The sequence below is a fragment of the Geotrypetes seraphini genome, chromosome 12 (assembly GCF_902459505.1).
Source record: "Geotrypetes seraphini chromosome 12, aGeoSer1.1, whole genome shotgun sequence".
In the NCBI taxonomy this organism is placed as follows: domain Eukaryota; kingdom Metazoa; phylum Chordata; class Amphibia; order Gymnophiona; family Dermophiidae; genus Geotrypetes; species Geotrypetes seraphini.
In genome coordinates, this window is record NC_047095.1 from 109,026,729 (window position 1) to 109,295,372 (window position 268,644).

Consider the following 268,644-nt stretch of genomic DNA (forward strand, 5'->3'; position numbering starts at 1 on the left):
AATAACATTGCAATACTAGGGTGCGCTAGGTATATGAGTCCTTTGGGAATTCTCGAGGAAGAGAATGCCGTTCCGTGTAGAGAAATAATAATAATAATAACTTTATTTTGTATACCGCCATACCCAGAGAGTTCTAGGCGGTTCACAGTAGTTAATAAGATTACACATGAAAATAACGTTGGAATTTACAGTTTTTTGGAATGTACACGTTGTTGAAGTTAACAGGAATTTAACGAGATGAAGTCGATATAAAATACCATCAGTAGGAATATACAAGTAATATACAAGGAGAGTACAGGAGTATGGTACAAGGAGAATACAAGGAATATGCAAGGAATATACTGGGAATATAGTACATGGAATATACATGAGTGACCGGGAAGTTAATAGGTTTGGAGGGGACCTAGGGGGGGAAGGTGGGGGTTCAAGTGTATTGAAGGAAGTAGAAGTCGCGAGAGGGAGTGTTAGGGATTCTGTCTGTGGAATAAGTGAGTTTTGAGTTTTTTTCTGAAGTCAAGGTAAGTGGGGGCGTCAAGTATAATTTGGGCAAGCCATGAGTTTATTTTGGCCGCCTGGAAGGAGAAGGTTTTGTCAACGAATCGTTTGAGAGGGCATAGTTTTAGGGAGGGGAAGGCGAATAGATGAATTCTGCGAGAGTTCTTCTTGTTGTGATTTAATTTAAAGTGGGGGATGAGGTCGTTTGGTACCGCTCAGAGGGGCCGCGGGCCAAAAATCCAGTGCCAAGTGTCGTTTTTAAACCAGAAAAGCATCTATCATGTTGTTTCAAAAGATCATCATATTTTAGACATAATTGCGCTCAGTGTGTCTTTCTTTAAGGGCTATTTTCATACAGAAAACATCCAAGGGAAAAATGCACTAAAACAAGCCATTGGGGGATCTTGGGGTCTTAATACCTTCCAAAGTATTTAGATCAATGCTGTCTTTTTAAAATGTTTATTTTATTTTTATTTTTCCTCTAACTCTACTTTTCACTTCACTATTACCCTCCAGGTACTAGTGAGCCTTCGGGACAGTAAGGGAATTTTCCAAGTACCTTTCTTATTTCTAATCTTAATGTATATTTTCTGTAAACCGCTTAGAACCTAACGGATGTAGCGGTATATAAGAAATAAATTACATTACATTAATAGATGGGCCGCACAGACAGTGACGCAGGAAGGGGGAGGGGGTACACCCAGGGTTACCAGATGTGCAGACTTCCCCAGACATGTCTTCCTTTTGAGGACATGTCTGGGGGTCTGGACGGCTTTTCAAAAAAAAGCTGTGTCGGGCAGGGAGGATGTCTGCACATGCATGGCCGTCATGCGATGACATCAAGCACAGACAGTGGGGGGGGGGGGGGGGGGGCGGGTCTAGGGCGGGCTTGGATGCAGGATATAGGTGGAAGTAGGCAGGGCTAGGGGTCCGGGTTTTCCGAAAGGAAAATCTGGTAATCCTAGGCATCATCTTCGGAGGGAGGAGGGGCACTGGTGCCTTTCCTCCTCTCCGCCCATCACCATATACCTCTTTAAGGCCTCCTTTCATCAAACCACGATAGGTTGTTGGTATTTTTTAATCACTGGCCACTGGTGAAAACTCCAATGCTCATAGAATTCCTATGAATTACATGTAGTGTGCACTTGTAGAGCTGACTTATCTGGATCCAGCTGCTTTTTCTTCTCTGTTGGGGCCCTTCTTTTTTCCAGATGTGATGTCTTCACTTTCCAGGTGTGAAGTCTTCACCTGTCCCTAGCTGCTGCTGTTGTTATATGATAAAATCCAAACCTCATCCAAACCACCTCAACCAGACATAGGAAAACTCACACCCCATTCACACACCCGCCAATCAAAGAAGTTAAACGGAAAAAAAACTATATGATGGCCTCCTAACCACTCAAGAAGCAAAAATAGACAACCAAATCGCCAACCTTCTGATAACGACCCCAGATTACAAAACTTTCAGTAAAGAAATAAAGACTATACTTTTCAAAAAATCCCTAAAAAGTCCTAACCTCTCAAGCTTCTTTCTTTCATCCCTCTAATCCCCCGAACCCCCAAATCTTTTTGTAAAACACCCTCTTTAACTCTTTTGTAATCCGCAGAATAGAAATCCCTAATGTAATGTAATATAATAAAATGACCTATGATAAGGTAAATTTCATTCATATATATTGAGATACTTATGTATATGTTAAACCAGTGGTTCCCAACCCTGTCCTGGAGGAACACCAGGCCAATTGGGTTTTCAGGCTAGCCCTAATGAATATGCATGAAGCAAATTTGCATGCCTATCACTTCCATCATATGCAAATCTCTCTCATGCATATTCATTAGGGCTAGCCTGAAAACCCGATTGGCCTGGTGTTCCTCCAGGACAGGGTTGGGAATCACTGTGTTAAACTATAGAGTATTAGGATAACAAGTAGATGGAACCACACTAGTAAATTGAAATTTATTGCAGAGGTGAAATAACTCAGTGAAAACCTGAAGCAGTCGTGGCTCCTGAAGATGCTGATCCAGCGAAACACAGCCCTGTGTTGGGCCGACTGAGCAACATGATTGTAGAGTCCAACGGTGATATCTGAAAGCACAGGGGTGGGCAACTCCGGTCCTCGAGGGCCGGAATCCAGTCAGGTTTTCAGGATTGCTCCAATGAATATGCATGAGATCTATTTGCATGCACTTTCAATGCATATTCATTAGGGAAATCCTGAAAACTCAACTGGATTCCGGCCCTCGAGGACTGGAGTTGCCCACCCCTGGCATAACTATAATCATTGTGGATGAGCAACATGAGACTATGATAACAATTTGCAATACAGCAAGAGAACGTGTGATAATTTTAAAAATGGGACAATGTGGTTTTGAAAGGAACCAAAACAGAAAAGGCTTTGTTCCAGTCCAGGTTTTCTGGCTCAATGGGGCATTCCCATTGAGTTATTTTATAAAGAAAATAGTTGTGTACATAAGAAAATAAGAACTGCCATCTCTGGATCAGACCTTCGGTCCATCAAGTCCGGCGATCCACACACGCTGAGGCCCAGCTAGGTGTACACCTGGTGTAATTTTAGTCATCCATATCCCTCTATGCCTCTCGTAAGGAGATGTGAATCTAGTTTGCTTTTAAATCCTAGAACGGTGGATTCCGCAATAACCTCCTCTGGGAGAGCATTCCAGGTGTCCACCCACTCATTGCATGAAGTAGAACTTCCTGATATTTGTGCTGGACTTGTCCCCCCTTAGCTTCAGTCCATGTCCTCTTCTCCGTGTCACATTGGACATTGTAAATAATTTTTTTCCTGCTCTATTTTGTCGATTCCTTTCAGTATTTTGAAAGTCTCAATCATATCCCCTCACAATCTCCTATTCTCAAGGGAGAACAATCCCAGTCTCTTAAGTCGTTCCTCGTATTCCAAGTTCTCCATACCTTTTATTAGCTTTGTTGCTCATCTCTGCACCCTCTCCAGCAGTTTTATATCCTTCTTTAGGTTGGGAGACCAAAGTTGGACACAGTATTCCAAGTGTGGTCTGACCATTGCTCTATAAAGCGGCATTATAACTTTCTCTGATCTACTCGCGATTCCTTTCTTTATCATGCCTAACATTCTATTTGCTTTCTTTGCCACTGCAGCGCATTGTGCCGACGGTTTCAGGGTCCTATCTATCAGGTCCTTTTCTTGTTCGCCCTTACCCAGAGTTGCACCTGACATTCTATACTCGTGTTCCTTGTTCTTTCTGCCTAAGTGGATTATTTTGCACTTTTCCACATTAAACTTCATCTGCCATTTCTCTGCCCATTTCTCTAACTGACACAAGTCACTCTGGAGTTCCTCACTATCCTTCTGCGATCTGATTGCCCGGCATAGCTTTGTGTCATCTGCAAACTTGATGATCTCACTGGATGTTGTGACCAGCCAGGTAGTCTCCCTGTCAAGGTCCCAGCTAAGGTAAAAGATAAAGTAACAATAAAACCCAGGAAGAAAGATTCCAGGATCTCTCAGGAATTTATTGTGAGAAACAGGGTCAGTGACCACCAGGTGGAGCCTGACTTATCTGGGGATGAGAGAGGTGAATTATGTACAACTCACCACCAGGGGAGCTCTAGAGGACCCTGGGCTACTGCTGACTCACCTAGAGCAGGGCACGCCCCTAAGGTAGAAAAGCCAGCAGTGGCATTCAAACCTGCAAGCCGCTTAGGGAGGAAGTTTAGGCCTTGCCTCCCTAGGGACCCTGCCGAGCCAAACAGGGACAACAGGCCCCAACCTATGGAACCGATGGAGGTTGAACAGCCAGAGGATTTGTCTTACCTGTTTGAAGAACCTATGGACTTCCAAGAGTCTTGTGCTGACTGTGAGTGTAATTTGCCTGAACCTATGCAGCTGAACCTGACTTTGAGTCACAAACAGTGAGTGTGTTTTGGACCTGTTTGTGTGCTGTGTATTTTGTTTTTGAATGCTGGTTTTGGGAGAAAGCTTAGAGAGAGTGGGGAGAGGTTTTGCTTCCATTCTGGGAGGGAATTTGAAAGCCTTTTCTGAAGGCCTTTGTTTTTGGCAAAACCTATGACTCTCTCCTTTTCCTGGCAACCATATTCTGATTGCCAGAGGCTTTCCTTCATTTGCTGCAAGGACTATAAATTAAGGAAAACTTGAATGCTGAACTGTATTTTTTTGATGAAGTGAAATACCTGCTTTTCAGCAGACAGAGTAAGCTCGGTATTGAGCTGAGGTCTCAGGGATAAGTGGGACTTAAGAAACACAGAAAGAAAGTTGCACTGTATTGTGAGCGGCTTTATTTTCCTGCCTTTTTCTCTTTTGGCAGTTTTTTTTTTTTTTGGTTTTTGGTTATTAAGGCTGTGTGGAAACCTGACTGAGGTTATAAAGTCTGAAAAAGTACTTACCTGCCTTAAGGAATTAAGTAAAAAGAACTTTATCCTGACAAGCCATATCTGTTGGAACTTTATTTGTGTTTGATTGAATTTTTCATTGCTACTTTAAACTCCAGTCCTGCAGGGTGACTCCAGGCCGGGTCACACGCAACTGCATTATTGTTTGTAGCCATCAAGTTTCTACAGAGACCTGCTCTGGGTAATACTGATGGCCACAATGTTCCTTCTTCTAGGTCATTGATGAAATATTACATAAGATGGGCCTAAGTACCGAGCCCTGGGACACACCGCTAGTCACTCTCTCCCAGTCTGAGAACTTCATATTTATGCCCACTCTCTGCTTTCTGTTCTCCAGCCATATGCCTAGCCATCTTAGTATATTTCCCTCTATTCCATGGCTTTGTAGTTTCTTGAGAAGTCTTTCATGTGGAACCTTGTCGAACGCTTTCTAGAAGTCCAAATATATTATGTCCACCGCTTCTCCACTATCAATTTGTTTGTTCAAATTCTCAAAAAATTGAAGTAAATTCATCAAACATGATTTCCCTTTCCTGAAGCCATGTTGACTGGCTCTCATCAGGTCGTGTGTATCCAAGTGCCAGACTATGCTATCTTTAATCAGTGCTTCAACCATCTTTCCAGGGACAGTCGTAAGACTCACAGGTCTGTAGTTGCCTGGTTCTCCTCTTGATCCTTTTTTGAAAATTGGCGTGTCATTTGTCCAGAGAGTATGGTTTGGTAATATGTTATGTATATCAGTGTGATATAAGTATATTTATTATGTGGTAATAAAAAATGATAAGTGCAATAGAAAGCTTCTTAAAGTTAAGAACATAAGAACATAAGAAGCGCCATCTCCGGATCAGACCTTCGGTCCATCAAGTCCGGCGATCCGCACACGCGGAGGCCCTGTCAGGTATACACCTGGTTTATTTTATAGCCAACCATACTTTATTAGCCTCTCTCAAGGAGATATGCATCTAGTTTGCTTTTGAAGCCTAGGACTGTCGATTCTGCAATAATCTCCCCTGGGAGAGTATTCCAGATGCCAACCACTCTCTGTGTGAAGCAGAACTTTCTGACATTAGTCCTGAACTTGTCCCCCCTTAGCTTCATTTCATGTCCTCTTGTCCGTGTCAAATTGGACAATGTAAATAATCTTCTCTGCTCTATTTTGTCGATTCCTTTCAGTATTTTGAAGGTCTCGATCATATCCCCACGCAGTCTCCTTTTCTCAAGGGAGAACAATCCCAGTGTTTTAAGTCGATCCTCATATACCAGTTTCTCCATACCCTTCACTAGTTTGGTTGCTCGTCTCTGCACCCTCTCCAGCAGTTTTATATCCTTCTTTAGGTAGGGAGGCCAATGTTGGACGCAGTATTCCAAGTGGGGTCTGACCATTGCCCTATAAAGCGGCATTATAACTTTCTCCGATCTACTCGAGATTCCTTTCTTTATCATGCCCAACATTCTATTTGCCTTCTTTGCCGCTGCCGCGCATTGTGCTGACGGCTTCAGGGTCCTATCTATCAGTACACCCAGATCCCTTTCTTGTACACTTTTTCCCAGACTTGCACCTGACATTCTGTACTCGTATTCCTTATTCTTACTGCCTAAATGCATTACCTTGCATTTCTCCACGTTGAACTTCATCTGCCATTTCTCCGCCCATTTTTCTAACCGACACAAATCGCTCTGGAGTTCCTCACTATCCTCCTGCGATCTGATTGCCTGGCAGAGTTTTGTGTCATCTGCAAACTTGATGATCTCACTGGATGTTCCGTTTTCCAAGTCATTGATATAAATATTAAAAAGGATCGGTCCAAGTACTGAGCCCTGGGGTACACCACTAGTCACTATCTCCCAGTCGGAGAACTTCCCATTAATGCCCACTCTCTGCTTCCTGTTATCCAGCCATTTGCCTATCCATCTTTGTATATCTCCCTCTATGCCATGGCTTTGTAGTTTCCTGAGAAGTCTTTCGTGTGGAACTTTGTCGAACGCTTTCTGGAAGTCCAAGTATATTATGTCCACCGGCTTTCCACTATCAATTTGCTCGTTCACGGTCTCAAAGAATTGGAGTAAATTCGTCAAACCCTAGAGTCTAGTTGCTCTCTTTCTGAAAACGGGACATTTCGGCGTCCCAAAACTGTGCTTGGGGACAATGTGCAAGAGTGCCCAAAAGGAGCCCAGGATTTCTCCCTGTGGGTGCGAGCAGCTGGCTGTGAGGGCCAAGGGAGAATGTGCGGGGACCTCAGCTCACATGCTCTCCTCAGTGCCCCCCCCCCTGACATGACTTCCCCTCCCTCCCTATGGCCTTAGTCTAGTGTTCGTTCTGGGGGCTTAGGCTGCGGTGTGAGGAGGAACCGACTTAGGCCATGGTGTGAGGGGCCCCCATCTGCACGTTGGATGTGGGCAGCCCAGCCCCACCCCCAGCCCCAACATCTGCACACTGAATATGAGCAGCCTGAGCTTCATCGGTGATGGCCCTCGTCATGCTCAAGTGTATCCCCCTCTGGCGCTGCAACCGGCATGTGGAGTCGGTGGACAAGCGGCACTGCTCCCTGCAGGCTGTGCCTGATGAGATCTACCACTACAGTCGCAGCCTGGAGGAGCTGCTGCTGGATGCCAACCAGCTGCGGGAGGTGCCCAAGCCTGCTGCAAATAGGAAAGATGGCCCTGAATGCCAGCGGTAGCCCTGCTCTGGACTTAACATTCTTCAAAAATGCAACAGGGGAGAGATTTGTGGTTAGAAAGAAAGAAAGGGGAGGCAGGGAGAGAGAAAGAAAGACAGAAAGAAAGGGGGCCGACAAAAATAAAGAAAGAAAGTAAGGGGGCAGGGAGAGAGAAAGAAAGACAGAAAGAAAAAAAGGGGACAGGGAGAGAGAAAGAAAGACAGAAAGAAAAAAAGGGGACAGGGAGAGAGAAAGAGACAGAAAGGTGGCAGGGAGAAAGAATGAAAGGGAGACAGAAAGAACAGATGCACAGTCAGAAGGATGTGCAACCAGAGACTCACCAGACAACAAAAAGGTAGGAAAAATGATTTTATTTTCATTTTAGTGATCAAAATGTGTCAGCTTTGAGAATTTATATCTGCTGTCTATATTTTGCACTATATTTTTCTATTTTTCTATAGTTGTTACTGAGGTGACATTGCATATTTTAAAATCATCTGTCTTGACCTCTTTGAAAAACACCCGAATATAAATGATAATTAACATTTTCTCTGCATACAGTGTGCTTTGTTATTTATTTTAATTTTATGGCTACCATTATAAATTAATAAGATATTATATGTACTGTACATTAAAAATGAATGGAAGAAATAAGGGGTGGGGTTAGGATGGGATTGGGGCGGGGCTGAGGTGGGATTGGGGGGTGGGACTGAAAATTAGTAGATGTCCCATTCTGAGGAAAAAATAAATGGTCACATTATAGTTACACCCCCTTGCTGACTAAATTGTAGAGCTTATAAGTTCAAAATTCAAACGCTTCTCAAAATAGTCATTTGAAAAACATTTCAATCTTGTTAGACCAAAAAGGGTCAAAATTTTGGACACTTTTATCAAGGAACTTCAGAGGGTCTCTTCTTCAGGAAACCCAAACCAAGTTGTTGAAATGCCTGTCCAAATTGATTTGATGGGGTTTAATTCAGATGTCTCAGACTCTCCAAACCCTCCTGTTGTGAACCGCTTTGAACTTTTGGTATAGCGGTATACAAAAAATAAATTATTATTATTATTATTGGCTCTACAATTTAATCAGCAATGGGGTGTAACTATCGTATTCTCATATTGTGACCAGGCAGACACGATGCCTGCCAGGGTCCCTGTTAGTTCAGGAAAAAAAGTAAAAATGAAAACCCGAGGTGGAATCAGGAAGGTGCATGTAAATCCTGAGACTGATAGTTTATCCGGTGACCACCAGAGGGAGCCTGATTTATCTGACGAAAAATTTGGTGATTCATCCCCGAGCCACCACCGGGGGAGCCCAAGAGGTCCCAGCTACTCTGCTGACTCAACTAGAGTAGGGCGTTGCCCCAAAGTATTTAAACCTGCAGTTGAGAACAGACAGGGAGGTCAGCTAGGGAGAAGGTTTAAACCTTTTCTCCCTAGGGAGTCCCCGGGGCCAAGCAGGAGCAACCAGCCTATTCCCATGGAGCTGTTAGAGGCTGGACAAGCTGAGGAGCTGCTATTTCCAGAAGAACAGCCCATGGAGTGTGAGGAAAGTCTGTCAGAGTACGCTCCAGATTTTGCTGAAGCCATGCAGGTAGACTGGGTCTCTACCAGCAAATAGTGAGTGGTGATTTTTGCTCTGGATTGTTTGGGACTATTTTTGTTTTGATAAGCTAGGAGTGTGTATTGTTTGGGAGAGGTTTTGCTATCATCCTGGGCGGGAATTTTGAAAGCCTGTATTGAGGCCTTTCGTTTGCAAAACCTGACACTCTCCTTTCCTGGCAGTGCTCTGAACTGGCCAGAGGCTTTATTAGAACTTTAGGCACTAGAGCTATGGAACAAGTGCCATGAACTGTATTTGTGCTTTTTGAAACTGCCTGCTTGGGAGCAGTCAGTACTAGCTCTGTGGAGAACTGAATCCTCAGGCACAGCTGAGACTAAGTTAATGCTGAGAGCAAGCCTTGAACTTTATTTTGTGCTGCTTTAGTTGCTTGCTTCTTTTGGTATTTTTGGTTTTGAGGCTGTTTGAAGTTCTGACAATTTTTCTGCTACATTAATGATCTACTTACCTTTGTGAAGGAAGGAATAAAATGGAATGATTCTCCTATGAACTACAATCGTTGTAGCTGTGATTTATGGTTCCTGTTTAATGTCCAGTCCTGCTGGGTGACTCCATTTTGGGTCACACGTCAGTGTGCTATTTTGGAAGTAACCACTGAGAGCGCTGTAGAGCCCTGGACTGAGCTACAGTGGTGGCTACAATATGCAATGATTGGGAGGCAAGCTCCCTATTGGGGACAAGTTTCCCAGGAGCTTCATATCTCTGAGCATATGGAATAGTAAAATACTTAGCTTCTATTCATTCTTAAAGTACATAACACAGGTGTTTATATATATATAAGAAAAGGGGATTTTTTGATACAATATTGATTTTGGACTTTATTCCCTTAGTTTTTTTTACATTGACCAAATCAGCTTGTGGCAGCCGGCATTTAATAAACTGCTAATCACCACCTGATGAATATTATTCCCGTTAATTTTTATATTTCTAATTTCTTGACTATGTACATTGATCTGATGCTTGCACTTGGAGGGTGATATGAAAATCTGTAAACAAACTAAATAGTATGGTATTATGTAGCCTGTTTTGTAATAAGAGCTACCAGATATCCAAGAAAAGCTGGACATATCCTCATTTTAGAGAACTATCCGGATGCCTGGACATTTTTTAAAAGAAGGGAGTGTGTCCAGGTTTGGCCGGCTCTCCCGACTTCCCCACCTACTGCCTTCCCAGGCCTGGACATTGTAATGTATCTCTCCCTCCTCCCTCTTACAAAACCATGGAATTGATTTTTAGCACAGGCCGGCATGCAGAATGCTCTGCGCTGCTCCCGACGCTCATAGGAACTCTATGAGTGTCGGGAGCAGTGCAGAACATTCAGAACACCAGCCGACTCTCAAAACTGCTTTTTCAGTTTTGTAAAAGGGGGGGGGTTAATCTTTGGGCAGAAAGCATCTATGATCAATTATCGTGCCACTTAAAGCCGATTAAAGCAATTAACTTAGCCGCTGGCAGGTGCCTAACTTTAGGCAGCCCTTACAGAATTTCCTTCTAAAAGTCTTTTAAAGGTAACTAGTTTGGAGGCAATGGTGAGACTAAAATTGAGTGCACAAATCTGTGCGCATTTGTGCAAATTAATTGTTTAACAAGCCAATCAGTGCTTTTTTTTGTTTTTTTTAATTCAGTCTTTATTAGATTTTAACATCTTACAGAAAAATGCAATACATAAATATATTATAAACATATGTATACATACAATAAAAATTTTAAACAGAAATGTGTCATTATCTATCCATCTCTCCCGCCATGACCCAAACCCCCCACCCACCTTACCTCTCTCCCATTTGTCCGGCAGGTCTTCCCTTTGATCACACATACTGCTTAACAAAACCCTCTAAAGGGCTCCATATTCAAGTTTCAAGTTTATTAGGATTTTATATACCACCTATCAAGCTTATCTAAGCGGTTTTACAATCAGGTACTCAAGCATTTTCCCTATCTGTCCCGGTGGGCTCACAATTTATCTAACGTACCTGGGGCTATGGAGGATTAAGCGACTTGCCCAGGGTCACAAGGAGCAGCGTGGGATTTGAACTCACAACCCCAGGGTGCAGAGGCTGTAGCTTCAACCACCACGCCACACACTCCTCCACTGCCAGACCTTTCAGCTATGTTAGCTTCATATTTATAAAAGAGACATACTGTTTTTAAAGATGCCTTTGGTATTTAATCTAATAATCCTTAGGCCAATGATTTTATTGTAATATATTATGCTTTTATTTGTTTCCCTCGTGTACTTTTCCTTTTTTGTTCTGCTTTTCTATCTTGAATTGTATTTCGTATCCCCTTTTTGCCTTATGTTATGAATATGATGAACTATTTTTTAACCCTATGTTATTGTTTAAAGTTTGTACTGTATTGTTTCCCATTGATTGTATTTTAAATTGTTCATCGCTTAGAATTATGATTAAGCGATTAATCAAAAGAACCATTAAACTTGAAGCTTGAAACTTAACTATTGACTGTATTGCCACTCCAGTCAGTATCAAGAACAATTTGTTTTTATTAACTGTCAATAAGGTCTCTGAAGTAGTGCATTGTTCCACCTACCGCTATGCCATGTGAAAAAGGTATATGAACTTCCAATATATTCTGTATTTTATTCCACACCACTTTCCAGAATGTTTGAACCGGTGGGCAGTAGTCAAGTGTACCCACCTCCTTTTTTACAGCTCCAATGTGCATTAGATTTATTAGCATCCGATTTTTGTAACTTAACCGGAGTCTACAATGTTCTATGGCAGTGGTTCCCAACCCTGTCCTGGAGGACCACCAGGCCAGTCGGGTTTTCAGGAAAGCCCTGATGAATATGCATGGTGCAAATTTGCATGCCTGGCACCTCCATTATATGCAGATCTCTCTCATGCATATTCATTAGGGCTATCCTGAAAACCCGACTGGCCTGGTGGTCCTCCAGGAAAGGGTTGGGAACCACTGTTCTATGGAGTACAAAGTAAAGAGTTTGTCTTAATGAAGCAGAAGCCGTGCATCGTATCCTTTGAGTCCATATCCTCTTCCAGTTCTCAGGTGGGACAGAACATTGCAGTTCTCTGGACCAAATGGACTGAAGTCCAGAAAGAGGTTTCTTAAATAGATATGAGCATTGGAGTTTATTGGTAATTAAAAATAATTATCACTAATTTTCATTAATTAGAATTTATGCTTACAGTTTTCTAACCCCCCTCTTTTACTAAGGTGCGCTAACCAATTGGCACATACTAACCGGTTTAGTACATGCTAAACTCTAACGCATCCATTATATTCTACGGATGCGTTAGCGTTTAGTGCGCGCCAATCGCTTAGTGCATCTTAGTAAAAGAAAGGGGGTAAGTGTATTCTATAAAGGCCCTCTTTTACAAAGGCGCGCTAAGTTTTTGAGCATGGATTTAGCGCGTGCTGAATCAACGCGTGCACGAACCGCTAACGCGTCCATAGGATAACATGCATGCGTTGGCGTATGTTTAGTGCGCGGTAATATTTCCCGCGCTAAAAAGCACGGCGCACCTTTGTAAAAGAGGGTGTGTGCAATTCAAACGTGCAGATCTGAAAAGGGGCTTCGACCAGGGGAGGAGCAAGGATGGATCATGGGTATTAGGTGCACTGCTATAAATTAGGTGCACTGTTTATAAAATATGGACAATCCTTGCTCAACTTAAGTGTAGGGATTTAGGCCTGGTTTTTATTGCTATAAAATGTTGCACTTAAATGGTACTTATACTTAGATTAATATTAGAAGTTGATTTTTGGGAGCGCCTCTACCAACACGCACATGTGCGCAGAATTGAATCGGTTCAGCGGACGGCCACCAGGATGATCTCGGGACTCAAGGGTCTCTCGTACGAAGAGAGACTGAACAAATTGCAGCTCTACACTCTCGAGGAAAGTAGGGAGAGGGGAGACATGATCGAAACATTTAAGTGCCTCACGGGACGTGTCGAAGTGGAAGATGATATTTTCTTTCTCAAGGGACCCTCGGCCACAAGAGGGCACCCGCTCAAACTCAGGGGCGGAAAATTTCATGGCGACACCAGAAAGTATTTCTTCACAGAGAGAGTGGTTGATCATTGGAACAAGCTTCCAGTGCAGGTGATCGAGGCAGACAGCGTGCCAGACTTTAAGAATAAATGGGATACCCATGTGGGATCCCTACGAGGGTCAAGATAAGGAAATTGGGTCATTAGGGCATAGACAGGGGGTGGGTAAGCAGAGTGGGCAGACTTGGTGGGCTGTAGCTCTTTTCTGCCGTCATCTTCTATGTTTCTATGATGGGTCATTTGGCCTTTATCTGCCATCATGTTTCTATGTTTCTATAATCAGAAAGTTCTATGACATCACAATTGAGGTGTAAAGAGCCTTAGCCTATAGGAAGAGGAGATGCAAATGTTAAGAGCCTTAGCCAATAGGGAGAGAGTGGCTGCTGCAGACACCAGAAAGTATTTCTTCACAGAGAGAGTGGTTGATCATTGGAACAAGCTTCCAGAGCAGGTGATCGAGGCAGACAGCGTGCCAGACTTTAAGAATAAATGGGATACCATGTGGGATCCCTACGAGGGTCAAGATAAGGAAATTGGGTCATTAGGGCATAGACAGGGGGTGGGTAAGCAGAGTGGGCAGACTTGGTGGGCTGTAGCCCTTTTCTGCCGTCATCTTCTATGTTTCTATGTTTCTATGTTTGAAGAATGCTTTTCATCAGGGTTGAGGCTCCCGTATTAAATCTAAAAACAAATACAAAGATATACAACCTTAGCCACTGAGAATATCTATAGTTTACTCTTAATTTATATTCTATATTCCCTAACTAGGGATCTCATTTATTATATGTAACTTAAATTATAGTAACTTACTATCGTGCTTCAAAGATACCGCTCCTCTCCATAAGATATCATGTTATGGTAGCGTCTGTCGTCAGTTCCGGTTTAAATCACAGCTTCAAACTGGAGCTAATCACGTAGTAGGGGCAGATGTCTCCTGAAAGACAGACGAGAGCTGACCAAAAGTAAACCGGAAGTGACAACAGACGCTACCATAACATGATATCTTATGGAGAGGAGCGGTATTTTTGAAGCACGATAGTAAGTTACTATAATTTAAGTTACATATAATAAATGAGATGCCCTGGTTAGGGAATATAGAATATAAATTAAGAGTAAACTATAGATATTCTCAGTGGCTAAGGTTGTATATTTTTGTATTTGTTTTTAGATTTAATACGGGAGCCTCAACCCTGGTGAAAAGTACCTAAATGTTAGGCACACAGACTGCTGCTACTTGTGATTCTTTGAACTGCGCCTAATTTCAGAGGCAGCTTTGACAATTGTGCTAAGCGCCAACCTGTTAAATTCAGATTTTTTTTGGGGGGGGGTGCATCACATATAGAGCATGTCCCAATGTATAATAATGTAAAACCTTCTATGCCAAATGTAATACCAGCATTATATAAGCATGAGCTTTCAGATTAAATTATAGCAATTTAGGGCTCCTTTTACTAAGGTGTGCTATGCTTTTTAGCGTGCGCTAAATATTAGCGCATGCTAACCACGTGCTAAATGCCGATGCGTGCGTGTTAGTCTATGGGCGCGTTAGCTGTTAGCAAGCACGCTAAAATGCTTAGCGCACCATAGTAAAACAGGGGGGTTAGTATATGCAGGAATAACAGCAGTGCAATTAAAACGCTTTCAAACAGTACAAAATTCTGCGAGTCGGTTGTTAGGCCATGCACAGATCCATGATCATGTAACTCCTTTGTAGTTGAAATTCCACCGGTTACCAATGGAATTTAGGATCAAATTTAAGATTCTGACGTTAGCACGTAGGGGTCCTTTTATCAAGGCGCGGTAGGGGTTAAACGGGCGGAATACCGCACGTTCAACCGCCTGCCGCGCTAGTCGCTAACGCCTCCATTGACGAGGCATTCATTTTTTTGGGCTTGCCGCGGGGGTTAGCGCGTGATGAAATGTCCGACGCGCTAACCCCCGTAGCGCGCCTTGATAAAAGGAGCCCATAGAGCGTCGTTCGAGTTACAACCATTATATCTTTCTAACCTGGTGTTGTTTTATGCGCCTAGGCATTTATTAAGATCTTTGAATGACAATAGAGTAAGTTGTTCCCTATATTTCAAAGGCTCATCTTGCCAAATTGTGCATTTTGAAAAAAAAATGTAGTCCCGATATTATGGAACAGCTTGCCAGTGGAATTGAGAAAGGAAGAATCATTTTAAAATTTCAAAACACATCTAAAGTCATATTTTTTTTCAAATGGTCTTTTTAAATTGATGACATAAATTTGGGACTCCAGTCTGTATTTATATATTTTTATAATTTTGTTTAATTTGTATTAATTAATTAATTTTTAGTTTCATTTGTTAATTCAGATGTAATAGCATGTTATGTATTAGAAATGTTATTCTTTTTCCTTTTCTTTCCTATTTAAATGGAGTTCTTTTCATTAATTTGATTCACTCTGATCCTTTTGGGCTGTGTATGCGATATATAAAGACTTTAATAAGCATAAATATTAATTCTTCAGAGGAACCAAGAGGAACCAAGAATAATGCTAAATCCATGGAAAGCATCTTGCATCTATTGTACATATTCCTCTAATATATAATGTACATCTAAGATTATACCCATAGCTAAATAAAGCATAATTCACAAGCAGGTTTTGGATAGTAGCCAGCTATGATGGTACTTACATAGCATTTCCTTCTATATGGGGACTTCTGAAAGATAAAGGCTCAGTTAAATGAAAAGCTCTTATAGGTAGAATTCCGCCAATTGTGATATCCCCGTTCCTGTAGTATCCTTGGGTATCAATCCATCCATTTAAGGGCATACACTGGTGCTCACTGGTCTTGCCCAGGACATCACAAAAAATCAATAAAGTTAAAACTGAATAAGCTCCCATCTTTCAAGGTGTGGAACTGCAAATCCTATGGTAAACGCTTCTCTGTCCTGCTCTTCAGTCAATTCTGTGAGATGTTCTATGAAGTAATGTTGAATTACAGGTAGGAAAGGTAGACTTCTGCATGGACACCAAGAAGAGTACAATTCCAGGAATGAGGTGAACCGGCTCTAACTGAGGTCCAACAGCTGTGAGGACATGTGATCTTTATGTGATTTTGTTTAAGAAAGCTTCAGCCCCCAGAGATATTTGCTCCTGATATGTTCATTTCAAATTATGAATACTATATATATTTTTTTAAATATAACCTTACAGAATCATTGGATTAATTAACTGAGAGATAGGTATTAATTTGATTGGAATGTCTGATAGGGCTTTAGTAATAATAACAATCATCGTTATCATCATCATTGTGCAGTTGGTCTATGGTCAATAGAAAAGATATATGAGGAGAAAACATGCCTTGTGTGATTAGAAGAATCTACTGAATGACATAGTCTCTGTCTTCACCACTTCCCTCCGGGAGACTGTTCCACGCATCTACCACCCTTTATGTAAAAAAGTATTTCCTTAGATTACTGTTGATCCTATCACCTCTCAACTTCATCCTATGCCCTCTCATTCCAGAGCTTCCTTTCAAATGCAAGAGACTCAACTCATGCGCATTTATGCCACGTAGGTATTAGCGATCCCTAAGGATTCTAAGTTGCATATATTCTTTTCATTGGCAATAAAACTCCACATCAGAAAATGTAATTATCAACTGGGCACTAAACCCACCACTGTGCACAGGGAATGAAAAGGTCTTTACTTAGCTTGAAACCATGGCCTGGGGCGACACCACAATCGCCGATGCAACAATTCTTCTGCGGCCCGATGATACAACTATCCGGCATCTACCAGATTCCCAGTTCGAAAGCCATGATCCAAGTGCCTTGTTTCGCCAGTTGTAGCTGCTTCAAGGATTTAAAGTTGCCAAGAATCTGGTAGACGCCTGATAGTTGTATCATCGGGCGTCTTTTTGACAATGAAAAGAATATATGCTTCTCAGAATCCTTAGGGATCGCTGTTACTATAAAGCAATTTGAGATGCTTTTTCTCCACTTATTTAAATTAAATGGTTATCGTGGTAACAAAGCCCACCTCTGCGAGTAACATTTTTGTACTGACTTGTAATTTAAACGTCTCTATCATATCTCCCCTCTCCCGCCTTTCCTCTAAAATATGCATATTGAGATCTTTAAGTCTGTCTGTCAATATGTAACAAATCAAAAATGGAAATAAATCAAAAATATACAATGTATCAAACAACTAGAAGTCTATTTGTTGAAGATGCATGCCACTATAAAAATCCAAACCGTGGACGAAATTAAAGTCCATTGGTTATTAGAGTTTTAAATTTCCTTTCATTGATCCAGAAAAACCTTCATAAAACTTTTTCAGATAAGTCAACTTTATTTTCTAATTTTTTTTATTTCTTTTGGTTCTTTTATTTAGTTTCTTTTATCTTTATCTTCTTTTGACTATGAAAATGGCACTTAAAATCATGGGAGGTAACTGCTGATAATTTAAAGGTGCAACTTGAACATGCACCAAAGTCACTTATCTTTCATATGCTGTATGTACAGATGTACTCTCCATTGCTCGCGGTTAACCAACCAGAGTGCCGATGGGTCCAATTTCACCCAAATAGGCTTCTTCAGGGCACGTGTCAATATCTACAAAAATAGTAACAAAAATAGAATGGTTCAAAGTCCTAGATAATCAAAATTAATAAATACTAGGCACTATCTATTAGATCTTGCACTTTGTTATCAAGTGCTACTTTACAAGTGTCAAATAGCATTTAAAAATTTTAGAATGTGGGTTGTCTTATGCGCCATCAGTTTCTTTTGATAGTTTTCAGCTCAACATAGATTTTGAAAGATTTATCAGGAAACTACAATTAAGAATATTTTTTCATGACAAAGAAGAAAATAATGATAAATCTGTTATGAAACCTCGTTCAAAGTGGTACCCACCAGGTCCAATGGACAATACAGTGGCACCTTTTAAACAGAAGGTCTTCAAATAAGTGAAAAATGTGGCAAGATCCAATGTTAATGGTTTCAACAATCTTTCCAGAGACCTTAGGAATGCCATGAAAAATTTGCAATCTGATGACATCAGAGAAGCAGAGAAGGGGGGGGGGGGTGCAATTGTCTTGATAGACAGAGATGAGTATCTCAAAGAAGCATATCGTCCGTTAGATGATAAAGAAACTTTCAAACTGATAAAAATGGACCCTACTTCTTGCCTTCAAAATATGATCAAAAGGTTGACCAAAGAGGCATCAGATGAAGGTTTTTTGTCACCCAAAGATTGTAGGTTTTTGAACATCAAAAATCCTTTAATTTCAGTATTATATTTCTTACCTAAGATCCACAAAAGTTTGGAGAGTCCACCAGATCAAACAATTATATCCTCAAGGAAATCAGTATTGGAACCCTTAAGTAAATTTGTGGATTATTTTTTGCAAGGTTTTGTTCAGAAAAGTCCCTCATATGTGAGAGATTCTTCTCATTTCCTAGAAATACTCCAAAATATAGACACAAATGACTTTCCTTTTTTGATGGTAACATTAGATGTATCTTTGCTCTATACCTCCATTCTTCAGGATAAAGCAATAGATATAGTCTGGTCTGCTTTGGAATCAAGTGACAGACCACATTTCATTCGATCTGAGTTTTTGATCAAATTGACTAGAATTGCTTTACTTGAAAATTTATTTTTGGTTTCAAATAAACTATATCTACAGATTTCAGGCATAGCGATGGGTGCTACTTTTGCACCATCCATTGTGAATTTATTCATGATTAAGTTTGAGGAGGAATGGATACAACAATCACCATTCAGTCAACAAATTTATACTTGGCATCATTACATCAATGATATATTCATGTTAAGGAAGGGCACAAATACAGACTTGCAAGCTTTTAGAAGATGGATTAATACTTGCGATGCAGGAGACACGTTCGGCGTTCCACTTTAAAGTCTGATCAGTTGTGTTACACCCTGAGGCAGCAGATTTGTGAAATGTTGGTCACCGTCGGTGTACTGATCAGCGGAAGATAAGTGAAAATATATTTCTTCTATATTTTTTGTTTTCGTTAGCAAAGCACAGCATAAAGCTTTTATTTTCATTGAAGGTTTTTTTGCCAATGAGGCGACCACTCAACCACTTTTATCAAACCACTTTGGTGGAGGTGGGAGGGTCCTGAGACTTTTTGCTTCCTGAATTAGTTATCAGCCTATGCTGTTCTTATATCATACCATTGGACATTCAAGCATCAATTTAAATTGAAAGTGTTACTATATATTAATACTTGCGATGAACATCTGCAGTTTCCTATAGCAAGTTCTGATACTTGCATCAATTTTTTAGACGTCTTAGTTACACAAAACGAGAATATTTTTCAAACAAGAGTGCATATCAAACCAACTGACAGAAATACTTTTTGAAATTTGAAAGTTGCCATCCTAGAAAACTGAAGGAAGGGTTGGCTTTTCTCAGATGCTTAGGATTAGGCATAATTGTTCTTCACTGGAAGACTAAAAAACAAGCAAAGAAGTTGAAGTTAAAACTGACACAGAGGGTATCCAGAAAAAATTTTGAGAAATACATACAGATGAGTGAGGTTCCTCAATAGGGATCTTTTATTACACAGTAAAACTAGCAAAAAAGGTGTAGGTGTACAATCTGAAGATACAATAGAGACTTGTGTGATGTGTTATTCCTCTAATAATCAATTTATTACGAGGTTTTGAGAAACTACTGGGACAGGCTTAAACTCCATCCAGCATTTGAACAAAAGGATTTAAGGATAGTGTTTTCAAGGCATAAAAATTTAAAATAAATTTTGTTCCCTTCCATTTGACATAGAGACAAGATTTTGACTGCTCATAGAGCAGATTTGTGTTATCATGGTACAATGTAAAAATTTTGTTTATCCAACAGATGGTAAAAAAATATGATCTAGCTCAGGGATGCCCACAATTTTTTGGCTTGTGAGCTACTTTTAAAATGACCAAATCAAATGATCTACCAACAATAAAATTTTAAAAACACAAAGCACACTGTACGCAGAGAAAATGTTAATTATCATTTATATTCAGGTTTTTTTTTTCAGAGGTCAAAGTAGATGACTTTAAAATATGCAATGTCACCTCAGTAACAACTATACAATAATAGACAAATATACCCCTCCCCTTTTAATAAACCACAATAGCAGTTTTTAGCACAGGGAGCTGTGATGAATGCCCCTATCGCGATTTAGTAAAAGGGGGCCATATTGCAAAATATAGACAGCAGGTATAAATTTTCAAAATGGATACATTTTGATCACTAAAATAAAAATAAAATCATTTCTCCTACCTTTTTGTCTGGTGATTTCATGAGTCTCTGGTTGCATTTCCTTCTTCTGTAAATCCAATATTTATTTATTTCTGCCCCCTCCCCTTTTCTTTCTGTTTTTCTTTCTTTCTTTCTCTCTCCCCTTCCCCCTCTTTATTTCTGTCTTCTTTCTCTCTCCCCGCTTGCCTGTCTTTCTTTCTTTCTCTCTCCCTCTGCCCCTCTGAGCCATCGTGCCGATTTCTCAGGGGGGGGGGGTCGTGGGTGCCAGCAGGAGAGATTGGGCATCTCTCCTGCTGGTAAAGATTGTGGGGGGGGGTGTTTATGGGTTCAGGCGATCATTGTGGCAGGGAGGACAGTTCCACAATTCTCTAACTGTCTCAAATGACAAACGCCGGTTAGAGAATCACGGTTTTAGGTGAAGGACTGGTCCCTCCCACTCCTAAAAGGTCTTGTATTGGGTGCTTGGGACTTGGGTGATTTTTTTTTTTAGAGAATAAGGCTTAAAGCGGTGTATCTGGCGGTCTGGGCCTGAATGTACAGATAGGCCATTCTAAAAAAAACAAATATTTTGGACGTTTTTATCAAGAATGGACATTTCCCTGCTGCCTACTTTGGGTGCCTAAGGACTTAGACGTGTTGTTATTTTTATTATGCCCCTCCATGTTTATAAGAGGAGGAGACAGGAAAAACAGGTTAGAAAGAAAGGAGGCAAAGTGGATATATAAATTTAACACCATGGAACATTTTAGACTCAATAATGAGTTGGACTGGTCAGTATTTTTGTAAAGTTTTTACATCACTAAAAGATAAAGACTTCAAATAAGTTTGTATCATTGCATATTGCTGTCACTCTCTGAATGATTTGATCAATACTGTAGGCCAGCGTTATAATTAACATCAGTGTATCATCTTTTAATGTCTAGCAAAAATTGGGTTTGGATCTCAACATACATCAAAATTTGACAACCAGTAGAAGTCTCATGAGTTTCTTAGAGGATTTATGCCAGCGAGAGGTAACATGCACATATTGACGTTCTCAATAGAAGGAGGCAACATTTTTTTTTTTTTTTAACTTTTATCCTTTTGTAAATTTTTATTATTTTCCAATATGAACAGTGCAATACAAATGTATACATTTGAAAGATATCAACCATAAAAACACACCTTTGAACAACAAATTTTAAAAGATCATCATTGTCCCCCCAATCCTTTACAAACCCGAAATATAGACATATTCCAATACATTGCTATGAAATACCTCCCCTCCCTCCCCGGATGTGTATGGAACCGAACCTAATTTAACTTGAAAAGAGATATAACCTAAATAGATGCAACAAAAGCTGCTAACGGGCCCCACACTAATTTAAATACCTTATTCTGTGCGCGTTAAGGATAGACTCCCGCTCTCTCTGGCTCAGCAGACCGGGCCTTTTCCTGCCCCAGCACAGTGAAGGGGAAGGGAGATCGAGTCGTCCCCCTTCACTGCACCGGAGGAGCATCGTGATCGGCGGTTTGCCCTTCCCCCAGCAGCCGTTTCGGCACCTGGCCTGTCTTCCAGCCCTCTTAAGGGCTCAGCAGACTGGGCCTTTTCTTGCCCCAGCACAGTGAAGGGGAAGGGAGATCGAGTCGTCCCCCTTCACTGCACCAGAGGAGCATCGTGATCGGCGGTTTGCCCTGCCCCCAGCAGCCGTTTCGGCACCTGGCCTGCCTCCAGCCCTCTTAAGGGCTCAGCAGACCGGGCCTTTTCCTGCCCCAGCACAGTGAAGGGGAAGGGAGATCGAGTCGTCCCCCTTCACTGCTCAAGACTTACATCTCGTATAACATAGACCTTTATTCCATCTTATAGATCTGTTCATAATCTCTCTAATATACCTGCACATTGTCTCACTTAGTACAGATCCACTCATAGTCCTTTTCATCTTACCTGCTACTAATCTCATCTTGAACATCGGTTCATAGACCTATTTTCAGATCCTTTCCTCTCATCTGCTCTTGAGTCTTTCGTATTTGTCCACCTCCCCTTAATTGACTATCTCCCCTCCTCCCTAGCCTCTCCAGCCTACCCCCCCCAGCCCGGCCTCCCTTTTTTGCCACCCTAACTGCCACCCCAACATGTCTATCCACACTCACAAGCTCATTGCCCTCCTCCTCCTCTACTTGCTTAGCACAAGAGGCTGGATTACAAAAGCTTTAGCCTTCGAACCTATACCAACCTACATTGCATGGACTAGAATCCCAGAACCTGATAAATTCCTCCGCCCCCACCGGCTCATTCATGACATCACAGAAACAGGTCCTTTCCCCATCCCTGTGATCAACACTACCCGCCACCCACCAAGACCAGCACACAAAAGAAAACGATCCCTAAAAAATTTACAACGTACGGAACCTTCGCCCCTCCCAGAACAATCCACTCTTCCCGGCGCCTACCTGAACATTCGCTCAGTTAGAAATAAGGCCCAAATCTTCAAAGATTGGCTGGAAGAAACCCATCTAGAAATTGTACTTCTAACCGAAACATGGCTCATTTGTGACCAGGATGTAATCATAGCGGATATTCTCCCACCACATTACAAAATCATCCCCCTCTCAAGAAACTCTAAAAGGGGAGGTAGTCTGGCCATCATTCTCTGTGACCACTTTCACTTCCAAATCCTAGATTCCAAATCAACTAATAACCTGGAAATCCTCACCTGCAAAATCTGCAAAACTGACTACATTGATAACCTTATCATCACACTATTCTACATACCCCCTAATAAATGGAATCTAGCAAAAGAAGACTACTATGAATTCCTTCTCACGAACTCGGAAGCCGGCACCCACAACCACTTAGCAGGAGATATCAATCTACACCTTGAGCAAGAAGAGAACCCCAATGTTGAAGACCTAGCTATATCACCACTGGTATATAGGTCTCACCGGACCCTCCCGCCACAGGGCTTCTCCGTTGCACCAGTTCCCCCTGTCAGGACTGGTCAACACGCACAAGACCAGATCTCTTTTTCCACCAGTGTAAAAGTCCCCACAGACCCTTCCACCACTGGACTCCCATTCTCTGCTTTACCATTCCCCCCCTTCTGCCCTGTATGGAGGCTGTGCCGGGAAATCACATTGGCAATCAGCTATGTAGAAGGCAGGGTATATAAACTCACTACTCAAATGCTGCCGCCATTTTAGACTAACTGAAGTGGTTTCTGAAAATGGTTGGGAATAAAATAATGGTGAGCTAGACTCTTCTTTATAATATGGATGAAAGGTAAAGGTCTTAACTAATGAGTGTTTTTGAAGAGTATAAAATACTGACACACGTCTTGTTTTGTTACAGGGAATACGCCTTTGAAAAAACTCCAACGAAACATGTCGGCAGACTATTCCCAAACTAACTGAATCAGAAATTTAAAGCTAAGTACTGCTTTAATACTTTCGAGTTAAAAACATATATAAAATAGAGAGCTAAATATGGCTGAGTTTAAAAGTATTTAAACATTTTTTTAAATTAATTATTTGTCACTTGCACTTTATAATATTGAGTCAGTGAGGAACCTATACATCAAGCTTAAGGCTATGATAGACTGAGCCTGGAGTAGTGTTCTGAGGCTCATATTCAAGTATTTAAAAAGCTTTGGTGATAACTGTATGTACATATGCAAATAATGTGTACATTCACCCACTATTGGAAAAGTACACTTAACACACACTCTTTGAGGGAAATTCTATAAATGATGCCTTAACTTATGCTCCAGTGGGCACCCTAACATGCTGTCAGCAAAGCTACGAGGTCTGTTCAAAAGGTTCCAGGACTGATTTTATAGAAATTTATTAAACACTCTTACAACTTATTCCATTGGGTCCCCTTCAAAGTACTCCCCTTACCTACATACACACATTTCCCAATGTCATTTCCACTTCTGGAAACAGTCATAAGAACATAAGAAGCGCCATCTCCGGAACTGAACCTAGGTCCATCAAGTCCGGCGATCCGCACACGCGGAGGCCCCGCCAGGTGTACCCTGGCATAGTTTTGGTCCCCATATCGCTCTAAGCTTCTTGTAAAGAGAAGTGCATCTAGCTTACCCTTACCCATGTCACTTCATGCCATTTATAAGGAGATGTACATCTAACTTACCCTTAAATCCTAGAACGGTGGATTCCGCAATTACCTCTTCTGGGAGAGTATTCCAGGTGTCCACCACTCGTTGCGTGAAGCAGAACTTCCTGATATTTGTCTTGAACTTGTCACCTCTTAGCTTCAGCCCATGTCCTCTTGTCCGTGCCACATTGGACATTGTAAATAACATTTTTTCCTGCTCTATTTTGTCGATTCCTTTCAGTATTTTGAATGTCTCGATCATATCCCCTCGTAGTCTCCTTTTCTCAAGGGAGGACAACTCCAATCTCTTAAGTCTTTCCTCGTAATCCAGGTTCTCCATACCTTTCACCAGCTTTGTTGCTCGTCTCTGCACACTCTCTAGCAGTTTGATATATTTCTTTAGGTATGGAGACCAATGCTGGACGCAGTATTCCAAGTGTGGTCTGACCATCACTCTATAAAGCGGCATTATGACTTTCTCCGATCTACTCGTTATTCCCTTATTCCCAGTCCTTAAATGCTTCTTCAGGATTCACCAAAAGTTGCTGCATTGAATTTTGCTTTATATCTTCAATGGTGTCAAATCACTTTCCTTTCAGTGCGGATTTAAGTTTAGGAAACAAGAAGTCAACAGGGCCCAAGACAGGAGAGTAAAATGGCTGGGGAAGAACTGTCATCACCCTTTCTGTGCAAAATTTATAAATTTTGATGGTGGCATGAGTGGGCATGTTGTCGTGATGCAGGAAACATATCTGCTCCCTCCAAAGTTCGGACCACTACCTCCTGATTCTTTCACAGAGTCATTTCAACACTTTCAGATAGAAATATTGGTTGACAGTTTATCATTGTGGTAGAAATTCATAGTGAACAATGCTGTGACTGTAAAAAAACCTGTTTTCATCACTTCATTTCATAAATTTCTGTGGCGGTCTTACCCAATTTAAAACAGAACTTCACGTTGTAGAGCTGCTCATTGAGATTGCACATGATGAAAACTAGATGATCATGAAAACACACTTTCACAAAAACTGTTGTAGCTCAGAGACGAAAAAAAGATATAAAACAACAGAAAAAAAGGAGGTTACTCGTGAGGTTTCAAGCTACTCAACACTACCTAGTGCATATCATAAGAACATAAGAATAGCCTTACTGGGTCATACCAGTGATCCATTTAGACCAGTATCCTGTGTTTGTGGAGGCCAATCCAAGTCATAAGTACCTGGCAAAAACCCAAATAGGAGCAGCATTCCATGCTACCATCCTATGTCTCCCTCAACAGCAGACGATGTAAGTTTCCTCAAAGAACTTGTCCAAACCTTTCTTAAAGCCAGCTACATTAACTGCTCTTACCACATCCTCTGCCAACACATTCCAGAGTTTAACCATTCTCTGAGTGAAAAAATATTTTCTCCTATTGGTTTTTAAAATATTACTCTAAATTCATCAAGGGTCCCCATTCTACACCACTTAGGGTTTTCTAGATTTCAATCATATAATAATAATAATAATAACAACAGTTTATATACCGCAGTACCGTGAAGTTCTATGTGGTTTACAAAAGAACAATAAAAGTACAAATTGAGAGAACTTAAGGGAAGTGAAAGCAAGAGGGAGATTGGGTGAGAGAACCGTTATAGAGGGGGAAGAGAAGAACGGGTCAGCTGTCTAGATACTTCCGGAACAAGTGTGTTTTTAGGCGCTTCCTGAATTCCTCATAAGTAGTGGGTGAGAGCAGTTGTTCTAGATCTTTACCCCATAAAGCTGCCTGATGTAAGAAAAGGAGTTCATGGTGTTTTTTTCAGTTTGCATCCTCTAACTGGGGGGGAAACAAAGTTGAATGGGAGCTTCTCTTGTGTCTGTTGGCTGAGAAGGAGAAGAGGTCAGTTATTTATTTAGGGGCTAGACCGTATAGAACTTTAAAGCAGAGGCAGGCGAACTTAAATTTTACGTGAGCTTCCAACGGCAGCCAGTGTAGCTGCCTGTAGTATGGCGTCACGTGATCAAATTTCTTTAGACCGAAGATAAGTCTGACCGCAGCATTTTGCATTAATTGTAAGTGACGCATATTCTTTTGGGAGATTGCTAAATAGGCGATGTTACAGTAGTCAAGTTGACTTAGTATGAGGGATTGTACCAGGATTCTGAATGCTGAGTTATCAAAATATGATTTAATGGATTTAAGCTTCCAGAGGGTGAGAAAACCCTTTTTGATTAAGGAGTTCACCTGGTCTTTCATGGTTAAGCATTGGTCAAGAGTTACACCCAGTATCTTCATGGTGGGCTGAATAGGGCAATTAAGTTTATTGATGCCTAGTGGTGTTTTGATGTCAAGCGGGTGTGGCGAAGCAACGAAAAATTTTGCTTCTCTGTATTGAGCTTGAGCTTGAAGTCTGTCATCCAGTTCTCCATCAAGTTTATGGCTTCTGATGCTTTGGGAATAATTTCCAAGATGGAGTTGGCAAATGGGATGATGATCGTGAAGTCATTTGCGTAACTGAATAATTTTATCCCCAGCTGGGTTAATTGTACGCCCAGTGAGGTCATGTAGATATTGAAGAGCAATGGGGAAAGCAGTGACCCTTGCGGTACACCGGATGGGTTGTTCCAGGTATTGGAAAGATCATTATTGAAGCGTACCTGATAGGTGTGGGATATAAGGAAGCCATGAAACCAGTTTAGCACTTTACTCCTGATTCCAAGCTGAAAAGCCCAAATCTTTTTAGTCTTTTCTCATATGAGAGTTCCATCTCCATTATCATCTTGATATCAAAAGAACTTCCCATTGGGATGCAATTCAAACTGTCCTGGAACTTTTTGAACAGACCTCATAGAAACAGCAATAGCAGGAACATGTGGAGGGGGAATAATTAAAAAAATATCTAAGTCCCTTTTATGCTAGGCACCCAAATTGGCAGCAGGGAAATGTCCATTCTCGAAAAAATGTCCAAAATGTGGGTTTTTTTTTGAGAATGGCCTACCTGTACGTTCAGGCGTTTAATCACCTAGCCTGCCACTACACCTATCTTTAACTCGTATTCCCAACCAAAAACTCACCCAAGTCCCAAACGCCCAAAACAAGACCTTGTAGGCATGGGAGGGACAAGTCCTTCACTTAAAACCATGATTCTCTACTGGTGCCTGTCATAAGGACCGGTTAGAGAATCGGTGAACTGTCCCCCGTATGCATCGCCGGCAGGAGGGATGCCCAATTCCTCCCTCCGGACCACCACAAAGCCTACCCTAACCTCCCCAAACACACACACACAAAGCCAGCCAGCCAGATGCTTATTCCGTCTGTCTATCTGACCCGCCTTCACCAGCATGGCAGGCCTGCTCCTTCCTGGTGCATCGTGGGATGTACTGGGGCTGATTTGCCCAGGAACCTAAGGACCCTCCCATAGGCCTGTCTCCCAGTGCATTCTGGGATTTTCTGGGAGTGGCCTAAGATTCCAAATGGCCAGATCCCTTAGGTCCTTCCATGTGTGGAGGTCAGGGTGGGCTGGGGGGGTCCTGTGGCCTAACTTTTAGGGGGTGGGGGTGTCCAGCAGGAGGGACTAGGCATACCTCCTGTCGGTGAACTTTCGGGGGATGGAGGGTTCTGGCAGGAGGACTTGGGCATCCCTCCTGCCAGCAGTACTTTTCGGAGTTCATGGGGGGTGGGGGTTCCAGCAGGAGGGATTGGGCATCTCTCCTGCTGGTAGTCTTCACAGGAGTGGGGAATGGGTGGCCTGGGCCACTAAACTGATCGCGGCCTGGAGATTATTTGTCACGATCAGCTCAGCGGCAAGCCAGTCCAGAACTTATGCTTGTTTTAACGTCATCTAAGTCAAAATATATAAGTTCCATCCAGGCAACCTTGTCAAACTTTCGATTATCGCTGCAGGACAACTAAGTCCAGGTTGGCCCATATCCTGCCTACCTCCTGCCCTAACCACTCCTCCAAAACTGGCCCTTTGAGCTCTGGGCATACAGCAGGATTCAGAGGCCTAAAAATTCTCTAGATATGTCCAAAAACCGGCTTCAATTATCAGCACTTGGACAACCTGTCTTTTAGGTTGTCCAAGTACTGCCTTAGACCAGTTTTGTGATGTATTTTTGTTTTGATTATATACCCCTTAGTATTTCAGATTCAACCTGTACTTAAAAGAAAACTAGATAATGGCATTGGAAGTTGTTCCCAGGGAGGTGCAAAATGTCAGCTAATTGGAGGTCTATCATCTAGAAATGCTAATACATATCAAATTATATCTAGCTGATGGCTTTGAAGTTGACCTTGACTCTGTTTATCCTATTTGGAAAAATGACAAGATCAGAAGACAAAAATTATAGGAAGCATTTGATTGCAATTATTGCTGCTAAAAAGTGGTTATTAAGTTTAATGAGAAAGTAACTTTGTTCATGAAGTGAAACAGGTGTTTGGATATTTTTATTCCTTAAAGAAATGCATTCAGGTGTTTACTCGGGTTCCCTTTGTCTAATATTAAATTTTTTGTAAAGGTCAAATACCATTCCTTGCAATGTGATACACAGTTATATTTTCTCTTTTTCAATAGAAATAATTTTACTTCTCAAATTTTTTAAAAATATAATTTGACATAATTTTCAAAAATTGCTTGCCTTTGCACGCTCACCACGTGCCAACCCAGCCCAAACCAACTGCTGCTCAGAACAGATTATGATTTGCACAGCTGCTTCCCTGGCTTAGCAAGAACACTACTCTGAAGAAGTCTATTACAGCCTCTCACAGAACTCTCAATAGATACAACTATACCTTCCCTCAACAAAAATCCTCAAATATCGGTGTATATTCCACTCCATGCTCACCTTCCTAGGAGTCAAAACCTGGAATAACCTCTCAGAGACAATCGGAACGGAACCCAACCACAACTCATTTTGGAAGAAATTGAAGAACTGAATTCTCTTCAACAAATTAACTCTACATGAGCACTCGGTATTCTCTTGATATTGACCAGGCTTCTCTCTATATATTTCCTATCTTTTCTCCCCTTCTTCCCCAATTCCCTTCTATGTCATATGTATCCTTTTTCTCATTACACTGTAAGTCGCCTTGAGCCTGCACAGGTATGCGTGACGTACAAATATTAGAATAGATTAGAACTATAATTACATAATTTTGTAGTGCGAGAGCACAATCTCACCCCTTAGAGGAATAGGCAATGAATACTCTATGAATGACACTGGGACAGAATTTTCCATGTCTCCGCAGGAACTCAATTTCCATATCCCATCCCCACGAGTTTTGTTGCTCTCCCTGTTCCTGTCCCATTCCTGTAAGCTCTGCCTTAACTGCACAGGCCTCAGACACTTATGATTTTAAAGTGTCTGAGGCTTGTGTAGATGTGGATGGAGCTTGCAGGAATGGGGCAGGGACAGGAAAATGAGTTCCCGTGGGGACAGGGAAAAATTTGTCCCCTTGTCATTCTCTACTCTATACAAAACAATAAGCAGCCTGCTTCCATGAATATGGGGACAAGACAGTTACTGTGATGATATAATGGAAAATAAAACAATCAACACCTTGAATCTGTTTCTTACCAACGTAAAGGACAAACTTTAGGCTCAATGATAGTGAAGGCTTGCTGGACAATCAGTGCACGTTCCTCTCCCAGGCCTCCCTTGTGACTACCAAATGATAATATTTCCCTGCATCATTCGCCGTCACTGCCAACTACCATCTACAATCTGAACCACTTAGGTCCCCTGTAATTGTGCTAGACCCACCAGTCCATGTAGGTCAGAAGCCCATAGAGAAAAAGGCAATTGCAGGTAAGAAGCAGTGCTATCCTGATTTCTGTGGGACAAGATATATCCAGTGGCATAGGTAGAGGGGGAAGACTGCCCCGGGTGCCGTCTTGGTGGGGGAGCTGGCACCACTCCACCCCATATGCCATGCTCATGCCCTCCCTTTCCCATCCTCATACCTCTTTAAAATCTTCACAAGCATGAGCAACTTACTCTAGCCCTGTTGCTTGTTCAGGTCTGGCTCCCTTTTGAAATCATTTCTGGGTCACGGGGTCAGGAAGTGATGTCAGAGGAAGAGCCAGTTTGAGCAGCAGCAGAAGATTTAGAAGTACGGGGTGGGAAGAGACGGCACGAGTGTGGCATGGGGCTGCAGAAGAGCAGGGTGGGGTGGGGTGGAGAGGAGGACACAGGAGGGGCACCACCCACCTTCGCTATGCCACTGGATACGTCCAAAGTGTAAGGCCTTGGGCAGTAATTAATTTATTTGAATTTATCCGACATCTTTTTCAGTAGCAAGTCAAGGTGAATTACATTCAGGTTCACTGTCCCCAGATGGCTTAGAATCTGATGAGAAGAATTGTATTGTGCAGAATATAGGGGAGACATAACTAATATGGCCCCCATAACTAATATGTATTAGATACACTTTTAGTTAGGGCTCTGAAAGACACTAATATTATAACTGAATAATAGAAATCCTTCACACACAGCAAAGTATAAACAACAGAATTCGCAGAGTACATATTTTTCCTTCATAGAACAAAATATTATGGTTTAATGTCTGAAACAAGATGCTGGAGCCATAACATAGCAGGCCACTACAAATAAGCTTGAGGAGTTAGGGGAAATCATGTGACTATAACCATGTGGTTGCAGAAATATACTGTTTAGCAAATGAGACAGTTTCTGATAAACATATTTTTCTTCCAGTGGTTGTTTAGACGGTTTAGAGAGAAAAACACATCTGTTTATAAGAACATAGTTTTCTTCCACTTACATAGTTAGGTCAAATATTGATGAGTTAGCATGTGATGAGTTAAGTCACTGTTGCTAAGGAAATTACTAGCAAAGTAAAATTCAAAAACCACGTGATTTCAATTTGTAAATGGATTGTGATTAGAAGATGTACCAACTACATATATTTAATAATGAATTAATTAATGATGTCAGTAAAATGGCCAGTCACCTGTATTGGGGAAGCCTTTCTGACATCCCATTATGTTGGTGGATGCAGAAACGCTTCTCAAAGTTTTGACTATTTTTAACCACATTTATGTGAGAGATTTCTTTCCTGAACTCCCCAGAAATAGAATTAAGAACTGAGGAATATAAGGATGTATTAGGAGGCAGGTAATGAGTTAGTGGGAATGGGGATGGAACTCGATATGCTGTCTTTCTGTGCTTACAATCAAAGCAGTTTGCCTGATTTCTGAAGAGTGTTGAGAAATTTCTGAAACTTACAGGTGCAATGGATAAGGTGTCACAGAAAATTGAGGTTAAGAATGAATTAAAATAAGGTGTCTAGTAAAGATTTGGGACTCAGATGAATCTATAGTGACACAGTCTGAGGCAATTGTAATTAAGGATTGAAAAGTTTAAATTGCTGATGCTACATTTTAGCTAATGCTAAGGAAGTTCAAAAGTTGACTTGTGACTTCTAAGACATAAGTAAATCCATATACCATTGTTTAAATAATCTTGGAAGCGAAAGATAAAGATTTTGGAGGAAACAGGAATACTGTCTTTATATATAGACTTACACATAATTATGTGAATGCCTTGTGAAAGCCACTGTTTCTTATAGATAACGAACACAAAAAATTAATTAAGAGTTTATACAGATGTTAAGGAAGTGTTTTTATAACCCAGGAAATAGAATTTTTCTACGGATATAATATATGGCTAACAGGTAACAAATGTCAGTTGTTATATGGAGAAAAGGAGTAACACTGACATCTATTGGATGTCATGAGCAATTACTGGTCTATCTTTTACATTGGAAATTTATCTTTAGTTCAGACTATCAAGGGTTAATTTGGATAATTATTTGGGGAAAAATACATTTTTGTAAATGAACTAGGCTCCTCAGGATATACGTGTTTAGAAAGCTTACATGTCAGACTATTATATGTTAATGTCAAAGAAAGGATAAAATGTAAAGCTTTGACTAGAGTCTGTTGAAGAGATTTGACTAGAAGTAATGCGGGTTTCATATCTCTTCCAATTGAACACATAACTACTTTATAATTTGATACTTAATTTGCCTTTATTATAATAAATCTCGAAGATTTTGTTTAAAGTCTGTAGTGTTTTGTGTCCAATTTTTACACATCAGGACGAGAAACTCTTCTCTTACAGCTTAAGAGAGGAATTTTCATCCTGTAGAACTTCTCCTGAACCTGTATCCAGGGAAAGTAGCAGCCTCCTGGATAAGAGGCTTCATCATTGTTGTAGCGTCACATTTTTTTTTTTAACCAAGTTCTGAAAACCTTTCCAGTTTTTCTGACTCCTAAAACAGCCACCTCTGACTTAATACTTGCAGCTTGATCAAGTGCAACTATTTTGGCCAAGAGGTCATTGTGAGAATAGCTCTTTTCACTTGTTTGTTTTCAAAGCATCTTAGGTTCCAACTACTTCAGGAGACTTCAGTAGTCGGAACCTAAGAACAGTACTGAGCAGAGCTTTGGCTTCTTGCCCAGAAATAGCTAAGAAGGAAAAACAAAACAAAACAAAACAAATTTTTAGATTGAATCATGGGCAGATTGGATGGACCATTTTGGATCTTTATCTGCCATCATCTACTATGTTATTATGTTACTTTATTTTGCACCCGGGGTAATGGAGGGGTTAAATGACTTGCCCAAATCCACAAGAAACTACAGTAGGGATAAAACCCCAGTTCCCCTGGTTCTCAGGCTTCTGTACTAACCATTAGATTACTCCTTCACTCATAAAAAAGTAATAGAGGGTTAAGTGGATTGCCCACCATCAAAGGGAGCAGCAGTGAATCTGAAGGCATTCATGCCTGATGACCTCCCCCCCAGCGGCCTACTTGTCATGTTTCTCTAAGTAGATTGTAAGTTCTTCTGGGCAGGGACCATGTCTTGAGCTTTCTAATGTACAGCAATACATACATCTAGCAACGCCATAGAAACACTAAGTAGTAGTTTGGTGGTTCTCAGCCTAGTGCTCTGACCATGCATCCTCTGTTAAGAGGACATACCCTCTTTTTGAGCTTTCCTCAGATACGTCATCTGAGTTTTTTTTTTTTTTTAAGGAAAATATCCATTTTTTTCTGTGTATATACCCCCAAATTCTGTATATTATATGTACACCACCTTAACTACATCAGTACATGTAGCTGATGTGTTTACGCAACTTAATTGTCCATTTGGTCACCTATAATTGGCAATTAGAACCTTGTAATTGGCACTAATTGGGACTAATTAAAAGTTATGCACACAACTCAGGGAAAGTGCAAGTCTATAAAAAGTATGCAGCGGTTGCAGTACATGAATTTGAAAAGGGGGTGTGTCCAGGAGTGGACTTGGGGGCATTCCAAGAAGTCATGCGAATTGTTACAGAATGCATCCAATCTGCACACAACTTAAGCATAGGCATTTAAGCCTGGTTTAGCTAGCCTACATGAGCGCGCCTATAAGTTATGCGATGCACAAGGCGCTAAGCATGATTTTTATAAATGTTAGTATTTATATACCACATGTAGCCTAAATAGTTTTCCCTGTCTGTCCTGGTGGGCTCGCACACTATCTAATGTACCCGGGGGATTAAGTGACTTGTAATGGGGGATTAAGTGACTTGTAAATGGGGGATTAAGGGCTAGATTCACGAACCTACCCAATCGGGACCAATCCGTGTCCGATCCGGACAGATCCCATGAATTCTTCAACCTCAAATATGAATATGGGGCGATCGGAGGAATGCCCCCATCTGCCGGCACAGATCACTGGTGTACAATCCCGAACGCATGCGCAGACCATCTGTAGATGCTCTGCACATGCCCATCCAAGCTGCAACTTTTTTTTTTTAAACTTTTAAACTTTTTAGCTCAGCGAGCCCGTGTTTTTAACCCGCTTTAAACCCGCGTGTTAAAACCACCTTTAAACCCGCGGGTTAAAACCACGAGCTTGCAGTGCAGGGAAGGGCAGGAGAGATTCAGGGCAGCAGGCAGGAGAGATCCGGGGATGAGCAGGGCAGGGATTCGGGGCAGAGCAGGCAGGAGAGATCGGGGAAGACCATCAGGGCGGCAGGCAGGAGAGATTCAGGACAGTAGAGAGCAGGGCTTCAATGGAGCTGGAAAGTCAGAAAGACGTTTCCGACTGGTCCCCAGCAGTCACTTTTTGGGTTGTTCGGCCTGCCCAGTCGGATCGGGAAATTTGTTTGGTGAATCACGTCCCTGCCTACTTTGCATGCTGTTCCCTTCATTTTCATGTGCAGATTGGATTCGGATCGGCAGAGAGGTAAGTGAATCGGACCAGAGGGAAATCTGGTCACAAACCGATTGGTACACAATCAATTTGCTTTGTGACTCTAGCCTTAAGTGACTTGCCCAGGATCACAAGGAGCAGCGTGGGATTTGAACCCACAACCTCAGGGTGCTGAGGCGTACTAGTTGGTATCAATTTTTTTAGGCACCATATATAGAATATGGCCCATAATGAGTGAAGTAGAAATGTCCTATACAGAAATAAGAAGGCTTCAGATTATACAGAACATTGCAGTAAAGATTATATTTAATACAAAGAAGTAAGACCATGTCACCCCCCACCTTCAAAAAGCTCATTGGCTGCCAGTAGAACACAGAATCACTTACAAAATTATTTTGCTAAATTTTAAAACTAGACAAATTAGCCCAATCCAAATTTATTAATAATCTTCTTATCCCTTATAGTCCTTCTAAGACTCTAAGATCGTCTGCTAAAAATCTTCTATCTATTCCGTCTTTGAAGTATATCAACACATTTTCTCTGTCAGCGCTCCATCTCTTTGGAATAATATTCCAGCCCACTTACTGGAAGAATCAATTCTTCACCATTTTAAGACGAAGCTAAAAACATTTCTTTTCCTTGATGCTTTCAAGACCTAAATGTCCTTTTCAGGGCTACATAGTTTTATTTTATTTTTTTGCCACCCTTCCTTGTTTTTTCCTCTATATGTTTTCCTTTCTACTTGATATTATAGTTCTTGCCCTTTTCCTTTTGTTCCTGTTTGTTTTTAAATGTTTTTATAACTATTATTGTTTTTAATAATGTGCTGTGATTTTAAATATTTTTCTTAGTCAATACATGTATTTATGACATTGTACACCACCTAGAAAGCTGATTGGGCAGTATATGAAATCTTAAATAACCTTGAAACTTGAAACTTGGTGGACTCGGATATATTTCAAAAAGATCCTTTTATTCATCCAAAAAAGTAACTCAATGACTCGAGAGTCGATTTTGTGCACGTTCTTTTTTTTGTAGAATGTGCACGAAATCGACTGTGCTCCAGCATTTACTTCAGAGCTTTCAATCATCCATAGTTTTGTACCCACGATTTGAATGGATGTCTCTTTGTGGACCAATCTATTTTTAAGACTCTTGAGGCAGGCCATCTGGACCGAAACATGTACATGATGAATCAAAGGATCTTTTTGAAATACATCTGAGTCCACCAGTCTGTACAGGACATGTCCACTTCTTTGCTTGCGATCTTGTGTTTGTGGATTTGACTCTCCTATTTTATACTCCATAATGAGAGAAACCATCCCTGGCCTATTAGTCAGTCTGGATACGTGAGGTTGCTAAAGACAGAGAATGCTATTGCTGATCTCCTCATCGTTTCACTGCTGGCCTGAATCTGACGAAGGAATTTTGTTCATGCAGCATGACTTTAAGCATACGTCATGCAAAGACATTCACAGATATCTGAGATATTTGCTCTTCTTAGAATTACCAGGCTCAGACATGTTCAAACTCAAGTCTGAAGCTTTGGAGGAGAATGTGAGAGCTACAGCCTCAGCATCCTGAGGTCATGGGTTCAAATCCCACACTGCTCTTTGTGATCCTGGGCAAGTCACTTCATCTTCCACTACCCCAGGTACTTTAGATCAGTGGCTCCTAACCTTGTCCTGGAGGACCACTAGGCCAATCGGGTTTTCAGGCTAGCCCTATAAATATGCACAAGAGAGATTTGCATATAATGGACGTGACAGGCATGCAAATATGCTCCATGCATATTCATTAGGGTTATCCTGAAAACCCGATTGGCCTGGTGGTCCTCCAGGACAGGGTTGGGAATCACTGTTTTAGATAGACTGTGAACCCACCAGGACAAATAGGGAAAATGCTTGAGTACTGACTGTAAACCACTTAATACACCTTGTCCAAGGGGTATATCAAATCCCAATCCCTTTCCCTTATGCCTATATTAAAAGTCATGCAATAACACAATCTATATTATTCCACAAGGGTCCTCAATCAATATTATAACTCAAATGGCAGCACAACTTCACCACCATTGAAATGCCCTTATGCATTCAATACTTTTAGTCAAGTTTCCAGGATCCTCAGCGGCACCACTTGGAGTTCAATAACATTTCATTGCTCCAAGCTTTATGTGTCTACTCGTCATCGGGTCCTATTTAGAATATTAATTATCACGTTCTATTCTTCACTCTTGCATTGTATCAAAATTATATATTATTTTAATCAGTATTTAAAAAGCTGTTACTTAGCTTTTTCGTGCGGTCTCTGGCAAGGGGAATGTCAAACCGACATGTTTCGCTATAGATAGCTTTATCAAGGAATACCCCCTAGGAAAACAGCAAAAGTTACATTAATGTAAATACATCCCACTATTGCTCTCTAAGTAATCCACATCCCTTAGAAATCACCCAAACAGCAAACATCTTACCCCAATATTAAACCGCCAGCACATACGACCACTCAGTCCTTAGTGATGGCGGCGGCGTCTTCTGTTCACATTATATACAGCCGAACCCGGGAACACTGTACTAGGGGGTATTCCTTGATAAAGCTATCTATAGCGAAACATGTCGGTTTGACATTCCCCTTGCCAGAGACCGCACGAAAAAGCTAAGTAACAGCTTTTTAAATACTGATTAAAATAATATATAATTTTGATACAATGCAAGAGTGAAGAATAGAACGTGATAATTAATATTCTAAATAGGACCCGATGACGAGTAGACACATAAAGCTTGGAGCAATGAAATGTTATTGAGCTCCAAGTGGTGCCGCTGAGGATCCTGGAAACTTGACTAAAAGTATTGAATGCATAAGGGCATTTCAATGGTGGTGAAGTTGTGCTGCCATTTGAGTTATATTAAAAGTCAGTCATTGATCCATGCTCATTAATTAAAAGCCATTTATACATTTGCTATGATTAAAGATTTCTTTTTTTTAAAAAAAAGGGTTTCAACCATTTTTATTTTTTGTGTCTTCTATTTTTGTCTCCGTTAATATGGTAACCCTATTCTGATCACTCCATTCTGCTTACCAACACCCCCCCTAAATCTCCTCCTGAGGATGGTCCCATAGATATACCAGAGGGAAAACGTGCCTATTCCATCGCAGTTATCCTGAAAATCTGACTGTCCGGGTTGTCCCGGAGAGCTACTTAACCAAATCTGCTAAGATATGTTGCCTGACTCAACTCTACTTTGTCAAAGTAGCATAGTAAGACCTGTCTTGGTGGGTTGGCCCACAGTTTCGAAAATGGTGATCGATGTTCAAACAACGTCACATGCAGATAAGTTTCATGGAGGTCCATCATAATCTTGTCCGATCAGTCATAGGAGAAAGCGACTGACACATGTCCAGAATAGCTACGTCACAGGCACGCATGAGCATCAATCATAGGTATGGCTTTTTGTAATGCATTATTGGTATTTATAAGGTATATGCTCTTTTCTACACTGCTTCAGCTCGAGCTGCAACACTCGACCTCCAGCTCTACAACCTATTGACCTCGACCACAGACTTCTAATACCATGACAATTCAGATGTAATTGATTGAAGTGCTTATTATAATAATGATGAGCTCGTTATAATCCATTTACATACGGTGATTGAAGGCTGCTACAAACCACGGGAAAGACCATGATTAGTCATTTTGGGCAATGATAGCTGAAATACTTTGACACTAAACCAGTTAAAATTGGTTTAGTGTCAATCACTCAGCTGCCCCTCACTATCTCTCTTCACTTATCTCCCCCTATGATCTCCCCGTGAGCTCCACTCAGCTTGTAAGTACCTCCTTTCTGTGCCCTTCTCTTCGTCTGCCAACTCCAGACTCCATCCCTTCTGCCTTGCTGTGCCATATGCTTGGAACAAGCTACCTGAATCCCTACGGTGGGCTCCGTCTCTGGCAGTGTTCAAGGCCCAGTTAAAAGCTCACCTCTTAGAGAGTGCTTTTCACTCCTAACTCCTCTCACCTTGGGTTCTGCATCCCCAATCCTATATGTCATGTCTGTCTGTCCAAGTTAGATTGTAAGCTTTTCTGAGAAGGGACCATCTATAAATGTCAAAATGTACAGCGCTGTCTACGTTTTTCAGCGCTATATAAGTGATAAGTAGTAGTAGTAGTAGTAGTAGTAGTCGTAGTCATCAATAAAGGCACAGTGAGTTTTCAGCATATGCTCCTGAATCTGGTTCTGATGCTCATAACTACCACCAGCATTAACATGCAGTTAACGCTTGGTTTGCACACACATTATTGTATAACGAATGATCAGAGGACTTGAGCGCCAGTGCTAACATGCGTGGTAAAGATGGTCACAAATTGTATTGAAATGTTTTGAAAATGGATGGCAATGAAGCCAGTAAGTGTTCCTTCCCAATGCACAGGTGAAAGGAGTGTGTGGGGCAGTGGTTAGAGCGGCAGCCTCCGCACCGTGAGCTTGTGGGTTCAAATCCTGCAACTGCTCCTTGTGACTCTAGGCAAGTCATTGCCCCCCAGTACATTAGATAAGAGTGGGAGCCCTCCAGGACAGTTAGGGAAAAATGCTTGAGAACCTGAATAATGTGTAATCCTCATAGAATTGTAGGATATGTTTGTTTAAGATTTGATATACCACTCCTGCATTTTACTGACCTAAGCGGTTTACAATGTGTCAAACTAAAATGAAATTAGGTACTTGAGGAAAAACTACCCTATCTGTCCCGAAGGCTCACAATCAAGCTAAAGTACCTGATTAAAATAAAAATATGTAATTCATTTCCAAGATCAAAAATCAAAGAAATAGAAAATAGAAATAATGAAAGAAGATAAAATATTTAAAATAAAATAACATTAAGAGATAGAAAAGTCTCTGAGGCGGCTTGACAGTAAGTTCAGTCTGCAGAACCAGGTCAACCGGCTGCCACTAAAGAAGCAGGACCAGGAACCAACGAAGACCACCATGACACCAGTTACCGGACAGGCGCCACCGACAGCAGACCCCTGAAGTGAAGTTCAGTTTCCCTTTGATGTGTCCAACAACGCAGCTGCAGGAGTGCAAGTCCACCGAGGAGCGGGGGGGGAGAGAGGGCAGGCCCCAGGAGATCCTCCGCCGCCAGCATCAATCCACCGCTGGTGACCGCGTCAGGGCCGTGCTGCATCGCGCCGATGGCTTCCCCCTTCTGCTGCTGGACAAGAGCCCGGAAAGGGAAAGCTGTGTCGAACCAATATAAATTATTCAAAAAAAGAGAGGATGGCTCATCATGCTGAAAACTGATCACCGGGATGGGGACAGCCTCAATGGTTTTGAGGCAGAGGCAGATTGACCATTGTGACAATAGGGCACTGTCTGAGGGCCCACTTTCCTCTACCTTCCATGCAGTGGTATAGTAAGGGGGGGTCGGTCTGCTCCAGGTGCCTTCTTGATGAGGACATCGGCACCCCGCTTCCCTCATGATCCTTTCTATTCCTCCCCCCGCCCAGCACGCGCCTTCACTTTCCCCCGCTGTGCCTCTCTCTTTTCGCCAGCACAAGCTGCAACTCCAGCCTGTTGCTCGCGCCAGCATCAGCCCTCCCTCCCGGGTCCTGAAAGAGAGCCAAAGCCGGCACGGCAGCAAGTTGGTGACGCCGCTCATGTTGGGGAAAATTAAGAGGTAAGGGGTAAAGAAGGGGGTACACGTGTGGCGGGGGGAGCGGGGATGAAGCCAAGGGGGGCGGAGGGCAGGGGTGGGACGCCACTGCCCCAGGAGCCTCTCGTCCTCGCTACAACACTACTTCCATGTAGTTTAATGACTTTTAATAGGTGGCTAGGGGCCCATGACCCTTATTGCCCGGTTCAGAGATGAAAGTGCGTGGGACAATCACGCGCCGACCAACCCGCTAAGACAAATGCGCGCAGGACATCAGTGCTCCAGATTAAAAGGTAAGTTTAAAGCACTCGGGGGGTTTGGGGGACACTCCCCCTCCCAGTTTATTTAGAACAGTTGTCGCTGCCGATGGGGGGGTTTGGGGGCCCCCCATTACAGAGGAAAGTAATTTTTCCCAGTGTTTTAGTGAAAAATTACAGTTTCCTCTGTAAGAGGATGTTCTCCTCCATCCCACCCTCACCCCTACCCCCAACGTCAGCGGCAACTGTTCTAAGTAAAGTGGGGTTTTCCCCCATACACACACCCTCGGAGCATTTTAAACTTACCTTTTAAACCGGCGCACTGACGTCCTGCACGCATTTGTCTTAGCGGGTTTGTCGGCGCGCGATTGTCTGGCGCGATGTAGTCCCGTCACCTTATTGCCCATGCCCCTGTTCTGAGGCGAGCATTTCTTGTCAATTTTTCACACTGAGAGTTCTGTCTTCTTTTGCGAAAAGAAAAAGGCTCCTGCAAGCATTGGTGTAGTAAAGAGGGGGGTGGGGAGGGAGGGAGACCCCCCCCGGGCTAGGGTTACCAGATTTTCCGTTTGGAAAATTTGGACCCCCTAGGCCCGCCCCCCCAGGCCCACCCTGTTCCACCCATCCCTGTTCTGCCCCAATCCTGCCCCCAATCCTGCCTTAGCCCCACCAAAGCCCCGCCCCCCTCACTGCCTGCTCTTGTCGGGCAGGAGGGCATCCGTGCGTGCGTGGATGAGACGCAATGACATTCTGGCCGACTGTGATTTCTTAGAAGCTTTTCAAAGCCCGGACAAAGTGAATCTTCCACTTGCTGCTCATGCCAGCATCGGCTCTCTTCTGACATCATTTCCTGTTCTCGGGACCAGATTTCCTTTTGAGGACATGTCCGGGAGTCCGGACGGCTTTTCAAAACCCGGCACTTTCTCCGGGTTTTGAAAAGCTTCTATCAAATCTATCGGATGGCCCCCTGCCCGATGAGAGCAGGCAGTGGAGGCGGTTCTAGGGCAGGATTAGGGCCGGGACTGGGGTGTGACTGGGCAGATATGGGTGTGACAGGGCGGGCCTGAGGGTGGGTCTAGGGGAGTCTGGATTTTCCAAACAGAAAATCTGGTAACCCTAACCAGGACGTGACATCAGAAGGGAGCCAAGGCCGGCATGAGTAGTAGGTGGAAAATGCTGCTCGCGCCAGCAAACATTTCAAGAGGTGCATGGGGGCAGTTGTAGGCACTCAACTCGCAAGGGGTGGAGGGATACACAGAACAGCGGGGAAGAGCAGGGGCGCACGGCACAGCAATGCTGGACATCACCACTCCAGGCGCCAACCTCTCTAGCTACACGACTGCCTGCAAGTTTGAAAGCCAGACGGGAAGAAACAAACATGCACACGTCGGAGCAAAGCCAAAAAGTAAAATCACACATCTGCGCCTGTTCTCCTGTGCCCAAATACAAACCTTGCAAAATTTCCATATGCTAGTAATACTTCTATTTAGGCACCGATGAAAAAAAGCGCCGATATGCGATGGCACTTCCATTTTTGGTCCAGGCATGTGCACAAGAGTCGCACTCACTGCAAAACCTCTGTGTGGGTGCGTCGGACATGTTCCTCTCTCCACTTCCTGTTTTAATGGTGCAATTTAACCGTGCATAGGAGACAAACCACACCGCATTCAGGAAAAACCTTTGACAATTAACTGTTTCAGCTTCTGCATAGCACCCCCTCCTTCTAGGCCCCTCCCCTTGCTTCTCCGTGCCCCCACCCTTACTCCTTTTCCCTCTTCCTCTTTGATCTGTCGCCTTGAGCTTGTATAGGTTTGTGCGACTCACAAATGGAAGATTAGATTAGATAAAATTTTAAAAATCATTGCATTGAGCACGCTGTTCTAGTATTTGTTTGTTACTGTTGTGGATTCATTTGCATAAGGCTTCAGCGCACAGCTCGAGCATCCTGCTCGCAGCTTGCTAGGCCCGACCTGATGCAAGTTCCCTCTCCCCACCTTCCTCTCTTTCTCCGAGAACACCTCCCTTCAATTTGTTTAAAAGTTTGTGTGTCCGTGCACTTTTTGACTTATTCAGTAAGGTCAGTTTTCAACCAAGCCTTTGTATCTTGGCTCGTGATGTTGAAAACGTGTTTTTTTGTCTTTACCTTACTGCAACGTGAACCTTCCTAGGTAATAATTATCGCACAGGCTCTGTCTGTGTGTCATGCAGCAGGTGAAAACTTAGTAGACAGAGCAACAACGAGAGCAAGTGACCCCCCCCCCCAGGGCGAGATGCCTGTCCTAATTTAGGGTCTCGAGCCGCAGAGAACAAGTCGCGGCAGGAAAAGAAAGCGGAAAGCAAAAGAAAAGAAAACACCAGGTGTGCTCAGGCAGCAAAAAAAATAAATAGTTATTAATTAGTTCTCACTCCCTGGACCGTGCTCTGCTTTAATTGCACAGCGCACTAATTATACCCTCTGACAATTATATTGATGTGCAGTAACAATAATCCTTTTGATAATATGAAGGATGGAGTTTCAGGCTGACTATTAAGCAACTTTATTTTGGGCCTTTCAGGGTCACCCTGAACTCCGCTGTGCTTTCCTATTTCTGACTCAAACAAACAGACCTCTAATTGTCTCCCCTCTGCATGTTTCTCCTGAGCTAACCTATACTTTTGACTAACCTATACATTTGTCCCTTGCCTTTCTTCTCTCCCTCTGCAGCAGTTCCTTCATGTTACCACTACTACTACTACAATTTATTATTTCTATGGTGCTACCAGATGCATTATGCCACGGGGCTAAATAAAGCTTTAGACCCGTGCAAAATTTGCCCTTGGAATATTAGGCAAAACAACGCCTTCCTTGCCCTTGTAACTTCTGCAAGTTTTCTTTTACTGTGGCTACAAATTACACATTTTAGTTCCCTGCTTAGGATGAGAAACAGGAAGTTAATATTTAGAGCCAGAAATGAGCACATTGTTTAAAACACTAGGTGAAGCATTAAAAAAAAATAAAAATACATATACAGTACTCTCCGGAACGGAACCCCCGCAAATTTGAAAAAAAACGCAAATGCAGTTTTTCACCTGTCAAAAGGCAGGGGAGGGCAGCTGGGGCAACTGGAGCACCGGCGGGTGAAGAAAATCACTCGCGGTCTGCTCCGACCGCCTCTTCCTGTAGTAAAGTCGGGCCCGACTTTACTACAGGAAGAGACGGTCGGAGCAGACTGCGAATGAGTGAGCCAGCAAACTGCGAATTCGCGGGGGGAACACTGTATTTAATGCTGCTGTACAAATATGCATAGGCACTGAATATACGGTGACCCATCAAAAGCGCGCCGGACTTTAGTGTGCCGACAATCCCACGCAGGACGTATGCACGCCACCGCTCCCGCCGCTTTCAAGCGGTACTGTTAGCACTGTGAGGGGGGTGTATGAGGAGAACCCCCCACTACATGTACATGTCCTCGTGCTCCCATTGGGGGTGGGGGAAAACCCTCACTACACTGAAAAACTCCTGACCCCTGAAAACCGAAAAGAAAATGGGAGTTTACAGTGCAATTGTCGGCACGCCTTTGTAAGAGCGCTTTTGTCCTGCGCTCAATTGTTATGGAGCTGAATATAGAAACATAGAAACATAGAAATAGACGGCAGATAAGGGCCACGGCCCATCTAGTCTGCTCACCCCAATGACCCTCCCCTACCTTTCTCTGTGAATAGATCCCACGTGTCTATCCCATTTGGCCTTAAAATCAGGCACGCTGCTGGCCTCAATAACTTGAAGTGGAAGACTATTCCAGCGATCAACCACCCTTTCAGTGAAAAAGAATTTCCTGGTGTCCCCGTGCAGTTTCCCGCCCCTGATTTTCCACGGATGCCCCCTTGTTGCCGCGGGACCCTTGAAAAAGAAGATATCTTCTTCCACCTCGCTGCGGCCCGTGAGATACTTGAATGTCTCGATCATATCACCCCTCTCTCTGCGTTCCTCGAGTGAGTACAGCTGCAAATTATCCAGCCGTTCCTCGTATGGGAGATCCTTGAGTCCCGAGACCATCCGGGTGGCCATTCTCTGGACCGACTCCAGTCTCAGCACATCCTTATGGTAATGCGGCCTCCAGAATTGCACACAGTATTCCAGGTGGGGCCTCACCGTGGATCTATACAATGGCATAATGGCTTCAGGCTTACGGCTGACGAAACTCCTGCATATGCAACCTATGATTTGCCTTGCCTTGGATGAAGCTTGCTCCACTTGATTGGCAGTTTTCATGTTCTCACTGACGATCACCCCTAAGTCTCGTTCTGCTTCAGTTCTTGTTAGGATCTCGCCATTAAGGGTGTAAGTCTTGCATGGATTTTGGCTGCCCAGGTGCATGACTTTGCATTTTTTGGCATTGAAGCTGAGTTGCCAGGACCTAGACCAGCGCTTCAGTAGGAGTAGGTCGTGCATCATGTTGTCGGACATTGAATTTATGTCTGTTGTGCTTTTGCCCACTACATTGCTTAGTTTGGCGTCATCGGCGAATAATGTTATTTTACCTTGCAGCCCTTCTGCCAAGTCTCTTATAAAGATGTTGAATAGGATCGGGCCCAGGAACGAGCCCTGCGGCACTCCACTGATTACCTCCGTCATTTCGGAGGGGATGCCGTTCACCACTACCCTCTGAAGCCTACCTCCAAGTCAGTTCCCAACCCATTTTGTCAATGTGTCACCCAATCCTATAGAACTCATCTTGCTCAGCAACCTGTAGTGTGGTACGCTATCGAATGCTTTACTGAAGTCCAGGTATACAATGTCCAGGGACTCCCCAACATCCAGCTTCCTCGTCACCCAGTCAAAGAAGCTGATCAGGTTGGATTGGCAGGATCTCCCCTTAGTAAATCCATGTTGACGGCGATACCGTAGATTCTCCTCGTTCAGGATCGTATCCAATTGACGTTTGATTAGAGTTTCCATTAGTTTGCACACTATTGATGTGAGACTCACCAGTCTGTAGTTTTCTGTCTCCATCTTGGAGGCCTTCTTATGGAGTGGAATGACGTTAGCCGTCTTCCAGTCCAATGGGACGTTACCCGTACTAAAGGAGAGATTGAAGAGCGCGGATAGCGGTTCCACCAAGACATCACACAACTCCCTGAGCACCCTGGGGTGTAGGTTGTCAGGCCCCATTGCCTTGTTAAACTTAAGCTTTGACAGCTCGCAGTAGACACCGCTGGGTGTAAACTCAAAATTACTAAACAGATCACCTGCGTCAACCCTTGTCTGTAGCTGAGGGCCGAGTCCTGGCGCCTTGCGGGTGAAGACTGAGCAGAAGTATTCATTTAACAGTTGGGCTTTTTCCGAGTCCGCTTCTACATAGTCTCCGTCTGGTTTCATAAGACGTACTATCCCGCCTGAGTTCTTATTTCTGTCACTGATATACCTGAAGAAGGATTTATCTCTTTTCTGGATATTCTTCGCTAGAGATTCCTCCATGTGGAATTTGGCCTCCCTAACTGCTGTTTTGATGGCTTTTGACTTGGCAGATAGACTTCCCTAGAGTCCTGTTTCCCTGATTGTTTGTAAGAGATGAATGCTTTTTTCTTCTCCTTGATGAGATCCGAAATCTCCGCAGAGAACCAGTGTGGCTTATTGTTCCTTCGCCGTTTACTTACTGATTTAACATAGCGGTTTGTTGCTTCTTGTATGGTGGCTTTCAAAGTCGACCACATTTCTTCCACGTTATCAGTTTCTGCTTGGCTTTGTAGCACCTGGTGAACGAAGTCTCCCATTTCTTTGAAGTTTGTGTCCTTGAATTTGAGGACCTTGGTCAGTGTGGTAGATTTAGTGAAACCTTTCCTGAGATTGAACCATACCATGTTGTGGTCACTGGAGGCCAATGTGTCGCCCACCGAGACCTTTGTGACACTTTCTCCATTGGTAAGTATCAGGTCCAGTATTGCCTGATTCCTTGTTGGTTCCAACACCAGTTGCCTGAGTCTTGCTCCCTTCATAGAGTTTAATAGCCTCCTGCTGCTGCCGGAAGCAGAGGAAAGCGTGTCCCAATCCACATCAGGCATGTTGAAGTCACCTAACAATATTGTGTCCCCATGCAAGGTGATATTCTCTATATCTCCGATTAATTCCATATCTAGGTCATCCTGTTGTCTTGGGGGTCTGTATATTACGCCAAGATACAGGCATTTGTCCTTCCCTCTGGCCAAATTTACCCAAAGGGATTTCCCAGTGTAGTGGACATCTGTGATTCTGGTGACCTTAATGTCATCTTTAGTATATAATGCTACATCTCCTCCCATTTTGCCCTCCCTGTCTCGGCGAAGCAAGTTGTAACCCGGTATGACCATGTCCCACCCGTGGGAGTCCGTGAGCCAGGTCTCAGATATCGCCACCACATCCAGGTCGGCATTCCTCATTTCTGTTTCTAATTCCAAGATCTTGTTTCCCAGACTGTGGGCGTTTACGTACATAGCCCTCCATGTTGTATGTTTGTTACGTCTCAGTGGGGATGTTCCCGCTTGAGCTACTTGGACACCTTTAGCATTATTCGCATGTTTTGTACTTTCCCTAGACCCAGAGTTACAACGTGAACCTATCCCGGACTCCCCAGACCCAGAACTACAGTACATGGAATGAGGTCACCACTGATGGCTATATGTACAACAGTGATAGTCAATGAGGATTTATTGCATGCAAAAAACCCTCTTATACAATGAATCCACATGTAAAAGACAAAGAGTGGCAGTGGCGTAACTAGGGAGTTTTGCTCCTGAGGCAGTGGCACCAGGTGTCACCACAATGTGTGCGCTCCCCTGCCCGTCACCGCTTGATTGATGCCCCCACCCCCTGCATGCCTCTTGGGATGTTCGTCGGTGCAAGCAGCATCTTCTGCCTATTGCTCGTTCTAGCCTCGTTCTAGCTCCCTTCTGACATTACATCCTGCTCCCAAGTTGGGCGCACATCCCCGGCATTCCATAACACAGGGCCTGAGGAGTCTCAGCAAATCTAGACCTTCCAGATATCCACTAAAAGGGTTTCCATAATCATGCTGTAAACCTAACACTAGATAGGAAGTGAATCCTTTAAGTATAGGGGAGATCCCCCCTCAAAAAAGAAGGTTACTTCATTACCCTCAAAAAGATAAAATAGTATCCTGTCGGGGCGGACCTACCATTTAGTGCGTGCATTTGTCGTGCGTGCAAATGTCGGGGTGTAATTGTCGGAGTGCGTTTATCCTGCGTGCATTTGATGGGTCACCGCCTTTTTGCAGTTACTCACTATTGAACTTAAATGCAAACCAGCCGATATTCAACCTGATACCCCCCACCAAGCCCCCCAACACTTTTTTTTTTTTAAATGCTAACTACTGTGGACAGATTTAGTCCAGGATATTCAGTGTTGAGCACAAAACTTACAAGCAGACCAAATGAGAATGAATATGTTTATTGAAAATGCTCCCAGGAGCGTTGCCCAATGTGTTTCGTCTGTGTGGCTACTTAAGGGGCATATAAGGAAGATGTCCAGCAAGAAGCTTATGGAGTCCTGGGTTGGTTTGTGAGTGTCAAAACTTCCTGTTGTTTTGTGTTCCACGCTGGATTCCCTAGTGGACCGTCTCCCTTGCTGTTTATTTGATGTTGAGCCATGTCCGGGCATCCGCTTTGAATATCCAAGGCTAAAAAAAAATTTGAGGAAGTCACTGGAACTTATGTGGGTTGCAGCTGAATTATCATCCAGAAACTGCATAAGGTGCTCTTTGCTCCTCCGAATCCCTATGACCCTACTCTTCCTCCCTTCCACCCCCCACATACTTTAAGGCAGCCTAAGGCCTCCAACCTACCCCCTCACACCTGTAGGCCCCCCTGGGCCAACTGTATATATCTGGTGGTCCAGTGGGGTCATATGGACATAAGTGATGCCCACTAACGTCGTCCCATCATGGCAGCAAGAATAAAATGACTGCTATGATCTTTTAGAGGACAGCTAACTGTCAGAACTTAGAAGCTATCTCGGCACCAGCCAATATTCAGACCAGTGCCTGGTTAGCTTTGCAGTTAAAGTTAAGACAGCCTTTTGGCTATCCTAACTTTGGTCGCTTACCTAACTGCAGTACTGAATATGCATACTTGTGAAAACTCCACAGCTAGTGTTACAAAGAAATTCTGCTGACTGGTGGCTTTAAAATTTGACCCAATTCTAACCAAGTTTTCTTATAACAGGATTCACCAGTGTCAAACCTGACAGTTTAATCCGATTTTAAGGAAGAAGGATTTAGGGCTAAGCCACAGATATCTGAGGAAGAGCAATACTGCCCCCTGCAGTCACATGTAAAGAACTGCATGAAACAAGTGATGTAACTCTGATTGAATGTACTAATAGTTGAATCTAACCCCCTCTTTTACTAAGGTGCGCTAACCGATTAGCGCGTGCTAAACGCTAATGTGTCCATAGACTAACATGCACATGTTAGCGTTTAGCACACGCTAAAATCAGTTAGCGTGCCTTAAAAAAAGAGGGCCTAAATATTTCTTACCAGACACATCACAAACAAAACATCAGGGTTCCTGAACTATGTGTGGAAAATTTGATTACTTTCTTTATTTTTCCTTTCATATTTAGGCCTTTGTCTTTCTTCTCCCTTTCTCTCTTTGATTTTTGCAATTTAAGTATGCAACTGTAATTTTCAAAATCCTATATGGTATTTTTTCTCCTTTGGTCCCTGTTTCATTTAATTCACAAGAAATCTCTAATTCTAGGAGCTCTCAGAAATATAAACTTGGCTTTCCCACTGTTAAAGGAATAAAAACTATGGTCAATTTTTGTCGATCATTTTCTTTTGTATTCGTAAAAGTTTGGCATGACCTTCCTTCTATAATTATAGTTACCAGGGGAGATGGAATTACTGTATTTTTCACTCCATAAGATGCACTTTTTCCCCCCAAAAAAGTGGGCGGAAAAATGAAGCGAATGTACATAAGAACATAATGTACATAATGAAGAGAATGTACATAATGTTCTTATGAAGCGAATACACATAAGAAACAAAAACCTGGCAGTACCTTTAAATGTTGGAGGTCGGTGGATGGTTGCCTGCTGCTTGTCGGGGCCCGCTACACACAAGTGCGCTAATGCCTGGGTCCGGACACTTCCCTAATTGGGACGGTCACTGGTGCTTTGCAGGGCTGCTGCCTGCTGATTACCTGCACGTCGGGGCCAGTGACACACAAGCGCTCTGCTGTGTGTGCAGGTGCCACTTCTGAATGGCTGCTCAGTTCTACTGAGGCAGCTATTCAGAACTGGCACTGGGGGGTTGGGATTGAATTTAAAGGTGCTGGGGGGTATGCAAAAATGATTGATTGGGGGATTGCTGGGTCAGAATTTAAAGGTGCTGGGGGGCTGGGATTGAATTTAAATGTGCTGAGGGGGTATATAAAAATGATGATTGATTGGGGGGTGCTGGGTCGGAATTTAAAGGTGCTGGGGGGGCTGGGATAAAATTTAAAGGTGCCGGGTATATATTAGTATACAATTTGGTTCAGAATGGGTTTTTTTCTTGTTTTCCTTCTCTAAATCTGGGGTGAGTCTTATGGTGAGGTGCGTGTTATGGAGCGAAAAATACGGTAAACTATGATGGCTGACTACTGTTGGATGTTGAAGAGGGACAGTCAAGATCTTCAGGGATTTGCAAGGAAGTCAAAGAGGAGAAAGTTTGAAAATTAATGGAACACTGTTTGCTTTTTGTTTTGTTACAGGGTATTCACCAAATAAATTAGGGCAGTTCCTTACAGTATTTTTTAAATGGGTTTGTAATAAAAATTGACCTCATGTGAAATGGTGTTTGAATACATTTGTGCTTACAGTAGTTAAAATCGTGAAAACATAACTTCGTCATTTCTAGAATCAGCATACAAAATTGATTCAAGAACTACTTTTAAGAAATCATCTGAGTAAAAGTTTTAAAATGCAGACTGGTGTAATTAGAGTTCTCTCATCGACTCACTTTTCTTAAAGCATTGAAGACATATTTATTTCAGAAGTTTACTAATGATTTTTCTTTTTCAAATGATCAACCATAAAAGAGGTTGTGATCTCTGCCACCGTGATGTGTGCCTCTGTGCTGAATTCGATTGGAGGTGCGTGGGGCGGATTGTGACAGCGGTGGCGGTTTCACTCCTGCGCTGCTGCTGCGGGGACACCTCTTCTCACCCCCGGCCCAGCAAATGCAGTAGCTGCGGTGTAGGGTCATGAAATGGTTAACTGTTGTTTAAAATATTGCTCTGGCCTACATAGCTGAAAACAGTGTATAATCTATTGACTTCATCTGCCTAAAATGTATGTCCCTACCTTACCACATTGTAAGCTGAATAGATAAGAGTTTGAGCCATGATGTACCCTGCCCTTCTGTACATTTAACTGTAAGAGTTAGATAAGTGTCCTGCTAGTGACCTGCTAGTGTGAGCTTAGAACCAATGAGTGTTAAGAAAAGTAACACGTGAAAAGCTTTTTCTAGAATTCAGTTGTATAGCCAGAAAAATGAATAAATATCTCTGCAACTTCCTGGTTTCGGCACTTCTGAGCCAGCTTGGAGCTCAGGGGTCCAGCATGCATGCTGTGAATAAATCTCTTGTACTTTCTTCACGCCTCTGACTTTGTGTGTCCAAGTGACCTTTCAGCGGGGCATTTGCTAAGCTGGCCCACTTCAATAATCTGAGGTGGGCCGGCCTAGCAAAAGCCCCAAGGCTGCCCGGGCTAGCAGATGCTGGACAGGGGGAGCAAGGAAAGGAGAAGGCCTATTGCTGGACAGGGGGATCAGGTAAGAGGTGCTGCTGGACAGGGGGAAGGTAAAAGAAAGGGAGAAGGCCTACTGCTGGACAAGGGGGAGCAGGGAAGAGGTGCTGCTGGAAAGGGGGAGGTAAAACAAAGGGAGAAGGGCTGCTGCTGAACAGGGAAAGCAGTGAAGGGTTGCTGCTAGACATGGGGGAGGTAAAAGGAAGGGAGAAGGGCTACTGCTGGACAGGGGGAACAAGGAAGGGGTGCTGCTAGACAGGTATTGATGGACAGGGGGAGCAGGGAAAAGGTGCTACTGGACAAGGGGGATGTAAAATGAAGGGAGAAGGGCTGCTGCTGGACAGTGGGAGCAGGGAAGGGGTGATGCTGGACACGGGGGAGGTAAAAGGAAGGGAAAAGGGCTTCTGCTGGACAGGGGGAGCAGGCAAGGGGTGGTGGTGGACTGCCGAGGAAAGAGAGAGACAGAAAGAAAGAAAGATAGACAGACAGAAAGCGGCCAAGGAGAGAGAGAGAGAAAGAAAGACAGACACACACATCTATTCTAGCACCAGTTAATGTAACGGGCTTAAAGACTAGTTTATTAATATTTTGTTAACCGAGTCAAGCCCTCCTGTTGGGGATGAATCGGTATATAAAATCAAAGATTAGATTAGATTCTACAACTCTTCCAGTTCTAATACCACTCTCTACTCTTCTGCCTGATAAATGCTCATCTTTTTATGTTCCTTTTTTTCCTGCCTCCCTTCTTTCTTCCTTACATTTCTGACCTCTCAGTGATTATCAGTACTTTTCAACTAATATAGGGATTCACTGTAAAAAGTGCTCTAAAAAGCTGAAAATAACAAATATCAATATACATGCTGTGTTCAACATCTTAGAGAGAGGGGTTAGGAAAAGCCTTAGAACACTATGGATGGTTATCTTCTTTCTATCATTGACATAAAAACTTCTCCCTTTATACTCAATGCATAAGGAAAGGAGAACATAAAAGGAAAAAACAGTAGGTTAAAGCACTTGTAATTTGATGACCTTGTAGAATTGCCATTCAAATGCATCTTTAAAAAGAAAGCATTTAAGATTAGGGCTCTTCAGCTTGGAAAAGAGACAGCTGAGGGGAGATATGATTGAAGTCTACAAAATCCTGAGCGGAATAGAACGTGTACTCCGTCAAAAATTACTAGGGGACACTCGATGAAGCTACAGAGAAATACTTTTAAAACCAATGGGAGGAAATTTTTTTTCCCTCAGAGAATAGTTAAGTTCTGGAACGTGTTGCCAGAGGATGTAGTAAGAATGGATAATGTAGCTGGTTTTAAGAAAGGTTTGAACAAGTTCCTGGAGGAAAAGTCCATAGTCTGTTATTGAGAAAGACAAGGGGGAAGCCACTGCTTGCTCTGTATCGGTAGCATGGTATATTTGCTACACCATAGGTTTTGGCCGTTAGCGCACCTTAGAATAAGACTGAAATAAAAACCAATGTAGATAGTATTTTTATTAATTAAAATAACAATGTAAATTTTAAGTCAAGGAAATTTTATTAGCATTTTATATACATACAGAAAAAAACAAACACATTAAGAAACAAACAATAACCCCCTCCCCCTTTTCCTCACATAGCAAATAAAATAAATAAAATAACCTTTGAGAAAAGTTGTGACATAAATTTTGTTATATATGAAGGCATTTTGGAAGAGAAGACCATTATGAAACATACCATAAAGATATCTTTATTTCTTTGCTAAATACAACTCTGATCTATATGTGGAGCATAAAATATTCTATCACTTTAAGTAAGTAATTAACTATAATTCTTTCCAAGAGCATAAAGTAGCCCTAACTCCTATAGTTATTAAAGTATCAAACAAAATCATTTTTTGAAAGTGAATCTTGCAAACACAAAGACTTTAAGATTAAACATTTAAAACTTATAAGAGTATGTAAATGAAAGATAGTACAAATTGTGGTCCATATCTGTTACATTACATTACATTACATTAGTGATTTCTATTCCGCTTGTGCCTTGCGGTTCTAAGCGGATTACAAGTTAGAAGACTGGACATTTCCAGTAGCATTGCAGTACATATAATCAAGAATGCGTTAAGTTACAATTGTTGTTCTGGACTTTTCCAGGATAAATTGGTAGTAGATAGTAAATAGTGATAGGTTGTTTAGACGAATAGAGATAATATTGTCCGGATTCTGCTGTTTAGACGAATAGAGATAATACTGTCCGGATTCGGGTGTTGCTGGTGGTGGTGTTAGGGTAGTCATGAGAGCATTTTCTAATACTTTTGTGAGGTTATGATGATGGGAAGTGTTTTTTGAAGAGATGAGTTTTGATTTCTTTTCGGAATGCTTTAATGTCTATTGATTTGGTCAGTAGATTGGTGATGGTAGTATCGATCTTTGCTGCCTGTGTCGCTAAAAGGCTGTCATATAGTTTCTTTCGTCATGTTCCTTTGAGAGGGGGGTGAGTGAATAGGCTCTGAGTTCTCCTTAATCTGTGTGAGAGGTTACGGTGTAGTCTATTGTTTAGGTAGCTGGGTGCTGTTCCATGTATTACTTTGTATAGTAGACAGTAGAATTTGAACTGGGATCTTGCTTTTATTGGTAGCCAGTGTGAGTCTAGGTATGCTTTGGTGATGTGGTCATATTTGCCTAGTGAGTAGATGATTCTGAGGGCTGTGTTCTGAACTGTCTGTAATTGTTTTATCATGTAATTTGGGCATGATAGGTATAGGCTGTTACAGTAATCTACAATACTCAGTACTAGGGATTGTACTAATATCTTGTATTGATCTTTGTTGAAGAATTTTCTTATTTTTCTTAGGTTACGTATTGTGAAGAATGCTCTTTGGATGATTTTGTGGATTTGAGACTGCATTGTGCAGTTTCTGTCTAGTAGAATTAGTGATACGAGGGCTGTTCAAAAAGTATCAGACCCTAATTTTTCTTGCGTAAACAAATAAAGCTTTGGAGGTGTGGTTTGGTGCACGTATGAAGGCGACCCTAATGTGCATGTTTGAATTTTTTTCCCACGTATAGAAGCTGTCAGTTACTGGCACACCGTTGATGAGTGAGGAAGTGTATGTAAGCGCCGCTGGGTTTTCGTTTTTGACAAAATGACCAAAAAATTTGAACGCTACTGCATTAAATTTTGTGTAAAGATTGGCGATTCCCAAGTGGAAACGATCCGCCAGATTCAACAGGCCTTCGGGGATGAAGCAATGGGCATCACACAGATAAAGGAGTGGTACAACCGCTTCAGAGATGGCCCTTGAAAGGGACCAGATTTCAGTCCAGAGAAGACGGACTGGTTGTGAGCAATCTCAAAAGAGGCATCCAAGCGCTGCTTCCGACAGTGGCAGAATCGTTGGAAGAAGTGTGTGGCAGCCCAAGGGGACTACTTTAAAGGAGATTAGTATAAAATTGTTGTATCTGAATATGAGTATTTTTTATGAATAAAGGTCTGATACTTTTTGAACATCCCTCGTATATTTGTATTCAAATAAAATATGTTTAAGAGTACCAATTTGTTCATTACAAGACCAACAATTTTTAGAGAAGGATGGATTTATATGAGATTTTAATGGTGTTCACAAAGAACAATATAAATTTATAGTAATTGACATTATTTAGTGTGACTTCTGCTGTGGCTTCTGTGTTAGTAAATCAGATATATGTGGCTGCAGTTTTGTTTCTGAGAGATGAAATGCTGCATTAACATCCATTTCATGTCTCTGTTTGGTTTTTATTATTGACATGGTTGAAAAAGCCTTCTTGCACAAATAGGAAGTCGAAAAAACAATCAACAATTTTATTGCTTTATCAGTCAATGTTGGATATTCTTTTTCTAGTGAGATCCAAAATTGAGACAATGGCATCATTTTATGTTTCGATACCAGAGTGACATCAGTAGATAATTCGATGATCTTTTCTTTATCATGAGAATCAAGTGTGCATGACTTTATATCTTCTAGATCTAAGAAGGGATTATTAATCCAAAGGTTACTCTTACGAGGATCCTCATTTTCAGGGAAATAGTTATTAAAGTTTTCAATTAACGCCCTTAAATGTTCACTTTTTATTTTGAATATGACTTTCTGGTTGACATCAGCTGCAATCAAAAATTCTGTCAAAAGTGGAAACATTTCTATATCTTTCTCATGTACTCTACTGTCCCAAAGAGCCAACTTCTTTTTGAATGCATCCATTTTATTTCTCAATGTAAAAATATTTGTACATGAACCCTGAAGAGAAATGTTAAGTTCATTAAGAAAGTTAAAGATGTCCGTCATATATGCAAGCTTAGCCATCCGTTCCTCATTAAACAAAGGTTCTGCTAAATTAGATTTTCGCTCTCATAGAAACTGCTTTACCTCCTCTTTTAATTTGAAAAGGCGTGCAAGAACCCTTCCTCATGATAACCACCTCATTTCTGAATGGAGAAGGAGATGGTGTGAGTCCATACTCTCACACAATATTGTGAACAGCCAGGAATTCATAGATCGACTATGAATTTCATTAACAATCTTTACTACATCATTCATCACAGTGTTCAGTTCAGCAGAAAGCTTCTTTGCAGCTAGATGTTCCCCAGTAGATTACGCAATGAGTTGACAAGATTTCTGGGTGTACAATTTCCTTTATTTTCGCAACTACTCCTAAGCAAAGTCCAATCATACTCGCAGCACCATCTGTACATACTCCGACACATTTCCTCCAGTCTAAGCCTTGTGCTTGAACATACTTATCAAGAGCATTAAATATCTCTGAACTAGTGGTCCATCAAGGTAAGTCAAAGCAACAAAGAAGTTCTTCCTGAAAGTCTTCCTCTCCCCTTTACCTCACGAAGCACAGTAGGATAACATGGCTACTCACGTCAGTAGACTCATCAAATTGAATTGAGAAATATCTCAATTTCTTTATCCCCTCTACAATTTGCATTTCAATATCCGTGGTCATATCAACAATTCTCCTCAGAATTGTGGTGTCCGACATAGGTATAGCCTGTAGCTTTTTAGTGGCTTGAGGTCCCAAAATCTCTTGTACGACATCTAAGAGGCAGGACTTTACTAACTCCTCACCAATTGTAAATGAGTTTTTCGTTTTAGCTATTCGGAGAGCAACTAAATAAGAAGCTTGAAGCAGTGATTTGTCAATAGTTGTCATCATTTTCATTACACTTTTCTGCTTTGTCATTTGGTCACGTAATTTTTCAAAAAAGTCCAGTGGCTTATCAATAAAATCTCTATGCTTCAAATGCAAATGACGAGCAAGTTTGGAAGGTTTCAAGTTTCAAGTTTCTTAAAATATTTATTTGACCGCTTAATCTAATTTCTAAGCGGTTAACATAATAAAATTACATAAAAACAAGTTAAACAGTTACATTGAGACGTATATTAAAACAGGGAAAACAAGTGACTTGCACAGACATACGGCAACAAAGGGACGGATGGGGAAGAACTACAATTGATATAGGATAGGCAAAACATAAATGGCTAAACAATGGGTTAGGTAAAAAATTATTAATAAAAATTAAGATTTAATTATAAACTTAGCCCTTAAAAGGTCATTTTAACCAAAAGCGTCTCGGAATAAAAATGTCTTTAATCCTGTTTTAAATTGTTTTATATCTGATTCGTTATGAAGATATATAGGCAATACATTCCAGAGAGAAGGAGCAGTAACAGCAAAATTGTTGGTGCGTAGAGTATTAATTGATTTTAAAGAAGGTATAATTAAGAGATTTTGAGAAGTTGAGCGGAGGGATTTTGACGTAACATACAGGATTAAAAGGCTATTAATAAAATCGGGTTGGTTATTCAGTCTGGTTGTAAATGTTAAAAGTGAAATTTTATAGTTAATCCTATGTTCGATTGGCAACCAATGGGCGTTGATTAGGAGATGGGAGACGTGATCATATTTCTTTGCCCCGCTAATGATCTTAATAGCAGTGTTTTGGACAATCTGTAGTCGTCTGATCTCTTTTTTTGTAATGCCCTTACAAAGGGCATTACAGTAATCTAAACATGAAATTACCAATGAGTGAATTAAAGTTTTTAGTGCGGCAGGTTCCAGTAACTTAGAAAGAGAACGAATCATTCTCAATCGATGGAAACATTTCTGGACGACTGCGCTGATATGAGAATGCATCATTTGACAGAATTTTGGAACACACTACACACAAAGGCCATGGCGATAGTTCACTGCCAGGTGCTAATATGAAACCAAGCTTTAAATACGCCTTATTGTAATATCTCACAAAGTTTCCTTTTGATTTTTTGGTTGGTATTGCACATTCCGAAGTATCAACAGATTTATTTTTCTTCATTTGTTCTGAATTTGAAGTACTAGTACTTGGGACAATTTCAGAAGTATCACTACTTTTCTCTTGACTATTGTCTTTGCCTCTATTAAAAAAGGCTAAAAGGTTTTGCTGTTTGGTTTTCTTTATTTCCATTTTGCAGCATCCACCCAAACGTAGACCTAAATAAATAATATACGCGTTATAAAAAGTACACTACCCACATCCTGTGTCAATTACTGCAGAAAAGCATTGTTTTAACTCCTGCGGACCTCATGGTTCCCGTTCACCCCAAGTATCCTCATCTTACTCCCATCTCAGCAGCATCTCTCCTTCTCCCTCCCTCCCGGTCCAGTAGCATCTCTCCCTTTATTTTCCTTTGTCCAGCAGCTTCCCACCCTTCAACAAAGGCTTCCTCCCCTCCCTGCAGCTCTCAGTACTTGCCTGCAGCAGCGCCAGTAGTCACTGCAGTGATTCGGTTAGGAAGCCTTGGGTCCTTTGATGACTCACGCCTGCCTCTGAGGAAAGATCTCTATTTTATATATGAACATTTATGAAAAGTGCACAATAAGCAAAAATATTTGATAGAAGCTTTAACAATTTCAAATAGCACTAATTTCACATTTCAATTTCAAATAGCACTATCTAAGAAATATCTAAGAAAAAGGTCAATTTTAATTAAATGATTGATTTTTATGGAGCATGTAGGGTTGGGCAGACTGATTGGACCATTCAGGTCTTTTATCTGCCGTCATTTACTATGTTACTATGTAAACTTCAATCGCACTAATTTAAGTTCCTTGTACCTCTAAAAGGAAAGGGGCTGCCCCTATGAAGTGCAGAAAAGTAAAAGGGGCCACCCAGTTTAAACTGGGTGGCTAATAACATTGGGCGAAGGCAAATCCCACAAGAAAAATTGGGAGAGGGGGCAGAAAAAGAGCAAGGTTAGGATAGAGACAGGAGAGGAGGAATTTGATTGGTGGGATTGAGGAGATCGGGGATTGGCTAAGAGTGAGGTGAGGAAGGAAGAAAGAAAGGGATTGGGAGTTGAATTTGGGCGGGTAAAAGTTAGTTTGTAGAGAAGAGGGTGGTGCGAGGGAGTCGGCGTTCCCCTCCCTCCCACCCAAGTTGGTAGGAGATGGGACGGGCATACATGGTGGAGATGGGTATGTGGGGTTTTTTGGGGGGTGGGGTTCACAGCTGGAAGAAGGGCCTAGAGGAGAGCATTTGATTACAAATGGTTTGAAAGTTAATATAAATGAGATGAGTTGAATTATGTCCTCGTGGGCGGCACCGCCACGAGTTGAGGTGGTTTGACGACACCGTGGGTCACCGGAGAATGTAAAGGAGAAGAGGGGGAGACTGGGGCTAGTTCGATACCGATTAGCACCAGGAATTGATTCAAAAAATTTTGGAAAATTGGTTGAGAATTGGTTCTATGTTAAATATTATAATCAATTGAGTATTGAAGATGATGTTAAATAAATCTGTGGCCAACTTTTTCCAATTAAAGAGTGTATTGGAATTCTTTGAAAAGAGTGGGGGAATATATTTTGGATATATATGAGAAGTGTGGCTGAAGTACGAGTCCCAATGTTATCTTGACCCACCAGAATACAATGAAAACAGCTTCAGGATCAAACAAAAAAAGGTAGCACTATAAGTCTTATTTTCTATCGCACGGTCCAATTTTAGTTATTTAAGGGGGAAAAGAGATTAATCTTAACACCCTAATCTGAATGGAAACACATTTTTGTTATTAGCAACTGAAGATAATATATTACTAAAAAAAAAAAACCCCAACCAACACTTATTCTTCTAGCATTATTCAGGACTAGCTGAGTAGCTTTCAGGAGCTAAACAGTCCCCCAAACTCACTCAAACATGCAACATAAATAATACACCAACCCCACATTTCAAGTTTAAAGTTTAATTAATTTTAATATACTGACCATCGACGTGCACCTGGCCAGTTTACAATACTAAAAATGAAAGGTTAAAATAAATTTTTGCAGGGTGGAGGGAAATGTGAACATTAAATAGACAAATTACATTACAACATAAATAATACACCAACCCACATTTCAACCTTTTGATAGGATCAGAATTAAGATGTTGGCACCTATAAACAGGGCTAGGCAACGAAGACCATATAAAAATCACTGTCCTGACCTCCATTCACCCCATTCCTGCATTTTCAAATGCTGTTGCCTGCAGTTTTTTAAAGTACAAATCAATAAGGAGCAGAAAACAGCAACTGTACTACACTAAAGTGTTGACTTAAAAAAAAAGTTGTACAACTACCACTGAGAGAGAAAAATAATAGCCAAGTACTTACTCCACTTAAAGCCAATGGCCCACAAGGACTCCCCCGCGGAAACTAGACTCCTTCTCCTCCCAGCGCATGGAAAACATCATAACTCCCACTCCTGTCTTTTCATTGGCTCCTTCTCCTCCCAGCGCATCCAATACCATCACATCTCCCACTCCTGTCTTCTCATTGGTTAATCCGCTTTCCCACAACCAATCTGTAACTAAAAAACGCTGATCCACCGTCCCACAACCAATCTCTACCTGGCCCCAAACCCTACAGGGGAAAAGGAACATTTTGGATTTTGCCAGCCCTACACAGACCAGCAGGAAACTTGTATGGCACTCTGTTTCCCTTGCTCTTGCCAGCCCTGCATGGACCGGCAGGAAATTTTTGCGAACCGGCACCGGTCTGTGGACCGGCGGTTGAAGAACTGTGATCTAGATGGAATATGAGGAGTAAGAGTTCTTTCCAAAAATAAGGGTGCTTTTGTCATTTGAACTTTGAAAATTATTAGAGCTATTTTGTATGATATTCCATCCGGGCTTCTGGTTTTATTTTATGTGAGATTGCCTTACTGAAAGAGGCTGGAGAGAGGGAGAGGGAACACATTCACTGGGATCGCCTGGAATAATGAGGAAGAGAGGGAATAACGGCATAGTAAGGGGTGGGCGGGGGATGGTCCACCCCAGGCACCAGCAACTCTCCACCTCTCCGACCCGCTGCCTTGTACACACTTTCCGTCCCTCATACCTAATTAGGGCCAGATATACAAAGCTCCCACACCACAGTGCACAATACTGTGGTGGGAGTGATTTTTCTCTTACCAGTGATGCTCAGCACAATAGCATGCAAATTATATACATGCTATTTGTGCTGAGAAACGTAGGTAAAAGGGAGGCAGAGGAACTGTGCCTGGCACTTGCTCCTCCTTCTGCCTGCCTTGTCAAAAATAAAAAGCAGCCCATGCAATCCCTGCCTGCTGGTACATCATCTGAGCCAGCAGGACTCCCCAAAGCCAAGGTGGCTTCAGGGAAGTCCTGCTAGCTCAGCTGATCAGGGATTCCCCTTTCCTGATCAGCTCAACCGGCAGGCAGGGGCTGCTTTCTTTTTTTAATAGGCACAACTGTTGTGCTCACATTTCTGTGTACCACCCCAAGTTGATACTGAAAAATTAAGCCTATATGGAGGAAAAGATTACATTACATTAGAGATTTCTATTCTGCCATTACCTTGCGGTTCAAGGCGGATTACAAAAGAGTTATAAATGGTGGGCTACAATGGAAGATCATTGGTGATTTCTAGAGAAGGTAGGGAGTAGAAGAGGTCGTATCTGTGAGGCAGGAAGAAAGTAGGAGGAAGGGAGGTAATTGTGATGTTAAGATTGTTTCAGGGATTTCTTGAAGTGTATAGTTTTTATTTCTTTTCTGAACATCTTGTAGTCTGGGGTGGTTTATCAGTAGGTTGGAGATTTGGTTATCCAGTTTTGCTGCCTGAGTGGCCAGGAGGCCATCGTATAGTTTCTTCCATTTAACCTCTTTGGAGGGTGTGTGAATGGGGTGTTTGTCTTTCTATGTCTGGTTGAGGTTGTTTGGATAGGTCAGTTGTTCAGGTAGATTGGGCCGTCTCCATTTAAAGATTTAAATAGCATGCAGTAGAATTTAAATAGTATTCTTTCTTGAATTGGTAGCCAGTGTGAGTTGATAAGAACATAAGAATTGCTGCTGCTGGGTCAGACCAGTGGTCGATCCTGTTCAGCAATCCGCTCATGCAGCGGCCCCCAGGTCAAAGACCAGTGCTCTAAATGAGTCCAGCCTCACCTGCGAATGTCCCAGTTTAGCAGGAACTTGTCCAGCTTAGCCTTGAAACCCTGGAGGGTGTTTTCCCCTATAACAGACTCCGGATGTATGCTTCTGTAATATGGTCGTGTTTCCTCAATGAGTAGATGAGTCTCAGAGCTGTATTTTGGATTGTCCGTAGTTGTTTAGTCATTGTTGCAGGGCAAGGGAGGTAGAGGATGTTGCAGTAATCAAGTAGACCTAGGATTAGGGATTGAACTATGAGCTGGAATTGTGTTCTTTTGAAGAATTTTCGGACTTGTCTTAGGTTTCTCATAACTTCAAAATATTTCTATATTGTTTTGTTCATTTGTGGTTGCATGGTGCATCACCTGTCTATAGTCATTTATAGTAGTTTTAGGGTGGTTTGAATGGGGTAATTGATTGAGTTAAAACCGAACTAACTAAATCAGAAATGTCCCAAGCATCACCTGCAACTACTCCATATGTACTTCTAATACCATAATTCAAATATAATCCTTAGCAACTCAAAGAAATGTACAAACTACTCCCTAAATACTTCTAATGTCCTGACAATCCATTTGCAATCCGCCTTGAACCGCAAGGTAATGGCAGAATAGAAACCCCTAATGTAATGTAATATTGGTTATGGTTGGGACTTTGTTATTTTCGAGGAGAATGAATTTTGTTTTGTCTGGGTTGAGTTTCAGTTTGTGATCTTTTATCCAGGTTGCTACTGCTTCCAGTGTTCGGTGTAGTGTAACTGTTGTGGTGGTCTTTGGTTGATCAAAAGGTATGAGAATGGTAATGTCGTCTGTGTAAATATAGGAGGTTATGCCTAGGTTATCAAGGTATGTCCGAAGAGAGGCAGTATATAGGTTGAAGAGAGTAGGGGATAGTGGGGATCCTTGTGGTTCTCTGCAGGGGTTGGACCAAGGTTCAGATTTTACTTTATCCAATTTTACTCTGTATGTTCTGGATTTTAGGAAGCCTTTAAACCAGGAGTATACTTTGTTTTAGATACCTATTGTGTCCAGAATTTGCAGTAGGATGTTATGGTCTACCAGGTCAAATGCTGCGGTCAGGTCCAGTTGTATGAGCAGCATTTATTTTTCCTCTGCTGAGATGTTGTCTGGCTGTGTCCATAAGAGAGCCTAGTAATGTTTCTGTGCTGAAGTTGGTTCTGAAGCCAGATTGTGTGCGATGCGTTATGCTATGGTCTTCTAGATAGTTGGTGAGGAGTTTGGCGACTAGTCCTTCTGTTAGTTTGACATATAGAGGTATTGAAGCAATGGGTCTGTAGTTGGATGGTTGGTCTACTGGTCCTTTTGGGTCTTTTTGGATCGGAGTGATGATGATTTTGCTGAGGTCAGTTGGAAAGTGGCCGTCTGTGAGCATGGTTTATATCCATTGTAGAAGTAGAGTACGGAATTTTGCGCTGGAGTTGTTAGGAGATATAGTGGGCAGTGGCTGAGGTCATAGGATGCATGACTATACTTTTTGAATAGTTTATTGAGTTCTGACCATTGTATGTTGGGGAATTGGGACCATGTTTTATCTGCTGCAGTTGATTCTTTCTCTGTGGAATGAATAGTGAATTCAATTATGTGGGATGGGGTACAATTGAGGGTAGCTCTGACATTTGTTATTTTGTTCGTGAAATGTTCTGCTAAGAGGATGGCTGAGGGGGATGTATTGTTTGTGGTCATGTAGGGTTTGGTGTCTGTTAGATCTTTTAATATTTGGAATAGTTTTTTGGTATCTTGGGTTTCTGTGCCTATTAGGTTGGTGTAGTATATTTTTTTCTTGTTCTTTAGTTGTGATTTGTATTGTTTGTTAGTTTTTTTCCAGGTGGTTTTTGTGTGATATAGGTTAGCTTTTCTCCGTTTTCTTTCTAGTCGTCTGCATTGTCTTTTGAGTAAGAGTAGTTCGTTGTCATACCATTGGTCTAATCGCCTGCTGGTTCTAGCTTTGGTTTGTAGTGGGGCTAGTTCATCAAGGATGTTAGTGCTCAGATTGCTCCAATGTGAAATGAAGTCCTTGGGGTTGCAGTCCTGGATTGTTTCATTTATTTTTGTCCAGAATTTTGTGGGCTCGATGTGTTTGCGTGAGGTGTAAATTACTTTTTTGGATTTTGGTGTGGTTTTGTTTTTGGTCCAGTTGATGTTGAAGGTGTACGTGAAGTGGTCTGACCAAAGTAAAGGGGACCAGGTTCCATTTGATGTTTGAATTTCTGGGGTGGATAGTTGATGGGTCATGAAGGCTGCGATGTCAAGTTGGTGTCCTTTCTCATGAGTAGTTTGTGGATTTAAAATTTGGAAGGATAAGGCATTGAGGAATGATAGGCAGTTGTCTGCTGGTTTGGATGCTTGGTCTTCAAGATGTAGGTTTAGGTCTCCAAGGATAAGGTTGTATTCTGCTGTTAATGAGTTTTGGTATATGAAGTTTTCGAATTCAGGTCTTACTGTGATCCAGTTTCCCGGTGTTATGTAGCAGAGCATGCAATTTAGCGAGTTTTTTTAGTGTGGTGCTTGAGAGATGACAGGCAAGGAGGTCCATGTGTGGGGTGGATGTTTTTTCAAGTATTTTTAGGGTTAGGGAGTCCTTGATTAGGATTGCTAGATCTCCTCCTCTTTTTTTCTCTCTGCAGGTCACTGTTATTTGTATCCCTAAGGGCACACTTTACTTGTTCTGGGATCTGTGTCTGATGTTAGCCAGGTTTCTGTAAGGAAAAGGCAGTCTAGATTTTCGTTTTTTATGTGTTCTGTTTTTGGGTCCAGGGCTCTGATATTTAGGTAAGCACATGTTAGTGTAGTGATTTCTGTCTGATAATTGTGAGTCATTTCAGGGTAGATGAGTGATTTGGGGGGAGGTTGAGGTTTGGTCTTGGGGTGTGTTGATCTTCTTCTCCATGCTAGGGTGATGGGATGTTGGATGCTGGTTTGGTGGTTTGAGCTTCTAGTTGTTGGAATTCTTCTGTTATGGTGGTGGGTTTTGTTTGCAATTGAGCTAGTGGGTGTGATAGGTATGTGGTTTGCTATTGCCTTCCAGCTAGTAATAAGAAGGATTAACAGTAGGATGCTTTGTGTGTGGGATTAGTTTCATTTTGATGGCAGGGGGGGGAGGGAATTGGGTGAGGAGTGGTTCTCTGTGGTTAGGTTGTTGATCTAGTGTTGTATTTGGATGGGTGGGAGTATGGGTTTTTAGAGGAGGTGTTGTAGAAAAACTTGGCGTTGTGGTAAGATTTGAAGGGAGTAGATACTGTAGTCAAGAGTAGGTTTTGAGGAGGTTGGTGGGTCGCTTCTTGGTCGCTTCGTAAAGGTGCTCTCGCTAAGACCTTTTATTGGCTCAGCGGTGCAGTGATGAGGGGGAGGGGCAGAGCTCGCACCCACGCCCTTGGTTTGTTTTACCCTGCTCCCGCTCTGTTCTCGCTACTCCTGGTGTGGTCCGAGGGAGGTAGAATTCACCATTTAGGGAACATGTATCATTCTCCCTAAAAATATTGTGGTGATACATTTCTTTCATTGATCAAAAACCTGCATCCTATCCTAAATTTCTAATCATTAATATTATATTTTTACTTTTTCTTAAATTAATGTTAGAATTCTTCATCAATGATTGAATGAATATAATCTCGAGACTACAATGGGAACTCACGGCAGCCATTATGGATGAATGATCCACATGGGGCAGGAACGTAGGAAGATTGCTTCTGCCCCAGAAAGACCACTAGATCACCAGGTAAGGTCTGGAGAGGTTTGGGAGATGGGAGGGAGGTGGAGGTGATTCCAGTTTTAGGAAATGACAAATAATCGAACTCACAAGTCCTAAAACCGCGAATAGGGAGGGGGAAGTGTAACTCTGCACCAGTTAGGACATTTACAAAGAAAATGGTTAAAATATTTACTAAGCTAGATTTAGTTAAATTTGAAATTCCTAATTCAGATACGACTTTATGAGTATAACAAATTATTTTATTTTACCAAGAATATTTATTATACAAAAGATAGAAATATGATATAGAGATTTCAAAGACTTTGAACGTAAAATTTCAAAACAATGCTAAATAGTTCTAAACACTTTTACACAGTTATGCTACTCCTTAAAAATCAAGAAAAGTAGTTTATAGCATTACCACTATTTCTGTTTCAGGTTATTTTGAAACCTTTATGCCCTTACTGAAGAAATATACCTCTTCATTTATGAAGCCCGATAGCATGGGCTGACATAGCAAATGCTTCAACGCCCATAGGGATTGAATGGGTGTTAGAGCATTTCCCCCGTGGCTTTGCAAAAGAAACCATAGGCCCAAATTCTGAACACAACACACTGAAATTACCCTACCGCCACCTAACTGACCAATCAGGGGGCACGTTTAAAAAAACAATTGAAGGTTCCGCTGTAATGCACCGGCCTTGCACCTATGGAGGCACATAGGGATGTCTACAGACACCTAAGGCTGGTGGGGGCATGGTTTGCGCCGGAAGTGGCCTTAGGCATTCCTATGTGCAAAACCAGAACCTTAAAAGTAGACCTTTTAAATGCTGGCCTACATTGAAGGTGCCTGTTTTATAAAGCAGCTGCAATTCTACAAATGGCGACGTTGCATGATTGATCTGCGATCGGCAGCCACTTCTTAGACAGCCGTCAATACAGGCGCCGTTTATAGAATCGGGCCCATAGTGAATACCTATAGAACTTTGGATCAGTTCAGTCACATGTGTATTACCTTTCTGTATACATTCTGACACTTACCCCCTCTTTTACTAAGGTGCGCTAATCGAATTAGCGCACGCTAAACGCTAACGCTTCCATAGACTAACATGCACACGTTAGCGTTTAGTGTGCGCTAAATCGATTAGCACGCGCTAATCGGTTAGCGTACCTTAGTAAAAGAGGGCGTGCAAACTAATTTAGCGCATGCTAACGATTAGTGCGCACTAAATGCTAACACACCCATTATATTCTATGGACACGCTAGCATTTAGCGCATGCTAAATCAGTTTGCGCAGGCTAAGTCGGCTAGCGCACCTTAGTTAAAAAGGGGGTTAGCTTTATGACGTTGAATAAAGTTCTTTGGTTCAAATTTTTATTTCCCAGAACTTCTGCATGAAATACCTTTCTCATTTCAGACAGGTATCTGGGGTTGGGGGGAGGTGGGGTTCTGTTCTTTTCTTCCCTTTGTAAATTGACAATGTCTGTTTTTGCTCTTGTTTCTGACAGCATTTGCCTATGTTTGTCTCTTTCTTTTCACTCTTCCATATGTTTTTATTAAGAGCATAAGAATTGCCGCCGCGCCCAGCAGTCCACTCACGCGGCGGCCCCCAGGTCAAAGACCTGTGCCCTAACCAAGACTCACCCTACCTGCATTCGTTCTGGTTCAGCAGGAACTTGTCCAACCTTGTCTTTAATCCCTGGAGGGTGTTTTCCCCTATAACAGACTCCGAAAGAGCATTCCAGTTCTCTACCACTCTCTGGGTGAAGAAGAACTTCCTTACATTTGTATGGAATCTATCCCCTTTTAACTTTAGAGAGTGTGGGGGTTTATTTGGAGGGGCAGAGAGCAGGTGTATCCAGTGCTAATCAATTTGCACAGCTGCATCGCTGTGTGAAAACCAGGTAGCACGTGGTTAGTGAGTGAGCCCTAACGTCTACAAAATAGTTCTAGTTAATTTCTTATACGCTAAAGGTCACGTGCTAATGGGAAGATTAGCGAGTAGCCAATATTGCGCAAGTGGAAAATGCGGCATTTTATTCCCATGCTTGAACTGGCCTCAGCATGCAGGAAACCCACATGCTAATCATAGCACAGGCCACTTTATAGCATGGCTTTGTAAAAGGGGTCCTTAGACCAGGGTTTTCTTGGCCTAAATAAGTGCGCCTAAGTCATTCCATCCCTCAAACTCTGCCCCAAATTTGTCCCAACTTACCCCCTCTTCTACAAAACTGCGCTAGCAGTTTCTAGTGCAGGGAGCCGCTCTGAATGGCTCGCGCTTCTCCCAAAGCTCATAGGAATTTTGTGAGCGTCGGGAGCAGCGCAGGCCATTCAGCGTGGCTTCCCACGCTATAAATTGCTAGCGCAGTTTCGTAGAAGAAGGGTATGTCTACTTGCTGTGTAGGCACTAGTGCTGCCCGATTTACGATTCGAATCAGGTGAATCGATTCGAATCGATTCAATTTTAAGAACAATCGGCCTCCTAATTTGATGGCCGACCATTCCCCCATGCCTTCCTACAGCAGGAGCGGCAGCGCTGCCTCTTGCTGGCCGTCCGCTGCCACTCCTGCTTGAGGGGGGAGGGTCAGTCGGAAAGGCCTGAATGTTTCCCTAACTTCCTTGCTCTTACCGGCTTAAGCTAATACGGCAGCCTGCAGGATCGCTGGTGCTATAGCGATCCCTGCAGCTGCCCTTTGTCCTCAGCGGCACATTCTGTCTGCTACGATCCTGCCCCTCATCTGACATTAGGGTCAGGATCGCGACAGAGGAAACGTGCCACTGAGGATGACAGCAGCTGCAGGGATTGCTATAGCACAGCGATCCTGCAGGCTGCCGTATTAACTTAAGATAAATGTGGGGAAGATGGGGGGAGCAGGTCTTCGCAGTGGGGGGATAGGCCTTGGCGGAAGGAGGGCAGGTGTTCACAGGGGGAGCAGGCCTTCACAATGGGGAGGCAGGCCTGTGCAGAGGGAGGAGGAGGAAGGAATAAGAGAGGAGAGGGGAAATACCAGACCTGGGGTGAAGGGAAGAGAGAGACCAAACCAAAAAGAGGGGGAGGAAAGCAGAGGAGAGGTGCTGGACTAATGGAGAGAGAGAGAGAAATGCAAGACCACAAGGGGAAGAGTACAAGAGGGACAGATACTGCTTTAAAGTAGGTGGGCAGGGTGCAGGATGGCAGGAGAGATAGTAGGTGAAAGCCTGTACCTGGGGAAGGGGATACAAGAGGTAAGGAAGAGAGAAAGAAGAAGCTGTATATGGGGGCCTCCCCTTTTTCCACTATCTTGGAACTCCTCTAATCCCAACACCACCAGATCCACTCAAAAATTCAAACTATCCTTCCCCTCTTTAAAAGGCATATCCCATACAGGAAAATTAGGGACTTCCCTCTCCTTCAGGATCACCGAACTCTGGACAGTTTACCACCCCGCTTCGGTGCCTGTCCTCCCTCCAACTCTTCCGAAAACATCTGAAAACTTGGCTCTTCTCCAAAATGCAATGACCTCTCCCTCGATTTACTAATTCCCTCTAAACCTCTCTTTCTAAGCCCTTCTACTTTTCATTGTAGTTTCTTTCTATAACAATTACTGTAAACCGTGCTGAGCTCTACTTCTGTGGAGATGATGCGGTATACAATCTTAAGGTTTAGTTTAGTTTGGCAAGATAAGATGCTGGGCATGGAGGGAGCAAAGGAACAGGGACACAAGGGGGACAGTACTGGAGAAAAGAATAGGGACAGGGACACAGAAGAGAGATGCTGGATGAAAGGGTAGTTGAGAAAAGGAGAGATGGTGGATCTGTGGATGGTGGGGTCCATTGCTGCAGCTGTGGGGGGATGGAGATGAACAAAAGGAAAGATGCCAGACCTCTGGAGGAGGAAAGGGAAACAGAAGGGGAGGACAGAGATGGAAGATAGTTAGCATGGAGAAAGAAGAAAGGAGAGCCTGATCAGAAGACAACCAGACCAACATGGGACCAACATGATTTGAAAAATGACCAGACAACAAAAGGTAGGAAAAATAATTTTATTTTCTGTTTTGTGATTACAATATGTCAGATTTGAAATGTGTATCCTTCCAGAGCTGATGTTAGACCGCGAACGTGAGCTAGGATTTAACAGAGAGAGGAAAAGTATTTTTTGTTTGTTTATTTTGTTTACACCACAGGACCAGTGTAGGTAGGAGAAGGCATAGGGGATGAAGAGGCTATAAAATAAACCCACCAGATATTTGGAAAAAACCACCCAATTGGGCAGGAAAATCAAATTGAATCAAAAAATTGATTCAATAGGCTGAATCAAATTGAATCGAATTGAATTGAAATTTTCTTTTCCTGAATCAGGCAGCACTAGTAGGCACCTACCGGCAAATTCATTTTTTCATATTGTTTTTCAATTTCTGCTGAAATTTTTCATCTTCGGGCAGGCTGACAGCATCAATGAGGAGCCTGTTGCCATTGGGCTGCCCCGGAAGCCTTCATTCTGCAGTGACTTCCTGTTCCCATGTAGGCAGGACAGCTGCAGAATGGTGGCTTCCGGAGCAGGCTGATGGCAGCAGGTTCACCTCGCTGATGCTGCTGGCTTACCCAAAGATTGAAAATTTTAGCAGAAGAAGTAGGTAGGGGAGAGTTGAGCCATACCTGTACAAACTCCTCCAAAGTTACCAAGCTGTACAGACACCCAGGAAGTCCTCTAAAAAAAGAGAATATATTTGGGTAAATCCCGACGGCTGGTAATCCTAAGCTTGCAGCCTGCTTTCTACTCACTTCACACCCTTCCAATGTAACTTCCTACTTCAGCAAGAGTGAGACGCAGCAGAGAGCAGACTGCAAGCTCAATGACATAAGAACATAAGAGCTGTAATACTGAAGGTCCATCAAAGGTAAATCAAGCTTTCAACCCCCCCCCCCCCCCTTTTTAACTGCATATCTTTTTATTATCTGTATCTGTTTTTGGGTTTTAAAACATTCTACATGGCTTTGCTAATATGCTTAATTTTATACTCGGCAGGAGTACAGAGTTTTACATATGGTTTTAATTCCTGAAATTTTAAATTTAATGGTATTTTAATTTCTTTGTATTGATTAGCTTCCCACGTATTCACCTTTATAGGACCCCCCAGGGTATGTATTCTTCATTCATGTTTTGTCCCATACAGTTCCCTTTGTGTCTTTCCAGCTTATTTAAATACAAGTATTCACAGATCATGTGTATCTTTCTGGCTTGTCTAAACACAAGTTTTCACAGATCATTTGTTTAGCATGATCTTCGCACGTCCACCATTTTTATAATATATTTAAGTTCTTCACTTCACTCTGCATTTTGCATAGACTCCAATATTTTCTATACTTACCACAATTTTTCACCAACTCGTTTTCATTAGTGCCACTCACATCACTGTGTCTTTTATCACACATCTTTTATACTCTTTGCATGTTAGATATTATTCACAGTCTTATATCTCATCACCACTATCATTCATAACTTACATGCATTCTTAATGTACCCCTCATTATTTATAGGACCCCTGAAGAAGACTTTTTGTCGAAACGTGGACCGTGTTGGGTCCTGTTTCCCTAGCGGACTAGATCCTTTAAGGCTTTTATGTGGATGATTTATTTTTATGTGGATGAAATTATTTTATGTGGATGATTTATTTTTATGTGGATGAAATTATTTTATGTGGATGATTTTGGTGTACCTTTGGAACTTTGACTCTTTCAAACAAAGTCCATTTAGGAACATCGTCACTCCACAGAGTTTTTTTGGTTTTCTCTGAAGGTCCATCAAGCCGTTCCATCCAGTTTCCAACAGCGGCCAACCCAGGTCCCAAGTACCTGACTAGATCCCAAGTAGTAAAACAGATTTTATGCTGCTTGTTCTAGGATAAAGCAGTGGATTTCCCCAGACCATCTCAATAATGGCCTACGGACTTCGCTTTTAGGAATTACCCAAGCCTTTGTTTAAACCCCGCCAAGCTAACTGATTTACACCACATTCTCTGGCAACAAATTCCTAAGTTTAATTACAGACTAAGTCACATGGCAGGTGGAGAGGCAGACAGCATCACAGCCCACTGATTTCCTACTACAGAAACAGGTATTGGGGAGATACCCAGGAACTTTATTGTCCTGGGTTGCCTAGAAGCCTTGTTGCCCAGGGGCCAAGATTCCTGTGAGTCTGCCCCTGCTTCTGCCAAATTTTCTTGTCTGACTGCATTTCTCTTTCCACATAAAGAACAAAATTAACCACTTGGCACAGACACTTATATAATCAATGCCATTCTCATGTTTTTCTTTTTCATCACTATGTCTGGTTTGCCTGCATTGAGTTTATGATCAGTGATTACCACTCCGTTCTTTATAATTCCTTTAGGTTTGTGATCCCAAGTGCTTTTCCAGTACAGCTGTAATGTTAACAAACAAAAAAAAAAGCGCAATGGATGAGATGCCCAACCTTACTGGGTCTTCCTTAACAGACATTTTTTTCTCCCATTAGAACTTTGTAGCCAGCTATGAGATGAACAACTGTTTCCAGCTTGCTGCAAACATTCTTGCCTGGTTGCAACTATAAATATGCAAATATAAATAGACTTCAGTTCACCTTAGACATTTATATATCCAGTTTTGATCATGTATGGTTCTTTCAGTTACAGTAAGGTACTCTTTTACTAAGGTGCTCTAAGCGTTTTAGTACACATGCGGTAGCATTTAACGCATGCTAAAACGGCTAGCGCACCTTAGTAAAAGGACCCCTATATTTCCCACTGTATTTGCATAACTGCCACTTGGTTTTCCTTGTTTGCATATCTGATCCTTGGAAGTGTTTTCCCCTTGTTTGAACATAAGAGCTGCTATACTGGGGCAGATTGAAGGCCCACCAACCCAGTATCCTGTCACCAACAGCGGTCACAAGAACCTGACAAGGCCCCAAACAGTAAAACAGATTTTATGCTACTTATCCTAGATAAAACCAGTGGATTTCCCCAAGCACATTTTAATAATGGCTTATGAAATTTTCTTTTAGGAAATGATCCAAACCTTTTTTTTTTATACCCTGCTAAGCTAACCACTTTCACCACATTCTCTGGTGATGAATTCCAGAGTTTAATTACATATTGAGTGAAGAAATATTTTCACCAGTTTGTTTTTAGTATTTTTGGAAAGAGTAAACAAACGATTCACATCTACCCATTCTACTCCACTCATTATTTTATGGGCCTCTATCAAATTGCCCCTGAGCCATTTCTTCAGAATGAAGAGCCCTAGCTGCTTTAACCTTTCCTCATAGGGAAGTCATCCTAACCCTTTTATCATTTTCATCACCTTTCTCTGGCTAATTCTGTTGCTTCTATCCATATGTATATTGGTGGATTTTCCACCTCATTTTTATCAAGATGCTTGTACAAGTTTAAAGATGGAGGTAGAATCAGAACATTTACTTTCATGCTTATACAACGTTTGCATATTTGAGTTCTGATGCTATTTGGTAGACCTGGAGTCCAATGATAGTAGTTCTATATGTATAATCCATATCTGTAAGACCGATTTCTCCTTTACTTCTAGGAAGTTACAGCCTCAGCATTCACTGTTTATTGCAAATTATCTCATGCACATAGATGTATTATTTTGTTTGAACAAGACATTTAAGAGGTCAGTCAGTGTACACTTCCAAAATCTGTACAAGTACAGGAATTTCAAGCTGTCTGATCATTTGTATCTTATTTAGTGATGTTAAACCTCTTTACAATCTCAGTTTTAATCTCCAATAATATTCTTTACTGATTTTTTTTCTCTCGTTAATTTGTGGTGAATTGTTTTTCCTTCTTCTACACCTAAATATTTACATACACCTTCTTATCCAAATTCCTTAATGTCATGGTCATCAGTCATAGAGAAATTTTCATTTTTGCTCAAATTTTCTTTAAGGTTAATTGCCTCAGCACATCTGGCCAGGCCAAAAATCACCCTGGCATCATCTGAAAACTTTTTTTTTTTTTAAATTACAGACAGTTGTTTCACTAATTGTTGATTGCTGGAATTATAAATCTTCAAATCATATACTGAACAGTACGTATGATTTTACCTCTGGATTTGGATCTTTAGGCTTAAAATAACTCCACAGCGCAAAGAGTTAGTAAGAGTACTAAATGCCACACAAAAGAAGAATGGTGACAGGGGTCTCTCTGAAATACTTCTTACCAGGTCTTGATATTAGGAATGCAAACTGTCCATTTTTATACTTCACATTTTCATGGTGAACTAGACAAATGAATTTTCATGTGCGTTTTTAAATGTGACTGCTGATTAAATCTTTTACCACATTCTGGACATACATATGGTTTCTCTCCTGTATGAATTCTCTTGTGTATTTTTAAATTTGCTTGCTGATTAAATATTTTGCCACATTCCGGACATGTATATGGTTTTTCCCCTGTATGAATACGCTTATGTCGTCTTAGATCTGATTGGCGATTAAAGCTTTTACCACATTCTAGACACGAATATGGTCTCTCTCCCGTATGAATCCTCTTGTGTATTTTTAAACTTGATTGGCAATTAAAGCTTTTGCCACATTCTGGACATATATTTAGTTTCTCTCCTATATGAATCCTCTTGTGCATTTTTAAATTTGATAGCTGATTAAATCTTTTACCACATTCCGGGCATGGATATGGTTTCTCTCCTGTATGAATCCTCCTGTGCATTTTTAAACTTGATTGCTGATTAAATATTTTGCCACATTCCTTACAGGTATATGGTTTTTCTCCTGTATGAATCCTCTTATGCCTTCTTAGATCCGACTGATCGTTGAAGCTTTTGTTGCATTCTGAACATGTGTACGGTTTCTCTCCTGTATGGATCCTTTTGTGTTTTTTCAAATTTGATTGGTGATTAAATCTTTTACCACACTGTGGACATGCGTATGGCTTCTCCCCTGTATGTATTCTTTTATGCCTTCTTAGATCCGATTGATCGTTAAAGCTTTTGTCACATTCTGTACATGTATATGGTTTCTCTCCACTATGAATCTTTGTGTGCTTTCTTATATTTGATTGATGATTGGATCTTTTACCACATTCTGGACATTCATATAGTTTCGCTTGAGGGGCACTGTCTCCAAATGGGTTAGTTTTGCACATACCGTGACAGTAATGAACCTCACTCTCAAGCCAGGTTATACGGTGCTCCACAATATGTGAGTCTGTGGTGTTTTCTCGGGTATCATCACTTTCCAAAAGCCTCTCACCTCCTTTGCATCTCTGAGCTTGTAGAAGTCTCGGGCAGCAGCTGGAATTTGTCTCTTGTGTGTCTGTTCTCTCTCCTTCTTGGGCTATTGCTTTCACCGTGGTTGGTCTTACGCTACTCAAATCTCCCTCACATTCAGATGAAGGCTCTGGACTTTCTCCAGAGGGGTCTCTCTCTTTCCATTCCTCTCTCTGCTGCCCATCACATATTCTCATTCTTTCATTATTTTTCCTAAGCCCATCATCTGTTGGATAAAAATGAGAATATCATCAGCAATTTTACACCTAAGAAGGACACTTACGAGGAGCTATCCTCATATGAATATTTCACAAGAGATTTGCTTGGCTACGATTCCATATGGCACTATTCAAACACTGTGGCATACACATAAACATCTCAAATAAACTCCTTCACTACGACATGCCAAATATTGAATAAAGCAATTTAAATTCACAGTCTCATATATATATAGTGAACCACTAATATACTGTATGTGTGTGCATTTTGAAATGCACTTGTTATCAAAAAACTGGTGAGGAGGAAAAAGCCTCAGATCCCTCCCTTCCCCCTACAGAGAGATTGGACAAAAGGTTTAATGGTGACGGGACTAAATCGCGCGAGACAACGGCGCGCCGACAACTGAGCGCAAGGTTGATGGCGCGCCAAAGAAAAGCACTATTTTAAAGGGCTCCGACGGGGGGGTGTGGGGGGGACCCCCCACTTTACTTAACAGACATTGCGCTGGCGTTGGGGGGGTTTGGGGGGTTGTAACCCCCCACATTATACTTAAAACTGAACTTTTTCCCTAAAAAACAGGCAAAAAGTTCGGTTTCAAGTATAATGAGGGGGGTTACAACCCCCAAAACCCCCCACAACGCCAGCGCAATGTCTGTTAAGTAAAATAGGGGGGTTCCCCACCAACACCCCCCGTCGGAACCCTTTAAAATAGTGCTTTTCTTCGGCGCGCCGTCAACCTTGCGCTCAGTTGTCTGCGCGCCGTTGTCTCGCGCGATTTTGTCTATGAACCAGGTTTAATAGGGTAGTGAACCTCATTGGCATAAAAAAACCTTCTCTACTGGCAAAAGATATCTTTGTACAGTGCATACAACAAAGTCAAAACAAACCCCCCCCCTCTTTTACTAAGGTGCGCTAAGCGTTTTAGCGTGCGTTTAGCGTGCTCTAAATCTACACACGCACTAACCGCTAACACGTCCATAGACTAACATTAGCATTTGGCGTGTGGTTAGCGCGCGCGAAATATTTAGCGCCCGCTAAAAAGCGTGGCGCACCTTAGTAAAAGGAGCCCAAAATGTACTTAGCTTATACGAGGGATCAGCACACCAACATAAGAACTGAACATAAGAATTGCCATACTGGGTAAGACTGAAGGTTCGTCAAGCCCAGTATCCTGCTTCCAACAGTGGCCAACCCAGGTCTCAGGCACCTAGCTAGATCCCAAGTCGCAAAACAGCTTCTATGCCAGGGGTCTCAAAGTCCCTCCTCGAGGGCCGCAATCCAGTCGGGTTTTCAGGATTTCCCCAATGAATATGCATGAGATCTACGTGCATGCACTGCTTTCAATGCATATTCATTGGGGGAATCCTGAAAACCCGACTGGATTGCGGCCCTCGAGGAGGGACTTTGAGTTCCCTGTCTCTATGCTGTTTATCCTAGGAATAAGCAGTGGATGTCCCGGAGCCATCTCCATAATGGCCTGTGGATTTCTCTTTTAGGAAATTAACCAAACAGACTAACACAGTGCATCCCACAAGAAGTTCTTATAGGTTAAGGCAGGGGTAGGGAACTCCGGTCCTCGAGAGCCGTATTCCAGTCGGGTTTTCAGGATTTCCCCAATGAATCTGCATGAGATCTATTTGCATGCACTGCTTTCAATGCATATTCATTGGGGAAATCCTGAAAACCCGACTGGAATACGGCTCTCGAGGACCGGAGTTCCCTACCTCTGGGTTAAGGGGAAAAATATTTAACATGGGAGTCAGTGTTGTAATTTTAACCAGTTTTATCCAATGATGGGAATTATATTAGCAGACTTTAACGGTTAGCTGAGGGAGAGTTAGATTGGCCAAGTTACATACGCCTTTCAGCGCTATATACTGTAATTGATAAGTATTAGCAGTAAATAGTAGAGTGGCACAGTGAGAATGTCCTAATTCTCCCTCTCTCCAGCCTCTTTCAGTAAGGCAATCTCTCTGAATGGCTCACAGAAAATAACTCAAAACCAAAATATTCACAGAGTCCAGTGAAGAATTCACCCATGTAAGATGAGTTCTTAATGAGGTCCAAAAGGGGTATCAGACAGCCCTACAAACAATGATGTATGAAGGAAATAAACTCTTCATTTGCCCCACGGTACCTCCTCCTCCGTATTAATTCTACTTCTTTTTTCCTTTTTTTTCTTTTTTTCAATAGTTACTATCACTTTTAGTCATGTCTGGTGCTTAAGTCTTATTATTTCATATAGTTACTCATGAATATCAATTTTGATAAGCTGTGCGGCGATACGTAATGTATGTTCACAACAGTAGCCTTCTCCATGTCGCCTTGACAAAGAATCCGAAACGCATTGGCATTCAGGGGAATGATTTCAAGGCTGAAAGCTAAGTATTCAGAATTGATATTCATGAGTAACTATATGAAATAATAAGACTTAAGCACCAGACATGACTAAAAGTGATAGTAACTATTGAAAAAAAAGAAAAAAAAGGAAAAAAGAAGTAGAATTAATACGGAGGAGGAGGTACCGTGGGGCAAATGAAGAGTTTATTCCCTTCAAACGTCATTGTTTGTAGGGCTGTCTGATACCCCTTTCGGACCTCATTAAGAACTCATCTTACATGGGTGAATTCTTCACTGGACTCTGTGAATATTTTGGTTTTGAGATATCTTTAAACTATTATTGAGAATATATGGTAGTAAGATGGCTCACAGAAAATAAAACACCACAAGAAGCGGCATAAATCTCCCACGTCGGGACGAAGCAGAAAAAACCAAGTAGGTATGAGGAGATGTGTTCCAAGCCAAATTTTTATTGTGGGTAAGGGCTAAGAACCGAGTAAAGATTAGGACTCAACACTGCAAGTGATTGGTACAATAACAGTACCTTTTTCAGGAGTCTGTAATAAAAGAAATAATAAACACTGCTTCCAAAGATTCTCACATACAAAAGCAAAACAAATATCAACATAAATGTATAACATCTGAAAAAAACCCATATATGAACACCAAATGTAAAATATTATGTATAAATGACTAGCTGTTGACCCGGCGTTGCACGGGTATTTAATTATAGCAATAACACAGTAAATGGATTCAAATAAAGATACTTAATAGTGGTGAATGAAATTATATTTTTACAGCTTTATAAAAAGTACAATATTCAAATTATAATGTGAAATATTTGACAAAATGAATACAATATAACAAACACAAAACTTGATTATAAACAACATTTTTAGTTTCACCTCCAGGAGCAAGAACATATAAATTATTGGGTGAAAAGACCCCCAGAACATATCAACCCAGGTAGTGAGGGATCTGCATACCAAGTTTCGATCAAATCGGTCAAGCCGTTTATTATTAACTGTGAGAATGGCAGCTGTGTACATTTTTTTCATTGACATGAATGGGTGAAATCTGATTTTCTGTTTGTAGCTCCGCCCACGTGTGCAGGTGGGCCGTGAGACCCCCAGAACAAATCACCCCAGGTAGTGAGGGATCTGCATACAAGTTTCGTTCAAATCGGTCAAGCCGTTTTTGAATTAGTGTGAGAATGGCAGCTTTTTACATTTTTTCCATTGACATGAATGGGTGAAATCTGATTTTCTGTTTGTAGCTCCGCCCACGTGTGCAGGTGGGCCACGAGACCCCCAGAACATATCACCCCAGGTAGTGAGGGATCTGCATACCAAGTTTCGGTCAAATCGGTGAAGCCGTTTTTGAAGTACTGTGAGAATGGCAGCTTTTTACTTTTTTTCCATTGACATGAATGGGTGAAATATGATGTTCTGTTTGTAGCTCCGCCCATGTGTGCAGGTGGGCCGAGAGACTCCCAGAACATATCACCCCAGGTAGTTGGAATTACTGTGAGAATGGCAGCTTTTTACATTTTTTCCATTGACATGAATGGGTGAAATCAGATTTTCTGTTTGTAGCTCCGCCCACATGTGCAGGTGGGCCGTGAGACCCCCAGAACATATCACCCCAGGTAGTGAGGGATCTGCATACCAAGTTTCGTTCAAATCGGTCAAGCCGTTTTTGAATTACTGTGAGAATGGCAGCTTTTTACATTTTTTCCATTGACATGAATGGGTGAAATATGATTTTATGTTTGTAGCTCCGCCCACGTGTGCAGGTGGGCCGCGAGACCCCCAGAACATATCATCCCAGGTAGTGAGGGATCTGCATACCAAGTTTCGTTCAAATCGGTCAAGCTGTTTTTGCGTGATCGCGGCACATGCACACACACATACATACATACACACATACATACCTCCGATTTTATATATATAGATAAACATGAGTGTGGCAGAGTGAGAGATTTTCCTTCTTTGGGACTGCTGTTATGCCATTGGGCAGCAGAGGGCGCCATATTTTTGAGAAGGACTACAGATCCCAGAGTGCCCTGCACTGCTTGGCTCAGTGCTGAGTCAGAGGGGCGGGTCTCAGGGAAGAGTATTTCTCCCCAGGCTTGACTCAGTTAGAGAGAGGTCCAAGGAGCAAGGAGAGGTCTGAGCTAGAACAGCATTTAGCTGAGGTAAGCCAAACTTCTTGTATGAATTAAGCGTGAGGCACACTGTACAGAAATAAAGAGTGTTGTATACTTATGCCACTGTAGTGTGGTTTCTGTGTCTTGACCCTCCTAAAAATACAGGCCAGCCTGCACCTACCTCCCCCCCCCCCCAAGGTAGTCTGTTACAATGAGGATTAAAGACGTATTAAATGACATTACATGAGCAAAAAATATTACAAACATTAAAAAATGAATCATAAAAACAGCACAAAATCAATCACCATTCAAAAATTATTTTTATATGCTCAATATGAAACTGTCCTTTTATGATCCTAAAGTGTCTTATTCTATGTAAAGCAAACAGTTGAAAATACCTGTTAATATGTTGAAAATAAGAACGCCAGTAAATGCATTTTGAAAAAAACATTTTACTAACTAAACTAAACTAAACCTTAAGTTTATATACCGCATCATCTCCACGGAAGTAGAGCTCGGCACGGTTTACAAGAACTCAAAATATGAGAAAGGATAGGAAAAGGTTTACATAAGTTTATAAATAGAGTGGAAAAGTAAGGTAAAAAAGAAATTACATGTTAGAGAAGAGCCAGGTTTTTAGTTGCTTGTGGAATAACTAGAGAGAGCTCAGGTTCCGCAGCGGGATAGTAAGGTCGTTCCAGAGACCTGTGATTTTGAATAGAAGTGATTTTCCCAGTTTACCTGCATGGAGAATACCATGTAGGGAGGGGAAGGATAGTTTAAATCTTTGGGGGGGCCTGGTGGAGTCAGGGCACGAGGAGTTAAAGGAAAGTGGGATTAGGGAAGGAAGGAGGCCATGAATAATCTTAAAAGCCAGGCAAGAGCATTTGAATTGGATTCTGGAAATCACTGGGATCCAATGAAGATTGGCCAAGAGTGGGGAGACGTGGTCAGATTTGCATTTTGCAAAGATCAGCTTAGCTGCAGTATTCTGAATAAGCTGGAGTCTTTGGAGACTTTTTTTTGTTAAGCATAGGTAAATGGCATTGCAGTAGTCAAGTTTGGAGAGGATGATGGATTGGACGAGGACGGAGAAATGTTTTTGGCGGAAGCAGGGTCTTGCTTTCCTTAGCATGTGGAGGCTGATAAAGCATGATTTTGTCAAGGAGTTGAAGTGGTCGTTGAGGGAGAGAGAGGAGTCAATAATGATGCCAAGGACCTTGCTTGAGAACTCAAGGTGTAAAGCAGTGCCTGAGGGTAGTGCGAAGAGGGTAGGCAGGTGTTCTAACTTTGGACCGAGCCAGAATAATTTTGTTTTTGATTCATTTAGTTTCATCTATACCGAGAGGGACCAGGAGTGGAGTCTCATTATGCAGGATGTTATGTTATCATGGAGGTTGGTGAGGTTCTGGTCTGTTTCAAGAAGGACAAGGATATCATCGGCGTATGTGTAGATTGTTTCAAGGGGGGAAAGCTGGAGGAGCTTCAGTGAGGACATATAGATATTAAAAAGGATAGGGGATAGGGGTGATCCCTGAGGGACACCGCAAGAAGGAGACCAAGGAGCGGACATGGTGCCATTAGAGTTGACAATGTAGGAGCGAGAGCGAAGAAAGTTTGAGAACCAATTAAGAACGGTGGAATCAATTCCGATCTCGGAAAGTTGATAAAGTAGTATGTCGTGGTGGACGACATCGAAAGCAGCAGAGAGGTCAAATTGTAAAAGAACAGCGAATTTGTTTCGAGAATGTAGTTGTTGCACCTTTTATATTAGGGAAACAAGGAGGGACTCGGTGCTGAAGCTGGGTCTAAAGCCATGTTGATAGGGGGAGTGAATGGAGAATCTCTCTAGGTAAGAAGATAGCTGGGTAGTGACTATGGTCTCAAGCAGTTTGGTTAGGAGGGGGATATTTGCTATGGGGCGGTAGTTCGATGGTGAGGAAGGGTCGAGATCAGCTTTTTTCAGAAGAGGGGATAAGGCAATGTGTCCCATTTCTGTGGAGAACAGGCCAGATAGTAGGGAAGTATTTACAAGATTGGTAAGGGAGAAGATGGCCTGCGCAGGAATGTTATCGTAAAGGTAGGATGGGAAATGATCTAGGATACATTTGCAGGATTTCAATTTGAAACAAAGTTTAGAGATCTGGGGTTCGGAGGCTAGTTCGAAGGCAGTCCAGGATCTATCAGCAGGGATAGGGTTGGAATCGTTGGGAGGTAGAGAATTGTAAGAGATAGTTGGGGGGAAGGAACTTCTTATGGTAATGATCTTTTCGTTGAAAAATTTGGCTAGGTCGTTTGTGGATGGGGGAGAGAGGGGGAAGGTGGAGTCATTTTTTGAGGTTAAATTACGCCAGATGTTGAACAGTGTATTAGTTTGGTTTTTTGATCTGGTGATTTTGTCACCATAGAAATTTTTCCTTGCTTTTTTCAATACAGTGTTGTAGAACATGATGTTGTCTCTCCAGGATTGTCTGTCAGAAGGGGATTTCGATTTTTTCCATTTACGCTCCAGTGCTCGACATTTCTGCTTCAGTTTCCTATGATATGGAAGATACCAGGGAGCCTTGCGGGAGTGGGAGATAGGTTTAGTAGATAGAGGGGCGAGAGCACGGTAAGTGGATTCGGAAAGGGTTACCCAGTTGTGCCAGTTGGAATCAGGGTCGGTATGGTTAGGAAAAGGAGGAAGTTGGTTGAGAAATTGAGATCAGAACAGTTCACTCGTGATTTTTTTTGTGGTAGGTGATATAGTTTGTGGCTCGGGGAGGAGTGCCCAGGTGGGACATGAGAATGGGAAGGCAGAAGGAGCCAAGAAGGTGATCAGACCAGGGGACATGTTCCCAACAAGCTTCTTCAGCAGAAGTTTTGTGTTCAGTCAGGTCGAGGAAGCTGATGATGTCTAGAGTATGCCCCTTATCATGGGTAGGGGTGGGCGGAGGGACAGTGAAACTGAGGGAGGTGAGAAAGTCTTTGAAATCGGTTGCATCCTTGTTGGTGTTATCATCTAGGTGGAGGTTAATATCGCCAATGATCAATAGTCTCTGGAATTTTAGAAAGGCCCTTGTTATGGTCTCTAGAATGAGTTCGGAGGATTTGTTCCAGGGGGTGAGTGGGCGGTAAAGTAGCAGGATGCCTAATGGGTAAGGATGGAGTTCGTCGTTGATTGAGGCTAGCAAGAATTCTAGTGATGTATGGCTGCCCTTTTCAAGGAGCTGAACATCGAAAAATGATTTGTAAAGCAGGGCCAGGCCTCCTCCCCTCCAGTTGGTTCTGGGTGAGAAGAGACCATAGTAGCCAGGGGGGCAGAGTTTGTTTTGTGTGAAAGAGTCATCTCTTTCGACCCATGTTTCTGTGATGCACAGGAAACCTGGGTCGAAATCTCCGAGTAAGTCTTTTAGTATTTGGGTCTTGTTTCGGGCTGATCTGGCATTACACTAGAGAATTGGGACTGGGGTGAGAGAGTCAGAGGTATGGTTGGGTAGGTTAGCAGGAGAAACAGGCATTAAGGAGGAGTGATTGACTCCACGATGTTTTGTGAAAGGATGGGTTCTGGTTTGTACTAGTATGGGAATTTTAAGGGCAGGGCAGGTGTTGTTGGAGTATGTGGAGTCGGGGAGGTGGGGGGGAGGGGTTTTTGGCAGTGAGAAGTGCTGGTGAACGAGCATAGTAGGAGAAGGAGGAGCAAGAAAGGTGGTTTCATGATGGGAAACAAGGAGAAACCAATGAGTGGGGTTGGATTTGCCAGGCAGGTGGGGGAGAGTTTGGTCGGGTGAGGACTGAGGGAAACAGGAGAGGGAGGAAAACTGAGGGAGAATTTGCACGCATTTAGAAGCTAGTGAGGTACTGACGGTGTGGGACTAACAATAGCTAATAGTGAGATACAGACTAAGGTGGGGCTTAGCATATGTTACTAGTAAGATAGACACAGAGATGATGCTTAGCTGGGAGACAGTGATAACTAGTCTGTGCAAGCAATAGCAGACTATACTATACAAGTAGTACTGACTATACATGCAGTAACAAATTTTACATGCTATAAATGCGATAACGGGCTATAGATGCAGATTGTGCAGGATATAACAGGCTATGGTGCTGTTCATAACAATCTATAACGAGCAGTACATGCAGTTTATAGTGCATGCAATGGGTAGAACAGGCAGATGATAGTATTCGCAGCCTTAGCCGGTGCGCCGAACGTCTGCGAGCCGATTCACTTGATGTGATTTGTGTGGTTTTGCTAACCCGGGGGGAGCGGAGCTGGCTCACACGCCTGGCTGCAGGGGGGGGCAGTTTCGGTGGAAGCTCTGTGCAGGAGCTGGCCCCGACTTCGAAAACACTGCCGATTGCAGCAAGAGGGAGATCCGATGAGCTCTGTGAGGGAGCTAGAAAGAAAAGCTCCGTGGAGGAGTTGGAACTGGGACTCTGAATGCTGCCGACTGCAGCTTCAGCCAGGAGCCCTTCCCTTGGTAAAATCTGCGTGGTTTCGCTGACCTGGGGGGGGGGCGGAGCTGGCTCACACGCTCGGCTGCAGGGGGGGCATTTTCGGTGGAAGCTCCGTGCAGGAGCTGGCCCCGACTTCGAAAATGCTGCCGATTGCAGCAAGAGGGAGATCCGACGAGCTCTGTGAGGGAGCTAGAAAGAAAAGCTCCGTGGAGGAGTTGGAGCTGGGGACTCTGAAAGAAAATAATATAAATGACATCTCAAAGGTGTGCCAAATAAAATAGCGTGTCGGTGTGCTAAAACATATCACTTGTGAAGAAAAGAAGAAACGACTTAAAAACAAAGCTTAAAGGGGTAAATTAGATGATGGCTGCAAATTAAGACAAACGACAAACATCATGAGAGGCAGAATCAAAAGAAACGTCCAAGTCCGTTTTGGGCCTAAGTTGCTAGTTGCCCAAAATGGGATATGTAAAAAGTCCATTTTCGAAAAATGTCCAAAATATTTTTTCCCCGAAAATCATCTAACTGTACGGCCAGCCGTTTCATCGTCCAGACCGCTAAGTCATCTATCTTTATACCCCATTTTCGACCAAGAATTTATCCAAGTCAAAAACGCCTAGAAAAAAAACTTTTGGGTGTGGGAGGGGCCAGAAAAGTGATGGACTAGACACCCAGACCTGGAACCAGAGTAATGGGGTACCTTACAGGGCACTGCTGTGAACTTCACAAAAAGGGTGCCACATAAACATCTCATCACAACTCCCTTATAGATCATGGTGAGCCCCCCCAAACATCCCAAGAACCTACTAGATCCACCTATCTACCACCCCAATAGCCCTTATGGCTGCAGGTGCCACTTATATGGCAGTACAAAAGGGTTTTTGGGGAGTGCACATGTTTCACCATGAATGCAGTGATTAGAGTGGCTTAAGGGCCTGGGTCTTCCTCTCCATGGTTCACTAACCCACCCCCAAAACCACTTAAGTCACTTCTGTGCAACTCTACTAGGCTTTCTTATGTCAAGCTGCCAGGTGCTGATGTTCTGGAGGCAGACATGTAAAGTTATTATGATTTTTAAAGGGGTGGGGGGTGAAGTGATCACTGGGGCAGTGTGTGGGGGTCTGTACTTTGTGTCTGCAGTGCTTATCTGGTCACTTTGGATACCTTTGGTGGACTTAGACTTGGTTTTAGATGGCCTAAGTAACAAGTTCCGTCTAGGCCAGTGGTCTCAAACTTGCGGCCCGGGGGCTACATGCGGCCCGCCAGGTACTATTTTGAGGCCCTCAGTTTGTTTATCATAATCATAAAAGTAAAATAAAACAGTTTCTTGATCATACGTCTCTTTAGCTATAAATTACAATATTATTATTAAGACTTAGCCAAAAGGAAAGATTTATAAACTATAAAGCATTTTACCTCATGCAAAATTGTCATTTCTTTAATAAAACATTAACTATTTTTTTTTCTCCGGCCCTCCAAGTACCTACAAATACAAAATGTGGCCCTGCAAGGGGTTTGAGTTTGAGACCACTGGTCTAGGCAGTGTTGTAAAACTTTTGGTTATACATACAGTACGAGTAAGTCTAGGACAGCCCACATCCCGCCCTCGACGCTCCTCCTGAAACGCCCCTTTTAGCTCTGGGCATACAGCAGCACTGTGAAGACCTAAGTCGTTTTTCGATATGTCTAAAACCCGGTTCAATTATCTTGTATTACTGATCGTCCAAGTGCCAATTTAGGCCGGTGTTTAGATATATTTCTGTTTCGATTATGAGCCCCCATATAAATAAAAATGTGATGGCTAGAGAGAGGGAAGCCATAGTGAAGATGGCCTATTAAACCTTTTGTCCAATTTCTCTGTAGGGAAAGGGAGGGATCTGAGGCTTTTTCCTCCTCACCAGTTTTTTTTGATAATAAGTGCATTTCAAAATGCACACACATACAGTATATTAGTGTTGAGCAATCTCTTGAACGCTTGAATTGGGCTATTTTTGAAGCTAAGTACAATTTACTGTTTGACTTTGGCTTTTGAATAGATGATATTGAATTATCAAATTATTATTAATTGAACATCATAATCAACAAAAGAAAATTCTTGAATTAGATACATTCATTGGATGTTGGATATTGAACAGAGACTGAGAAACACATTTTGATTTAACACATATTCACTATTATTTTCACACTCACTGAGTACCGTTAGGTCCAGGGATGTTTCACAGCAAATAACCCGTTTGGGTAATAAGCATTATCAACTCTTTTAAACAGTATAGAGTTGTGTGAACTGAAGACCCTCGGTACTCTCACTCAGTTTATATCTTATTCTTATTTGTTCATTTGGATATTGAGTGTATTACATTATATGAGACAGCAATCTCGGTTCTCTGGTTTTGATGTCGGAAAGATTTATTGAGATACGGCTGGAAGTAGGAGGCATCCCTCCAGCTGGCCTTCGTAAAAAAGGTGAAGGGGGTGTTTCAGAGGGGTTACTTGGTGACAAGAGGGAGTGGGAATTTTTCCTGCTGCCAGGGGGTGTCAAAGGGGTTGCTTGGTGGCAGCGAGAGGGAGTGGGCATCTCTCCCACTGCTGGGGGAGGGTGTTGAAGTGGTTTGCTTGACATCAACGGCAGGAGGGAGTAGACATCCACCCCGCTGCCTGGGGGGTGTCGGGGAGGATTGCTTTACGGTAGTGGCGGGAGTGGGCATCCCTCGCGCTGCCAGTGTGGGGGTTGTTTGACATCATCGGCAAGAGGGAGCGGGCATCCCTCCTGCCAATCTTCGATTTGGGGTCTTTTATATTTAGTTATTTATGTGTTTATTCTGTGCATGTGCTGATCGCTATCACCAACGATCGGCACAAGCAAATTTAGCGACCCTCCGCGACTCTCCACCAACCTCATTTGCACGCACGATTTTTTTAAAGAATGATTCACTTTTTTGAAATTGTTACAGTAGCGACTGCTGTCGCAGTTTGTTTGATTTTACCGCCAATATTTGAGAATCTTCCCCGTAGAGGTCAGAAATGCAAAGGAATGGAAGGCAGAAAGGCAGAAAGACAGGAAGGCAGGAGATAAAAAAGGAACAGAAAAAGATGAGCATTCATAAGACAGAAGAGTAGAGAGTGGGGAGAGAAGAGGATTTCCTTAGTGTCAGAACTGGAAGAATTGTAGAATCGTGAGGGAGGAAGAGAGAGAAACTATGAAGAGACGAATGAAAGGCAAAACTCAAAGAGAGAATGGGAGAAGAAAGACAAAGGCCTAAAAATGAAAGGAAAAAAAAAAAGGAGAAATAAAGGAAAGAGAACAATCACATTTTCCACACAAAGATCAGGAATCCTGATGTTTTGTTTGTGATGCGTCTGGTGAGAAATATTTAGATTTAACTATGGGCTCCTTTTACGAAGGTGCGCTAGGGTTTTTAGCACACGCACAAAATTACCACGCAAAAATCTACCACCTCCTAAAAAGGAGGCGGTAGTGGCTAGCGCGCTCGGGAATTTAACACGCGCTATTGCACGCATTAAGGCCCTAGTGCAGTGTTCTTCAACCTTTTGACACCTATGGACCGGCGGAAATAAAATAATTATTTTGTGGACCGGCACCGGTCCACGGACCGGCAGTTGAAAAACACTGGGCTAAGTCGTGCCCATCTCCACCCAATCTCTGCCCCAGACCCCGCCCCATAATACTACTAATTGTAGCACCATTGCACAAAGCTGTGGCCAGCGGCTCTTCACGCGCATCCCGCACCTCATCTGGAAGACTTCCCTCCGACGTTGCGACGTCAGAGAAAAGGCTTCCAGTTTAGGCGCAGGACGCGCGTGAAAAGCCTTTTCCCATGACTTTGTGCACTGCAGCACTCAGGGAGCCGGCCCGAAGACGCCGCATGGATCGCACCATGGACTGGCGGCTGAAGAACACTGTCTTCGGCCCTGTGGACCGGTAGAAAATTTCTGCGGACCGGCACTGGTCCATGGAATGGCAGTTGAAGAACATTGCCCTAGCGCACCTTTGTAAAAAGGAGCCCTATGAGTAGATTCAGTCAAAGCTACATCACCTGTTTCATGCAGTTCTTCACATGTGCCTACAGGGTGCAGCATTGCTCTTTCCTTAGACGTCTGTGGCTCTGTCCTAAATCCCTCTTCCTTAAATCGGATTAAAATGTCAGGTTTGACACGAGGGAAGTCTGTTATAGGAAAACATGGTTAGAATTGGGTTAAATTTTAAAGCTACCGGTCAGCAGATTTTTTTTAAATTCTAGCTGTGGAGTTTTAACAAATACCGCTGTACAAAAAAGGCTTAATTCAGCAAAAGGCACTAATACTTAAGCATAAAATATTTAGGTGTCAAGCACCAACTCTGTAGTGGAAATACTGAGCATATTTGCCATTAGGGAAAGGAATTGGGACTTGTATACCACCTTTTTTGTAGCTTTACCACCACACTCAAAACAGTTTACATACAAGTACTTGAAGCATTTTCCCTATCTAATGTACATGTAGCAGTGGAGGATTAAGTGACTTAACCAAGGTCACAGAGAGAAGGGCAGGATTTGAACCCAGAACCTCAGGGTGCTGGGGCTATAGCTCTAACCACTACGCCACACTCCATTACAGAGTTTTAGCATACAAGAAGGTGCTGAAAAGTTCTTAGCCCAACCAAGACAGGAATGATATGGCATCATGAAACTTACAAGTTATTCTACATATGTATCCCTAAGTTCAACAAATTTGGCACATCGTGTCTGAAGTTTCTGTAACCCTTCAAAAAAATACTCTGGCCACTGAAATACTGCTCCGCTGCTGCAATCATCTCCGAATCAGTCAAAAATTGTTGCCCTTTGTAAAAGAGGGCCCAAGTGTCAAAAGGTGCCCAAACTGAAAGGATTATGGCACCCTTACTCTCCCAGTGGTCAATGAACCCTCTCTCATCCAAAGATGTGGATGAAACAGTACATACTAGCCAGCATAACAGCTTCAGATGTTATGGGTTGTCCTATTAGAGCAGCAAGCAGGCCCTGGAGTAGCTCAGTGGTTGTTGCAGTAGTCTATAGAGATGGGGACCTAGGCCCATATCCCACTTTAAGTAGTACACTTGCGGTGAAATATGTGAGTCCTCCAAAACCCACCCAAAATCTACAGTATCTCTGAGGGCTGACTGAGAATAATGAAACTGCCTCTGTTTTTCATTCCAGGAAGTAGACGTGGCAACACTGTGCTGGTTCTTGTGAAGCTCATACATCGATGTTTCTGAGCCCGCAGCTGGACTACCTTAGTCATCGTTGTTGTGTCACAGCGAGAGGAAGAACTTTGTGCCTTCCTTCATGGCAGATGAGGAAGAGACTTGATAAATCTTAACCAATTGTTAGTGTAGTCCTTAGTCACTTCTTTCTGAATCACTAACTATTCTCTGTACTCTTTTAAATCTCTAATCTAAAAAAAAGCTATATGGTGCCTATTTACATATTGCGGCACCATATACAATGTAAAGAGATTATTGGTCTAATACTAACATACACTTCATTATATGTGTTTATGTATATATATATATATATATATATATATATATTCATTCTTCATTTTTTCATTTGTGTGGACCTTCGGATATCAACTGGATAATGAGTAATGCCCAGCAATCTCTTGTCTTCATCAGTCCACTTTATTGTTTATTTACTCAAAACTCTAAAATTCATTTAGTTTCATACTTATTCTTAATTTCATAACTCCATAACTATTTCTTTATTGTATTTCATTTTAGTTCACTTCACTTCCTTATTTAATATCTTTTTCTTCTAATTTAATCTTATTAATTAGCTACTTAGCTTCGAGGTTAGCTCTCAAACATTTATCAATGCCACCTCTCCCGACATGCATGTTTCAAACAAGGTTTTTCTTCAGGGTCGATCGAGTATATGCAGTTTTTCTTCAAGACGGTTAGTATTAGATTGTTCCCCTCAACCCTGAAGAAAAACCTTGTTTGAAACATGCATGTCGGGATGAACGTTTGAGAGCTAACCTCGAAGCTAAGTAGCTAATTAATAAGATTACCGTAAATTAGAAGAAAAAGATATTAAATAAGGAAGTGAAGTGAACTAAAATGAAATACAATGAAGAAATAGTTATGGAGTTATGAAATTAAGAATAAGTATGAAACTAAATGAATTTTAGAGTTTTGAGTAAATAAACAATAAAGTGGACTGATGAAGACAAGAGATTGCTGGGCATTACTCATGATCCAGTTAATATCCGAAGGTCCATACAAATGAAAAAATGAAGAAGTTATATATATATACATAAACACATATAATGAAGTGTATGTTAGTATTAGACCAATAATATAGCTTTATTAGATTAGAGATTTAAAAGAGTACAGAGAATAGTTAGTGATTTAGAGAGATGAGGAAGAGAGGCATGTGATTGAATTTTGTGTTATACTTGGAAAGAACGGTAATGAAGCTCTTGAAATGTTCTTAACGCTGAAAAAACCAACTGCGCGGAAAGAATTTCTCTTCAGATGACGAAGTAAAAAATGCCACAGCCGCAGTACTAACAGTGATGTCACACAAAAAAAAAGTCTACTGTGCATCTCTGAATTATTTTTGAAATGCTGTAAAAAAATGTTTTGAATGTGAAGGACACTACCGTAGTTCCCCGCATACAGGCCGCCCCTCTGCATAGGCTGCACCCATAGAGTGGAGAGGGACAGAGTCTTCAAACTTTCGAAAAATAAAAGAACAAGAGAGCATTCGGAAAAGTTGAAAGGGGACAGATTCAAAACGAATGCTAGGAAGTTTTTCTTCACACAACGTGTGGTGGATACCTGGAATGTGCTTCCAGAGGGCGTAATAGGGGTACAGGGGTTCAAGAAAGGATTGGACAATTTCCTGTTGGAAAAGGGGATAGAGGGGTATAGATAGAAGATTAATGCACAGGTCCTGGACCTGTTGGGACGCCGCGTGAGTGGACTGCTGGGCACGAAGGACCTCAGGTCTGACCCAGCAGAGGCATTGTTTATGTTCTTATGCAGAAAAGGGTGGCCTATGTTTAAAAAAACGGAAGATAAGCTGCCTCATGGTATTAGCCGTGGCTTATCTTTCAGTACCTCCCCTGCCTTTAAAATCATCCCCGACGGCGAATCTCCAGCGGTGCAGGGCAGCCGTAATTTCTTCGGCATCCGGCCCGCCCCTGTACTGCCCACTGACGTCAGCTCTCACAGGACTCGCGAGAACTGACGTCGGCCACTCACTCAAGCAGTGCAGGGTGAATCGATTCGAAACGATTTAAAACAAACAAACAAAAAATCGGCCTCCCAATTCGGTAACTGACCCTCCCCCCTTACCCCCTAAAGCAGGAGCGGCAGCGCTGCCTCTTGCTGTCCGGCTTCCCCCTTGGCCTCCTGCTGGTGTTTGGCTTCCTCTCTGGCTTCCCGTGTACCATTTACCTAATATCAGCAGCCTGCATTGAAGATCACGGTGCTAGCTATCTTTGGAGACGTTAGAGGCAGGATCGCGGCAGAGGAAACAGCTCCGAAGACCTATGGCAGCTCGCAAAGATCGCTAGCACCATGATCTTCAATGCAGGCTGCTCATATTAAGTAAATGGTGCGCTGGAGGCCAGGGGGTGTGCAGCCCTTTGGGGGGGGTACAGGCATTCAGGGGGGACAGGTAGGCCTTTAGGGGTGGGATGCAGGCCTTCAGGGGAAACAGGCCTTTGGGGGAGAAGGCTTTCAAAGTGGGGCAGGCCTTCAAGGGGGGGGACAGACCTTCAGCGGAGGGGGGCCCTGGTGTAGACGTACACGGAGAGAGGGAGGGAAGAGGGATTAAAAGAGACATGCATATGCTGGACTTCGGGGGGGAAGAAATAATGGGTCTAAAAACAGTGGACAATGGGATTTAGGAAGGGAAGGAACAGAAAGGGAGAGAAGTTGGACACAAGGGATGGTGTGGAGGGGGGATAGAGATTCTGGATAGGAGGGTAGTTGGTAAAAGAAAGGGAGATATGTGAAAGGGAGATATGGTGGACCCTGGGGTGGTGGGGAAGGAGGGAGAGATGCTGGATGAAAGGGTAGTTGAGAAAAGGTGGATCTGTGCATAGAGATGAAAGAAAGGAAAGATGCCAAACCTCCGGGGAGGGAAGGGAAATGGAAGGGGAGGACAGAGATAGAAGATGGATGGTTAGCACGGAGAAAGAAAAATGAAGGAGACCCTGGCAAACAAGTTATCAGAAGACAACCAGAGCCAGGGACCAACAAGATTTGAATAATGACCAGACAACAAAAGGTAGAAAAAATAATTTTATTATCTGTTTTGTGATTACAATATGTCAGATTTGAAATGTGTATCCTGCAAGAGCTGGTGTTAGACTGTAAACGTGAGCTAGGATTTAACAGATAGGAAAAGTCTTTTTTGTTTGTTTATTTTGTTTACACCAGAGCGCCAGTGTTGTTAGGAGAAGGCAAAGGGGACGAAGAGGCTATAAAAGGGGTGAAGAGTCTATAAAATAAACCCACCAGGATGTTTGAAAAAAAAAACATCCAATTGGGCAAGAAAATCGAAATGAATCGAATCAAAAAATCAATTCAATAGGCTACATCGAATCAAATTTTTTTTTTTCCTGAATCGGGCAGCACTAATGCGGGCGCAGGCCAGATGCCGAAGAGATCGCGGCTGACCTACACCGCTGGAGATTCGCCATCCAGGGGGCTCTGAAAAAAGTACTGGGGGTGGGGGGGATGATTTACAATCGCTGCATAGGCCGCCCCATATAAGTAGGCTGCGCCCCATACACGGGTTTATAAACCAATGTATAGGCCACGGCTTATATATGGGGAAATACGGTACTTTGAAAAAGAAAAATGTTCCTGTGGAGTCATCTGATTTTGAATTTAAGAAAAACAACAGTCTCATTACTTTTCAATTAGCCCTCATAGATATAGCTGACCCTGCAGGCATAAGGGTTATTGGCGTGGTGAACAGTAGGTATTATATTTATGCTCTGTGTTCCATCATTGCTCTGGAGTCCAGAAGGTAGTCTTATAAATATGAATAATAAATAAATAAAAAGTCAACCCTATACTTACCAGTTACAGAAGGGTGAATCTGTTCAGATGCTTCAGATTCAGGGTGATCCATGAAAGAGAGATCTTCCTCTTGTTTAACGCTCAATGAGAACACAGACGTTACAATCGGAAAGCCTGTATGAGAAGACGAACATTTCATGTACTAAATTTATCCCATCCATCATTTTACTGCTGGACAGTTTTCAAATAATACAAGTTAAAGAAGCGAAAAACAATCTAACCCTCTCTTTTACCAAGGTGCGCTAATCGAATTAGCGCGCGCTAAATGCTAACGTGTCCATACACTAACCTGCATGCGTTAGCGTTAAGCGCACACTAATCGGTTAGAACACCTTACCCACCTCTTTTACAAAGGTGCGCTAAGCTTTTTAGGGCGCGCTAAATATTATCGCGCGCTAAACACGTGCACGTTATCCTATGGACGTCTTAGCGGTTAGTGCACGCGTTGATTTAGCGCGCCTTTGTAAAAGAGGGCCTAAAATTCTGTCATGAGGCACTTTTACCAAGCTGTAGTATCGTGTTCTTACCAGAGCAAAAAAAAAAAAAAAGGCTTACCACAGGGTATGCTGAGGCATCCTGTGGTGAAAATTAGTGGTTAGGGACAGATTTTTCCGAGCGGTGCCGCAAATTCGGTGGTGGCAGGCGCTCTATCACCGCCTAACTTAATTGTCTTAGTCAGTGCACTAATTGACTGCGCCAATTAAAAACCAATTAAAATCTCATTTTAAAAACATGTAAGCGCACAAAATGCATCTACAGAGGTGCCTAACAGTGCCTAGGCGTGGTTTGGGACGTAAATGAATTAGGCGCCGTTAAGCGTGGTTCTCCGTGAAAGATAGGCACCGGTAATGTGGGCCTTTTAAAAACCTGGGCTACATGACCGGTGCCTGCCTTTAACAGGAGCCATGATTCTGCGAACAGCCGCGGTAGCATGAATGACACGCGGACAGCGCCGTTTTTGTAGGCAGCCGATGATTACGGCACCATTTGCAGAATCTGCCCCTTAGTGCCTAAATCAGTGGTTCCCAAACCTGGTCCTGGAGGCACCCCAGCCAGTCAGGTTTTCAGGGTTTCCACAATGAGTCTTCTGGTATGAAAGATCAAGAAGACCAATGTACATAATTTAAAAATAGCCCTTGCTTCGAAAGGAAGCTAATGTAATCTGAGATATAACGGTGTCACCTTATCATATCTTGTCGATGAGAATATAAACCTCGCAGCAACATTCTGGATTGTCTGTAATTTTTTACATATACTGTACAACCTACATAAAGAACATTACAGTAATCTAGTTGAAACAATACTATTACTGCTATTAATTATTTCTATAGTGCTACCAGACGTACGCAGCACTGTACATAGTCACAAAGAAGAAGAGTCCCTGCTTGAAAGAGCTTACAATCTAAACAGTCAAGACAAACAGGATGACATGGCAATGACTACATATGAATAGTCTCTGGACTAGGTCCTTGCGCTCAAGAGCCATGCTGTAAGACAAAAGTGCTAGGGATTCCCCATGGGAACTGGTCCCTGACTGAGAAGACTGCGATGAAGGAGCCCGAGGCTCCTGTCCTGCTTAAGATGGACAAGGTCTGCATACCATTGATGGTGAGGCCAGTCCGGGGCCAGTAATATCATGAGATCTGGATGAGTTGTGATCCTGAAGAACTCAGCCTACCGTGGGCCAAGGTGGGGAAAAAAAGGATATCCTGGCTTTTTGCCAGGACTGAACATAAGTGTCCTGCTCTAAGCTTCCTGGCTCTACTCTTCAACTGAAGAAGCATGTGACTTTCAAGTTCTTGGCAAAAGCCATCAAGTCCATCACTAGTCTGCCACAAAGATGCACAAGTGATTGAACCAATAGCCGAAAGTGTTTGCTATCAAAGCAGTGACAAACACTCTCATAGTTAAAGCTCATGTCTATGCTTCCCATGGCAGATGCCTATCAAATATAATCCCCAGAATTCTCAATTCCGATTCCAGTTTCAATGGGGTATTATGCAATACTAATTGAGAATCATCACTAGTGACACTAGGTGGAGTTAACAATAAAAATTTGGTTTTATCCTTGTTTAGTTTCAGTTTCATACTATCTGCCCAATCATCAACTAGACCAGTGGTCTCAAACTTGTGGCCCGCCAGGTACTATTTTGAGGCCCTAGGTATGTTTATCATAGTCACAAAAGTAAAATAAAACAGTGTCTTGATCATATGTCTCTTTAGCTATAAATTACAATATTATTATTTAGACTTAGCCAAAAGGAAAGATTTATAAACTATAAAGGAAAGATTTATAAACTATAAAGAGTTTTACCTCATGCAAAATTGTCATTTCTTTAATAAGACATTAACTATTTTTTTCTGAGGCCCTCCAAGTACCTACAAATCCAAAATGTGGCTCTGCAAAAGGTTTGAGTTTGAGACCACTGAACTAGACTTATAACTTCACATACCAAACTGGTAATCTTATTTTCATTCTTAAAAATGGAAGACAAATTGTAATATCATCTGTGTAGGAAAAATATATAAGCCCTTTCTCATCCAAGAAATATCCCAGCGTTGACATCACTACTTTAAAAAGTATTGGAGAAAGTGGTGAGTCCTGAAGGATACCACTTAATGCTAAACTAAACTAAACTAAACCTTAGGTTTGTATACCGCACCATCTCCATAGTCATGGAGCTCGGCACGGTTTACAGGAATTGTAATGAGAAAGGAACTCCAAGGAAAGAGCTAGATGAAGATCGGAGGAAAGAAGGATGTTAGAGGGCTAGGATGTCAGATGAGGAGGGAGTGTTAGATTTTTGAGAAAAGCCAGGTTTTCAGATGTTTACGGAAGGGTTGGAGAGCACTCAGGTTCCGAAGAGGGGAGGTAAGGTTGTTCCAGAGCTCGGTGAATCTGAAGGGGAGGGAAGTCCCCAGTTTTCCTGGGAGGGAAATGCCTTTTAATGAGGGGAAGGATAATTTCGATTTTTGGGTAGGTCTGGTGGTATTAAGATTTGAGGAGTTCCAAGAAAGTGGAATTAATGGAGGAAGGATGCCATCCTCCATTCTTCAGATATTCTTCGGATATGCTGTCCATTCTTCGGATATTTCTCCTTTCATTTTTACACTGTGTAAGATCTACTCATAAAAAATCCTTCCAACCAAGAATACATTGTACCACCAATCCCAAGAAACTTCAGAATCAACAGTAAAAGCTGGTGGTCCCCCACTTTAAACGCACTAGCTAGGTCGAATGTAAATGCCTTTTAAATCTGCAACATTTACTCACTTGTAGTGGCGTCATTCACATTTTCTTTTCCCTCCCACTCACACCGTTGAGTAAAATATTTCTCTTCTTCCTCTTTAATCTTGAATATAACATCTGGATTAGCAATTGAATAACCTGTCAATAAAAGACAGGAAAATTATTCTTCTGACACCACAACGAGGCTCATAGTCAAAAAATAAAGACGTCCAAAAACCATCATTGGACAGCACTTGGACGTCCTAATTGCCAGGATGCCTAAGTGCCGATTTTCAAAACCAACTTTCTGGATGGCTAATGATGCCTTTTGCCCTCTGTGCATCTAGAGCAGTCCCTCCTCGAGGGCCACAATCCAGTTGGGTTTTCAGGATTCCCCCAATGAATATGCATGAGATCTATTTTCATGCACTGCTTCCATTGTATGCTAATAGATCTCATGCATATTTATTGGGGAAATCCTAAAAATCTGACTGGATTGCGGCCCTCGAGGAGGGACTTTGACACCCCTGATCTAGAGGTTTAGGGGGCATTTTGGGAGACGTTTTATGGATATGTTATAGGTAGGTTTAGGGCAGGTCAGACTTGGATATCTTGTGGTGATAATCCAATCTTTCCCAGGACATCCAAGATGAAACATATGTTTTGGGCTAGACCAGTGGTCCCCAACCCTGTCCTGGAGGACCACCAGGCCAATCGGGTTTTCAGGCTAGCCCTAATGAATATGCATGAGAGAGATTTGCATATAATGGAAGTGGCAGGCATGCAAATCTGCTCCATGCATATTCATTAGGGCTATTCTGAAAACCCGATTGGCCTGGTGGTCCTCCAGGACAGGGTTGGGGACCACTGGGCTAGACCTCTTTTACTATATGCCACAAAGGTACCCAAACTTACCAAATGGCCACTAAAAGGATTAAGTAATGACCCCCCCCACACACACACACTCCCCCAGTGGTCACTAACCCCCTCCCACCCTACAAAGATCTGAATGAGACAGTACATACCTGTCTCTAGAACAGCAGCACTTGTTTTGGGAAAACCTAGTAAAGCAGCACACAGGTGTCTTACATACCCTGGTGAATGGGCTAGTGAACCATAGAGAGGAGGACCAGGCCCATAAGACAAAAAAAAAAAAAAAGAAATACCATTTTCACCCAACAAACAGACAATACCCAACATAAGTATCCTCCAGGAAGCAATAGCAAAGGCCCTTAAGGATCCACTTATTGACTCAAACAAACAGAGCCAAGACAGAAGTTACATTTTCCAGGAAGCATATTATCATGTAGGCTTACCAATCAGGAGCTGCTTGTCAAAGCAGCTCCTGATTGGTAAGGCCCAACTTTAGTGCAGGAAAAGGCGGTCGGAGCATACAGCGAGTGAAGGAAATCACTCGCTGGTGCTCCGGCTGCTCTCTCCTGCCTCTCCAGCTGCCCTCTCCTGTCTCGCCTGCCTAAAAACTGTATTCAAGGTTTTTCAAAATTCACGGGGGTTCCTGGAACGGAACCCCCTCGAATTCCGGGGGAGTACTGTACAGGCCAGCACTCTCAAAATCCAATGTAGGTGCAAATTAGTATTGTGTGCCTTATTTTTTGGTTATTGAAACCCAGTGTGGCACTAAGCTGTTGAGGTTTGGATAGCTGCTTTTTAACACATTTATCTATGATCTAGAGATGGGAATAACTAATTAGATTTGCTGATGACACAAAGTTGTTAAATTGCAAGAGGATTGTGAAAAATTACAAGAGGAACTTGCGATCAAAATGGCAGATGATGTTTAATATGAGCAAGTGCAAAGTGATGAATTTGGGAAAGAGGAACTCGAACCACAGTTGCGTGATACAGAGTAGAGAATGACACGGTGGGAGTTTACCCACGGCTACCGCGTTTAGCCGCAGGTAAACCGCCAAAACGGGGAATGAAAAATAGCAGCCTCTGCGGGGACGGGGACAAGGCCATTCACCGCCCCACGGAGCGCATCACCGCATTGAGGCATCAAGGATCGCGCGGTCCCCGCAGCCCCCACCCGCCGGCTCGATTGTTTAACCAGCTTCCTCTCTCCACCTCACCTTAATTTGCCGGCTTTCTTTTTCGGCGACCGGCACGCTTTCAAAGAGCCGCGCATGCGCGGCTGCTCAGTATTCAATTCTGCTCTGACCCAACCGGAAACAGGAAGTTGCAGCAGAGCAGAAGATTGAACTTTGAGCAGCCGCGCATGCGCGGCTCTTTGAAAGTGTGCCGGTCGCCGAAAAAGAAAGCCGGCAAACTAAGGTGAGGTGGAGAGAGGAAGCTGGTTAAACGATCGAGCTGGCGTATGGGTGGGGGCTGCGGGGACCGCGTGTTCCCTGCTCACACAAGGAAGGAGGGAGTGAAAGGGAAAAAGTTTCTCTTCCTTGGAAATAGATTCTGAAGTGACCTCATCAAAGAAGACCAGCACCAAATGTACAAGAAATCCCTTAAACAATGTCAAAAGAGCCCAAAAGAGAAAACTGCTACTGCCGTGAGACTCCATTATTGAAGGAATCAACTTGAAATCACAGTTCAAGAGACAGGAAAAGGTTAAATGCCTCATGGAATCCTCAGCCACAACACAAACCAAATTGTGAATGAAATCAGAGCAGACAGTAAGAATTATGAAATTGATATCTAATGCTGAGGCATTAGAAATAATGCCTCAGCAATACAATTTTCAGAAGTTCTATTTGCTCATGGTAAGGGAGAAGAGAGACTGCTAGTGATGGTGGGGGGACTGATAGAAGATATGAAAGAAGGGTGGTAGAAAGGAACAGATGGTAAAGGAGGGAGGGAAGGGTGGTGGTGGAAAGGAATAGAACAGACATTGAAAGAGGGTAGAGAGGAACAGACTCTGAAGGGAAATGTGGAAGGCAGAGTGGGAGAAGACGCTGGAAGGGAAGAAAACAGATGCCAGACTATGGGGGAGCGGAGGGAAGAAGATGGGTGCTAGACCAATTGGGGGGGTGGGTGAAGGAAGAGGCACAGTAACAGCAAATGGAAGACGCAGAGAGAAGACACACAGTGGATGGAAGGAATTGAATGAGAAGATGTGGAAAGCAGAAACCAGACAACAAAGGTAGAAAATTTTTTTTATTTATTTATTTATTTTTTGCTTTAGGATAAAGTAGTATATTAGTTGTGTTGATAAAAATTTATAAACAAAGCCCTGCCAGCTGAACATCTTTTTCTCTAGTTCAGCAGCCAGAACTTTGATTTATAAGAAAGGAATAAGCTAAATATTGCAGTACTAAGGCTTATATGGATGCTGCGGGAACGGTGACGGGGATGGCGGTGACGGGGCGGTGAAGGGAACGGCGGTGACGGGGTGGTGCAGAGGATGGTGGGCCGGGGACGGTGCAGTGACGGGGACAGATTTTTTTCCCCGTGTCATTCTCTAATACAGAGTTCCACATTAACCCCCTCTTTGGCTAACCCCCTTTTTTACTAAGGTGTGCTAACTGATTAGCACATGCTAATCAAATTAGCACACGCTAAATGCTAATGCGTCCATAGACTAACATGCAAATGTTAGTTAGCGTGCACTAAATCGATAAGCAGTTTGCGCACCTTAGTAAAAGAAGGTCTAAGGTGCGCTAACCGATTAGCACGTGCTAATCAAATTAGCACGCACTAAATGCTTACGGGTCCATAGACTAACATGCACGCTTTAGTGTTTAGCGTGCGCTAAATCAATTAGTGCGTGCTAATCGGTTAGCGCACCTTAGTAAAAGAGGGCCTAAGAGTCACCTCCCAGGAAAAGGATCTAGGTGTCGTCATGAGGATACATTGAAACCCTCACAGTATGTGGCGGCAGCTAAGAAAGCAAACAGAATGTTAGCAATTATCAAGAAAGGTTTGGAAAACAAAGGTGAACTTGTTATAATGCCCTTGTATTGCTCTATGGTACGGCCGCACCTCAAATAATATGTGCAATTCTGGTCGCAAAAAAAGATATGACGGAAATTGGAAAATGTACAGAGAAGGGCGACAAAAATGATAAAAGGGATGGGACAACTTCCCTATGAGGAAAGGCTAAAGCATCTAGGGCTCTTCAGATTGGAGAAAAAACAGCTCAGGGGAGATATGATTGAGGTCTATATAATACTGGATGGAGTGGAAAGGGTAGATGTGAATCACTTGTTTACTCTTTTCAAAAATACTAGTACTAGGGGGCATGAGATTTAAAACAAACCAGAGAAAATATTTCTTCACACAACATGTAATTAAACTTTGGAATTTGTTGCTGGAGAATGTGGTGCAATGAGTTAGCTTAGCAGGGTTTAAAAAAAGGCTTGGATAATTTCCTAAAAGAGAAGGCCATAGGCCATTATTAAGATGGCTTGGGGAAGCATAAAATCTATTTTACTACTTGGGATCTAGCTTAGTACTTGGGATTTGGGTTGGCCACTGTTGGAAACTGGATACTGGGCTTGATGGACCTTTGTTCTGTCCCAGAAAAGCAATTCTTAGGTTCTTATGGCTGTGCATTTTTATCCCAATGTTCTTTCTACAGAGACAGAAAATGGTTAGTGTTAATTGTGCAGCAGATGCACGACAAACACATCCCTTGAAACTTTTTTTCTCACCAGTTGGTCACAACTCCACCCCTCCACCAAGTTCTTGCGTCACCAATCTGCAATACCCAGCAACTGAAATACTTAAGGTTGTGCACCATTACTGGAACGGAGGGAAAACACTGCGATCTTTGTACACTTAGGAAAGCTACTGCTTATTTCCTGGGAGTAACCAGCAAAGTAACAAGCAACCTGTGCTAAGCAGATGATGCAACGCTCATCGCCAGCAGCAAAGAAGACATGCTGTATCTACTGAGAAAGTCATAACATGGGATTAGAACTGAACATAAACAAGATGAAGATCAGGAACACGGAAAATGATGAGGATTTTGAGCTCAAAGCAACGAAGCAACTAGCAGGGTAGAAATACTCATAATTTTTTATTTATACACTTCTCCCTCCGTATTCGCTGTGATAGGGGATTAACAGAACCGCAAATACAGAAAATCCGCAAATAACTTTTTCATATGTTATTCGCTGTTTTCTATTAAAAAACCATCGTGACTATAGTGAAACCGTGAATAACACGGCCTGTTCCTGAAGGAGAGGCAAAACACGGTGAGGAAAGTGCTGGGAATCGGCGATTTTCTCTGTAAACGCTTGGAATCGGCGATTTCTCTATGCAAGCTGATGTCATTTTTTTTTTGGGGGGGGGGGGAGGAGCCAGCAAGCTAAAAACCGTGAATAATCGAAACCGTGAATGCTGAAACCGCGAATACAGAGGGAAAAGTGTATATCACAAAAGGCGTTTTGGTTCTATGCGGTTTACAAAAGAGATGGGCTGACCGTTGTCGGTGAGCTACAACGAGTTAACAACAGTTTCACATCAGTCTGCTGCTTTGAAGGGATGACAAGAATTTTGAGAACAGATGAGTTTTTAATAGCTTTCTAAAGTATTCAAAGACTAAGGTGCGCTAAACGCCAACACATGCATGTTAGTCTATGGACGCGTTAGTGTTTAGTGTGTGCTAATTTGATTATCCCGCACTACTCGGTTAGCGCACCTTAGTAAAAGAGGGGGAAAGCATTCAAAGGCAAGGAGGTAACTCTCCAAACAAAGAGCAGACTTGTCCACGTACTCATTTTCTCAGTGGTCAGTTAAGAATGTGAAAGCTGGACACTACAGAAACAAGACCGAAAGAAGATTGACTCATTTGAGCTTTGGGGCTGGAGAAGGATTTTAGACGTGCCGTGGACCGCCAGAAGAACTAACAAATCGATTCTGGAAGAGATCAAACTGGCTAAGTCACTCGAAGCCCAAATGATGAAGTTACAACTGTTTTATTTTGGTCCCACCATCAGAAGAGAGAGATCACTGGAGAAGGACGTCATGTTTGGGAAGATCGAAGGAGCCAGACAAAGAGGGAGACCTGCAATCAGATGGCTGGACATGTTGAAAATAACCACGGGGATGACGCTAGAGGACCTTAAAGGACTAGCACAAAATTGATTTCTTTTTAGATCTGCATTCATCAAGTCGGTAGGACTTGAATACGAGTCAATGGCACCCAACAAACAAAAACTAACAAAGAATGGATCTACTCTCTGGGATCTTGCCATGCAATGTACTCGTAACCTGGATTGGCCACTGATGGAAACACAATACCGAGTCTGATGAATCTTTGGTCTGAATCATAACCAACCTTTCAGGATAAACTGAGTTTGCATAAAATGGGGTTCCGGTGTCTTTCATTGACCAAAAACCTCTCTGTTGTACCACATTTCTAATCAATTCACTTATACGTATGGCTTTTTAAATTTTTGAATTATTTTTATGTTTTATGTCAGGGATCTCAAAGTCCCTCCTTGAGGGCCACAATCCAGTCGGGTTTTCAGGATTTCCTCACTGAATATGCATTGAAAGCAGTACATGCACATAGATCTCATTCATATTCATTGGGGAAATCCTGAAAACCCGAATGGATTCTGGCCCTCAAGGAGGGACTTTGAGATCCCTGTTTTATGTGTATGTGTTATGTTTTTTCAAGAGTGCATAAAGAGCAAATCAAAGTGAGACTTATCTTAATCAACGCATATGAACATCTCCTGCTGCTCAGTGGACTTAATTGAATTAGTGTGCTCTCTGGCATTGTGTGGGTGTGATTCCCCAAGCAACATCCCCTGCAATTATTGTAGACCCTTGAAAAAGCCTTGGTTAATGGCGAAACGGGTCCCGTCCTGGGATTCAGTGAGCAGCAATTAAGTCCAATGAAAGACACCGGAACCCCATTTTATGCAGACTCGGTTCATCTTGAATGGATTGTTTGTGGGGTTGCTGAGATCTTTTCCTCGCCGATTAAAAGATTCCGGCCTCTTTTACAAAGCCGCGCTAGCGGCCGCCGTGTGGCGACAGCCCCGAAGCCCTTTAAATCTCTACGGGCTTCGGGGCCATTAGCGCAGGGCAGCCGCTAGCGCAGCTTTGTAGAAGAGGCAGTTAGTCTTGGACTGTTCCATGAGATCATATATGGTTGGTTATGATTCATAATTAGAACTCTGCATCCATTTTTGGGTGAGTCATAGAATGTATGGCTCATCTTATGCTCTTATATGCTCAAAAAATAAAGTCATTAATAAACCTGTAATGTAGATGCTGGATAAGCATATTTACCTTGTGATATCAGGAAGCTGTGAATCTCCTTGATGACCCTCTTGTATAGTTCCTTCTGCCATTCTCCCAGAATGCCCCACTCCACTTCCAAGAAATAAGCGGCGACATCCCTGAATGTGACTGATCCCTGCGTTAAGGTCACAGATTAGGGTCATTAACACAGCAGTAAGCCCAGTTGTATAATAAAAGTGTCTTCAAGGCCCTTTTTATTCTGGAGTAAAACGTTTATACCATAGTGCAGAAAAGTTTATTATATTTTTCCTAAGCGTCCTAGTTTGAATAGTGCATAGGCCTCACGTTATAAGTATACTTTTTAGACTACTTACTGCTGCCTTGAGCTTTAAAAATTAATTATATTTATGTTAATTAAAATTAATTTTATTAAAATTAATTATATTAATGTTTATTGCTTATCAGTCTCTTCAGGGGTTTGAATTCAGATCACAGGGGAACAGTTTACATACTGAGTGCTATATAAATTCCATTACACATTTGTGTTATGGTTATTTTTATTTTATTCTTCTACAGATATCAAAGCAGTTTATAACACATTGAATAGTAAGCAGGGACATTAACCCCCTCTTTTACTAAGGTGCGCTAACTGATTAGCGCTCGCTAAACGCTAATGCGTTCATAGACTACCAGGCACGCCTTAACGTTTTGTGCACCTTAGTAAAAAAGGGCCTATGTAGTTTCCCTATCTTGTCCTGGTGGGCTAACAATCTACAATGGAGCGTTAAGTGACTTGCCTAGGGTCACAAGGAGCAGTGCAGGGATTGAACCGAGAACCTCGGGGTTCTGAGGCAACAGTTCTAACCGCTAGGCCTAGGGTTGCCAGATTTTCCGTTCGGAAAATCCGGACCCCCTTAGACCCGCCCCCCAGGCCCGCCCAGTTCCACCCATCCCCGCCCCCATAAAACTCCAGCAACGCCCCCCCCCCCAATCCCATCCTAGCCTCGCCCCAGCCCCGCCTCCTGTGTGCTCGTGATATCATTGCGTGGCATCCGCGCATGCGCGGTTGCCCTCCTGTTCGACGGCGATTTTGAGGGAGGCTTATCAAAACAAAAGGCTGGGCTTTGAAAAGCCGTCCGGACCCCCGGACGTATCCTCAAAAGGAGGACATGTCTATGGAAATCCAGACTTCTGGTAACCCTAACTAGGCCACTCCTCATTGCTATTACTGTGGGTGTCTCCTAAACACTCGTAAACACCCTATATGCCCCACAGAGCACAGATTTGAAATACAGTGGTGCCTCACACAACGAACTTAATTGGTTCCAGGAGCAAGTTTGTTATGCGAAAAGTTCGTTATGTGAAACGCGTTTTCCCATAACAATACATGTTAAAAAAAATAATTCATTCTGCAGCATAAAATATGCTAAGATGACATAAAAAAAGATAAATTTGTCAAAATGGTGAAAATGGTGGTCTTGCTGAGGCCAAACTCTTTGTCACACTGTTTTACCCCACATTCACTCCTTCTAATTATTTCCCGTTTCATTTCAACAGAAATCACCTTCCTGCTTCATGATATATAAAAAATATTGAGTTTATCTTAAAAGGACGACTGTATACAGTGAGAGAGGGCAGTTAAGTGCAGTGCCTGCGCGGAAGGATGCAATACATCGGCAGCTCGGGCGACTTCGTTGTGTGAAACGAAGTTCGTTGTGTGAAACGAAGTTCGTTGTGTGAAACGAAGTTCGTTGTATGAATCAAGACATGAAGTTCGTTGTGTGAAACGAAGTTCGTTGTATGAATCAAGACATGAAGTTCGTTGTGTGCAGCGTTCGCTGTGCGAGGCGTTCGTTGTGTGAGGCACCACTGTACCACCTCTCTGTGGGTGGAATCAAAGTGGTTTACATATACTATATGTGCCTAGGGCAACTGAGGGTTAAATGACTTGCCCAGGGTCACATGAAGCTCAGTAAGAACCGAACCCAGTTCCCCGGTTTAATTTCTACCCTTTACTGATTGCAAACTGAAGATCTGAGTGCAAATTGTTTCACAGCATTAACATAAACCCAAGAACTTAAAAATGAGTAGAAGATCATACAAATTGCAATGCCTATGAAAGCAAATGACCTCCCTTTTGGTGTGTCAGCTCTCTTAATGTAGCTGCCTTAGTAGCACCTCCTTTTCCATATGGCTTTTGTGTCTCTAATAGTATACCACAGTTTTAGGACAAAGCAGTGGCACAACTACAGGTGGGCCTGGGTGGGCACTGGCCCACCCATTTTTGGGTTCAGACATGACCAGCAGTGGCACCACACTTCCCTCTCTCCTCTGCGGCATCCCAGCATCTGACCTCCCCTGTATACCGTTCCCTGAATGGCTGCTGCGAGTTGGCGCCAGTGCCTCTCCTTCTCTCCGGCCCTCTTCCCTGCCGTCACCCTCTACTGGCACCCCAGGGCCCATGCGCAGACGTCGACGTGATGATGTCAAGCATTTGAGTGATGTCATCACGGCGACGTCCGCACATTTCTAGGTGCCTCAAGCCGTGGCCACTCCCTTTAGTGTGCCCCGGCTCGAGAAAGTTTGAGAGGCACTGCACTGGGAAGAAACATTTTTTCACTTAGAGGATAGTTAAGCTCTGGAACGCATTGCCAGAGGTTGTGGTAAGAGCGGATAAAATGGCTGATTTTAAGAAAGGTTTGGACAAGTTCCTGGAGGAAAAGTCCGTAGCCTGTTATTGAGAAAGACATGGGGGAAGCCACTGCTTGCCCTGGATCGGTAGCAGGGAATGTTGCTGCTCTCTGGGGTTCTAGAATCTTGCTACTCTTTGGGGATTCTGTATGGAATGTTGCTACTATTTAAGGTTCCAGAATCTTGCTACTCCTTGGGTTTTGGCCAGGTACTAGGGACCTGGATTGGCCACCGTGAGGACGGGCTAGATAGACCTTTGTGTTCTTCTTTGTGTGTATTTTGAAAATGTGAGAGTGTCTGCAAGACAGTGAACTCACTTTAGTCTGCATATGAATTGGAGAAGAAACCTGTATTCATATACGAGAGTCTAAGATTGTACAGTACTCCCCCGATATTTGCGGGGGTTCCATTCCAGGAACCCCTGCGAGTCTTGAAAAACCGCAAATACGTTTTTTAGCGGGCGAGACAGGAGAGAGCAGCTGTAGCGCCGGCAAGTTAAGGAAATCATTCACGGTATGCTCCGACCGCCTTTTCCTGCACCAAAGTCGGGCCTCACCCATCAGGAGCTCCCTTCACTAAAAACCATTGGCACTAGACACGATACGTTCTCAGTAATGGCTCCCCAATTGTGGAATGCTCTTCCTCATTACATCAGAGAAGAAAAAGACCTCAGTCAATTTAAGAAACTTCTAAAAAGTTGTCTTTTTAAAGACGCGTTTAATCTTTAACCTTCTTCTTTAGATACAAATATTAGGGCTCGGATTTTTTACCCCTTCCCATGGTTTCATCCCTTATTTTCTCTCCTTTCTTAAGCCTTGAAGATGTAACTTTACCCCTTATCCTTACGTTTCGTCAGCCGTAAGCCGGATGTCATTATGCCATTGTATAGATCCATGGTGAGGCCCCATCTGGAATACTGTGTGCAATTCTGGAGGCCGCATTATCGCAAGGATGTGCTGAGACTGGAGTCGGTTCAGAGAATGGCCACCCGGATGGCCTCAGGACTCAAGGATCTCCCGTACGAGGAACGGCTAGACAAACTGCAGCTATACTCACTCGAGGAGCGCAGAGAGAGGGGGGACTTGATCGAGACGTTCAAGTATCTCATGGGCCGCATAGAGGCGGAGGAAGATATCTTCCTTTTCAAGGGTCCCACGACAACAAGAGGGCATCCGTTGAAAATCAGGGGCGGGAAACTACGAGCTGACACCAGGAAATTCTTTTTCACAGAAAGGGTGGTTGATCGCTGGAATAGTCTTCCACTGCATGTGATCGAGGCCAGCAGCGTGCCTGATTTTAAGGCCAAATGGGATCGTCACATGGGATCTATTCACAGGGCGAAGGAAGGGGAGGGACAATAGGGTGGGCAGACTAGATGGGCCGTGGCCCTTATCTGCCGTCTATTTCTATGTTTCTATGTTTTGTGCGCGTCTTAAAATTGTTGGTTCTAAGACTTGTGTTTGTAGTTTACTTATTCTAACCTGCTTTTATGAAGTTGTAAATCGCTTAGTAATTTGAATAAGCGATCCATCAACTATAAATAAAAACTTTGACACGCAGCTCCTGATTGGTGAGGCCCGACTTTAATGCAGGAAGAGGCGGTCGGAGCACACCGCAAATGATTTTCTTCACTTGCCGGCGCTCCCTGGCTTCCCTCTCCTGCCCGGTCATTCGCGGTTGGAAATTACCGCGAATGACCGGGACCGCGAATCGCCGACCACGAATGACCGGGGGAGCACTGTATACATAAGTGTGGAAGACATATAGAGGTGTATGTGTGAGAGAGACGGAAAGTGATAGACAAAAAGAGAATTGCTTACTTGACTAGAAATCAAGGCAGACATTTCTCTCCTGTTTTCCCTCTGAATTCTGCAGCTGCCTGGATGGGTTCAGCCTAGAGATTTTGCCATTCCTGGAAAGATGAATAAGACGGGGAAAAGACTAGGCTGATTCCTCAGGGTCTCCGTTAAGGTCGCTCCTCTCTCCCTCTGCAGTTCTAAGCCTGGGACATATAGGAATTTGCAGTCGCGGGATAAAGAAAGTTTCAGCTTTTTTTTCTTCTGAGTCTTTTCTGCTTCTCGGTGCCTTTGCAGAAGAGGAAGACAAAGCACATTGATCATGCGCACAGCTCCCCAGCTAAGGTCATATGGTGAGGATTCCGCCTTTTTAAGGTAATTCTGTGGAGATAGCAAACAGCCTCACGTTGTTCCAGACAGAGAAAACCAAAAACAAGTTAGATCACTGATTGAGTTCTGTGACATCACAAACTGATATTTTTTTGCTGGATGTATAGAAATCATTAGGGCAGGCTTGTCCAAAGCCAGTCTTTCAGGGCTGCGAGTAGATCAGGTTTTCAGGATATCCCTAATAAATATGCATGAGAGAAATCGGCATAACATTAATAATGGGCGTGCAAATCTTTTTCATGTTTCAAGTTTATTTAGGCCTAGATTCAATAACCTCACGGATCCGATCCGATCCCATCTGGGCACCCGATTCACAGCGCATTCTCATGCAAATTATGCTGATTGGAGACACCCCCCCAAACCGACCACACGGATCGCTGGAGAGCGATCCTGATGCGTGCGCAGACCATCCTCTTTGCCTGTAGATGGTCTATGCATGCGCTTGCTGTCCGTGGCTTTTCCTTTTTGCTTTTGGACTTTTTGCTTTTTTGCGAGCCCGTGGTTTTAACCCGCGGGTTTAAACATAAGAACATAAGCAATGCCTCTGCTGGGTCAGACCTGAGGTCCATCGTGCCCAGCAGCCCGCTCACGCGGCGGCCCCAACAGGTCCAGGACCTGTGCAGTGATCCTCTATTTATACCCTTCTATCCCCCTTTCCAGCAGGAAATTGTCCAATCCTTTCTTAAACCCCAATACCGTACTCTGCCCTATTACGTCCTCTGGAAGCGCATTCCAGGTGTCCACCACGCGCTGGGTAAAGAAGAACTTCCTAGCATTTGTTTTGAATCTGTCCCCTTTCAGTTTTTCCGAATGCCCTCTTGTTCTTATATTTTTTGAAAGTTTGAAGAATCTGTCCCTCTCTACTCTCTCTATGACCCTCATGATCTTATAAGTCTCTATCATATCCCCTCTAAGTCTCCTCTTCTCCAGGGAAAAGAGACCCAGTTTCTCCAATCTCTCAGCGTATGAAAGGTTTTCCATCCCTTTTATCAGATGTGTCGCTCTCCTTTGAACCCTCTCGAGTAACGCCATATCCTTCTTAAGGTACGGCGACCAATATTGGACGCAGTATTCCAGATGCGGGCGCACCATCGCCCGATACAGCGGCAGGATAACTTCTTTTGTCCTGGTTGTAATACCCGTCTTAATTATACCTAGCATTCTATTCGCTCTCTTAGCGGCCGCTGCGCACTGTGCCGTCAGCTTCATTGTCATGTCCACCATTACCCCCAAGTCCCTTTCTTGGGTACTCTCGTTCACCAAAGCAGGGCTGCACTGCGGCATGTTCTGGAACAGAACAGAACATGCCATAGTGCAGCTCCGCATTAAACCCACGGGTTAAACCCACGGGCTCGCACTGCAGGGAAGGGTGGCAGAGAGCGGGAGAGTCGGGGGCGGCAGAGAGCAGCGCTATAAAGTCCTGCACGCTATTGTCTTGAGCTATAATTAATTGCGCGCTATTGTCTTGCACTATAAAGTCCTGCGCGTTATTGTTTTGCGCTATAATGACTTGTGCGTATCTGACCACGCTCGTTTGTCTGTGCCCATTTGGCTTGCGCGCTAATGACTGAACTGGAGTGAATGGATGCCAGAACGAAACTGCAGCGCAAAGCAAAGCGGATTTAGGAAAAAAAAACTTTGAACAGCAACATCAGGAAGCAAATGAGCCGTGAATGTGCAGGACAGTCGGAAAGTGCGTGAGTGGCTGTTCCGCAGCAGTCGCTTCTTGTTTGATCAGCAAGTTTAGTGAATCGAGGCCCTTCCTACTTTGCGTGCCGTTTCCCCTCATTTGCGTGCACGGATCAGAATTGGGTGCGGATTGGACAAGGAAGAAGGTTAGTGAATCGAGTTGGGGGTCGCAAAGTGATCACAAACTGATCGGGACACAATCAGTAAGCTTAGTGAATCTAGCCCAGGGGTGGGCAACTCCGGTCCTTGAGGACCGGAATCCAGTCGGGTTTTCAGGATTTCCCCCAATGAATTTGCATGCACTGCTTTCAATGCATATTCATTGGGGAAATCCAGAAAACCCGACTGGATTCTGTCCCTCGAGGACTGCAGTTGCCCACCCCTGATCTAGCCCTTAGTACTGTATTTGATTTACTACCTTTAGGGGACCTTTCAGATTAGTTATTCAGAGTAGTGAAGACGCAGGGAGATTGCGAAGACTTGCAACGTGACATAATCAGGCTTGAGGAATGGGCATCGACATGGCAGATGAGGTTCAACGTGGATAAGTGTAAAGTGATGCATGTAGGTAACAAAAATCTCATGCACGGATACAGGATGTCTGGGGCGGTACTTGGAGAGACCTCCCAGGAAAGAGACTTGGGAGTTATGATCGACAAGTTGATGAAGCCGTCTGTGCAATATGCGGTGGCGGCGAAAAGGATGAACAGAATGCTAGGAATTATAAAGAAGGGGATCACGAACAGATCAGAGAAGGTTATCATGCCGCTGTACCAGGCCATGGTGCACCCTCACATGGAGTACTGCGTCCAGCACTGGTCGTCGTAGATGAAGAAGGACACGGTACTACTCGAAAGGGTCCAGAGAAGATTGAGAAGGGACATGATCGAAACATTCAAGGTACTGAAGGGAATAGACTCAGTTGATAAGGACAGGTTGTTCACCCTCTCTAAAGTAGGGAGAAAGATAGGGCACTCTCTAAAGTTAAAAGGGGATAGATTCTGTACGAACATAAGGAAGTTCTTCTTCACCCAGAGTGGTAGAGAACTGGAACGCTCTTCTGGAGTCTGTCATAGGGGAAATCACCCTCCAGGGATTCAAGACAAAGTCAGACAAGTTCCTGTTGAACCAGAATGTACTTAGGTAGGGCTGGTCTCAGTTAGGGCACTGGTCTTTGACCAGAGGGCCGCCGCGTGAGCATACTGCTGTGCACGATGGACCACTGGTCTGACCCAGCAGCGGCAATTCTTATGTTCTTAGTTTGCAATAAGAAAGAAGGACAGGAAATATCAATGATAGAAAAGTAAATAGCTGATAAGGACTAGCTGGGGGAAGGGTCATGATTGATGTGACGGGGTGATGAAACCTTCTCAGCCTAACCAAGAAGAGGATGGCATGGCTATGGTTCAATCAATGATATAAAACAATGTCGAAACAGAACTTTGTTTGTTGCTGCCGCTCGTGACAGCCTTGTCTCTCTTCTGACATCATTGCCTGGTCACGGGATCGGGACATGACATCAGAAGGGAGCTGAGGCCAGGCGCGAACAGCAGGTGGAAGTTGCCGCATTGGGCATGCAGGGGGGGGCAGGGGAGGTGCTCAAGCAGTGATGGGCTGGGGCATATGGTGCAGTGATGTCAGGCGCCAACCTCCCTAGCTATGCCACTGCCCAGCCAGTCAGGTTTTCAGGATTCCCACAATGAACGTGAATGAGATTTATTTGCAAACGGTGAAGGCAGTGGTGCATGCAAACGTATCTCATGCATAGTCACTGCGGGTATATTGAAAACCTGGGGGGAGGGAGGTCCCGAGGAGTGAGCTGGGAACCTTGCTCCTGTTGTGCAAACACCAATGCTCTCATATACATTTAGGACAGGGTTGCCAGATTGTCCTTTCGGAAAATCCAGACCACTAGCCCCGCTCCCAGACCTGCCTAGTTACGCCCACCCCCACCCTAATCCCACCTCCAAGCCTGCCCTAGCCACGCCCTCCATTGCCTGCTCTTGCCGGGCAGGGAGGAAGTCCGCGCATGTGCGGCCGTCACGCAATGACATCATCGCGTGATGGACTTCCTCCCTGCCCGACACAGCTTTTCAGAACCCAAAGTGCCGGGTTTTGAAAAGCCCTCCAGACCCACGGACATGTCCTGAAAAAGAGGACATGCCCGGGGAAATCCGAACGTCTAGTAACCCTAATTTAGGAGCAAGTTCAATAAATAACGCCAGAATGATACACGCTGAGCACAAATTCCATATCAGCGGTTCCGTGTGGAACTCTTTCATAAAATGCTAAGTCCATGTCTAGGATATCGTAACTGGTCAAGTCTAATTGTAGGCGGTTAGGAGCATAAATGTTAGCATTCTATAACCTATGTGTTTAATTGCCTGACATGTCCCCAACGTTCCCATATCCCTCTCACATCCATTCTCCTCCCCCTCCCCCCCTTCCAAGTTGCGTGCTCTGATTTCTGTCAATTTAAATAAACAAATTCCACCAAATAGCTCAGGCCCATTGGGAAACAAGGAGCTGAATTATATTGCATAACTAGGCTATGGCACCTAGGCTACCGCTGCTGCTATTTGGGTTGCTGCGAGATACTTGTGACCTGGATTGGCCACTATTGGAAGCAGGATACTGGGCTAGATGAACCATTGACCTGACCTAGTATGACTATTCATGTTCTCACAGAGCTGCAATCTGCAGAATAGCCATGAGATGGCAATGGTGTTCCACTATAATCTATATATATAAAATCGGATGTATGTGTGTATGTATGTGTGTATGTGCCGCGATCACGCAAAAACGGCTTGACCGATTTGAACGAAACTTGGTATGCAGATCCCTCACTACCTGGGGTGATATGTTCTGGGGGTCTCGCGACCCACCTGCACATGTGGGCGGAGCTACAAACAGAAAATCAGATTTCACCCATTCATGTCAATGGAAAAAATGAAAAAGCTGCCATTCTCACAGTAATTCAAAAACGGCTTGACCGATTTGACCAAAACTTGGTATGCTGATCCCTCACTACTTGGGGTGATATGTTCTGGGGGTCTCGCGGCCCACCTGCACACGTGGGCGGAGCTACAAACATAAAATCAGATTTCACCCATTCATGTCAATGGAAAAAATGTAAAAAGCTGCCATTCTCACAGTAATTCAAAAACGGCTTGACCGATTTGAACGAAACTTGGTATGCAGATCCCTCACTACCTGGGGTGATATGTTCTGGGGGTCTCGCGGCCCACAACTCTATGTTGCTTGCTCAAGGGTGGGTTCACCCAAGAATTTATATGTTCTTGCTCCTGGAGGTGAAACTAAAAATGTTGTTTATAATCAAGTTTTGCATTAGTTGTATTGTATTCATTTTGTCAAATATTTCACATTATAATTTGAATATATGTGTGTGTGTGTGTGTATGTATGTATGTATGTTCCAGCATAACTCTTCAATGCATGGACAGATTTCAACCAAACTTGACATACACATTACTTACTATCTGAGGACAAACACAGTGGGGGTGGGAAGGGGGGATATGTAAAAATGATTGAAAATGACAGATTTTAGTATCTACCCCATAGTGTTTTCGGGCTCACAGATGACTACTCAGCATAACTCTGAAACGCATGGAGACATTTCAACCAAACTTGGTACACATATGACTTACTATCTGGGGAAAAATATTGTGCAGGTGGGACGGGGTAAAATACTGTGGGGGTGGGAAGGGGGGTGATATGTTAAAATTATCAAAAGCGACAGATATTAATGTCCAACCCATAGTGTTCGGGCTCGCAGAGATGAATACCGACACTCCCGATGCCATTTAAGTCTAAGTTCAGCCCCATAAAGAGGGACATTCCTTTGGGACATGTGGAGGGTAGGGGGTTGGGACATGGGGGTGGGGCATATGGGACATGTGGGGGGGTAACGTGGGGGGTGGTACATGTGGGACATAGGGGGGTGGGACATGTAGGGGGTTGGACATTTTGGGATAAATAAATATCCGGGCAACGCCGGGTAATCAGCTAGTCTCCTCTAAAAGCGTAGGTTTGTGAAGCAGCAGGACCCCTCCTATAGACACTGCAGCTACCTCCTATCTCTATGGTTCCACCTTAAGGAGGCGGGATCTCCTCTCATGACCTAGGCTGGGCATGCTCTGCAGCTCTTTCAGACCTTGTGTCTGCAGGATACAAAGATAAGGAAAGACACAGCAAAAAGGCAGAAACTTTCTTGCTCCCCGAGAAAAATCTGAAAATCCCTGCAAGCTCCAGCCCTGGCCAGATCTGCAGAAGGGACTTTACGTAGCCCCTGTAGGAATCAGCCTGTCTTTTATTCATCTTTCCAGGAATAAGGAATCTCCAGGCTGAAGCAGTCCCGGCAGCTGCAGAATTCCCAGGGCAAGCAGGAGGGAAATGTCTGCCCTGATTTCCGATCAGGTCAGGAATTCTCTATCCTGGTGTATCACACTGTTTGTCTCAAACATACATACAATAGGTTACTTTCGTACTCGCTCCTGCGGTCGTTCATGTGCACGCACAGTCTCACACCCAAACTATCATTCCCCTCTACAAAAGGTATATCCCGCGTAGGAAAACTAGGAACATCCCTCCCCTTTAGAATCACAGAACTCTGGAATAACCTCACATCCCCGCTCAGAGTTTCAAGTTCCCTCCAATCCTTCTGCAAACACCTGAAAACTTGGCTCTTTTCAAAAATCTAACACCTCCCGCTCTTTGGTACCCTGTCCCTCTTTATCTTCCTAGCTCCTTTCCTATAACCCTTCATTGTAGCTCCTTTTCAACCTAACCCTGTAAACCGTGCCGAGCTCTACGCTTGTGGAGATGGCGCGGTATACAAACCTAAGGTTTATTAGGGGACTTCCCGTGGAATACAAGTATGAAAACAATCTCTCATAAGATTAGGGTTACCAGATTTTTATGTTCATAAAAAGAGGACGCGTGGCCCCCTCCCCCCCCATACAAACCTCATCTCTTCAGGGCCACGCTTGGAGGGTCTCTGCGCAGGCGCAAATGTGATATGATGACCTCACACATATGACATCGTCACATCCGTGCGTGCGGTAGGGGCCCTCCAGACATAGCTCAACGCTTTTCAAAACCCAGATGAACTGCCGGGTTTTGAAAATCTGTCCGGACGCTGGGACAGTCCTTTAAAACAGTGGTTCCCTGGAGGTTCACCAGCCAGTCGGGTTTTCAGGATTACCCTAGTGAATATGCATGAGGGAGAGATTTGCATATCTTGGAGGTGACAGGATTGCAAATCCGCCTCATGCATATTCATTAGGGCTAGCCTGAAAACCCGACTGGCTGGTGGTCCTCCAGGTCAGGGTTGGGAACCACTGCTCTAAAAAAGAGGTAAAGCCAGACATCTGGTAACCCCACATAAGGTGCGTATGGAAAAATATATATGCGTACACTTTCAGTTCACACACAGACTCTCTTCACCTTCTTCCAAACCTGACCTCTACTGTACACTCACTTTCTGACTTAAGACACCAATTCATCATCACGTCAATGTCTGTGCGTGTGCAAAGGCCCTCCAGATGGGCTCGGAGACGCCAGTAGGGGGCGCCAGCAGGGAAGAGTGCCAGAGAGAAGGAGAGGCACTGGCGCCAGCCAATTGCCTACAGCAGTGTTTCTCAACTACATCAAGCTAAGTACACCCCTAAGTCTAACAAATATCAACTGAGTACCCCAACCACAGACCTCCCTAGGCCCACCCAAGCTCTGCCCCAGATCCCATCACCTTTACTAACTGTAATGCAATTTCTTCCATTCATTTTTCAGATACACACAATATAAATTCTCAAAACGGACACATTTCAATCACTATATTGAAAATAAAATCATTTTACCTCTGCAGGCTGCTGTAATTAGCTTTAAAGGTGACACCAGGGGAGGCCAGGGGGGGAAGCCGGAGGACGCTAGAGAGAAGGGGGAGATATGCAGGCCTTCGGCGAATCAGGCAGCGCTGGCGCTGTACTGCGTAGGGAAGTCAGCCGGCAGTCGCCTCTCTTCCTACTTGGAATCTCAGGAGGCGCACAGTTTGAGATACACTGTTCTACAATATTATTCTAGAAATATGTAGAGCACAGCAAAAAAAAAAAAAAAAAACTTATTTGTGCTCAAAATGTGGCAGAACTTCCCATTCACAAATATGTGAGGCCGGACTCTGAGGCTTTTCCCTTCCACAATTTAGGTTAAGAATTCACTGAAACAGAAGGCAAAAATCACATGGTTCAATGGGCTGTTAATGAAAGAGTTTCTACTGGATGTTGTTTATTTCGCTTCATAGTCAAATGCGCGCAAGACAACGGCGCGCGGACAAAACGTAACGAAAATGCATTCATGTGACTAATATTCAAAACGCAAAAGAGGCAAGGGAACCATACTGAGAACGTGGTGACGTGATCACGTGTTAATGTGCTGAAAATGCGTGTGCCCTTCGTTCGCCACGCACTGAGTTATCGTTGCGCTCAAATGTCTTCCGCTGAGTTATCCTTGCGCTCAATTGTCTCTCGTGCTATTATCTTGGCGCTGATTTGTCTTCGTGTTTTTGTCCGCGCGCTGTTGTCTTGCGTGCATTTATTTCTCTTCACTCCTCTGTGTCTGTTTCAGAACTGTCTTGTTTAACAAAAAGATCCCAAGAATAATAACGATGGCAAGTTTCAAGTTTATTGAGATTTTGATTTAAATGCAATATCAAATATTTTCAATGCGTATAACAAAAATAAATTTGGGGAAATAAATAAAACCATTTAAACATTGAACATACAAACACATCCATAGATGATTTAGACTTCTATCTCCCAGATCGGACTCACTTTCTGTTTGCTCCTGTGGTCTGGGGTTAATGTATCCAGCTTCGCTGATCCAGTGATAAGCGGGAACCGATTTCTCAGGCCTACTCGGGTTTGTCTCAGCAAAAAGCAGAGTCAGAAGCTTGGCATACAAAGTTAGTGGTTGGTCGTTTCTCCTGTTGACTTTTAGCGCGCGCTAGCCGATTTTAGCGCGCACTAAGGGCTCCTTTTATAAAGATGCGCTAGCGGTTTTAGCATGCGCCAAAGTGCTGTGCGCGCTAGCCGCTGCCGCCTTCCTCTTGAGCAGGCGGTAGCTTTTCAGGTGGCGTGCGCTAATCTGGTGCGTGCGCTAAAAACGCTAGCGCACCTTTGTAAAAGGAGCCCTAATTGATTTAGCACGTTATTTTCCATGAACACGTTAGCATTTCACGCACACTAAATCGATTAGCGAGCCTTAGTAAAAGGACCCCTTTGTTTGAAAGCTGTGGTAGACAGACCTCTGCAGTACGTAGCTTCCCTGTTATCCTTCAGATTCTTGGCTTCTGTACGACTACTGTGAAATAATTTGCACTCAGATCTTTGGTCTTCGGCCAGTAAAGGGTTAGAGAATGGTACAGGGTGCCCACAAAAACACTCCTTGATTTTAAATGGTTACAAAATCCAAAACTTATTGGAATATGGTTATGAATAAGATGACAGCAAATACTTGTCCCAAAAAGCACGGTTAGCAAGATCTTATACAATCGCTTGCACTTTCACCCTTTTTTACGCACCTCCACTACCCGCAACTATGGATGATCTGCAGGAATGCATCACCGAAGCTATAAACGCGATCACGCCGGATATGCTTCGGAGAGTCTGGTCCGAGCTCGCTTATCGCATCGATGTTTGCCGAGTGTTATGTAATCAACAGATATCATATGAAACTTTATGAGTTGATGAAACTGTAGGCTCAAAGGTGAAAGAATATTCCAGTCACCATTTAAAATCAAGGAGTGTTTTTGTGGGCACCCTGTATAAAAATGAACTTGATCTAAGCAAGTATCCCAACTGTATTATTCCTACACAGGTATCGGTCACGTTCGGAGATTTTTTGGAAACGGAGTGGGACGTTCTGGGAGAATGGCAGAAGGAACTGTACAAGAGGGTCATCAAGGAAATTCACAGCTTCCTGATATCGCAAGGTAAATGTGCCTATCAGTCACCTGCTTCTCCACAAATGCACTGCAAGCATTTATTTGCTAACTAAGGATCTGATATTTAAAACAGCTAGGAGAAGTTCCTGGCAGTTTAAATCGTCCGTCTGGGGCTCATCGGGCACATCCAGCAGCACTTAAGCAAATAGTGTTACTGAAAATGTTTGGTCAATGCTCAAGCTGAAACCGGCTACGTTGAGGAGTGGGGGGTTGCATTCTGGCCAAAGTAACCACACAAAGAGGACCTCATAAACATCGGTCCTATCTTTATGATGTTTATATTGTAAATATCGCACTTACCCCCACCCACCCTTTTTCTAAGCTGCAGTAGAGGTTTCTTTTTTTTGGGGGTTTTTTTTTTAGTTAAATGAAAGATTTATTTATTGCTAAATGCTCCAATGCTGCTCCGACATTCATAGAATTCCCAGATCATCATGACCTAAACGGCCTTCCACCACGCTTCTTCTGTCCCATGATCTCACCTAGAATAAACAATACAGCTTCACGTTACAATGTTTTTCAGCATACCAGCTTGATTCTCTTCAAAAAATACAGTTCAGGCCTAGCCTGGACAGCTATGTCGCAAAGCCTAAGTTCAACCTAACTTTCTATAGCTTACAGGCCCCAAAACCATCCCAAGACCAACCTTAACAAGGCCTCCAGCATTGCTCCCCAGACAAAAGTCTACTTCACTGTGACGTCATGAACAGTAACTTGGTCTTTTTTTTTTTGTTTCCAAATAATAGTAGTTTTACAGTGCAAATATTTATAAGTACTCAAAAATCGCTGGGTGGTTACAGTTTAACATTCACAGTGTTGCAATATAACATTGCATAGGGTTACAACCTCTGTAACCCCCATTCCGGTGCTGTGGTGTAAACAAAACAAAAAAAAGACATTTCCTCTCTCTGTTAGGTCCTAGCTCATGCTCGCTGTCTTTAACACCAGCTCTGGGAGGATACACATTTCAAATCTGACATATTGTAATCACAAAATAGAAAATAAAATTATTTTTTCTACCTTTTGTTGTCTGGTCACTTTAGTATTCAAATCATGTTGGTTCCAGGCTCTGGTTTCTGTTTGTCTTCTGTTAACTCACTCGCCAGGATCTCCTGCCCATTTGATGTTTTCTTCTTTTTCCATGCTCGCCATCCATCTTCCGTCTCTGCATTTTCCCTTCCATTGTCATATCCAACATTTCTGTTTCTTTCCCACTGTCTACCATCTGTCTCTCTCTCTCTTTCTTCCTGCCTTGTGCCCTGGGTGAAACCTCTCTATTTCTCTCCATGCAGCATCTCTCCCTTCCTCTCCTCCATTATCTGCAACATTTCTTTCTCTCTTCCCATGCACCATCTTTCCCTGCCCTCCACTCTATGTCCAACGTTTCTCCTTCTCTCTTCTCCATGCACATCTCCCTCCCTTCCACCATATGCAGGATTTCTCCCTCTCACCCCTTTCTACCTCTTTCTTGCATCTTCCTTCCTCTTCTCCAGCCATGTCCAATAATTCTTCCTCTCTCCCTCCATGTGCAGCAGCTTTCCATTCCTCCAATCCCCCTGTATAGCAGTTTCCCATCCCCCCTCCCATCACCTTGTGCAGCACCTCTGGACCCGACCGACCCCCTCACCATGAGATTTGACATTCATTTGGGCCTCCAATGGCAGCAGCAGCGCCAAATGGGCTGTTTGAGGCCTGCTAAACCAGGGCTTCTCTCTGCCGCGTCATCAGTGATGGGCCACAAGAAGCCTTTTCACCACCACCGCTGCTGCTTTAAAAGGCAGGTCCAGAGATATGTGAATTCTCTTTTTTGTCGGCAGCCTTAACTTGCTGTTCTTCAGGCATCGGGCTTCCCGCCTACTTCTTGCTTCCGCGAAAGCAGGACCCAGAAGAGAGGAAGGCCTGACTCCGACAGAACAGCGAAGCGCTCGGACCATGATGCCGACCCTGGGAGCACCCCCTTATGGTCTGCACCCAGGTCAGTCCCCCCCCCTTGGAACAGCACTGATAACCAGATGACACTTATCCAGTTAAATGCAATATTGAGCACTTAACCAGTTAAAGATACATAGAAACATAGAAGATGCCTTGCCTTAGATGAAGCCTTCTCCACTTGATTGGCAGTTTTCATGCCTGCACTGATGATTACTCCTAAATCTCGTTCTGCTGAAGTCCTAGTTAAAGTTTCTCCATTCAAGAAGTACGTCCTGCATGGATTTCCGCTTCCGAGGTGCATGACCTTACATTTATTAGCATTGAAGATATGACTGTTTTTAATGTAATCCTATTTATCCAGCTAATTTCTGAATATCAGCTCTTAACTGAAGAAGTGCTGACTCTGCCCTCAGACCTCCCACAGAAAAAGTTAGTTTCGGCGTAGATGCTAAGGCCCAGATTCTATAAACATAGCCGATCTAATTGCCTAACTTAATTATTCAATTAGGCTTAAGCAGCAGCAATTAAAAAATGATTTAAAAGATTAATTAGCTGTCAGGCGCCTAACTCGGTAGGCATTAAAAAAGGACACGGTGACAAAATTAATTACTGTTCCCGTCCCCGCGGATAACTGGTAAATAATCCCGTGTCATTCTTTAGTGTCTATCTCAACCTCAGTCCTTCTACACCAGCATTCTTCAATGCAAGGCTTGAGGGTCAGTGGCTGTGCCCAGTCATACTCTGATTCTTATGTGAGCCAAGTATAGGATAATGAATCCATTGTGACATCACTGATGTGATTGGCTCTTAGGCATTGGTGGAATGAGGCATTATCACAATATCTGCTCTGGATACCAGAGACTGTCATTCTTTAGTGTCTATCTCCACCTCAGTCCTTCTACACCAACATTCTTCAATGCAAGGCTTGAGGGACAGTGGTTGAGCCTTGTCATACATGGCAAATGAGGTTTAACGTGGATAAGTGTAAGGTGATACATGTCAGTAACAAAAATCATATGCACGAATACAGGATATTCTTTGCAGTACTTGGAGAGACCCCCCAGGAAAGAAACTTGGGAGTACTGGTCGACAAGTCAATGAAGCCTTCCGCGCAATGTGTGGCGGCGGCGGAAAGGGCAAACAGAATGCTAGGAATGATTAAGAAGGGGATCACAAACAGATCGGAGAAGGTTATCATGCCGCTGTACTGGGCCATGGTACACCCTCACCTGGAATACTGCATCCAACACTGGTCGCCATACATACGTGCTACTCGAAATGGTCCAGAGAAGAGCAACTAAAATGGTTAAGGGGCTGGAGGAGTTGCCGTACAGTGAGAGATTAGATAAACTGGGCCTCTTCTCCCTCGAAACATTCAAGATAATGAAGGGAATAGACTTAGTAGATAGAGACAGGTTGTTCACCCTCTCCAAAGTAGAGAGAACGAGAGAGTACTCTAAAGTTAAAAGGGGATAGATTCCGTACAAACATAAGGAAGTTCTTCTTCCCCCAGAGAGTGGTAGAAAACTGGAACGCTCTTCTGGAGGCTGTTATAGGAGAAAACACCCTCCAGAGATTCAAGACAAAGTTAGACAAGTTCCTCCTGAACCAGAACGTCCGCAGGTAAGGACACTGTTAGGACACTGGTCTTTGACCTAAGGGCCGCCACGTGAGCGGACTTCTGGGCACAATGGACTACTGGTCTGATCCAGCAGCGGCAATTCATATGTTCTTATGGTTTTCCGCGGGGACGGGAATGATGAAGGATTTTGTCACTGTGGCCCAGATTCACCAACCTGCCCGATTGGGCCTGATCTGGGCCTGATCCAGGCAGTCAGATGAATTCTTCAAACTAAAATATGGAGCCAACAGGCACTTCTTTCCCCCCCGGCTGGACAGTGGGAAAAGAAGGTTTGCGACTGGTCCCCAGCAGTCACTTCTTCAGTTGATCGGCCAGCCCAGTCAGTTTTAAATTTTTGGTTGATGAATCACCTCGCTGTCCAATTTGCATGCGTTTCTCCTCATTTGCATGCACGGTTTCGAAGCGGATCGCTGGAGAGGTTAGTGAATGGGGCCAGAGGGAAATTTGATCGTAAAGGGGTGGCAAAGCGATTGGTACACGATCGGTTTGCTTTGTGAATCTAGCCCTATGTCATTCTCTGGTAGACTTCTCCTCCAAAGTGCCTACTAGAAATTCACTAGGCATGGTTAGGGGGCGGATTGGGTGTGGTTGTCTTAGGCACCTAACTTAGAGACACTCATTTAGGTCAAGAAAACCATGCCATAAACAGGAGTGTGCCACTAGGTGTGATTCTGTAAACGCTCAGTGCTGCCTACGAGTTAGGTACCATTAATAGAATCAGGGCCTAACGGGGTATATTATGGTTAGTCCCGGACAAGCATTTTAAAAGGCCAGGAGCCTCCCCTGGCTGCTTAAATCACTTTGAACCTTGACCCCCTTACAATTTAAAATGCGATTTTCCTGTTTGTTATTGGCAGGTTATTCAATTATTAATCCAGATATTATTTTCAAGATCAAAAATGAAGATGAGAAATATTTAACTCGGCGCTATCAGTGGGAGGGAAAAGAGAGCAAGAATGACCTCACTGCAACTAAGTACCTGATTTGGATTTTAAAAGGTTTTGTATTTTCAGATCACTCCTAACGCCGGAGATTTTAAAATCCATTTCCTAAGGCAATTAAAAATGGTGTGTGAGGAACGTCCCATTCTCTTGTGTTTGCCTTGTGGCTATGCACTTCTTTAGTCATTATTCATAACCGTTATCACAGTTTGACAATGCTGATTTCTTTCGACCCGCTTGTATATTTACAGAGTGACTCTACTCCAATGTGTTGGTATTCTGTATGCGTTTTCTTCACCACTGCCAATAAACAGATACAGTGGTGCCTCGCATAACGAACGCCTCGCACAGCGAACGCTGCGCACAACGAACTTCATGTCTTGCTTCCTACAACGAACTTCGTTTCACACAACGAAGTCGCCCGAGCTGCATCCTTCCGCGCAGGCACTGCGCTTAACTGCCCTCTCTCCGCCTGGCTCCCTGTGCAGTGGCGGACCGTCGGCTCGCAGGGGCCCGGCGCCTACTGCTGATGCGTTGGGGGGGGGGCGGAGCTACTCTCGCCGCTTCCCCGATGCTAGAAAAAAAAAAAAAAAATGAACAGTCCCAGTTTTTGCCGCTGAGACTCTGCCCTCTCTCACTGTAAAATTAGACTCTACTTAGTCTGTCTTTAAATTTAAAACATGTGTGTTGTTTTAAAAAACAATTATGTTTTTAGATGTATCTAAATAAAAATAATAACAAAAAATGTATCTTTTTTTATGTCATCTTAGCATATTTTATGCTACAGAACGAATTATTTTTTTTAACATGTATTGTTATGGGAAAACGCGTTTCACATAACGAACTTTTCGCATAACAAACTTGCTCCTGGAACCAATTAAGTTCGTTGTGTGAGGCACCACTGTATTTAAAAAAATTGGCATTATGATCTGGGAATCCCTGTCAGCTCAGTTTTCTCGTCATTGTAGTAAGCTTTTCTTGTCCGTTTGGGCGTCTTATTTGAATTCTCTACCCCCTCTGATTAAAAGCCAAGTTCTCAACCGGTGGTACCCGTGTTGCCAGTGGGTTAAGGGGGGAAGGGGTGGGGGGGGAGGGGGGAGGAGGCTTTTCCTATTGGGTGAGGTTTGGCCGACTCTGGGTATAAGAACCCAACCCAGACTCTACCGGTCTCCACCCGTTCGGGTGGTTTGTTGTTTGTTTGTTTTTTCTGTATACTGTATACTGAAAATGCTGTATCCACCTGCTCTGTTGGTTTGGACTTTATCGTTTAATAAACTGTTTTGGGGGAAAAAAAAAAAAATTTGGCCTTTGGTGAATTCTTCTAAACATGTCTCCTTTTTCATCACAGGTCTTCCGGTTGTAACATCTGTGTCCTCGCTGAACATTAAACAAGAGGAAGATTCTCCCTGTATGTACAATCTTAAAAATCTTACCATGTCAGGTGTCACCATCGTCGGCAGCTAGGTTGCATATTTATCGACCTACTAGGTGTCTGAGATCTGCAAATTAGGGGAGAATTCATCAAGCAAAATTAGGGCTTTAAGTCGTGGTGAATGGCCCTTACCGTGACTTAAACAGCTCTAATGCTGCAGTTCCAAAAAAATAGTGCGGCGATATTTAAGGCCCTCTTTTACTAAATCAATGCATGCGCTAACTGCTAACACGCCCATAGGATAACATGAATGTGTTAGCGCTTAGCGTGTGTTTGGCGCCCGATAATATTTATCACGCGCTAAAAAGCGTGGCGCACCTTAGTAAAAGAAGAGGTAAGTCTTTGTGAGTTACAAAGTAATGAGATGCAAAATATGCAAATGTATCTATTACAATGCAAGTACCCTAATGCGACTTTTGGTGATACAGTACTCCCCCGCGAATTTGCGGCGGTCAGAAAATACCGCAAATGACTTAGGTGGACCAGAATGATTTTTAGTACTATCATCAGTCCTTTGGATATGACTGACGAAAGAGAAGCATACAGAACAAACGAAAAGGAGAAACCATTTTCTGCATTCGAGAGGGAATTCTATATGAGGCATCAGGAGCTCGCAGCTGACTAGATGGGAGGGTAAACAGCGCTTCAAGATCTACCACAGAAGAGCCTGGGAAAGACAGTGACCAATCAGGGAGTCGTTTACTTGTGAGTGGCGTGCGGGGAGAGAAGTAGGGAGAATCAAAAGTGCGGTCAGAAAATACCGCAAATGTCTTACATAGGCAACCACTGCCGCACCTGCAGCCCTATCCTGCCGCCGATCCACTCCTAAACCGTGTCCAATATTCGCAGTTTTTTAAAAAATTTGCGGGTGCTCCTGGAATGGAACCCCTGTGAATTTCAGGGGAGTACTGTACACCACAAATCGCGTTAGGGCCCAAAAGCCTTCTAATATAATAAAGCCCTAAGCACGCATGCGCACTCCCACCTGCGTGCTCCCATTTTCCGTGAGCTGTAGGGACCCGCAGGTAGGAGTGCGCATGTGCGCTTAGCTGTGGCACCAAACACGCCGCGACTCCCCACACAATGGCTTGATTGACCTTTACTATATTTTTATTTCTAGAGCGGCACAGTGGTTAAAGCTACAGCCTCAGCACCCCAGCGGCTGTAGGTTCAAACCCACACTGCTCATTGTGATCCTGGGCAAGTCGCTTAATCCCCCCATTGCCCTAGGTACATTAGATAGATTGTGAGCCCACCAGGACAGACATGGAAAACTGCTTGAGTGCCTGAATAATTTCATGTAATCTGTTCTGAGCTCCCCTGGAAGAACGGTATAGAAAACTGAATAAATCAAATTTTTAATCAAAATGATGGGTCTTTCTACTACATTTTGTGAACCTCAGACTTCATTTCATGTGTTGAGGAATTTCTTAAATTTACAGGTGTAATAAGGTGTCACAGACAAATGAGTTTGTGAATGAATTAAAACAAGGTGCCCATTAAAATTTGAAAAACTCAGCCTTGAGACCTTGTAATTACAGATTAAGTCCACAGATTGGCATTTCTTGATTAAATTGCTGTTTCTGCCTTCTAGCTATGCTACGGAAGTTCAGAAGGTTGATTTTGTGACTCTTAAGACATAGTCAAATGTATGTACCATTCTTCATATACATCCATGGAGTTTATAGATAAGGTTCTCAGAGGAACAGGAAACTTGGAGTTTTTACAGGGAGAATCTGTTCCTTGTAGATTAGAACATACAATGTTAATTGGGAGGTCATACAGATGCCAAGATGTAGACGTCAAAGACATAGGCTTTTTACTGGCATGATTGATGTCTGAAAAGGTCAGAGATCAAAAGTGATTTAGAAAGAAAAAGTGAAACACTGCCATCTTCTGGGTTTAAAAACTTAACAGAATGGACTTAACATTAAAATTAAGGATTTAAATGTAACACTGATGTAAGGCATTTTTGGAAGGGAAGTCATGCGATCAACTGTGCCATTGTATTCTAAAGTATGATAATTATTACAAATGATGTCAAATAAGGTATAAATCTGTTTGTCCTTGCTTTCTCTCTTTGAAGAGCACTGAAATTGTGATGGCTTGCTCTTCCCAGACAATAGGAGCACTGTTAGTAAATCCTAATTGATTATTACATGGCTTTTCCTCATGTCTGTTATTTGAATTCACAGCACGGAGTCTCTAGCCCAGTCATGTGGGAGAGAGAATCCATTCTGGTAATTCTTTTGGCCTCGATGTTCAAGTCTTCCAGCCCGACTTGAACACGTGGGACTTGAGGATTTATTTATTTATTTTTATTTTATTGATTTATTAAACGCCTTTATGAAGAGATTCACCCAATACACTGTACCGCAGGTATAATTCAACATAAAACTTACAATTTTGTTAACAGCATAACAGTAGTAAAAAGACAAAACATAATATTGTATTATATTATATATATTAAATATATATTTTATAAATATAATATTGTATTATTCCAAATATTGTACATAAATCTGTACACTAACATTAGCACCCATACATCCATCTCACTTTCAAACCAAAACATCTCAAACCATAAATAAATAGACTTACCCTTTATTAGTGGCAAAACATTTGGCCGCAGCTTTATTAATCACGTTAACACAATCCATCCTTAACATAGAACTCCTTAAATTTTATTCACATGATCTACTTCCAGCTTAAAGCTAGTCGGTAACAACCTAGCTTCATTATACTACTGAAACTCAGATCAAGTCAAACCAGAATGGTACAAAATGGCCTGCACTGCCACCAGGCCTCTCATTTCATTTTCCTAACCCCAATTTCAAGGGTCTCCAACCATCATGGCCCGTAGTGCCACCGAGCCACAGTAACACTTATGGTGGTATTACCCACAAGCGTCTTCCCACCCCAGCTACCATTACTGAAACATAAACAGTAATTACAGTCCGCCAACTCGTCAATACCCAGTACAGCTGCGACCTCCCCCAACCTAACTCCCACCCCTGAAACCTACCCTGAACCTCCCCAACCCCCGCCTCCCCCCACACACCCCTTCCTCACCCATCCCAAACTTTCTTCCCGCTCAAAACCTATCAATCTTCACCAACATCCAGCTCCTCCCACCACCCACAACCCTCCAATCACATTCCCAGTCACATTCCTACCCAGCAACAAGTTCATTCCTTCTCAAGGATCTCAGGAGAATCTCGGAGAGGGTGGGAGCCAGAAGGCCTTGAGCATGCGCAGATGCTCAAGGCCCCGCAGCAGCCCAGCATAGGCTCTTTCAGCACCGGCACACGTATGTCCTGTGGGTTTGTGCGTGCCGGTGTCCGCTCGAGGTAAGGGTTTGGGGGAGTGAAGCCGGTTCTTGGGGGTAGGGGCTCGCATACTGAGTCAACGCTCGGTTTGCGAGTCAAAGTTTGCAGGAGTGTTTTGCTCGTCTTGCAAAACACTCGCAAACCGCGTGACTCGCACACTGAGGTTTGACTGTAAGAATAAGAACATAAGAAGTTGCCTCCACTGGGTCAGACCGAGGTCCATCTCGCCCAGCGGTCCGCTCCCACGACAGCCCCTCAGGTCTGCGACCTGTGAAGTGGTTTCTGACCACTTTTATAACCTACCTCAAGTTCTATCTATACCCTCTATCCCTTTATCCTCCAGGAACCTATCCAAACCCTTCTTGAACCCCTGTACAGAGTTCTGGCCTATCACTTCCTCCGGAAGCGCGTTCCATGTGTCTACCACCCTCTGCGTAAAAAAGAATTTTCTAGCATTTGTTCTAAACCTGTCCCCTTTCAATTTCTCCGAGTGACCCCTAGTGCTTGTGGCTCCCCACAGTTTGAAGAATCTGTCCTTATTTACTCTCTCTATGCCCTTAAGGATTTTGAAGGTTTCTATCATGTCCCCTCTAAGTCTCCTCTTCTCCAGGGATGTACTTACGAAGCATCTAATAACCACAAATCAGAACATTCGGATAACTTTTTAACCTCCTTTCCATGTGATTCACTGAGTTTCGCTTGGGACCAATATCTCTATAATCAATGCTGTACTGGTAGATATGGTTTTCTGGCATCCTGCTTTTTAGTAATTGAGATGGGATATCCCAGGTGATCATAACCTCTTTGTTTTCCACAATTTTCTTAGGCCCTCTTTTACTAAGGTGCACTAACCGATTAGCGCACACTAATCGCTAACACGTGCATGTTAGTCTATGGACCCGTTAGCCTTTAGCGCGCGCTAATTTGATTAGCTCGCACGTATCGGTTAGTGCACCTTAATAAAAGAGGGGGTTAGGATCATGATCCCAAAGCTTTTCTGGTACACTGATGTAATAATGTTTACAGAGTTTCCAATAAATGAGCCACGTTTCACTGCATGTAAGTTTCTGTGTTGTAGAAGATGTAACTCTTTCTTCCATAAAAATGCATTAGGCCATATTTTGGGGGGGTTTTTGGGGGAGGGGGAACGGAGCATTTTCAAACTCAGTTTCAATTTGTCTTTTCACCAGTTTGCCCGACAAACCAAGTGTAATCCCAGTTTTTGGAAAGTTATTTTGCCACAGACAGACATTCTCAGCCGTTTTGTATAATTCTTTCCAACATCTGTTGGATTGGAAAGAATAATAGAAGGTCCTTCAGGCAGAAATATTCTTTGTATTTAGTGCAGTAACAGTATCCGTACCAAACCTTTTTGCACAACTGGAGGAACTGGTGTTGCCCACTTTGGTGTTAAAATGCTCAATATCCTGCTAGAATGGATTTCTGATGATGATCAGCACAGTCGCACCCCTCTGTTCTTAGGTTAGTGCACCATAGTAAAAAACAAACAAACTATATTCCATGCATCAAGAAGAACCAAGAAATCAAACAACACGCTCTTCTAATCATTTAAAGCATGCAGCATAGGAGTGAATATAGACCCCCCCCCCCCCTTTTAATTAAACTGCGAGAACGGTTTTTAGCACAGGGAGCCACACTGAATGCCCCACGCTGCTCCTGATGCTCATAGAGTTTCTATGAGTGTCGGGAGCAGCGTGGGGCATTCAGCGCGGCTCCCTGCGCTACAAAAACACTATCACAGTTTAATAAAAGGTGGGGGGGGGGGGTAAGAGATGTGTCTATATTCACTCCTATGGTGCATGTTTTAAATAATTAGAAGAGTGTGTTTGAAAAAAAAAAAAAAAAAAAGCCACGTGGTTTAATGATGAGGTGGCAGAGATGCCTTAGAAAGGGGATTTAGAGTGGGGAAAATTGGAACTTACTGCCATTGTACAGAGCCATGGTGAGACCTCATCTAGAATACTGTTTGCAATTCTGGAGGCCACATTACCGTAAAGATGTGCTCAGAATTGAGTCGGTTCAGCGGATGGCCACCAGGATGGTCTCGGGGCTAAAAGGTCTCTCGTACGAAGAAAGACTGAACATATTGCAGCTCTATACTCTCGAGGAGTGTAGGGAGAGGGGAGACATGATTGAGACATTTAAGTATATCACGGGACGGGTCGAGGTGGAAGATGATATCTTTCTTCTCAAAGGACCCTCGAACACAAGAGGACATCCGCTCAAACTCAGGGGAGGGAAGTTTCGTGGAGACGTCAGGAAGTACTTCTTCACGGAACGAGTGATAGAGCATTGGAACAAGCTTCCAGTACAGGTGATCGAGGCCCGCAGTATCCCAGACTTCAAGAATAAATGGGATACCTATGTGGGATCACTGCGAGGGTCATACCAATGAATAGGGTCACTAGGATATTGACTTAATAGAGCAGGTCAGTAGAGTTAAGGGGGCCAGTAGACTTATAAGGGTGGGCCAATGGTGTGGGCAGACTTGATGGGCTGTAGCCCTTATCTGCCGTCATCTTTCTATGTTTCTATGTTACTGGTGGTATCTGTGGAAACTGCAAATTCCTGAGATTATTTGTAGCTTTTCTAAACATATTGTAACCATCTTTTCCCATAACAGGCTCCTCCGGTGTCAAACCAGATATTTTTAATCCGGTTTAAAGAGGAAAGATTCAAAACTGAACCCCAGGGGGGTCCGAGGAAAAATCAAATACACCCAGTGCAGGCACATGTGAGGAGCTGCATGAAACAGGTGATGTAGTTTGTACTGAATTTACTAATGCCTGATCCAAACATTTTTTTTTACAAGGAAGATGCATCCGACTTGTTTGCCTTCTGCAGTCTTTTTAACTCTTCTCCCTCTGTGGACACGTTAGCATGTATCCGCCCTCTTATACTAAGGTGCGCTGACCGATTAGCGTGTGCTAATTGAATTAGCGCGCGCTAACATGTCCATGGACTAACACGCACGCGTTAGCGTTTAGCGTGGGCTAAATCGGTTAGCGCGCTAACTTTTCTTTCCTTTTTGGTTCTTCTTTTCCTGTTATCTTTTTATCACCTGCTGTCTGTAATCTCCTAGTGCTTTTGATAATCTTCCTTCCATCCTTCCTTCACTTTTTCTGACCGCCTACAGGCCTGAAGGAAACCTGACCCCCCCCCCCACTTGTTTGGGATCAGCCAGAAAGATGAGACGAGACGGTCATATTGATAGCGGAGGGAAGGAGGTGGGAAGGACTGTACTGAGATCAATAGGAGGTGGGATTGGGATGAGGTCGAAGGAAACAGCAAGAGAGGAGGAAGCAGGGTGACCCTCTCTCACACCTCAAAAAATAGTGCTCAGGAAACCTTACACATTCCAATGGGAATTCAGATTCCACTGTACTCAGAACAAGTCAGTGGTGTTGGAATTCTTCACCATTCCCTTTACATGGAGAGTGATAAATATCTTTTATGGAGATACATTTTTTGTTCTTTTTTTCATTTCTTTTTTTCTTTTTACATCCTTGTATATTCTACATCCAAATAACTTATTATAGCTTATATTAGCTTAAAAAGCGTATATATCGAAAAGGAATTAAAAGTGTATCACTTAGCTTAAGATCCTTATCGGTTCCCCTTCCCGACGTGTTTCGGATCTTTTTCAAGGTCGGGGGAACTGAAAAATAACACACATGACATAAGTGGATGCACCTCAATAACATTAAAGAAAACAAAAATCATTCTAAATCTGCCACTCACCAAAAGATAAGGTTAGTCCTTAACCATACATTTTCTGCCACTGGCTTATCCAACAAGATGGCCGCGGCGTTCACTGAGGGAAATATATAGTCCCTCCCCCCTCCGTATCCTAGCAACCCAGACGAATCAGGGAAAATTCACCACAAAAGTCCCTACTTATTAACCTCAGCAGTCCACTTGGGCCATCCAATCCGAAGCTTCATTTAGCCCGGATGGAGCCATAGTTTGAAGTTGGAACATCCAGCGCAACTCCCGCAGATTTAAAGTGCGCTCTCACACCGGCAGCAGCTGAAGAGACAGGAAGCAGGAAAGCAGGTTGGAGGAAGGTGCATCCTACAGAATTGTGGGAATCGATGTGTGTTCTGGTTGTAAGAATAAGAACATAAGATTTGCTGCTGCTGGGTCAGACCAGTGGTCCATCGTGCCCAGCAGTCTGCTCACGCGGCGGCCCTTAGGTCAAAGACCAGTGCCCTGAGTCTAGCCTATAAGAACTTGAGAAAGCCTATCAGAATATCCACCAGGATACTTACATTTTCAGAGCTTATGGGACTCCCATCATCTCACTTTTAGCTAAGGGCTCCTTTTACTAAGGTGCGCTAGCGTTTTTAGCACGCTAATCCCGTGCGACGCGCCAAAAACTAACGCCAGCTCAATGGAGGCGTTAGTGTCTAGCGACCACTAGCACAGCTTAGTAAAAGGGGTCCCAAGTGTTTTTTTTTTCTCTTGTTCATATCCAAGTCTATTTCAAAGTTTAAAAAAATTTTCTGTCAGGCAGCTGAGGTTATGAATTGGACCCCTTGATACAGGCCCTGAAAGTGGAAGATCTTCGTGTTTGCATGATGCTGGCGGAAGGAGGGGAAGATACTGATACCAAACACCGTGAGCAAACATTTTGAATTCATTTTATAATAAATCCTTGATGTGCTGTATATTGTGGACTATATTTAACATTATGTAAAGGGGTTTTTGTTACCAAATCATTAGAATAAGTTGCAAGGAGTACTGGTTGGGGGGGGCTGCTAAACGATTGTGATAATAACGCTTTCAGATTTATCACCAGGAAGAAGCTTAAAAAAAAAAATACTCCTGTGGTCCTTAATTTTAAAAATAGAAACTATGATAAAATAAGGAAATTAGTTAAAAAAACAAAAAACTAGAAGGAATGGTTTATGGACATTTTTTTTTAAAAAAAGGCCATTTTAGAAGTCTAGATAAATTATCTCTCTCTTTTACTAAGGTGCGCTAGCCGATTTAGCGCGTGCTAACTGATTTAGCGTGCGCTAAATGCTAACTCGTCTATTATAGTCTATGGACACGTTATCATTTAGCACGCATTAAGGCCCTGGTGCTAACTAATTAGCACGTGCTAATCAATTTAGCGCGCACTAAATGCTAACACATGCATGTTAGTCTGTGGACGTGTTAGCGTTTAGCACGCGCTAATCGATTAGCGCACCTTAGTAAAAAAAACCCTATATTCCATGTATCAAGAAGAACCAAGAAATTAAACAACACGCTCTTCTAATCTAATCTAATCCTTAGGTTTGTATACCGCATCATCTCCACGTTCGTAGAGCTCGACGCGGTTTACAGTAGGAGAAATAGGAAGGAACTACAACAGAGGGTTAGAGGTAGAAGTGTGAAGAAAATTTAGAGGACTTGGGATGCCAAGATATAAGAGTTTCCTTGATTCCTAAGTTGGAGGGAGACTTACATTTTTTGAGAAAAGCCAGGTTTTCAGATGTTTGCGGAAAACTTGGAGAGAGCTCAAGTTCCGAAGAGGGGAGGTAAGGTTGTTCCGGAGCTCAGTGATTTTGAAGTGGAGGGAGGTCCCTAGCTTTCCTGTGTGGGAAATGCCTTTTAGCGAGGGGAAGGATAGTTTTAATTTGTGGGAGGATCTGGTGGTATTAGGGTTGAGGAATTCCAAGAAAGAGGGATAAAGGGAGGGAGGATACCATATAGGATTTTGAAAGTTAAACAGGCGCATTTATAGTGGACCCTGATCATTTAAAGCATGCAGCATAGGAGTGAATATAGACGCATCTCTTACCCCCCCCCTTTTAATTAATCTGCGATAATGTTTTTTAGCACAGGGAGCAGCGCGGCTCCCTGCGCTAAAAAACACTATCACCGTTTAATAAAAGGGAGGGGGGTAAGAGATGTGTCTATATTCACTCCTATGGTGCATGTTTTAAATAATTAGAACAATGGTCAACATGGTTTAATGATGAGGTGGCAGAGATGCCTTAGAAAGGGGATTTAGAGTGGGGAAAATAGGAACTTGGCGCTGGACTCTTAATTTAGGCTCGTGCTCATGAGCATCTTAAATAATAAAATGCTAGCCCGCGCATGCGCACTGGCGACAAGCGTGTTCCCTGATCCCTTTTCTGTCGGGATGTGGCCGCACGAGTGCGCATGCGCGCTTACTATGTCACTGTCAGAAGACGAACCGTCACAGAGGGAGTGAACGCGGAGTCCTGCCGTCCCTCAAACGTAAGTCTCCTCCTTTGCCCGACTCCAGCCTCTGCTCCTCACCAGTCCTGCCTTCGGTCCTGTCCCTGTTAAACCAGCTGCCAATAACCCCATGGGTTCTTCCCTTTTGCCAAATTGCTAAAGGCTCTGCCGGTCTCGATCCTGTCCATCTCTGAAGTTACTTCCTGATTTTGAGGGGCGGGATCGAGACTGGAAAAGCTTATAGCGATTTAGCAAGAGGGAAAGCCCCCGTGATGTCTGGCTTCGTTATTGCCAGCCGGTTTAGTGGGACCGAGACAGGACCGAAGGCAGGGCTGCTCACAAAGGCGCGCGCCAACAACTGAGCGCAAGACGGAGGTGCGCGCCGAAGAAAATTACAGTTTTTAGGGGCTCCTACGGGGGGGGGGTTTGTTGGGGAACCTGGTGCGCGCCTCCGTGCTGCGCTCAATTGTCTGGGCGCGCCTTTGTCCCGGCGTGCTTTTGACCTGACACCCTCCCCCCTCCTTCCAGCGGCCGGCAAACAACATGGAGGACTGCTTCCGGGAGGAATCGGCTTCCAGCTTTATATGTCAGGCCTGACTCGCGACTCCATTGGAAGAAGCAAGGAGTAAAAGGTGATGGGCAGAGAGAGAGATGAGGTGTTGGAGGAAAGAGGGGAGAGGATATGCTGGATGGAGGGAGCAAGACAGATACTGGTTAGAAGACTGAAAATAAAGGGGGAAGAGAGAGAAAGAGAAGATGCTGGAAGGGAGGAGTTAGCAAAAAAAAAAAAACCAACAACCCAAAAAACTCCCCAAAAAACAAACAACTGGAGAAATAGAAGCAGATAGAGATGCAGAAAAATAAATGGAGGAAAACTGAAAGATAAGGTTAAAGTCAGAGATAGATGTAGGAGAGGAAGTGAAGACAGGAATGAGAGAAGAGCCAGATAGACTGCAAACCCTGGTAAGAAAATTGAGAGAAGAGAGCAGAAACTGGGATAAACATGAATAAAATGGCCAGACAATAAAAGTAGACTGCTTTCTTTTTATATTCCAAAGTGTATAGTGTTTTTTTCTCTTTCTCTGCTGTTGAACTGCATATTGCTGGACAGGGGGAGCAGGAAGAGGTGCTGATGGATGAGGGAGCAGGAAGAGGGGGGAGGTAAAATAAAGGGAAAAGGGCTGCTGTTGGATAAGGTGAGCAGTGATGGGGTGGGGGAGGACACAGGGGAGGTAAAAGGAAGGGAGAATGAACAGGGGGAGCAGACAAGGGATGATGGTGGACAGCCAAGGAAAAAAAAAGAAAGAAAGAAAGATAGAAATACAGAAAGCGGCTAAGGAGAGAGAAAAAGAAATAAAGACAGACACACACACATATATTCTAGCACCCGTTAATTTAACGGACTATAAGACTAGTAAGGTATATTTCCCTATATGTGTTTTCTCATCTATACAATTAATGAGTGTACTTTTCACTTTATTTATCCAGCAGACGATGGATTCAGAAATAATGCTAAGAGAATGGGAATGTGTGATGGAAACCAAAGGGAAGAATTGAAACAGAATGAATCCTTCAGAGACAGTCCAGACTGCAGAGTAACATCAACCAGAGTGAATGAAAAAGCCCAAAATGGAGAGAGAGGAATCGCACAGGAGACAAATTACAACTACTACCCAAATCTTGTACAAACACAGGGCCTCAGTGAAAGTGCGAGATCTTTTAGAAATATTGAGGCCTGGGGAAACTTCACCTCAAACTCACATTTTATTGAGCATCAGGAAAAGATTGAATGTGGGAGTAAATTTAATGAGAAGTCAAGTCACACATATAGCCAAGAATATCATGGAAGGGAGAAAAAATTTTTAAGAGCTGAAGGTGAGAAGGGAACACCAAAGAAAACAAACCTTAGAGCACATAGGAAACCTAATATACAGAAGAAACCGTTAAAATCTATTCAGTGTGAAAAAGGCTCTCTCTGCAGATTGGCTTGGAAAAGGCATATTCGTATTCACTCAGGAAATAGACCCTTTCAATGTATTGAATGTGAGAGAAGGTTTAGCACAAGGTCAAAATTGATAGAACATAAAAAAGATTCACAGACAAACTAAGTCCTTTAAGTGTACTGGCTGTGGAAAGTGTTTTACATACAAATCACAGAAATTTCACAAAGGAACAAAAAAGAATAAGATGCTCAGAATGTGACAGAAACTTCACTCGAAATTCTGAACCAACAAAACTTGAAACAGTGCGCACTGGAGATGAACTGTGTAAATACTCTAAATGTGATAAGTGCTTAATTCAGAAAGGCAACCTGCGGCTGCATAAAATGACACAAACTGTGGAGAAACGATTTAAATGTTTTGAGTGCAATAAATATTTCAACGGGGCACGGAATTTGCGACTTCATGAAATGACCCATACGGGTGGGAAAACTGTATCAGTGTACTGAGTGTGAGAAATGTTTCAGTAAGAAAGATAAACTTCAACTGCATAAAATGACCCACACGGGAGAAAAACCATTCAAATGTTCTGAATGTAACAAATGTTTTCGGGGGAAACAAAATCTGTGACTGCATGAAATGACACACACAGGAGAAAAGCCATTTAAATGTTCTGAATGTGATAAAGGTTTCAGTCAAAAACGAAACCTGCGACTGCATGAAATGATTCACATCGGAGAGAAGCCATTTAAATGTTCTAAGTGTAATAAAGAACATAAGAACATAAGCATTGCCTCTGCCGGGTCAGACCAGGGCTCCATCGTGCCCGGCAGTCCGCTCCCGCGGCGGCCCTCCAGGTCCATGACCTGAAAGTTTTCCCTACCTAACCTAAAATGTCCATACCCTATTCGCTCAATGTCCTGTAAGGTAAACCTCTATCTGTACCCTGTTATCCCCTTCGCTTCCAGGAAGTCATCCAGTCCCTTTTTGAACCCCAGAATTGTACTCTGTCTTATCACCTCTCCGGGAAGCGCGTTCCAAGTGTCTACCACCCGTTGAGTGATGAAGAACTTCCTTGCATTCGTTATGAATCTGTCTCCTCTCAGTTTTTCTGAATGACCTCTTGTTTTAGTTGTCCCTGCTAGTCTAAAGAATCTGCCCCTCTCCACCTTCTCTATGCCTTTCATGATTTTATAAGTCTCTATCATGTCCCCTCTCAGTCTCCGCTTTTCCAGGGTAAAGAGCCCCAGCCTGTCTAACCGTTCGGCATATGAAAGGTTCTCCATACCCTTTATCATCCTCGTTGCTCTCCTCTGGACCCTCTCGAGTATTGCCATGTCCTTCTTGAGGTATGGCGACCAGTATTGGATGCAGTATTCCAGATGTGGGCGCACCATTGCTCGATACAGTGGCAGGATAACTTCCTTCGTTCTGGTAGTGATACCTTTTTTGATAATGCCCAACATTCTGCTCACTTTTTTTGAGGCCGCTGCACATTGCGCCTCCAGCTTCATTGTGTTATCCACCAATACCCCCAGATCTTTTTCTTGGCTTCAGTAAGAAATCCAATCTTACACGGCGTGAAAGAATTCATGAGAGAGAGAAGCCATATAAATGTTCTGAATGTAAAAAAAATTTCAGTCAGCTATATAGCCTGGCATTGCATAAGCAGACCCACACAGAAGAAAAACTTCAAGAATTAGCAGTAAATCTGAGAGATTAAAGCCCTCTTTTACTGTGGTGCGCTAACCGATTAGTGGGCGCTAATCGATTTAGCGCAAGCTAAAACGCTAACGCGTGCATGGACTAACATGCATGTGTTAGTGTTTAGCATGCGCTAATCGGTTAGCGCACCTTAGTAAGACTGGGGGTAAGAGCTTATTCTTTATATCCCGATTTAGGAATGAGGTTAATTTTCTTCACTGTATATTCAAAAGAAATCCATATTGTGACCAGCCAGGAATTCTCCCTGCTCAGGTCCCAGGTAGGACAAAGGAAAAAGCTATGTGGCCCACTGTAGCCCAGGACCGGGCTCCAATAGTGATCTCAGTGACAGGTTTAAATACCTTGGGGCAACGCCCAGCTGAGTCAGTCCTGGCAGTGTTCCAAGGACCTCTTGGGCTCCCCTGGTGGACAGAATTATTATCATTCTCAGGAAGTCCCTGTCCCTTCCAGATTCCTTCCCGGGATTTCTTTCTTTCAGCTTTTTCCTTTGTCCTACCTGGGACCTGAGCAGGGAGAATTCCTGGCTGGTCACATATTATCATTCTGAGGAAGTCCCTGTCCCTTCCAGATTCCTTCCCGGGATTTCTTTCTTTCAGCTTTTTCCTTTGTCCTACCTGGGACCTGAGCAGGGAGAATTCCTGGCTGGTCACAATATGGAGACACTATCCCAAGAAAAGAAATGCTTAAATATTCTGAATGTGAGAAATGCTTGTCAGAAAAGCACCTTACGACTTGCCTGAAAGGACCCCATATGCCACAGAAACTATTTTAAAATTTTGAATATGAAAAATGCTTCATTCAGAAAATGTAGCCGGTGATCAGCAGAAAACAGCTGTCTTTTGATATTAACAGCACATTTGAGAAACTGAGACCTATTCCAAATTCCCTTAAAAATGAGTTCATTTTTGTCACAATAGGTACCAAATTAACATGGAAACACTGTTCTCAAGATAAATTTTCTACATTTTGAGGCATGATAGAAGATCCTGGACAATCGGATCTAAATAAAAACAAAGTAGAAAAAAAGACAAATATTCTCTATGGGGTTGGGTACCCAAGACCTGATTTAAAGCAATATTTTTGATAAATTGCTCACACAAATTACATTCTATGAATTCCAGAAAGAAACTCTCTTTGCCATTATATGCACCATAGTAAATGTGAGCAGTATATCTGAGAGATTGAGATAATACTCAAAATAATCTGGTTTTAAGAGTAAGGTGCATTTTGTATCATACTATGCACCTTCAAAAAGATATAAAAAAGATGGAGTCGGTCCAGAGGAAGGCTACTAAAATGATATGTGGTCTTTCTCATAAGGCGTATGGGGACAGACTTAAAGATCTCAATCTGTATAATTTGGAGGAAAGGCAGGAGAGGGGAGATATGATAGAGATGTTTAAATACCTACATAATTTAAATGCGCATGAGTCGAGTCTCTTTCATTTGAAAGGAAACTCTGCAATGAGAAGGCATAGGATGAAGTTAAGAGGTGATAAGCTCCGGAATAACCTAAGGAAGCACTTTTTTACAGAAAGAGTGGTAGATGTGTGGAACAGTCTCCCGGAAGAGGTGGTGGAGACACAGACTGTGTCTGAATTCAAGAGGGCCTGGGATAGGCATGTGGGATCTCTCAGAGAGAGAAAGAGATAATGGTTACTGCGGATGGGCAGACGAGATGGGCCATTTGGCGTTTATCTGCCATCATGTTTCTATGTTTCTAGAACTAACCCAGAAGGCAATCCAGTGAAGTGTACTATTTATTTATTTATTTTAAAATTGTATTTCCTGCCTAACATCTAGTTGGGTTGCAACTACACATACACTATGTAAGTATTTTAACATATCTATTATATCTCCCCTCTCCTGCCTTTCCTCCAAAGTATACAGATTGAGATCTGTAAGTCTGTCCCCATATGCCTTATGGGGACAGACTTAAAGACTATTCACCATTTTAATAGCCTTCCTCTGGACCGACTCCGTCCTTTTTATATCCTTTTGAAGGTGCGGCTTCCAGAATTGTACACAATATTCTAAATGAGGTCTCACCAGAGTCTTACACAGAGGCATCAATACCTCCTTTTTCCTACTGCCATACCTCTCCCTATGGAACCTTTTAGCTTTCGCCATACCTTTTCAACTTTTTTGGCCACCTTAAGATCATCACATACAATCATGCCCAAGTCCTGCTCTTCCATGTTGCACATAAGTTCTTCACCCCCTAAACTGTACCCTTCCCTCGGTTTTGTGCAGCCCAAATGCATGACCTGTTTGATGAGGCATTTAAGTTGCTTTGAAAATGTTTTTATTCTATGTATAATGCACATATGCATTGAACTGCAAGGTGAAGCATAATAAAAATGCCTATGTAAAATAAATTAAATACGAATTCCAGGAATCATGGATTGCTCAAACTCACTGGATAGTGGACTGTAGACGAGATTGTTAACAAAGTCTCCCTCCAACTTAGGAATCAAGGAAACTCTTATATCTTGGCATCCCAAGTCCTCTAAATTTTCTTCACACTTCTACCTCTAACCCTCTGTTGTAGTTCCTTCCTATTTCTCTTACTGTAAACCGCGTCGAGCTCTACGAACATGGAGATGATGCGGTATACAAACCTAAGGATTAGATTACAAAAGGTATATCCCGCGTAGGAAAACTAGGAACATCCCTCCCCTTTAGAACCACAGAACTCTGGAATAACCTCACATCCCCGCTCAGAGTTTCAAGTTCCCTCCAATCCTTCCGCAAACACCTGAAAACTTGGCTCTTTTCAAAAATCTAACACCTCCCGCTCTTTGGTTCTTTATCTTCCTAGCTCCTTTCCTATAACCCTTCATTGTAGCTCCTTTTCAACCTAACCCTGTAAACCGTGCCGAGCTCTACACTTGTGGAGATGGCGCGGTATACAAACCTAAGGTTTAGTTTAGTTTAGATTAGTCGTGGAAGAAAAACTGACAAGGAATGGCGATGTTGGAGCAGACACAGTGATAAAAAACAGCAAGCGACTTTATTCACCTCTCATCCTTCAGATTTTGAGCAATCCATGATTCCTGGAATTTGTGTTTAATTTGTTTAATTTATTAAAAAAGTGTGTCCAACACGGCCATGTTTTGCCCAGCAAGTGTTGCTCCAGGGCCAAAATATATGGGAGTCCTTTCACAAAGGCGCGCTAAGCGTTTTAGCGCGCACTAACTGATTTGGCGCACGTAAACAATTAGCCCACGCTCAATGCTAACGCGTCCATAGACTATATGCGTTAGCCTTTAGCGCGTGCTAAATTAGTTAGGGGGGGATCCAGGGGCCTCATCGAGCAGGAGTGATGCTCAGTCACTCCTGCCCTGTCCATCCCCAACTCTAAAATGGGGTTCATAGACAAAACCGCCAAAGACAAAGGCGCGCGCCGACAACTGAGTGCAAGATGGAAGCGCGCGCCGAAGAAAAAGAGTGATTTTAGGGTCTCCGATGGGGTTTTTTGTTGGGGAACCCCCCACTTTACTTAATACAGATCACGGTGGCGTTGTGGGGGGTTTGGAGGGTTGTAATTACTCATTATACTGGAAACTTAACTGTTTCCCTGTTTTTTAGGGAAAAAGTGGTTTCCAGTAAAATGTGGGGGTTACAAACCTCCCCCAACACAGTGCGATCTGTATAAAGTAAAGTGGGGGGGGGGTTCCCCCCCAAACACCCCGTCGGAGCCCTTTAAAAGTCATTTTCTTCGGCGCGCGGCTCCACGTTACGCTCAGTTGTCTGCGCGCGCCTTTGTCCCGGCGCGCTTTTGACCTGACACCCTAAAATGGTGCCCCTGGCGGTAGGATCAGATCTTCCATATTTCCTTATGAAAGGTCTGACCCCTAGCGGTAGTTATTCCACTGTGCAACTGGTGAAGAACAGGATAGGAGCAATTGAACATTTCTTTTGCCCGATAAGCCCTCCTTGACCACCAGAAGACCCCCCCATCCTGAACCACCAATGAAAACAGTGAGATGGGGTAGGGGCTTCAAACTCAAGGGGGGGGGGTTGAATTAGAGAGTTGCGCGGGGACAGAAATCCCACCCATCCCCGCCAGGATCCTCTCCGTCCCCACCCATCCCTGTAAGGAATTACCTCCATCCCCGCCCGTCCCCATAAAAAGCATCAATTACTTCTGACAGGATCATCAATTCCACAGTTTCTTTTTTGTTTGCGCTGCTGTTTTCCTTGTGGAATCTCTTTGGTGGAACCCTTTTTTGTTTTCTGTTCAGGTAATTAACTTATAAACCCCCTCTTTTACTAAGGCTGACGTGTCCATTATATTATATGGACGAACCCTGCTTCTAAAGCCTTCCATCCCTGTGGGAGTCCCGTTGGCAGAGGGGGGGGGGGGGGTCGCCGTGGGAGTCCCGTGGGTTAGGGGTGATTCCCGCGGGACCCGCAGGATTCCCGTGATCCTCGTTCCCATGCAGACCTCTAGTTTGAATGGGAGGCAATGTCTATAGAGGTCCCTGAGCTAGTGGCCCAGGAGCATTGGGCTGTGGCTTGTGCTATTCAGCAACCTGCGGTATTGGGATACCACAGGTTCCTTAATCCCAAGGGGCATCAAGGTATGGTAAAAGGTGAAATTTACCACACCTTGATGACGTCCTTGCTTAATAAAGATAAAATGGAAAAAAAAAAAAGATTTGCAATTGCATTAGCCAGATAATACCGCTGAAAATGGTCGTACAGCAGCACTGAAAAGGCCTAAGTTGTTTTTAGATACATCTAAAACCCGGTTTGATTAATTATCAGCACTTGTTCGACTTGTCTTACTGATCGTCCAAGTGCCGATTTAGGACGGTTTTTAGATGTATTTCCGTTTCAATTATGAGCCCCCAAGTGTTTAATTCCCGATTGGACTTTGAATCATTTTATAAACCATTTTTAAAGAATACAGGTTAATTGATCTGACTATATCCACGTATTAATACCTCCTTTGAACACACTGTTAACTTGTAACATAGCAAAATGTTAGTTGAAAGCAGAAAAAGACCCGATTGGTTCATCTAGTCTGCCCCATAGTCATACTCCTTTTCAATTCATGATTAAAACAGCACTGAATGTGGCATAAAATACTTGATCCTGGTCTTTCTTTGTTACATCTAGCACATAGTCCACAAAAGTCCACCCAATGCTGTCTTTACGTTCCAACCACTGGCTCTGCCAAAGCCCTCTCCAGCCTATCTTAATCTGTTTTGCCATATATGGGACTCAAGACCATATTTAAATATTTTATTTGTTCCTAATTTTCTATACCATTTCAAGTGTCTGGCAGAGTGAAGCAGTTTACATAACATAAAAACAATTAAGCCACAATTGAAAGGAACTCCATATGGTGACAGGACAGAAAAACACATTCAGAGCACACAAAGTTCTCCAGGTGACCGGGACAAAATGGATCCTAGCCAAGTTTTCAACACAGCCTTAAAAGATTTCACCGAGAGCTCACTTCAGGATCTAGGACAGTTCACCATGGCCGTTTCAGCACTGATTCGGCCACGATGAATCTTCCTACACCCGGCTGTCAGCTCAGGGGCATCATAGCAGCACCTGACTAGGGATGCCCCTTTACTCTTCCCCACCACCACTGAAGAGCTCTTGAAGTTTTGCCGTTGTGAGCATCTTCTACCTCCTGCCTGCACCGGCCTCGGCTCCCCTCTGACGTGACGTCGTGGTTCCTTGACTAGGAAGTGATGTCGGAAGGGAGCCAAGGCCGGTGTGAGCAAAGGGTGAAAGATGCTACTCGCACTGGTGAAATTTTTAAAAGGTATGCACAGAGAAGAGGCACAGACACCCCTGGCAAGATGGCACCCAAGGGGCAGTCCACCCCCGTTCCCCTTAACTATGCCACTGGGGCAGACAGGAGAGTCACTGACAGTGATGTGGAGAGGATGATTCAGAGTGACTGCGATGAAATGTCCCAAGCTGAAACGGCCATGATGAATTGTCCCATTCTGCTTGCATCACAAGGTTAGAGGCATGGAATTCCATAGTGCAGGGGCCACAAAAAAAGTGCTATGCTGAATACTCTCCAGATGTGCCACCTCAGCAGGACCACAGCACCTCCCTCATGTTTTGACAATGCTGTCTTCCTCAGTGGGTCCCTGTAGATCATGTGACAATACCTCATGGATTATGAGTAAATCCAGATCCAGGAAAGGCAATGCGCTGATGATCCACGAGGTATTGTCACATGACCTACAGGGGCCCCTGAGGAAGACAGCATTATCGAAACATGGACCGTGTTAAGTCTAAAGTTCCTAGTGGATTGGGTCCTAAATACTTTTATGTGGATTACAAAGTTGAATTTTTTAAATAAAACCTACATCTGGAACATCAACTCTCCACAGAGTCTTTTGTGGAGTTTTTTGTGGATTTCTTTTCTGTGGAGCACCAGGGTCAATTTTTGGTTTGTGCTCTTGGTTTTGAACCCTGCAAGAAACTGGATCACTGGCATGCTATCCACTCCAACATTATTAATTCATCTTTTTGGTATAGCTCGGTGAAGTCGTTTCGGTACCTTGGGGGTTATCTTTGATTCTAGGTTATCGTTTGAAGCACAGGTGACACAAGAAAGGGTTTCTCTGTCTTCAAGGTATTCATTCTGTAAGTTGTCCTGGATTTTTCTCCTATTCATACACTTTTGCATGCCTTTATCATTTCCTGTATTGATTACTGCAACTGTCTATTGTGGAATCTCTACTTCCCTGCTAACTGTAACCCCTACCCCTGGCATCCTGTCTGTCTTTACTGATTAGATTGTAAGCTCATTCAAGCAGGGACTGTCTCCTTTGTGACTCTGACTGGTACAGCACTGTGCACATCTGGTAGTGCTCTAGAAATAGTTAATAGTAGTAGTGCTTTGTCGTCTCTAAACACTGCAAAATTCAGCTGCTAGGTTCCTGTGTAAGGCCAAGTTTAAAATTATCTGCCTTACATTTAGGGCCTTTCATTTAGGTGTTCCATCGTATTTGGCCTCTCCTGCCATCCCTTACACTCCATCACAATCCTTACCCTTCATTGGACTCCCATATATTGGTTCTTCCTTCTCCCAAGGTGACACACTATGAAACTACTTGCTTTGCAACCAATCTTTTTCTGTCCCCTTCGCTCTGGGATAGCTTCCCTCTCTAGCTCCATTCAGAACTGGCTTTTCCAAAATTTAAACCACTATTAATGGTATACATTTTTTTTTCCAAATGGCATTTAATTGAGTCACTACCCCACCATGTGAATCCAGATGTTCCAGGGGCCCAGCGTGCAGAGTGAAGCACATTACTACTCTTGGTTATGAATGACTGGTTCTTTTCTGTCCTATTTTAATTGACAGTTCTTTATATCTTATATATAATTTTGTTTTATTGTAAGCCACTAGGCTTTTTTGGCGTTTGCAGGATATCAAATATTTTAATAAACGTAAACATAAAACTAGAAACATAGAAAAATGACGGCAGAAAAGGGCCACAGCCCATCAAGTCTGCCCACCTAACAGACCCACCCACCTAGGCTTACCTTCCCAGAGATCCCACTCCCAACGGCCCTACTCCTCAACTCTACCCTCTTAGGGATCCCACATGGGCATCCCCATTTACTCTTAAAATCTGGCACGCTGTTGGCCTCGAATACCTGTACCGGAAGCTCGTTCCAATGATCAACCACTCTTTCGGTGAAGAAATACTTCCTGGTGTCGCCATGAAATTTACCGCCCCTGATTTTGGGTCCTAAGAGATGGTAGGGTCCTAAGAGATGGTAAAGGTGCTCAGTAGATTAATGCCAGACAACATAGGAGTGGTGGCAGGGAATCTCCCAGAAATATTCCTCATAGATCTTGATATACACTGTTCATCCTCATGATTAAAGAGCAGTGTGGTTTGCCACATTTTTATTGTTAACTGGATATATTTGATCAATCCAGGATTTATTTTGCACATTTCAAAGCTGTTTATTATCCAACAGTGGGTATGATATCAAAATCCTCTTCGTATTAAAACATAGATTAGGTTATCTTTTATATCTGGTCATGATAGTTATAAATTCAGTATTAACTGGTCTTTGGATCTATATTCTCCCTTCTTATTGCCATGATATTATTACAGTTAGTATGATCATATCAGCATCTATTGCAGTGAACAGCATGTAGATTGTAGGTGGGCAAAATCACTGATCAGTAGATTTTGTGAACATTAGTTGGGTGAAGGAGATGTGTTCTTCTCATTATTAGCCACTGTAGTTTTAGTTCTATTTATATGACCAATTGATTTTTTATAGTTTGCCAGGTCTCTCCGGCATGCGTCCTTTCATGCAGTTGCACCTGGTCCTTCCGACTGAAACATTTATGACATTCGGAACATTTATATGGTTTCTCTCCCGTGTGGGTCCTTTCGTGGGACCTTAGGTGGCATTTCTGACGGAACCATTTATCACATTCAGTGCACTGAAACGGTTTCTCTCCAGTGTGATTCATCTCGTGCCTTCTTAGGCTACTTTTCTGACTGAAATATTTACCACATTGAAAGCATTTATAAGTTTTCTTCTCTTTGTGAAATTTCTGATGAGTTGTGCATTGTGATCTGTCTGTAAAACACTTTTCGCATTTAGTGTACTTAAGGAGTTTGTCTTGTCTGTGAATTTTTATATGGGCTCTAAGATTTGTTTCTCTAGCGAACCTCTGCTCACATTCTGGACACTGAAATGCTCTTCCTCCTGTGTGAATTTTTGCATGCCTTTCCAACTCAGCTCTGTAAGTAAATAATTTTTCACACTGTGCACACTTTAACAGTTTTTTTTGCATGCAAATTTTTCTATGTGTTGTAAGTTTTGTTTTTTCAGGGATTCTTTTTCGACTTTCAGTATCCATAATTGTTTTCTCCCTTTTATGATAGTTCTGGATGTATGAGTAGCTTGACCTTTCAGTGAACTTATTCCCACATTCATTCTTTTCTTGGTCCTCAATAAAATGTGAGTTTGTGGTGATGTTTTCCCACCCATCAGCATCTATTAGAAGATTTGGGAAGTGGTTGGAATTATTCTCTTGCTCAGTATAAGTGTTTTGTCGGTGTGTCTTTTTGCCTTTGTCTTTCAGCCTGGGTGGTGTTACTCTACTGAAATCTCCTTCACAGTCAGCTGACAGGCCTGGACTGTCTCTCCACTTCCATTCCTCCCTCTGCTGCCTGTCACGTCTTCTTATTCTCTTACTGTTACGTCTGAATCCGTCATCTGTTGGAGAAAAATGACAGTATGTTCATTCATTTTATAACTATGGAAGAGAGTATTTATATTTGATTGGCCAAGATGCCATAGGACAGATAACAGGAAGTGGTGTTGCTTGTGGACAAATGGGTATATGAAAGGATGAAAACAGATCACATCTGATTTCATCTTGCTGGATCTGTGTGTATATCATCCTCACCTCCACATAAAAGGAGTAGCTATGAGGGGCCCAAGCTGCAGAGGGAAAGCTTCCAGGTCGGCAAGAGGTGAGGCTGCCTTGAAAGAGCTGATACTGGAGACCTGCGGCAGCATCGTGTGGGGTTGGGGGAAAGTGAACGAGAAGCCAGACCGCAGGGAGGAGAGAAAGGAGAGAGACACCAGACCATAGGGGGTGGGTGAGGGGGAAAAAAAGCATTAGAAAGTGGGGGGGGGGAGGGGAGGTGGAGGAGAGAGGAGAAATGTGTTGCCCCCTCCAGTCTTACCCTGGGCCCCCTCAAACCGGAGGGCTGGTTATACCCCTGCTCCACACTCTGCACATTCCACATAGAAATGCCTGTTGGAGGGCAGGACACAACAGCACTTTAGAGTAGGCCTATGTTTAACAGCCCAGGTCTCAGAAAGGGTAAGGCAGCGGTGGCAGGGGGAGGGAAGAGGAGGGAGATGCTGGGCATGGATTGGGGAGAGGTAGAGAGTAGGAAAGGAGATGCTGGACTACAGGGGGTAGGATATTGAGCCACCCCTGGGGAAGGGAGCGAGGCAAAGGTATGAATGTTCTTCCAGTGTTAGAAACCCTTGGGCTGGTCCTGCCTAAAAGTATTCCTATTTCTCGGAAGTTTAGCATTCTGGAACCTTGGCAAATCTGTGGGCCTGTTGTTGACTTGGACACAAGGAATATGTCTAATTTGCCCTACATGTTAGTCCTGCCCTCCAAATGTTTAGATAAAGGGGAGTTTTCTGCTTACTGTTCTTGGCATGCGTATTCTCCTCTTCTTCTTCCAGCTCAACAGTAACTTGAACCTCTTCCATTTTTAGGGTCTGTACTGGGGGCTCAGGACTGTAACTTTCGCTGACTGTTAGAAAATTAGGATAATCTCATCAGCTTTCAAATGGCCTTTGTTATCAACTTAAGATAAGCAACACTTGGCTAAAGGTGAGATGATGGGAATCCTGTGCACTCTGAAGACTGAAGTATCCTGATGGTACAAGTTAGGGATCTACTATGACTTAGAACAGAGGTTTCCACAATACCACAGCATATGTCTTGTATCATGGAATCCCTGTTCCTTCTCTAGACTCTCTGCCGCTAGAAGATATTCTGATTCCTTTCTCCATCTGATTCCATTAGGGAGCATCCAGCTACCGCCCTTCAAATCTCAAAGAAGACAAAACATATGCTGCTGAGAGAGAGGAAAGGAGAGCAGAGTGGAGCAGCAGTAACGGACCGATATTGCCTTAATGTCCTTTTGAGGACATGTCCAGGGGTCCGGACGGCATTTCAAAACCCTGCACTTTGAATGGGGTTTTGAAAAGCCTCCCTCAACATTGCCGTCGTCCAGGAGGGCAGCGCGATGACGTGACATGCACGCACGTGCGTGTAACATCATCGTGCTGTATGTGCGGATGCCCTCCTGCCCGATCAGACAGGCAGTAGGGGGCGGGGCTAGGGTGGGATTGAGGGCGGGACTGGGGGCATGATGGGGAAGGGATAGATGGAACTGGGCGGGCCTGGGGGGGGCGGGTCTATGGAGTCCGGATTTTCCGAATGGAAAATCTGGTAACCCTACTTTAATGGGGAATCTCAAGTTTGTCAAAATTCCAAACATCCAGCAAGTGGGAATTCCCAAATGGCTCACACAGCCAAATAAACTTGAGATTCCCCATTAAGGTAACATCACAAGCGGAAATGTAGTTACATCAGGCAGGTAACGTTTGTATCAACAAATGAGTTTAACGTTATTAAAGACGTTGTCCCATACTGCTTTGTTTTCTTCATTATTTCCATCTCTTATTCTGTGACCATAAAAATAACAGAAGCCGATGGTACCATATTAGACTAAATTTATCGGGGCGTGAGCTTTCGAAGACAACCTCGTCACTTTGCCAGAAGCATATTTCGAGGGCTCTTGTTCTCGAAAGCTCTTGCTTCCTAAAGCAGCTTGTCTAACCTGCTTGTCCAATTCAAGAAATTGCTTCAACCTAGCCATGGGTCCAGTCCAGAGCAGCAGTATGTCATCTGTAAATCGTTTCCATGCACCTATGCACCCAATGTAGGGGCTGATCTATGATTTATAGATGACACACTGTTGCTCTGGACTGGGTCCATGGCTAGGTTGCAGCAATTTCTTGATTATTTTTGAAACATGTGACCCCAATATATCATTTCAGTCCACCATTTCCCAAACAATCCATTTTTTGGATTTAAAATTGACATTAAGGGCAGGGCAGTTTATCACCTCAATTTATCGTAAAGAGACGGACTGGAACACTGTCCTTCGTTATAACAGCTATCACCCTCAAAGGTTGAGAGACAGTGTTTCAGATGGGCAGTTTTTGCGGTTAAAAAGGCTCTGTACTGAAAGGACAGAGTTCTGCAGACGGGCGGATGAAAAGATTTACTCAGTGGGATACCCTATAGAGTGATTCAGAGAGCCCGTAAGCAAGCTACGTATGCTGACAGGCGATGGTTATTGACGCGAAAGGATCAGACGCGATGTGGGCAGCCGGTCACGTGTGTGCTACCACACTCTTGGTACAGGAGCTAAGGGAAAGTATACGGAAATTATGGCCGCTTCTCCACTTTCATCCCCAACTAGTGGAAATGCCCAGGTTTGCCTACACTAGGGGTAGGAATTTGAAGGGATTGTTTTCTAGTCCTGCAGTGACAGTGAGTGGGGCCGCAATACAACTGGGGCATTTTAAATGTGCAGGGTGTGTATATTGCCAGTTTGCCTTGGTAACTGACAGGGTTGTGGTCCCTGGGAGTGCTCGTGAATTTTTCTTAAGAGCACACACACACTAAGCAGGTTGTGTATGGTATAGTTTGCCCGTGTGATAAATGGTGTGATAAATTTGATGAAAGATCAAATTTAGGATGGTTCAACATCTTAGTAATCTCAGATTGGGTGAGGAGGATACCCCGCTTGTTTCACATTGGCAAACAAATGCTCATAAGGTAGAGGATATGCGGTTTGTGTTTTTGATTCAAGTGTCTTTACCAAGTGGTGGTAATATATCTGAGGTACTGCTTAGAAGTGAACAGAGATTAATTTGTGAGTGGAATACAGTTGAGCCTTATGGGCTCAACAAAGAAGTGGAATGGAATCTGTTGTGACAGGAATGGAGGCTGAATATGGTTGTTTTCAACAAAGAAGTGGACTGGAAGTTGTTATAACTGGAATGGGAGTTGTTTGAACAGGGATATAAAGTTTATGGAGAGGAAGTGAGGTCATGCAGTTTGATTTCCTGGTAGACAGTGTGTTTCCTGCTTACCAGCTGATCCCGGCTTGTGCCGAACCCTGGATCCCTGCTCGATTCATGCTTAGTTTACTGGTAGGTGGAAGGTGTTTTAAAGATTTTGGTGAGGTTTTAGTATGAATGAAAGGGAATGCATGTGAATGCTAAGCCCGAGAGCTAGTCTCGATGGGCGACCCTAATGCATTGCTGGGAGGTCCGCGGGGTCGCCTGTCGGTTAGGTGAGAGGGAGGGGGAGTATTTAGGATGGGAAGCAAGACCAGACATGGGGGAGGTCCTTCCCATTCGGGGATTGACCGCTGATTGGGCGGGTCGCAGCTGGAGGGAAGGTTGGGCAATTTTATAAAGGGAGGGCTCTCGGAGGACCATTAACAGCTTTCGGTCTTACTGGCTGCTGGGCTCATCAAGGGATGAGTGGTGGGCCAGCTGGGAGCCGTGCCTGGTGGGTCAGATGACCCGGGACAATGGGGCATGTGGGGACATGCCACACCTCGGACCCTTGCTTAGACGGCGGGGTTGAAGGCCTGTTACATTGGTGATGGTAGCTCGGGATCTGGGGCAAAATGGTGATACCATTGTGTTGGTTTAATTCAATAATGTTATTTAATGCTGTTTGCAAGATGTTTATTTAAGATATGTTAATATGTTATTTAAATATGTTTATTTTCAATAAACAGGGCTGCGGCCAAGTTTTTACCACACAAGGTTTCATTGTCTCCTTTGGTTTGGTGGGTGGTATGAGTAGGGGGGAAGTCTTGCTTTGAGGAAGCGGGCCACTCCAGCTTCCGCTGTTATTATTTTGTATTGTAGGTGAAGTTGTGATATTGGTGAACCTTGCAAACACAGCTCCTGAAGACGCCAGGTGGCGAAACCAGGGCAGGATTAATTATTCGAGGGCCCCTAGGCATACAAGTACACTGGGTCCCCCTGGCCCTTCACCGCCCCCACCCTCCCATGTCCCACCCCTACCCCACCCATGTCCCACCCCCATTTATCTGTTTATGTCTTTATTTCCAGTTGTATTTCATTTTTTTTAAATTCAAAACAAACAAGTGGGAGAAGACTAAGGGGCATGGAGACACAGGGGGACTGGGTGGCACGAGGGCGAAAGCTGAGGGCAATATAGAGGTACCACAAGGCGAGGGGGATCAAACAGAGGCTCAAGGGATGATAGCCCAGGAGGGGGCCGGTAGGGCTAGAAAACCCAGAGGAAAAGCGGGGAAGTGGGGTGGCGGGAATGTGGGGAAGCTGAAAGCTAAGAGGGTAAAGGCTGAGGGCAAAGCAGAAGCACAGGGAACGGGAGAACTGCCCGAAATCCAAGGGCAGGCGGCCCAGGTAAATGCAGAGGTGGAGGAAAAACGACGGGACCTACGGGACCTGCGGTGCTTATACGCAAATGCAAGAAGCCTCATGGCCAAGATGGGTGAACTAGAAGTCGTGGCCAAGGGGGAGGACCTAGATATAATTGGAATTGCAGAAACCTGGTGGACAGAGGAAAATCAATGGGATGTGGCGCTGCCGGGGTACAAGCTCTACAGGAGGGACAGGACCCACAAGAAGGGGGGAGGCATAGCACTATATATAAAGGACTCTATCCACTCGGTCGGGATGGATATGGCAACGAAGGCAGAGGGGCTGGAATCGCTATGGGTCAAATTGCCGGGAAACAAGGGTGCAGGCATAAAACTGGGGCTGTACTATCGCCCACCTGGTACGCCAGAAGGAGTCGGACACGACTTGGAAGCGGAATTGAGACAGGAATGCAGGACTGGAAGTGTAACAGTGATGGGGGACTTCAATTACCTGGGAATAGACTGAAGTACGGGTCACTCCAACTGCACTAGGGAAACAGGATTTGTAGAAGCTGTGAGGGACTGCTTCATGGAGCAACTAGTCAAAGAACCGACGCGAGGGGGTGCTACTCTTGACCTCATCCTAAACGGATTAGGGGGGCCTGCAAGAGGGGTAGAAGTGGGAGGACCACTAGGCAACAGTGATCACAATGCGATCAGATTCACATTAGAAAGGGGGACACCCATAGTAAGGAGGACCGCAACAACTGCGCACAACTTCAAGAAAGGGAACTATGTTGCTATGAGGGAAATGGTGGGGAGGAAGCTCAGAAACATCTTTAGGATGGAGACTGTGGGAAGCGCCTGGACCCTATTCAGGGACACCCTGCAGGAAGCACAAAGAATGTACGTCCCCAGTTTCAGGAAAGGCTGCAAGAACAAGCGATCAAAGGACCCGGTTTGGATGTCAACTGAAGTAAAGAGGGCAATAAATGACAAAAAAGTATCCTTCCGGAGATGGAAAAAGGACCCAACGGAGGAAAATCACCAGGCACACAGGAAATGCCAAAAGGAATGCCACCAAGAGGTTAGAAAAGCGAAAGGGGAATACGAAGAGGGGCTGGCCAGGGAGGCGAAAAACTTCAAGGCATTCTTCAGTTACGTAAAGGGGGAAGCGACCAGCGAGAGAGGAGGTGGGGCCGTTGGACGATGGGGATAGGAAGGGAGTGATTAAGGAGGATAAAGAGGTAGCTGAGAGGTTGAACACGTTCTTCTTGTCGGTTTTCACGAGCGAAGACACATCTAATATACCGGACTCAGAGGAGCTCATGAGTGGGGAACAGGCCGAAAAATTGGAGCACATAGAGGTAAGTAAGGAGGATGTCCTCAAACAGATAGACAGGTTAAAATGCGGTAAATCACCGGGCCCGGACGGGATCCACCCAAGGGTTCTGAAGGAACTAAGACAAGAAATAGCGGGCACAATCCAGCATGTTTGCAACCTATCCTTGAAAACTGGTGAGGTACCAGAGGACTGGAAATTGGCGAATGTCACACCTATCTTCAAGAAGGGATCGAGGGGTGACCCCGGGAACTACAGGCCGGTGAGCCTGACTTCAATTATAGGGAAGATGGTGGAAGCTATGATCAAGGACGGCATTTGCGAGCACATCGAGAGGAATGGCCTACTGAGAACAAGCCAGCACGGATTCTGTAAGGGAAGGTCATGCCTAACGAACCTTCTGTACTTCTTTGAGGGAATAAGCAGTCGGGTGGACAATGGGGAACCCATAGACATCATTTACCTCGATTTTCAAAAGGCTTTCGACAAGGTGCCACATGAAAGGCTGCTTAGGAAGCTGTGGAACCACGGAGTGGGAGGGGATGTGCACAGATGGATCAAGCACTGGTTGTCGGGTAGACTGCAGAGGGTCGGAGTGAAGGGCCAATATTCTGACTGGCGGGGAGTCACGAGCGGTGTGCCACAGGGATCGGTGCTGGGGCCGTTACTCTTCAACATATTTATCAATGACCTGGAAAAGGAGGCAAAGTGCGAGGTTATAAAATTTGCAGACGATACCAAACTGTGCGGTAGAGTTAGGTCCAGGGAGGAGTGTGAGGACCTGCAAAGGGATCTGGACAAGCTGGAAGACTGGGCAAACAAATGGCAAATGCGCTTTAACGTGGAAAAATGCAAGGTCATGCATATAGGGAAAAAGAACCCGTTGTTCAACTACAAATTGGGGGGGGGCATTGTTGGGAGACAGCAGACTTGAGAGAGACTTGGGTGTGCTGGTGGATGCATCACTGAAGCCATCTGCACAGTGTGCAGCAGCCTCGAAAAAAGCCAACAGGATGCTGGGCATCATAAAGAGGGGTATAACAACCAGGACGCGGGAAGTCATCATGCCATTGTATCGAGCGATGGTGCATCCACATCTGGAATACTGCGTTCAGTATTGGTCGCCACACCTCAAGAAGGACATGGCGGTACTTGAGAGAGTCCAAAGGAGAGCAGCGAAACTGGTAAGAGGGCTGGAACACTGCCCATACGCCGAGAGGTTGGATAGGCTGGGGCTCTTCTCTCTGGAAAAAAGGAGGCTCAGGGGAGATATGATAGAGACCTTCAAGATCATGAGGGGCATAGAGAGGGTGGATAGGGACAGATTCTTCAGACTGAAGGGGACAACAAGTACAAGGGGGCATTCGGAGAAACTGAAGGGAGATAGGTTCAAAACAAATGCAAGGAAGTTTTTTTTCACCCAAAGGGTCGTGGACACTTGGAATGCGCTACCGGAGGAAGTGATCAGGCAGAGTACGGTACAGGGATTCAAACAGGGATTGGACGGATTCCTGAGGGATAAAGGGATCGTGGGATACTGAGAGAGGTGCTGGGATGTAACACAGGTATAGAAAGCTAACCAGGTAATAAGTATAGAAACCCAACAGGTCGTGCATGTGCAAGACCGGAGGGTTAGGACTACGATGGGAAGATAGGACTTCAATGAGAAACCAAGGTGGCAAGGGAGCCCCTTCTGGTGATTCAGACAGGTCGTGACCTGTTTGGGCCGCCGCGGGAGCGGACTGCCGGGCAGGATGGACCTATGGTCTGACCCGGCGGAGGCACTGCTTATGTTCTTATGTTCTTAAGTGCACAGTGCACAGTTTCCACTTGTATTTCTTTTTTTTAAAAAAAATTCAAAACAAACAAGTGCACCAGTGCACAGTTTTTCTTCTATGCAACCCCCAAACATCTCTGAACAAATCCCACTTCCTTCCCTTCCCACCTACTTACCCAGGAATTTAACTCTGAACATTTTCCATGCATGTATGAAAGTGTTCAAATATTTGTAAAGCAGTAATACTATACGAAATATAAGTCTATATTAATAACCAAGTTTACATTGCCTCTCAACTGCCTCACTCTACATCAACCAACTGTAACCCATTTGTATATAGAATCAAATCTGCAACTCCTCTAGTATGTTCCATATGTTAATTTGCAACGAAACAACAAGGCAAGCAGTCCACCAAAGAATCCAACAAGAAACAAAAGAAGATTAGCAGAAAATAAGGAGATTCAAATCAGGTTAATTCAAAGTGCTCCCAAGAACCATGCCTGATGCATTTCGCCAAACAAGGTTAGTCAACGCTAACAAAAAACCATGTCTTTCATACAAACAGAAGACAGAAAACACCTTCACCTAGTATGGAATAAATAATCACTAACTAACCTCTCCCCCCTTTTACAAAACTGTAGTATGGTTTTTAGCCACAGCCAGCGCTAAAAAAATGCTCTACAGCAGGGGTGTCTAACCTTTTGGCTTCCCGGGGCCGCACTGGCTGAAAAATTTTTTTCTAGGGCCGCACAAACACTAACACCAGCCAATGAACAAAAAAATGGTTGAGCAGGTCCCAAATCTGCAATCACTAATATAGAAGATGTATATATCTAATAATAAACTTTCATTAAAGGGACACTGTGGAGAGGAACCCAAAAAAGCAGTAATACCCTGACTGAGTGATCCTCCACGTACACCGCTGACATTGAGAGCAGTCACAGGCTTCTGCATCCCCATTCTGATGAGAAAGGATGTGTGCTCCTGGTTCTCCCATTCACTTCGATTACAGCTACGGTGAGCGTCTTCAGAGGTGAGCCTCATCAGAGCTGGGATGCTGAATCAGCTGTCAGCAGCGCACGTGGAGGATCGTTTAATCAGGGTAAATATTACTGCTTTTTTGGGCCTCCCACTTTGAGCTTAGACTCCCTCAAAATGTTTATCTCCCCTGCTGTAGCTAGTAGGGATCCCCAAGCCTCACCAACTGATGGCCACCTCCTCCCCCTCCAACTTCCCAAGTTCTGCAGCTGGCAGCAATATTGCAGAGCTGCTGCCTTCCCTCCTCCCTTCCCCCCCCTTGGCTTTCATGAATGCATGAAAGCAGTGGCAGCTTGAGGATATTGCCATTGGCTGCAAAGCTTGGAGAGTTTGAGTTGCCAGACTGGAGGAAGATGTCTTCAGTTAACAGGGCTTGGGAAACCCCACTAACTCAAGTATTTATAAATTGCACTCAGGCGGGGAGAAACTTTGGTGCCAATCCACTAATTTTGGGCTACAGTCACTCCCCCAAATCAGCTGTATATGACTACACCACTGAATACAAAAATAACTGTGATGCATATATCCCAAAGCTAACATATTCCAGTTAACAAATTCAAAATAAAACAATTTTTTCTACCTTGTTGGCTGGATGTTTTGTTTTTTCATCATCTTGGTCCCAGTTTCTCTTTCTGCTTTTTCTCTTTCCAGTGTCTGCTGTCCATTTTTTTTCTCCTCTTCTGTCGTTCCATTTCCTTCTTATGCCTATCTCTAACGTATTGATTTTTCCCTTTCAGCTTTCTTAACTTTTTCTTTTCTGCCTCTGTCCACTCAAATCTTGCCTTCTTTCTCACCCTTCTTCTTTTTAAATGTTCAGCTACCTCTCAATTCTCCATCTTCTCTGTACCTAGCTCTCCCATTTCCCATCTCACTCCTTTCCCAGCCTCCTATTCCCTTCTACTTACTCCCCATTACCACATTTCTACCACTGTACTCGCTGCTCTCTCACTCGTCATCTCCCTTTTGACCTCACCCACATGGCTCACTACTTTCAGAATCCCCCTCCCTCTCTCCACTGGTCAGGCTATAACTCCCTGTCCCTTTCTTTCCATCCCTAGCATCATCTTATCCCAGCTCTCTTCCCTCCTGTCCTTCCATGGTTCCATCTCTCCTCCTCTATCTCCATGGTCCAACATTTTGCTTCCTCTCTTTTCTGTTTTTCTTCTTCTCTCCCCCCTTGATGCTGAACGATGAAATGGAGAAAAAAAGAGAGATGCTGCTTCTCTCTGCCTTCCATCCTCTGCCTTCCATCCACAGGCCTAACATTTCTCCCTCCCTCCCATCCCTAGATCCAACTTCTCTCCCTTTCTCTTCCCAACTGCCTCCCCCCATCCCTTCTCTCCCCCATCTGCCTGCCTCCCTTTCCCAGGTCCACCATTTCTTCCTTTCTCTTGCCAACAGTTCTCCCTTCAAGTATCTCTTTCCCTCTTCCTCCACACTACCCCAAGTCCAACTTCTCTCCCTTCAGACCATTGCCCACCATCTCTCTCTCTCTCTCTGTCCTCTGTTTCTGGCCCCATAAGCTCTCCCCCAGGCCCAATATGGCACTTCTTTTAATACCCTCCCCCCAAAAAAAACCCCAACAACATCCAGTAGGCTTCCTCGTCCCAGCATGTTCTCCCCATTCTCTTTGCGCCCATGCATCTCTACCTCACTCCACCATGTCCAATAATTCTCTCTCTGTCCCCGTCCCTCCTCTCTCTGCCCAACAGTTCTCCTCTTTCTTTATCTTCCCAATTGCACCATCTCTTTCCCTCTCTCAGACACCCAATTCTCCCTTTCTATTATCTCCCTCACCTCTGCATCTCTTTCCCTCACTCCCTCCATTCTTCCATCTTATGGCTCATGCTTCCCTCTATCTTTCCCTTCATTCTGTGTCCTAAGTTCATGCCCCTCCCTCCTTCCTTCCATCATTTTTCCTAAGTTTGTGCTCCCTCCCTCTCAAGTCTTCTCAAGTCTCACGCCCTCACCCCCTTCTCCCTTCTGGGCCTTTACCTTTTACCTGCTCCCTCCTCCGTCTTGCAGCGTTCACACAAAGCCGCGGGCAGCGGCTCCCATGCGCCTCCCGCAGCTGATCTGGATTGTTCCCTCAACACGCCCATCTCCCTTTCTCCTTTCTAGGCCGCGGGTGTTTACTTTTTTCCTGCTCCCTCCTCCGTCTTGCAGCATTCACTCAAAGCCGCGGGCAGTGGCTCCTACGTGCCTCCTACGGCTGATCTGGAAACGTTCCCTCTGACGTCATGACATCAGAGGGAACGCTTCCAGGTCAGCCGTAGGAGGCACGTAGGAGCTGCTGCCCGCGGCTTTGAGTGAACACTGCAAGACAGAAGAGGGAGCTGGCAAGATGTTAAACAGTTGGGGGCGGCAGAAGAAAAACACCGCATTGTCCTCAAGCGCAAGTGAGGCCGCACAAAATTCATCACGGGGCCGCATGTGGCCCGCGGTCTACGGGTTGGACACTCCTGCTCTACAGTTTTGTAAAAGGGGGGATAAAATAGAAATATGTAGACAAATGTTAAATAAAACCACCAAGACGCTGGACTATGCATAGAATGCAACACCACAGAAACAGCAATGCATATCCCCTAAAGCAAAAAAATAAATAAATTTAAATTTTTTTTCTACCTTTGTCTTGTCTGGTTTCAGCTCTCCTCATCTTCTTGTCACTCTCTTCCTTTCATCTTCTGTCCTTCCGTGCCACTTCCAGAAACTGTATGCCTCCATCTTCCATCTTTCCCTTCACTCCCATTGGTCTAGAATCCATCTTCTTCCATTCCCTCCTCCAATGGTCTGGCATCTCTCTCCTCTCCTCTTCTTCCCATCTCTCTCCCTCTCCCACCCCACACCATGGTCTGGAATTTCACTCTCTCCTCTCCCTTCCCCCCACTTCCATCAGCATCAGCCCCCTTTCTTTCCCTCTAACCCAATTCCATCCAGTATCCTTCCCCCTTTCCCTGCACACCAATTCCATCAGCATCTGCCACTTTCTCTCCCTCCACCACCCTTCTAGGTCAGAGGGGGCCCGCTGAAGAAAGAGAGGACTCGGTGTTTTTTTTTTTTCCTTGGCAACGCAGGCCTCCCGGGAAAGATCGGCAGCGTTGGGCCCTCCCCCTGGAAAAATCGACAGCGCTGAGTGGGCCCCCGGGAGATCAACAACACCGCCCTACCCCGGCATCGCCATCAACCAACGTGAATAAGTGACGTCGGAGGGGGGTGGGCCGGCAGATGCAAAGAGTTGCTGCAAGGTCCCACGATGACTGCGTCTGCCGGTCCAACCCCTCCGACGTCACGTACCTCTTCCCTGAGCAGAACTGGCTCACTAAACCGGTTCCAGACAGATTAGCGTGCATGCATTTTAGCGGCGGATTACCGTGATCTTTTCCGAGTTTTCTAGCAGTCGTTGATATTGCCATGCAAATATAGTACAACGAGGTCATTAATATTAAAATAAGCACTCCAAGCAATTCTCGATAATCGCCGAGTGATTCCCTAACTTCGCTGTGCCACATTTGCAGCCAAAATTTGCCAACAGGTCTGAGCTGTCATTGCCTTACTAAATTGGGCAAAATCAGTTCATGGCTCAGAATCAATAAATTATCATTAAACATAGCAAAATCAAGAGGCATACCATATGTATTGAGTCTAGTCCCATACAAACTGAATCTAAAATTAAACTCCTAGGAGTCATCCTAGACAAAGGCCTCAATTACCATGACCAAATTAGCACAATAACCCAAAAATGTTTCTACAAACTCAGATTAATTTGCTTGATAACATCCCTCCTGGAGCCCCCCTCCATTCACATTCTGATTTATACCCTTATCATTTCACACATTGATGACTGCAATTCTTTAAATCATGGCATAACACAAAAAGAAGTCTGTAGACTACATCTAAGTCAAAATACTGCCATCAAGCTCATACAACAAGGTAGAAATATGACCACGTTACCCCACTACTCCGCGAAGCTCACTGGTTACCGAAATTGCATCGAACAACATAATAACATAAGCAATGCCTCCGCTGGGTCAGACCTGAGGTCCATCGTGCACAGCAGTCCACTCACGCGGCAGCCCAACAGGTTCAGGACCTGGGCAGTAATCCTCTAACTATACCCCTCTATCACCTTTTCCAACAGGAAATTGTCCAATCCTTTCTTGAAACCCAGTACCGTACTCTGCCCTATTATGCCCTCTGGAAGCGCATTCCAGGTGTCCACCACACGTTGAGTGAACATACAAGATACTCCTGCTTGCTTTCAAAATTAAACTCACCAACTCCCCAGCCTTCCTAGATAAATATCTTATCCTGTATGCCACTTCACAGGCTTTAAGATCTACTAATCACAATTTACTAGCTATTCCCCCAATTAAGGAGCTCTTCTATACTCGCAATACTATATTTTCCGCTACAGCCCCTGTACTCTGGAATGCTCTCCAGTCCGACATTCGACTTGAAGAATCCCTCGATAAATTTAAGAGCAAACTTAAAACATTTTTATTCAGGAATGCATATCAAATAGATAAGATCATATCCCCTGCCTACTACACTTAAGTTCAGTGATGAATGAGAATCGCTTTTAAAAAGCGACACCTCCTCCATTGTTTTTCCCCCTCCCTCTCTTACCTTCGATGTATTTTTCATTGCCCCAAACCAGTACCACTCGTACCAAATTTGTCTATGTCTCGTCAGTTACTTATGTTATATTTATGAAATGTCCCCCTTTCTTTTAAAATTATACCTTAATTTTATTATTGTAAACCAACCAGATACTCGCTGGTCGGTTTATCAAATATAGAATAAACTTGGAAACATATATCAAAAAGATAGGTTTTCAGTCTGCTTTTAAACAAGGTAAAGGAAAGGACGTGGATAAGTTCCTGAAGTATAATGAGAATACACATGGAAGCTTTGTGGTGCGGAGTCTGTTCCAGATTCTGGGTGGGATTGTTCTGCAGCAGGAGAACACAAGGAAAGGTTCACATGGCCGTACAGTCAAGGTTAAGTGAGATTTAAGAAAAGATGGGAGAGAAGAACTGAATTTTCCTGTATGGGCACTAGAGAGGATTCAAATCTTTTACGATAAACTGTTGTTTTTTTTTGCTGTTTAATGGTTTATTACATTCTGTTCATTGTTGAATCAAGTACTTTACTATAATGCCATTAATCTAATATTAGAAAAAGTAACAGAGTAGATGATGATGGCTACGCAGAAAGATGTTTCACCACTTAATAAAGGAAGGACCGAAGGTACAGGATATTTTATCAGTGGAGATAAGGGAGCTAGAACAGCAAATTCCTTTAAAGCTATGATTAGAGAGCCTAGCATTAGGGAAATGCAGCAGAGGCATGAGTGGTTATTCTCAAAAATGAGTGGTTATTCTCAAAAATGTAACTCTTCCTCCCTCTCTGATTATTCTAGTCCTCTAAAGTTCTTCTTCATCCTTCCCTCCTCTGGAGTTCCTTTCTACCCTAACTCCTGTTAACCATGTCGAGCTTTGCAAATGTAGAGATGATGCGGTATACAAACCTAAGGTTTAGTTTAGTCAAACTCAGGTAGTTTATTCCAGGCTTAGGGGGCAGCTAGATGAAAGGAATGAAGTCTGGAATTGGCAGTGGAGGAGAAGGGTACAGCTAAAAGCAGCTGATCTGAGGAACGGAGTTCTCTTGGAGGTGTATAAGGAAAGTGAAGAGAGGAGAGATATTGAGGGGCAGCAGAATGAACACACTTGTAGGTCATCAATAGGATCTTGAACTGTATGCGAAGGCGGATAGGGAGCCAGTGAAGTGATTCAAGGAGAGTAGCGAGGTTGGTAGAAGATGAGTCGTGCAGCAGAATTTTGCACAGATTGCAGGGGGGGGAAGATGGCACTGCGGGAGACCAGTTAGAAGTAGATTGCAGTAATCTAGGTGTGAAGTTACAAGAGTGTGGACAAGGGTCCAGGTAGTGTGCTCAGAGAGGAAAGGGCGAAGTTTAGAGATGTTGCAGAGATAGAAGCAACAGGCCTTAGCAGTTTATTGGATGCGAGTAGAAAACGAGAGGTCGGAATCAAAGACAACTCCGAGGTTGCAAGCAGAGGAAACTTAAATGACGACAGTATTATTTACAGAGACAGTGAATGATGGGAGATGAGTAGGAGGAAAGAGGAGTAGCTCAGTCTTGGACATGTTTAGTGTCAGATGACAGCAGGGTATCCAGGCAGCAATGTCAGCCAAATAGTCAGACTTTTTCTTGGACTTTGGGTGACATTTCGGGAGTAGAGAGGTAGATCTGGGGGTCATCAGCATATGTAGATGATGCGGGAAGCCATGGGAGAAGATCAGGGCACCGAGGGAAGAGGTGTAGATAGATGAAAGTAGAGGTCCTAAGACAGAACCCTGTGGTACGCCAGCCACTAGTGGAATAGTAGTAGAAGAGGACCCACCAACACATACACTAAAGGTGCTATGAGAGAGGTAGGAGGCAAACCAGGAGAGGACAGATTTGTGGGATCCAAGCGAGGACGGCGTATCAAGGAGTATGTTGTGTTTAACAGTGTCAAAGGCAGCAGACAGGTCACGAAGGATGAGGATCAAGTATAGGCCCTTAGATCTGGCCATGAACAGGTCACTGCAGACTTTGGTGAGGGCAGTCTCGGTGGAGTGTTGGGGGCAAAAGCCAGATTGTAGAGGATCAAGAATCTGTCAAGATGAAAGGAAGTCAAGGCAGCGACAGAGAACAGCACGCTCAAGTAGAGATTAAACTATTTAAATATAAGGACCCAGACCATGAAGAATTTTGACAAGCCAGCTTAAATTCAATACATACACATAACGGCAACCAGTGAAGAGACAGCAACATAGGAGACACATGTGAATACCACGATTGCCTACAAATTATTCTGGCTAAGGTGTTCTGCAATAGTTGCAATCTCTTGTAGTACCTGTTTATTAAACCCTTATATAGACCAATAACAATAATCCAACTAAGACAAAATCAGCTGTTGAGTCAACGTCGCAAAGCTTTCGACACAAAGCAGGGTTCGTATTGCTCTCAACTTATGCAATGTAAAAAAAATTAATCTTAGATAAACTCTGAATCTGCAAATCGAAAGGCAAAAAAAGAATCTAATGCTATAGCTAATATTTTTGCTGACTTTTTGAACATCATCAACCAAATTACTAGCTTTAATCCAAACTACATTAACTTCTTTGTTTAAATATACCTGTGATAGGCAAGCTTCCTCCTTCATTACACTCCTGGGGCTCACTCCTGAATCCCTCTTGCTGAAACCGAATTAAAATGTCCGGTTTGATACTGGGGGAACCTATTATGGAAAAAAAGGATAGTTTTTATAATATATGTTAGGAAAGTTAACCAGAGTCTACATTAGTGTATGCAAGCTCCGAGTTTTGCTGTGTTATAGGCATTGCATCAGTGAAGTAAGAAAAGAGAACTGCCATTGTGCTGATCGTTATCAAAAATCTTTTCCTTTGATATCATGATCATTTTAATAGAGGAGACAAAAACATCCTGATGAACAGCCACAAGGAAGTATTACGAAGAGTTCTGCCGGCTTTTACAAAGCCATGGTAGAGGTTTTTACCGCAGGCCGGTGAGATAAATCCTCCAATGCTCACAGAATTCCTATGTGTGTCGGAGCATGTACCTCAAACACTTGAACAAGGTCAAAACCAAACCTTGTTGAAGAATAAATAAGTCAGAATTCAATGCAAAATTCTTCATAAACCGCCAAATATATTGGGAGATCTGCACCGAAGCCCAAAAAGGGGGGAGACAGTACTAAACTGTGAATAAATTAAGCAAATTTAATATTGTGCAAAATCCTCAGTTAAACACAACTCAATTTGTCAGGACAATCCCTGTAGAATGAGTTGTAGGCTATTTAAACCCCAAAGGGTTATTTAAGCGGCTTTGTAAAAGGAGCCCTTAAAGGGCCTGATTCTATAGACGACATATAGCAGCACCTAAATTGTAGGCATCACTCCGCACGGTTGTCAATCAACTTGCTAGGCATCCTTTATAGAATCATGCCTAGTGGTGCCTAGGCGTCCTTGTGGAGGCGCCGGTATATTAGGCCAGGGTTGTCCTGGCCCAATTAACCAGTGCCTGACTAGAATGCCTAGCGAAGCTTAGGTCAACCACAACTATTCTCCACCCCCTAACCATGTCTACTTTTCAGGGAGGTGTCATTAGGTTTGGAGGGTGCTTCATCTTAGGCGCCAGACGGATATCTGCGCACAACCTAAAATTATAATTAATATAACGTGTTTCTAAATCGTTTTTGAATGATGTGGTCAATTAAATCAATAAAAATCTATTAAATTGCTTGCAGAATTAAGTTAGGCGTTGCTAGGCATCCATGATAAGGGCGCCTAGCCTAGGTACCATTTATAGAATCAGGCCCAAAGTTGTATGCAGAATACAAATGTGTAAATACTAGGAATTTACTAACTAGTCAATTAAATAAATAAATCCTGATATCTTCCAAAGAAAGTTGATTACAACCAGGCCTAACTTTCACAGTGAATGTTTTCTTACTTTTCAGTTGTGTTGAAGGAGGCAGCTTCGCCGCACATTCAGCTAAGCTGACATTATATATTGAAGTTTGTATAAGACACTGTGGCTCAGATTCTCTAAATGGCGCTGATATCAGCGGCTCCCTAAAAAGTGGCCGCCAATCATGTGTCAATCACACGATGGCGCCATTTAGAGAATCGCGCCTCGGGGAAAGATAGGTGCCCAAAATGTAGGCCATGGTGTTCAAGGCCTACATTTCCGGTACCTATCTTTACCACAAATCATACCTATGTAGGCACTTCACAGTGACTAATGCCACTTCCAGTGTTAGACATGCCTATAATAGCATTAGGGGCCGATAAGAGCCTTCGGAGGTGCGATTCTGGTGCCTTTTTTTTTCTTTTTAGGCACAAAAAACAATGCGGAGAAATGATGTTCCTGAGATGGACTTTTATTAATATTAAAACTTGGCAAACCACATAAAAACCTCTAGGACACAGTCCACCGAAAAGCTTTGAACCCTGGACCCAACACAGTCCGTGTTTTGACAGAAAGTCTTCTTCAGGGGTCCCTATGATAAAGATACGTGGATAAAAATGCCAGTCGGAAATCAACTGATCTGTAAAACCTGTGTGCAGGACAGGGGCTCAGAAAGCCAAGTTGTTTCAAATGACCTTTCTCAATTAACTTAGACATCTGGGTGGGGGTTCTACATATATCTTTGTTCTGCCAAATTCTTGTGTTCTGGCTTTTTGTTTTCGCCTGCTTGAATTATATAAATCCTCGGAATCACATTTTTATGGACATATACCAGCCGATATTCAGCGCTCTTTAGCCAGTAAGGGACAGCTCCTGACTGTCCAAATAGCACAGAGCCAGCTATTTGCTGACATGCAGTAGGAGATAGCCAGCTATCTTTCATTGAATAGCCAGGCCAACAGATAGCCCAGTGACCAGCTATGTCGCACAACAAAACTGGCCTTCTTCAATTCATGGGGATAATACTACTACATAGACACCCTTTCAATATATCTTCAACAAAAATGGCACTAAACAATACTAAAATTATAATAACAAACCAGATGGCCGGTGTGTGTTGGGAGTTCTGAGCACATTCCACATATTCAAATATAAATACACCTGATTTGTTATTATAATTTTAATATTGTTTAGTGCCATTTTTGTTGAAGAAACAACATAACTGGTCACCACCAATATTTAGAAGCTTACCAGCTAAGCAGAAGGCCCCACCTAAAAAACGGTTCTCTCTTTGGTCACTAGGCCAACCAGGCTGCCTCCCGCTGTCTGAATATCGAGGTTCATATACATTTTTGGTAGTTGAGGTTTTTTTCTTATACTGATTAGACAGCGTCACCGTGGAATGGGCTACTGGCATGGTTGGGGTACTAATATTGTTCTGAGGATCTCCACTGTTTATATGGGAGGTCTTAAACCGAATTCTCCATTTAACAGGCAATCGGTTTAAACTTTTCAAAACTGGAGAGACCGGTGAAGAGATTGGGATAGACCTCATAAAAATGTGTCCAGGACAAACGTTATACTTGCCTATTACAGGAGAATGAATCTCTTCAGCCACTTCTGATTCAGGATGATAAATGAAGGGGAAATCTTCCTCTGGTGTTACGCTCAGGGAGAACACAGATGTTACAATTGGAAATTCTGTGGTAAGAAAACAAATAGGTCTAAAAGGCTACATCAAAGACATGTTATTATGTTAGGAAATGGATTTTAATAGGATAATTTCATAAAGTTTTCTTCATATATAAAATGATTTTTTTTTTATAAAACTACGTACGGGTTACATGAGTTAAAATATGAATGGCTTTTTTGGCCCTACTTCTTCCCTTTCTTCTTCAATTACCCAATCTTTGTGCAGTGCATTCTCATTATCCGAATGTGCCGTATTTGCTTATTCGGGCAAAATAAAGTGTAGCGCAGAGGATTTATAATTAGAAAACGGATGGCATAGAAAACAAAGCTCAAATGGTTGCATGTGTGTTTTTGTTATGTTATATAGTGCTTAGATGACAATTCTAGCTGTGAAAACTAAGGCAGACTTGCACGGACTGTGTCCTGCCTATGGCGGTTCGGTTTACGATGGGCTGAAGAGCGTTTCGACAGAAATTCCAGTAATTTGGAATGCAGGACAACGCCGGGCAGACTTTTACAGACCGTGTCGCGCAAATGCCAAGATGGTCTGGATAGGCTGGAGTGGGCTTCGATGGTAACTCCAATAGCTGGAACGTAAGGACAGTGCCGGGCAGACTTCTACAGTCTACGTATGTCCCAGAAATGCCAAAGAAAGACAATTGAATCATGAATTATTATTGAGCGTGACTGCTGGGGAATACTGGATAGACCATTCAGGTCTTTATCTGCCGCCATTTACTATGTTACATTATTGATCACTATGTACTTTGTATTCTTGAAGAAGTCAACAACAATAACAACAAAAAACTGAACCACAGAAGAAAAGGAGAAACAAAATCAAAAACGGCACTGTGGAATTGATGGTTCATGATGTAAAAGTTTATTAATATATAAAATCCAGCAGGTTAAAAAACTATGCAGGCGGTGCAGATAATATAAAGCCTGTAGCCGGTACGGACCCAACAGTCTTATGCTGATACGGACACAAAACGGCCTGTGTTTCGGCTATAGTCGCCTGCTTCAGAGATCTAAGTTTTAAGAGCCACAGTCAGAATTAAAAATTGGATCCAAAATGTCAAGCCTGAGTACACTAACTTCTCAGTGCTCTGCACCGTATCTGGCTTCGCAGAGCATTGAGAAGCTAATGTACTCAAGCTTGACATTTTGGATTCAATGTTTAATACAGATTTGGCTCTTAAAATTTGACTTGACACTTTGGGTCCCCGTTTTAATTAAGATTGTGGCTTTTAAAACTTGGATCCCTGAAGAAGGTGTCTAGAGCCGAAACATAAACCGTGCTGGGCCCACACCAACTTAAGACTGTTTTGGGGTTTTTTTAACTTCTATTATCTTCACTGCCTGCATAGTTTTTATATTGGCTAAATTTTAAGTATTTTTTTTTTTTTTTAATTTTTTATTTATCAAATTTTACATTTTATAAATCAAGTATCCACTTGTACAGAAAGTTGAAGAAAAGCAGGAAAATAATACTCATAGGTAAAATACATAATAATCAAATAAAATAAAAATAAATGTTTAGCTTAAATTCAGCTCAAGTCCTCTAAATTAGATCCAAGAAGGATGAGGCGGACATATTAACAAATGCTAACAAATATCAATTCAAATATTAGGAAAACAAAATCCCTTAGCTGAGGAAGGATATCATTTATTCAATTGCACCTCGCTTGATTTCCCTTCATCCAGTCGAGTTCCTGCCAGAAAGGCTGTCAACTGGAATGGCTCAAAGAATACATATTTCTTCATATGGTACTGTATTACACATTTACAAGGGTGTCGTAGGAAAAAAGTCCCTCCAAGAGATATAACACCTGGCTTCATCAAAAGAAATTCTCGCCTTCTTCTCTGGGTTTCCCGTGCCAAGTCTGGAAACATTAATATTTTTTGTCCAAGAAATTCTTTCATTTTATTTCTAAAGTACAATCTAAGCAACCAGTTTTTATCTGGTGCAAGAGCCACCGTAAGAAGCAATGTTGCCGGAGATGCAAGCTCTCTATCCGAAAGTTTCAAGATTGCTGAAACATTAAGTGGTTGATTGTCCTCCTGTTGTTTAAGTGGTAATTTAGTAGTTTTCATTGGTAGGTAGTATACTTGAGTAAATGGTGGTAATGTATCCTCTGGAATACCCAAAATCTCTACCATATAACGTTTCAACATATCTCTAGGTGTCATCGAGGCTATCTTAGGAAAATTAATCAGGCGGAGATTATTATTACGAGAAAAGTTCTCCAAAGTTTCCAATTTTCTACGCAAACTTGTGTTATCTTTTACCATTGCTTCACTAAGCTGTTTTGATGCTTTTAACTCCTGTTGTATATTCACAATAGAGTTCTTGGATTCATCAATTTCAACTTTTATATTTTTTATCTCAGTTTCTTGAAGAGTACTCTTAAATTTTAAGTATTAATAAACTTTTACATCAAGAACATCAATTCCACAGTGCCATTTTGGTTTTGGTTTCTCCTTTTCTTCTATGGATCGGAATGGTACAGTTTAGGGGGTGAAGAACTTAAGTGCACGACAGAAGAGCGGGACTTGGGTGTGATTGTATGTGATGATCTTAAGGTGGCCAAACAGGTTGAAAAGGTGATGGCGAAAGCTAGAAGGATGCTAGATTGCATAGGGAGAGGAATGGCCAGTAGGAAAACAGAGGTATTGATGCCTATGTATAAGACTCTGGTGAGACCTCATTTAGAATATTATGTATAATTCTGGAGGCCGCACCTTCAAAAAGATATAAAAAGGATGGAGTCGGTCCAGAGGAAGGCTACTAAAAAGATGCGTGGTCTTCATCATAAGGCGTATGGGGACAGACTTAAAGATCTCAATCTGTATACTTTGGAGGAAAGGCGGAAGAGGGGAGATATGATAAGAGACGTTTAAATACCTACGTAATGTAAATGCGCATGAGTCGAGTCTCTTTCATTTGAAAGGAAACTCTGCAATGAGAGGGCTTAGGATGAAGTTAAGAGGTGATAGGCTCAGGAGTAATCTAAGGAAACACTTTTTTACAGAAAGAGTGGTAGATGTGTGGAACAGTCTCCCGGAAGAGGTGGTGGAGACACAGACTGTGTCTGAATTCAAGAGGGCCTGGGATAGGCACGTGGGATCTCTCGGAGAGAGAAAGAGATAATGGTTACTGCGGATGGGCAAACTAGATGGGCCATTTGGCCTTTATCTGCCATCATGTTTCTATCAATTCCACAATGCCGTTTTTATTTGTATTTTTGCAAAATTCAATAAAAATCATATTAAATAAAAGTATACATGGTGTCAAGGCAGGCATTTGTATGCAACTTGTAAGCATGTGTGTTCTCGGAGAGAGCAAAGTTGGAATTGTGATTTACTTGTGTAGTTTATGAAGTACACTTGCACACACACATTTTACATCATAAGAACATAAGAATAGCCATACTGGGTTGGACCACTGCTCCATCTAGCCCAGTTTCCTGTTTCCACAATGGCCAATCCAAGTCACAAGTACCTGGCAGAAAGCCAAATAGTAGCAACATTCCATGCTGCCAATCCCAGGGCAAGTAGTGGCTTCCCCCATGTCTGTCTCAATAACAGACTATGAACTTTATCTCCAGGAATCTGCCCGAACTTTATCTCCAGGAATCTGCCCAAACTTTTTTTAAACCCAGCTATGCTAACCACTCTTACAACATCCTCTGGCAAGAAGTTCCAGAGCTTAACTATTCATTTCATATGTAAATGGCCACAGATTCAATAAAGGTGTAATTTCTGCTGCTATTTATTATTCATTCAATTTTCTATACCGTTCTCCCAAGGGAGCTCAGAACGGTTTACATTAATTTATTCAGGTACTCAAAACATTTTTCCCTGTCTGTCATGGTGGGGCAATGGGGGGGGATTAAGTAACTTGGCGAAGGTCACAAGGAGCAGCGTAGGTTTGAACCTACAATCTCAGGGTGCTGAGGCTGTAACGCTAACCACCGCTCCACACTCTCCCCTTTTCTCCAAATAGTTTATAAAGACACATAAACATCTTTCTCTCTTTATAAAATGGGCTAGAAATAAAGTAGAGTCCTACATAAACGTCACACATAAGCAACCTGTTATACCTGTTTTCAAATATTTGGTGTTAATGATTCATCTCTTGTGATTGGACGGCATAAAGCCTTTCAGATCTCAAACGTGTACTTACTCATGATGGAATCCTTCATGTCTTCCCGCTCATAGCATTGAGTGAAATGTTTCTCATCTTCCTTTTTAATCTTGAATATAACATCAGGGTTAACAATAGAATAACCTGTCAATGAAACCAGCAAAACTGCATTTGAAACATTTGTTCTTGTAAAGTCCTCGACGGTCTCATCCATGTCCTGTTCTAGGTAAGAGTTGGCAAGCGGGACATTCAGCGGCATTAAGCAGACAGTTATTATGGCATGGTTGATTAAGGGGAAGGTATCCAATGAGGAGTGAGGGTGGTTCTAATGTAACATAAAGCTCACTTCTATACCGCAATACTGTTTAAGTTCTAGGTGGTTTACAAAATACAAATAATAGGTACAATAGATGGAATACTCCAATTACCCAAAGGATCTAGTGAACAAATATGTTTTTTAAATGTCGTCTGAATTGATGGTAAGTGTTAAGAGGACATAACTAAATGATTCAAATCCTAATGTGTGTTTAGCCCTAATAAAGTTTGATATTGAAAAGTCGACTTCCTATATTAGAAGTGTTCAGCATTCGAAGACTAGTAGTAGCTTCTTGTAGTAAGCTATTTTTTGTTAATCGTTATAGTTTTGGATTTAATTTTTTTGGATGTTTTAAATAAATTATATAATAGTCTTTTTTTTTGCCACGTGCACTAGCTGGAGCCCAGTTTCCCTGACGCAGCAGTCGCTGTACTGTGACATGCTGGCCACCATCGGAAGTGGAGAATGCCTGGGACTTGTTTGCTGCTGATTTAAACATGATAAGCTAAGTAAAAAAAATTTTGTTTGATGTAAAGTTGAGAACGACTGTATATTTTTCAGGACGTTTTTATACCAAAGATTATAAGTTAGCCATTCAGCAGAAGCGTGCTAACTGCAAATTTTGGGCTTATGAGGTTTTTTTCCTCCTGACTGTTAGGTCTACTAAGACTGAAGTAATTTCGGACACAATTGAATGAAGTTGGTTTGTTGCGAGTTGTATTAACAGGATAAGTGTCACTGAACATGTCCTTTGGAAGCTTCAGCATTACCTGGACAATACTGGGGCAGAGTTGGAGCAGAGTCAGAGGTTATTAGGTTAGTGGCCATATTCAGCCCCCAAAAGGCTGTCCTAACTTTATCTAGGTAGTTATCTGGTTAACGGCCTGAGACCAGGATTCTCAAAAAAAACCCCGTTAAAAAGTGACGGTCTGCTACCGCAGCCGTTTTGATACCGAATCTAAAAACCCGAGGCATTCTTTAAAAAAATCATGCATGCAAATGAGGTCGGCGGACAGCAGAGAAGAGTCGCTAAATTTGCATGTGCCCATCACTGATGATAGCGATGGGCACATGCACAGAAGAAAAAAAACACGCTGTCAACTCCGCACAAACCCCCCTCCCCAAAACCAACAACAGAACCACAGTGGGAGAGATGCACACACTCTCCCGCTGCCCTAAAATCCTGGCCACGACCTCCCCTCCACAGCATCCATCATATTACTTAATTATTGACCACTGCGGTTAAATATTGAGACTCTCCGTGGGATCTGACATCAGAGCTGATATAATGGCAGCACTTGTTCTGTAATGCAACTGTGCAATCGATGATAAGAGAAGGAATATTTACCTTGTGACATCAGAAAGTTGTGAATCTCCTTGATGATCTTCTTGTACAGATTCTTCTGCCATTCTCCCAGAATGTTCCACTCCATTTCCCAGAAATAAGCGGCGACGTCACTGAATATGACCGATGCCTGAAACAACAAGGATACCCTCAGGCCCTCTCCCTCCAACTTTATTGTAATGTGTACGCGATAAGCTTTATTATCTAGCCTCTGTCACTGAGGGGAAGGGAGGGAAGGGAATGGGACTTGTATACTGACTTTTTGGTGATTATACCTTCAAAGCGGTTGACATATATACCGATACTTATTTTTATACCTGGGGCAAGGGAGGATTAAGTGACTTGCCCAGGATCAAAAAAAGAAGCGCTGGGATTTGATCCCATAGTCTCTGGTTACAGAGACAGCAGCTCCACCACTAGCCCACATCTCTCTAGATCAGTTTAAAATGGAGTATAATATGAAGAGATTTATGGACTGTTAAATATATAATATTTTTTATAGATTGCCTAGCTCCCATACAAAAAATTTCAGTTGTTGAAGGAGAATGAAGAGTAAGCATTGGCACATAAGAATTGCCATACTGCAGGGGTGTCGAAGTCGGTCCTCGAGGGCCGCAATCCAGTCGGGTTTTCAAGATTTCCCCAATGAATATGCATGAGATCTATGTGCATGCACTGCTTTCAATGCATATTCATTGGGGAAATTCTGAAAACCCGACTGGATTGCGGCCCTCGAGGACCGACTTCGACACCTGTGCCATACTGGGACAGACCGAAGGTCCATCAAGCCCAGTATCCTATTTCCAGGTCCCAAGTACCTAGCTAGATCCCAAGTAGTAAAACAGATTTTACGCTGCTTATCCTAGAAATAAGCAGTACATTTCCCCAAGCCATCTCGATAATGGCCTATGGACTTCTCTTTTAGGAAATGATCTAAGCCTTTTTTAAACACCGCCAAGTCAACTGATTTCACCACATTCTCCGGCAATGAATTCCAGAGTTAAATTACAACGTTGTGTAAAGAAATATTTTCTCCGGTTTGATTTAAATCTACTACTTAGCCCTCTAGACCTAGTATTTTTAGAAAGAGTAAACAAGTGATTCGCATCTACCCTTTCCACTCCACTCAGTATTTTATAGACCTTTATCATATCACCCCTGAGCTGCCTCTTCTCCAAGCTGAAGAACCCTAGCTGCTTTATCCTTTCCTCATGTGGGCTTGAGATATCAGCCTGTACAAATGAGATGAAGGAAGAGGCATCAACAACTGAACAGGTGAGATGAAAAAATGCTGATGGGTTAATATATATGTTATTTCTAGGTATGTCTTTAAAAGAAGTTAGGCTAATTTAGTTACCTTACCCCTCCCCCAACTCTTTATCACAAAGTATATTACTTGATTTCTAGACTGATATTCTGACTTAAGGGGACAGAAAGAAATTATTCACAGGTTAATTAGGTATTTAGATAAAAGAAAAGAGTAAGCCTGCCTTATCAATAGATTTATTGGTGTTCCTTTGTAGGTCCATGACAAACATAATATACACCACATTGATTTGAAAGACTATACCTTAGGTTAATCAACCCTACTCCCTTAGCATAATGAAAAACTCAATATTATATAGATGCAGATAGAAGTCCAGCTGCAAGAAATGTTCTATTCATCTTGGCTTAGCAAAAGTATTCTTATAGCTAGCAACTGCACTCTAGTTTATGAAATATCATCTCTCACTGAGGATATGTTTCTCTGGGTACAAGCCCAGAAGGTGAGTAAAATGATGGCTGCTGTAATTAGTTATTTGATCATTAAGAATCTAGATCAGGGGTGCCCAATACATCGATCGCGATTGACCGGTATATCATGAAGGCAATGCGAGTCGACCGCGGAGCCCATCCCGGGCTCCATGATAGACTTGCGTTGCCCTCGTTATCTACCGGGCCAATCAGTCTTCCTCTCCCTGACGTCAATTCTGCCATTGAAGAGGAAGTTCCGGGCCAGCCAATCGCTGCCTGGCTGGACCAGAACTTCCTCTCCGATGGCAGAATTGACGAAGGGGAGAGGAATGCTGGTTGGCCCGACGCTTCTAATCTGCAGGGAGAGCTTGGGGCAGCGGTGGCTTGGGGGCCTGTACCCCAATGGCGGTGGCAGTGGTTTGGGGACGGGCAGGGAGAAAGAAAGAAAGAGGGGAAACAGAAAGAAGGGAAATAGAACAAAAGAAAGTGGGGACAGGGAGACAGAAAGAAAGGGGACATGGAGAGAGAAAGAAAGAGAGGCAGGAAGACAGAAAGAAAGGGGACAGGGAGAAAGAAAGAAAGGGGAGGGGGCAGGGATAAAGGAAGAAAAAGTTGGGGGAGGGAATGAGGTCTGGACGAGAGGAAGCATATAGGAGGCTGAAAGAAGGGAAGAAATATTGGATGCACAGTCAGAAGAAGTGCAACCAGACACTCATGAAACCACCAGAGAAAGGTAGGAAAAATGATTTTATTTTCAATTTAGTGATCAAAATGTGGCCGTTTTGAGAATTTATATCTGCTGTCTATATTTTGCACTATGGCCCCCGTTTACTAAACCGCAATAGCGTTTTTTAGCACAGGGAGCCTATGAGCGTCAAGAGCAGCGTGGGGCATTCAGCGCAGCTCCCTGCGCTAAAAACTGCTATCGCGGTTTAGTAAAAAGGGAGGGGAGTATATTTGTCTATTTTTGTATGATCTGCCTTGACCTCTTTGAAAAAAACCTGGAATATAAATGATAAGGAGAAATTAGGTTCTTACCTGCTAATTTACTTTCTTTTAGCTTCTCCAGACCAGTAGAGGTTAACTTTACGAATGGGTATATATCTAATCATGACCAGCAGGTGGAGACTGAAAACAAAACTTTGGGACAGTATATCCTAGCCCCTCCTCTCTATTTCCCTCAGTCTGCCGAATAGCCAAGCAGAACCAAGAACTGGAAAACAACAGAGAGAAAAAACAATACTCCAAAAGGAGTAACAAATAACATACCCAAAATGCTGTTGGAAAATGCAGAGGAGAAATTCCCGAAGGAAGAATGTCCCCACAGCTCGCCAGCTAAGCCAGCCGAGCCACAGCCGCTGTTCTTCAATTCTCCCCGGCCCTAGAAAAATACTAGAACCCGCAGCAAAAACCAAAAACTGCCCGCGCAACAGCCCCAACAACAACAACAACAGACAGGGTGGGGACCTCTACTGGTCTGGAGAAGCTAAAAGAAAGTAAATTAGCAGGTAAGAACCTAATTTCTCCTTCTTTAGCACTCTCCAGACCAGTAGAGGTTAACTTTACGAATGGGACGTACCAAAGCAGTCCCTCTCACGGGCGGGACCCCCGAAGGGCCGATACCAGTACACGCTCACCGAACACCGCGTCCCGACGCGCCTGCACATCAACCCGATAATGACGAACAAAGGAATGCAAGGAGGACCAAACCGCAGCCTTACAAATATCCACTGGAGGCACGAGCGACGACTCAGCCCAAGAAGCCGCCTGACCCCGAGTGGAATGAGCCTTGAGAAACTCCGGAATAGGCTGCTGTTTCAGAAGATAAGCGGAAGCAATCGTCTCCTTGATCCAGCGCGCAATAGTAGCCTTAGAAGCGCCCGCTCCCCGACGAGGACCCGCCAGGAGGACAAAGAGATGATCGGACTTCCGGAATTCCTGGGTCCGCTGCACATAAGAGCGAAGGACCCGACCGACATCCAACTTGCGCATCTGCCGTTGCTCAGAAGAGCCCTCCCGACCACCCAAGACCGGGAGAACCACCGATTGATTGACATGAAAAGGAGAAACAACCTTCGGCAGAAAGGAAGGAACAGGCCGCAAGACGACCCGCTCCCTAGAAAACTCCAAGAAGGGAGCCCTACAAGAGAAAGCCTGCAGCTCAGAAACACGCCTAGCAGAAGTAATGGCCACCAAAAAGACCGCCTTCAAAGTAAGGTCCTTCAAAGAACAGTCGTCCAAGGGCTCGAAAGGCGGACGCACCAAAACAGAGAGAACCAGATTAAGATCCCAAGAGGGAACCGAGGGCCGTAGGGGAGGCCTAAGCAACTTGGCCGCCCGCAAAAACCGAATCACATCAGGAAGAGCCGATAAACGCTGACCTGACACCAACCCTCGAAAGGCCGACAGGGCCGCAATATGAACCCGGAGAGAAGACCAAGCCAGGCCTCTATCCAGGCCATCCTGCAAGAACTCCAGAATGTTAGGCAGATAAGTGCGAAAAGAGGTCACTCCCCGCGCCCGACACCATTCCTCAAAGAGACGCCAAACCCGCACATAAGCCCGAGAGGTAGAAAGCCTCCGGGACCCCAACAGTGTAGAGATCACCTTGTCTGAATATCCCTTCTTGCTAAGGCGACCCCTTTCAAGAGCCACGCCGTAAGACAGAAGGGAGACGGGTCGAACATGGGAATGGGACCCTGCATCAGAAGGTCGTCCGAGAGAGGCAGAGGAAGAGGATCCGCTACCAGGTGCCTCACCAGATCCGCATACCACGGACGGCGAGGCCAATCCGGCGCCACCAGCACCACCAAACCCGGATGGTGAACAATGCGAAGAAGCACTCTGCCCACCAGCGGCCAAGGAGGGAACACATACAACAGCCCCTCCGTTGGCCACTGCTGGACCAGAGCATCCAGACCCTCGGCCAGACCGTCCCTGCGACGACTGAAGAAGCGGGGCACTTTGGCGTTGCCACCCGTGGCCATCAGGTCCATCAGGGGCTGCCCCCAAGCCTGCACTATCAACTGAAACGCCTCGGCGCCGAGACACCACTCTCCTGGATCTAGAAAGTGACGACTGAGGAAGTCTGCCTGAACATTTTCTACTCCGGCTATATGAGAGGCCGAGAGGTCCAGCAGATGGGATTCCGCCCAAACCATGAGCAGAGCCGCCTCCTGCGCCACCTGAGTGCTCTTGGTGCCCCCCTGACGATTGACCTAAGCCACCGCCGTGGCATTGTCCGACAGCACTCTGACCGACTTGCCCAGCAACAGGGAGTGGAAAACCAACAGCGCCAGACGGACCGCTCTGGTCTCCAACACGTTGATCGACCAGGCGGCCTCCTCCGCGGACCAGGTGCCCTGAGCTGAGTGACCCAAACACTGAGCCCCCCAACCCAGGAGACTCGCATCCGTCAGGAGCACCGTCCACTGCGGGAGATCCAGACCCACCCCCTGAACTAGGTGAGGGGTCTGGAGCCACCAACGCAGACTGCAGCGCGCCAAGCCTCGCAGGAGGACCGGAACATCCATCCCGTGCCTCTGGGGAGACCACCTCCGGAGCAGAGCATACTGGAGAGGATGCATGTGGGCCCGCGCCCACCTCACCACGTCCAGGGACGCCGCCATCGACCCCAAGACCTGGAGGAAATCTCACGCCCAAGGACACCGGGACGCCAAAAGCAGGCGAATCTGAGATTGCAATTTGCTCACCCGGCCCTCTGGGAGGAAGACCCTCCCCAAGGAGGTGTCGAACAGCACCCCTAGGTACTCCAGACGCTGAGCCGGGACCAACCGACTCTTGGAAAGGTTGACCACCCAGCCCAGCGACCGGAGAAACTCCACCACCCGAGCAGTAACCCGGGAGCTTTCCTGCAACGACTTTGCCCGAATTAACCAGTCGTCCAGGTAGGGGTGTACCAGGATGCCCTCCGACCGCAAGGCTGCCGCGACGACCACCATCACCTTGGTGAACGTCCGAGGAGCCGTGGCCAGCCCAAAGGGAAGCGCACAGAACTGAAAGTGCCGACCCAAGATCGCAAAGCGCAGGAAACGCTGATGAGAGGCCCGAATGGGAACATGCAAGTAGGCCTCCGTCAGATCGAGAGAAGTGAGAAACTCCCCCGGCTGAACCGCCAGAATGACCGACCGCAGAGTTTCCATACGGAAAGAGGGAATCTTGAGAGCCCTGTTGACCCCTTTCAAATCGAGGATGGGCCGAAAGGTCCCCTCCTTCTTGGGCACCACAAAGTAAATGGAGTACCTGCCCGTGCCCCACTCCGGAGGGGGCACCGGAACAACTGCCCTGAGATCTAGCAAGCGCTGAAGGGTCTGGCGAAAAGCCTGCGTCTTCCCCGGAGTCTGACATGGAGAAGCGAGGAAAAAATCCGGCAGAGAGCGGGCGAACTCCAGGGCATAACCGTCCCGCACCACCTCCAGGACCCACTGATCGGACGTGATCTCGGCCCATTTGGGGAAAAATTCGCGCAGCCGGGCCCCCACCGGAACCAAAGGGGGCGCCGGCAAGGCGTCATTGTGCAGGACGGGAAGCGGGGGAACCGGCGGAGGGATTCCCTGCCCCCCGACGGGCCCCCCGAAAGGGCTGCATGCGCTGGAAGAACCGACCCCGGGAAAATCCCGGAGACTGGAAAGAAGCAGCCCCACGCCCAGGGCGATACTTGCGCAAATCCCGCAAACGCCCCCGGGCCGCACCCCCCCGAGACGCCGGACGGGCACGGTCCTCCGGCAGACGGGGAACTTTCGAGTCCGACAAAGTCTGAATCAACTTATCCAAGTCCTCTCCAAACAAAAACGACCCCCGAAAGGGAAATTTAGTAAGCTTAGCTTTGGACGCAGCATCCGCCGCCCAAGCGCGCAGCCACAACACACGCCTTGCGGCCACGCCAAAAGCCATAGACTTAGACGAGATCCGCACCAAGTCATATAGAGCATCTGAGAGGAATGAGGCCGCCATCTCAATCTTCGCTACCTCCTGATCCACCAGAGACCAGTCGTCAGACTCTCGATCCAAGACCCGCTCCGCCCACCGAAACACGGCGCGAGCGACCAGTCCCCCACAAATAGCCGCCTGGACCCCAAAGGCAGAGACCTGAAAATTTTGCTTAAGGATGCTCTCCAATTTGCGCTCCTCAGAGTCCCGCAAGGCAGAACCGCCCTCAACAGGCACGGTATGCCGCTTGGAAATTGCCGAGACCACCGCATCCACGACTGGCGAAGCTAACGTAGCCCGATCCCCTTCCGGAATGGGATACAGGCGAGCCATGCTGCGCGCCAGCCGAAACGGCGTCTCCGGCGTTTTCCACTGCTCCAGAATAATATCCCGAATATCCTGATGCATAGGAAAAGAGCGGGAAACGGAACGGATCCCCCGTAACAGGGGGTCCCCCATACGCGGAGTCTCCGGCGGCGCGTCCTCAAAACGCAAAACCGAAGAAACCTGCTGAATAAGGTCAGGCAGCTCATCTTTCTGAAAAAGGCGCACCACGGACGCCTCGTCACTGGAGAACGGGAAATCCGACAACCCGCCGCCAGCTTCCGTCCCCTCCAGAGAGTCCTGGAACTCCTCAGAAGGGTCCAGGTCCTCCTCCAGACCGACCCGTTCCTCCGACCACAAATTCTCGTCCCACGACACCCGCGGACGCTTGGACAAGGGAGGCGGCGGAGGGGACGTCACGCCAGACGAAAGAGGCAAAGCCGCAGGGAGCGCGGAGGAAAACCCACCCCCCGAAACCCCCTGGGCGCAACCGGGACCCCCAGCCGCCTGAAAATAGGCTCTGCATAAAGAAAAGAAAAATTCAGGAGAAAAACCCCCCGAGGGTCCCAAGGGACTCCCTGCCACAGCAGGGGACCCAGCAGAACCTTGCCCCTGCATAGTCAAAACAGGGGGAAGGTCACCTGAGGTGGAAGACAAAATGGAGGGGCCAGACAGAGAAGATGGCGGTTTTCCCGCCAAAAAAGCTCCCTCCATAGCCTGAAGCGGCTGAGAAACCTGAATAGTCTCAGCCGCTAAAGCAGGCAAGCCGGCATCAGCTGTCAAAAAATCAGCTGAGAGGGAATCCTTCGGGGAATCCCTCCGTGGGCGGTTGTGGAAGACCGGGCTTCCCCACTGCTCCAAGCCGACTCGCGAGGCACCATCGGCGGGGAGCTCTGGGCGCCTGCAGCCGCTGCCGACGGAGCTCCACCACCTCACCGACCCAAACCGCCAAGTTCAGGCCGGCCGCGAGTGCCTCGCGGCTGGACTAAAATTGTGTCCTACTCCCCCGGAGAAGGGCACAATTGCTCCATACGCGACCTAGCTATAAAAAAGTGCTGGTTACATGAAAAAATACAGTAAAATACAGTTTTCTTAAAGGGAAACAACCCTTCAGACCAGCACTACCTCAGGATTTTTTTTTTTTTTTTTTTTTTTACAGAACAGACTCCACAGGCTCTCGAAGCAATATGCCTTGCTTGACTTAGGGGGCAAGGCTTACTGCTGAGGCTCCTCTAAAAAAATGTGGGGAGGTGGAGGAAGTGGGGGGAGGGACCCCGCTCGTGACCCGCCGGGTTTAACACCCCCGAGGTCGGACGAACCCCCAAACAGAGTCCGCCCAAGCTCCGTCCGGCTAAAAACAGGGACAATAAACCCCCTAAACAAATTCCAACAGCCCTACCAAGGGAGATGGGTACAGATCACTCAACACCTGCTGGAGACTGAAAGAAGACTGAGGGAAATAGAGAGGAGGGGCTAGGATATACTGTCCCAAAGTTTTGTTTTCAGTCTCCACCTGCTGGTCATGATTAGATATATACCCATTCGTAAAGTTAACCTCTACTGGTCTGGAGAGTGCTAAAGAATTAACATTTTCTCTGCATACAGTGTGCTTTGTGGTTTTTTTTATTTTATTTTATTGTTGGTAGATCATTTTGACTTGGTCATTTTAAAAGTAGCTCGCAAGCCCAAAAAGTGTGGGCACTCCTGATCTAGATAATTGGATGTCTGGTGGATATGATAATCACTTAGTAACTTGCCTCCTGGCGTGAGCCACCTAGATAAGATTTTAGATAATACTGGGGAGATGCTAGCTTGGTTTATTTGAGTACCAACAGCATAGGAACGAATGGTAAGCAAGCTTGAGAAGTCAAATGAGTTTTTACCTCATAAGCAGCAGTTACATAATTACACCCTCTGCCATACGCAGGATCCCGAAAGCAGGCAGTACTCTAGAATCTCAATTTGTAAATCTGATGGTGATGCAGGGAAAAGAGCTTTAGATCTATTAGGAACTGGACAATCTTTTGGGGGAAGGAAGAGCCTGTTCTGAAATGATAGGCTGTCCCTTAACCAGTGTGGAATCAAGCTTTTGGCATTTAAATTAGGAGACGTGCAGAGGAAATAATGTCACAAAGAAACATGATGGCAGATAAAGGCCAAATGGCCCATCCAGTCTACCCATCTGCAGTAACCATTATCTCTTACTTTCTCTAAGAGATCACACATGCCTATCCCAAGCTTTCTTGAAATCAGATATATCTCTACCTGGAGACTGTCCCACAGTTCATAGACAAAACCGCCGAAGACAAAGGCGCGCGCCGACAACTGAGCGCAAAATGGAAGCGCGCGTCGAAGAAAAAGAGTGTTTTTAAGGGCTCCGACGGGGGGTTTTGTTGGGGAACCCCCACACACACTTTATTTAATACAGATTGCGGTGGTGTTGGGGGGGTTTGGGGGGTTGTAACCGCCCTCATTATACTGGAAACTTAACTGTTTCCCTGTTTTTTAGGGAAAAAATGAAGTTTTCAGTAAAATGTGGGGGGTTAGAACCCCCCAAGCCCCCCACAACGCGGCACGATCTGTATCCCCCCACAACCCCTGTCAGAGCCCTTTAAAACAGTCATTTTCTTCGGCGCGCGCCTCCACATTGCACTCAGTTGTCTGTGCGCGCCTTTGTCCCGGCGCGCTTTTGACCTGACACCCTGTTCCACGCAGCTACCACCCTTTCTGTAAAAAAGTATTTCCTTAGATTACTCCTGAGCCTCACCTAAACTAAAAGTTCCAAGAATATGAGTCTGTAAACTTGCTTATGTTTCCCAATCCAATAAACTTTAATCTGTAGTGCTGTTTTATGTCAACAAGAAATATAGCAACCGTTATTAAGGGATATTTTTGACTGGTGGAACAAGACATTTCTAAATCTGGGTAAGTTCATGGCTCCATGGTATCAGAGCCTAGTAAAATGATGAACTTGAATACAGAACTCATAGATGAGATTACTCTCATTGCTATCAAAAAATATGTCCATATCATAGAAAACTGGTTCGCAACCCACTGCCTCAAACTAAATAAGAACAAAACCAAATTCCTTTGGCTAAGACCCTCAACTGGAACACGCTACACTCCAAGGATTACAGTAGATGGCACAGACATTCCACTAGAATTACAATCTCGAATCTTAGGAGTAGAAATTGATAACCACCTATCCATGAAGACAAATGTACAATCAATAATAATCTTTCCTCGTGATGAGAAAGCTAAGATCCATCAGAAAATACTTTGAAACAGAGGCCTTTCGAATCTTAGTACAATCCCTAATCCTATCTCAACTAGACTACTGTAATGTAACACTAGTTCTTTGCTCTAAAATGTTGCTATCACGTCTAGAACTAGTTCAAAATACAGGAGTAAAACTCATATATGGACTATGGAAAATCGGAACACCAACAGCCCTACTAAAGGAAACTACATTGGCTGCCTATAACCGCAAGGATCAAGTTTAAATTAGTCATCACTGCCTTTAAAATACTGGTAGGCAACGCCTCCAGCTACCTAACAGAGTTGGTCATGCTTCTCCAGGGCACCTGCAACAGACATTTACCAGAAGTTTTTTTCTACTTAAAATTCCCAGCATGCAACGATATAAAGTCTACCAGGCAAATTATCTTATCCATCCAATATCAATAAGCAAAATGCTGGAACCAACTTCCATTTATACTACAATCTTGTGACCACTATCTCAGATTCAGAAAAATTTTAAAAGTATTTCTGTACCAAGACAGGGAGCCAAACCTGAAGTAACTGAAATGGTAATTGTAAAAGCCCATTTCTAAACTGTCTAATGTAACTCCTGGGACATAACGATGAGCAAACGATGACCTACTTGAACTTGTAACTATGGCCTAACTGTGGGTTCCTTATACAAAGCTGTGGTAGAGATTTCTACCATGGGCCAACAAGGTAAATGCTCAGACGCTCATAGAAATGAGCATTGGAGAATTTACCTTATTGGCCCACGGTAGAAATCTGTACCACAGATTTGTAAAAGCTGGCGTGTATTAGTAACTGTACTGATCTCCCTGTACTAGCAAACTTTATTAAATGTCTGTATCAAACTATCCATTGTAACTTCCTGGGTAACTGACCCAACTTCTTCTAATGTAATCCTACCTTGAACCGAATAGGTAAAGGCGGAATAAAAAACCCGATTAACAAAATATAACTGGGGTTAGCAATCGGGCAACCTCCAAGAAACAGCTTCATAAGCTAAGCCTTAAAGCAAAATATTTTCTCAGTTATGGGAGAAATCATGAACATAATATCTGCTGTTAAAAGTTGACACCTATGAAACTGGAGACTGTAGAGGGGATGTACACTAAAAACTAGAGGAACATATAACATTTCTTACCAGAATACAAAAGGAAATGCAACATGTGGAACTGGACAACAGAGCCATATGAGAAAAGCTGAAGCTCAAAAGCTGTCCTAACTTGACCAGGCTAGCCATGTGGATCCCAGTGCTAAATATCTGCCAGGAATGGGCATAACTTTTAATGAGAGAAACAACTGAAGCCCAAGGTTTCCACAGTAAGGAACGAAGAACAAAACCCCCCAAAATACTATCGAAAAACAATGTTCTTGAATTTTCGTTTATTGTAAGATCGAGTACAAATAACAGGAAGTAACCTCCACTTGAGAGCAAAAAAACACCCAATTGTTGGTAACGGGACCCGACACGGTCCGTGTTTCGGTCCAAATGAACATTCCTCCGGCTGCTCTCTCCTGCCTCTCCCGCTGCCCTCTCAAGTCTCCCCCATTGAAAAACCATATTTGCGGTTTTTCACAATTCACGTGAATATCGGGGGAGTAATGTACTTGCTACTGGACTGTAGCTTGCTGCTTGGGATTGGCCTAAATCTTCTTCTTTTGGGATAAGTGTTAAGTAGGGTTACCATATTTTGGGCTGCAAAACCCTGGACTCATGATCCTGCCCGTTCTGCCTCTGGCCCCGACCCATTCCACACCAGCCCCGCCCAGATCTGTCTCCAGTTCCGCCAACCCCTCCCCCCCCCCAGCCCCACAAAGCCTCCTCTCTTCCCTGGCAAACTCCAGCCGCATCTGGAGGGCCTGGAGCATGCGTGGATGTGTGCAACGTCATCTGTGCATACTCAGAGGCCTTCTAGATGTGGCTAGAGCTCGTCGGGGCTTTCCAAAAGCCTGACAAACCCTAGTAAGTAAAATTTCCCCTAATGTTTATTTGCTGAATGTTGAGCATTATTTGGTTTTTTTTTTTAATATAATTTTTATTGAAAAAGCAGTCAAATACACACAACAATGGTCTGGCATATGACCACAGAACAAGTACAACAACAAAGCGAAACAGTAGGAAAAACGAGTCTCAACAGGTGCCCCCGAAAGCACCCTCCTCAAGATAAGGAAGACTGCAAAAACATTTTTCGTTAGTAGAAACCCCACATCCTACAATCACCCACCCAGCCAACAGACATAACTATCCAGCACAAACAATCCGCACAATCCACAACAGCCACCCACCTAGCACTCCACAGACATACCACAATCAACCGCGCTCGAGAGTCACCGGTCAGGGTGCACGGAGTAAGCCCCAATCAAGGGGCCACCCATAACCAAAAAGGATCAAATTAAGGCAGGGCTATGGGAGCTGCGGATTCAGCCGCAACTTGAAATGCTCTCCACAGAGAAACGTATACTACCCTATCACGTCCAGTAGATGCCGCATGGGTTTGAAGTTCAAAAGCAGCTAGCTCCCGCATGTTGTGGAGCCATTGAGTGAAGGATGCGGGCTCAGGCCTCACCCAATGTAAAAGCAACAGCTTTTTCACCACTAAAAGTGCAGTGTACAAAAACTTCTGATACGGTGTGGTAAAGCCTGCAGCGGATACATCTCCCAGGTCACCCAACAATAAGAGGCTATAAGACCAGGGAATGGTCCGGCCAAGGAGGCCCTCAAGAAAAGGGAGAACCTGGAGCCATAAAGCCGCATGGGGGCACTCCAAAAACATGTGCAGTAGTGTGCCCCTCGCTCTCCGACAATGAGAGCAAGTGTCATCATCCCATAAACCCATGGCATATCCCCGAGCCCTAGATATGTAAGTCCGATGCAAGATCTTATATTGCATTTCCCTAAGGTCCATTGATCCCGTGAATTGATTAAGGTTAGTAAAAAGGTCCAGAAATTGGGGCTCGGTAAACCCGAGAGCTAAATTTCGAGACCACCGGGCCACAACCCCAGGCAGATAAGAGGTGGGAAGAGCATTTTTGAGTAGCCTATACCAAGTGGACAAGGTATTTGTTTGTGAAGGTAAGAGTGCCAAGTAAGAGTCCAATTTCCCCAGTGCCCATGTCTCTCCTCACTGTCGAGTTAAGGAAAAATAGTAGTGTCTGGCTTGCAAATAGGCCCAAAAATGCGTAGCCGGGAGATCCCATCGGGTCTGGAGGAGAGAGAAAGTGGGGAAGGTCCCCAAGGTCTCATCAGAGAGATGTCGCAAGCTGACACAGCCCCGGGACTCCCACAATTGAAACCCCGTCGTACCCATCCCCGGGAGGAAGTCTACATTACTTACCAGGGGTAAGAAAGGAGAAGCCTGTGGGGCCCGCCCCTGCACCTTCCGCCACCACCACCACGCCCTGCGTAGCGGTTTCAGGAGAGGGAATCGGGAATCCACCCCCGGAATAGACCAGGGGGACAAATGCAATAAAGATACAAAGGAATGAGGAGCGCACCATGCTCGGATCCAGCCCGAAGGTGAGTACCTATAATGGCCAGAGATGCCCTCATGAACAAAGCGCATCAGGGAAGCAACGTTATATATGCGAATATCAGGAAGATTTAGGCCTCCTTGCCTAGAGTCTAGGGATAAAGTAACAAAACTGATACGAGCCCGTCTTTTGCGCCACAGGAAAGAAAGAAGAATAGACCGAAAGGCCTGGACATCCTTATTCAGGATCCAAAGCGGAATCGTTTGAAGTGTATATAAAAGCTTTGGCAGGAGCACCATTTTGAATAACGCCACGCGGCCCCATAGAGAGAGGGGTAAATCCTTCCACTTCTCGCACAGAGCACGGATAGCCTCAATATGATGGAGAACATTGTACTGATAAAGAAGATGAGATTGGGTGCTTAAATAAACACCAAGGTATCGCATGGGTTTCCGAACCGGCGGAATCGGTAGAACATCATGCCATTACTCATGATGGTGAGAGGCCAGAGGTAAGAGTTCCGATTTGGCGCAGTTAACCCGAAGTCCCGAGACAGTCCCAAAATCTCGAACAAGAGAAAGAGCCTCCGGTAAGTGTAAGGGAGCGTTTTCCAAATATAACAGAATATCGTCCGCGAATAGGTTGATGCGACATTCCTTGGTTCCAACCTTAATACCGAGAAGAGAAGGATGAAATCGAATTTTAACCGCTAGGGGTTCAATAGCCAGGAGAAAAAGTAGCGGGGACAGAGGGCACCCCTGGCGAGTACCTCGTGCTAGCGGAAAGGAGGAAGTAAGTTGTCCATTAATAAGAAGCTTAGCCTGAGGTAAAAAATATAGACCATGCACCCAGTCCACAAACGCGCCCTCCAACCCATAATGCTCCATAACCCAGAAAAGGTAAGACCAAGATATGCTATCAAACGCCTTCTCCATATCAAGGCCCACTATAGCCGCCTGGTTAGTTCCCCCTCTGCGAGAATAAATGGCCATCAAAGCTCTCGTGAGATTCATTGAGGCATATCTGCCAGGTACAAAGCCCACCTGATCTTCATGAATAAGGAGGTGGAGATAGACGTTCAGACGTTTAGCAAGTAACGCAGCAAGCAGTTTTGCATCCTGATTAAGTAGCGATATGAGCCTATAAGAGCCCACCTGAGACGGATCCTTACCCGGCTTGGGCAACAAAACTACATGTGCCAGATTATAGCGGTCCACACCTTTTTGGGAGTGCAAGGAATTAAAAGCATCTGCCAGAGGGTCAGATATAACGTCAGACAAAATCTTGTAGTATTCCGGTCCGTAACCATCCGGCCCAGGCGATTTAGTCAATTTAAGCTCCTTAATACCCAGTTCCACCTCAAGGCGCGTTATGGGAGCATTCAGAGCCTGAGCTTGAGTCGGTTGGAGCCGTGGAAGGAGGATATCACTAAAGAAGCGGTCTCTATCCGCGCCCGTCGAGGGCCGCTCGGCATACAAATCCTTATAATACGTCACAAATTGATGATGTATGTGTGCTTCAGTCGTATGTGTGTGACCCTGCGTGTCGGTAATAGCTGTGATGACTTGTCGCTTACGATATGGGCGGACCAAGCGTGCCATCAGTCTCCCCGCTCTCCCCCCCAACTATGTAAATTATAACGACAAAAATACAAATCCCTCTCCGCTCGCTTGGAGAGAATCATATCTATCTGCTGTCTAAGTGTGCGTAAGCGGATACGATCAGCCTCCTGCAAGGTCCCCTGGTGGCGCCTCCGCAGCTGCTGGAACTCACCTGACAGCATCAGCAATTCCGCTTCTAATTTCTTTTTCTTCCCCGCGACATACGCGATAACGAAACCCCTTAATACTGCCTTGGAAGCCTCCCAGAACAGCCCAGGATCAATGTCAGGATCAGAATTGGTATTACAGTAATCCAGCCATTTTTCCCTAAGGTATCTACGAAAACCAAGATCTTTAAAGAGGTATCCCGGGAAATGCCACGTCCGAGTCGAAGAGTCAGCTGTAATTTGAAGGGATAGCGTCACAGGGGAATGATCGGAAAGAGGAACGTCCTCTATCTCCACAGCACAAACAATGGGCAGCAGCGCGGGTGAGAGCAAGAAATAGTCAAGACGAGTATAAAGATTGTGAGGATTGGAGTAAAACGTGTAAGTACGCTCCGTGGGGTGGAATAGGTGCCAGATATCTAAAAGTCCTAACTGCGTGGTCAAAAAATTAACTCCTTTACCCATGTGGTCCTTAGAGAAGCGTTTGGCTGGAGCACAATCTTGAGAAGGATCCGCCGTGATGTTAAAAGTCACCCCCCATGAGGATTTGGTAACCCGGGTGCTGTGCCAGCCGCGACATTAACCCCGAAAAGAAACAATGATTATAGATGTTAGGGGCATATACATTACAAAATAAGTATTTCCGTCCCCAGAGCTCTCCCAGCACTATGACATAACGGCCCTCTTTGTCCTGGATAACCCTATGCAATTGAAACGGGAGTTGTTTATGGACCAAAATGGCTACCCCCCTCTGACGAGTGTTGTAAGAAGAATAATACACCTCACTCACCCAGTCCCTCCTAAGTTTCTCGTGTTCTACATTTGTGAGATGGGTCTCTTGTAGGAAAGCTATATCGATACGCTCCCTGCGGAGCCAAGAAAGTATTTTCTTCCGTTTAACCGGGGAGTGGATCCCATCCACATTAAGGGAGGAAAATTTGAGATTAACCATTGTCCACCCAGCCTGGAACGACATGTGCATAAATGACAATCAGAGAATAGTAGAGGTAGAAGCGCCCCCCAGCTAGGCCCTCCCCCTTCGTGGCATCATAGAGATCAGGTATTGGCAAATGAAGGAAATACATAAATACCCGTGCTCTCGAGACTCCACGCATACATCCCCAATCATACCCCCCCCCCCGATACACTCCCCCCCACCCACCCCGCCTCCCAACCACCCCCCACAAAACTGACCCACCTTCCATCACTCTACCCATCCCGGACCCAATGCAGATCCCGTGCCCCGCACCCCCTCTCTCCCAGAAAACAAAGTGCAGCATGATATCTATATAGTCAGCACAAGAGCAACAAAAGTAAACAAACACGCTCTTCAAATGTGGATACAAACAGAACGCCCGCCTTGGACTTCACAGCAGGCTGCATAGGAAGAGAGTCTTGCCCCCTGCACAGTGAAACAGACCCGGATCCTACATAAGGGGCTCAACAGGTACAGGTGGCAGGAAGATAGCCATGGGGTATGTAAGTCCAGGAGCCACAGTCCAAAAGCTGTCAGCGTCCATCTCTCTGCAGGCTCCAGCCAAAGGATACCATCCCTTCCCCTTCGGCAGGGAGAAAGCCCGCTACCTCCCTGGCAGTCAAAGCGATATGTCAGTCAGGCCAACACCAACTCCCGACCCCTCAAGGAGCCGGCAGTCCCTCCAGGTATGAACGGAGCGCTGCTGGGGTATCCATCATGACCACTCCGGTGTTGGTTTGAATGCGCACCTTAGCAGGATATTGAAGGTTGAATTTTATCCCTTGGGCATGAAACTGGGTGCAGTAGGGCGCCAAAGCCCTTCGCTTCTCCGAGAGCCGGATGGAAAAGTCCTGAAATAGCAGAAGCTTGGTGCCATTGTAATCCAGGGAGCGGGCTCGTCTGTATGCGTCCAAGATGCGAGCCTTAACCGCATAGTTGAGGAATCGGGCTATAACAGGACGTGGTCTGGCTCCCTCAGCACGTGGCGCTCCTATGCGATGTACCCTTTCCACCTGCACCGAGCCCAGGGAAGCTGTGAGTCCAAGGGTCTGAGGCAACCACGTGGCCACCAGGTCTCCAAGCTCAGTATCCCGGACCGACTCCGGCACCCCTATGAGCCGTAAATTATTTCGACGGCTGCGGTTTTCAGCCTCCTCAGCCCGATCATCCAGCTGCTGGATTTTAGCTTCCAAGGCCGCCAATCGCCCTTCCGCTGTGTCCGCCCGATCTTCCTGTGCCGATATTCTCTCCTCAGCCTGCTGGAGGCGCGCAGCGTGACCTGCAATGCTGTTTTTTACTTCTTCTAGCACAGCATGCAGTTTAGACAACTTTTCATCCAGCAGTTTTGAAAGATGGCAGACTGAGACTTGCATGTCTGCCTCGTGCTGGGACGCAGCTGCCGAGATCGGGCTGGGGGCCGCCATTTTTTCAGGCTTAACTGACCGTTCTTTAACAGGCCTCGGGGTTCTTATCGGCATGCCGGCCGATCGCGGCTGATCAGCGCGCCGCCGGGGGATCCACTCAGAAGCAGGAGAGAGCCCGAAGCTAAAGCATGTAAATTCAGCGCGATTCGCGCTGGCTAATTGCAAGTTTTGCGGCGGTTTCTGGAGGTGGGAGCGGAGCTCGATCTACCCGCATCCGTTCAGCGTGCTAGCGTCACGTGACCCTGCATTATTTGTTATGATCTGCCTTGAACCATTCGTGGTCTGGCAGTATATAAGAATAAATTATTATTATTATTAATTCCTCAGAAAACCATCAGGGCCCTACTCGTAAAGACAGCAAGGAACCGGCCGATTGGAGTAGCACAGTTGGTAAGGATTCCCAGGTTCCCTACTGCTTTACCTTTTTTCTCAATTCTGGCAGCATGAGCACATTCAAAACTCATCGTTGTGCTCTGGGCCCGCATAGTGAATGCAGAGTCAGAAAATTCTGGTCTGCATCAGCACTGAGGAACAGAAGAGCAGCGGGAAGATATGCTACAAGATCGCACTGTTCAGTTAACCTAAGAGAGAATGGCAAAAAGCAGCAAGGTTAGTGGACCCAAATCTGTCCTGGTTTTCAGGATATCCACAATGAATATTCATGAGAAAGATCTGCGTGCACCTCCACCACTACATGCAAATCTGCCTCATTAATTTTCATTGTGGATATTCTGAAAATCTGTCTGGCTAGGGGTTCCCCCAGGACATGTTTGGGAACCACTGGGCAAGATCTTAGAAATAGGGGAAAAAGAGGCATGGGGAATGTGCAGATTCTGGGGACTAGGAGAGAAGCAAGGAGCAGGGAGATGTAAAGTGCAATGAGCAGATGCCGAGGCAGGGGCGGATCAGGATAGTGGCAAGAGGAATGGGACTGATACTGAGGGAGAGGCAAGAGGATAGGGTTGCCAGATTTGACGATCATAAAATCCAGACACCCTAGACCAATGGTCTCAAACTTGCGGCCCGGGGGCCACATGTGGCCCTCCAGGTATTATTTTGAGGACCTCGATATGTTTATCATAATGACAAAAATAAAATAAAACTGTTTCTTGATCATATGTTTCTTTAGCTATAAATTACAATATTATTATTAAGACTTAGCCAAAAGGAAAGATTTAGAAACTATAAAAAGTTTTACCTCATGCAAAATTGTCATTTCTTTAATAAGACATTAACTATTTTTTCTGAGACTCTCCAAGTACCTACAAATCCAAAATGTGGTCCTGCAAAGGATTTGAGTTTGAGACCACTGTCCTTGACCCACCCTAAGCCCGCCCATCTCCACCCCAGGCCCGCCCTAGCTCTGCCCCCGCTACCTGCTTTAGTCAGGCAGGAGGCAATCCGCGCATGCGTGGATGACACACGATGATGTCACATGCACATACACGTTTGCGTGATGCTTTCGCGCGGCATCCGCACACGCCCGGATTGCCATCTGTCCGACACGATTGAGAGGAGGCTTTTCAAAACCCAGACAAAAGTGCCAGGTTTTGAAAAGCCGTCCGGACCCCCGGACATCTGATAACCCTACAAGAGGTATAGGTTGCTGGAAAACAGAAGCAGAGAGTGGGAGTAGGGGCAAATGATAAGAAACAGAGAATTGGTGGTAGGAAGGGGGTAAAACTGGAAAGGAGGGATATCTCTCCTCTAAATCACTTGTAAAAATTCATGTGAACGGTGGCGCTGGGCATAGAAGACGGATCGCAAAATATATAAACAAATTCACGTCCAACCCATGCAATTTACAACCTAGTCTGAAATGTACATAGAGGTTAAGTCCAGACAGAGAGAGATGATGGCCTGGGGGGGCAGGAGCAAAGATAATGGGGGATGCTGGGAAATGAGTGGGGAGAAAGGAGGAGTAATACCATGCTGGAGTCACTAACGTTACAGAGGAAGCGCTGTGCCAGAGATGCCACTGCTAGTAGGAGAGTGTGGCAGGTAGATCAGGGGCAGGGTCTTGGAAGAGCCCTGCCCTGCGTCAGCCCCGTAGAGAGGAATTTCTTACCTGATCAGAAGCCAGGGCAGACATTTCCCCTCTTGTTTTTCCTACTAAGTCTGCAGCTGCTGGGATGGAGATTTCCCTGGTTTGGGAAAACAAAAGCAAGCTGGTCCCCTCTTCTCACCTTCTGGGGGTGGGGCTTCTGCAGATTTCCAGTCCTGGGGAGGGGAAAACTTTCTGCTTTAATTGGTTAAGTGTTTTCGGGCTCTTTGTAGTCCTGTATACATTGGGAAAATGGGAATCAGCAGAGCATGCGCACAGAGGGGCTCCAGCCTTCTTAAGGTGGCTCTGTGGTATAGCTTGCTCGGTGCTAGATGAAGAGGAAAAACTCATGAAAACAGCGTCATTCCTGATGCATCGATGGATTTGTAGTTCTTCTGTTTTCTAAACTACAATAAGAATAACAAATCTGAGACTGCATCGGATCAGGACTGGATCAAATATCCTCGATGACCTAAAGCTCTCTCATACCCTTGAATTCTGTCCCATTGTCCCCCAAGCACAGCTTCGGGATGTCCCATTTTCAGGGGCCCACTGAAGAAATAAGTACCGTAGCGAATACAGCCCCCCTCCCTCCCCCCGGTACCTTTTTTTAATCCCGGCAGCTGCCTCCTGTCCTGATGTCTAGCGGCAGAGCGGCGCGCCTGCCTAGTCCTGCGCCGCTCACTGCATGGTTGCCGTCAGTTCTCGCGAGTCCCTCGAGAACTGACGGCAGCCATTCAGTGAGCGGCGCGGGACCGGGCAGGCGCGTGGAAGGCTCACGCTTGTCTTGTGCGCCACTCTGCTGCTGCCGGAAGACATCAGGACAGGAGGTAGCTGCCGGGATTTAAAAAAGGTACCCGGGGGGGGGAAAGGGGTCCTGTCCCGTTTTGAGAAAAAAAAATTATGGTTACGTTAACTATGGCGACTTTTTACTAAACTGCAGTAAGCGCTAGTGCGCATTTACTGCATCTTAAAAGGGCTTACTATGGGGCGTGTGCTGTCGTCCTGCGGTAAAGTTTCCTATCTGTGCGAGTATACCGTGCACTAAAATAATTTTTCTTTATTTTCTGTTGTGGGATGGAGAGTGGGTGTGACAACGCTAATCAGATCACTGTCATTCCAAGCAGGCAAATGGAACAAATGTCTAACCACTCTCGTTTCAAATTCACCCTCCTACCAATCCTTCAGGAAATCAATTAAAACCTATCTCTTTGATAAATTTCTCCGACTCCTTCCTGCCTCATTGTTTCTCTGTAATGCTTCCGGATAGACCTAACTACTCTCGGCTTACTAATGTAATTTGAAAGTTTTTTTCTGTAACATCGCTGTCTGTGCACAGTCTCTTCCTCTGTAAACCGCTCTGAACTGCTTGTGGTATTGCGGTATACAAATAACTGATTAGCACGTGCTAAACGCTAACGTGTCCATAGACTAACATGCATGTGTTAGTGGATGCTAATTCGATTAGCACACCTTAGTAAAAGAGGGCCTAAGTTGTTATTGAAGGCTCATTATTGTATTGCCTACTTTTCGATCTGCGCTCCCCAGGAATTAACGGTGGGGTTCCTCGAGATTGTTATTTGCTAGTTACTACTACTATTAATTATTTCTATAGCGCTACCAGACGCACGCAGCGCTGTACAGAGTCACGAAGAGTAAGAAATCAGTCCCTGCTCGGAAGAGCTTACAATCTAAACAGACAAGACAAACAATGATGTCATGGATACAGTTAAGGGGAACGGTTAATCAGAAGGCTGGGTTGGAGGTCAGAGGGGAGTACAGGACAATCAAGCCGTTGTGACATCACTGATGAGGTTGGCTCTTATTGGTGGAATGAGGCATTATGACATCACAATCTCAGCTCTGCTTCCCAAAGACAAACTGGATGTCATGGATACAGTTAAAGGTAACGGTTAATCAGCTGGCTGGATCGGAGGGCAGAAGAGTAGGATTAAGGATTGAGGGCTATATCAAAAAGGTGGGTTTTAAACAAGGCAAGATCCATTGGTTGTATTTTATTTTGTTTCTTTTCAAGGTTTGTGCTTTGCATTTAATTTGAAACTCAATTTTAAAAAAAGGCAAGGTAAAGGGTTTGGTTCATAGACAAAACCGCGGAAGACAAAGGCGCACGCCGACAACTGAGCACAAGACGGAGGCGCGCACTGAAGAAAATGACAGTTTTTAGGGGCTCCGACGGGGGGTTTTGTTGGGGAGCCCCCCCATTTTACTTAATACAGATCGCAGCGGCGTTGTGGGTGGTTTGGGGGGTTGTAACCCCCCTCATTATTCTGTAAACTTAACTTTTTCCCTGTTTTTAGGGAAGTGAAGTTTTCAGTAAAATGTGGGGGGTTACAAACCCCCCACAACGCCCCCACAACGCGGCACAATCTGTATAAAGTAAAGTGGGGGGGTGCCCCCCACACACACCCCTGTCAGAGCCCCTAAAAACAGTTATTTTCTTCGGCGCGCGCCTTTGTCTTCCGCGGTTTTGACCTGACACCAAGGGTTTGACGGAGAAACTCGGGTAATTTATCCCAGGCATAGGGGGCAGCTAGATGAAAGGAACGAAGTCTGGAATTGGCAGTGTTTATGTTTATGTTCATTTAAGATTTGATCTACCGCTCCTGCATTTTACTGACCTAAACGGTTTACAACGTCTCAAACTAAAGTGAAATTAGGTACTTGAGGAAAAACTCACAATCTAGGCTCACAATCTAGCTAAAGTACCTGATTAAAATAAAAATATGTAATTCATTTCCAAGATCAAAAATCAAAGAAGTAGAAAATAGAAATAATGAAAGAAGATAAAAAAATAATTTTAAACAACTTTAAGAAATAGAAAAATCTCTGAGGCAGCTTGACAGTAAGTTCAGTCTGCAGAAACTAGGTCAACCGGCCGCCACCACAGAAGCAGGACCAGGAACCAACGAAGACCATCATGACACCAGTCAGAGGACAGGCGCCACCGACAGCAGACCGCTGAAGTGAAGTTCGGTTTCCCTTCGATGTGCCCAATAACGCAGCTGCAGGAGTGCAAGTCCGCCGAGGAGCGGGGGAGAGAGGGCAGGCCACAGGAGATCTGACGACGACGCCATCAATCCATCGCTGGTGACCACGTCGGGGCCGTGCTGCATCACGCCGATGGCTTCCCCCTTCTACTGCTGGACAAGAGCCCGGAAAGGGGAAGCTGTGTTGAATCCTCAGGAAGAGCAGCAGTTGGGAGAAAACACAGTTCCCTCACAACCTGGGGCGCTTTTTCTCAAGTGACTTGGCACCGGTGGACAGAGTGGCCCCTCTGTGTTGCTGTGTTGAACCAGCTGACGCTAAGAGTGACTTATTTGAGGAATGGAGTTCTCTGGAAGGTGGATAAGGAGAGAGAAGCGAGGAGAGATAGTGAGGGGCAGCAGAATGAACACACTTATAGGTCAGCAAGTTTCAAGTTTATTTACGGCTTGCTATACTGACCATCACATGTACCTGGACGGTTTACAATATTGAAACTTAGAAAAATCTAATAAAATTTAAGATTTAGTTGAAATAAAATAAGAGGAGGGTAAAACTAAAACTAAGACAAATTAAGACTTATTAGAGACGAAAGGTACTAGGGGATAGGGAAGTTTTAATTACAATGTGTTAAAAAGAATAAAAAGGAGGGATAGGGAATAACGAGAGGGAGACAGGGATGTCGCTTCTTAAAAACTTTTTTTTTTCCCACTTATTGATAGGCATCTTTAAAAAGAAATGTTTTAAGATTTGTTTTAAATTTATTTGGGGAATTTTCATTGCGGAGATAAAGTGGCATTGCATTCCAGAGCTTGTTGGCTATACGTAGTAAATGAGAGGTCAGAGTCGAAGACGACAATAAGGTTGCGAGCAGAGCAGACTGGAACAATGTATGTAGGTTCTTGTCTTTATAGGTTCTTTCCTATTTTTATTGTAGCTCCTTTCTATATTTCATATATTTTTTAATTTATAACATTTTACTGAAGGAAATATAGGGCTCCTTTTACGAAGGTGGGCTAACTGTTTTAGCACGCGCTAAAATTCTGTGTGCGCTAGCCGCTACCACCTCCTTTTAAGCAGGTGGTAATTTTTCAGTTAGCGCACACTATAATCTTGTGCGTGCGCTAAAAACGCTAGCGTATAATACAAATAGATTCACAATTATATTTCCATACATATCTCTATCATTCCTCCAAAATATATTTCCATATGACCCACATCAACCCCCTTACTCCCCCACCCCCACTTCCCCCCTCCCCTTCCCCCCTCCTATTCACACTGTATTGAAGTAATTAATTGAAGTAATTATTATTATTTCGTACACTGCTGTAGTATCTTATAACAAATCGTAAACCTTGAGCTATAAATAAAGCACAAGCTGAAACTGAAAAGGTTTAATAGTGTCACCTAAACCGCCACATGTTTAATCAATTCACACACCATCAAAGCAACTGCTAGTCCTGGGCACTCGGCTGCCATGGAAACAGGGCTACAGTCAAGGGGGGGGGGGAATGGTCATGTGATTTCATCAGGTGACCTGGTGACGTCAACGATGTGCTTTTTCAGCCCAGGGATAAACCGGAAGTCAAACTCACGTCTCCAGAAGGTTCCGGTGCAGCGTTTTGTGCCGGTGTGTTACCTTGTATATTTATTTTGTATCGTTATACAGAGGTATCCCTTTGAATTTCCCTAATAAAAAAAACATTAACAAATTGCAGACTCCAGAGTCCTCAGATCATTACAAACAATGGGACCCTGATCGCTTCTTAGGGCTAAATTCACTAAACGGACCTACCAAGTCAATAAACATGATAGGAAAAAATACAAAGCGTAGCAGTTAACATGTGTTACTAAAAACAATCAGTGTACAGAGCACATGAAAGGCAGAAAAAGCAATGAGTACAACAAAAAAATACAGCAACCTTTTTTTTAAAAAAAACTTTTTTTTACTTCGCAAGCCCGTGATTTTAACCCGCTTTAAACCTGTGGGTTAAAACCACGGGCTCGCAATGCAGGGTAGGGCAGGAGAGTCGGGGTGGCGAGAGGAGGAGATTCGGGGCGAGAGCGGGGTGGCAGGAGAGATTCGGGGCGAGAGGCGAGCCGGGACAGGAGAGCAGGAGATGCAGTCGGAAAGCTCCCCAGCTTCTTTTGTTGATCGGCCAGCCCAGTTGGTGTTCCAGATTTGTTTAATGAATCTGCCTGCTTACATTTGAATGATGTTCCCCCCTCATTTGCTTGTGCGGATCGGAAGATGATTGGGACAGAGGTGAGTGAATCGCGTCAGAGGAAAATCAGGTTGCAAAGGGGTCGCTAAGTGGACGGGACTTGATCAGTTGGCTTAGTGTTTACCTTAAAAATAGCTAACCTATCTTTCATAGATGCAAAAAAAAAGGTCTAAACCAGATACCTGAATTGTGCTTAGAAACTATTTGATATCTTTAGGAGAGCCACCTTAAATAGATAGGCTTAGCTAAGGATCTTTTTGCACATGCTCTATACAAGGGATTGCCCTCTTGTGAGCAGTGCAGCAAAGAACAGGGAGAAAAAAAAAATATCTGTGTCTGGAGTTGAACCTAACCAGCAAGCCAGAGCCTTCAGTTCTGCAGAAAGGGAAAGAGGAGGACTTTATCTGCTCATTTTCCTTTTTTTATTCGCGTTTCTCAGGATCTGACAAGGCAACAAACACCTACAGCTTTTAATCTAGCACCGCAGAATATAGAGAAAACCCTAACGGAGATGTCTGCCCTGATTTCTGATCTGGAAAGAAGTTCCTCTCTGCCTTCTGCTCACATGCAGGTACTCTTACGCTCTCTTTCTCTGCCTGTCAGACTTGGCCCTAGCTAGCGTTCTTAACTTTCCCAATTTAAGGCAGCAACCCACCTGCCTTATTACCCTGTTCCAGTCTAGAGGCTTTTTGGCCAGGCCTGGTTTTGAACTAAAACCCTAAAGCAGTGTGAAGACCGTAATGCCTGATCCTGCCCCCTGAAATCAGTACTGCAAGTCCCAGAATTCACCAAAGTTGGGGGTGGTAGAGAAATCCAGGACTGGCTTGACATCTCCATCCTGGAATTGGGTAACTTGGCATTTGTGCCCGATTCTTTCAATTCCACCTGCTTGGCAGCAGTGGCAATTGCATAAATATGTTTGTTTTATTAACATTTGATATACAGCTTAAACATATTACAGATTGAATACATAAATTCTTAAAAAAAAAATCAGCTGGCAATTCAACCAATGTATTTGGCCATTTAATTCACAAAATGGCCAAACTTATCTGTGCATAAAGGGGGAGGAAAGAAAGAAGTCTTATGTTAAGTGGCACAGTTCAGTTGCCCAGTGGTAATATTTTAAGGGGGTACTCACTTTGGGCTAATTTAATCATGGATGTTCCTCACCTGCCTCCTTTGATTAGATTGTAAGCTGTATTGAACGGGGACTGTCTTTTGATTTTGGGCCCCTTTTATCAAGCCTCTAGCGCAGGGGTAGGGAACTCCGTTCCTCGAGAGCCGTATTCCAGGATTTCCCCAAGGAATAGGCATTGAAAGCACTGCATGCAAATAGATCTCATGCATATTCCTTGGGGAAATCCTGAAAACCCGACTGGAATATGGCTCTCAAGGGCCGGAGTTCCCTACTCCTGCTCTAGCGCAAGCTAGCACAGTAAATGCTCTGACGCTCATAGAATTCTTATGCGTCTCGAAGCACTTACCTCGCTGGCTTGCGCTAAAAACCTCTAGCGCAGCTTGATAAAAGAAGAGGATAAATAAATACAGTCGACTCCACCCAAGTGCACGTTGGATAAGCGCATGCTCTGGTTATCCGCACCCGACCACCAGGGTCCCTTTTTTTTTTTTTTTTTTTACATTAACGTCAACGGATGTAAACTCCGGATATTTGCACTTCTTATAAGTACACAATCCGCTTATGCGCGCTGATGTCATAGGTCCCACCTCTATTCTTTCACGTTACGTTGACTCCGGTTAAATGCAATCACAGGTCCTCTGTATTTATCGCACCACGTTTACTATCCCCCCACCCCCATCCCTGGAACGTCACAGCATCAGGAGGCAGCAAGTAGATGGGAGACCTATGCCAGTGCTCCGAGCACTCACCAGCAACTGCCTCTCAGCACAGCTCGCTGTTGCCGCCATCACCCCCAGATAGCTATCGATACTAGCTAAGCAACCGCCTGACAAAAAACTGGTACTCTGCTTAAGCGCATGTGGCAATCTGGTACGGGGGCCATTACTTAAACGGAGTCGACTGTAGTAGTGGTGGTAATATTAACCCTGAATATTTAAGGGGCCTATTTACTAAGCTGCAATAAGAAATGGCCTTTTACTAAGCCATTCCAATAAAATAGGCCTTTTTTATTTTTGGCCATCCCATGCTAATTTGTCTGTTAGCAAATATACTAATGTGGGAACACACCTGCCTTTTAGGAATCAGTAAATGCTCCCGCGTTAACCCTACAAGAACCAATTAGTGCATGCTAATGTGCACATGCTAATTGGTTACTACTTCCATGTGAACTCTGCTTGATCCCTGCCTATGCCATGACCCTCTCCAAAAAAATAAATAAATACTGTGAGGGGCATAAGCAAAAGATACGTCAAAGTCCGTTTTGGGCCTAAGCCACTAGTCGCCCAAAGTCGGACATGGGAAAAGGTCCATTTTCAAAAAATACATCCATCATATTTATTTTTTTTAATCATCTAACTGTACGTCCAGTCGCCTGATCGTCTAGACCGCTATTTCGCCTATCTTTATACCCCATTTTTGTCCCAAAATTTGTCCTAGTCAAAAATGCTTAGAAAAAGACCTTTTGGATGTGGGAGGGGTCAGCAAAGTGATGGACTAGACACACAAACATTGCACCAGAGTAGTGGGGTACCTTACAGGGCACTGCTGTGAACTTCACAAAAAGGGTGTAACATACACATCTCACCACAACAACCTTATAGGTCATGGTAAGCCCCCCCTAAACACCCTCCAGAACCAACTAGATCAGTGGTCTCAAACACGCGGCCCAGGGGCCACATGCGGCCTGCCAGGTACTATTTTGAGGCCCTCAGTATGTCTATCATAATCACAAAAGTAAAATAAAACAGTTTCTTGATCATATGTCTCTTTAGCTATAAATGACAATATTATTATTAAGACAGCCAAAAGGAAAGATTTATAAACTATAAATAGTTTTACCTCATGCAAAATTGTCAGTTCTTTAATAACACATGAACTATTTTTTCAGAGGCCCTCCGAGTACCTACAAATCCAAAATGTGGCCCTGCAAAAGGTTTGAGTTTGAGACCACTGAACTAGATCCACCTGTCTACCACTCCAATAGCCCTTAAGGCTGCAGGTGCCACTTATATGGCAGTACATAAGGGTTTTGGGGGGTGCACATGTTTCACCATGCATGCAGTGCATATAGAGTGGCTTATGGGCCTAGGTCCTCCTCTCCATGGTTCACTAGCCCCCCCCCCCCCACCCCCCTCGACCACTTAAGCCACCTCTGTGCAGCTCTACTAGGCTTTCCTATGCCAAGCTGCCAGGTGCTGATGTTCTGGAGGCAGATATATAAAGTTGTTATTACGATTTTTATGGCAGGGAGTGGGGGGGGGTCAATGATCACTGGGGGAGTATGTAGGGGTCTGTAGTTTGTCCCTACAGTGGTTATACTTGCAGTAGAACTAAGTCTAGGCCCACCTCCCGCCCAAATCCCGCCCTCTCCTCCTAAAACGCCCCTTTTAGCTCTGGGCGTGCTTCAGCCCTGTGAAGGCCTAAGTCATTTTTAGATACGTCTAAAGCCCGGTTTGATTATCAGCACTTGGACGACTTGTGCCAATTTAGGCCGGTTTTTAGACATATTCCCATTTTGATTATGAGCCCCTGTGTGTTTAGCACACTCAGAAAGTAAAACTAATACGGAACTCTGTAGTGCATTTCACATTAGGCCATTTAGCAGCTTTGGGCAAACATCAGCAAGGCTCCTAAGACAGCAGAGACATCTTCATGCTACAGGAGAGCTCATTTCTTTGACAAAAGCCAGAAAATGACTCTAAAGAGAAACAGGAGCTCAGTATACTCTGTTTTTGATTTCAGGCGTCGGTCACATTCATTGATGTCGCTGCTTATTTCTTGGAAGGGGAGTGGAACGTTTTGGGAGAATGGCAGAAGGAGTTGTACAAGAAGATCATCAAGGACATTCAAGGCATGCTGATATCGTGGGGTAAAGATGCTTCTCCATCATCGGTCACCCACAGACCGATTGCAGGATGGATGTTATCAAGGCTGTGAAAATCTCAGCTGCCGAATCATATGGGCAGCCAAAATGTAGGGGCTAGGGCAGGGGTGGGCAACGCGGGCCGCAATCCAGTCGGGTTTTCAGGATTTTCCCAATGAATATGCATGAGATCCATTTGCATACAATGGGAGGCAGTGCATGCAAATTGATCTCATGCATATTCATTGGGGAAATCCTGAAAAACCCGATTTGGATTGCGGCCCTCGTTGCCCACCCCTGGGCTAGGACCAAAAGTTATCATGCAGACATCAGTGCTGCAAGTCCAGTAAAAAAACTGTGCTGTAAAATTTATTTATTTTACAATTTATATACCGCATAAAACTATGCGATTTACACATTGGCTAAATACATATTATCCTGGTCGCTCTTTAGTCACTAAACATATCGTACAAACAAAGGACAAACATAAATTTTCCATCCCCCCAGGGAAAAGCAACGCCATATCAAAATCAAACATTATCAAATCGCAATATCAATACAGGCATTATCAAATCATAATTTCAACAAATAAGATGCAGAACATTGAATATTACATTCAAGGCAGAAATATTCTGAACACCATGGGCTCCTTTTACGAAGATGCGCTAGCGTTTTTAGCACACGCACCAGAATAGCGCGTGCTATAGCACGCGCTAGCTGAAAAACTACCGCCTGCGGCATTTTAGCGAACGCTATTCCGCGTGTTAAGGCCTCAACGTGCCTTCGTTAAAGGAGCCCCGTGTCTTGAAACTGAAGAGACTACTGAAACATTAGCATAGGAAGACATTGACAAAAAGCTGCATTTTTAACATTTTCTTAAAATTGATCTTCCCCGCACAGAATGACAGAATGCCAGGCAGGGCATTATAGAACTTTCTGTATGATTTTTTTTTTGGTATTTTTTGTAATTCTTTATTGATTTTCAATTTGAATAAAAGTGCAAAAAATTATACAAACAAGTGCAAAAAATTATACAAACAAGTAATACAATGAACAGCACTTACATTAAATCAAATAATACTATAGAAAACATATTTCCCCCTCCCCCCTCCCTGGATATGTGTGAAAAACAGAATTAAAACCTTATATAATTAATCTGATTTGACAAATTTCACTAATGGGCCCCATGTTGTTTTTAATATTTTATTATGTCCCAATAATTCAGAGTTCATTTTTTCATATCTATAACATTGACACAAAGATTCCCGCCAAAAGGAAAAATTAAGCCTGTCCCAGGCCTTCCAATTCCTGGTGATCATTTGCATGGCTACCCCTGTCATAGTGATAAAAAGTCTGCTTTTATACCCATCTAATGGATTTTTAACTTCCAACAATGTCCCACAAATGACCACATCGTAGGACAACGGAATCGATGTTTCCAGTATCATATTAATTTCCAAAAATTGAGTATCAAGGGACAATAGTACAACAAATGATCCAGTGTCCCTACTTCAAGAGGACAATGCCATCATCTATTAGACTTTGAACCATCCGACTTTTGCAAACAAACTGGGGTCCAAAAAATTCTAGGTAACAAAAAAATCCAGGTTTGTCTCATAGATGCTGGCGCTGTACATCTCATCCTCCAAGTCCAAATCCGTGGCCATTGAGTAGCAGAAATCTGTTACTTTATCTCAATGTTCCAAATGTCTTTTAGGCTTGTTTTGGTTTTTTATACAGATATTAATTTATACCACTTGGAGGCCTGATGCCCTAGCAAATCTGTCTGGAAACATAGGCCCGGCAAGCTATAATGATTTTTTAAGTTGCGCCAATCAGGGAACCCTTTCTGAATGGCCTGTTTCAACTGCAACCACTTATAAGCTTGAGATTTTGATATGCTGAATGATTGTTGCAGTTGTAATAAATTTAGCATTTTCCCATTTGAGATCACATCATCTAAAGAACATACACCTGTCTGCAGTGGCGTACATAGCATATGTGACACCCGGGGACCATCATTTTTTGACCCCCCCCTCTTCTGTATGAAAAACATGATTTTTTGTATCAATCCACACATCACACAAGAGGGTACCTAGAAAAGGCAGCATCTTACATATTGTAGTGAGCAGTACATCAATACATCCATTATACAACTACACAAGCCAGACTAGTACAGATCAATCCTGCACAGTCAATCCTAACAGAAAACCATGTCTTTTCGAGCACACAGAACACAGAAAACACCTTCGCCTAGTATGAAATATGTAATTACAAACTAGCCCCTCTCCCATTTACAAAACTGTAGTGTGGTTTTTAGCCATGGTGGTAACAGCTCAGATGCCAACGCTAAAAAACGCTCTACAGTTTTGTAAATGGGGAGATAGAATAAAAATACATAGACAAATGTTAAACTGAAAGCATCAAGAAGCTGGACTCCTCATACAATGCAACACCACAGAAATAGCGATGCATCTCCCCTAAAGCAAGAAAAAAATAGATAAATAGAATTTTTTTCTACCTTGTCTTCTCTGGTTTCTGCTTTCCTCATTTTCTTGTTACTCTCTTCCTTTCATCCGCTGTCTACCCTCTCTCTGCCTCTTCTATATGGCATCTTCTCTCCTTCTATTCCCCTTCCAGAAACTTTATGCCTCCCCTTCCATCTCTCCCTTCACCCCCATTGGTCTGGCATCCATCTTCTTCCCTTCCCTGCTCCAATGGTCTGGCATCTCTCTCCTCTCCTTCCCTCTCCCACATCCCCATGGTCTGGCATTTTACTCTCTCCTCTCCCTTCCCCCCCACTTCCATCAGTTTCTGCCCCCTTTCTCTCCCTCTAACCCAATTCCATGCAGTACCCTTCCCCCTTATGTCTCTTTCCCCTTTCCCTGCAGTTCCATCAGCATCTGCCCCATTTCTCTCCACCATGCTTCCATATCATCCTGACCTCCTTTCTCACCATCCACACCCTTCCATACCACTCTGACCCCCTTTCTCACCCTTCACCATGCTTCCATACCACCCTGACCCCCTTTCTCACCCTCCACCCTCTTCCATACCACCCTGACCCCATTTCTCACCCTCCACACCCTTCCTTACCACCCTGACCCCCTTTCTCACCCTTCACCATGCTTCCATACCACCTTGACCCCCTTTCTCACCCTTTACCATGCTTCCATACTACCCTGACCCCCTTTCTCACCCTTCACTACACTTCAATACCACCCTGACCCCCTTTCTCACCCTCCACCCCCTTCCATACCACCCTGACCCCCTTTCTCACCCTCCACCCCCTTCCATACCACCCTGACCCCCTTTTTCTCCTTCTACCACCCTACTATGTTCCTTTCTCTCTCCATCAAAATCAGCAAGGTCCCGGATGACTACTTCTGCTGCCTCTGCTCCGGAAGAGTTAAGTGACATCGGAGGGGGGCTGGGCCGGCAGACACAGGGAGTTGTGGCAAGGTCCCGCGATGACTGCAGCTGCACCCTCCCCGACATCACATACCTCTTCCAGAGCAGAGGCAGCAGAAGTAGTCATCGCGGGACCTTCGTGCACTTCAGCGCGGCTGCCGACTCTGCTCTGGAATAAGTACGGCAGCCACGTCGAGGTGCCATTTTGAGCAGTGTGGGACGTTCCAGATCTGGCCGGCTGTGCAACTCTTTGAAGCGTGCACCTGAGGCGGACCGCACCTCCCCCCCCGTCACCCCCCCCTTGGTACGCCACTGCCTGCCTGCAGCCAATGCTTCCAGAGGATTTTAGACTTGCCGATTTGTATCTTGGAGTTTAACCATAGAAATTGACAAGTGGATTGTTGTATTGGAGTAGGTGTTAAATTATTAATACGTTTTAATGTATTCCAGGTGGAAAAAAGAATACTATTGTCCTTATATATTCTAGGCAACTTGATACTCAAAATATGGCTCAGTCGTAATGGGACAAAAATAAACCCTAAAATAAGGGAGGTAGAAAAATCACAAAACAAGCAAAAACCTCCCAAACCCCAAGAATAGAAAATGGATAGGGGAAGAGACAAAGACAAACAAAGAACTCAACTAACTTTGATATAAATTATTAGAGCGGGAGAGCCCCCAGTCACACAGCCACCGCTGGGAATTCCCAGGGGAGAGGCTGTCACGGGCTTACACCCAGAAGAGTGTTAACTGTGAAACATCCCCGGGCTCTCTCCGCATGAATAAGTAAATAAAGTGCAACAATCACGTGCAGTGTGTGAAAAATATAATAAATCAAAAAAACACACAGGTAACTAAGTTTGAGTTTGTCTCTGTCCCCTAACCAGGGGGCCAAAAGGAAAAACAAGTGCCCAAATCTAGCCAAGCCAAACACAATCTGGAAGTATTTAGCTTCTCCGTGTGAAAACAGTCAGTAAATGATGACTTCGTCCTATGGGACTCCGTTTCGGGGGTGCACACCCCCTTCTTCAGGAACAACTTGACTGCGCTGAGTCTCTCAATTCAAGTTTCAAGTTTATTATATTGTTTGATTAAACGCTTTTCCAATTTCAAAGCGTTTTACATAAATAAAATAGAGTTTAAAATGTACTCACTTATACAATTACTATTCTTCTAAACAAACTGGAAAACATAGAAACATAGAAATAGACGGCAGATAAGGGCCCACGGCCCATCTAGTCTGCCCACCTTAATGTCCCTCTCCTACCTTTGCCCTGTGAATAGATCCCATGTGCCGATCCCATTTGGCCTTAAAATCAGGCACGCTGCTGGCCTCAATCACCTGTAGTGGAAGACTATTCCAGCGATCAACCACTCTTTCAGTGAAAAAGAATTTCCTGGTGTCACCTCGTAGTTTCCCGCCCCTGATTTTCAACGGATGCCCTCTTGTTGTCGTGGGACCCTTGAAAAAGAAGATATCTTCCTCCGCCTCGATGCGGCCCGTAAGATACTTGAACGTCTCGATCATGTCCCCCCTCTCTCTGCGCTCCTCGAGCGAGTATAGTCCACTTTATTTTATTTATGTAAAACGCTTTGAAATTTTAAAAGCGTTTAATCAAACAATATAATAAACTTGAAACTATAGCTGTAATTTGTCAAGCCGTTTTTCGTATGGTAGATCCTTGAGTCCCGAGACCATTAGACATGAAGACATGAAGACAACTGATAACAATGGGAAGGTGGGGAGGAAATACAATATTTGTTAAAAGATTACATAAGAGGGAAACATATTAGGGAGATAAGGGGATAAAATGAGAGACCGAAAAAAGGTCAAGAAAAAATGAGTATTTGTGATCTGTCAATTAAAGGCTTCTTTAAAAAGAAGACATTTAAGGTTCTTTTTAAATATTTGTAAATCTTGTTCTAATCTTAAATATAAAGGAAGGGAGTTCCATAATATTGGTGCCGTAACGGAGAAAATTAAAGCATGGCGGGTTCCAATAACTTTTAAAGAGGGAACATTTAAAGTACATTGTGAAGATGATCTAAGAGTTCTGGATGAACTGTATGGAATCAAGAGCCTATCTATGAAGGCCGGAGTATTAGATTTTAATGTCTTAAAGACTAAAAGAGCTATTTTGTAGAAAATGGCCATTGCTCTCCAAGCTGTGTCGGAGGAATTGAGAGACTCAGCGCAGTCAAGTTGTTCCTGAAGAAGGGGGTGTGCACCCCCGAAACGGAGTCCCATAGGACGAAGTCATCATTCACTGACTGTTTTCACACGGAGAAGCTAAATACTTCCAGATTGTGTTTGGCTTGGCTAGATTTGGACACTTGTTTTTCCTTTTGGCCCCCTGGTTAGGGGACAGAGACAAACTCAAACTTAGTTACCTGGGTGTTTTTTTGATTTATTATATTTTTCACACACTGCACGTGATTGTTGCACTTTATTTACTTATTCATGCGGAGAGAGCCCGGGGATGTTTCACAGTTAACACTCTTCTGGGTGTAAGCCCATGACAGCCTCTCCCCTGGGAATTCCCAGCGGTGGCTGTGTGACTGAGGGCTCTCCCGCTCTAATAATTTATATCAAAGTTAGTTGAGTTCTTTGTTTGTCTTTGTCTCTTCCCCTATCCATTTTCTATTCTTGGGGTTTGGGAGGTTTTTGCTTGTTTCAGTCGTAATGGGGACATGAAATGACTCTCTAATATCAGCCAGTCCGGTAGAGTCTCCATGAGTTCAGGAAGGATCCAATACATACCCTGACGCAGAATGAATGCTTGATGATACCTATAAAAATTTGGGAAATTTACCCTCCCCCCTCTCCCCGCTGATTGTGTCAAAGCAGCTCCTGATTGGTAAGGCCTAACTTTAGTGCAGGAAGAGGCGGTCAGAGCATACAGCGAGTGATTTCCTTCACTTGCCGGCACTCCGGCTGCTCTCTTCTGCCTCTCCAGCTGTCCTCTTCTGGTCGGCGGTTGTGGTCGGAAAATACCTTGAATGACTGGGACCGCGAACCACCCACCGCGAATGACCAGGGGAACACTGTATTATTAATATATAATCTGGCAGAAGGGGAACTATACAAGGTTTGAATCATTTGAATAAATCCAGATCCTATACCAAACCAATCCATTGCTTGATACATGAAAGTCCACGATCAAAGGCATTCTCTGCATCCACAGAGACAGAAAAGGCCGGATCCTCTACTGTTTTTGCTAAATTCAGTATTTACAGAGAAAATGGCCGATTTCCAGCACTTTCTTCACCGCGTTTTGCCTCTCCTTCAGGAACAGGCCAGGTCTCTCACCAATTTTATTTGCGGTTTCACCAGATTCATGATGGTTTTTAATAGAAAACAGCGAATAACATTTGAAAAAGTTATTCACGGGTCTGTTAATCCCCTATCACAGCGAATACGGAGGGAGCAGTATATATGTAAACCACTTTGGATTTACCACAGAAAGGTGGTATATATCACATTTCTAACCTTTTACTTGGTACAGTAAATGTAGTTATCTAATGCCAAGATAACATATTTCCTGATTTTTTTATTTGACAGGTTATTCAATTGTTTATCCAGATGTTATAGTCAAAATAAAAAAAGAAGATGAGAAATATTTCACACATCACTATGAGGGGGAGGAAAAGGAAAACCCCACCAAGAGTAAGTAAATGTTTTGGTTTTAAAAGGCTTTGCACATTCAATTTACAGGAGATAGATCATTGACATTGAACGTTTGTAGTTTTTGGTCTATTCCTTTGGTATGTTGCTAATAAAATGTATGTATCTAACTGGTTTACATATAACAAAATCACAGTAACATTATAAAAAGGGAAAGGAAATTAGAGGCTGACTGAATTTTAGAATCAGATTTGGCACCGAAACCGACCCAAAATACTAGGGCATTTTTGGTTCAAATGGAAGCTCTTTACCCCCCCTCCAGCCACCCATGCCCCCATAGAATCAGTAGGCCCTCTGCAGGGTCTACCTTAACAAGCCCTAGTCTAGTGGCTTCTTCAAGGGCAGGAAAGAGCCCACTCTTGCCCTCTTCTCTGCTCATTGTGGCCACCGCTTTGAGAAGGCTGTCAGGACCTCACATAGCAGTCTTGGCAACCAGTTTAAAATGGTGGCAACAGGCAGAGCAGTAGGCGGGAAAGAGGGGAGGGGGGTTCTTTCCTGCCCATGAAGAGGCCACTAGACCGTCGGGGCGTGTTAAGGTAGGTCAAGGTCTGGGGATGGTGGTGGCTCACAGGAATCTGTTCTCCGTTGAGGAGCTGCATCTTCCACTGTGGGTGGGAAGCACAACTTTTCAGTTTTGGCTTTGGTTCTGATTTCAGGTCTTAAAATCTGTTTTTTTCATAGGAGGACAACAAAAGAAAGGAGCCGGCCTCGAAAATAACACAGTACAAAAGAAGAGGCTAGAGAGATGTCAAAGCCAAACCTACAGTTACATTTATTTAAAACATGAATATGCATTGAAAGTAGTGCATGCAAATAGATCTCATGCATATTCATTGGGGAAATCCTGAAAACCTGACTGGATTCCGGCCTTCGAGGACCGAAGTTGCCCACCCCTGCTCTAGCCCCTTCTCATATAGTATCAGCATATTCTCAATGAATCTCTCTAGACATATTTGCTTGTTCATTACAGGCCTTCCGGTTGTAACATCTGTATTCTCACTGAATGTTAAACAAGAGGATGATCCCCTTTTCGTTGATCATTCTGAATTGGAGACATCTGAACAGACTTGCCTTTCTGTAAGAAGTAAGTACACTTCCTCCTCCCTTTTCACGGTTTTGAGGTTCATGGTTTCGATTATCCGCAATTTTTTTTTGGGGGGGGGTAAAGCATAGTTTAGGTCTTTTCCGCCTCCCTACAGGACTTAAAATGTCTAGTAGCACTATAGATTACTCTTTACCTGGTGGTCTAGCAGGCTTTCGGGGCAGGAGCAATCTTCCTACGTTTCTGCCCTGTGTAGATCGCCAATAGGAAATGGCTGCTGTGAGCTCCCGTTGTAGTCTCGAGAGATTATGGGACATCACGGCAGTCATTTCCTATTGGTGATCTGCATGGGGCAGGAGCGTAGGAAGTTCGCGCCTGCCCCGAAAGCCTGCTAGACCACCAGGTAAATCCGGGATGCATGGGGGAAGGCGGGAGGGAGGCAGGGGTGGGTCAGAGCTGGAAGAGAAGTTATTCATGGTTTTTCACACTTTGCGGTCCGGCTCTGCCCCTACCCCCCACGAATACCGAGGGAGAAGTGTATAAAACAAATACACGCACTGATGCACTTGGTACTTTCACCTACAATTGCAGGTCCTCTCGGTCTTCAGACTTCCTACTCAGAATCCTGATCTTACTTGCTGGCCCAATTCCCACCCTCCCATGCCCTACGTTATTAGAAATTATTTTCTGAAGCTAGATCATAAAACTTTTTAGATTAAAGCCGTAATTCTATAAAAGCTAGATATACTTTATAGAATTGTGCTTGGCTGTGCCTAAAATGGACTTAGACGCTGATAGGCATCCTAACCTTACTAGCGGAGATTTTCTTGACATAAATAAGGGTGCCTAAGTCTAAAACAGGTGCCTACATGAAAAACATGATCCATGCCTAACCATGCATGCTTTCTGGTAGGCGCCTAACAAGTTAGGTGCGTACCATCCAATTAAGCCCAATTTAGGTGCTAATTGTTAATTATCTCATAGGATAAATATCAAAAAACATCCGGTTAATATAATCTTCACACACTCATAAATAGGTGTTCATAAAGGAAATACTTTGATACTCGATCCTCAGAGGGTAAATCTCCCGTTGGTTCCAGTGGACAAAGCCCGCCGAACCCGATCTTCATAGGATCTCATAGGATCAAAATATATAACGTATTTTTTGTTTAATCTTTTTTTACTTTCAATAATTTTCGTATAAATAGTGAATATAAAACTTTCACTTAACTTGTGAATTTTAGTTTAAACTAAAATTTTAGTTTAAACTAATATATAACGTATTTTTTGTTTAATCTTTTTTTACTTTCAATAATTTTCGTACAAATAGTGAATATAAAACTTTCACTTAACATTAGGCTTTTTTTTATTGTTTGCCGCAGTGGTATTAGGTCTGACGCTCAAAGAATTCCTGTGAGCATCAGAGCTAATACTGCTTCACCCCACAATAAAAAATCTTAATCTGGCTTCGTAAAAAGGGGGTAAATCTGGCGCAGAATAGAATTTTGTGTACTGTATATTTTAGTGGTTCACTGTTCCTCTTTCTCTCCTTACACAATTTGTTAAATTGATCTTGGTGGATTCTCAGGTGGAAAATTTTTCAGATGGAGTATTTTTCTTACCTGAGGAATACAGATAATGATTTGGGGTTACTAGGCCCATTTTTCAATTCTGTCGATGTACCAAAAAAAATGACCTCTATTGCTGGCCTCTGTGTTCTGCTTCGTCCCTGGTGCTGTGAATATATTTTACTAAACTAACTTAGGGCTCCTTTTACGAAGGTGTGCTAAGCGTTTTAACACGCCCTAAATGTTAGCACACGCTAACGTATGCATGTTAGTCTATGGAGACGTTATTATGTGTAGATTTAGTGCGCTAAAAATGCTTAGCGCGCCTTTGTAAAAGAGGGGGTTTGTCTTTGGATAGAGTTCACACTTTTATCAGCATTTGCCCGAGCATATCTAATGTCCTAGACAAACCTTCAGCCATGTGCCATACTTCCCCTCCACAGGCATGAATCAAGCCCCTTGCATCCCCTCTGCAATCCACTATTTCCAGTCTCCTTTCTTTCCCTGCCCCTCCCCCCATGTCCAGTATTTACCTTTCCCTAGCACTCCCCAAAGTGTCCGTCTTATTTCCCATTCCCTAGCTCCCTCCCCCTCCGAGTTACCCAGTATCTCTTCCCTACTTTCCTTTACCTACCCCACCTCAGAGATAGTTCTATAACAGGTACCTCAAATTAGATGCCTGGAGGGTATACAGTTGGAGCCTATTCTATAAAGAGTATTTAGATGCCTACAAGCCTGGACTGGAGCAGTGCTCATGGGGGGGGGGGGTGGAAGATCTTTGTGGAGGTTGGAGTTTGGGAATGTGTCTGCTTTGGGGGATGGTCAGAAGGGGTTTAGGCTCTTGTTGGGAGGGGACAGGAGTGGGATACACTCTTAACCGGAGGGAAGGGTAGACTTGTTGGGGAGTATTTGAAAGGAACCAGTTCTCTTAGGATGGAAATTGGCATGATGAGGGGGTGGGGGACCTGACATCCCCTTATGAGAGTCCTGGCTGATATTCAGCTGAGATCCACATAAGAGTCTTCTACAGGTCATCTGATTATCGGCCAGGACCTGCATAAGTGCCAGCAGCCAGAGAATGTAGTTAGCTTCTCAGGGTTTAAAAAAAAGGTTTGGATAGTTTCCTGAAAGAGAAGTCCATAAACCATTATTAAGATGGCTTGAGGAAATCCACTGATTATTATTTGGATAAGCAGCACAAAATCTGTTTTTCTCCTTAGGATCTTGCCAGGTACTTGTGACCTGTGTTGGCCAATGTTGGAAACAGGATACTGGGCCAATATGGCAACTATTATGTTCTTATGTCCAGATGCCTGGATATTCAATACTGATGCCCAAATATGGCCCAACATATGGGTCTAATTTAGCTGGCAATGGTAAACACTTAAAAAAAAAAAAAAACAATGACTGAATGTTGACTGGATTATAACCATTTTTTCGCATTACAGGCTTTGCCAACATCAAACCAGATATTTTAATCCAGTTTAAACAAGAAGAATTCAAGGCTGATCCTCGGCCTTCTGAAGATGGAGGAAACCTGACCATCACAGGCACACGTGAGCACTTGGAACAGATCTTTAAATATATTAATTCATTCATTGATCATTTCAAAAATCGATTATTGTAACGCCTTATTCAAAGGAATGGCCCAAAAAGAAATCAGAAAATTACAGATCATACAAAATACTTCTATTAAATTAATCATGGGGGCAAAAAAATTTGATCATGTAACCCCCTTACTACAAAAAGCTCATTGGCTCCCAGTTGCACACAGAATACTATATAAGTTATCTTTACTCACCTTTAAATCATTACTATCCAAAACTCCATCTTTCATTTATAAAGATTTAATTCCATACACCTCTCAAAAAACTTTACGATCCAATCAACAATTGTTATTGGTCATTCCCTCTCTAAAAATTATAAATACCCGTAGACAGTTTATCTTTTCCGTCACGGCGCCACAAACATGGAATACTCTCCCACTTTATTTAAGGGAGGAGAAAAATTTAGATAAATTCAAAAGCCAACTCAAAAGTTTTTTGTTTAAAGATGCCTTCAATCTTTAATCAAAACGATAATTGCTATTTTACAACTCTGTTTCATTTTAGTCAGCTATATATATATCTATACTATCTTTAATCAATAATATTGTTTCCCCTGTCCTTTATGTTTTATCCTTATAGACCCCTCCTTTCCTATTTAAATTGTATTTCTTCCCCTGTTTTCCCAATGTGTCCTGTTCAAATCAAATCTGTCTATTTTTTAAAATGATTTTTATATAATTGTTAATTATTTTATTCTGTATTTTTTATTAATGTAAATCGCTTAGTAATTATGATAAGCGATTAATCAAATAATAAACAAACTTGAAACTTGATGATACATTTTATAATTTGCCTTCAACACACAGCATCAAATAGATTACATAAGAATACTTATATTTACTGATGGGTTTATCTAAATATTTCTTTCAGAAAAGATAACTTATAAACGAGGCACCATATAAATGAGACACTCTAATCAAGGTGCTGATGTCTTATCTTTGTGTGGATTCTTTGTTTTTAATATGTTACGAGGGTATACGTTTTTCTTTCATTTCAGCATCCCAGCCATTTCTGTCCAGCTCTTCTCTCTTCCCATTGGTATCACTCCTCTCCACCCTTTTTTTTTATTCTCCTTTCACCTGTAATCGTTCTTCTGTTTTCTACCTCCTTGTCTATCTTTCTAATCTAATCTAATCTGCAATTTGTGAATCACTGTTAGCCTAAAGACGATCAAGGTGATTTGCAATGTTAAATATGTATACTCTGAAGGAGAGGAGGGACAGGGGAGATAATGATACAGATGTTTAAATACTTGAAAGATATTAATAAAGAACCAAATATTTTCCAAAAAAAGAGACAATGGTAAATCTAGAGGGCATAATTAGAGGTTGCAAGGAGGAAGACTCATGAGCAATGTTAGGAAATTCTTTTTCACAGAGAGGGCGGTAGATGCCCGGAATGCCCTCCCGAGGGAAGTGGTGGAGAGGAAAATGGGGATGGAATTCAAAAAAGCGTGGGATAAACATAGAGGATCTCTAATTAGAAAATGAAAGATGTAAATTAAAGAACTAAGGCCAGTACTGGACAGACTTGCCTGGTCTGTGTCCCATATGTGGTGATTCGGGATAGGATGGGCTGGGGAGGGCATCAATGGGAACTCCACTAACTTGGAACTTGAGGTTGTTACTGGCCAGACTTTATGGTAGATTTCCTGCAAACAGGATGGTTGGATAAGCTGGAGTGAGCTTGGGTGGCATCTTCAGCATTTGGAACCTAGGACAATACCAGGTAGACTTTAGTCTATGACCCAGAAATATCAAAGAAAAGACAAGTTAATTTAATCATGTATTTTTAACGGGTATAACTAATGGGCAGACTGGATGGACCGTTCATGTCTTTATCAGCCGTCATTTACTATGTTACTAAGACACCCATAAAAATCATGGGGAGAATACAAAGAAAAGGTTGTTCGTAGAACAATGAACTAGTAAAGAATTTTAGACGAAAGCCCAAGAATTTAGGAACTAGCAAAATTACAGTCTAAGGAGAAGCATTATTAATCAGTCTAAAGAACAGGTGATTACACAATAATGTGATGGTAATCGAGAGGTTATTGACGCATGTACACCGTTATGTAATTTGAGGTTTATGTCGAGAGATCCATCCAGACAATTGATCATATAGAAATGTTTTCTGTTTTCTCCTGAATATTAAGTAGTTTGTTTCCTTCCTGGTGTTGACGGGTAGGTGGTTCCAAATTTTTGATGGCAAAGTAAGTGACCAGAGTTGAAAATATGTTTGGACTTGGTCCCTTTGGGAGCAGAGAGAATCGTCAATGAAGCGTTGGAGATTAAGGCAGATGTGGAGTTCTGAGAACAGTTGGATTAGAGCATCCGAGGAGTTAATGTTGAGTGAGTGGAATATTATGCAAGATATTATGAAAGAGATCCAGGAGGCCACAGATAGCCGGTTCAGCTTCTGATAGTACTCTGCTATAGAGTCAAATTTTGTGAGCCTGAATATCAGTCTAATTGCAGTGTTTGAATGAGCCGTAGTCTGTGTAGTTGTTTGCTGCTTAAGCCTGTGTACGGAGAGTTGCAGTAGTCCAGTTGGAATAAAACGAGCACCTGAACTGATATTGCAGAGTGGTGTTCATAAAAGAGGAGTCTGATCAGACAGAAACGTTTCATGCTGTAGATGGGGTTTTTTTTTTTCCAGAGGTTTGAGATTTGTGGTGCATTAGAGAGGGTAGAATTAGAGAATGGCATGGGGGCACATTTTTCCCCATCCTCGTAGGAATTCAATTTCCCAGTCCCGTCCCTGTGAGTTTTGTTGCCTTCCCTGTCCCTGCCTCATTCATTTAAGCTCTGCCTTAACTGCACACGCCTCAAACACTTATGTTTTTAAAATGTTTGAGGCTTGTGTAGATGAGGATAGAGCTTGCAGGGGCACTCGGAGAAACTGAAAGGGGACAGGTTTAGAACCAATGCCAGGAAGTTCTTCACCCAGAGAGTGGTGGACACATGGAACGCACTCCCGGAAGCTGTGATTGAACAGAACACAATACAGGGATTCAAAGTGAGTTTGGATAAATTCCTGAAGGAGAAGGGGATTAAGGGGTACAGATAGAAGTAGTGATAGGTTATAGGATGAGTTCAGGGACCACTGACAGGTCATGGACCTGATGGGCCGCCGCGGGTGCGGACTGTTGGGCGCGATGGACCTCTGGTCTGACCCAGCGGAGGCAACTTCTTATGTTCTTATGATTGGGTAGGGACAGGAAAAGAACTCAACGGGACAGGAACATGAGTTCCCATGGGGACGGGGAAAAATTTGTCTCCATGTCATTCTCTAGGTAGAATCTAAAATAACACCAAGGACTTTAGATGAGTTGTGCAGTGAGTGTTCCTGACTGGAAGAGTAATAGAGTTGGGAACCAAATGTTGAATGATATGAAACCAGAGTAGTTTGGTCTTGGTTGTGTTTAATTTGAGTTTGTTGTTATTTGCCCGGATGGAGATTTTATTTATTCCATCAGCAATTTGTTCAGGGATATTTGTGATGCTAGAGTCCATTTGAATATGAAGAAAGATATCATCTCCATAGGTTTGCAATTGTTCTCCATTTAGAGTGTGATTTCTCCAAGGGAGCTCATGAATAAATTGAACAGAACTGGGGAAAGAGGGAGCCCTGAGGAACTCCACAGAATAACCTCCAGCTTTGAGAGAAGGTATTGCCTTACCACACAACCACATGATGTATTTTCTGCTGGTTAAGAAAGACTTTAAAAAGTCTAGGGCTCCTGGGCTAGATGGACCAATGGTCTGATCTGTAAGGCTATTCTTATGTTCTTATGGTCCTTCAAGTCTGATTTCACTTTGTTAACAGAAGGTTATGGTCAACGGAATCGAAGGCTGAGATGTCAAATTGTAGAAGGATTGCTTGATTCTCTCTGCAGAGTGTGTTCTTGATGTTGGTTGTTAATGTGAGAATCAAGAGTTCTATGCTGTGATGGGCCTTAAATATGCATTGTGTTGCATGAATGCAAGAGTGTTTGTTAATATAATTGATGAGTTGTTTACACACAAGGGTTTCGAACAATTTGGTCAATATTAGGATTCCGGTGATTGGTCTATAGTTGGATAGTATGGATAGGTCTGCATCCTACGTTTTGGGTATTGGAGTCAGGGCTATGCTGCCCATTTTGACGAGGTATGTGACCTTTGCGGAGTAAGGAGTTGAGAAATGTCATTATCCATTGATAGGTGATTTTAGGTGCATTAGCTAGCAGTTTATTGGGAAATGTGTCCAGGGTGCAGCTGCATTTAGACAGTTTAAGTTTGTAGTGACTTCTGATACATTTAGAAGTTAAATTGCTCTGGCTCTAGATAGCCCACATTTCAGAGGAGAGACAATTCACATTATCAGAGAGAATGATAACTAATGGAAAAATAACAATTAATTTGTAGTGTTACATCTTCCAACTTACTTACAGGGACCATTTACTTCTCAGTAGAGGCACTAGACAGTGTTACTCCCTTTGCATCAAGAAAAAATTGTAACTGAGAAGGCTCGAAAAATATATAGGAATTTTGATCCAGTTGGATCATACATTTAATTGAAATTTGGCCCTCAAAGAAAGTACAAACTGTTTCAGTTCTAGAAATAATTTCCTCCTGGCCTGTGTGGATTTTGAGACATCTGGAAATATACTGATCTTACTCCGTGAGCCTAAAAGAAAGCCTTAGGAGTGCCTATCTGTTTTGCTGAAAGACAAACGTCGCCAAAAGTGTCGAACAACAGATGACTTCGTCCTCTGAGGTTTCTAGAATTTCTGTCAAATTTAAAGAAGAGTGAAATGTCTTTGCCCCTTTATCTTCGTTCTTTCATCAGCAACGTATACGATCCCCTGTGAATTTTTCATCCTCCTTTCCATCGCTCACTATTTCAGACCACCTTCTCTGCCATTCTGATACGCCATACCGCCCATCCACGTTCTCAGCAACATGTGGATTATGTTTTCTTGGAGCCCCTGTAATGTTCAAAACTGGAGAAAGGAAGGCTGGGTGGCCTTGCTGGAATGTATATGAAGGAGAAGAGGTGGGATAGTCCAGCTCATTCTGGCAGAAAAAGAGGAAGGTTGGATTCTCTAGCAAAGAGCGTATTTAACAGCAGCTTATGTGCTTATGATATTGTAGTAAACTGGATGTCATGGTTCATTTTTATGTCCCTGCTACTTAAAAATGTCAGATCTCACATAGTTTCCATCTTCTCCCTTTTATATAAGATTTCAGTTGTTGTTTTTTTTGTTTGTTTGTTTTTACAGGTAGTCCTGATCCCACAGTAGAGATCCTGAAAATGGAAGAAGTTAATGACTATGACCAGCTGGAGGGAAGAGAGGAGGATACTGCTACCAAGAACAGTGAGAAAAAATTCCTTTGTAATTTCACACTTGTCTCTTAATTAATAGTTTCAAAAGTTAATTTCATTGATGAACTACTTCCTTATCAATCGAGGTCAAAGCGATTCGCACATTTTCTTTGTCAGGTACTCTAAGGACTAGATGCACTAAAGATATCAACTTGATCACCGTTGGCCATTTCTCTGGTTGATTCTCCAGCAGCGATCGATGCGTTATCAAGTTTGCATGCAAATGCAGCCGATCAATCGTTCAGTGAGCAATTGACACATGCGCAGAGCCCTAACAGTAGTGACAGGAGAAGCAGCTTCCTGTCACTGCTGTTAGGGCTTCTGGTGCGAACGTCGGATGGTGTGAATAACATGAAGAAAGACCTGGCGAAGCTTGGTTTGAAATTTTGTAGCTAAAATTTAATGCTAAGAAATGCAAGGTCATGCATTTGGGCTGCAAACACCCCAGGGAACGGTATAGTTTAGGGGGTGAAGAACTTATGTGCATGACAGAAAAGCGGGACTTGGGTGTGATTGTATGTGATGATCATAAAGTGGCCAAACAGGGTGAAAAGTTGGCAAAAGCTAGAAGGCAAAAAAGATGGCAAAAGCTAGAAGGATGCTAGGTTGCATAGGGAGAGATATGGCCAGTAGGAAAAAGGAGGTATTGCTGCCTCTGTATAAGACTCTGGTGAGACCTCATTTGGAATATTGTGTACAATTCTGGAGGTCACACCTTCAAAAAGATATAAAAAGGATGGAGTCGGTCCAGAGGAAGGCTACTAAAATGGTGTATGGCATGGGTGCCCACACTTTTTGGGCTTGCGAGCTACTTTTAAAATGACCAAGTCAAAATGATCTACCAACAATAACATTTTAAAAAAACACAAAGCACACAGAGAAAATGTTAATTATCATTTATATTCCAGGGTTTTTCAAAGAGGTCAAGGCAGATGACTCTATGCATTGTTGCCTCAGTAACAACTATACAAAAATAGACAAATAAACTCCCCTCCCTTTTTACTAAACCGCGATAGCAGTTTTTAGCACAGAGAGCTGTGCTGAATGCCTCATGCTGCTATCGATGCTCATAGGCTCCCTGCGCTAAAAACCGCTATTGTGGTTTAGTAAAGGGGCCATAGTGCAAAATATAGACAGCAAATTCTCAAAACGGACACACTAAATTGAAAATAAAATCATTTTTCCTGCCTATGTTGTCTGGTGATTTCATGAGCCTCTGGTTGTACTTTCTGCTTCTGACTGTGCATCCAATATTGCTTCCCTTCTTTCAGCCTACTGTATGCTTTCTCTCCTCCAGACCTCATTCCCTCCCCCAACTTTTTCTTCCTCTCTCCATGCCCCCTCCCCTTTCTTTCTTTCTCCCTGCCCCCTTCTTTCTTTTTATCTCTCTACCCCCTTTTCCTTCTCCCTCCATGCCCCCTTTCTTTCTTTGTCTCCCTGTCCCCCCTTTCTTTCTTTTTGTTTCCCTTTTTTCTTTCTTTATCCCTGCCCTCCCCCAAGCCACTGCCGCTGTCATCGGGGAACAGGCCCCCAAGCCACCGCCACCCCAAGCTCTCCCTGCTTCCTGAGCAGAAGTGTCGGGCCAACCAACATTCCTCTCCCTGATGTCAATTCTGACCTTGGAGAGGAAGTTCCGGGATGTCCCGGAACTTCCTCTCCGATGTCAGAATTGATGCTGGAGAGAGGAAGACTGATCGGCCCAGTAGAACGCGAAGGCAACATGGGATGGGCTCCGCAATCGACTCGCGTTCCCTTCGTGATCTACTGGTCAATCGCGATCGACCTTTTGGGCACCTCTGGTGTATGGTCTTCATCATAAGACATATGGGGATAGACTTAAAGATCTCAATTTGCATACTTTGGAGGAAAGGCGGGAGTGGGGAGATATGATATAGTCGTTTAAATACCTACATAATATAAATGTGCATGAGTCGATTCTCTTTCATTTGAAAGGAAACTCTGCAATGAGAGGGCATAGGATAAAGTTAAGAGGTGATAGGCTCCGGAGTAATCTGAGTAAATACCTTTTTACAGAAAGGGTGGTAAATGTGTGGAACAGTCTCCCGGAAGAGGTGGTAGAAACAAAGACTGTGTCTGAATTCAAGAGGGCTTGGGATAGGCATGTGGGATCTCTCAGAGAGAGAAAGAGATAATGGTTACTGTGGCCTTTATCTACCGTCATGTTTCTATGTTTTGTTTTGTTTTTTAATGGCATAGATGTGTGTGTATACACATCTGTCCCATTAAAAAGAAAAAAGCCCCCTCCACACCAGGCACGCCCCAGCCACTGCCCCCCCCTGAATCCCCCCAAAATCGCAGGAGGGATGCCACCAGACACCCCCCCCCTTCACTCCGAATCTCCCCTGTACCTTTTTAAAACGTTGGAAGCAGGAAGCCCGCTCTCTGGCTCGTGCTTCGGACCCACCTGTCTAAATGACGGGCCTTCCCCTCCCTGGTGCATCATGTGATGCACGGGCCAAAGGCCCTGATTGGTTCAGACACCTAAGGCCCCTTCCAAGGGGTGGGGCCTTAGGTGTCTGAGTCAGTCAGGCCTTAGGCACCTCCCTCTGTTTTCAGGATACTAAGGGAGGAGCCTAAAGTCCTGATTGGCTTGACCAATCAGAACTTTAGGCTCCTCCCTCAGTATCCTGAACTTTCACTTACTTTCATGCATATTGTATTTCTAAATTGGTAGCACTGTGCTTTATGCTGACAGCCCTGAGGTTCATGAACCAGGTGCCAAGTGAATCCAAGGGTAACCCCCCTGTTTCTCCCAGATACTAGCAGTGGACACATAAAGTTATTTTCTTTGTTGAGCACCAGAGCAGGAGCCAACTGTTTAGGTTTGGGCTCTAAAGCAGACTTCCACGCGAAATGAAATCAGACCACACCAGTAGTTGAAAGAATAACCCCAATCTTTACTTCTTCTTGGAATGCAAAAGAGACTATTACGTGTGGACCATAACGGAGGCCTAGTGGTAAAGCTGCTGCTTCGGCACCCTGAGGTTGTGGGATCGAATCCTAACACTGCTCCTTGTGACCCTGGGCAAATCACTTAAGGGCAAATTCTATAAGAGGCGCCCGAAAGTTAGGCGCCCAATTAGGCCCTGTTCAGCGCGATTCAAGTAGAATTGGGTGCTGTTTAACGAATCACGCTGAGCGGAACCTGTTTTTGAGGCCAGCTCTAGGCACAGCTAAAAGTTAGGCGCCTAGCGGAGCGCTTAAGCGTGCTTAAGAGCGGTGATTCTGCAGCAAGGTGCCTAACGCGTGGCCACGCCCATGCCTAACATGCATCGCGCCTATTTTTTTTGAAGGCCGTCTAAATTTTTAGAGGCGCCTTGTTACAGATTCGCACTTTCTTGATAGGCGCCTATGTTTCAATCGGGGCTGATTAAAAAGCTTAATTGAGCTTGTTATTCAATTTAGATAGGCGCCTATCTAGGTGGGCGCCTCAAGTTTCAAGTTTTATTAGGATTTTATATACCGCCTATCAAGGTTATCTAAGCGGTTTTACAGTCAGGTACTCAAGCATTTTCCCTATCTGTCCCGGTAGGCTCACAATCTATCTAATGTACCTGGGGGCTCCAAAATAGGTGCCTATCTTTAGGCGCTAGTTACAGAATTTGGGCCTTAATCCTCCATTGTCCCAAGTACAAAGTAAGTACCTGTATATATGTAAACCACTTTGAATGAGTAACCACAAAAAGCGGTATACAAGTCCTATCCCCTTTCCCTTTCAACAACTCAAAAATTACGTCTAAATTCCAAATCGGATGTAAATAGTTCAGGCACACTGGGATCCTCCTTGTTGGTTGGATCCAGCTGCAGAGCCCAAAAGTCCAGGTCTTTTGGTTTGGGATAGACCTAAACCTAAATCTGAGTTTTTCTGCTGTGATCGGTTGGGCTGTACTGGCCAAAAGACAACTTCCCACCCAGAGCTAAAGAAGACTTCTCTGGAGTGATGTAATTTTCCTGAGCCCACCATCCAGGGAGTTTAAGAGCTAGTCTGGCTTTCCACATGTCTTCTGGAAACTGTTGGAAACCAAAGGCAATTTCAAAGTTGCCCAAATATTTATTTAAAAACTTATACCCCGCTTACACCTAAGTGATCCACATAATACATCCATAACTTTTAGACATTACAACAATAAATCAATCTTACTTTAAAATGCACTCTAAGAAAGTAGCATAGACCATATTTCATTTAAAAAAAACCCCAACCCTCTACAAATAGAATTGTTTTTGGCACCTTTTTAAATGTCTGAATATCAGAAATTACCTTGAGTGATCCTGGCAGGTTGTTCCACCAAGATATTTATTTCCTCCCTTCCTAGAAAGCTCAAGGTGGGTAACAGTAGAACAAACACAGATTCAGAGAGAAGATGTAACAGAAGGGACTGGTGGGATTACAAAGGGGCCCTAGGTACAATATTAAGGTACAATATTAAGGCTACAATATTAAGGTACAATATTAAGGCTAATAAATGGTCATTAAGGAGAAGTGTACAAATTCTGTAGGCAGTGGATCTAAGTACAAGGTGAGGCTAACATGTTATCATGTGCAGAGGGGGGAACCAAGAGGGACTAAGGGCATACATAGTTCAGGGAGCGGGAACTTGGGTAATATTGAGAACATAGCAGGGCATGGGCTAAAGATCATGTTGGAGGCATATAGAGGGGAAGTCAAGATACTCTTCTGTTCCCCTGGAAGCCCAGGTATAGGCAGGCAGCATGGCACACACACACACACACACACAGGTCAGAAGAACACACACAGAGGGGAACCAGAAGGGACAAAGGGCATATATGGTTTAGGGAGAAGGGACTTGGGTACTATAGGGAGCATAGCAGGACATGGGATGAAGATCATATTGGAGGCATATAGAGGGGAAGTCAAGCTACTCCTGTTTCCCTGGAAGCCCAGGTATAGGCAGGCAGCTTAGCACAGACATACAGATCAGAAGAACACACACAGAGGGGAACCAGGAGGGACACAGGGCATGCATAGTTTAGGGAGAGGGGACTTGGGTAATATAGGGAGCATAGCAGGGCTTGGGCTGAAGATCATATTGGAGGCATATAAAGGGGAAGTCAAGCTCCTCTTCCATTCCCCTGGAAACCCAGGTACAGGCAGTTTAGGACACACACATGTCAGAAGTTCACACTCTAACTGCATTCCATATGTATTTTTCATACAGTTCTTCACTGTCAGTTTAATTTCCATCCTATAAGTTCACATAGAATTTTTCTTTTTTCAACCATCTTTATTGTCTCTTCTTTATTAATTTCCAGGTACTTTAGTTAGATTGTGAGCCTTCGGGACATTAAGGGAATTTTTTAAGTACCTTCTTACTTCTCATTTATAATCTTAATGTATATTTTCTTCAAACCGCTTAGAACCTAACGGATGTAGCGGTATATAAGAAATAAATTACATTACATTACATTACTTTTTATAGAATACAGCAAAACATAGCAGTGATAATTTAAAAATGCAAAGTTTTTACACCACCATTTACTTGCACTCATGGGGAATATGTGCACTATATCATACTTCCAATGCATAATATTCACCCAGGGCTACACAAGTTTTGGTTAGGCCGTAATCCAAGTGCAGGGAATCGCTACAGGGACTGACAATGAGTTTAAGATCACAGAACCAGCAGGGTGAGTTCAGTTTTCCTCTGTTCAAGTGGCAATTCTCACCAATCTACAAGCAGCTTCAAATGAAAACTTAGCTAAGCAACTTTTAAAAAAAATAAACCTATGGGGATAATTAACTTCTATATGTCCTTTTTTTAGCTGTAAAATTAAAAATGCTCTCATTTTACTTAACAGGTTATATTTATGAATCATATCTGGAAACATTATTTTGTTTTGAGTTTTTGTATTTATTTTTTTTCAAGTGGTTTACAATGAAGGATGTTTTGCAATAACTATGCATCCAATGTTACATGATTCCATTTTGGTGGGGATGGGGATTTTCTTCATTACGATTACCGTATTTCCCCATGTATAGGCCGCAGGAAATGCCAATTTAGGTTTTGAAACTCTTAGATAAGCCTCCCCATGTTACTAGCCGCGGCTTATCTAAGAGTTTTAAAACCATTAAGGCGGCCTATATATCCCTATACATACAGTCTCGTCTCCTCCCCAGATGTGCACACACATTACACGGCGCCTGCTCCTCGCTATCCATCTGGAGTCTGCTCAGCTCTATGCTCTCCATGGTGGCTGGTGGCCAGCGCCAGCGAAAGCTACACAGACGGGGCCTTTAATAGCTCAGAAGCGCTGCAGTCCTCCTCTTCTTCGCCTTCGGGGAAGTCGAGCATAATCATTTCCCCATTCTGGCTGTAGGAGTTCACAAACCAACTGGCTTCGCTGCAGCAGGAGAGCAACCTCCCCTCCCCCCGGTAAATACCTCTGTAGTTCCCTCGCTGGCCTTCTGCCTCTTGCAATGTCGCGGCCGTGGTGCAGGACAGGAGCGATGTTTGCAGCATCCAGCCAACCCCACACTACTTCTTCAATGCCTGCGTCAGTTCTCGCGGAACTCGTAAGTCCCACGAGAACTAACACAGGCATTGAGGAAGCAGCGCGGGGCCGGCTGGATGCTGAAAACATCGCTCCTACCCTGCACTGCGGCCGCGACATTGCAGGAAGCAGCTGGAAGCTGTCCAGAAGGGAGCTCCAGGTACGGGGGACTCGCCCCATATGAGGAAGCCGCACCCACAGCTTCAAGTTTCAAGTTTTATTAGTGCTTGATAAATCGCTTATTGAATATCTAAGTGATGTACAATTCAAATAAAATAGAAAGACAAATACAATGACTTTAAATAAAAACATACTGGGTTAACATACATGAATCGTGAGGATTGAGAGGGAAAGTTACAATATGTTGTAGATAAAAAATACATTAAAGGGAAAATATCTCAAGGAAGGGAAAAAAAAAAATTGTAGGATGTCAAGCCTAGGGACAAAAAATTATAAGTCTGGGGGTCATATATTAAAAGCATCCTTGGAAAGATAAGTTTTTAAAGCTCTTTTAAAAGAAAAGAGGTCCTTTATGTCTCTTATGTACTGAGGCATAGAGTTCCACAAAAAAAGGGCAATAATTGAAAACATGTCTTGTCTTCTAATTCCAATTATTTTCAGGGATGGAACTGTTAATAGATTGTGTGAAGCTGATCGGAGGGTCCGTGAAACGTTGTATGGAATGAGCATTCTAGTAATGAACTGGGGTTCATTATAGGTCATAGATTTGAAAACTAGCAGTAATATTTTGAACGAAATTCGATGGATAATAGGAAGCCAATGAGAGTCTATCAGCAGAGGGGTGACGTGGTCAAATTTTTTTGCATTGTAAATTAGTTTAATTGCGGTATTTTGGATAATTTGTAACCTCCTTTTTTCTTTTTGTGGTATGTTAAAAAAAAGGGAATTGCAGTAATTGATTTTGGAAATGATCAACGAGTGAATCAATATGTTGATGGACTTAGGTGTAAGGAACTTGGATATAGAACGTATCATACGTAATTTACAAAAGCATGATTTAACTGTATTCCCTATGTTTTCATGAAATGAAAGCTTGTCGTCCACGATAATACCTAAGATTTTTAACGATGAAACGGAATCTAAGGGAATGTTGTCTAGGACAAAGGTAGTGTCCAATGAAATGTCCTTTTTCCAAGAGAATATCATAGATTTTGCGTTTTTTTTAAATATTTAAGGCTAATTTGTTGGTGTAAAACCCATGTATAGGTCACGGCCTATACCTGGGGAAATACGGTACTGTTTATGCTGGGTTTAGGGGGGAACTCTATACATTTGTTGTGGTTTGTTATATTTTACTAGAAGTGGAGGGCTTGTAGGATGGGGTATATATTTGTACTTGTTTTCAAAAAAGGGCAAGCTGTATGTTGTGGGTTCCTTTTGTCCCTTGTTTGTATTGTATCTTTACCTTGCTTACCCAATAAAACAGTTTTGAATCTAAAATGCTCTCATTTTATCCAACAGGTAATGAAATTTGGAATAATAGTGCTAGAATGACAATGAGCACTGGGCAGCCAAGAGAGGAATATAAACAGAGAGACCCCTTCAGAAACAGCCCAGATCCTTCCGTCTGTCAAGAAAAAATCAGTGACGTAAGACCAAACACGGTGGAAGACAGATCTCAAAAAGAAGCATTAGACACACAGACTGAAAAAATGTGTACTGCCACCTGCTGCCCAAATCTTGTACAAATTCAGGGATTCGGTGAAAACAAGAGTTCGATTCATTATTCTGATTCTAATGAATGCTTCACCAAAAGCCCACATTCTGTTGAGCGCCAAGAGAGTGAAAGTAGGAAAACGTTTACGGAGAGATCAAGTCACTTGTATGTCCAAGAACATCTTAAAACGGAGAAAATAATTACAGGAAGTGAAATAGAGAATGGAGCCGCTAAGAAAACTGAACATACAGCACAAATAGAATTTGATACACAAAAGAAACGACTACAGTGCACTCAGTGTAAAAACTGCTTTGCATGCACACCTGAACTGGAGAGGCATATAAAAGTTCACTCAGGAGGAAGAACGAGTCAGTGTGAGGTATGTGAGGAAGGGTTTACTGAGAAATCAGACTTGATGAAATCCAAAACAATCCAAAGAGAAGATCAGCCTTTTAATGATATGGAATGTGAGAAATGTTTTACATATAAATCGCAGCATCAGATTCCTCAGCAAGGACAGAAACCATTTCATTGTTCCGATTGCGATAATTATTTCAGTGAGAATGAAATGACCCACTTTGTAATGAAACCATTTGAATGCCCAAAATGTGATAAACGTTTTAGTCGGAAAGCCACCTTGCGACGGCATGAAATGACCCACATGTTCATAGCAAGAGAAGAATCGATGAAATGTTATGAATGTAGCAAAAGTCCCGCAAAACCCTATGAAATAAGCCACATTCGATGGAAACCATTTAAATGTTCTGAATGTGGCAAACGTTACACTGAGAAGAGTACGCTGCGACGCCATGAAAAGATACACACAGGAGAGAAACCACACAAATGTTCTGAGTGTGATAAATGTTTTAGTGAAAAGGGGAAATTGGAGCGGCACAAAATGACGCACACTGGGGAAAAACCATTTAAATGTTCTGAATGTGACAAATGTTTTATTGAGAAATCCTCACTTCGACGGCATGAAATGACACACACTGGAGAGAAGCCATTTAAATGTTCTGAATGTGTTAAATGTTTCAGTGACAAACGGAGCCTACAACAACATGAAATAACCCATTTATAATGTTTCAACATGATGATAAGAACTAAACATATGAATCCACAGACCACATAGGGAATAATTTTATAACATGGTGTCTATGAAAAGTCCAAAAATGTGTTTGTCTGTGTCCCATATATGGTGGTTCAGTGTATGGGCTGGGGAGGGCATCAATGGGAACTCCACTAATTTGGAACATGAGGATGTTACTGGCCAGACTTTATGGAAGATATCCTGCAAAAAACAGGATGGTTGGATAGGCTGGAGTGAGCTTGAACGGCAACTTCAGCATTTGGAACCTAGGACAATACCAGTCTTTGCAGTCTACGGCCCAGAAATATCAAAAAAGAGACAAGTTAATTTTTTTTTCTCTTTTTTTTAATTGAGATTTAACAATTTCAACAAGATAAAATAAACTCTTGTACAAGAAATACAGAAAGAAACTCAAATAATTAAAAAGTTAATTTAATCATATAGTTTTTAATGAGTGTAACTTAGGGGCAGACTGGATGGACCATTCAGGTCTTTTTCTGCCGTCATTTACTATGTTACTATGTTATATAAGCAAAGGAACTGAGGTGTTTATGACCATGGATGATACCCTGAAACCCAATCTCAGGTGTCTTATCCAACCACGTGACACCAGGGTGGTTTGAGGTCTTTACCTCTGTATTAGGAAAATATCATTGCATGCATTCCATGTGGTTGCAGTTTGTGGTTCCTTAGGGTATTTATTGAGCACACGTTGAGTCTCACTATATATTTTTGTTAGTTTGCAAAAACAGACCTAGACTTCATTTCAAAAACGCCCCTCTATGGGGTCCTTTTACAAAGGCACGCTAAGCATTTAAGCACATGTTTAGCGTGTGCTAATACAATGCACATGCTAGTGCATCCATAGGATACCATGCAAGTGTTAGCATTCAGCGTGCACTAAAAACTATAGTGCACCTTTGTAAAAGAGGGGGGTATGTGTCTTTACAGTATAGGCTAACTTCCTGACAAATTTTCTCTTGCTCCCTCAGCAATAAAGGGAGTTCCCCAGTATAGGAATTAAATAGTCTGATGTGTAATTGAAGAATTGTATTTTATTTTTAACTTATATTGAATGTTATGGTATACATGGTAATAGCAACAAGAATGGAAAAACGTTCTAAGCCAGGGGTAGAGAACTCCAGTTCTCGAGAGCTATATTCCTGTCGGGTTTTCAGGATTTCCCCAATGAATATGCATGAGATCTATTTGCATGCACTGCTTTCAATGCATATTCATTGGGGAAATCCTGAAAACCCGACTGGAATACGGCTCTCAAGGACCGGAGTTCCCTACACCTGTTCTAAGCAGTACTCTGATCTTTTCTTCATAGAGATTGCCAAGTTACCCAAATCCGGGCTGGAGACTTTTTGGCCAATCCTGGTTTTGAACTTATATCCCAAAGCAGTGTGGGCTTTGTATTGCCTGATCCTGCCCACTGAAACAAGTGTTGCAAGTCCTGTAATATCAGCTCAAAAAAACAAAACCCTAAGGACTAATATAGTCAACTAGTCTTTAAGCCCGTTAGATTAACGGGTGCTAGAATAGATGTGTGTCTCTGTATTTCTTTTTTTCTTTTTCTCTCCTTGGCTGCTTTCTTTCTTTCTGTCTCTCTCTTTCCTCGGCTGTCCACCACCTCCCCTTGCCTGCTCCCCCTGTCCAGCAGAAGCCCTTCTCCCTTCCTTTTAGCTCCCCCTTGCCCCTGTCCAGCAGTAGGCCTCCCTTCCTGTTACCTTCCCCCCCTATCTAACAGTACCTCTTCCCTGCTCCCCCTGTCCAGCAGTAGGCCTCCCTTCCTGTTACCTCCCCCCTGTCTAACAGCACCTCTTCCCTGCTCCCCCTGTCCAGCAGTAGGCCTCCCTTCCTGTTACCTCCCCCCCTATCTAACAGTACCTCTTCCCTGCTCCCCCTGTCCAGCAGTAGGCCTCCCTTCCTGTTACCTCCCCCCCTGTCTAACAGCACCTCTTCCCTGCTCCCCCTGTCCAGCAGTAGGCCTCCCTTCCTGTTACCTCCCCCCCTATCTAACAGTACCTCTTCCCTGCTCCCCCTGTCCAGCAGTAGGCCTCCCTTCCTGTTACCTCCCCCCCTGTCTAACAGCACCTCTTCCCTGCTCCCCCTGTCCAGCAGTAGGCCTCCCTGCCTGTTACCTCCCCCCTGTGCAGCAGCACCCCTTTCCTGCTCCTCCTGTACTGCATCTGGCTGTTTAGAAGAGGAGGGCAGACAGAAGAGCAGCAGAAGGCCTTACAGTGCTCCCTGGCTGTGGATAGGTCTGCCGCTGCCTGGAGGAGCTGAAGAGCAGGGAGGTCCGTGCTTAGAGGGTGCTCGGGTGCGTGGGAAGCTGTTTTGCAGGCTAGTGGGTGTGAGGAGGGGCCGGGATCGCAAGAAATGTCCGACGTTCTGTTGCTGACTGTTTAGTTCTGTGACAGAGATATTTTTAAGTTTAAAGCTGCCGCCACGGTTCCTTTATTTATCCCCGCCTGCGTCGGAAGCCTTCTCCGACGCAGGTGCGGCAGGTGCGGCGGCGGCGGCTTTGAACTTAAAAATAACTTCTAACTTACCGCTGAACTTAAAAATTACTTTGGTGAGAACATCCTTGGGGTCCACGAGTGTGGTGCCATTTTTTCTCCCAAGCTCATGCGCCCTCCTGCCTGCCACGGATATACGGATCACAGAACACACAGGTAGGAGTGCGCATATGCGCTTAGCATTTTATTATAGTAGATAAAGCCCAAAACAATAGCATTTTCTGGATTCCCTCACGCTCCGGGATATGGCGCTGACAGAATAAATGTAACTTCTGCCGCCCTAATTTTGAAAGTCTGCTTTATGTATATCCCCGCTTCTGACGAAGGTGGCGAAACAGAGCTCTGTTCAGTGGCGATATTGATTCTCCAAGGCACATGTTCAATAACAAGATACAGCTAAGTACTTCTTTGTCTCAAACAGCTATTGATGGATTTTTTTACAATATAAGTGGTGCTATGAAAAAGTAGCGCTATGAACTTTTAAATCTATGAACTATATTTTTATTGATTGTTAACTTTTTCAGCATTTAAGAACTTTTCTACACATTCTTTTTCTTATTTTTACATGAATTTTTCTTTATGGATTGAGTTATGTTTTCAGTTTACTAAGAGATTGTTATAAATTTTGATTAACAACTTTTTTTAATATTCAAGATTTGCAGTCTTTTATAGTATGGAACTTTAGAGCACGCCAGCATGATTTTTTTCAAATCACTTTCACTTTAAGGACCTTATACACTGTGATGTCTTTGGGAGTTTATTGATGATAGTCAAGATTTTTTTCTATATTTTTCATATTTTTCTATATTCTTTTTTATTAATTTTCATTGTGTCTTTTCCCTTGATGGTAATGTTAATAAGGCATTTATCTTATATTCACACTGATTAGAGTGATGTATGGGGCACCTCTCATTTAGACTTAAATCTGGTGCCAGTCACCTATGAGGTACTGCCTGAGCCTATATCCTCTCGTTTATCTCTGAAAGGCTCATACTGATGTCCATCATTTAATAATAATAATAATTTTATTCTTATATACCACCAAAGCCATAGAAGTTCGAGGCGGTTTACAGCAAGAAGCGCTGGACAATCAGCGAAGAGGTTACAGTCAAAGTCAGCGAAGAGGTTACAATCAAAGACAGCAATACAATCTTACATAATGAAGGAATATGAAAGCTATATATAGTTCATTAGGGTTACTGGTTGAGTAAGCAGAGCTGAGTAGATTCTTAGTTAACAAATCAATTGAACAAGCTCGTTTTTACCAGTTTTCTAAAATTGAAGTAGGATGATGAGAGCGCAAAAACGTTACTAAGCCAATCATTCCATTTGCCTGCCTGGAAGGCAAGAGTTCTGTCCAAGAATCTTTTGTAGTGGCAGGCTTTTATAGTCGGATAGGAGAACAGATGTATTCTTCGTGTGGGCCTAAGATAACTTGCCAGATTGAAGTGGGTAACCAGGTGAGTGGGGGCTAGGCCAAATATTGATTTGTAACACAGACAGGAGAACTTAAACAGGATTCACGCCTCTAGGGACAGCCAAGGAGTTTTTGATAGTAGGGACTTATGTGTTCCCATTTCTTCAGCCTAAAGATCAGCCGAACTGCCGAGTTTTGAATTTAAGTGATTAGTTTCTAGCCCTTACATTCCCTTCAAGGGACGAGGACCGTTTAGCCAATTCTTTATTTATATAGTCCTGTAATATACCAGGATGATGAGCTGGGCAGAAATCCAGGAATGTCCCCAAAATCTTCATCCTGGAACTGGGTAATTTTGACATCTCTGTTTTGTTGTCTGCTGATCTGAGTATTAGGAAAACCTCTGTTTGCAAAGGACAAAGGGAAACCTTTCGACAAAGGGGAAAACATTTCTGAAAAGCAACAGGAATGTAAGTTAAGGCTTCCCTACAATACCCACTTATGCTATAAAATACAGTGTTATGATCCATTAATACTAGGGTTACTAGACGTCCAAATTTCACTGGACATGTCCTCCTTTTGAAAATCCTCCTCAAATTGCGTCAGGCATGTGTGGACTTCCTCCCTGCCTGACAAGAGCAGACAGCGGGGGTGGGATTAGGGCATTACAGGGCAGGAATGGAGAGATGGGGGAGGGACTGGGGGCAGGTCTAGGGGACCAGATTTTCTGATTGGAAAATATGGCAGCCCTAATTAATACAGATCAGCTACTGGGCTTTGCTTTCTGCAGCCACTGGATGAAAGGCTAATTCAGGGGTTTTCAAAGTCCCTCCTCGAGGGCCGCAATCCAGTCTAGCAGTTGACAACTGACAGAGTGACTTCCCAAGGAGCCAGATTTAAGGTACAGTTCACAAACTAGACAACACCATACAAAATTATGTGCAATCACCTACATACACAACACACAAGCAAACAGTGCATGCTGGGTGACCTCTAAATATTGTTGAATCAAGCTGAAATTTGACACATGAGTAAGACATACCAAGTGGACAAAAATAAGCCTTGTGAAGACAAGGTTGATTTATTTTGCATACTACTGTGGTATTTTTGTGGATTTTGGTGGGTTCACACTTTCTACCACAAGTGTAATAGTTAGGGTGGTACCTGGGCCTGGACCTCCTTCTCTGAAGTCTACAACACTGCTCACCAGACTACTACAGAGACCTGTTTGCGGCTTAACAAGGACTAGGGTTACCATATGGTTTCAAAAAGAGAAGTGTATGTGTGAAAAAAAATACATGTTTATATATATTTAATATAAAAGGGAAAAGACTTCTAGGGCTCAACAAACAAGATTTGGAAATTTCCTGCCTTGTTTTTTATATTTCAGACCTATCATCAGAGGAGTGTGTGGCGCAGTGGTTGGAGCTACAGCCTCAGCACCCTGGGGTTGTGGGTTCAAACCCCGCGCTGCTCCTTGTGACCCTGGGCAAGTCACTCAGTCCTCCATAGCCCCAGGTACGTTAGCTAGATTGTGAGCCCACCGGGACAGAGAGGGAAAATGCTTGAGTATCTGATTGTAAAACCGCTTAGATAACCTTGATAGGCGGTATATAAAATCCTAATAAACTTGAAACTTAAACTTGAATCATTAGTCAGAAAAAAACCCTTATACATTTCATCTATTCAAAATCAATTCAATTCAATCTTTTTAAGTTTAAAGATAATTCAATGTTGATATTTCACTTAACTTAATCCAAATTGTATTAGTTGTACTGAATTGTGAAATTTGATCCAGGCAATGAAGAACGGTCTAGGTATATTTTGGGAGGGATTAGGGTAGGTCAAGAAATATACATGAATTTCATATTTCAGAAAGGGAATGACTACCTGTTACTGAAGGAGTTAGCGGAGGTCACCCTACTAATTCCTTAGTGGTTTCTGTCCTCCCTGATTTTCCTACTGACAAGGGATATCAGACTCAGTGACAACATGGTGCAATAAAAGTACAATAACCCCTTCATGCTACAACAAAAGAAGAGTAGAACAGGTAGAAGCTTGTTTACTCTTTCCAGAAATACAAGGATCAGGGAGCACACAATGAAGCTACTAAGTAGTAAATTTGAAATAAATCAAACACAATATTTCTTCAGTCAAAGTGTAATTAAACTCCAGAATTCATTGCCAGAGGTAGTTAAGCAGTTAGCTTAGCACGGTTTAAAAAAGATTTGGATCATTTCCTAAAATTATTAAGATGGACTGTTGGGTTGTTGTTTTTTTCTAGAAAAAGCAGCATAAAATCTATTTTCTCTTTTGGGATCTTCCCATGTATTTGTGACCCAGATTGGCCACTGATGGAAACATGATACTGGGTTTGAGGGATGCTCAGTCTGTCTGAAGATTGCAGCACTTTTGTTCTTACATATGTTAATAAACGTATGTACCTTTTTGTGTGTGTAAATTTAAATAATAATGCTGTCCATGTGTACATATATAAATTTATTCAAATAAAAAGTATCACCAACAACTTTATTAATGACCATTATATTTAATTATATTTTATATTGAAATTGTGTTTAATATCTAATTTAGGGCCCCTTTTATTTTATTTTTTTTATAATTTTATAAATATACATTCATACAGTAGGCATATAAGAAAGAGAGATTTAACATATTAAATAAAAAGAAAAAATCTAACCAAGTACCATTATTAATATTAATCATCTCTCAACTAAAGTCCACATTATAGGAGAAGCAATTCACATTGGTAGGGTCTTATTTATACAGAAATTTAAGAAACCATAATTAATGCAGTGTTACTTCTTCCAATAAATGAAAATTGGACCTTATTCCACTGTGGAAGCCCTGGAAAGAGTTACTCCTTTAGCCTCAAGAAAAAATCGTAACTGCGGGGGATCAAAAAAGATATATGAATGTTGATCAAAAAAGATCAAACATTTACAGGGATATCTAAGTTGAAACTTAGCCCCCAGAGATAGTACAAATTGTCTCATTTCCAGGAACTCTTTCTTTCGGGAATGAGATAATTTAGATACATCCGGAAATATGGAAATCTTAGAGTCCATAAAGGTCACCTCTTCAAGCCTGAAAAACAGCCTAAGAAGTGCCTCTTTATTTTGCTGAAAAACAAATGTTACCAAGAGTGTAGAGTATGATGTGACTTCATCCTCTGAGGTTTCCAGGATTTTTGTGACAATTAGTTGAAGCCTCAGTTTTAGAAGCCTTCTTTAAAACTGGAAGGTAATAAGCTTTATGTAGAGGAGGAAAACCAATCTCAGGGTATTTGAATGAATCTTTCAAGAATTTATAAAATAAATCTTTAGGCGTCATTGCTAATGTCTTAGGAAAATTAAATATTCTCAAGTTCAGCATTTGTGTAGTTTTCTAAGTTCTCTATTTTCCTTACTAGTAGCAATTTATCCTTCATTAAAGTAGTCTGTATTGATTGAATGCCTTGGACCCGTTGGTCCAAGGAATCTACCTTTTCCCCCTGTGACTTTATTTCCTCCTGCATAGAACCAATTCTCACAGTTTGTGCATTTACCAAAGGAAGAGTTCCTGCACATAGTTTGTATAAAGGAGTCCAAAGCAGTCCAAATGGATTCCAAAGTGAACTGGCCAGTGGGGGGAGACCGATAGAACTTGTCCTCCGACCTCTGACGTCAACTTTGCCTTCTCCAACGGTAGAATCTCTGCCTGGGAGACTTGGGATACCGGTAAGACCTCCAGCTCTATCCGGGAGGATCCTTCCTGTCCCTTCAGAGCCGCTGTAGTTTCCTTCTCTCGCGGCTGTTGGGGAGGCTCAGATCCTGCGGGACTGAATGAAATATCACTTCCAATAGCTGAGACTTCCCTTTGCCTCGGCATTGCTGGTTCGCCCCAGGGTGAAGAAGTAAAGAAGCTCTGAATCGTCTCCTGCCTTCCCAGGGTAGGTTCAGTCTGCCGGGCTGTAGCAGCCGCTCTTCCCCTTCTTTTAGGCATAATGAATTATGGGAGGAAATACTATTGGGAGGAAATACTTCTAGCAGGAGAACAGATAGTGAGCATCCTCGCTGCATCGCGGCCATCTTGCTTCTCCCCAGGGCCCCTTTTATAAAGCTGTGGCAGATATGCTGCCATAGTAAATGCACTGAAGTCCATTCAATAACTATGGGCTTTGGTGTGTTTACCACAGCACAATCATAAAAACATAAGAATAACCATACAGGGTCAGACTAGTGGTCCATCTATCCCAGTATCCTATTTCTAACAGTTGTCAATTCAGGTCACAAGTAACTGGCAGAAAACCAAATAGTACATAACAAATAAAAATTGCTATACTAAGGATTCATCAAGACCAGTATCCTTTTTACCACAGTGGCCAACCCAGGTCCCAAGTACTAGCTAGATACCAAGTAATAAAACAGATTTTATGCTACTTTTCCTAAGAATAAACAATGAATTTCCCCAAGTCATCTCAATAATGTGCAAACAGAATGCTAGGAATGATTAAGACGGGAATCACGAACAGATCGTAGAAGGATATCATGCCGCTGTACCGGGCCATGGTACGCTCTCACCTGGAGTACTGCGTCCAGCACTGGTCTCCGTACATGAAGAAGGACATAGTAATACTTGAAAGCGTCCAGAGAAGGGCGACTAAAATGGTTAAGGGGCTGGAGGAGTTGTCATAAAGTGAGAGATTAGAGAAACTGGGCCTATTCTCTCTTGAAGAGAGGAGACTGAGAGGGGACATGATAGAAACATTTAAAATATTGAAGGGAATAGACTTAGTAGATAAAGACAGGTTGTTCACCCTCTCCAAGGTAGAGAAAACAAGAGGGCACTCTCTAAAATTAAAAGGGGAAAGATTCCGTACAAACATAAGGAAGTTCTTCATCACCCAAAGAGTGGTGGAAAACTGGAACGCTCCAGGTATTCAAGACAAAGTTAGACAAATTCCTGCTGAACCAGAACATACACAGGTAATGTTAGTCTCAGTTAGGGCACTGGTCTTTGACCTAAAGGCCGCCACGGGAGCGGACTGCTGGGCACGATGGACCACTGGTCTGACCCAGCAGCGGCAATTCTTATGTTCTTATTGACTTCCCTTTAAAGAATTTATCTAAATCTTTTTAAACCCCGCTAAGCTGATTGATATCACCACATTCTCCTTCTATATCCAGGTAACCATCATGGACAACAGCAGCCAAGTATAATGAGATATTATGCCCTGATTCTATAAAATACACTATAAAGGGGACCCTTAGTTATAATGGTAGCCCATTATAATGAAATTTAGGGAGACCTCAACCAGTGATAAAGTTTCTAGGTATAAAAAGGGCATTTACCTATGACATGTCCAATAACTGATGCCTGATAACAATATTAAATTAATCCATTCTTTGCACAAATATTAATAATTTCATTTTTTCATAGATATTTTCTGCAGTTCCGTTCAGGTCTTAGCAGAATAATATAGCATTTAGGGAAAAAGATACAGCCCAAAAGTCCAGCACTGGAGGCCAGGATAGCAAATATTTCCACCGCTACCATGTATTTGCCCTTGGTGCTTAGATATGTTGGTATAAAAGAGATCCAGACATTGTATAACACCAGCATGCTAAAAGTGATGTATTTGGCCTCATTGAACCTGTCAGGTAGATTCCTTGCTAGGAAAGCTACAATGAAGCTGATGCCAGCCAAAATTCCCAGGTAACCCAGTACACAGTAAAATGCAACGATTGAGCCTTCATTACATTCACTCAATATTGTTCCAAATTCTGATCTCATATTAAGATATGGGAATGGAGGAGCAATGAACAACCAGGCAAGACACACAGCAGTTTGAATAAGGGAACAGGAAAGGATTATAGAAACTGATATCCTGGAACCCATCCATTTCTGGAGCTTGCTTCCAGGCTTGGTGGCATGAAAGGCCAGGACTACAGTGATGGTCTTTGCCAATATGGAGGAAAGAGCAATGGAGAACATGATCCCAAAGGCAGTCTGTCGGAGAATACAAGTCAATTTGTCAGGATGGCCAATGAATACCAATGAGCAGAGGAAGCAGAGCATGAGGGAGATGAGGAGAATGTAACTGAGTTCCCGGTTGTTGGCTTTCACTATTGGGGTGTCTTTGTAATGAATGAAGATCGCCAAAATAACAACATTAATGAGAAATAAGAAAAGACAGATGAAAGTCAACGTTAACCCCAAAGGTTCTTCGTAAGATAAGAATGTTATCACTTTTGGGATGCAGGCATCTCTCTTCTGATTAGGCCATTGGTCCTCTGGGCATTTTGTACAGGTGTCCATATCTGAGAATGAAAAATATTCTCCTATTATCTCATAAAATAGCATCAGTTATATGACAGCAAATGAACACTTTTCATTATAATAAGGAATGTTTCAAAATGATAGTCCATAGAAACATTAAACATATAACAGAAAATAAGCATACTGCAAAATAAATCTTATACTGTATGTCTCTATGAAGTACTTGAAACATATTGAAGAAAAGCACCCCAATGCACAAATGAAAAAGCTAAGACCAGAAAATTATTGCTGCTAGGGGATTCTATCATTAGAGGCATTAACATTGGAGCCCATTTTATTTATTTATTTGAAGGATTTATGTTCCATGCTATCAGTAGGTTTCTAGGTAGTTTAAAGTACTGCATGCATAATTTAAGATGAGATACATTCTAATTTTAAGTGGGGTGAGATGTATAGAGACACAATCATGTTAGAAACAAGACAAGATGCATTTATATATTTAGCTAAGTAATATCAGGTCTCAGATTTAGGTTCTAGCTCTATAGCATAACCCATCATTTCTACTTAGTGATTTTCCATCACCAATTAGTAGGTGGGATAGGCATCTTTAAACAGAACAGATACCACCATGATTTGAATGACTTAAGGTTAGTTATCAACTGAATTTGTTCTGGGAGCAGGTTCTACCACTGGGGCCCCCTATACTAAAAGGAAAAATTAGGTTCTTAGCTGATCATTTTCTTTCTTTTAGTCCCTCCAAACCAGCACAGAAATGGATGGGCTTACGCTCTTCTGCCAGCAGGTGGAGACTGAGACAATAACTTTTGGCTACACTAGAAGTGGGCTGTGCAGTCCCTATTACACTCAGTCTTTATGAATAGCCAAGCAGAAATCAACAAGGCTGAACAAGCACGAACAACTTCACACTCACATAGAGAAGACAATGGAATAGTCCAAAATCAGACCAGGTAACACTGTTGGATACTGATTAGAACAAGAACCTTTCAGAGCGACCCACAGTTTGCCAGCTATACCAGCCAAACCAAATGCCGCTGATCTTTAAACTCCCCCAATAATTAAACACAACCAAAAACACACAGAAAACCCCGTACTCTTTGAGTAAACACTGATCAAAATTACAGGGTGGTATCTGTTCTGGTCTGGAGGGATTAAAAGAAAGAAAATTAGCAGATTCTTTTTCACAGAGAGGGTGGTAGATGCCTGGAAGTGGTGGAGAGGAAAATGGTGGTAGAAGTCAAAAAAGTATGGGATAAACTTAGAAGATCTCTAATTAGAAAACAAATAATGTAAATTAATGAGCTTAGGCCAGTACTGGACAGACTTACATGGTCTGTGTCCCATATGTGTTGAGTTGGTGTAGGATTGGGCTAGGGAGGGCTTGGATCGGAACTCCACTAACTTGGAATATGAGGATGTTACTAGCCAGACTTTATGGTAGATATTCTGCAAACAGGATGGTTGGATAGGCTGGAGTGAGCTTGGCATTTGGAACCTAGGACAATACCAAGTGGACTTTATAGTCTATGACCCAGAAATATCAAAGAAGAGACAAGTTAATTATCTGAATATCCCTTCTTCCTTAAATAAGCCCTTTCAAGAGCCAAACCACAAGACAAAAGGAACCTGAATTGAGCATTGGAATGGGACCGAGTCAGAAGATCGGATGAAAGGGCTGCAGGAGAGGATACACCACTAGCAGATGAACCTGATCCACATACAATGGGTGCCTGGGCCAATCTGGAGTCACCAGAATCATGCAGCCCATATACCGGGCAATCTGAAGAATTCTGCCCACTAGAGGCCACAGAGGAAAGACATACAGCAGGTCATCCAATGGCCAAGCCTGTACCAGAACATCCAACCCCTCGGCTTGGCAATCCTTGCACTGACTGAAGAACCTCAGTGCTTTGGCGTTGACACTCATGGTCTTGAGGTCCATGATCGACTGATCCCAAGCCTGAACAATGCACTCGAAGACTTCCAGCCCAAGACACCACTTGCCAGGATCCAGCGCATGACGACTTAGAAAATCTACCTGGACATTGTCCACACCAGCAATGTGGAAAGCTGAGATATCCTGAAGATGAGCCTCTGCCCATTCCATGAGCTGAGAGGTATCCAGATCCACCAGATGACTCTTGGTGCCCCCCTGATGATTGACATAGGCCACCACTGTGACATTGTCTGAGAGAACTCGAACTGACTTGCCCTCCGGAAAGGACTAGAATTCTACCAATGCTAGTCGAATGGCTCTAGTCTCCAGAACATTGAATGATCCGGACACCTCCACTAGTGTCCAGCTACTACTACTACTATTAAATAACTGCTTTAAGCCAAGTGACTGAGACATTGAGCTTCCCAACCATGGAGACTGGTGTTCGTGAGAAGCACTTTCCACTGAGGCTGATCGAGACTCACTCCCTGAACCAGATTGGAAGACTGGAGGCTCCAGGGTAGGCTGCGCAAAACTAATCCCCTGAGTGGGACCGGAGAGTCCAGATTATGAAACTGTGGCAACCACCTCCAAGGAGGCCACCATAGGCTTCAAGACCTGCAGAAAGTCTTGTGCCAGTGGACATCGGCAACCCATCAGAGAATGAATCTGCATCTGAAATTTGCACACCCTGGTCTCTGGAAGGAAAACTCTCCCCAAGCTGGTGTCGAAAAGCATGCTGAGATACTCCAAGTGCTGAGATAGAGCCCATCGACTCTTGGCTAGGTTGAACACCCAGTCTAGGGACTGGAGAAACTCCACAACTCGAGCCATGACCCAGGAACTCTCCTGCAATGACTTCATCCGAATCAACCAATTGTCCAGATAGGGGTGCACCAGAATGCCCTCCTTGTGCAAGACAGGAGGAAAGTCACCTGAGGCTGTGTGCAAAATGGACGTGCTTCCCGCCAAATTGAGGGAAGCGAAGTCACTAAACTGTCACCTGAACTCAAATGCAGCACCGAAGCAAAACTCAACCCTGCTGCTACAGAAACACCGCTAGCAACCCCAGCCACAGCGACATGGGAATCCCCAGCCTCCTCAGCAGTTAACAATCCTGAATCTGTCAGATTGCTGGCAGCCAAAGAAACCCCATCGTGGACAACAGGTGAGGCATTGGCATCACCAGCGCTTCCCATTGATGAGTGGTGCACACGCAAAAGGGAGCTGGATACGCCGACACTTGAAGCCAGGCCCCCCTTGAGGCAGTTGGAACATTTTGTGCACCCATCAGCCACATCCAACGCTTGGCGCCCACATAAACCACACTTGTGCTGCTTCTTTTAAGTGTTCATACTGAACGCGCTAAAAACCTACACACAAGTTTCAAGTTTATTTTGAGTTTGATGAATCGCTTATTTAATTTTGCTAAACAAGGTACAAAATTGATAAAAATATAAACATATATTTAGACATACAATTTAAAATTTAGAATAATGGGTTAAACAAATAGACTTGCAGACCGACTAATACAAAAGGTAAGAGGGAACAGAACTACCATTCAGTATTTTTAAAGTACAGAGGAGAACCATATATGGAGAAAACAATAGGGAGGGAAAAGTGCAATCAAAGAAGGAAACTAAAGTTTAAACATAATTTAAAGATTAAAAGCATCTTTAAAAGAAAACTTTTTAAATTACTTTTAAAACGACTCAAAATCATTTTCCTCTCTTAAATGCTGAGACATGGCGTTCCAAAGCTGCGGTGCCATCACTGAAAACATATCATGTCGTCGTGTTCCAATAACTTTCAAAGAGGGGACTACTATAAGATTTTGATTATTAGAACGGAGAGAACGCGAAATGCTATAAGGGATGGTTCATTAGTAGAAAGGGTTTTGAATACTAAAAGTAAAATTTTGAACGCAATACGATGGTTAAATCTAAGCAAATGAGATTTATTCAGAAAAGGTGTTACATGATCATATTTTATACCATTGTGGATGAGTTTAACGGCAGTATTCTGAATTATCTGAAGGCACTTTTTTTCTTTTGGTGTGATACTTATTAATAAAGAATTACAGTAATTGAGTTTTGCAATGATTAAAGAATGGATTGATATATTTAATGATTTTGGCTCCAGAAACTTGCAAATTAAGTGAATCATTCGCAGCCTAAAGAAGCAGGATTTAATAATACTACTTATGTGATCATGGTAGGAAAGTTTATCGTCGATGATGACTCCAAGTATTTTTAATGAAGTTACAAGATCCAAGTGAATATTATCCAGAGTAAAAGAGGCACTCAAGTTTATTCCTTTCTTCCATGGAAAGAGTAGAGCTTTTGTTTTCTGTATGTTTAAGGCTAGCATGTTGGAATTTAGTCATTGTCTAACCCTCTCAAGCTTTTTATTAATCTCGAGTATCTCTTCTTTATTTTCTGGATTTAAAGGGTTTAAAAGTTGGATATCATTGGCATATGTAAAGGTAGTGAAGCCAATAGACTGACAGAACTAAAAGGGGTGACAAAAAAATGTTGAATAATAATGGAGACAGAATGGATCCTTGAGGAATTCCATAATTAAGAGTGTAGGGTTTGGAAACGATATCATTAAAGATAACTTTAGATGATTGGTTAGAAAGAAAGGATCTGAACCATTCTAATATTTGATCACAGATGCCTATGGACGTAACATAAGAACATAAGAAATGCCTTCACCGGATCAGACCCTAGGTCCATCTAGACCAGTGACCCGCGCACGCGGAGGCCAAGCTAGGTGTTCCCTGATGAATCCCTTGTTTGCCCGTATCCCTCAATGTGATTTGCAAGAAGGTGTGCATCCAACTTGCCCTTGAATCCCTGAATGGTGGTCTCCCTCACAACCTCCTCTGGGAGAGCATTCCAGGCATCCACCACTCGCTGTGTAAAGCAGAACTTCCTGACATTTGTCCTGGATCTGTTGCCCCTCAGTTTCAGTCCATGACCTCTTGCCGTGTCACATTTGACAATGTGAATAACGATGTTTCTTGCTCTATTTTGTCGAATCCTTTTAGTATTTTAAAAGTCTCTATCATATCCCCTCACAGTCTTCTCTTCTCAAGGGTGAACAATCCCAGTTTTCTGAGGCGTTCTTTGTAGCTCAAATTCTCCATACCTTTTACTAGCTTCGTGGCTCGCCTCTGCACCTTCTCCAGCAGGGTTATATCCTTCTTTAGGTAGGGAGACCAGTGTTGGATACAGTACTCCAAATGTGGTCTGACCATTGCTCTGTAAAGCGGCATTATGACGTCCGCCGATCTACTCGTGATTCCCTTCTTTATCATGCCCAACATCCTGTTCGCTTTCTTTGCCACCGCTGCGCATTGAGCCGACGGCTTCAGGGTCCTGTCTATCAGTACTCCCAGGTCCCTTTCTTGTTCGCTCTTGCCCAAAGTTACACCTAACATTTTATATTCATGTTCCTTGTTTTTCCTGCCCAGGTGCATGACTTTGCATTTTCCTATATTGAACTTCATCTGCCACTTTTCCGCCCACTTGTCCAGCTGGTTCAAATCTCTCTGTAGTTCTTCGCTGTCCTTTTGTGACCCAACTGCCCGACCTAGTTTTGTGTCATCTGCAAACTTGATAATATTGCTTGTTGTTTCTTCTTCCAGGTCATTTATGAAGATATTGAATAAGATGGGCCCAAGAACCGAGTCTATCAAGAAGTAAGACATGATCAATGGTGTCAAATGCTGCTGACAGATCTAAGGAAAAGAAAATGACAAAGTTATGATGCTCTAGATGATAAAGTATATTTGTGGTCAAACCAATCAGTTAGTATTCTGTAGAGCGATATTTTTTGAACCCTGTCTGATTTGGATGTAAAGCATTAGTAGATTCAACAAAATCCGATAGGTGGTCAAATACTATTCTTTCTTTTAATTTAGCTATAAATTGAATATTGGCAATGGGGTGATAATTTGAAGCATCTTCAAGGCTAGATTTAAAGTCCTTTATAACTGGAAAGATTACGGCAGTTTTCCAAGACAACAGCAATGATCCAGATTTAGGCTATTTAGGATAAGAGTGTGTATAAAGGGACCGAAGCAGGGAAAAAATTTTTTTAAGATGAATGGGGGGATGATCTCTGATTGGAAGCCATTTAAATTGACTCTTTGGAAGAGGCGTTCAATCTCAGATAATGAAGGAAGATTGAAAGTAGAACATTTAGCGAGAGGTAAATAGTAGTCAGCTGGAACACTAGGGGGATCTATAGATGAAGTAAGGTCAAATTTTTTTTGTATGTTACAACTCTTTTTGCAAAAGTAGTCAGTCTTAAGGCTAATGCCTTGTTTCTGAGAGATAGGGGCAATGGACTTCAGAATAGAATAAAGTATAGAAGGGTTTTTTGCTTTTAGGATTTTAGTAGAATAGTAGTTTCTTTTAGCACAATTAATTTTCATCTTGTAATAGGAATTGTGTTCTTTATAAAATTTTAGGTTTGTAAGTGATTTATTTGATGCAATTTTTTCACACAATAATGCCATACAAAATCGGCAGCCTCAGGATCACATTATGCTCCGTTTATTTCTTGTGTCTTTTTCTTTAACTTCTCACAGCTAACCAGCTGTCTCAAGAGAGCAAACCCCACAAGGTACTCTAAATTGTAGTCTGTGCCAGACAGGTGTACATGTGTACAGTTGAGGCTCCTCTAAACACAGAAAACCTGGGGAGGCGTGGGAAGTGGGGGGAGGGACTCGACCCTTTCAAGTGTGGCACCCCTGAGGTCAGTAGGACCTGCAAGAGGATCCCCCAAGCTCTGTCTAGACAACAAAAGGAACAAGTTAAATTCCCTAACCAGATCCAAAAGGCCCTATGGGAGTGGCCTAAGGGATCTGGCCAATTGGAATCTTAGTCCAATCCCAGCACATCCCAGAATGCACTGGGAGAAAGGCCTTAAGTGCCTGGGCCAATCAGGGCCTTAGGCCCTTCCCCGATACATCCCACAATGCACTGGGAAGGGGTAGGCGTTATTCAGTGAAGGTGGGCCTGCCAGCCGGAGGAAGCATCCGTCCATCTGGTCAACTTAAAACAAGGTACTTTGGGGTCCGGGAGAGTTTGGAGGGGTCAGGGGGCATGTCCTTTGGGGGGTCCAGCAGGAGTGACTGGGCATCCCTCATGCCAACGATCTTTATGGGGGGAGGGTCCAGCAGGAGAGCATCTATCCTGCCAACGATCTTTGTGGGAGGTGGGGGGTTCTGGCAGGATGGATTGGCCACCTCTCCTCCTGATTATCTTTGTGGGGGTTGGGGTTGGGGAGTCCAGCAGGAGGATTGGGCATCCCTCCTGCCGATGGATGTGTTAGTGGGGGGCAGTAGGAGGAATTGGGCATTCAGGGGTTCCAGCATGAAGGACTGGCCCCTCCCACATCTAAAAAGTTTTGTTCTGGTCATTTGGGATTTGGACAAATTTTTGCTCTGGAATGTGATATAAAGATAGACATAGTGGCAGTCTGGGCGATTAAACGCCTGGACGTACAGGTAGATGATTTTTGAAAAGAAACCCATTTTGAACATACTTTTCAAGAATGGTCATTTTCCTGCTGACAACTTTGGGCGACTAGCAACTTAGGCCAAAAACTAACTTAAACTTTTTTTTTTTAACTGTTATGCCCCTCCATGTATTTATGCTTTTCAATGATTCCTTACATCTTACACACTAGGAGTGTGATTAGTTCTGCTAATGGTATCCAGCTAGGGCATGTGAAAACCCATTTTACATAGACCACTGAGATTGCAAGTTAGATGTCCAGATCAGGACCTTCTCAATTCTGGTGAAGTTTTTGAAAAGGCAAGAGTGAAAATCCATTTGCTGGCTTATGTTGGATCTTCAAAAAAAGACCGAATATAAGCCTGATAGTAAATAAAAAGTGCCCAAGATCATGACACATTATAACATGAAATCTCTCACCAGTGTGGATGGAGACCTCTCCCTCTGGACAGGGGATACAGTCATAGCAGCAGATGGGCTCTCCTTCCCTGGTTGATTTCCTGAACCCAGGAAGGCAACTCAGGCTACATCTGGACTGTGGCGGTATCTAATGATTGAGAAAAAAAAAATCTGAATTACTTGAGACAACCCTGGGTTATGACTTTTCAAATAGGATGCTACTTTTCTGTCTAAAACTGAGCCAGTTTTGCCCAATAAGTTTTCTTCTCATTAACAAGCTACTCAGTAGAATATGGGGATGAATAGGAGCTCTGTTTTGATATGAAATAAGTTTGACTTGAAACCAGTCATTCAGGATGATTGGAGAATGTCTTGAGTAATGTTCCTGTGCAGGTCACCCTTAATAGTTTGAACTGGTTGCTGGTCTCCAAACAGCGATAAGTTGGGTTATATTGAAATGTTGACAAAGTTGAAACTGGTTGCAGTCTTAGTTAACATATATGTCTCTAGAAGATCAGACTAAGATTTGTAGTCACCCAATGGAAAATTTTACATTGGGTACAAACTGTTGCTGATAGTGTATTGAATTTGAAGCAAGCTTGCACTAACCTATAACAAGTTTGTTAATGATGAATTGCAAAATGGGTAATCTGGGAAAAGAATCTTTAACAAATAGTAAGCTTCAATATCAAACAACAGGCTTCAAAATGAACCCTTATTAGACTAAGAAGCCCCACTCATATCTCTGGCTCACTTTTATTTTTCTATTTTTTTTTATTTTTTATTTAAATGTAACAATTATAATACATACAGTATACTTTTAATAATTGGGAAAAACAGGACAATGAAAAAATTCCACAGTACTGTGAGTATTTACAGGATTGGATTGTGCCATATGTCCCATCTAGGTAACCTATCAACTAGTTCAAAACTGCGAGGAACGACTTATTTAGTACCTCTCTGCTACTAAGATCAGAGATGCAAACTTAAACTAGCCGTGTGTGCCGCTGATTAACTGTGATGTGGATGCCTTCTCTGCTCCAGTTTTACTGAAAGGGCAGATGTTTGGCTCATCAGGAGAACAAACGATACAGCCTTGAAAAGTGCAGCCAGTTTTTATTTGTACTAGAGAATGACACGGGGAAAAATTCTGTCTCCGTCACCGTCCTGTCCCCGGACCACCATCCTCTGCATCGCCCTGTCCCTGCTGCTCCTTTCACCGCCCCGTCCCCGTCTCTGCCATCCCCTTCACCGCCCCGTTACCGTCCCCGCTGTCTCTTTCACCACCCCATCCCCATCCCCGTCTTCAGCGTCTTCTCTCCATCCTCCCACCCCCAGCACCCTACACGCGGTCCAGCAGCTCCCTCCCGCCGGCCAGCCGTGCATTTCCCTCCCTCCCTCCTTTTCCCTTACCTTTTCTTCTTGAAACTGGCAAGTTCTATAAGGCTACGAGCTGTATTACAGCTGGAGCCTTGAAATTGCGTCGGGTTGCCTGCTTGAAAAGTCTCCTCCGATGCAACCGGAAACAGGAAGTTGCATCAGAGGAGACTTTTTCCAGCAGGCAAGGCAACGCGACTTCAAGGCTACGGCTGTAATACAGCTCATAGCCTTATATAAATCGCCAGTTTCAAGAAGAAAAGGTAAGGGAAAAGGAGGGAGGGAGATGCATGGACGGCCGGTGGGAGAGAGTAGGCTGTCGGATCGAACGCTCGTTTACCGCGCATTCACTACTTGTTCACCGCCCCATGCTACCATTCACTGCTCCACGGGGTGGTGAATGGCCTTGTCCCCGAACTCGCGGTGACTTTTTTTGTTCACCGTTTTGGCAGGTTACCCGCGGGTAACAGCCATCATGTCATTCTCTAATTTGTATCTTTTGGTTCTATACTGCTACGTTAGTCTGAGGCTTTTTCTCCCTCTTTTTGGGTGCATGCTGGGTTTGAAGAGGGGGGTACCTCGGTGCCACGATCACACATTTTGAATCATTATATGAACATATTATATGTTGTGCGTCCTCATATAATTTGTTAACACGTGTATATTTAAATGTCATGTATTTTTAAATTATGAATATAATGTTGTAAGCTGCCCTGTATAAAGATGGAATATAAATAATAAACAGTAAACTATAAAGCTATTCAGAGTTTGCAGTTAAATGAAGAACTGTTAGAACAGTGTATCGCAAACTGTGCCACGGCACACTAGTGTGCATCCTGAGATTTCAGATGTGCCACAACACACTGGGGAGGAGGAGAGGCGCTGGCTGATTGCCTACAGCAGGGGTCTCCAAAGTCCCTCCCTGAGGGCCGAATGCAGTCAGATTTTCAGGATTTCCCCAATGAATATTGTAGAGTGGCCGGCCCTCAAGGCTTGCGGTAACCAGCCCACGCTTAAAATATTCTCCCCAGCGTGCTTCCCCAAGAGGGAGGAAGACCCTGTTGTGAATAAACTTATCCTCTGTGAATAAAACAGAATGGCCTCACACAGGTAAGTAATGAAATCAAGAAATCAAATTTATTGTTCAACTGAACAGGTCCAAACAAAAATGTATCAAAAGAAAATGTACTCCAAAGATCTTGGTCATAATCATGAAAATAAAATATACTGTAATTACCAGCCCTTTCTGGATAACTTTTCCAAAGTTCTTTCATCAATGTCCCAGGTATCACAGAGTCTCCGGCAGTCCTTGACTCTCTCAAAGTCTTCCTTGTAAATTGCCAAATAAACTATGTCACACTGCAATGTGCAGCACTGCCCTTTTAAAAGTAGTGGCAGCAGGCTGGCGGATTCGCCAAAGCGGCTCCTTGTTACCAAGAGCAAAATAATCTGCAAATCTTCCACTATGGTGTTGGGCAAATTCTGCCCCAGCTTTCAGGATATTCACCTCTTATGAAAAGAAATTGCTGAAGTTCTTTTCACAGCAGCCATCTTGGCAAACAAAAAAAAAAACTTCTCATATAAGCAAACACTTTGCTAGCATACATTCCTTTAGCTAGCAGGCTCAAGGAAAATCCTTATGCCCAGCAGAAATGGAAACATTCAAAACTTAACTCAAAAAGCAATTCCAAACTAATTGATATCCATTTCCTCAAATAGTCCCACCTCTGGTAAAGTACTGCAATCCATAGCTTCACATTCTGGGTTTACCAGGGTTGTTCCTTCTGGTTCAGAGTCCAGCATTTCAATGTCGTTTGGCTCTGGGGGGACTTGGAGACTCCTTCCACCTGAGAGCTTCTCCTCTGTCTCCCTTCCTCCTGGTCAGCCAGCTCTCCAAATGCTGCCAAGCTGCTGTACCACGCCCAGCCCTACTCAGGGGCTGAACTTCCTTCCGCTGAGGCTGCCTTCTCCCCTGTTTAGCCAGCTTCTCACAAAATGGAGGATTTAAAGGGGCCCTGCCAGATTTCACCAGGCTGTGTTCTGCAGCAGGTCTGAACACAGCCTGTGCTTCCTGTTCCTGTTCCTGCCTATCAGGGACACAGTGATTAGCCCGGACCAGTTTCAGGGGATGTTTGCTCCGGGGTTTAACTGGCACAAGGCCGGCATTGGGTTCGGGTTTGTGACAATATGCATTGAAAGCAATGCATGCACATAGATCTCATGCATATTCATTGGGGAAATCATGAAAACCTGACTGGATTCGGCCCTCAAGGAGGGACTTTGGAGACCCCTGGCCTACAAGATATGCCTCTCATGGCGAGAGGCATGTCCTTTAGGCAATCAGCTGGCGCCAGCGCCTCTCCTTCTCTCTGACCCTCTTCCCTGCTGGTACCCCTACTGGCAGCTCAGGGCCCATCTGGAAGGCCTTCGCACATGTGTGGACATCAATGTGATGACACCGCGCAGGCACATGATGTCATCATGGTGATGTCCGCGCTCTTCCGGATCAAGGTTCAAGTTTATTTAAAATTTCTTATACCGCTCGATTGGACTTCTGAGCGGTGTACGATAATAAAAATAGTGAACATCGTACATCTGCAAAAAAAAAAAAAAAAAGGTTAAAAACTAAACATGTGACATAGTAACATAGATTACAACAGTTAAAGAACCGAATGGTCCATCTAGTCTGCCCAACCTGATTCAATCTAAAAATTTGTTGGGGTGTTTTTTTTCTTCTTCTTCCTAGCTCTTTCTGGACATGAATCCAAAGCTCTGCCCGGTACTGTTCTTAGTTTCCAACTATTGAAGTCTCCGTCAAAGCTCACCCCAGTCCATCTACACCCTCCCAGCCATCGAAGCCCTCCCCAGCCCATCCTCCCCCAAACGGCCATATACAGACACAGACCGTGCAAGTCTGCCCAGTACTGGCCTTAGTTCTTCAATATTTACTATTATTTTCTGATTCTAGATCCTCTGTGTTCATGCCACGCTTTTTTGAACTCTGTCACCGTTTTCCTCTCCACCACCTCTCTCGGGAGCGCATTCCAGGCATCCACCACCCTCTCCCTAAAGAAGAATTTCATTACATTGCTCTTGAGTCTATTACCCCTCAACCTCAAATTATGTCCTCTGGTTTTACTATTTTCCTTTCTCTGGAAAAGATTTTGTTCTATGTTAAAAAGTATACGCAGTTAATCTGGGTGGCCACTAACAGTGGGCGACATCAAAGCCTGTAATTGAAATTGAAAAAGGGAGTTGGAATGGGGGTGTGTGGAAAGGAGTGAAGGAGATAGTAACAAGGAATCGATTTGATTGGAGGGTAATAGGAGTGTGGGATTGAGGGAAAAAAGAAAAGGGGTGGAGCTATAGATGGGGAAAGAAAGAAAGAAATTGGCGGGCAAAATAAAAAAGCAAGGGAGGAGAGTAAAGGGATTCAAGTTTTCCCTCCCTCCCACCGCTTCAGGATGTAAAGAGGAGAGGGGTGAAAGATAAGCGGTGCTTGGGAATGGGGGGGTGTCAGTCACAGCTAGTAGGTTGGGGGGGGGCCTAATGGCAGAGCCTTTATTAGAGGCAGATTGAATGGGAAGACCAATGATGGTGAATTGTAAATATGTCCTCGTGGGCGACACCGCCATGAGTTGAGGTGGCTTGATGACACCGTAAGTCACCGGGAGTTACAGGAAAGTTTGGGATAAGGGAACTAGTATCGATACTGATTAGCTCTTGGACGTAAATCCTATATGGTTAAGTGTGGAGTTTGGCTATGATTGTAAAAGTTTTTGAAATTAATGCTTGGAAATAATATGAAATAAAGCTGCGGCCAATATTTGCCTAAATGAACGATATCATGGTTATTATTTGAAATGGGGAAAAATGTATTTTTGCAATGGCTGATGTATGAGTTCCATTGTTATAACTTTTAAGTATTTGAACGTCTGAATCATATCTCCTCTGTCCCTCTTTTCCTCTAAGGTATACATATTCAGGGTTTCCAGTCTCCTCATACATCTTTTGGCGTAAACCTCCTATCAATTTTGTGACAACTGGGGAAGTTATTAAATAAAAGACTACAATGAAAGGCAAAAGTTTGAGAAAAAGAGAACAAATAAGGGGCAAACAATAGGTGGGGGAAGTAAATTTTCAGGTAAAGGAAAAATAATTGAGTTTAGTGTGCCGTAGCTTGACAAAGTTGGTGCAACACTGTGGTAGAACAACAGACAATGATTCTTTCTCTGCAATTGGACAGTACGATGATGATAATGACGATGAAGATGCAAGAGATGCATTTGACCATCACTGCTTCAAATACAGATCACAATGACGATGCTGATGATAGAGATTCCCTTGGTCAATATCTGTAGACCTAGTTAAAAGACACCAGTAGCATTGCAGCCTGGCCTGAGATGAAGGGACCTTTTACTCAGACTGAGCAATCCACTTCCTGCCTGTTCAGTTCTTGAACGTATTTTAGCCTTGCTGCTACAATAATGATTCACAAGCTAACACGTATGCGTGAAAGTCCTTTACAAAAATTAGGCCCTTTTACTAAGGTGTGCTAACTGATTAGCGCACACTAAACGATTTAGTGCGCGCTAAACGCTAACGCGTGCATGTTAGTCTATGGCCACGTTAGCGTTTAGCACATGCTAATTCGATTAGCACGTGCTAATTGGTTAGCGCACCTTAGTAAAAGAGGGGGTTCGTTTTTCTTAAAGTTGTTGGGATAAAAATAGATTAACAGTAATTGCATTTATTGTAATTGCAGTACTTTTACTTTTTACTCAAAAAGTATTATATAAGCTATATTTTCACTGTACTTTTACTTAAGCATGAAAAATACATTAATTTTTACTTTGCCTTGAGTACTTTGAACAAAACTGACTTGCGGTATCTGCTCAGCAGAGGGCACTAATCAATTCTCCTACAGTTCGACATATCATCTGTATTTGACTCTGTTGATCATGTGTCCAACTGAGTAGACTCAGCAAAATGGGTCTGACTGGAACTGTCCTTAACTGGTTCAACAAGTTCCTGACAAGAGAGTACAGTGTATGGAAGGAAGGCACCTTCTCCCAGAGCTGAAAAGCAGCCTGTGGGGTTCCTCAGGGGTCCCCTCTCTCACCGGTGCTATTCAACATCTTTATGAGCACCTTTGGAAACCTCATCTTCACCGATGACGAATGTCTGCTTTCCTATGCAGATGATATATTCCTCCTAATCTCACTTCACACTGATGCTAAGGAGTCATCTAATAAGATATCCAAAGGCAATGAAAAAAATCTACTCCTGGGCACTCGCCAACAAATTAAAACTAAACACTACCAAAACCAAACTTATCTGGCTCCACACTGACACACAGTCAACACCCATGACCCTAACGCTGCCCTCTGGTGCAGCACTAAACATTGAAAAGACTTCCAAGGTTCTTGGTATCTTATTCAACTCCACACTTTCCTATGGACCCCAATTATCCATCCTCTGGGGAAAAAATACTTTCTACAGCTTAGAGCAACTAAGGCTGATCAAACCTTACTTTTATAAGAACCACTTTGCAAGTCTAGTAGAGATCTTAGACCTAGCACAGCTCGACTATTGCAATTCTCTCTATGAAGGCATAACCTCCTCCCAAATGTACAAACACCAATTGATCCAGAACACTGCCATCAGGCTAATTTTTTGCCTAAAGAGGTACAACTCCATCTCTGCATACTCATATGAACTTCACTGGCTACCAGTAAATGCCCGGATCCTGTTTAAACTTTCCTGCAGTGTACACCATGAACTAACTGCCAATTCACTGGAGCAGATAACCCACCAATTCTCCACTTCCCTTTTCCTCTCAACCAGGATAAGAAACATCCACCAGCTGATCATCCCCACCTCCAAGGGAGTGAAATACAAGTGGATATTCAACGCCCTCTTCACGTATGTCACTACGAGAACCTGGAGCACCCTTCCAGTACTCATAAGGACTGAACAGAACTACTTTGCCTTCAGGAGAAGATTGAAAACTGGAATGCTCTTCCGGAGTCTGTTATAGAGGAAAACACCCTCTAGGAATTCAAGACAAAGTTGGTCAAGTTCCTACTAAACTGGAATGTACACAGATGTGGTTGGACTCATTTAGAGCGTGAGTGGACTACTGGGCAGGATGGACCACCGGTCTGACCCAGCAGCGGCAATTCTTATGTACCTATTTGATAAATTAATTTAAATCAGAGCCTCTGCAACCTCTTCTAATAATGTAACCCTCCTACACAATGCTTTTTTTTTTTTTTTGCAACTCCTTCTTATGACAGTTCTACCTTTTCTCGGTGATGTTGCATAAGCTTCTTATCTTATAATTTGCACTAAATCTATTATGGAGAAGTACGATTAAAACATTTTGATTAGATTAGACTTTTAGGTGATGTCTTTGCAGCCTACTCTTCTACTTCCAAGACTGAATATTTGCATAATGGATCTGGCATGATGACTCTCTTTAATGGAGTCAATTCATTTTGCCCTCACCATTGGTTGATTTCTATATGACCTCTATTTCTTTTATCATTAAGGTAACACATTTTCCCAATGAGACTTCCATTCAGGTACACTAGGTGTTTTTTTTATTTAAACTGCTTGCCTTGTCAAATAAATATATTTTGGCCATGTATGTAATCATATAACCCAAATTTATCTTGATATCTGAAGGACTCATGTGGAACCTAATCAATTAACACTTAATTAGCATTAGTTATGAATTATAGCTTTCCTTATGTCCTTTTATATAAAATGGGCCCTTAACTTTCAACTCAAAAGAGGGCAAATCAGTGATGAGTCAAAACCGTGCAAGACAATCGTGCGCAAGACGTCAGCGCACTGGATTAAAACACTAGTTTAAAGCATTCTGAGAGGGTGTGTGTGGAGGGGAGCCCTTCCCCACTTTACTTAGAACTTTTGGCACCCCTGTTGGGGGGGGCCTCACCATTACAGAGAAAAATGTAATTTTTCCCTAAAAAAGAGGGGAAAAGGCTGTTTCCTCTATAATGGGGGGTTCCTCCCAACACTCCCTCCCCCAACGGGAATGCCAACAGTTCTAAGTATAGTAGGGGGTTCCCCCCATGCCCCCTCAGAGCACTTTAAAATAGTGTTTTAATCCAGCGCACTGATGTCCTAAATGCAATTGTCTGCCCGGCATTGTCCACGTGTGATTGTCTTGCACGGTTTAGTCTATGTACAGGGCAAATCCATGGGAGGGGCATGGTGGGTCAGGAAATTCCCCCAAATTAGGCTCTATGGCCCAAATTTTCTAAACGGTGCCATTGTTGGTGGTCGCCTTCAGTGGCATAGTAAGGGTGAGCAACACCAGGGGTGGAGGCGCCCCTCCCCCACCCCCACCCCGCTGATAGGCATGCATCCCCCCCTCCCTTCTCATACCTTTTTAACTTTTCCGGCTTGAGCAGTATGCCCACGTCATTGTTGGATCGCCCTTTGATGTCACTTCCTAGACATGGGTCCCGAAAGCGATGTCAGAGAGAGCACCAATGCCGATATGGGCAGCAACCTCATGCCGAGGTACAGGGTAAGGTAACAGGTGCATGCACGTAACAAAGAGAGAAGCGTGGGCTGTGGAGAGAAGGAGGGGTGTTGTGCCTTTATGAAAACCACGCCTGGGGTAGACTACCCCTGCACCCCCTTACTATGCCACTGACCACCTTAAATGTGGCCACCGATCATGAGTTAATCACACAGTGACACCGTTTTGAGAATTCTGACTCTGGCAAAGGTAGGCATCAGAAATATAGGCCAGGGTATTCAAGGCCTACATCTCCAGAGCCTAACTTTGCCATGAATTGCATCTCCGGAGGCACGTGCCAACACTTAATGCCATGTCCAGTGGCATTTGGCATCAGTAGGCATCTCTGGAGGTGAAATTCCAGTGCTGTTTTTTTAGGTACCCTGAATTTTTTTGTACCATTTTAAATGGCATTTCCCTCATAACTTAGGCGCTGGCAGGGTGCCTACCGGTGCCTAATATAAGGCACCATTTCGAAAATTCCCCGCTATGTTATTATAATACTAGGATTGCTGTGCCATTAGTTAGGCACAAGGATTTACCCCAGGTTTCGGCAGACAGACATCCTGTTGCCTGAAGTTGGGCATGAGAATCTGCTCAAAGCATTATTCTGTAAAGGGTGCAATACCCTGGTTTAGCCTGGATCTTTCCGGCACCTAATGTTGTGTGTCATTTACTGAACCTCTCTCAACGTGTGCATGGTTCAGTGTTTTCCATCTTGTCTTTGTATCATTTAAATCTGACCTCCGTGAATGTACTTTCCCACATGATCACTTCCTCATAGACGATAAATTCCTGCCCTGGTGGAGCATAAGGGTTATAACTTCCAACAATTTCATTACTCCTTGTACCATCAGATAGGTAGATTGTGTTCATAATATTATATCCAATGGTAAGATCACCATTCTCATCCCAAAAGATGTCTTCATTTAGAATGTTCTTAAAGTGGAGTTTCTTCAGATAATGATTTAACTAATAAGAGAAATAATTTTATTAGTGAAGATAACTGCAGAGTTACTTTTTTATTTTTTACTACCTCCAAGCACGAATGAGCTGCTCTGATTTTAGGGTGGAGCTTATTTTTGAAGTTGGTAAAATTGACTTTTTTTTACCTCATAATTTTGTTTCTATATTTGAAATTGGTGAACATGTATTGGCAGCTCAACAACACTGATGTCCTAAAGGCATCAGAAAGTAATAATTATGAAATTTGAATCAAGTATTCTTGAATATGGGCAGTTGTGAACTAAGGGGTCCTTTTACGAAGGACACTTAAATTAGGTGGCCAATATTTTATAAAGTATAGGGGAACAATAAACTGAATGGGTAACTGCATCCCATATCACCCACTAAGCTTAAATCATTAATCATCAGCTGATGCAATAACACATGTTACAACATTTTGGCAGAAATCAAGGATCCTAATAACAGACTCATATAACTGGCAAAGTAAACGAGAATGAACATCTGATTAGTGGTGTTTGCTTAAACGTAAAACATAAAATCAATTTCTAGACCACATAACCTCACAGTTCTATGTGGTTTACAAAAGACTAAAAATATATAACAATTGGAATGAGAATGAAATTAATTACCCAAGAACTTAGAAAACAAATAGGTTTTCAAGTGTCTCCTAAATTCCAGATAGGAAAATGAAATAGTAAACAGTTGCTTGAAATCTTTATCCTAAATAGCAGCCTGATAAGAAAGCATACGTTCATGATATCTTTTAAACTTGCAGCCCCTGCCTGATGGATAAACAAATAAGGCATGAGTTTTGCAAGAGAGTTCTTGTGTAGAAGCTGAAAATAAATCCATCAAGTAAAGTGGAGGTTGGCCCATAAGAACATAAGAGTTGCTGCTGCTGGATCAGACCGATGGTCCATCCTGCCTGGGACACCGCTCACGCGGTAGCCCCCAGATCAAAGACCAGTGCTCTAAATGAGTCCAGCCTCACCTGCATACGTCCCAGTTTAGCAGGAACTTGTCCATCTTAGTCTTGAAACCCAGGAGGGAGTTTTCCCCTACAACAGAAACCAGAAGGGCATTCCAGCTCTCCACTACTCTCTGTGTGAAGAAGAACTTCCTTATGTTTGTATGGAATCTATCCCCTTTCAATTTTAAAGAGTGCCCTCTCGTTCTCCCTGCCTTGGAGAGTGCGAACAGTCTGTCCTTATCTACTAAATCTATTCCCTTCAGTATTTTGAATGTTTTGATCATGTCTTCTCTCAGTCTTCTCTTTTCAAGGGAGAAGAGGCCCAGTTTCTCCAATCTCTCACTGGCAACTCCTCCAGCCCCTTAACCATTTTAGTTGCTCTTCTCTGGACCCTTTCGAGTAGTACCGTGTCCTTCTTCATGTACGGTGACCAGTGCTGGACACAGTACTCCAGGTGAGGGCGCACCATGGCTCGGTATAGTAGCATGATAACCTTCTCCGGTCAGGACTCTTTAATAAATACCCCAACTAAAAGACAATACGTGTCTCAAGCAGTAACCAATGTAATTCTTGAAACAACGGCGTGACATGATCGTACTTATTCAGTCCAAATATAAGTCTAGCTGTGGTATTCTGAATAACTTGCAGCTGAAAGATAGTTGTTGTTTTTTTACACCTGCCAAGTAAAGACGAACAAAGTGTGGCAGTCTGTAACTCAGCAAGCCAGAGAGACTGTGTATGTCTCCAAGCCTGATAATCTCTTTTACATTGCTCATACCATCGCTCTCAGCGTGATGACAATTGCTAAGATAAGGAGTTCTTGCCCGTTCAACATGATAAGAGAAGAAGACGATCAATGGCTGGAATTCTTGCAACACCGACTAGAAAAAAAAAAGCATTAGGAGAGAGACAGGAGCAGAATCTTGTAAGATGTCATTGGAAGATTTGCAAAGAAGAAAAACTGAAACAACAATCTAGGAACTGACTTTTGCCACTCAGGAAGGTCAGGCATACAAACAGGTGGTGTCTGGTCATATGGATTTGAAAAGGGATTTGGGGCACTATGGAGGGGGAGGGGGAAGGCGCAGGTAGGAAAGAAGAGAGTGGACTTAGAAGTCTTCTAGGTAGGCCTATGCAGGTTAGAACAAGGATAAGAAATTGGGAGGTAGTCAAGGATATGTAGGGGTAATGGTAGCTATGGCTAGGAATGAGAGGAAGTCAAGTGGGTGGAGACTAAGACCTTGTCAAAGTGGATTATGAGGTGGGGTATGTAAAACCGATTTGAAAGGCTGAAATAAGACGATGGCCCTCTTTTACTAAGGTGTGCTAATTGATTTAGCGTGCACTAAATACTAGCACGTACATGTTAGTCTATGGACGCGTTAGCGTTTAACGTGCGCTAATCAATTAGCACACCTTAGTAAAAGTGATGGTATGGATAGCTACAAGATAAGTTTTTTGTTTGAGGATTCGATTTAGAATGTGTTTTCTTTTTCTGTGCTCAATTTTGAGGATATTTGGTACTCATTATGGCTGTATTGGGCAGTAATTACATTACATGAGTATTTATGGATTGCTAATATGCCCCAAAAATTCAATGTGATTTACAGTTTAGAAGAGCCTGGTCAGTCCGAGATAAGGGTGTCTACCTCTTAAAACTGATCATGCCTAACTCCTATCTACCTAAGAGATACATTTGGGCTGCCCAGGAGTTTTTATATACAATATTTTGTAAAATAGCCTTTAATACTGTCTTCTTCTCTATTCTGTTTTAGTCTCCATGATAAATGAAGACCTGAAGATATTACACTCAGAGTACTCAAACGGTATCAGCAATGGTGAGAAATGGAGCAGAAATGGTCCATATGAGATGCTTAGATCAGATCTGAGGTTTGTCAGCTAATCTTAGATAGAGACAAACAGAAAGATCTCAACTGAAGTGTGTCACAAAGGAAAATAATCAAATAATAATAATAATTTTATTCTTTAATTTTTATTGAATTTAACATACTTTACAAGTATAACTACTTGGTTAAGAAATACAGAATCATGTTCCAAAAGAACACCTATTGAGATTTTTTTAAAAATTCCTGCTAGAATGTTTGAATTTTCCGCAAGATCAGATTCCGCCCCTAAATAAAGTATACTTTTTACCTATTTCAAAAAGAAATTCTGATATACCTAAGGGTGAGAACTTGATCTCTCATAAAGGCTTGCAAAATCTTACGGCAATATTAAGGAATCATCTATGAAAGTTAAAGAAAGAGGAACTTTAATTGTTAACTTTATCTTTGAACAAGATCTTAATGCAGTTATGAGGTTATTCTTTAAAAAGTCTGGATCACTTTTTTGTAGTCAACGTTTTTGGTTATACCATGATGTAATTAGAATAACCCAGGAAAGATGAAAAATGTTTTTGGGCATGAGAGAAGAGACAAGGAAGATAGGTGCTACTTTCTTGCTAGCTTATCCATGCAAATGTGTTATTAAGTTTAGGGGTCTGAAATATGTGTTCTTTACACCAGATCATTTACGTTCCTTTTTAGATCTCAAGGGTTTATCTAGTGGAGGAAGTGTAGCTTAAAGGAAATGCTGGGTTGTAGCGTTTAAGTCTTAACCTTTTTATTTGTATTATTGTAATATTACTCCCTATAATATCTTTGTTTTTCTTTTTTCCTCCTTCTAATTGAGGTCTAAGGAAGAGTTAAGTTTCATATATTTATTTATTTTAAAAAATTTTATTCTTTTATACCGCCATAACCAAAAGTTCTAGGCAGTTTACACTAAAAAGAGCTGAACTATCAGTGAAATACAATAATGCAGTAAAAAAATACAAATATTTGTAAAATAGAATTTCAATAATAAAACTCTCATTAAGTAATAAACTTATCGAACAAAGTAGTCTTAATTAATTTCCGAAAACAGCAATAAGATAACATAGCTTGCTGAATACATTTACCTAACCAGGATTGTTGCTTACCAGCTTGAAATGCTAGGGTTCTATCTAAGAAGGTCTTATATCTACACCCATTAATTTTTGGATAAGCAAATTAGTAGAAGTTTCTAGTTTCTCTTGATGGTCTATGCAATACAAAAAGAGGAAAAAGGTAAGCTGGAGACAATCCCGATATCTGCTTAAAGCAGATACAGGAAAATTTGAATAATACTCTTGCCTCCAAAGGCAGCCAATGAAGTAAACGATAATATGGTCATTCTTTTTTAAACCAAAACTCAATCAAACAGCTGTATTCTGAATTATCCTTAATTTCCTTAGAATTTTTTTTGTGCTCCTAAATAGATGATGTTACAATAGTCAAAAATAGATAAAACTAATTTTTGAACCAATAGTCTGAACGATAAAGGATCAAAATATTTTTTTATGGTTCTTAATTTCCACATTGTAAAAAAGCATTTTTGTACCACTAAGTTCGTGTGTTCTGCTGGTGTTAAAAGTCGGTCTAGTGTGACTCCCAGAATTTTGATAGATTTAATAATCGGGTAGTCATGACCATTAAGATGAAGCAATGAGTTTGTTATTTTGTCGTTGGGATTAGCCAAGGAAAGTTTGGTCTTTTCCGTATTGAGTTTCAGTTTGAAATTAATTGTTCACTATTCTATCTGAGTCATAATAGAAGATATCTGGTTTAAAATTTCAGTAGTAAAATTATTTAGAGGGATTAAAATAGAAATGTCATCTGCATATATATAAAAATTTATATTTAAACTCTGTAATAAATGTTGTAAAGGGGAAATGTAGATGTTGAATAAGGTAGGTGATAGCGGAAAACCTTGGGGCACACCAGATAGGTTGCTCCATGAATGAGAATAGTTACCATCACAAATCACTTGATAAGATCTTTTCTTTAAAAACCCTTGAAACCAGTTCCAGACCCTTCCTGAAAGTCCTATTGTGTCAAAACAACTCAACAATATTTTATGATCTACTAGATCAAAGGCACTACTAAAATCTAGCTGAAGAATTAAGGCACTAGTGCCTTTGCTAAATAGACCATGAAAATAATCAAGCATTGAAGTTAAGTCGGTCTCCGTACTATATCCTCTTCTAAATCCAAACTGATGGTTATTAAGGATATTAAATTTATCCAAATAACTTACTAATTCTAAATTAACTAAACCTTCCAGTAATTTGGTAACCAAAGGAATGCTTGCTATGGGTCTGTAATTGGATTTCGTGGTAACTGATACCTTCTGATCTTTAAGAATAGGGGTAACCAAAATTTGACCCAATTCATCAGGAAACAGTTCCTTAATCAAAGAAAAAGTAGCCCATTTAAATAAATCCGCTTTAAAAGTAGATGAAGCGTTTGGAGGACAATCGTCCAGCAAACAGTTCGATTTGACATATTTATTGAACAACTTTAAAAATTGTTGCCAGTCTGTGACTTGGAAATGATCCCAGGACATATCAGTCCTTGAACCATCTTCTAAGTAACTAAGTTGTAAAGCATCATAGTTGCAAGTAGGAGATTGTAACATTGCTCTCAAATCTAAAATTTTATTATTGAAGAACTCTGCAAGAGTATCAGGAGACGGCGAGCATTCATTTTCACAGGGATATGTGTAGTCTGTAAATACCCATCCATTCTTTATCTAAAAAGCATGCACTGGGATCAACACTGGAAAAAGAAGGCTGACTTGATATTACCTTCCATGGGAAGAAATCTAAAAATCTCTCACTTTCTCCACCCCAATTGGTGTTTTCTGAAATAGAAGTGGCCATTTCTTGCAGTGCGTGTGCCAGGGCATACACAGCATTGTATACATTATAACTGTCCCCAGAATTTATGACGTCACAGTGTATGAGGTAGACAGATGTTTCATTCCTGCTGCAGGATCTCTGGATGCTCTCGGGGCACTGGTCATGACACAGGTCCTTCCACCAAATCTCTAAGAATGAATCATTTGGTAACACAACAGGATTCACCTCACGGACAAATTTGTGAAAACTTGGGATATTCGTTTTTGCCACAGAGAAAGCAAAGGCATTTCTCCTATCAGTTTGGTATGAGGGCATGAAAAAGAGTGATTCAGCTGTGATGATCCAGACCTTTCCAGATGCTTCCCAAATGATTGATTGTTTTATAAATTCTGTATATTGTCTATTACAATACAAAATAATCACTTTAGTTGAAGATGTATGGACAGTATGGTAAATTTTATACACATTTTGATTTACAAAAGAACCAGAATGTTTGAAAGTTTTTATGAATTCAATACAACCTCCATTCTGCTCAATCCCTCCTCTCAGGATCTGCACAGCCCTCAGACTGTTTTCATCATCGGATGCAATGATACCGACCCAGGTCCAGCCAAAATGCTTCAATAATTTGACTATCCCAGCACAGAGATGCAGCTCACTGGGGACAGTCCGGTAGAAACAAGGAAACTTAAATGTATCACTCATGACAAGATTCCCTGAGGTGTAACTGATCTGTTGAAAATAATAGGTTGAATTCATCACCACTTTAGTCATGAAAAGATCACATTTCATTCACATATCAAATATTATGTGCATAATTCTACTGTAAATAGCAGAAGAGAAAAAGCATGAGATGTTAAAGCCAAATCATATTCAATTGCAGAAGAGCTGCACTGAGATTTTAGGGAGAGAGAGCAGAGTAGAAGGAATCTTCCCTCTTCCCCCTTCCCCATCTCAGATGTTGCTATGACCCTGGGACCTCCCTCAAGCCTCTCAAATTTCACAGACCTTTCATTTCTTGATTTCATCATTACATTACATTACATTACATTACTGACTTCTATTCCACCTGTACCTTGCAGTTCTAAGCATATTACATCAAAAGATAACTGAACATTTCCAGGAAGAAGATTATAATTAATGGAGCTGATTACATAATTCAATTTTGAGGAGAGGTTATAAGATAAGTGGAAAAATGAGGAGAACGTCAGAAGGAGCTGGAAATTTACGAGAAAGTTGCAGAGTGGATGCTGGTTACATTGTTGAGTCTTAGGGGGATATTACAGATAGGGAGAGGGAGAGGGGAGAATAGCAAGGGGGAATGGAAAGGGGGGTTAGGATATCTGGATAAATTTTTTGAATAATAGGGTTTTGATTTCTTTTCTGAAAGTTTTGAGATCAGTTGTTGCTGTCATCAGGTTGATGATGGAGGGGTCCAATTTTTCTGCCTGTGTTGCTAGTAGGTGGTCATACATCTTTTTGCACTTAATTCCTTTGAAAGGGGGGGTAGGAGAATGGGGACTGGGTTTTCCTTTGTTTGGATGAGAGGTTCCGGTTTAGGCAGTTGTTTAGGTGGGTGGGTGCCGTTCCATTTAATGCTTTGAATAATAGGCAGTATAGTTTGAATTGTATGCGGGCTTGTATAGGTAGCCAGTGTGAATCTAGGTAGGCGTTGGTGATGTGATCAAATTTTCCAAGAGAATAGATCAGTCTAAGGGCTGTGTTCTGTATGGTCTGTAATTGTTTTATTAATTTTAGGTGGGGCAAGATAGGTAGAGGATATTGCAGTAGTCCATTAGACTTAGGACTAGGGATTGGACTATGAGTCTATATTGTTCTTTGTCGAAGAATTTTCTTATTTTGCGTAGGTTGCGCATGGTAAAAAATGCTTTTTGTGTGGTTTTGTTGATTTGAACCTGAAGGGCAGCACCTATCTATTGTTACTCGTAGGAGTTTAAGAACGGGCTGTATGGGATATTTGGTGGCATTTATTTCTAGTTCGGTTATAGAAGGGGTTTTGTCCTTTTCAAGCAATAGAAATTTTGTTTTGTCTGGGTTGAGCTTCAGTTTGTGGTCTATCATCCATTTTTCCACTGCTTCTCGATTTTTTTTTCCAGGTTGTCTGTTGTAGTAGGATCTTGTGAGTTGAAGGGGAGGAGTATGGTTATGTCATCTGCATAGCTGAATGAAGTTACTTCTAGGTTGTCTAGAATGGTACCAAAGGAGGATATGAAGAGGTTAAAGAGCATGGGTGACAGTGGTGACCCTTGAGGTATCCGCAGGGGTCAGAAGACAGGACAATCCTGTTATTTTGTCCTTCAGCTTCTAATCTGTAATTCAAGATTACCACATAATTTGAGGGTGGGTGGTGGTTTTATATATAGTACAGTAGGTTGGCTAACTCCTGGTATGTGTGTTTTATAAATGGTTTAGTAGGTGACAAACATCATAAAAACATACCCATCTCTGTCCATCCTCAATCTATGCCTGAATAGATAAAAAAGAAAACCTTAGATATATAGGAACATGGATTTGGGGAATATGCTGAACATTTTCCAGTTTCCAGTAGTTAATATCTCCCTATGCTTTCTAATGCCGCTCAGAATATAGGGAAGAATATGTTTCTTACTTTGAAACCCATGGTTTTAGCCTTGGGACAACTTTTTTTGTTTCCCTTGTAGATATGTTTTCCCAAGTTTATTGCTTTTAATCTTTCTCATAAGTGGAATTTAGATGTTTTAGGTAACGCAAACAAAAATCCAGAAGTGAACTTAACCATTTTCAAAACAACAAAACATCCATCTTTTTGTTTCAGATGGTCTCGTCCTCAGTGCATCTCTATAGTTCACTACACCACCTACCAGGCTTCTCCTGAAACCTTTCGGGGAGGTAGGGGCCAATCACCACTAGGGGAGAAAGGTGGTGACATGCCTTTTTCCCTCCTGTGGTTATTTGGTCAGTTTGAGCACCTTATTAGAACTTTAAGGAAAACAGATCTAGCCTCAAACACCTAAATTGTGCCCTGGACTTACTCTATAATATTCAATTATTGCAGAAATATATCCAACTCATAAGCCTGCCTTGTCCTACCCAAGACATGCCTCCAACACACCTCAGAGAAAAAGCATTGAAATTTGTCCAGAAAACTGGTCTCAAAAGTAGCGATTTGGAAGATGTGGTGAGAAAAACATCCATCTGCAACTTTGTCACTTTTTGAATGTTTTTCTTTTTTGAAATGAGCCCCTTAATGGAATGAGATCAAGAGAATAATTGAAGACACGGGTTTGTTAAATGATAAGTCTCAGAAGTTAGGGGTTAGGTTTACCTCTTAAAATGGATTGCATATTTTTTTCTTAAAGTGATAATGACTGTTTTCACTTCTCTCTGTACTGTAGACTTGAGATTTATTTTGGCTATATTTTTTTCTTTTCTTGTTCTGCGTTAGAATACCTGTAGGAATGGGGTTTTTTTTTGTACATGTATAATTGGTTTGCACGATGGCTGTTTGAAAAACAATAATAATAAAAAAAGGAATGGTTTTTTCTATGCTACATTATTTCATGTAGTCTTTTTTACACCTTTTGTTTCTAAATCAAAATTTCAATTCTGCTGTTTCTCATTGTTAAGTGTGAGTGGTTAATAATTTGGTTTGGTTTTTCTGAATACTAATTTCTCTGAGAGTGTGGAGTATAATTAAGATGTCTCCTGACCTGTGGGTACTGGTATATCCTAGAAAGGCTGGAAAATTCACTTGACTGCTCAGATGGAAGACCTTCAATGACAGCAGCCAATGGGCCAGATGTTTTGCAGCTGTAGTTTGGGATCCCAATTTCCATTCCTGAAAATATATTTACAGCAGCTCTATACATTAATAATAAATTGTTGTAAGGTTCAAAAATGTGGAATCCCAGTGTGAGGTTGGGTAAGAGCTCTGAGCTGTTGTTAATCTCTTCCACCGCAGACACAAAAGCCAGGAAGTTGTAATAGTTCAAGGATACAGGACTGAAAGGACAATGAATGACAGATAATATGAAATTAGCATCAAATCATAAGATACAGAAACATAGATATTAGTAATAGAGAAAAGTGAAATAGGATTAAGATAGAAATAATACTAGTCAAAAGCTTTATATTAGTTTAATAAGACAGAAAAGTATATGCTGCAGATTTCTTTAACCTACCATTCCTCCATGTTTTTTTCTAATCTTCAGCTCCTATCTGCTGTATTCTCAGGCCACAGCAGGTAAATACATACGAGAGGGTTCAGAGGAGAGTGACACGTCTGATAAAAGGGATGGAAAACCTTTCATACGCTGAGAGATTGGAGAAACTGGGTCTCTTTTCCCTGGAGAAGAGGAGACTTAGAGGGGATATGATAGAGACTTATAAGATCATGAGGGGCATAGAGAGAGTAGAGAGGGACAGATTCTTCAAACTTTCAAAAAATAAAAGAACAAGAGGGCATTCGGAAAAGTTGAAAGGGGACAGATTCAAAACAAATACTAGGAAGTTCTTCTTTACTCAGCAGGATGTGGTGGACACCTGGAATGCGCTTCCAGAGGACGTAATAGGGCTGAGTATGTTATTGGGGTTTAAGAAAGAATTGGACAATTTTCTGCTGGAAAAGGGGATAGAAGTTATAAATAGAGGATCTGTTGGGCTGCTGCATGAGTGGGCTGCTGGGCACGATGGACCCCAGGTCTGACCCAGCAGAGGCATTGCTTATGTTCTTATGTTCTACCCATATGGATATAGCCTTGTTCACTGGACTCTAGCTCCTCTGTTTCTCTACCAATCTATATGTATCATAGAAACATAGAAACATAGAAGATGATGGTAGAAAAGGGCCATAGCCCATCAAGTCTGCCCACTCTAAAGACCCCACCCCCTTGAATTTACCCCCTAGAGATACCACATGTGTATCCCATTTCCATTTTTACCCCCCTAGAGATCCCACATGTGTATCCCATTTCCTTTTAAAATCTGGCATGCTGCTGGCCTGAATCACATGGAGTGGAAGTTCATTCCAACGATCGACCATCCTTTCGGTGAAGAAGAACTTCCTGTGTCGCCATGAAATTTCCCACCCCTGATTTTCAGCGGATGCCCCCTTGTGGCCGAGGGACCCTTAAGAAAGAAGATATCATCCTCCACCTCAATACGGCCCGTGATATATTTAAACGTCTCTATCATGTCCCTTCTCTCTCTACGTTCCTCGAGTGAGTATAGCTGCAATTTATTCAGCCTTTCCTCATACGGGAGTTTACTTGAGTCCCAAGACCATCCTGGTGGCCATTCGTTGTACCGACTCAACTCTCAGCACATCTTTTTGGTAATGTGACCACCAGAATTGCACACAATACTCCAGATGAGGCCTCACCATGGATCTGTACAACGGCATTATAACTTTGGGCTTCCGGCTGATAAAACTTCTACGGATACAACCCATCATTTGTCTTGCCTTTGATGAAGCCTTCTCCACTTGATTGGCAGTCTTCATGTCTTCGCTAATGATCACCCCCAAATCACGTACCGCCTTGGTCCTAACTAAGGTCTCACCATTTAGTGTGTAAGTTTTGCATGGATTCCTGCTGCCAAGGTGCATGACCTTACATTTTCTAGCATTGAAGTTTAGCTGCCAAGTCAAGGACCAGTGTTCCAATAGAAGTAGGTCCTGCGTCATACTGTCTGGTAAAGTGTTCTCACTTACTATGTTGCATAGTTTGGCGTCATCGGCGAATAATGTGATTTTACCCTGAAGCCCCTGAGTCAGATCTCCCACAAATATGTTGAAGAGGATCGGGCCCAAGACCGAGCCCTGAGGCACTCCACTGATCACCTCTGACGTTTTTGAAGGGGCACCATTCACCACCACTCTCTGAAGTCTACCGTTTAGCCAATCACTGACCCATGTAGTTAATGTTTCTCCTGGTCCCATTGATTTCATCTTGCTCAATAGTCTGCGGTGTGGGACGCTATGAAAAGCTTTACTAAAGTCCAAGTAAACGACGTCTAGGGACTCACCCACATCCAGTTTCCTTGTTATCCAGTCAAAGAAACTAATTAGATTGGATTGGCAGAACCTGCCCTTAGTAAATCCATGTTGGCGGGGATCCCATAGATTCTTCTCGTCCAGGATCGTATCCAATTTATGCTTAATTAGTGTTTCCATGAGTTTACTCACTATGGATGTGAGACTCACCGGTCTCAGCCTCTGTCCTGCAGCCCTTTTTGTGGAGTGGGATTACATTGGCTGTTTTCCAGTCCAAGGGGACTCTTCCCACCCTCAAGGAAAGATTGAAGAGCACAGATAATGGCTCTGCCAGGACATCACAGAGCTCTCTAAGCACCCTGGGGTGTAGATTGTCTGGTCCCATGGCTTTGTTCACTTGGAGTCTTGATAGTTCACAGTAGACGCTGCTGGGAGTAAACTCGAAATTCCAGAATGGGTCTTCTAATCTTTGCCTTGCTTGCAACTTTGGACCGGACCCCAGCGCCTCGCAGATAAAGACTGAGCAGAAGTATTCGTTTAGTAGTTCGGCTTTATCGGAATCTGATTCTGCATAAGTCCCGTCTGCTTTCCTAAGGCGTACTATTACATTACATTACATTACATTAGTGATTTCTATTCCGCTTGTACCTTGCGGTTCAAAGCGGATTACATAAGAAGAAGCTGGACATTTCCAGGAGGGTACGTGACATTTAGGGTAAGACATAGTTACAGAATGAGTATAGACTTGGTAACATTGGATGAGAGCAGTTATATTACATTACATATCAAATCTTTTTCGAGGCGTTGGTAAGTAATAAATCGGTAGGAAGAATTAGGTTTTTTTTTTTTTTTGGTTTTTTTTTTTTTATTTTTTGGTCGGTTGAGGATATGGTGTCAGGGAGTGGGTAACCTGGTCGGTGTATGTGGAAGAGGAGATTAGGTGTTTTGAATATGCTTTTTAAAAAGTAGCGTTTTGAGTTCTTTGCGGAATGCTTTGAAGTCAGATGTTGAGGTTAACAATCTGGTTATGGAGGGTTTGAGTTTTGCTGCATGCGTTGCTATGAGGTTATCGTAAAGCTTTGTACGATGAGTGCCGTTGAGTGGTGGGTATGAGAATGGTGTCAGTGTTCTTCTTATTCTGGGTGGAAGGTTTCGGTGTAGGCGATCGATTAGATAGGCAGGTGGACAAACTTGAAACGGTAGATCAGGCATGGTCCCTACTGAAAAATACTATCACAGAAGCACAAGATCTCTACATTCCGAGGATTTCCAAAGATCGGAGATCAAAGAGCAAAAGAGAACCGGCATGGCTTACCAAACATGTGAAGGAAGCCATAAAAGAAAAGAAGGACTCTTTCAAAATATGGAAATACATAAAGACAACCGAAGCCTGGAACAAACATAAAGATGATCAGAAGAAATGTCACAAGGCGGTGAGGGATGCAAAACAGGAATATGAGGAAAAAATAGCCCAGGAGGCCAAAAACTTCAAGCCCTTCTTTAGATACGTGAAAGGGAAAAAACCTGCAAAAGAGGCAGTCGGACCCTTGGACGACCAGGGAAGAAAAGGGTACATCAAGGAAGATAAACAAATCGCAGACAAACTAAATTCCTTCTTTGCGTCCGTCTTTACGAAGGAGGACACCTCAACAATACCTGAAGCGGAGAAAGTGTTTGCAGGAGAAATAGAAGACAGCCTCACCACAGTTGAAGTGGACTTAGACCAGATATACTATCAGATCGACAAACTTAAAAGTGACAAATCCCCTGGACCGGATGGAATTCACCCGAGAGTCTTAAAGGAATTGAAGGTTGAAATCGGAGAGTTATTGCAAAAACTTGCAAACCTGACAATCAGAACTGGACAGATACCGGACGACTGGAGGATAGCGAACGTCACCCCAATTTTCAAAAAAGGATCAAGAGGGGAACCGGGCAACTATAGACCTGTGAGTCTTACGTCTGTCCCCGGCAAGATGGTTGAAGCACTGATCAAGGATAGCATGGTCCGGCACTTGGACGCACACGACTTGATGAAACCCAGTCAACATGGATTCAGGAAAGGGAAATCATGTTTGACGAATTTACTCCAATTTTTTGAGACCGTGAACGAGCAAATTGATAGTGGGAAGCCGGTGGACATAATATACTTGGACTTCCAGAAAGCGTTCGACAAAGTTCCACATGAAAGACTTCTCAGGAAACTACAAAGCCATGGCATAGAGGGGGATATACAAAGATGGATAGGCAAATGGCTGGAAAACCGAAAGCAGAGAGTGGGCATAAATGGGAAGTTCTCCGACTGGGAGAAAGTGACTAGTGGTGTACCCCAGGGCTCGGTACTTGGGCCGATCCTTTTTAATATTTATATCAATGATCTGGAGGAAGGAACATCCAGTGAGATCATCAAGTTTGCAGACGATACAAAACTATGCCGGGCG

General features: G+C 43.3%; 5 protein-coding genes across 14 annotated transcripts; 2 read left to right on the forward strand and 3 right to left on the reverse strand.

Moving 5' to 3' along the window:
* Nucleotides 1–73,536: 73,536 nt before the first annotated feature.
* Nucleotides 73,537–108,235, reverse strand: LOC117346522 (zinc finger protein 184-like). Of its 2 annotated transcripts, XM_033916231.1 has the most exons (6): nt 107,971–108,235; nt 103,508–103,634; nt 96,335–96,448; nt 93,061–93,174; nt 88,040–88,168; nt 73,537–75,062 (listed from the first exon to the last, which is right to left on the reverse strand). In XM_033916231.1, exons 1-6 carry the CDS (start codon nt 107,992–107,994, stop codon nt 73,822–73,824), a joined length of 1,749 nt encoding a protein of 582 aa, XP_033772122.1. In that variant the 5' UTR covers nt 107,995–108,235; the 3' UTR covers nt 73,537–73,821. The 2 variants fall into 2 exon arrangements, with proteins under 2 accessions (XP_033772122.1, XP_033772123.1); XM_033916232.1 differs by lacking the exon at nt 88,040–88,168.
* Nucleotides 108,236–114,214: 5,979 nt separating this feature from the next.
* Nucleotides 114,215–148,070, forward strand: LOC117346524 (protein ZNF783-like). Of its 6 annotated transcripts, none has more exons than XR_004536609.1 (7): nt 114,215–114,461; nt 117,915–118,029; nt 122,473–122,586; nt 123,905–123,964; nt 129,962–130,093; nt 131,851–131,958; nt 135,022–136,252. XR_004536609.1 is itself a non-coding variant. In XM_033916237.1 (5 exons), exons 1-5 carry the CDS (start codon nt 114,438–114,440, stop codon nt 130,000–130,002), a joined length of 354 nt encoding a protein of 117 aa, XP_033772128.1. In that variant the 5' UTR covers nt 114,215–114,437; the 3' UTR covers nt 130,003–131,706. The 6 variants fall into 6 exon arrangements, 2 of the variants coding, with proteins under 2 accessions (XP_033772128.1, XP_033772126.1); XR_004536610.1 differs by having other exon boundaries at nt 131,855–131,958; nt 135,025–136,252; XR_004536611.1 differs by lacking the exons at nt 131,851–131,958; nt 135,022–136,252 and adding an exon at nt 147,775–148,070.
* LOC117346523 (zinc finger protein 2-like) lies at nt 142,438–191,549 on the reverse strand. 2 transcript variants are annotated; one of them, XM_033916233.1, is made up of 7 exons: nt 191,332–191,549; nt 171,353–171,479; nt 169,728–169,832; nt 165,437–165,550; nt 162,555–162,656; nt 147,392–147,499; nt 142,438–146,435 (listed from the first exon to the last, which is right to left on the reverse strand). In XM_033916233.1, the coding sequence occupies exons 1-7, from the start codon at nt 191,353–191,355 to the stop codon at nt 145,462–145,464; spliced, it is 1,554 nt and encodes a 517-aa protein (XP_033772124.1). In that variant the 5' UTR covers nt 191,356–191,549; the 3' UTR covers nt 142,438–145,461. The 2 variants fall into 2 exon arrangements, with proteins under 2 accessions (XP_033772124.1, XP_033772125.1); XM_033916234.1 differs by lacking the exon at nt 147,392–147,499.
* A 4,849-nt stretch (nt 191,550–196,398) lies between these two features.
* Nucleotides 196,399–226,731, forward strand: LOC117346067 (oocyte zinc finger protein XlCOF6-like). Of its 3 annotated transcripts, none has more exons than XM_033915362.1 (8): nt 196,399–196,576; nt 196,975–197,106; nt 200,416–200,542; nt 207,510–207,614; nt 208,603–208,716; nt 211,691–211,798; nt 217,116–217,229; nt 225,233–226,731. In XM_033915362.1, the coding sequence occupies exons 1-8, from the start codon at nt 196,562–196,564 to the stop codon at nt 226,507–226,509; spliced, it is 1,992 nt and encodes a 663-aa protein (XP_033771253.1). In that variant the 5' UTR covers nt 196,399–196,561; the 3' UTR covers nt 226,510–226,731. The 3 variants fall into 3 exon arrangements, with proteins under 3 accessions (XP_033771253.1, XP_033771255.1, XP_033771254.1); XM_033915364.1 differs by having other exon boundaries at nt 200,416–200,524; XM_033915363.1 differs by having other exon boundaries at nt 196,401–196,576; nt 217,116–217,211.
* A 9,162-nt stretch (nt 226,732–235,893) lies between these two features.
* On the reverse strand, nt 235,894–264,403 carry LOC117346282 (vomeronasal type-2 receptor 26-like). Its single transcript, XM_033915683.1, has 5 exons — nt 264,393–264,403; nt 263,922–264,213; nt 254,300–254,527; nt 244,645–244,771; nt 235,894–236,780 (listed from the first exon to the last, which is right to left on the reverse strand). Exons 1-5 carry the CDS (start codon nt 264,401–264,403, stop codon nt 235,894–235,896), a joined length of 1,545 nt encoding a protein of 514 aa, XP_033771574.1.
* Nucleotides 264,404–268,644: the final 4,241 nt, after the last annotated feature.

Bases quoted from the DNA above. Each gene is read 5' to 3' on its own strand.
- LOC117346522 (XM_033916231.1), bottom strand. From the start codon at position 107,994: ATGTCTGCCTTGATTTCTAGTCAA. The intron at 103,635-107,970 runs GTAAGCAATTCT...ACCTTAACGCAG, and splicing joins CTGCCTTGATTTCTAGTCAA to GGATCAGTCACATTCAGGGA. The intron at 88,169-93,060 runs GTAAGTATAGGG...TTCCTATAACAG, and splicing joins GATTCACCCTTCTGTAACTG to ACTTCCCTCGTGTCAAACCT.
- LOC117346524 (XM_033916235.1), top strand. From the start codon at position 114,438: ATGTCTGCCCTGATTTCCGATCAG. The intron at 114,462-117,914 runs GTCAGGAATTCT...ATTCCTACACAG, and splicing joins CTGCCCTGATTTCCGATCAG to GTATCGGTCACGTTCGGAGA. The intron at 118,030-122,472 runs GTAAATGTGCCT...TGTTATTGGCAG, and splicing joins CAGCTTCCTGATATCGCAAG to GTTATTCAATTATTAATCCA.
- LOC117346523 (XM_033916233.1), bottom strand. From the start codon at position 191,355: ATGTCTGCCCTGGCTTCTGATCAG. The intron at 147,500-162,554 runs GTATATTTAAAC...ATTTTCTAACAG, and splicing joins AGGAAGCTTGCCTATCACAG to TCAGCGAAAGTTACAGTCCT. The intron at 146,436-147,391 runs GTAAGCAGAAAA...TTTCTCCAACAG, and splicing joins GAATACGCATGCCAAGAACA to ATGACGGATTCAGACGTAAC.
- LOC117346067 (XM_033915362.1), top strand. The intron at 208,717-211,690 runs GTAAGTACACTT...TTCGCATTACAG, and splicing joins GACTTGCCTTTCTGTAAGAA to GCTTTGCCAACATCAAACCA. The intron at 217,230-225,232 runs GTAATTTCACAC...TTTATCCAACAG, and splicing joins CAGTGAGAAAAAATTCCTTT to GTAATGAAATTTGGAATAAT.
- LOC117346282 (XM_033915683.1), bottom strand. The intron at 244,772-254,299 runs GTCAGATTTAAA...CTCAATCATTAG, and splicing joins GGGAAAGTACATTCACGGAG to ATACCGCCACAGTCCAGATG. The intron at 236,781-244,644 runs GTGAGAGATTTC...TTTCATTCTCAG, and splicing joins AGAGGTCTCCATCCACACTG to ATATGGACACCTGTACAAAA.